The 288,358-nt window shown below is 41.5% G+C and overlaps 1 protein-coding gene across 4 annotated transcripts; it reads left to right on the plus strand.

The window, feature by feature from the left end:
- Positions 1–81,543: 81,543 nt before the first annotated feature.
- On the plus strand, positions 81,544–87,052 carry LOC140589045 (uncharacterized). Of its 4 annotated transcripts, none has more exons than XM_072711680.1 (12): positions 81,544–82,401; positions 83,020–83,103; positions 83,247–83,297; positions 83,459–83,509; positions 83,677–83,727; positions 84,112–84,162; positions 84,548–84,598; positions 84,766–84,816; positions 84,984–85,034; positions 85,201–85,251; positions 86,057–86,118; positions 86,794–87,052. In XM_072711680.1, the coding sequence occupies exons 2-12, from the start codon at positions 83,034–83,036 to the stop codon at positions 86,827–86,829; spliced, it is 576 nt and encodes a 191-aa protein (XP_072567781.1). In that variant the 5' UTR covers positions 81,544–82,401; positions 83,020–83,033; the 3' UTR covers positions 86,830–87,052. The 4 variants fall into 4 exon arrangements, with proteins under 4 accessions (XP_072567781.1, XP_072567780.1, XP_072567778.1 ...); XM_072711679.1 differs by lacking the exon at positions 86,794–87,052 and adding an exon at positions 86,609–86,756; XM_072711677.1 differs by lacking the exon at positions 86,794–87,052 and having other exon boundaries at positions 86,057–86,756.
- The last annotated feature ends 201,306 nt before the right edge of the window (positions 87,053–288,358 follow it).

Below are 288,358 nucleotides of genomic sequence, written 5' to 3' on the forward strand. Positions count from 1 at the left end.
AGCTGAACCGTACCAGCTAGGGGTCTGAAATTTGGTTTACATGTACTCGATGTAGGTATAAACAAGTTTGCCAAGTGTCATAACTGTAGCCCTCACCCCTTACCTGCAGTGACCTTTTGAATCTGCCAAGGTCGCCAATGTTAAGTGAATGGAGGCACCGCATCTGTCATTTGAGAGGCCATAACTCCATGTGGGAGTGGCCTAGGAAGATGTTTCAAAGTGTTCCTGATACTAGACTGTCTGCTCTTGAATCCCACCTATACATGTCTGTTAAGATTATGCCTCTTTCATTTGAAACCAGCTAGATTTTTGTCATAAGAGGCTGCAATGCAGTATGTAGGCCGCGCCGTTCCAAATAAAAATATTATTCTCTAGTCGGTCCATTGAGATGCATTGGGAGCCATTCCAGAGAAAAAATATTATTCTCTAAATCTAAACTGATTGTGGCAGGCACACCCATCATTTGCCAGGTGATATTTCTATGTGGCATAGAGATAGTGGCCTGAAAATCAGTGGTCACACATTAGACATATGTCAGAACATGTATGTAAAGTTTCATGAGTGCAGCTCTCAACAAAGAGCTGCAGTGGCCTTTTGAATTTGCTAAAGTCACAGATGCAAGACAATGGGGAGATGATTGACTTTATTTTTCACACAACATTAGGGGGGCTCACGGCTGAAACGTGCCAGCTGGGGGTCTGAAATTTGTCATGCTTTAACTACTTATTGGTATGAACAAGTGTACATAGTCTCATGGAGGCATGCCTTTCACATCATCTTTGGTGTAACTTTAAGTTTATAATTACTGGATATTATATGCCTCATATTAAGCTCAGGGGGGCCTCACAGCTGAGCTGTACGAGCTAGGGGTCTTGAATTTGGCATGCATTAATTACTTATATGTCTGAACAAATGTGCAAAGTCTCATGGAGGTAAGCCGTTCACAACATCTTTGGTGTAATTTAAAATTTATAATTACAGGATATTATATTCCTCCTATTAAGCTCAGGGGGCCCTCACCGCTGAACTGTACCAGATAGGGGTCTGAAATTTGACCTGCATTAACTAAATATGATTATGAACAAGTGTGTAAAGTCACATTAAGGCACACCTTTCACAACATCTTTGGTGCAATTTCAAAGTTAGAATTTCAGGATATTATATGCCACATATTAAGCGCAGGGGGGCCTCACAGCTGAACGGTACCAGCTAGGGGTTTGAAATTTGGCATGCTAGGTCTAGTCACATATGGATACAAATATGCCACAGCTCATGGGTGTACACCTCACAATATATGATTATTTAAAATAATAAAAGTCACCAATGCAAGTCAATGGGGAACTGTTTAAGTGCCTATGTAAGTGAATGGAAGCACCCCACCTGTAATTTGACAGCCCATAACTCCATGAAGATGTGACGTATTATGATGTTTCAAAGTGTTTCTGAAACTAGACAAGCTGCTGCTTAATTCCATCTATACATGTCTGTTAAGATTATGCCTCTTTCATTTGAAACCAGCTGGATTTTTGTCATAAGAGGTCATGCAAGACAATGCGGAGATGATTGACTTTATTTTTCAAACAACATTAGGGGGGGTCACGGCTGAACCGTGCCAGTTGCGGGTCTGAAATTTGTCATGATTTAACTACTTATTGTTATGAACAAGTGTACATAGTCTCATGGAGGCATGCCTTTCACATCATCTTTGGTGTAACTTTAAGTTTATAATTACTGGATATTATATGCCTCATATTAAGCTCAGGGGGGTCTCACAGCTGAACCATACCAGCTAGCGGTCTGAAATTTGGTTTACATGAACTAGATGTAGGTATAAACTAGTTTGCCAAGTTTCATAACTGTAGCCCCGACCTCTGATCTGCAGTGACCTTTTGAATATGCCAAGGTCGCCAATGTTAAGTGAATGGAGGCACCCCACCTGTCATTTGAGAGGCCATAACTCCATGTAGGAGTGGCTTAGGAAGATGGTTCAAAGTGTTCCTGAAACTAGACTGTCTGTCTTCAATCTCATCTATACATGTCTGTTAAGATTATGCCTCCTTCATTTAAAACCAGCTGGATTTTTATCATAAGTGGCTGCAATGCAGTATGTAGGCCACGTCGTTCCAAATAAAAAATATTATTCTCTAGTCGGTCCATTGAGATTCATTGGGAGCCATTCCAGAGAAAAAAAAATTATTCTCTAATTTCAGCACAGCCACAGATTAAGCCACAAGGACCATAGAGGCCAAAAAGACGATTTTCCAATTCCAAGAAGTGTTCTCCCGAATGGATAGGGTAAGGAGCACTTATGTAATTCAGTGTTAATTTTCTAATGGGAGTGACGATCCAAAATCGAGATCTGGAAGTTCAGCTTATGTAATCTTTTGTTCCACAAGTATGATCTTAATTCCAAGAAGCGGTCTCCCAAATGGGTACGGTTAGGACTTTGTTCGTCATTGTGGAATCTTTAAAATGGGCCGGAATATGTAGTTCGGAAGGGATTCCAAGGAATTCATCCCATTCCATCACTTGCATTGCTCAGTCAATGGCCGCTTGGAATGTGTTAGGACCACATTCCCAACCTGTGGCAATCCAAAATTGAGCTCTGGAAGTTCAGCTTATGTAATCCTTTGTTCCACAGGTATGATCTTAATTCCAAGAAGCGTTCTCCCAAATGTCTATGGTAGTTTTCTGATATCCAAATCGTTGTTAATTTGCTAATTGATTGATTGATTGATTGATTGATTGATTGATTGATGAAACCCTTTATTGCTATTGCAATACACCATGTCACTGGTCACAAGTACCAGCAAAAAAACTGGCCATCAACCTGACCATACGTATGCAAACATCACATACACAAATATGGGGTAGACAGGTCAGGAAGACAGGGGACTATAGGAAAACTCAGAGAAACAAGATTACGTGAGGAGAGTGGAGGTGAATAAAAAAAACAGCCCCCAGACTGTACTCCAGTAGGGAGTACAATATAGAACAGAAAAAAACAATCAGCATCAGACCTGTAATCATGGTTCCGAATAGGTAAATGTCTTTGATGTCCTCCACGGAAAGAGCTATAATTACTGGATATTATATGCCTCATATTAAGCTCAGGGGGGCCTCACAGCTGAACCATACCAGCTAGGGGTCTGAAATTTGGGTTACATCAACTAGATGTAGGTGTAAACAAGCTTGCCAAGTTTCATAACTGTAGCCCCGACCTCTGACCTGAAGTGACCTTTTGAATCTTTCAAGGTCGCCAATGTTAAGTGAATGGAGGCACCCTACCTGTCATTTGAGAGGCCATAACTCCATGTATGAGTGGCCTAGGAAGACGGTTCAAAGTGTTCCTGAAACTAGACTGTCTGCTCCTGAATCACATCCATACATGTCTGTTAAGATTACGCCTTTTTAATTTGAAACCAGCTGGATTTTTGTCATAAGTGGCTGCAATGCAGTATGTAGGCCGCGCCGTTCCAAATAAAAAATGTTATTCTCTAGTCGGTCCATTGAGATGCATTGGGAGCCATTCCAGAGAAAAAATATTATTCTCTAAATCTTAACTGATTGGGGCAGGCCCACCTATCATTTGTCAGGTGATATTTCTATGTGGCGTAGAGATAGTGGCCTGAAAATCAGTGGTCACACATTAGACAAATGTCAGAACATGTATGTAAAGTTTCATGAGTGCAGCCCTCAACAAAGAGCTGCAGTGGCCTTTTGAATTTGCTAAAGTCACAGATGCAAGACAATGGGGAGATGATTGACTTTATTTTTCACACAACATTAGGGGGGGTCACGGCTGAACCGTGCCAGCTGGGGGTCTGAAATTTGTCGTGCTTTAACTACTTATTGGTATGAACAAGTGTACATAGTCTCATGGAGGCATGCCTTTCACATCATCTTTGGTGTAACTTTAAGTTTATAATTACTGGATATTATATGCCTCATATTAAGCTCAGGGGGGCCTCACAGCTGAACCATACCAGCTAGGGGTCTGACATTTGGTTTACATGAACTAGATGTAGGTATAAACTAGTTTGCCAAGTTTCATAACCGTAGCCCCGACCTCTGACCTGCAGTGACCTTTTGAATATGCCAAGGTCGCCAATGTTAAGTGAATGGAGGCACCCCACCTGTCATTTGAGAGGCCATAACTCCATGTAGGAGTGGCTTAGGAAGATGGTTCAAAGTGTTCCTGAAACTAGACTGTCTGTTCTTCAATCTCATCTATACATGTCTGTTAAGATTATGCCTCCTTCATTTAAAACCAGCTGGATTTTTATCATAAGTGGCTGCAATGCAGTATGTAGGCCACGTCGTTCCAAATAAAAAATATTATTCTCTAGTCGGTCCATTGAGATTCATTGGGAGCCATTCCAGAGAAAAAAAAATTATTCTCTAATTTCAGCACAGCCACAGATTAAGCCACAAGGACCATAGAGGCCAAAAAGACGATTTTCCAATTCCAAGAAGTGTTCTCCCGAATGGATAGGGTAAGGAGCACTTATGTAATTCAGTGTTAATTTTCTAATGGGAGTGACGATCCAAAATCGAGATCTGGAAGTTCAGCTTATGTAATCTTTTGTTCCACAAGTATGATCTTAATTCCAAGAAGCGGTCTCCCAAATGGGTACGGTTAGGACTTTGTTCGTCATTGTGGAATCTTTAAAATGGGCCGGAATATGGAGTTCGGAAGGGCTTCCAAGGAATTCATCCCATTCCATCACTTGCATTGCTCAGTCAATGGCCGCTTGGAATGTGTTAGGACCACATTCCCAACCTGTGGCAATCCAAAATTTGAGCTCTGGAAGTTCAGCTTATGTAATCCTTTGTTCCACAGGTATGATCTTAATTCCAAGAAGCGTTCTCCCAAATGTCTATGGTAGTTTTCTGATATCCAAATCGTTGTTAATTTGCTAATTGATTGATTGATTGATTGATTGATTGATTGATGAAACCCTTTATTGCTATTGCAATACACCATGTCACTGGTCACAAGTACCAGCGTAAAAACTGGCCATCAACCTGACCATACGTATGCAAACATCACATACACAAATATGGGGTAGACAGGTCAGGAAGACAGGGGACTATAGGAAAACTCAGAGAAACAAGATTACGTGAGGAGAGTGGAGGTGAATAAAATAAACAGCCCCCAGACTGTACTCCAGTAGGGAGTACAATATAGGAACAGAAAAAAACACCTCAGCAATAAGCACATAGTCACCACATCTCACAACAGGGGAGGGGAATGGGGAGGTGGAGGTAGTCCAGCATAGACAAACAGCCGTCCGGTCCTGCAGCCAACGGCGCTGTACAAGGACCCGCTCGTTCACGCTGGGGGTATGAAGCGGCGAAGGCGTGGGATGGGGGTAGGGTGTCCATGTGGTTGGGGGAGAGGAATGCAAGAGAGTCTCACTGCCTTGTTCTTCAGGGGGAGTTGTTGAGCTCAGCAGCGGCCTTGACCAAGGCCCGTGCTGATTAGGGGGGAGCCAAAAGCAGATAGAATGGGGTTGTTTGGGTTTTCAGGCGAGAAACTGTAATTTCGCAGCTCCTCTAATGTCCATGCTGGTCTCCGCCATCCAAAATCCTTTGCAGAGCCGTGAGCCTCTCCATGATGTTATCAAATCTGCGGTCATTAGACACAGTGATGTTATCCAGTTTGCGATCTAAAGCCATAGTCTGGGCGCCAACAGCTCTGCCAAGTCCGTCAATCATCCCGGCCAGCCTAGTTGGGCTTTGAGCGGCTGTCACCGTTTTCTTCAATTTCCGATAAGTCAGGGCAATGCCTAATCCAATCAGCATCAGACCTGTAATCATGGTTCCGAATAGGTAAATGTCTTCGATGTCCTCCACGGAAAGAGCTGCCAGACACACGACCCTCCACTTCTCCCATCCGTCCATCGTGTAGCCAGCTGCGTATGTTCCTGCAGGACAGTCAGGTTCCCCCAAACCTGTGCTTCTCTTCGAGAAGATGGTGTCAATTGCGTGGAGAGACCAGTTGATCAAATCCATAATTTCCTTAGTTTTGAAGAGCAGGGCTGAGAGAGTCTCTCAAGTATAGACAGTAGACTAGACGAGACGAGAGGGAGGCACGACTTCCACACCATCTTTGGTGTAATTTTAAATTTATAACTACAGGATATTATATGCCTCATATTAAGCTCAGGGGGGCCTCACAGCTGAACGGTACCAGCTAGGGGTTTGAAATTTGGCATGCTAGGTCTAGTCACATATGGAAACAAATGTGCCACAGCTCATGGGTGTACACCTCACAATATATGATTATTTAAAATAATAAGTCACCAATGCAAGTCAATGGGGAGCTGTTTAAGTCCCTATGTAAGTGAATGGAAGCACCCCACCTGTAATTTGACAGCCCATAACTCCATGAAGATGTGACGTATTAGGATGTTTCAAAGTGTTTCTGAAACTAGACAAGCTGCTGCTTAATTCCATCTATACATGTCTGTTAAGATTATGCCTCTTTCATTTGAAACCAGCTGGATTTTTGTCATAAGTGGCTGCAATGCAGTATGTAGGCCGCGCCGTTCCAAATAAAAAATATTATTCTCTAGTCGGTCCATTGAGATTCATTGGGAGCCATTCCAGAGAAAAAAAAATTATTCTCTAATTTCAGCACAGCCACAGATTAAGCCACAAAGACCATAGAGGCCAAAAAGACGATTTTCCAATTCCAAGAAGTGTTCTCCCGAATGGATAGGGTAAGGAGCACTTATGTAATTCAGTGTTAATTTTCTAATGGGAGTGACGATCCAAAATCGAGATCTGGAAGTTCAGCTTATGTAATCTTTTGTTCCACAAGTATGATCTTAATTCCAAGAAGCGGTCTCCCAAATGGGTACGGTTAGGACTTTGTTCGTCATTGTGGAATCTTTAAAATGGGCCGGAATATGGAGTTCGGAAGGGATTCCAAGGAATTCATCCCATTCCATCACTTGCATTGCTCAGTCAATGGCCGCTTGGAATGTGTTAGGACCACATTCCCAACCTGTGACAATCCAAAATTGAGCTCTGGAAGTTCAGCTTATGTAATCCTTTGTTCCACAGGTATGATCTTAATTCCAAGAAGCGTTCTCCCAAATGTCTATGGTAGTTTTCTGATATCCAAATTGTTGTTAATTTGCTAATTGATTGATTGATTGATTGATTGATGAAACCCTTTATTGCTATTGCAATACACCATGTCACTGGTCACAAGTACCAGCGAAAAAACTGGCCATCAACCTGACCATACATATGCAAACATCACATACACAAATATGGGGTAGACAGGTCAGGAAGACAGGGGACTATAGGAAAACTCAGAGAAACAAGATTACGTGAGGAGAGTGGAGGTGAATAAAAAAAACAGCCCCCAGACTGTACTCCAGTAGGGAGTACAATATAGAACAGAAAAAAACAATCAGCATCAGACCTGTAATCATGGTTCCGAATAGGTAAATGTCTTCGATGTCCTCCACGGAAAGAGCTATAATTACTGGATATTATATGCCTCATATTAAGCTCAGGGGGGCCTCACAGCTGAACCATACCAGCTAGGGGTCTGAAATTTGGGTTACATCAACTAGATGTAGGTGTAAACAAGCTTGCCAAGTTTCATAACTGTAGCCCCGACCTTTTGAATCTGCCAAGGTCGCCAATGTTAAGTGAATGGAGGCACCCCACCTGTCATTTGAGAGGCCATAACTCCATGTAGGAGTGGCCTAGGAAGATGGTTCAAAGTGTTCCTGAAACTAGACTGTCTGCTCTTGAATCACATCCATACATGTCTGTTAAGATTATGTCTTTTTCATTTGAAACCAGCTGGATTTTTGTCATAAGTGGCTGCAATGCAGTATGTAGGCCGCGCCATTCCAAATAAAAAATATTATTCTCTAGTCGGTCCATTGAGATGCATTGGGAGCCATTCCTGAGAAAAAATATTATTCTCTAAATCTTAACTGATTGGGGCAGGCCCACCTATCATTTGTCAGGTGATATTTCTATGTGGCGTAGAGATAGTGGCCTGAAAATCAGTGGTCACACATTAGACAAATGTCAGAACATGTATGTAAAGTTTCATGAGTGCAGCCCTCAACAAAGAGCTGCAGTGGCCTTTTGAATTTGCTAAAGTCACAGATGCAAGACAATGGGGAGATGATTGACTTTATTTTTCACACAACATTAGGGGGGGTCACGGCTGAACCGTGCCAGCTGGGGGTCTGAAATTTGTCGTGCTTTAACTACTTATTGGTATGAACAAGTGTACATAGTCTCATGGAGGCATGCCTTTCACATCATCTTTGGTGTAACTTTAAGTTTATAATTACTGGATATTATATGCCTCATATTAAGCTCAGGGGGGCCTCACAGCTGAACCATACCAGCTAGCGGTCTGACATTTGGTTTACATGAACTAGATGTAGGTATAAACTAGTTTGCCAAGTTTCATAACTGTAGCCCCGACCTCTGACCTGCAGTGACCTTTTGAATATGCCAAGGTCGCCAATGTTAAGTGAATGGAGGCACCCCACCTGTCATTTGAGAGTCCATAACTCCATGTAGGAGTGGCTTAGGAAGATGGTTCAAAGTGTTCCTGAAACTAGACTGTCTGTTCTTCAATCTCATCTATACATGTCTGTTAAGATTATTCCTCCTTCATTTAAAACCAGCTGGATTTTTATCATAAGTGGCTGCAATGCAGTATGTAGGCCACGTCGTTCCAAATAAAAAATATTATTCTCTAGTCGGTCCATTGAGATTCATTGGGAGCCATTCCAGAGAAAAAAAAATTATTCTCTAATTTCAGCACAGCCACAGATTAAGCCACAAAGACCATAGAGGCCAAAAAGACGATTTTCCAATTCCAAGAAGTGTTCTCCCGAATGGATAGGGTAAGGAGCACTTATGTAATTCAGTGTTAATTTTCTAATGGGAGTGACGATCCAAAATCGAGATCTGGAAGTTCAGCTTATGTAATCTTTTGTTCCACAAGTATGATTTTAATTCCAAGAAGCGGTCTCCCAAATGGGTACGGTTAGGACTTTGTTCGTCATTGTGGAATCTTTAAAATGGGCCGGAATATGGAGTTCGGAAGGGATTCCAAGGAATTCATCCCATTCCATCACTTGCATTGCTCAGTCAATGGCCGCTTGGAATGTGTTAGGACCACATTCCCAACCTGTGGCAATCCAAAATTGAGCTCTGGAAGTTCAGCTTATGTAATCCTTTGTTCCACAGGTATGATCTTAATTCCAAGAAGCGTTCTCCCAAATGTCTATGGTAGTTTTCTGATATCCAAATCGTTGTTAATTTGCTAATTGATTGATTGATTGATTGATTGATTGATGAAACCCTTTATTGCTATTGCAATACACCATGTCACTGGTCACAAGTACCAGCGAAAAAACTGGCCATCAACCTGACCATACGTATGCAAACATCACATACACAAATATGGGGTAGACAGGTCAGGAAGACAGGGGACTATAGGAAAACTCAGAGAAACAAGATTACGTGAGGAGAGTGGAGGTGAATAAAAAAAACAGCCCCCAGACTGTACTCCAGTAGGGAGTACAATATAGGAACAGAAAAAAACACCTCAGCAATAAGCACATAGTCACCACATCTCACAACAGGGGAGGGGAATGGGGAGGTGGAGGTAGTCCAGCATAGACAAACAGCCGTCCGGTCCTGCAGCCAACGGCGCTGTACAAGGACCCGCTCGTTCACGCTGGGGGTATGAAGCAGCGAAGGCGTGGGATGGGGGTAGGGTGTCCTTGTGGTTGGGGGAGAGGAATGCAAGAGAGTCTCACTGCCTTGTTCTTCAGGGGGAGTTGTTGAGCTCAGCAGCGGCCTTGACCAAGGCCCGTGCTGATTAGGGGGGAGCCAAAAGCAGATAGAATGGGGTTGTTTGGGTTTTCAGGCGAGAAACTGTAATTTCGCAGCTCCTCTAATGTCCATGCTGGTCTCCGCCATCCAAAATCCTTTGCAGAGCCGTGAGCCTCTCCATGATGTTATCAAATCTGCGGTCATCAGACACAGTGATGTTATCCAGTTTGCGATCTAAAGCCATAGTCTGGGCGCCAACAGCTCTGCCAAGTCCGTCAATCATCCCGGCCAGCCTAGTTGGGCTTTGAGCGGCTGTCACCGTTTTCTTCAATTTCCGATAAGTCAGGGCAATGCCTAATCCAATCAGCATCAGACCTGTAATCATGGTTCCGAATAGGTAAATGTCTTCGATGTCCTCCACGGAAAGAGCTGCCAGACACACGACCCTCCACTTCTCCCATCCGTCCATCGTGTAGCCAGCTGCGTATGTTCCTGCAGGACAGTCAGGTTCCCCCAAACCTGTGCTTCTCTTCGAGAAGATGGTGTCAATTGCGTGGAGAGACCAGTTGATCAAATCCATAATTTCCTTAGTTTTGAAGAGCAGGGCTGAGAGAGTCTCTCAAGTATAGACAGTAGATTAGACGAGACGAGAGGGAGGCACGACTTCCACACCATCTTTGGTGTAATTTTAAATTTATAACTACAGGATATTATATGCCTCATATTAAGCTCAGGGGGGCCTCACAGCTGAACGGTACCAGCTAGGGGTTTGAAATTTGGCATGCTAGGTCTAGTCACATATGGAAACAAATGTGCCACAGCTCATGGGTGTACACCTCACAATATATGGATTATTTAAAATAATAAGTCACCAATGCAAGTCAATGGGGAGCTGTTTAAGTCCCTATGTAAGTCAATGGAAGCACCCCACCTGTAATTTGACAGCCCATAACTCCATGAAGATGTGACGTATTAGGATGTTTCAAAGTGTTTCTGAAACTAGACAAGCTGCTGCTTAATTCCATCTATACATGTCTGTTAAGATTATGCCTCTTTCATTTGAAACCAGCTGGATTTTTGTCATAAGTGGCTGCAATGCAGTATGTAGGCCGCGCCATTCCAGAGAAAAAAAAATTACTCTCTAATTTCAGCACAGCCACAGATTAAGCCACAAAGACCATAGAGGCCAAAAAGATGATTTTCCAATTCCAAGAAGTGTTCTCCCGAATGGATAGGGTAAGGAGCACTTATGTAATTCAGTGTTAATTTTCTAATGGGAGTGACGATCCAAAATCGAGATCTGGAAGTTCAGCTTATGTAATCTTTTGTTCCACAAGTATGATCTTAATTCCAAGAAGCGGTCTCCCAAATGGGTACGGTTAGGACTTTGTTCGTCATTGTGGAATCTTTAAAATGGGCCGGAATATGGAGTTCGGAAGGGATTCCAAGGAATTCATCCCATTCCATCACTTGCATTGCTCAGTCAATGGCCGCTTGGAATGTGTTAGGACCACATTCCCAACCTGTGACAATCCAAAATTGAGCTCTGGAAGTTCAGCTTATGTAATCCTTTGTTCCACAGGTATGATCTTAATTCCAAGAAGCGTTCTCCCAAATGTCTATGGTAGTTTTCTGATATCCAAATTGTTGTTAATTTGCTAATTGATTGATTGATTGATTGATTGATGAAACCCTTTATTGCTATTGCAATACACCATGTCACTGGTCACAAGTACCAGCGAAAAAACTGGCCATCAACCTGACCATACATATGCAAACATCACATACACAAATATGGGGTAGACAGGTCAGGAAGACAGGGGACTATAGGAAAACTCAGAGAAACAAGATTACGTGAGGAGAGTGGAGGTGAATAAAAAAACAGCCCCCAGACTGTACTCCAGTAGGGAGTACAATATAGAACAGAAAAAAACAATCAGCATCAGACCTGTAATCATGGTTCCGAATAGGTAAATGTCTTCGATGTCCTCCACGGAAAGAGCTATAATTACTGGATATTATATGCCTCATATTAAGCTCAGGGGGGCCTCACAGCTGAACCATACCAGCTAGGGGTCTGAAATTTGGGTTACATCAACTAGATGTAGGTGTAAACAAGCTTGCCAAGTTTCATAACTGTAGCCCCGACCTTTTGAATCTGCCAAGGTCGCCAATGTTAAGTGAATGGAGGCACCCCACCTGTCATTTGAGAGGCCATAACTCCATGTAGGAGTGGCCTAGGAAGATGGTTCAAAGTGTTCCTGAAACTAGACTGTCTGCTCTTGAATCACATCCATACATGTCTGTTAAGATTATGTCTTTTTCATTTGAAACCAGCTGGATTTTTGTCATAAGTGGCTGCAATGCAGTATGTAGGCCGCGCCATTCCAAATAAAAAATATTATTCTCTAGTCGGTCCATTGAGATGCATTGGGAGCCATTCCTGAGAAAAAATATTATTCTCTAAATCTTAACTGATTGGGGCAGGCCCACCTATCATTTGTCAGGTGATATTTCTATGTGGCGTAGAGATAGTGGCCTGAAAATCAGTGGTCACACATTAGACAAATGTCAGAACATGTATGTAAAGTTTCATGAGTGCAGCCCTCAACAAAGAGCTGCAGTGGCCTTTTGAATTTGCTAAAGTCACAGATGCAAGACAATGGGGAGATGATTGACTATTTTTCACACAACATTAGGGGGGGTCACAGCTGAACCGTGCCAGCTGGGGGTCTGAAATTTGTGATGCTTTAACTACTTATTGGTATGAACAAGTGTACATAGTCTCATGGAGGCATGCCTTTCACATCATCTTTGGTGTAACTTTAAGTTTATAATTACTGGATATTATATGCCTCATATTAAGCTCAGGGGGGCCTCACAGCTGAACCATACCAGCTAGGGGTCTGACATTTGGTTTACATCAACTAGATGTAGGTATAAACTAGTTTGCCAAGTTTCATAACTGTAGCCCCGACCTCTGACCTGCAGTGACCTTTTGAATCTGCCAAGGTCGCCAATGTTAAGTGAATGGAGGCACCCCACCTGTCATTTGAGAGGCCATAACTCCATGTAGGAGTGGCCTAGGAAGATGGTTCAAAGTGTTCCTGAAACTAGACTGTCTGCTCTTGAATCACATCCCTACATGTCTGTTAAGATTATGTCTTTTTCATTTGAAACCAGCTGGATTTTTGTCATAAGTGGCTGCAATGCAGTATGTAGGGCACACCGTTCCAAATAAAAAATATTATTCTCTAGTCGGTCCATTGAGATGCATTGGGAGCCATTCCAGAGAAAAAATATTATTCTCTAAATCTTAACTGATTGGGGCAGGCCCACCTATCATTTGTCAGGTGATATTTCTATGTGGCGTAGAGATAGTGGCCTGAAAATCAGTGGTCACACATTAGACAAATGTCAGAACATGTATGTAAAGTTTCATGAGTGCAGCCCTCAACAAAGAGCTGCAGTGGCCTTTTGAATTTGCTAAAGTCACAGATGCAAGACAATGGGGAGATGATTGACTTTATTTTTCACACAACATTAGGGGGGGTCACGGCTGAACCGTGCCAGCTGGGGGTCTGAAATTTGTCGTGCTTTAACTACTTATTGGTATGAACAAGTGTACATAGTCTCATGGAGGCATGCCTTTCACATCATCTTTGGTGTAACTTTAAGTTTATAATTACTGGATATTATATGCCTCATATTAAGCTCAGGGGGGCCTCACAGCTGAACCATACCAGCTAGGGGTCTGACATTTGGTTTACATGAACTAGATGTAGGTATAAACAAGTCTGCCAAATTTCATAACTGTAGCCCCGACCTCTGACCTGCAGTGACCTTTTGAATCTGCCAAGGTCGCCAATGTTAAGTGAATGGAGGCACCCCACCTGTCATTTGAGAGGCCATAACTCCATGTAGGAGTGGCTTAGGAAGATGGTTCAAAGTGTTCCTGAAACTAGACTGTCTGTTCTTCAATCTCATCTATACATGTCTGTTAAGATTATGTCTTTTTCATTTGAAACCAGCTGGATTTTTGTCATAAGTGGCTGCAATGCAGTATGTAGGCCGCGCCATTCCAAATAAAAAATATTATTCTCTAGTCGGTCCATTGAGATGCATTGGGAGCCATTCCAGAGAAAAAATATTATTCTCTAAATCTTAACTGATTGGGGCAGGCCCACCTATCATTTGTCAGGTGATATTTCTATGTGGCGTAGAGATAGTGGCCTGAAAATCAGTGATCACACATTAGACAAATGTCAGAACATGTATGTAAAGTTTCATGAGTGCAGCCCTCAACAAAGAGCTGCAGTGGCCTTTTGAATTTGCTAAAGTCACAGATGCAAGACAATGGGGAGATGATTGACTATTTTTCACACAACATTAGGGGGTGTCACAGCTGAACCGTGCCAGCTGGGGGTCTGAAATTTGTGATGCTTTAACTACTTATTGGTATGAACAAGTGTACATAGTCTCATGGAGGCATGCCTTTCACATCATCTTTGGTGTAACTTTAAGTTTATAATTACTGGATATTATATGCCTCATTTTAAGCTCAGGGGGGCCTCACAGCTGAACCATACCAGCTAGGGGTCTGACATTTGGTTTACATCAACTAGATGTAGGTGTAAACTAGTTTGCCAAGTTTCATAACTGTAGCCCCGACCTCTGACCTGCAGTGACCTTTTGAATATGCCAAGGTCGCCAATGTTAAGTGAATGGAGGCACCCCACCTGTCATTTGAGAGGCCATAACTCCATGTAGGAGTGGCCTAGGAAGATGGTTCAAAGTGTTCCTGAAACTAGACTGTCTGCTCTTGAATCACATCTATACTTGTCTGTTAAGATTATGCCTCCTTCAATTGACACCAGCTGGTTTTTTGTCATAAGTGGCTGCAATGCAGTATGTAGGCCGCGCCGTTCCAAATAAAAAATATTATTCTCTAGTCGGTCCATTGAGAGGCATTGGGAGCCATTCCAGAGAAATAATATTATTCTCTAAATCTAAACTGATTGGGGCAGGCCCACCTATCATTTGTCAGGTGATATTTCTATGTGGCGTAGAGATAGTGGCCTGAAAATCAGTGGTCACACATTAGACATATGTCAGAACATGTATGTAAAGTTTCATGAGTGCAGCCCTCAACAAAGAGCTGCAGTGGCCATTTGAATTTGCTAAAGTCACAGATGCAAGACAATGGGGAGATGATTACCTTTATTTTTCACACAACATTAGGGGGGGTCACGGCTGAACCATACGAGCTAGGGGTCTGAAATTTGGCATGCATTAACTACTTATTGGTATGAACAAGTGTGCAAAGTCTCAAAGAGGCAAGCCTTTCACAACATCTTTGGTGTAATTTAAAATTTTTAATGTAAGGAAATTTTAGGCCTAAGAAGTACCCTCTCGTTGTGTTCCAGTCAAACTTGACTGTTTTAAAAGTTTTATCTCTGAATAATGTTGTTAGCTTCATCAGACTGACTTCTAATTGCATGACTTTGTCTAGAAGAGGATTTCTACAGACAAAATAAATACTATAATTTTACATAATTTGTTTTGTGTTTTATTAAACTCTTGTATACTATTAGTGTACTGGTCAGAAATGGGCAGAATGGAGGAGACAACAATTAGTGCAAAAAAACTTTCCCACGGGAACAACACCTATGTTGGCAGTTCACACAGAAAGTTGCAACAGTGTTTCAATGACATTGAACTTTTCCCGTATATTAAGCTCAGGGGGGCCTCACAGCTAAACCGTAACAGGTAGGGGTCTGAAATTTGGTATACATGAACTATATGTAGGTCTAAACAACTTTGCCCAGTTTCATAACTGTAGCCCTGACTTCTGACCTGCAGTGACCTTTTGAATCTGCCAAGGTCGCCAATGTTAAGTGAATGGAGGCACCCCACCTGTCATTTGAGAGGCCACAACTCCATGTAGGAGTGGCCTAGGAAGATGGTTCAAAGTGTTCCTGAAACTAGACTGTCTGCTCTTGAATCATATCTATACTTGTCTGTTAAGATTATGCCTTTTTAATTTGAAACCAGCTGGTTTTTTGTCATAAGTGGCTGCAATGCAGTATGTAGGCCGTGCCGTTCCAAATAAAAAATATTATTCTCTAGTCGGTCCATTGAGATGCATTGGGAGCCATTCCAGAGAAATAATATTATTCTCTAAATCTAAACTGATTGGGGCAGGCCCACCTATCATTTGTCAGGTGATATTTCTATGTGGCGTAGAGATAGTGGCCTGAAAATCAGTGGTCACACATTAGACATATGTCAGAACATGTATGTAAAGTTTCATGAGTGCAGCCCTCAACAAAGAGCTGCAGTGGCCATTTGAATTTGCTAAAGTCACAGATGCAAGACAATGGGGAGATGATTACCTTTATTTTTCACACAACATTAGGGGGGGTCACGGCTGAACCATACGAGCTAGGGGTCTGAAATTTGGCATGCATTAACTACTTATTGCTATGAACAAGTGTGCAAAGTCTCAAAGAGGCAAGCCTTTCACAACATCTTTGGTGTAATTTAAAATTTTTAATGTAAGGAAATTTTAGGCCTCAGATGTACCCTCTCGTTGTGTTCCAGTCAAACTTGACTGTTTTAAAAGTTTTATCTCTGAATAATGTTGTTAGCTTGATCAGACTGACTTCTAATTGCATGACTTTGTCTAGAAGAGGATTTCTACAGACAAAATAAATACTATAATTTTACATAATTTGTTTTGTGTTTTATTAAACTCTTGTATACTATTAGTGTACTGGTCAGAAATGGGCAGAATGGAGGAGACAACAATTAGTGCAAAAAAACTTTCCCACGGGAACAACACCTATGTTGGCAGTTCACACAGAAAGTTGCAACAGTGTTTCAATGACATTGAACTTTTCCCGTATATTAAGCTCAGGGGGGCCTCACAGCTAAACCGTAACAGGTAGGGGTCTGAAATTTGGTATACATGAACTATATGTAGGTCTAAACAACTTTGCCAAGTTTCATAACTGTAGCCCTGACTTCTGACCTGCAGTGACCTTTTGAATCTGCCAAGGTCGCCAATGTTAAGTGAATGGAGGCACCCCACCTGTCATTTGAGAGGCCACAACTCCATGTAGGAGTGGCCTAGGAAGATGGTTCAAAGTGTTCCTGAAACTAGACTGTCTGCTCTTGAATCACATCTATACTTGTCTGTTAAGATTATGCCTTTTTAATTTGAAACCAGCTGGTTTTTTGTCATAAGTGGCTGCAATGCAGTATGTAGGCCGCGCCGTTCCAAATAAAAAATATTATTCTCTAGTCGGTCCATTGAGATGCATTGGGAGCCATTCCAGAGAAATAATATTATTCTCTAAATCTAAACTGATTGGGGCAGGCCCACCTATCATTTGTCAGGTGATATTTCTATGTGGCGTAGAGATAGTGGCCTGAAAATCAGTGGTCACACATTAGACATATGTCAGAACATGTATGTAAAGTTTCATGAGTGCAGCCCTCAACAAAGAGCTGCAGTGGCCATTTGAATTTGCTAAAGTCACAGATGCAAGACAATGGGGAGATGATTCCTTTATTTTTCACACAACATTAGGGGGGGTCACGGCTGAACCATACGAGCTAGGGGTCTGAAATTTGGCATGCATTAACTACTTATTGGTATGAACAAGTGTGCAAAGTCTCAAAGAGGCAAGCCTTTCACAACATCTTTGGTGTAATTTAAAATTTTTAATGTAAGGAAATTTTAGGCCTCAGATGTACCCTCTCGTTGTGTTCCAGTCAAACTTGACTGTTTTAAAAGTTTTATCTCTGAATAATGTTGTTAGCTTGATCAGACTGACTTCTAATTGCATGACTTTGTCTAGAAGAGGATTTCTACAGACAAAATAAATACTATAATTTTACATAATTTGTTTTGTGTTTTATTAAACTCTTGTATACTATTAGTGTACTGGTCAGAAATGGGCAGAATGGAGGAGACAACAATTAGTGCAAAAAAACTTTCCCACGGGAACAACACCTATGTTGGCAGTTCACACAGAAAGTTGCAACAGTGTTTCAATGACATTGAACTTTTCCCGTATATTAAGCTCAGGGGGGCCTCACAGCTAAACCGTAACAGGTAGGGGTCTGAAATTTGGTATACATGAACTATATGTAGGTCTAAACAACTTTGCCAAGTTTCATAACTGTAGCCCTGACTTCTGACCTGCAGTGACCTTTTGAATCTGCCAAGGTCGCCAATGTTAAGTGAATGGAGGCACCCCACCTGTCATTTGAGAGGCCATAACTCCATGTAGGAGTGGCTTAGGAAGATGGTTCAAAGTGTTCCTGAAACTAGACTGCCTGCTCTTGAATCACATCTATACATGTCTGTTAAGATTATGCCTCCTTCATTTGACACCAGCTGGATTTTTGCCATAAGTGGCTGCAATGCAGTATGTAGGCCGCGCCGTTCCAAATAAAAAATATTATTCTCTAGTCGGTCCATTGAGATGCATTGGGAGCCATTCCAGAGAAAAAATATTATTCTCTAAATCTAAACTGATTGGGGCAGGCCCACCTATCATTTGTCAGGTGATATTTCTATGTGGCGTAGAGATAGTGGCCTGAAAATCAGTGGTCACACATTAGACTTATGTCAGAACATGTATGTAAAGTGAATGGAAGCTCCCCACATGTCATTTGACAGCCCATAACTCCATGTAGAAGTGACGTATGAGGATGGTTCAAAGTGTTCCTGAAACTAGACTGTCTGCTGCTTAATCCCATCTATACATGTCTCTTTCATTTGAAACCAGCTGGATTTTTGTCATAAGTGGCTGCAATGCAGTATGTAGGCCTCACAGCTAAACTGTACTGGCTAGGGGTCTGATATTTGGTATGCTAGTGTAACCCCTCATGTGTCTGCGTTGTGGTTTTCACTCAAAGAACGAAGGGACGTGGGGCCATGCAGCGGTTTTATTCACCTGGCACAAATAACACAAGGTTGGGAGTCCGCAGGGCGGCACAGCTTGAAATATATAAGCAATGCGCTGGCTTAATCTCCAAAACTGTGTCATATTTATGAATAAAATAAAATACAAAATGAACATAGGAAAGTACATGATACGTACCTGGCACAAATAACACAAGGTTGGGAGTCCGCAGGGTGGCACAGCTTGAAATATATAAGCAATGCTAGTATGGGGAGAGACGGAATGTTAGCTATCTTCACGTGCGGTTTCAAAACTGCGACAAAAATCCATTCAAAACTACATAAACAACAACATAAAGTACACCGACAACATCTACAAGGAGGGAGATGCAATCTCTATCAATCAGTATTGATTTGAAATGTTCACTGGAGCATACATCGGAGCGCTGTTGACATAGAACTTACCGCTGGCTTAATCTCCAAAACTGTGAGAGAGCCAAGCAGTTCTACCTAAGCTACCACTAGAGGCCAGTATTTAACCACTATACGATTAGTATATATGGGAAAAGCTGGCTCACACAGGAGTGCAAGTGGAAACAGCAAAATGTACACTGTTACACTAGAAATAGTCACATATGGAAACAAGTGTGCTACAGCTCATGGGTGTACACCTCACAATACATGATTATTTAAAATGATAATAGTCACGAATGCAAGTCAATGGGGAGCTGTTCAAGTGCCTGTGTAAGTGAATGGAAGCTCCCCACTTGTCATTTGACAACCCATAACTCCATGTAGAAGTGACGTATGAGGATGGTTCAAAGTGTTTATAAAACTAGACAGGTACCTGCTTAATTCCATCTATACATGTCTGTTAAGATTATGCCTCCTGCATTTAAAACCAGCTGGATTTTTGTCATAAGTGGCTGCAATGCAGTATATAGGCCGCGCCGTTCCAAATAAAAAATATTATTCTCTAGTCGGTCCATTGAGATGCATTGGGAGCCATTCCAGAGAAAAAATATTATTCTCTAAATCTTAACTGATTGGGGCAGGCCCACCTATCATTTGTCAGGTGATATTTCATTGTGGCGTAGAGATAGTGGCCTGAAAATCAGTGGTCACACATTAGACAAATGTCAGAACATGTATGTAAAGTTTCATGAGTGCAGCCCTCAACAAAGAGCTGCAGTGGCCTTTTGAATTTGCTAAAGTCACAGATGCAAGACAATGGGGAGATGATTGACTTTATTTTTCACACAACATTAGGGGGGGTCACGGCTGAACCGTGCCAGCTGGGGGTCTGAAATTTGTCATGCTTTAACTACTTATTGGTATGAACAAGTGTACATAGTCTCATGGAGGCATGCCTTTCACATCATCTTTGGTGTAACTTTAAGTTTATAATTACTGGATATTATATGCCTCATATTAAGCTCAGGGGGGCCTCACAGCTGAACCATACCAGCTAGGGGTCTGACATTTGGTTTACATGAACTAGATGTAGGTATAAACTAGTTTGCCAAGTTTCATAACTGTAGCCCCGACCTCTGACCTGCAGTGACCTTTTGAATCTGCCAAGGTCGCCAATGTTAAGTGAATGGAGGCACCCCACCTGTCATTTGAGAGGCCATAACTCCATGTAGGAGTGGCCTAGGAAGACGGTTCAAAGTGTTCCTGAAACTAGACTGTCTGCTCCTGAATCACATCCATACATGTCTCTTAAGATTATGCCTTTTTAATTTGAAACCAGCTGGATTTTTGTCATAAGTGCTTATGCAAGACAATGGGGAGATGATTGACTATTTTTCAAACAACATTAGGGGGGGTCACGGCTGAACCGTGCCAGCTGGGGGTCTGAAATTTGTCATGCTTTAACTACTTATTGGTATGAACAAGTGTACATAGTCTCATGGAGGCATGCCTTTCACATCATCTTTGGTGTAACTTGAAGTTTATAATTACTGGATATTATATGCCTCATATTAAGCTCAGGGGGGCCTCACAGCTGAACCATACCAGCTAGGGGTCTGAAATTTGGGTTACATGAACTAGATGTAGGTATAAACTCGTTTGCCAAGTTTCATAACTGTAGCCCCGACCTCTGACCTGCAGTGACCTTTTGAATCTGCCAAGGTCGCCAATGTTAAGTGAATGGAGGCACCCCACCTGTCATTTGAGAGGCCATAACTCCATGTAGGAGTGGCCTAGGAAGATGGTTCAAAGTGTTCCTGAAACTAGACTGTCTGCTCTTGAATCACATCCATACATGTCTGTTAAGATTATGTCTTTTTCATTTGAAACCAGCTGGATTTTTGTCATAAGTGGCTGCAATGCAGTATGTAGGCCGCGCCATTCCAAATAAAAAATATTATTCTCTAGTCGGTCCATTGAGATGCATTGGGAGCCATTCCAGAGAAAAAATATTATTCTCTAAATCTTAACTGATTGGGGCAGGCCCACCTATCATTTGTCAGGTGATATTTCTATGTGGCGTAGAGATAGTGGCCTGAAAATCAGTGGTCACACATTAGACAAATGTCAGAACATGTATGTAAAGTTTCATGAGTGCAGTCCTCAACAAAGAGCTGCAGTGGCCTTTTGAATTTGCTAAAGTCACAGATGCAAGACAATGCGGAGATGATTGACTATTTTTCACACAACATTAGGGGGGGTCACAGCTGAACCGTGCCAGCTGGGGGTCTGAAATTTGTCATGCTTTAACTACTTATTGGTATGAACAAGTGTACATAGTCTCATGGAGGCATGCCTTTCACATCATCTTTGGTGTAACTTTAAGTTTATAATTACTGGATATTATATGCCTCATATTAAGCTCAGGGGGGCCTCACAGCTGAACCATACCAGCTAGGGGTCTGACATTTGGTATACATGAACTATATGTAGGTCTAAACAACTTTGCCAAGTTTCATAACTGTAGCCCTGACTTCTGACCTGCAGTGACCTTTTGAATCTGCCAAGGTCGCCAATGTTAAGTGAATGGAGGCACCCCACCTGTCATTTGAGAGGCCACAACTCCATGTAGGAGTGGCCTAGGAAGATGGTTCAAAGTGTTCCTGAAACTAGACTATCTGCTCTTGAATCACATCTATACTTGTCTGTTAAGATTATGCCTTTTTAATTTGAAACCAGCTGGTTTTTTGTCATAAGTGGCTGCAATGCAGTATGTAGGCCGCGCCGTTCCAAATAAAAAATATTATTCTCTAGTCGGTCCATTGAGATGCATTGGGAGCCATTCCAGAGAAATAATATTATTCTCTAAATCTTAACTGATTGGGGCAGGCCCACCTATCATTTGTCAGGTGATATTTCATTGTGACGTAGAGATAGTGGCCTGAAAATCAGTGGTCACACATTAGACAAATGTCAGAACATGTATGTAAAGTTTCATGAGTGCAGCCCTCAACAAAGAGCTGCAGTGGCCTTTTGAATTTGCTAAAGTCACAGATGCAAGACAATGGGGAGATGATTGACTATTTTTCACACAACATTAGGGGGGGTCACAGCTGAACCGTGCCAGCTGGGGGTCTGAAATTTGTCATGCTTTAACTACTTATTGGTATGAACAAGTGTACATAGTCTCATGGAGGCATGCCTTTCACATCATCTTTGGTGTAACTTTAAGTTTATAATTACTGTAAATTATATGCCTCATATTAAGCTCAGGGGGGCCTCACAGCTGAACCATACCAGCTAGGGGTCTGAAATTTGGGTTACATGAACTAGATGTAGGTATAAATTAGTTTGCCAAGTTTCATAACTGTAGCCCCGACCTCTGACCTGCAGTGACCTTTTGAATCTGCCAAGGTCGCCAATGTTAAGTGAATGGAGGCACCCCACCTGTCATTTGAGAGGCCATAACTCCATGTAGGAGTGGCCTAGGAAGATGGTTCAAAGTGTTCCTGAAACTAGACTGTCTGCTCTTGAATCGGATCTATACATGTCTGTTAAGATTATGTCTCTTTCATTTGAAACCAGCTGGATTTTTGTCATAAGTGGCTGCAATGCAGTATGTAGGCCGCGCCGTTCCAAATAAAAAATATTATTCTCTAGTCGGTCCATTGAGATGCATTGGGAGCCATTCCAGAGAAAAAATATTATTCTCTAAATCTAAACTGATTGGGGCAGGCCCACCTATCATTTGTCAGGTGATATTTCTGTGTGGCGTAGAGATAGTGGCCTGAAAATCAGTGGTCACACATTAGACTTATGTCAGAACATGTATGTAAAGTGAATGGAAGCTCCCCACATGTCATTTGACAGCCCATAACTCCATGTAGAAGTGACGTATGAGGATGGTTCAAAGTGTTCCTGAAACTAGACTGTCTGCTGCTTAATCCCATCTATACATGTCTGTTAAGATTATGCCTCTTTCATTTGAAACCAGCTGGATTTTTGTCATAAGTGGCTACAATGCAGTATGTAGGCCTCACAGCTAAACTGTACTAGCTAGTAGTCTGAAATTTGGTATGCTAGTGTATCCCCTCATGTGTCTGCGTTGTGGTTTTCACTCAAAGAACGAAGGGACGTGGGGCCATGCAGCAGTTTTATTCACCTGGCACAAATAACACAAACTTGGGAGTCCGCAGGGCGGCACAGCTTGAAATATATAAGCAATGCGCTGGCTTAATCTCCAAAACTGTGTCATATTTATGAATAAAATAAAATACAAAATGAACATAGGAAAGTGCATGATATGTACCTGGCACAAATAACACAAGGTTGGGAGTCCGCTGGGTGGCACAGCTTGAAATATATAAGCAATGCTAGTATGGGGAGAGACAGAATGTTAGCTATCTTCACGTGTGGTTTCAAAACTGCGACAAAAATCCATTCAAAACTACATAAACAACAACATAAAGTACACCGACAACATCTACAAGGAGGGAGATGCAATCTCTATCAATCAGTATTGATTTGAAATGTTCACTGGAGCATACATCGGAGCGCTGTTGACATAGAACTTACCACTGGCTTAATCTCCAAAACTGTGAGAGAGCCAAGCAGTTCTACCTAAGCTACCACTAGAGGCCAGTATTTAACCACTATACGATTAGTATATATGGGAAAAGCTGGCTCACACAGGAGTGCAAGTGGAAACAGCAAAATGTACACTGTTACACTAGAAATAGTCACATATGGAAACATGTGTGCTACAGCTCATGGGTGTACACCTCACAATACATGATTATTTAAAATGATAATAGTCACGAATGCAAGTCAATGGGGAGCTGTTCAAGTGCCTGTGTAAGTGAATGGAAGCTCCCCACTTGTAATTTGACAACCCATAACTCCATGTAGAAGTGACGTATGAGGATGGTTCAAAGTGTTTATAAAACTAGACAGGTACCTGCTTAATTCCAACTATACATGTCTGTTAAGATTATGCCTCCTGCATTTAAAACCAGCTGGATTTTTGTCATAAGTGGCTGCAATGCAGTATGTAGGCCGCGCCGTTCCAAATAAAAAATATTATTCTCTAGTCGGTCCATTGAGATGCATTGGGAGCCATTCCAGAGAAAAAATATTATTCTCTAAATCTTAACTGATTGGGGCAGGCCCACCTATCATTTGTCAGGTGATATTTCATTGTGACGTAGAGATAGTGGCCTGAAAATCAGTGGTCACACATTAGACAAATGTCAGAACATGTATGTAAAGTTTCATGAGTGCAGCCCTCAACAAAGAGCTGCAGTGGCCTTTTGAATTTGCTAAAGTCACAGATGCAAGACAATGGGGAGATGATTGACTATTTTTCACACAACATTAGGGGGGGTCACAGCTGAACCGTGCCAGCTGGGGGTCTGAAATTTGTCATGCTTTAACTACTTATTGGTATGAACAAGTGTACATAGTCTCATGGAGGCATGCCTTTCACATCATCTTTGGTGTAACTTTAAGTTTATAATTACTGTAAATTATATGCCTCATATTAAGCTCAGGGGGGCCTCACAGCTGAACCATACCAGCTAGGGGTCTGAAATTTGGGTTACATGAACTAGATGTAGGTATAAATTAGTTTGCCAAGTTTCATAACTGTAGCCCCGACCTCTGACCTGCAGTGACCTTTTGAATCTGCCAAGGTCGCCAATGTTAAGTGAATGGAGGCACCCCACCTGTCATTTGAGAGGCCATAACTCCATGTAGAAGTGGCGTATGAGGATGGTTCAAAGTGTTTATAAAACTAGACAGGTACCTGCTTAATTCCATCTATACATGTCTGTTAAGATTATGCCTCCTGCATTTAAAACCAGCTGGATTTTTGTCATAAGTGGCTGCAATGCAGTATGTAGGCCGCGCCGTTCCAAATAAAAAATATTATTCTCTAGTCGGTCCATTGAGATGCATTGGGAGCCATTCCAGAGAAAAAATATTATTCTCTAAATCTTAACTGATTGGGGCAGGCCCACCTATCATTTGTCAGGTGATATTTCTATGTGGCGTAGAGATAGTGGCCTGAAAATCAGTGGTCACACATTAGACAAATGTCAGAACATGTATGTAAAGTTTCATGAGTGCAGCCCTCAACAAAGAGCTGCAGTGGCCTTTTGAATTTGCTAAAGTCACAGATGCAAGACAATGGGTAGATGATTGACTATTTTTCACACAACATTAGGGGGGGTCACGGCTGAACCGTACCAGCTGGGGGTCTGAAATTTGTCATTCTTTAACTACTTATTGGTATGAACAAGTGTACATAGTCTCATGGAGGCATGCCTTTCACATCATCTTTGGTGTAACTTTAAGTTTATAATTACTGGATATTATATGTCTCATATTAAGCTCAGGGGGGCCTCACAGCTGAACCATACCAGCTAGGGGTCTGACATTTGGTTTACATGAACTAGATGTAGGTATAAACTAGTTTGCCAAGTTTCATAACTGTAGCCCCGACCTCTGACCTGCAGTGACCTTTTGAATCTGCCAAGGTCGCCAATGTTAAGTGAATGGAGGCACCCCACCTGTCATTTGAGAGGCCATAACTCCATGTAGGAGTGGCCTAGGAAGACGGTTCAAAGTGTTCCTGAAACTAGACTGTCTGCTCCTGAATCACATCCATACATGTCTCTTAAGATTATGCCTTTTTAATTTGAAACCAGCTGGATTTTTGTCATAAGTGCTTATGCAAGACAATGGGGAGATGATTGACTATTTTTCAAACAACATTAGGGGGGGTCACGGCTGAACCGTGCCAGCTGGGGGTCTGAAATTTGTCATGCTTTAACTACTTATTGGTATGAACAAGTGTACATAGTCTCATGGAGGCATGCCTTTCACATCATCTTTGGTGTAACTTGAAGTTTATAATTACTGGATATTATATGCCTCATATTAAGCTCAGGGGGGCCTCACAGCTGAACCATACCAGCTAGGGGTCTGAAATTTGGGTTACATGAACTAGATGTAGGTATAAACTAGTTTGCCAAGTTTCATAACTGTAGCCCCGACCTCTGACCTGCAGTGACCTTTTGAATCTGCCAAGGTCGCCAATGTTAAGTGAATGGAGGCACCCCACCTGTCATTTGAGAGGCCATAACTCCATGTAGGAGTGGCCTAGGAAGATGGTTCAAAGTGTTCCTGAAACTAGACTGTCTGCTCTTGAATCACATCCATACATGTCTGTTAAGATTATGTCTTTTTCATTTGAAACCAGCTGGATTTTTGTCATAAGTGGCTGCAATGCAGTATGTAGGCCGCGCCATTCCAAATAAAAAATATTATTCTCTAGTCGGTCCATTGAGATGCATTGGGAGCCATTCCAGAGAAAAAATATTATTCTCTAAATCTTAACTGATTGGGGCAGGCCCACCTATCATTTGTCAGGTGATATTTCTATGTGGCGTAGAGATAGTGGCCTGAAAATCAGTGGTCACACATTAGACAAATGTCAGAACATGTATGTAAAGTTTCATGAGTGCAGTCCTCAACAAAGAGCTGCAGTGGCCTTTTGAATTTGCTAAAGTCACAGATGCAAGACAATGCGGAGATGATTGACTATTTTTCACACAACATTAGGGGGGGTCACAGCTGAACCGTGCCAGCTGGGGGTCTGAAATTTGTCATGCTTTAACTACTTATTGGTATGAACAAGTGTACATAGTCTCATGGAGGCATGCCTTTCACATCATCTTTGGTGTAACTTTAAGTTTATAATTACTGGATATTATATGCCTCATATTAAGCTCAGGGGGGCCTCACAGCTGAACCATACCAGCTAGGGGTCTGACATTTGGTATACATGAACTATATGTAGGTCTAAACAACTTTGCCAAGTTTCATAACTGTAGCCCTGACTTCTGACCTGCAGTGACCTTTTGAATCTGCCAAGGTCGCCAATGTTAAGTGAATGGAGGCACCCCACCTGTCATTTGAGAGGCCACAACTCCATGTAGGAGTGGCCTAGGAAGATGGTTCAAAGTGTTCCTGAAACTAGACTATCTGCTCTTGAATCACATCTATACTTGTCTGTTAAGATTATGCCTTTTTAATTTGAAACCAGCTGGTTTTTTGTCATAAGTGGCTGCAATGCAGTATGTAGGCCGCGCCGTTCCAAATAAAAAATATTATTCTCTAGTCGGTCCATTGAGATGCATTGGGAGCCATTCCAGAGAAATAATATTATTCTCTAAATCTTAACTGATTGGGGCAGGCCCACCTATCATTTGTCAGGTGATATTTCATTGTGACGTAGAGATAGTGGCCTGAAAATCAGTGGTCACACATTAGACAAATGTCAGAACATGTATGTAAAGTTTCATGAGTGCAGCCCTCAACAAAGAGCTGCAGTGGCCTTTTGAATTTGCTAAAGTCACAGATGCAAGACAATGGGGAGATGATTGACTATTTTTCACACAACATTAGGGGGGGTCACAGCTGAACCGTGCCAGCTGGGGGTCTGAAATTTGTCATGCTTTAACTACTTATTGGTATGAACAAGTGTACATAGTCTCATGGAGGCATGCCTTTCACATCATCTTTGGTGTAACTTTAAGTTTATAATTACTGTAAATTATATGCCTCATATTAAGCTCAGGGGGGCCTCACAGCTGAACCATACCAGCTAGGGGTCTGAAATTTGGGTTACATGAACTAGATGTAGGTATAAATTAGTTTGCCAAGTTTCATAACTGTAGCCCCGACCTCTGACCTGCAGTGACCTTTTGAATCTGCCAAGGTCGCCAATGTTAAGTGAATGGAGGCACCCCACCTGTCATTTGAGAGGCCATAACTCCATGTAGGAGTGGCCTAGGAAGATGGTTCAAAGTGTTCCTGAAACTAGACTGTCTGCTCTTGAATCGGATCTATACATGTCTGTTAAGATTATGTCTCTTTCATTTGAAACCAGCTGGATTTTTGTCATAAGTGGCTGCAATGCAGTATGTAGGCCGCGCCGTTCCAAATAAAAAATATTATTCTCTAGTCGGTCCATTGAGATGCATTGGGAGCCATTCCAGAGAAAAAATATTATTCTCTAAATCTAAACTGATTGGGGCAGGCCCACCTATCATTTGTCAGGTGATATTTCTGTGTGGCGTAGAGATAGTGGCCTGAAAATCAGTGGTCACACATTAGACTTATGTCAGAACATGTATGTAAAGTGAATGGAAGCTCCCCACATGTCATTTGACAGCCCATAACTCCATGTAGAAGTGACGTATGAGGATGGTTCAAAGTGTTCCTGAAACTAGACTGTCTGCTGCTTAATCCCATCTATACATGTCTGTTAAGATTATGCCTCTTTCATTTGAAACCAGCTGGATTTTTGTCATAAGTGGCTACAATGCAGTATGTAGGCCTCACAGCTAAACTGTACTAGCTAGTAGTCTGAAATTTGGTATGCTAGTGTATCCCCTCATGTGTCTGCGTTGTGGTTTTCACTCAAAGAACGAAGGGACGTGGGGCCATGCAGCAGTTTTATTCACCTGGCACAAATAACACAAACTTGGGAGTCCGCAGGGCGGCACAGCTTGAAATATATAAGCAATGCGCTGGCTTAATCTCCAAAACTGTGTCATATTTATGAATAAAATAAAATACAAAATGAACATAGGAAAGTGCATGATATGTACCTGGCACAAATAACACAAGGTTGGGAGTCCGCTGGGTGGCACAGCTTGAAATATATAAGCAATGCTAGTATGGGGAGAGACAGAATGTTAGCTATCTTCACGTGTGGTTTCAAAACTGCGACAAAAATCCATTCAAAACTACATAAACAACAACATAAAGTACACCGACAACATCTACAAGGAGGGAGATGCAATCTCTATCAATCAGTATTGATTTGAAATGTTCACTGGAGCATACATCGGAGCGCTGTTGACATAGAACTTACCACTGGCTTAATCTCCAAAACTGTGAGAGAGCCAAGCAGTTCTACCTAAGCTACCACTAGAGGCCAGTATTTAACCACTATACGATTAGTATATATGGGAAAAGCTGGCTCACACAGGAGTGCAAGTGGAAACAGCAAAATGTACACTGTTACACTAGAAATAGTCACATATGGAAACATGTGTGCTACAGCTCATGGGTGTACACCTCACAATACATGATTATTTAAAATGATAATAGTCACGAATGCAAGTCAATGGGGAGCTGTTCAAGTGCCTGTGTAAGTGAATGGAAGCTCCCCACTTGTAATTTGACAACCCATAACTCCATGTAGAAGTGACGTATGAGGATGGTTCAAAGTGTTTATAAAACTAGACAGGTACCTGCTTAATTCCAACTATACATGTCTGTTAAGATTATGCCTCCTGCATTTAAAACCAGCTGGATTTTTGTCATAAGTGGCTGCAATGCAGTATGTAGGCCGCGCCGTTCCAAATAAAAAATATTATTCTCTAGTCGGTCCATTGAGATGCATTGGGAGCCATTCCAGAGAAAAAATATTATTCTCTAAATCTTAACTGATTGGGGCAGGCCCACCTATCATTTGTCAGGTGATATTTCATTGTGACGTAGAGATAGTGGCCTGAAAATCAGTGGTCACACATTAGACAAATGTCAGAACATGTATGTAAAGTTTCATGAGTGCAGCCCTCAACAAAGAGCTGCAGTGGCCTTTTGAATTTGCTAAAGTCACAGATGCAAGACAATGGGGAGATGATTGACTATTTTTCACACAACATTAGGGGGGGTCACAGCTGAACCGTGCCAGCTGGGGGTCTGAAATTTGTCATGCTTTAACTACTTATTGGTATGAACAAGTGTACATAGTCTCATGGAGGCATGCCTTTCACATCATCTTTGGTGTAACTTTAAGTTTATAATTACTGTAAATTATATGCCTCATATTAAGCTCAGGGGGGCCTCACAGCTGAACCATACCAGCTAGGGGTCTGAAATTTGGGTTACATGAACTAGATGTAGGTATAAATTAGTTTGCCAAGTTTCATAACTGTAGCCCCGACCTCTGACCTGCAGTGACCTTTTGAATCTGCCAAGGTCGCCAATGTTAAGTGAATGGAGGCACCCCACCTGTCATTTGAGAGGCCATAACTCCATGTAGAAGTGGCGTATGAGGATGGTTCAAAGTGTTTATAAAACTAGACAGGTACCTGCTTAATTCCATCTATACATGTCTGTTAAGATTATGCCTCCTGCATTTAAAACCAGCTGGATTTTTGTCATAAGTGGCTGCAATGCAGTATGTAGGCCGCGCCGTTCCAAATAAAAAATATTATTCTCTAGTCGGTCCATTGAGATGCATTGGGAGCCATTCCAGAGAAAAAATATTATTCTCTAAATCTTAACTGATTGGGGCAGGCCCACCTATCATTTGTCAGGTGATATTTCTATGTGGCGTAGAGATAGTGGCCTGAAAATCAGTGGTCACACATTAGACAAATGTCAGAACATGTATGTAAAGTTTCATGAGTGCAGCCCTCAACAAAGAGCTGCAGTGGCCTTTTGAATTTGCTAAAGTCACAGATGCAAGACAATGGGTAGATGATTGACTATTTTTCACACAACATTAGGGGGGGTCACGGCTGAACCGTACCAGCTGGGGGTCTGAAATTTGTCATTCTTTAACTACTTATTGGTATGAACAAGTGTACATAGTCTCATGGAGGCATGCCTTTCACATCATCTTTGGTGTAACTTTAAGTTTATAATTACTGGATATTATATGTCTCATATTAAGCTCAGGGGGGCCTCACAGCTGAACCATACCAGCTAGGGGTCTGACATTTGGTTTACATGAACTAGATGTAGGTATAAACTAGTTTGCCAAGTTTCATAACTGTAGCCCCGACCTCTGACCTGCAGTGACCTTTTGAATCTGCCAAGGTCGCCAATGTTAAGTGAATGGAGGCACCCCACCTGTCATTTGAGAGGCCATAACTCCATGTAGGAGTGGCCTAGGAAGACGGTTCAAAGTGTTCCTGAAACTAGACTGTCTGCTCCTGAATCACATCCATACATGTCTGTTAAGATTATGCCTCCTTCATTTGAAACCAGCTGGATTTTTGTCATAAGTGGCTGCAATGCAGTATGTAGGCCGCGCCGTTCCAAATAAAAAATATTATTCTCTAGTCGGTCCATTGAGAGGCATTGGGAGCCATTCCAGAGAAATAATATTATTCTCTAAATCTAAACTGATTGGGGCAGGCCCACCTATCATTTGTCAGGTGATATTTCTATGTGGCGTAGAGATAGTGGCCTGAAAATCAGTGGTCACACATTAGACATATGTCAGAACATGTATGTAAAGTTTCATGAGTGCAGCCCTCAACAAAGAGCTGCAGTGGCCATTTGAATTTGCTAAAGTCACAGATGCAAGACAATGGGGAGATGATTACCTTTATTTTTCACACAACATTAGGGGGGGTCACGGCTGAACCATACGAGCTAGGGGTCTGAAATTTGGCATGCATTAACTACTTATTGGTATGAACAAGTGTGCAAAGTCTCAAAGAGGCAAGCCTTTCACAACATCTTTGGTGTAATTTAAAATTTTTAATGTAAGGAAATTTTAGGCCTCAGATGTACCCTCTCGTTGTGTTCCAGTCAAACTTGACTGTTTTAAAAGTTTTATCTCTGAATAATGTTGTTAGCTTGATCAGACTGACTTCTAATTGCATGACTTTGTCTAGAAGAGGATTTCTACAGACAAAATAAATACTATAATTTTACATAATTTGTTTTGTGTTTTATTAAACTCTTGTATACTATTAGTGTACTGGTCAGAAATGGGCAGAATGGAGGAGACAACAATTAGTGCAAAAAAACTTTCCCACGGGAACAACACCTATGTTGGCAGTTCACACAGAAAGTTGCAACAGTGTTTCAATGACATTGAACTTTTCCCGTATATTAAGCTCAGGGGGGCCTCACAGCTAAACCGTAACAGGTAGGGGTCTGAAATTTGGTATACATGAACTATATGTAGGTCTAAACAACTTTGCCAAGTTTCATAACTGTAGCCCTGACTTCTGACCTGCAGTGACCTTTTGAATCTGCCAAGGTCGCCAATGTTAAGTGAATGGAGGCACCCCACCTGTCATTTGAGAGGCCACAACTCCATGTAGGAGTGGCCTAGGAAGATGTTTCAAAGTGTTCCTGAAACTAGACTATCTGCTCTTGAATCACATCTATACTTGTCTGTTAAGATTATGCCTTTTTAATTTGAAACCAGCTGGTTTTTTGTCATAAGTGGCTGCAATGCAGTATGTAGGCCCCGCCGTTCCAAATAAAAAATATTATTCTCTAGTCGGTCCATTGAGATGCATTGGGAGCCATTCCAGAGAAATAATATTATTCTCTAAATCTAAACTGATTGGGGCAGGCCCACCTATCATTTGTCAGGTGATATTTCTATGTGGCGTAGAGATAGTGGCCTGAAAATCAGTGGTCACACATTAGACATATGTCAGAACATGGATGTAAAGTTTCATGAGTGCAGCCCTCAACAAAGAGCTGCAGTGGCCATTTGAATTTGCTAAAGTCACAGATGCAAGACAATGGGGAGATGATTGACTATTTTTCACACAACATTAGGGGGGGTCACAGCTGAACCGTGCCAGCTGGGGGTCTGAAATTTGTCATGCTTTAACTACTTATTGGTATAAACAAGTGTACATAGTCTCATGGAGGCATGCCTTTCACATCATCTTTGGTGTAACTTTAAGTTTATAATTACTGTATATTATATGCCTCATATTAAGCTCAGGGGGGCCTCACAGCTGAACCATACCAGCTAGGGGTCTGAAATTTGGGTTACATGAACTAGATGTAGGTATAAACTAGTTTGCCAAGTTTCATAACTGTAGCCCCGACCTCTGACCTGCAGTGACCTTTTGAATCTGCCAAGGTCGCCAATGTTAAGTGAATGGAGGCACCCCACCTGTCATTTGAGAGGCCATAACTCCATGTAAGAGTGGCCTAGGAAGATGGTTCAAAGTGTTCCTGAAACTAGACTGTCTGCTCTTGAATCCCATCTATACATGTCTGTTAAGATTATGCCTTTTTAATTTGAAACCAGCTGGATTTTTGTCATAAGTGGCTGCAATGCAGTATGTAGGACGTGCCGTTCCAAATAAAAAATATTATTCTCTAGTCGGTCCATTGAGATGCATTGGGAGCCATTCCAGAGAAAAAATATTATTCTCTAAATCTAAACTGATTGGGGCAGGCCCTCCTATCATTTGTCAGGTGATATTTCTATGTAGCGTAGAGATAGTGGCCTGAAAATCAGTGGTCACACATTAGACAAATGTCAGAACATGTATGTAAAGTTTCATGAGTGCAGTCCTCAACAAAGAGCTGCAGTGGCCTTTTGAATTTGCTAAAGTCACAGATGCAAGACAATGGGGAGATGATTGACTATTTTTCACACAACATTAGGGGGGGTCACAGCTGAACCGTGCCAGCTGGGGGTCTGAAATTTGTCATGCTTTAACTACTTATTGGTATGAACAAGTGTACATAGTCTCATGGAGGCATGCCTTTCACATCATCTTTGGTGTAACTTTAAGTTTATAATTACTGGATATTATATGCCTCATATTAAGCTCAGGGGGGCCTCACAGCTGAACCATACCAGCTAGGGGTCTGACATTTGGTTTACAGGAACTAGATGTAGGTATAAACTAGTTTGCCAAGTTTCATAACTGTAGCCCCGACCTCTGACCTGCAGTGACCATTTGAATCTGCCAAGGTCGCCAATGTTAAGTGAATGGAGGCACCCGACCTGTCATTTGAGAGGCCATAACTCCATGTAGGAGTGGCCTAGGAAGATGGTTCAAAGTGTTCCTGAAACTAGACTGTCTGCTCTTGAATCGCATCTATACATGTCTGTTAAGATTATGCCTCTTTCATTTGAAACCAGCTGGATTTTTGTCATAAGTGGCTGCAATGCAGTATGTAGGCCGCGCCATTCCAAATAAAAAATATTATTCTCTAGTCGGTCCATTGAGATGCATTGGGAGCTATTCCAGAGAAAAAATATTATTCTCTAAATCTAAACTGATTGGGGCAGGCCCACCTATCATTTGTCAGGTGATATTTCTATGTGGCGTAGAGATAGTGGCCTGAAAATCAGTGGTCACACATTAGACATATGTCAGAACATGTATGTAAAGTTTCATGAGTGCAGCCCTCAACAAAGAGCTGCAGTGGCCTTTTGAATTTGCTAAAGTCACAGATGCAAGACAATGGGGAGATGATTGACTTTATTTTTCACACAACATCAGGGGGGGTCACGGCTGAACCGTGCCAGCTGGGGGTCTGAATTTTGTCATGCTTTAACTACTTATTGGTATGAACAAGTGTACATAGTCTCATGGAGGCATGCCTTTCACATCATCTTTGGTGTAACTTTAAGTTTATAATTACTGGATATTATATGCCTCATATTAAGCTCAGGGGGGCCTCACAGCTGAACCATACCAGCTAGGGGTCTGACATTTGGTTTACATGAACTAGATGTAGGTATAAACTAGTTTGCCAAGTTTCATAACTGTAGCCCCGACCTCTGACCTGCAGTGACCTTTTGAATCTGACAAGGACGCCAATGTTAAGTGAATGGAGGCACCCCACCTGTCATTTGAGAGGCCATAACTCCATGTAGGAGTGGCCTAGGAAGACGGTTCAAAATGTTCCTGAAACTAGACTGTCTGCTCTTGAATCCCATCTATACATGTCTGTTAAGATTATGCCTTTTTAATTTGAAACCAGCTGGATTTTTGTCATAAGTGGCTACAATGCAGTATGTAGGCCTCACAGCTAAACTGTACTAGCTAGGGGTCTGAAATTTGGTATGCTAGTGTAACCCCTCATGTGTCTGCGTTGTGGTTTTCACTCAAAGAACGGAGGGACGTGGGGCCATGCAGCAGTTTTATTCACCTGGCACAAATAACACAAGGTTGGGAGTCCACAGGGCGGCACAGCTTGAAATATATAAGCAATGCGCTGGCTTAATCTCCAAAACTGTGTCATATTTATGAATAAAATAAAATACAAAATGAACATAGGAAAGTGCATGATATGTACCTGGCACAAATAACACAAGGTTGGGAGTCCGCAGGGCGGCACAGCTTGAAATATATAAGCAATGTTAGTATGGGGAGAGACGGAATGTTAGCTATCTTCACGTGTGGTTTCAAAACTGCGACAAAAATCCATTCAAAACTACATAAACAACAACATAAAGTACACCGACAACATCTACAAGGAGGGAGATGCAATCTCTATCAATCAGTATTGATTTGAAATGTTCACTGGAGCATACATCGGAGCGCTATTGACATAGAACTTACCGCTGGCTTAATCTCCAAAACTGTGAGAGAGCCAAGCAGTTCTACCTAAGCTACCACTAGAGGCCAGTATTTAACCACTATACGATTAGTATATATGGGAAAAGCTGGCTCACACAGGAGTGCAAGTGGAAACAGAAAAATGTACACTGTTACACTAGAAATAGTCACATATGGAAACAAGTGTGCTACAGCTCATGGGTGTACACCTCACAATACATGATTATTTAAAATGATAATAGTCACCAATGCAAGTCAATGGGGAGCTGTTCAAGTGCCTATGTAAGTGAATGGAAGCTCCCCACTTGTCATTTCACAGCCCATAACTCCATGTAGAAGTGACGTATGAGGATGGTTCAAAGTGTTTATAAAACTAGACAGGTAGCTGCTTAATTCCATCTCTACATGTCTGTTAAGATTATGCCTCTTTCATTTGAAACCAGCTGGATTTTTGTCATAAGAGCTCATGCAAGACAATGGGGAGATGATTGACTTTATTTTTCAAACAACATTAGGGGGGGGTCACGGCTGAACCATACAAGCTAGGGGTCTGAAATTTGGTATACATGAACTAGATGTAGCTGTAAACTAGTTTGCCAAGTTTCATAACTGTAGCCCCGACCTCTGACCTGCAGTGACCTTTTGAATCTGCCAAGGTCGCCAATGTTAAGTGAATGGAGGCACCCCACCTGTCATTTGAGAGGCCATAACTCCATGTAGGAGTGGCCTAGGAAGATGATTCAAAGTGTTCCTGAAAATAGGCTGTCTGCTCTTGAATCCCATCTATACATGTCTGTTAAGATTATGCCTCTTTCATGTGAAACCAGCTGGATTTTTGTCATAAGTGGCTACAATGCAGTATGTAGGCCTCACAGCTAAACTGTACTAGCTAGGGGTCTGAAATTTGGTATGCTAGTGTAACCCCTCATGTGTCTGCGTTGTGGTTTTCACTCAAAGAACGGAGGGACGTGGGGCCATGCAGCAGTTTTATTCACCTGGCACAAATAACACAAGGTTGGGAGTCCGCAGGGCGGCACAGCTTGAAATATATAAGCAATGCGCTGGCTTAATCTCCAAAACTGTGTCATGTTTATGAATAAAATAAAATACAAAATGAACATAGGAAAGTGCATGATATGTACCTGGCACAAATAACACAAGGTTGGGAGTCCGCAGGGCGGCACAGCTTGAAATATATAAGCAATGCTAGTATGGGGAGAGACGGAATGTTAGCTATCTTCACGTGTGGTTTCAAAACTGCGACAAAAATCCATTCAAAACTACATAAACAACAACATAAAGTACACCGACAACATCTACAAGGAGGGAGATGCAATCTCTATCAATCAGTATTGATTTGAAATGTTCACTGGAGCATACATCGGAGCGCTATTGACATAGAACTTACCGCTGGCTTAATCTCCAAAACTGTGAGAGAGCCAAGCAGTTCTACCTAATCTACCACTAGAGGCCAGTATTTAACCACTATACGATTAGTATATATGGGAAAAGCTGGCTCACACAGGAGTGCAAGTGGAAACAGCAAAATGTACACTGTTACACTAGAAATAGTCACATATGGAAACAAGTGTGCTACAGCTCATGGGTGTACACCTCACAATACATGATTATTTAAAATGATAATAGTCACCAATGCAAGTCAATGGGGAGCTGTTCAAGTGCCTATGTAAGTGAATGGAAGCTCCCCACTTGTCATTTCACAGCCCATAACTCCATGTAGAAGTGACGTATGAGGATGGTTCAAAGTGTTTATAAAACTAGACAGGTAGCTGCTTAATTCCATCTCTACATGTCTGTTAAGATTATGCCTCTTTCATTTGAAACCAGCTGGATTTTTGTCATAAGAGCTCATGCAAGACAATGGGGAGATGATTGACTTTATTTTTCAAACAACATTAGGGGGGGTCACGGCTGAACCATACAAGCTAGGGGTCTGAAATTTGGTATACATGAACTAGATGTAGCTGTAAACTAGTTTGCCAAGTTTCATAACTGTAGCCCCGACCTCTGACCTGCAGTGACCTTTTGAATCTGCCAAGGTCGCCAATGTTAAGTGAATGGAGGCACCCCACCTGTCATTTGAGAGGCCATAACTCCATGTAGGAGTGGCCTAGGAAGATGGTTCAAAGTGTTCCTGAAACTAGACTGTCTGCTCTTGAATCACATCTATACATGTCTGTTAAGATTATGCCTTTTTAATTTGAAACCAGCTGGATTTTTGTCATAAGTGGCTACAATGCAGTATGTAGGCCGCGCCGTTCCAAATAAAAAATATTATTCTCTAGTCGGTCCATTGAGATGCATTGGGAGCCATTCCAGAGAAAAAATATTATTCTCTAAATCTAAACTGATTGGGGCAGGTCCACCCATCATTTGTCAGGTGATATTTCTGTGTGGCGTAGAGATAGTGGCCTGAAAATCAGTGGTCACACATTAGTCATATGTCAGAACATGTATGTAAAGTTTCATCAGTGCAGCCCTCAACAAAGAGCTGCAGTGGCCTTTTGAATTTGCTAAAGTCACAGATGCAAGACAATGGAGAGATGATTGACTTTATTTTTCAAACAACATTATGTGGGGGTCACGGCTGAACCGTGCCAGCTGGGGGTCTGATATTTGTCATGCTTTAACTACTTATTGGTATGAACAAGTGTACATAGTCTCATGGAGGCATGCCTTTCACATCATCTTTGGTGTAACTTTAAGTTTATAATTACTGGATATTATATGCCTCATATTAAGCTCAGGGGGGTCTCACAGCTGAACGCTACCAGCTAGGGCTCTGAAATTTGGCATGCTTTAACTAGTCACATATGGAAACAAGTGTGCCACAGCTCATGGGTGTGCACCTCACAATATATGATTATTTAAAATAATAAATGTCGTCAATGCAGGTAAATCGGGAGCTGTTCAAGTGTAGTGCTGAAATGAACCTGAGGGGGCCTCACTGCTGAACCGTATTAGCTAGGAGTCCCAAATTTAGCAAAGCTAGACTAGATGCGTACGTGAATGAGTCTGCCATATTTTATGGCTACAGCCTGCAGTGACCTTTTTAATTTCCCAAGGTCACCAATGTAAGTGAATGGAAGCACCGCACCTGTCATTTGACAGCCCATAACTCCATGTAGAGGTGACATATGACGATGGCTCAAAGTGTTTCTAAAACTAGACAGGAAGCTGCTTAATTCCATCTATACATGTCTGTTAAGAGTATGCCTCAGCTGGAAAAGTTTTAATGTATGGATATTATATTCCTCATATTAAGCTCAGGAGGGCCTCACAGCTGAACCGTACCAGCTAGTCGTCTGACATTTGGTTTACATGAACTAGATGTAGTTATAAACTAGTTTGCCAAGTTTCATAACTGTAGCCCCGACCTCTGACCTGCAGTGACCTTTTGAATCTGCCAAGGTCGCCAATGTTAAGTGAATGGAGGCACCCCACCTGTCATTTGAGAGGCCATAACTCCATGTAGGAGTGGCCTAGGAAGATGGTTCAAAGTGTTCCTGAAACTAGACTGTCTGCTCTTGAATCACATCTATACATGTCTGTTAAGATTATGCCTTTTTAATTTGAGACCAGCTGGATTTTTGTCATAAGTGGCTGCAATGCAGTATGTAGGCCGCGCCGTTCCAAATAAAAAATATTATTCTCTAGTCGGTCCATTGAGATGCATTGGGAGCCATTCCAGAGAAAAAATATTATTCTCTAAATCTAAACTGATTGGGGCAGGCCCACCTATCATTTGTCAGGTGATATTTCTGTGTGGCGTAGAGATAGTGGCCTGAATATCGGTGGTCACACATTAGACATATGTCATAACATGTATGTAAAGTTTCATAAGTGCAGCCCTCAACAAAGAGCTGCAGTGGCCTTTTGAATTTGCTAAAGTCACAGATGCAAGACAATGGGGAGATAATTGACTTTATTTTTCACACAACATTAGGGGGGGTCACAGCTGAACCGTGCCAGCTGGGGGTCTGAAATTTGGCATGCTTTAACTACTTATTGGTATGAATAAGTATGCATAGTCTCATGGAGGCTTGCCTTTCACATCATCTTTGGTGTAATTTTAAATTTATAATTACAGGATATTATATGCCTCATATTAAGCTCAGGGGGGCCTCACAGCTGAACCGTACCAGCTAGGGGTCTGAAATTTAGCATGCTAGAACTAGTCACATATGGAAACAAGTGTGCCACAGCTCATGGGTATACACCTCACGGTATAACTTTAATGATTGTTTAGAATAATATAAGTCACCAATGCAGTCTGAAAGCCACACCGTTCCAAATCACAAATGTTATTCCCTAGTCAGCTAATTAAGATGCATTGGGAGCCATTCCAAAGAAAAATATATATTTCACTAATGTAAAGTGCATGGCACAGGCCCACCTATCATTTGTCAGGTGGGGTATAGCTAGATGTCTGAATGTAGTTGGAGGGTGGTCTGGATGCTGTTCAGCCAAATAACTATTTCAATATTAGTCTAAATACTAGAACTCGTGGCCATAAGTGGAAATTAGCGGGAGAACATTTTAAAATAAATTTGAGGAAGCACTTCTTTACACAGCGTGTAGTTAGAGTATGGAATAGTCTTCCTGCTAGTGTAGTGGAAGCTAAAACCCTGGGTTCCTTTAAATCAGAGCTAGATAAGATTTTAACAACTCTGAGCTATTAGTTAAGTTCTCCCCAAACGAGCTTGATGGGCCGAATGGCCTCCTCTCGTTTGTAAATTTCTTATGTTCTTATGTTCTTATATGTAGACAAATGTCAGAACAAGTGTGTAATACCTGAGGAGTACGGTCCTTATAGATACCTATCAATGGTGTGTTGAAATGACTATAGTCACCAATGTAGTCAGTGGGGCCCTGCCATTTCAAGATTGCAAATATTATCTATCAGTCCACTGTGCAATAAACAAAAGGTGCAAAGGCTTCCAGGTAATCAGGTTTAATCGGTTTGATTAAACCTGAATACCTGGTAGCCTTTGTACCTTTCGTGCATTACACAGTATTATGCGAGCACGCACACATGCCGACAATGTCATGGCAGAGTCTGCAGCAATGTACCTGTGATTGATAGCACAGGTCTTTGGCATGATGTTGTTGGTGATTTGAAAGATCTAGCTTGACAAGTCAAAAGTTTGGACAGAGCTGCATCAGGGAAATGTGTTCCCATTTATTTACGAATTTAAGCTCCTCTATGACAACATTAGGAAGTTGCTAGTTGGAATTGTTATAATTGATAGTAATGTTATTCAAATCTCTTGTCAATTAAAACTCATTACTGCTCAAGATTTTAAACACGTCATTCCTCTTTTTAAATACCCATAACTAGTCAAATAAAATCGCTAAAATATCCCGTGATTCCAAAAGCTTCTTATGCTGATAGGAAGCACGCGTAGTATTGCATAATTAGGATCCAATATATAAATTGCTTTCCAGGGCTTAGAATTACCTGGGTGATAAAGACGGGACAGTTTTACCGGAAAGGATCAATTAGAAGTTCTGTAGCATTCCACGATTTGTATCCTAATTCCTAACCATTCCAAAATACAAATATAAATCGCTACGTATTCCATTTGTTGAATCTAACTTACTAAACAAATCGCAATACATCTGCTAGCCAAGGTGTATTTTAATGGATTGTGAGGTGTCCTCTACAACTTCTGATGACCTTGTAAGTAGTGCGTCTTTACAAAAAATGTTTAATATGTATATATATGTGTGTTTGCATGTATAGTATCCATGTAATTGTAAAAGTTAATTACGTATTGTCATTGCCTATGCATTTGTTTTATTAATTGTACATTTTTGCCTTTTGCTATTGATTTATGCTATGCATTGGCTCGCAAAATAAACGCGTTTTGTTTGATGGCTACTTACAAAGTATGATATTCAGACTGCTTGTTTAAAACTTTGCTTAAAGCTTTTTAAACTGGGAACTGCTTTTGGAAGTATAATTTAGATTTCAATTTATCAGTACTTGAATGTTCTACTTTATATTTCTGGTTGATTATGGTGATGAGACAATCCATGTTAGTGAGGATACTTTAAATTATTTAAGGTTTTTAAACTACAGTGATCCTCCGCGATATCGCGATTTTATATATATATATATATATATATATATATATATATATATATATATATATATATATATATATATATATATATATACACACACACACACACACACACACCCACATATTCATATGGGTATATCGCGGATTTCCACCTATCGCAGATGGGAGCGTAACTTCCACGATAGGCGGGGGATCACTGTACTTTGAAACTGAAAGGCTCCTGTGCTTGGCTGTCAATTGAGGGGTTGCGTCAGCAATCATATTAGGGCAGGGTGGGCGGGATACTTTTTCGCGCGCTCGGAAATACGTGGGAAGGCTGTTTACGTGTCCAGAGGTAGAGCAGGCTGGAAGACTATTGTGCCTCGTTTAGTAAGTAAAACCTTTTTTAGTCGCATTTAATCTTCTAAACTAAATTTTAAGCCACGTCACTGTTTATCTCAGAGTGAGATGATTAGACTCGAATCTTTAAACGCCACCGAAACACAGCACCCGTACAATACGGTGACTGAGAAATGTTTGCTTAGCTAATGAAGATAATAATGGCGGTGCGCATGCATGTGTATGCATGTTATTTACAATCCAGTTTATTTCCAGTGTATAATTGTGTGTAAACGTTACATTCCCGTACTTCTCTTGATTGCGGATGCACTGCCTATGTATTTGTTTAATTAATTGTACATTTTTGCCTTTTGCTATTGATTGAAATGCTATGCATTAGCTCGCAAAATAAACGCGTTTTGTTTGATGGCTACTTACAAAGTATTATATTCAGACTGCTTGTTTAAAACTTTGCTTAAAGCTTTTTAAACTGGGAACTGCTCTTGGAAGTATAATTTAGATTTCAATGTATCAGTACTTGAATGTTCTACTTTATATTTCTGGTTGATTATGGTGATGAGACAATCCATGTTAGTGAGGATACTTTAAATTATTTAAGGTTTTTAAACTATAGTGATCCCCCGCGATATCGCGATGGTATATCGCGGATTTCCACGTGTCGCAGATGGGAGCGTAACTTCCGCGATAGGCGGGGGATCACTGTACTTTGAAACTGAAAGGCTCCTGTGCTTGGCTGTCAATTGATGGGTTGCGTCAGCAATCATTTCAGGGCAGGGTGGGCGGGATACTTTTTTTGCGCGCTCGGAACCACGTGGGAAGGTTGTTTATGTGTCTAGAGGTAGAGCAGGCTGGAAAGTCGTCTCCTTTCGTAAGTAATGTAAAACCTTTTTTAGTCGCATTTAATCTTCTAAACTAAATTTTAAGCCACGTCACTGTTTATCTCAGAGTGAGATGATTAGACTCGAATCTTTAAACGCGACCGAAACACTGCACCCGTACAATACGGTGACTGAGAAATGTTTGCTTAGCTAATGAAGACAATAATGGCGGTGCGCATGCATGTGTATGCATGTTATTTACAATCCAGTTTATTTCCAGTGTATAATTGTGTGTAAACGTTACATTCCCAGACTTCTATTGATTGCGAATGCATTGCCTGTGCATTTCTTTTATTGATTGTACATTTTTGCCTTTTGCTATTGATTGAAATGTTATGCATTGTCTCGCGAAATAAATACATGTTTTGTTTGATGGCTATTTACAAAGTATCATATTCAGACTGCTTGTCACAAGCTTTTTAAACTGGTAACTGGTGTTGGAAGTATAATTTAGATTTCAATTTATTACTACGATGTGTATGCATGTTATTTACAATCCAGTTTTTTTCGAATGTATAATTGAGTGTTCTAATTGTACGTTACATTCCCGGACTTCTATTGATTGCGGATTTCAAACGTTTTAAAATGGATTGATAATAATTTAATGCTTTGTTTTCTGTGGTAGGCCTCACGTACAATCAAAATGTCAGATCATGACGAAGATGCCCCCGCATCTGAGACCCAAGCGCCCCCCTCAACCGGAGAGGCTAAAAGTAAGTCACACCAATGTATAGACAATCATCCCCCTGGTGAATGTGAGACATGTAAGTGACAAAATATTGCTGATAAAATTGAATGGTGATGGTGATTGTCAAAATTATGGGTGTATGTCTTGATATTCTTGCTGAAGATGAAGATGCCCCCGCATCTGAGACCCAAGCGCCCCCCTCAACCAAAGAGGGTAAACGTAAGTCACATCAATGTATTGTGTTGGATATATACACAGGCAAAACTAAAAACAATATATATATATATATATTTGTGTATAATTAATCAAAATGAATCACATTTTAATCACATTTCAATTTTTGACTTGAGAAATAAGAAATGTAAGTTTGGTTGATGAATGAATCAATATCCACAAGCTTAAACTTCAAAATCTTGTTTATTTTCCCATCAGTCTACTACACAGACCAATAGATGAGTGCAGAAAACACAGAGCAAACTGTTTTCAGATCTCTGGAAAATTTGACCAAAAAAGCCAAAGTACTGATTGACAACTGATCCCATTTTTCAAACATCGTGTATGAAAAAACTGAAAAACCAAACAATCCCATTTCAGTCAGAAACTCCCTCAAGTATCCCTGGCCAAAAATAAACAGACCAACAGTTCAAGATAAAATACTATGTCTACCATCTAAAATGGTATAATTACTTACCTTAAATACTTACCTGATAAGCTGTTAAGGGGGTTTCGATCTGTGACAAAGATAATATAAACACTGAAGTGCTAATTGTGCTAGTGCGCCAATAAGATTTACAATGTTATATTAGCATTCCGCCTGTCGCTAGTTAATTTGACCGCTTGTAAGTGCAAAGTATTTATTGTGTATTGTTTGAGTTGTAATATATGTATCGTGTTCAGTTTCACAGTACCTCTTTTAGTAAACATCTCAAACTGCAAGATTTGCTTCACAGATGTTTATTGGAGGAGCCTCTTATCTGTCAAGCTAAAAACTGCGCACTCACATTTGCAAGGACAGAATAAAATGTGTTAATTTTTTTAATTCATTGTTTTTCCCGTAAGTAATTAATAGAAATTAACGTGTTAAAGTCCCAGCCCTAACATATATATGTCTGTGTGTGTGTGTATGGTGACCTTAAAGACATGTTTGTTTGTCCTCAGTTATTGAAAGCAGCGGACCAGAAGTTCAGCGTGATGTCAGCAACGTAATGAACAAGTTGCGAAAGTAAGCCATATAAGTAAACATTGAAAACCTTAATTTTTCACCACTACTACAAGTATTCTTGCACTCTTGTGGATGTCCTCATTGATCATTCTCATTTGTTTTTTGTCTTTTTACATTTCAGATCAAAGCAGTGAGATTGGAACGGTGTCCGCTTTTTTTTTTTTTTGTAAAGGCCACTTCAGTTAGTTTAAAAAAAAGCTTGTTTTATACGTAAAAAAAAAAAAATGTAAACGAATTTAAAAATGTGGCAAAAATAAAAGGTGATTGGTTTTCAGTTGATATCTCAAAGTTTTTCATCTTGTCTCCTGTATGACCTATTGTCCATGAGTCATTGTAAGTATGCAAACACAATAACTCAGCAGTCACCATTGCTGACACTCGATACAGAGACGTGTCAAGTGTCACACTCATTGGTTGATTTCTCACGGCTGAGTCGTACGAGCTAGGGCTCTGAGTTTTGGCATGCTAGAACTAGTCGCATATGGAAACAAGTGTGCCACCGCTCATGGGTGTACACCTCACAATAAATGATTATTTAAAATAGTAATAGTCACCAATTCAAGTCAATGGGGAGCTGTTCAAGTGCCTATATAAGTGAATGGAAGCACCCCACCTGTAATTTGACAGCTCATAACTCCATGTAGAAGTGACGTATGAGGATGTTTCTGAAACTAGACAAGCTGCTGCTTAATTGCATCTATACATGTCTGTTAAGATTATGCCTCTTTCATTTGACATCAGCTGGAGTTTTATCATAAGTGGCTGCAATGCAGTATGTAGACCATGCCGTTCCAAATTAAAAATATTATTCTCTAGTCGGTCCATTGAGATGCATTGGGAGCCATTCCAGAGAAAAAATATTATTCTCTAAATCTAAACTGATTGGGGCAGGCCCACCTATCATTTGTCAGGTGATATTTCTGTGTGGCGTAGAGATAGTGGCCTGAATATCGGTGGTCACACATTAGACATATGTCATAACATTTATGTAAAGTTTCATCAGTGCAGCCCTCAACAAAGAGCTGCAGTGGCCTTTTGAATTTGCTAAAGTCACAGATGCAAGACAATGGGGAGATGATTGACTTTATTTTTCACACAACATTAGGGGGGGTCACGGCTGAACCGTACAAGCTAGGGGTCTGACATTTTGTATGCATTAACTAGTTATGGGTATGAACAAGTATACGTAGTCTCATGGAGGCATGCCTTTCAGAACATCTCTGGTGTAATTTTAAATTTATGATTACAGGATATTATATGCCTTATATTAAGCTCAGGGGGGCCTCACAGCTGAACCGTACCAGCTAGGGGTCTGAAATTTGGCAAGCATTAACTACTTATGGGTAAGAACAAGTGTTCAAAGTCTCATTAAGGCACACCTTTCATAACATCTTTGGTGCAATTTTAAATTTATAATTACAGGATATTATATTCCTCATGTTAAGCTCAGGGGGCCCTCACAGCTGAGCCGTACCAACAAGGACTCTGAAATTTGGCATGCTTTAACTACTTTTGGGTCTGAACATACAGTCTCATACAGGGAAGCCTTTCACAACATCTTTGGTGCAATTTTAAATTTTTAATTATAGGATATTATATGCCTCATATTAAGTTCAGGGGGCCCTCACAGTTGAACCCTACCAGCTAGTAGTCTGAAATTTGGTATACCTAAACTAGCTGTAGGTCTGAACAAGTTTGCCAAGTTTCATAAGTGTAGCCCTGAGCCCTGACCTGCAGTGACCTTTTGAATCTGCCAAGGTTGCCAATGTTAAGTGAATGGATGCACCCCACCTGTCATTTGAGAGGCCATGATTCCATGTAGGAGTGGCCTAGGAAGATCGTTCAAATTGTTCCTGAAACTAGACAGGCTGCTGCTTAATCCCATCTATACATGTCTGTTAAGATTATGCCTCTTTCATTTGAAACCAGCTGGATTTTTGTCATAAGTGGCTGCAATGCAGTATGTAGGCCGCGCCGTTCCAAATAAAAAATATTATTCTCTAGTCGGTCCATTGAGATGCATTGGGAGCCATTCCAGAGAAAAAATATTATTCTCTAAATCTAAACTGATTGGGGCAGGCCCACCTATCATTTGCCAGGTGATATTTCTATGTGGCGTAGAGATAGTGGCCTGAAAATCAGTGGTCACACATTAGACAAATGTCAGAACATGTATGTAAAGTTTCATGAGTGCAGCCCTCAACAAAGAGCTGCAGTGGCCTTTTGAATTTGCTAAAGTCACAGATGCAAGACAATGGGGAGATGATTGACTTTATTTTTCACACAACATTGGGGGGGGTCACAGCTGAACTGTGCCAGCTGGGGGTCTGAAATTTGCCATGCTTTAACTACTTATTGGTATGAACAAGTGTACATAGTCTCATGAAGGCATGCCTTTCACATCATCTTTGGTATAACTTTAAGTTTATAATTACTGGATATTATATGCCTCATATTAAGCTCAGGGGGGCCTCACAGCTGAACCATACCAGCTAGGGGTCTGAAATTTGGTTTACATGAACTAGATGCAGGTCTAAACAAGATTGCCAAGTTTCATAACTGTAGCCCCGACCTCTGACCTGCAGTGACCTTTTGAATCTGCCAAGGTCGCCAATGTTAAGTGAATGGAGGCACCCCACCTGTCATTTGAGAGGCCATAACTCCACGTAGGAGTGGCCTAGGAAGATGGTTCAAAGTGTTTCTGAAACTAGACAGTCTGCTCTTGAATCAAATCTATACTTGTCTGTTAAGATTATGCCTTTTTAATTTGAAACCAGCTGGATTTTTGTCATAAGTGGCTGCAATGCAATATGTAGGCCGCGCCGTTCCAAATAAAAAATATTATTCTCTAGTCGGTCCATTGAGATGCATTGGGAGCCATTCCAGAGAAAAAATATTATTCTCTAAATCTAAACTGATTGGGGCAGGCCCACCTATCATTTGTCAGGTGATATTTCTATGTGGCGTAGAGATAGTGGCCTGAAAATCAGTGGTCACACATTAGACTTATGTCAGAACATGTATGTAAAGTGAATGGAAGCTCCCCACATGTCATTTGACAGCCCATAACTCCATGTAGAAGTGACGTATGAGGATGGTTCAAAGTGTTTATAAAACTAGACAGGTAGCTGCTTAATTCCATCTATACATGTCTGTTTAGATTATGCCTCTTTCATTTGAAACCAGCTGGATTTTTGTCATAAGAGCTCATGCAAGACAATGGGGAGATGATTGACATTATTTTTCACACAACATTATGGGGGGTCACGGCTGAACCGTGCCAGCTGGGGGTCTGAAATTTGGTTGACATGAACTAGATGTAGCCTTAAACTAGTTTGCCAAGTTTCATAACTGTAGCCCTGACCCCTGACCTGCAGTGACCTTTTTAATCTGCCAAGGTCACCAATGTTAAGTGAATGGAGGCACCCCACCTGTCATTTGAGAGGCCATAACTCCATGTCGGAGTGGCCTAGGAAGATGGTTCAAAGTGTTCCTGAAACTAGACTGTCTGCTCTTGAATCCGATCCATACATGTCTGTTAAGATTATGCCTCTTTCATTTGAAACCAGCTGGATTTTTGTCATAAGAGCTCATGCAAGACAATGGGGAGATGATTGACATTATTTTTCACACAACATTATGGGGGGTCACGGCTGAACCGTGCCAGCTGGGGGTCTGAAATTTGGTTGACATGAACTAGATGTAGCCATAAACTAGTTTGCCAAGTTTCACAACTGTAGCCCTCACCCCTGACCTGCAGTGACCTTTTGAATCTGCCAAGGTCGCCAATGTTAAGTGAATGGAGGCACCCAACCTGTCATTTGAGGGGCCATAACTCCACGTAGGAGTGGCCTAGGAAGATGCTTCAAAGTGTTTCTGAAACTAGACAGTCTGCTCTTGAATCAAATCTATACTTGTCTGTTAAGATTATGCCTTTTTAATTTGAAACCAGCTGGATTTTTGTCATAAGTGGCTGCAATGCAGTATGTAGGCCGCGCCGTTCCAAATAAAAAATATTATTCTCTAGTCGGTCCATTGAGATGCATTGGGAGCCATTCCAGAGAAAAAATATTTTTCTCTAATCTAAAATGATTGGAGCAGGCCCACCTATCTTTTGTCAGGTGATATTTCTGTGTGGTATAGAAATAGTGGCCTGAAAATCAGTGGTCACACACTAGACATATGTCAGAACATGTATGCAAAGTTTCATCAGTGCAGCCCTCAACAAAGAGCTGCAGTGACCTTTTGAATTTGCTAAAGTCACAGATGCAAGACAATGGGGAGATGATTGCCTTTATTTTTCACACAACATTAGGGGGGGTCACGGCTGAACCATACGAGCTAGGGCTTTGAAATGTGGCATGCTTTAACTACTTATTGGTATGAACAAGTGTGCAAAGTCTCATAGAGGAAATTCTTTCACAACATCTTTGGTGTAATTTTAAAGTTTTAATGTAAGGATATTGTATGCCTCATATGTACCCTCTTGCTGTGTTCCAGTCAAACTTGACTGTTTTAAAAGTTTTATCTCTGAATAATGTTGTTAGCTTGATCAGACTGATTTCTGGTTGCATGACTTTGTCTAGAAGAGGATTTCTACAGACAAAATAAATACCATAATTTTACATAATTTGTTTTGTGTTTTATTAAACTTTTGTATACTATTAGTGTACCGGTCAGAAATGGGCAGAATGGAGGAGACAACAATTAGTGCAAAAAAACTTTCCCACGGGAACAACACCTATGTTGGCAGTTCTCACAGAAAGTTGCAACAGTGTTTCAATGACATTGAACTTTTCCCGTAGATTAAGCTCAGGGGGGCCTCACAGCTAAACCGTACCAGGTAGGGGTCTGAAATTTGGGTTAGATGAACTAGTTCTAGGTATAAACAAGTTTGCCAAGTTTCATAACTGTAGCCCTCACCCCTGACCTGCAGTGACCTTTTGAATCTGCCAAGGTCGCCAATGTTAAGTGAATGGAGGCACCCCACCTGTCATTTGAGAGGCCATAACTCCGTGTAGGAGTGGCCTAGGAAGATGCTTCAAAGTGTTCCTGAAACTAGACAGTCTGCTCTTAAATCAAATCTATACTTGTCTGTTAAGATTATGCCTTTTTAATTTGAAACCAGCTGGATTTTTGTCATAAGTGGCTGCAATGCAGTATGTAGGCCGCGCCGTTCCAAATAAAAAATATTATTCTCTAGTCGGTCCATTGAGATGCATTAGGAGCCATTCCAGAGAAAAAATATTATTCTCTAAATCTAAACTGATTGGGGCAGGCCCACCTATCATTTGTCAGGTGATATTTCTATGTGGCGTAGAGATAGTGGCCTGAAAATCAGTGGTCACACATTAGACTTATGTCAGAACATGTATGTAAAGTGAATGGAAGCTCCCCACATGTCATTTGACAGCCCATAACTCCATGTAGAAGTGACGTATGAGGATGGTTCAAAGTGTTCCTGAAACTAGACTGTCTGCTGCTTAATCCCATCTATACATGTCTGTTAAGATTATGCCTCTTTCATTTGAAACCAGCTGGATTTTTGTCATAAGTGACTGCAATGCAGCATGTAGGCCTCACAGCTAAACTGTACTAGCTATGGGTCTGAAATTTGGTATGCTAGTGTAACCCCTCATGTGTCTGCGTTGTGGTTTTCACTCAAAGAACGAAGGGACGTGGGGCCATGCAGCAGTTTTATTCACCTGGCACAAATAACACAAGGTTGGGAGTCCGCACGGCGGCACAGCTTGAAATATATTAGCAATGCGCTGGCTTAATCTCCAAAACTGTGTCATATTTATGAATAAAATAAAATACAAAATGAACATAGGAAAGTGCATGATATGTACCTGCCACAAATAACACAAGGTTGGGAGTCCGCAGGGCGGCACAGCTTGAAATATATAAGCAATGCTAGTATGGGGAGAGACGGAATGTTAGCTATCTTCACGTGTGGCTTCAAAACTTTGACAAAAATCCATTCAAAACTACATAAACAACAACATAAAGTACACCGACAACATCTACAAGGAGGGAGATGCAATCTCTATCGATCAGTATTGATTTGAAATGTTCACTGGAGCATACATCGGAGCGCTGTTGACATAGAACTTACCGCTGGCTTAATCTCCAAAACTGAGAGAGAGCCAAGCAGTTCTACCTAAGCTACCACTAGAGGCCAGTATTTAACCACTATACGATTAGTATATATGGGAAAAGCTGGCTCACACAGGAGTGCAAGTGGAAACAGCAAAATGTACACTGTTACACTAGAAATAGTCACATATGGAAACAAGTGTGCTACAGCTCATGGGTGTACACCTCACAATACATGATTATTTAAAATGATAATAGTCACCAATGCAAGTCAATGGGGAGCTGTTCAAGTGCCTATGTAAGTGAATGGAAGCTCCCCACTTGTCATTTCACAGCCCATAACTCCATGTAGAAGTGACGTATGAGGATGGTTCAAAGTGTTTATAAAACTAGACAGGTAGCTGCTTAATTCCATCTATACATGTCTGTTTAGATTATGCCTCTTTCATTTGAAACCAGCTGGATTTTTGTCATAAGAGCTCATGCAAGACAATGGGGAGATGATTGACTTTATTTTTCAAACAACACTAGGGGTGGTCACGGCTGAACCGTGCCAGCTAGGGGTCTGACATTTGGTATACATGAACTAGATGTAGGTGTAAACTAGTTTGCCAAGTTTCATAACTGTAGCCCCGACCTCTGACCTGCAGTGACCTTTTTAATCTGCCAAGGTCACCAATGTTAAGTGAATGGAGGCACCCCACCTGTCATTTGAGAGGCCATAACTCCACGTAGGAGTGGCCTAGGAAGATGTTTCAAAGTGTTCCTGAAACTAGACAGGCTGCTGCTTAATCCCATCTATACATGTCTGTTAAGATTATGCGTCTTTCATTTGAAACCAGCTGGATTTTTGTCATAAGTGGCTGCAATGCAGTATGTAGGCCGCGCCGTTCCAAATAAAAAATATTATTCTCTAGTCGGTCCATTGAGATGCATTGGGAGCCATTCCAGAGAAAAAATATTATTCTCTAAATCTAAACTGATTGGGGCAGGCCCACCTATCATTTGCCAGGTGATATTTCTATGTGGCGTAGAGATAGTGGCCTGAAAATCAGTGGTCACACATTAGACTTATGTCAGAACATGTATGTAAAGTGAATGGAAGCTCCCCACATGTCATTTGACAGCCCATAACTCCATGTAGAAGTGACGTATGAGGATGGTTCAAAGTGTTCCTGAAACTAGACTGTCTGCTGCTTAATCCCATCTATACATGTCTGTTAAGATTATACCTCTTTCATTTGAAACCAGCTGGATTTTTGTCATAAGTGACTGCAATGCAGCATGTAGGCCTCACAGCTAAACTGTACTAGCTAGGGGTCTGAAATTTGGTATGCTAGTGTAACCCCTCATGTGTCTGCGTTGTGGTTTTCACTCAAAGAACGAAGGGACGTGGGGCCATGCAGCAGTTTTATTCACCTGGCACAAATAACACAAGGTTGGGAGTCCGCAGGGCGGCACAGCTTAAAATATAAAAGCAATGCGCTGGCTTAATCTCCAAAACTGTGTCATATTTATCAATAAAATAAAATACAAAATGAACATAGGAGAGTGCATGATATGTACCTGGCACAAATAACACAAGGTTGGGAGTCCGCAGGGAGGCACAGCTTGAAATATATAAGCAATGCTAGTATGGGGAGAGACGGAATGTTAGCTATCTTCACGTGTGGTTTCAAAACTTTGACAAAAATCCATTCAAAACTACATAAACAACAACATAAAGTACACCGACAACATCTACAAGGAGGGAGATGCAATCTCTATCGATCAGTATTGATTTGAAATGTTCACTGGAGCATACATCGGAGCGCTGTTGACATAGAACTTACCGCTGGCTTAATCTCCAAAACTGAGAGAGAGCCAAGCAGTTCTACCTAAGCTACCACTAGAGGCCAGTATTTAACCACTATACGATTAGTATATATGGGAAAAGCTGGCTCACACAGGAGTGCAAGTGGAATCAGCAAAATGTACACTGTTACACTAGAAATAGTCACATATGGAAACAAGTGTGCTACAGCTCATGGGTGTACACCTCACAATACATGATTATTTAAAATGATAATAGTCACCAATGCAAGTCAATGGGGAGCTGTTCAAGTGCCTATGTAAGTGAATGGAAGCTCCCCACTTGTCATTTCACAGCCCATAACTCCATGTAGAAGTGACGTATGAGGATGGTTCAAAGTGTTTATAAAACTAGACAGGTAGCTGCTTAATTCCATCTATACATGTCTGTTAAGATTATGCCTCCTTTATTTAAAACTAGCAGGTATTCCATAATGAGTGTCTGCAATGCAATATGTAGGCCGTGCCGTTCCAAATAAAAAATATTATTCTGTATTCGGTCCATTGAGATGCATTGGGAGCCATTCCAGAGAAAAAATATTATTCTCTAAATCTAAACTGATTGGAGCAGGCCCACCTATCATTTGTCAGGTGATATTTCTGTGTGGCGTAGAGATAGTGGCCTGAAAATCAGTGGTCACACATTAGACATATGTCAGAAAATGTATGTAAAGTTTCATGAGTGCAGCCCTCAACAAAGAGCTGCAGTGGCCTTTTGAATTTGCTAAAGTCAAAGAAGCAAGACAATGGGGAGATGATTGACTTTATTTTTCACACAACATTAGGGGGGGTCACAGCTGAACCGTGCCAGCTGGAGGTCTGAAATTTGGCCTGCTTTAACTACTTATTGGTATGAACAAGTATGCATAGTCTCATGGAGGCATGCCTTTCACAGCATCTTTGGTGTAATTTTAAGTTTATAATTACAGGATATTATATGCCTCATATTAAGCTCAGGGGGGCCTCACAGCTGAACCGTACCAGCTAGGGGTCTGAAATTTAGCATGCTAGAACTAGTCACATATGGAAACAAGTGTGCCACAGCTCATGGGTGTACACCTCACAATATATGATTATTTAAAATAATAAAAGTCACCAATGCAAGTCATCGGGGCGCTGTTTAAGTGCAGTGCTGAAATGAAGCTGAGGGGGCATCACGGCTGAATCGTATAAGTTAGGTGTCTGAAATTTGGCAAAGCCAGACTAGATGCGTACCTGAATGAGTGTGCCACATTTTATGCCTACAGCCTGCAGTGACCTTTTTATTTCCCAAGGTCCCCTATGTAAGTGAATGGAAGCACCCCACCTGTCATTTGATAGCCCATAACTCCATGTATAAATGACGTATGAATATGTTTTAAAGTGTTTCTGAAACTAAACAGTCTGCCGCTTAATCCCATCTATACATGTCTGTTAAGATTATGCCTCTTTCATTTGATACCAGCTGGATATTTGCAATAAGTGATGGTAATGCAGTCTGTAGGTCGCTCCATTCCAAATCAAAAATTTTATTCCCTAATCCAGGGGTGGCCAATCTTATCCGCAAAGGGCCGCTGTGTATACGAGTTTTTGCTGCAAATCCCTAACTATATTACTAATTAGAGGACTGATTGGCTGAAGAGTGCTCACACCTGGGTTTGAACAGCTGACCTACAGGTTATCCCAAAAACCTACATACACACCGGCCCTTTGCAGATAAGATTGGCCACCCCTGCCCTAATCGGTCCATTGAGATGCATTAGGAGGCATTCCAGAGAAAAAACTTTAATCCCTAATTTATGCATTAACTTCAGGCCTCAAACAAACCTGAAAATGTCTGAAATTTGGCAAGAACTAGACACATATGGAAACAAGTATGCCACAGCTCATGGGTATACACCTCACGGTATAACTTTAATGATTGTTTAGAATAATAAAAGTCACCAATGCAGTCTGAAAGCCACACCGTTCCAAATCACAAATGTTATTCCCTAGTCATCTAATTAAGATGCATTGGGAGCCATTCCAAAGAAAAATATATATTTCACTAATGTAAAGTGCATGGCACAGGCCCACCTATCATTTGTCAGGTGGGGTATAGCTAGATGTCTGAATGTAGTTGGAGGGTGGTCTGGATGCTGTTCAGCCAAATAACTATTTCAATATTAGTCTAAATACTAGAACTCATGGCCATAAGTGGAAATTAGCGGGAGAACATTTTAAAACAAATTTGAGGAAGCATTTCTTTACACAGCGTGTAGTTAGAGTATGGAATAGTCTTCCTGCTAGTGTAGCGGAACCTAAAACCCTGGGTTCCTTTAAATCAGAGCTAGATAAGATTTTAACAACTCTGAGCTATTAGTTAAGTTCTCCCCAAACGAGCTTGATGGGCCGAATGGCCTCCTCTCGTTTGTAAATTTCTTATGTTCTTATATGTAGACAAATGTCAGACTATAGTCACCATTGTAGTCAGTGGGGCCCTGCCATTTCTAGATTGCAAATATTGTCTATCAGTACACTGTGCAATAAACAAAAGGTGCAAAGGCGTCCAGGTATTCAGTTTTAATCGGTTTGATTAAACCTGAATACCTGGTAGCCTTTGTACCTTTCGTGCATTACACAGCATTATGCCAGCACGCACACATGCCGACAATATCATGGCAGAGTCTGCAGCAATATACCTGTGATTGATAGCACAGGTCTTTGGCATGTTGTTGTTGCTGATTTGAAAGATCTAGCTTGACAAGTCAAAAGTTTGGACAGAGCTGCATCAGGGAAATGTGTTCCCATTTATTTACGAATTTAAGCTCCTCTATGACAACATTAGGAAGTTGCTATTTGGAATTGTAAGCGAGTTATAATTGATAGTAATGTTATTCAAATCTCTTGTCAATTAAAACTCATTACTGCTCAAGATTTTAAACACGTCATTCCTCTTTTTAAATACCCATAACTAGTCAAATAAAATCGCTAAAATATCCCGTGATTCCAAAAGCTTCTTATGCTGATAGGAAGCAAGCGTAGTATTGCATAATTAGGATCCAATATATAAATTGCTTTCCGTGGCGCAGGGCTTAGAATTACCTGGGTGATAAAGACTGGACAGTTTTACCGGTAAGGATCAATTAGAAGTTCTGTAGCATTCCACGATTTGTATCCTAATTCCTAACCATTCCAAAATACAAATATAAATCGCTACGTATTCCATTTGTTGAATCTAACTTGCTAAACAAATCGCAATACATCTGCTAGCCAAGGTGTATTTTAATGGATTGTGAGGTGTCCTCTACAACTTCTGATGACCTTGTAAGTAGTGCGTCTTTACAAAAAATGTTTAATATGTATATATATGTGTGTTTGCATGTATAGTATCCATGTAATTGTAAAAGTCAATTACGTATTGTCATTGCCTATGCATTTGTTTTATTAATTGCACATTTTTGCCTTTTGCTATTGATTGAAATGCTATGCATTGGCTCGCAAAATAAACGCGTTTTGTTTGATGGCTACTTACAAAGTATGATATTCAGACTGCTTGTTTAAAACTTTGCTTAAAGTTTTTAAACTGGGAACTGCTCTTGGAAGTATAATTTAGATTTCAATTTATCAGTACTTGAATGTTCTACTTTATATTTCTGGTTGATTATGGTGATGAGATAATCCATGTTAGTGAGGATACTTTAAATTATTTAAGTTTTTTAAACTACAGGGATCCCCGCGATATCGCGATTTTATATATATATATATACACACACATACATTATATATATATACATACATTATATATATATACATACATTTTACATAAATATATATATATATATATATATATATATATATATATATATATATATATATATATATATATATATATATATATATATATATATATATATATATATACACACACACACATATTCATATGGTATATCGCGGATTTCCACCTATCGCAGATGGGAGCGTAACTTCCACGATAGGCGGGGGATCACTGTACTTTGAAACTGAAAGGCTCCTGTGCTTGGCTGTCAATTGAGGGGTTGCGTCGCAATCATATTAGGGCAGGGTGGGCGGGATACTTTTTCGCGCGCTCGGAACCACGTGGGAAGGCTGTTTACGTGTCCAGAGGCTGGAAGACTACTGTGCCTCGTTTCGTAAGTAAAACCTTTTTTAGTCGCATTTAATCTTCTAAACTAAATTTTAAGCCACGTCACTGTTTATCTCAGAGTGAGATGATTAGACTGGAATCTTTAAACGCCACCGAAACACTGCACCCGTACAATACGGTGACTGAGAAATGTTTGCTTAGCTAATGAAGATAATAATGGCGGTGCGCATGCATGTGTATGCATGTTATTTACAATCCAGTTTATTTCCAGTGTATAATTGTGTGTAAACGTTACATTCCCGTACTTCTCTTGATTGCGGATGCACTGCCTATGTATTTGTTTAATTAATTGTACATTTTTGCCTTTTGCTGTTGATTGAAATGCTATGCATTAGCTCGCAAAATAAACGCGTTTTGTTTGATGGCTACTTACAAAGTATTATATTCAGACTGCTTGTTTAAAACTTTGCTTAAAGCTTTTTAAACTGGGAACTGCTCTTGGAAGTATAATTTAGATTTCAATGTATCAGTACTTGAATGTTCTACTTTATATTTCTGGTTGATTATGGTGATGAGACAATCCATGTTAGTGAGGATACTTTAAATTATTTAAGGTTTTTAAACTATAGTGATCCCCCGCGATATCGCGATGGTATATCGCGGATTTCCACGTGTCGCAGATGGGAGCGTAACTTCCGCGATAGGCGGGGGATCACCGTACTTTGAAACTGAAAGGCTCCTGTGCTTGGCTGTCAATTGATGGGTTGCGTCAGCAATCATATTAGGGCAGGGTGGGCGGGATACTTTTTCGCGCGCTCGGAACCACGTGGGAAGGCTGTTTACGTGTCCAGAGGTAGAGCAGGCTGGAAAGTCGTCTCCTTTCGTAAGTAATGTAAAACCTTTTTTAGTCGCATTTAATCTTCTAAACTAAATTTTAAGCCACGTCACTGTTTATCTCAGAGTGAGATGATTAGACTCGAATCTTTAAACGCGACCGAAACACTGCACCCGTACAATACGGTGACTGAGAAATGTTTGCTTAGCTAATGAAGACAATAATGGCGGTGCGCATGCATGTGTATGCATGTTATTTACAATCCAGTTTATTTCCAGTGTATAATTGTGTGTAAACGTTACATTCCCAGACTTCTATTGATTGCGAATGCATTGCCTGTGCATTTCTTTTATTGATTGTACATTTTTGCCTTTTGCTATTGATTGAAATGTTATGCATTGTCTCGCGAAATAAACACATGTTTTGTTTGATGGCTATTTACAAAGTATCATATTCAGACTGCTTGTCACAAGCTTTTTAAACTAGTAACTGGTGTTGGAAGTATAATTTAGATTTCAATTTATTACTACGGTGCGCATGCATGTGTATGCATGTTATTTACAATCCAGTTTTTTTCGAATGTATAATTGAGTGTTTTAATTGTACGTTACATTCCCGGACTTCTATTGATTGCGGATTTCAAACGTTTTAAAATGGATTGATAATAATTTAATGCTTTGTTTTCTGTGGTAGGCCTCACGTACAATCAAAATGTCAGATCATGACGAAGATGCCCCCGCATCTGAGACCCAAGCGCCCCCCTCAACCGGAGAGGCTAAAAGTAAGTCACACCAATGTATAGACAATCATCCCCCTGGTGAATGTGAGACATGTAAGTGACAAAATATTGCTGATAAAATTGAATGGTGATGGTGATTGTCAAAATTATGGGTGTATGTCTTGATATTCTTGCTGAAGATGAAGATGCCCCCGCATCTGAGACCCAAGCGCCCCCCTCAACCAAAGAGGCTAAACGTAAGTCACATCAATGTATTGTGTTGGATATATACACAGGCAAAACTAAAAACATATATATATATGTGTGTGTGTATATATATATATATGTATATGTATGTGTGTATATATATATATGTGTGTGTATATATATATGTGTATATATGTAATATGTATATATTTGTGTATAATTAATCAAAATGAATCACATTTCAATTTTTGACTTGAGAAATAAGAAATGTAAATTTGGTTGATGAATGAATCAATATACACAAGCTTAAACTTCAAAATCTTGTTTATTTTCCCATCAGTCTACTACACAGACCATTAGATGAGTGCAGAAAACACAGAGCAAACTGTTTTCAGATCTCTGGAAATTTTGACCAAAAATGCCAAAGTACTGATTGACAACTGATCCCATTTTTCAAACATCGTGTATGGAAAAAACTGAAAAACCAAACAATCCCATTTCAGTCAGAAACTCCCTCAAGTATCCCTGGCCAAAAATAAACAGACCAACAGTTCAAGATAAAATACTATGTCTACCATCTAAAATTGTATAATTACTTACCTTAAATACTTACCTGATAAGCTGTTAAGGGGGTTTCGATTTGTGACAAAGATAATATAAACACTGAAGTGCTAATTGTGCTAGTGCGCCAATAAGATTTACAATGTTATATTAGCATTCCGCCTGTCGCTAGTTAATTTGACCGCTTGTAAGTGCAAAGTATTTATTGTGTATTGTTTGAGTTGTAATATATGTATCGTGTTCAGTTTCACAGTACCTCTTTTAGTAAACATCTCAAACTGCAAGATTTGCTTCACAGATGTTTATTGGAGGAGCCTCTTATCAGTCAAGCTAAAAACTGCGCACTCACATTTGCAAGGACAGAATAAAATGTGTTAATTTTTTTAATTCATTGTTTTTCCCGTAAGTAATTAATAGAAATTAACGTGTTAAAGTCCCAGCCCTAACATATATATGTCTGTGTGTGTGTGTATGGTGACCTTAAAGACATGTTTGTTTGTCCTCAGTTATTGAAAGCAGCGGACCAGAAGTTCAGCGTGATGTCAGCAACGTAATGAACAAGTTGCGAAAGTAAGCCATATAAGTAAACATTGAAAACCTTAATTTTTCACCACTACTATTCTTGCACTCTTGTGGATGTCCTCATTGATCATTCTCATTTGTTTTTTGTCTTTTTACATTTCAGATCAAAGCAGTGAGATTGGAACGGCGTCCGCTTTTTTTTTTGTCAAGGCCACTTCAGTTAGTTAAAAAAAAGCTTGTTTTATACGTAAAAAAAAAAAAAAAAATGTTAACAAATTTTAAAATGTGGCAAAAATAAAAGGTGATTGGTTTTCAGTTGGTATCTCAAAGTTTTTCATCTTGTCTCCTGTATGACCTATTGTCCATGAGTCATTGTAAGTATGCAAACACAATAACTCAGCAGTCACCATTGCTGACACTCGATACAGAGACGTGTCACGTGTCACACTCATTGGTTGATTTCTCACGGCTGAGTCGTACGAGCTAGGGCTCTGAGTTTTGGCATGCTAGAACTAGTCGCATATGGAAACAAGTGTGCCACCGCTCATGGGTGTACACCTCACAATACATGATTATTTAAAATAGTAATAGTAATAGTCACCAATTCAAGTCAATGGGGAGCTGTTCAAGTGCCTATATAAGTGAATGGAAGCACCCCACCTGTAATTTGACAGCCCATAACTCCATGTAGAAGTGACGTATGAGGATGTTTCTGAAACTAGACAAGCTGCTGCTTAATTGCATCTATACATGTCTGTTAAGATTATGCCTCTTTCATTTGACATCAGCTGGAGTTTTATCATAAGTGGCTGCAATGCAGTATGTAGACCATGCCGTTCCAAATAACAAATATTATTCTCTAGTCGGTCCATTGAGATGCATTGGGAGCCATTCCAGAAAAAAATAATATTCTCTAATCTAAAATGATTGGAGCAGGCCCTCCTATTATTTGTCAGTTGATATTTCTGTGTGACATAGAGATAGTGGCCTGAAAATAAATAAATTATATATATATATATATATATATATGTATGTCAGAACATGTATGCAAAGTTACATCAGTGCAGCCCTCAACAAAGAGCTGCAGTGGCCTTTTGAATTTCCTAAAGTCACAGATGCAAGACAATGGGGAGATGATTGACTTTATTTTTCACACAACATTAGGGGGGGTCACGGCTGAACCGTACAAGCTAGGGGTCTGACATTTTGTATGCATTAACTAGTTATGGGTATGAACAAGTATGCGTAGTCTCATGGAGGCATGCCTTTCAGAACATCTCTGGTGTAATTTTAAATTTATGATTACAGGATATTATATGCCTTATATTAAGCTCAGGGGGGCCTCACAGCTGAACCGTACCAGCTAGGGGTCTGAAATTTGGCAAGCATTAACTACTTATGGGTAAGAACAAGTGTTCAAAGTCACATTAAGGCACACCTTTCATAACATCTTTGGTGCAATTTTAAATTTATAATTACAGGATATTATATTCCTCATGTTAAGCTCAGGGGGCCCTCACAGCTGAGCCGTACCAACAAGGGCTCTGAAATTTGGCATGCTTTAACTACTTTTGGGTCTGAACATACAGTCTCATACAGGGAAGCCTTTCACAACATCTTTGGTGCAATTTTAAATTTTTAATTATAGGATATTATATGCCTTATATTAAGCTCAGGGGGGCCTCACAGCTGAACCGTACCAGCTAGGGGTCTGAAATTTGGCAAGCATTAACTACTTATGGGTAAGAACAAGTGTTCAAAGTCACATTAAGGCACACCTTTCATAACATCTTTGGTGCAATTTTAAATTTATAATTACAGGATATTATATTCCTCATGTTAAGCTCAGGGGGCCCTCACAGCTGAGCCGTACCAACAAGGGCTCTGAAATTTGGCATGCTTTAACTACTTTTGGGTCTGAACATACAGTCTCATACAGGGAAGCCTTTCACAACATCTTTGGTGCAATTTTAAATTTTTAATTATAGGATATTATATGCCTTATATTAAGCTCAGGGGGGCCTCACAGCTGAACCGTACCAGCTAGGGGTCTGAAATTTGGCAAGCATTAACTACTTATGGGTAAGAACAAGTGTTCAAAGTCACATTAAGGCACACCTTTCATAACATCTTTGGTGCAATTTTAAATTTATAATTACAGGATATTATATTCCTCATGTTAAGCTCAGGGGGCCCTCACAGCTGAGCCGTACCAACAAGGGCTCTGAAATTTGGCATGCTTTAACTACTTTTGGGTCTGAACATACAGTCTCATACAGGGAAGCCTTTCACAACATCTTTGGTGCAATTTTAAATTTTTAATTATAGGATATTATATGCCTCATATTAAGCTCAGGGGGCCCTCACAGTTGAACCCTACCAGCTAGTAGTCTGAAATTTGGTATACCTAAACTAGCTGTAGGTCTGAACAAGTTTGCCAAGTTTCATAAGTGTAGCCCTGAGCCCTGACCTGCAGTGACCTTTTGAATCTGCCAAGGTTGCCAATGTTAAGTGAATGGATGCACCCCACCTGTCATTTGAGAGGCCATAACTCCATGTAGGAGCGGCCTAGGAAGATGGTTCAAAGTGTTCCTGAAACTAGACAGTCTGCTCTTGAATCACATCTATACATGTCTGTTAAGATTATGCCTCCTTCATTTGAAACCAGCTGGATTTTTGTCATAAGTGGCTGCAATGCAGTATGTAGGCCACGCCGTTCCAAATAAAAAATATTATTCTCTAGTCGGTCCATTGAGATGCATTGGGAGCCATTCCAGAGAAAAAATATTATTCTCTAAATCTAAACTGATTGGGGCAGGCCCACCTATCATTTGTCAGGTGATATTTCTGTGTGGCGTAGAGATAGTGGCCTGAATATCGGTGGTCACACATTAGACATATGTCATAACATGTATGTAAAGTTTCATGAGTGCAGCCCTCAACAAAGAGCTGCAGTGGCCTTTTGAATTTGCTAAAGTCACAGATGCAAGACAATGGGGAGATGATTGACTTTATTTTTCACACAACATAAGGGGGGGTCACAGCTGAACCGTGCCAGCTGGGGGTCTGAAATTTGTCATGCTTTAACTACTTATTGGTATGAACAAGTGTACATAGTCTCATGGAGGCATGCCTTTCACATCATCTTTGGTGTAACTTTAAGTTTATAATTACTGGATATTATATGCCTCATATTAAGCTCAGGGGGGCCTCACAGCTGAACCATACCAGCTAGGGGTCTCAAATTTGGTTTCCATGAACTAGATGTAGGTATAAACTAGTTTGCCAAGTTTCATAACTGTAGCCCCGACCTCTGACCTGCAGTGACCTTTTGAATCTGCCAAGGTCGCCAATGTTAAGTGAATGGAGGCACCCCACCTGTCATTTGAGAGGCCATAACGCCATGTAGGAGTAGCCTAGGAAGATGGTTCAAAGTGTTCCTGAAACTAGACTGTCTGCTCTTGAATCAAATCTATACATGTCTGTTAAGATTATGCCTCTTTCATTTGAAACCAGCTGGATTTTTGTCATAAGTGGCTGCAATGCAGTATGTAGGCCGCGCCGTTCCAAATAAAAAATATTATTCTCTAGTCGGTCCATTGAGATGCATTGGGAGCCATTCCAGAGAAAAAATATTATTCTCTAAATCTAAACTGATTGTGGCAGGCCCACCTATCATTTGTCAGGTGATATTTCTATGTGGCATAGAGATAGTGGCCTGAAAATCAGTGGTCACACATTAGACATATGTCAGAACATGTATGTAAAGTTTCATGAGTGCAGCCCTCAACAAAGAGCTGCAGTGGCCTTTTGAATTTGCTAAAGTCACAGATGCAAGACAATGGGGAGATGATTACCTTTATTTTTCACACAACATTAGGGGGGGTCACGGCTGAACCATACGAGCTAGGGGTTTGAAATTTGGCATGCATTAACTACTTATTGGTATGAACAAGTGTGCAAAGTCTCATAGAGGCAAGCCTTTCACAACATCTTTGATGTAATTTTAAAGTTTTAATGTAAGGAAATTTTAGGCCTCAGATGAAGCTGAGGGGGTGTCACAGCTGACCCGTACCAGCTAGAGGTCTGAAATTTGGCATGCATTAACTACTTATGGGTATGGACAAGTGTGCAAAATCTCATGGAGACACACCTTTCACAACATCTTTGGTGTAATTTTAAAGTTTTAATGTAAGGATATTGTATGCCTCATATGTACCCTCTTGCTGTGTTCCAGTCAAACTTGACTGTTTTAAAAGTTTTATCTCTGAAAAATGTTGTTAGCTTGATCAGACTGACTTCTGGTTGCATGACTTTGTCTAAAAGAGGATTTCTATAGACAAAATAAATTTTATAATTTTACATAATTTGTATCGTGTTTTATTAAACTTTTGTATACTATTAGTGTACCGGTCAGAAATGGGCAGAATGGAGGAGACAACAATTAGTGCAAAAAAACTTTCCCACGGGAAAATCACCTATGTTGGCAGTTCTCACAGAAAGTTGCAACAGTGTTTCAATGACATTGAACTTTTCCCATAGATTAAGCTCAGGGGGGTCCCACAGCTAAACCGTATGAGGTAGTGGTCTGAAATTTGGTTTACATGAACTAGTTCTAGGTATAAACAAGTTTGCCAAGTTTCATAACTGTAGCCCTCACCCCTGACCTGCAGTGACCTTTTGAATCTGCCAAGGTCGCCAATGTTAAGTGAATGGAGGCACCCCACCTATCATTTGACAGGCCATAACTCCATGTAGGAGTGGCCTAGGAAGATGGTTCAAAGTGTTCCTGAAACTAGACAGTCTGCTCTTGAATCAAATCTGTACATGTCTGTTAAGATTATGCCTCCTTCATTTGAAACCAGCTGGATTTTTGTCATAAGTGGCTGCAATGCAGTATGTAGGCCGCGCCGTTCCAAATAAAAAATATTATTCTCTAGTCGGTCCATTGAGATGCATTGGGAGCCATTCCAGAGAAAAAATATTATTCTCTAAATCTTAACTGATTGTGGCAGGCCCACCTATCATTTGTCAGGTGATATTTCTATGTGGCATAGAGATAGTGGCCTGAAAATCAGTGGTCACACATTAGACATATGTCAGAACATGTATGTAAAGTTTCATGAGTGCAGCCCTCAACAAAGAGCTGCAGTGGCCTTTTGAATTTGCTAAAGTCACAGATGCAAGACAATGGGGAGATGATTACCTTTATTTTTCACACAACATTAGGGGGGGTCACGGCTGAACCATACGAGCTAGGGGTTTGAAATTTGGCATGCATTAACTACTTATTGGTATGAACAAGTGTGCAAAGTCTCATAGAGGCAAGCCTTTCACAACATCTTTGATGTAATTTTAAAGTTTTAATGTAAGGAAATTTTAGGCCTCAGATGAAGCTGAGGGGGTGTCACAGCTGACCCGTACCAGCTAGAGGTCTGAAATTTGGCATGCATTAACTACTTATGGGTATGGACAAGTGTGCAAAATCTCATGGAGACACACCTTTCACAACATCTTTGGTGTAATTTTAAAGTTTTAATGTAAGGATATTGTATGCCTCATATGTACCCTCTTGCTGTGTTCCAGTCAAACTTGACTGTTTTAAAAGTTTTATCTCTGAAAAATGTTGTTAGCTTGATCAGACTGACTTCTGGTTGCATGACTTTGTCTAAAAGAGGATTTCTATAGACAAAATAAATTTTATAATTTTACATAATTTGTATTGTGTTTTATTAAACTTTTGTATACTATTAGTGTACCGGTCAGAAATGGGCAGAATGGAGGAGACAACAATTAGTGCAAAAAAACTTTCCCACGGGAAAATCACCTATGTTGGCAGTTCTCACAGAAAGTTGCAACAGTGTTTCAATGACATTGAACTTTTCCCATAGATTAAGCTCAGGGGGGTCCCACAGCTAAACCGTACGAGGTAGTGGTCTGAAATTTGGTATACATGAACTATATGTAGGTCTAAACAACTTTGCCAAGTTTCATAACTGTAGCCCTGACCTCTGACCTGCAGTGACCATTTGAATCTGCCAAGGTCGCCAATGTTAAGTGAATGGAGGCACCCCACCTATCATTTGACAGGCCATAACTCCATGTAGGAGTGGCCTAGGAAGATGGTTCAAAGTGTTCCTGAAACTAGACAGTCTGCTCTTGAATCAAATCTGTACATGTCTGTTAAGATTATGCCTCCTTCATTTGAAACCAGCTGGATTTTTGTCATAAGTGGCTGCAATGCAGTATGTAGGCCGCGCCGTTCCAAATAAAAAATATTATTCTCTAGTCGGTCCATTGAGATGCATTGGGAGCCATTCCAGAGAAAAAATATTATTCTCTAAATCTAAACTGATTGGGGCAGGCCCACCTATCATTTGTCAGGTGATATTTCTATGTGGCGTAGAGATAGTGGCCTGAAAATCAGTGGTCACACATTAGACATATGTCAGAACATGTATGTAAAGTTTCATGAGTGCAGCCCTCAACAAAGAGCTGCAGTGGCCTTTTGAATTTGCTAAAGTCACAGATGCAAGACAATGGGGAGATGATTACCTTTATTTTTCACACAACATTAGGGGGGGTCACGGCTGAACCATACGAGCTAGGGGTTTGAAATTTGGCATGCATTAACTACTTATTGGTATGAACAAGTGTGCAAAGTCTCATAGAGGAAAGCCTTTCACAACATCTTTGGTGTAATTTTAAAGTTTTAATGTAAGGATATTGTATGCCTCATATGTACCCTCTTGCTGTGTTCCAGTCAAACTTGACTGTTTTAAAAGTTTTATCTCTGAATAATGTTGTTAGCTTGATCAGACTGACTTCTAATTGCATGACTTTGTCTAGAAGAGGATTTCTACAGACAAAATAAATACTATAATTTTACATAATTTGTTTTGTGTTTTATTAAACTTTTGTATACTATTAGTGTACCGGTCAGAAATGGGCAGAATGGAGGAGACAACAATAAGTGCAAAAAAACTTTCCCACGGGAACAACACCTATGTTGGCAGTTCTCACAGAAAGTTGCAACAGTGTTTCAATGACATTGAACTTTTCCCGTAGATTAAGCTCAGGGGGGCCTCACAGCTAAACCGTAACTGGTAGGGGTCTGAAATTTGGTATACATGAACTATATGTAGGTCTAAACAACTTTGCCAAGTTTCATAACTGTAGCCCTGACCTCTGACCTGCAGTGACCATTTGAATCTGCCAAGGTCGCCAATGTTAAGTGAATGGAGGCACCCCACCTATCATTTGACAGGCCATAACTCCATGTAGGAGTGGCCTAGGAAGATGGTTCAAAGTGTTCCTGAAACTAGACAGTCTGCTCTTGAATCAAATCTATACATGTCTGTTAAGATTATGCCTCCTTCATTTGAAACCAGCTGGATTTTTGTCATAAGTGGCTGCAATGCAGTATGTAGGCCGCGCCGTTCCAAATAAAAAATATTATTCTCTAGTCGGTCCATTGAGATGCATTGGGAGACATTCCAGAGAAAAAATATTATTCTCTAAATCTAAACTGATTGGGGCAGGCCCACCTATCATTTGTCAGGTGATATTTCTATGTGGCGTAGAGATAGTGGCCTGAAAATCAGTGGTCACACATTAGACATATGTCAGAACATGTATGTAAAGTTTCATGAGTGCAGCCCTCAACAAAGAGCTGCAGTGGCCTTTTGAATTTGCTAAAGTCACAGATGCAAGACAATGGGGAGATGATTACCTTTATTTTTCACACAACATTAGGGGGGGTCACGGCTGAACCATACGAGCTAGGGGTTTGAAATTTGGCATGCATTAACTACTTATTGGTATGAACAAGTGTGCAAAGTCTCATAGAGGAAAGCCTTTCACAACATCTTTGGTGTAATTTTAAAGTTTTAATGTAAGGAAATTTTAGGCCTCAGATGTACCCTCTCGTTGTGTTCCAGTCAAACTTGACTGTTTTAAAAGTTTTATCTCTGAATAATGTTGTTAGCTTGATCAGACTGACTTCTAATTGCATGACTTTGTCTAGAAGAGGATTTCTACAGACAAAATAAATACTATAATTTTACATAATTTGTTTTGTGTTTTATTAAACTTTTGTATACTATTAGTGTACCGGTCAGAAATGGGCAGAATGGAGGAGACAACAATTAGTACAAAAAAACTTTCCCACGGGAAAAACACCTATGTTGGCAGTTCTCACAGAAAGTTGCAACAGTGTTTCAATGACATTGAACTTTTCCCATAGATTAAGCTCAGGGGGGTCCCACAGCTAAACCGTACGAGGTAGTGGTCTGAAATTTGGTTTACATGAACTAGTTCTAGGTATAAACAAGTTTGCCAAGTTTCATAACTGTAGCCCTCACCCCTGACCTGCAGTGACCTTTTGAATCTGCCAAGGTCGCCAATGTTAAGTGAATGGAGGCACCCCACCTATCATTTGACAGGCCATAACTCCATGTAGGAGTGGCCTAGGAAGATGGTTCAAAGTGTTCCTGAAACTAGACAGTCTGCTCTTGAATCAAATCTGTACATGTCTGTTAAGATTATGCCTCCTTCATTTGAAACCAGCTGGATTTTTGTCATAAGTGGCTGCAATGCAGTATGTAGGCCACGCCGTTCCAAATAAAAAATATTATTCTCTAGTCGGTCCATTGAGATGCATTGGGAGCCATTCCAGAGAAAAAATATTATTCTCTAAATCTAAACTGATTGGGGCAGGCCCACCTATCATTTGTCAGGTGATATTTCTATGTGGCGTAGAGATAGTGGCCTGAAAATCAGTGGTCACACATTAGACATATGTCAGAACATGTATGTAAAGTTTCATGAGTGCAGCCCTCAACAAAGAGCTGCAGTGGCCTTTTGAATTTGCTAAAGTCACAGATGCAAGACAATGGGGAGATGATTACCTTTATTTTTCACACAACATTAGGGGGGGTCACGGCTGAACCATACGAGCTAGGGGTTTGAAATTTGGCATGCATTAACTACTTATTGGTATGAACAAGTGTGCAAAGTCTCATAGAGGAAAGCCTTTCACAACATCTTTGGTGTAATTTTAAAGTTTTAATGTAAGGATATTGTATGCCTCATATGTACCCTCTTGCTGTGTTCCAGTCAAACTTGACTGTTTTAAAAGTTTTATCTCTGAATAATGTTGTTAGCTTGATCAGACTGACTTCTAATTGCATGACTTTGTCTAGAAGAGGATTTCTACAGACAAAATAAATACTATAATTTTACATAATTTGTTTTGTGTTTTATTAAACTTTTGTATACTATTAGTGTACCGGTCAGAAATGGGCAGAATGGAGGAGACAACAATAAGTGCAAAAAAACTTTCCCACGGGAACAACACCTATGTTGGCAGTTCTCACAGAAAGTTGCAACAGTGTTTCAATGACATTGAACTTTTCCCGTAGATTAAGCTCAGGGGGGCCTCACAGATAAACCGTAACTGGTAGGGGTCTGAAATTTGGTATACATGAACTATATGTAGGTCTAAACAACTTTGCCAAGTTTCATAACTGTAGCCCTGACCTCTGACCTGCAGTGACTATTTGAATCTGCCAAGGTCGCCAATGTTAAGTGAATGGAGGCACCCCACCTGTCATTTGAGAGGCCACAACTCCATGTAGGAGTGGCCTAGGAAGATGGTTCAAAGTGTTCCTGAAACTAGACTGTCTGCTCTTGAATCACATCTATACTTGTCTGTTAAGATTATGCCTTTTTAATTTGAAACCAGCTGGTTTTTTGTCATAAGTGGCTGCAATGCAGTATGTAGGCCGCGCCGTTCCAAATAAAAAATATTATTCTCTAGTCGGTCCATTGAGATGCATTGGGAGCCATTCCAGAGAAAAAATATTATTCTCTAAATCTTAACTGATTGTGGCAGGCCCACCTATCATTTGTCAGGTGATATTTCTATGTGGCATAGAGATAGTGGCCTGAAAATCAGTGGTCACACATTAGACATATGTCAGAACATGTATGTAAAGTTTCATGAGTGCAGCCCTCAACAAAGAGCTGCAGTGGCCTTTTGAATTTGCTAAAGTCACAGATGCAAGACAATGGGGAGATGATTACCTTTATTTTTCACACAACATTAGGGGGGGTCACGGCTGAACCATACGAGCTAGGGGTTTGAAATTTGGCATGCATTAACTACTTATTGGTATGAACAAGTGTGCAAAGTCTCATAGAGGCAAGCCTTTCACAACATCTTTGATGTAATTTTAAAGTTTTAATGTAAGGAAATTTTAGGCCTCAGATGAAGCTGAGGGGGTGTCACAGCTGACCCGTACCAGCTAGAGGTCTGAAATTTGGCATGCATTAACTACTTATGGGTATGGACAAGTGTGCAAAATCTCATGGAGACACACCTTTCACAACATCTTTGGTGTAATTTTAAAGTTTTAATGTAAGGATATTGTATGCCTCATATGTACCCTCTTGCTGTGTTCCAGTCAAACTTGACTGTTTTAAAAGTTTTATCTCTGAAAAATGTTGTTAGCTTGATCAGACTGACTTCTGGTTGCATGACTTTGTCTAAAAGAGGATTTCTATAGACAAAATAAATTTTATAATTTTACACAATTTGTATTGTGTTTTATTAAACTTTTGTATACTATTAGTGTACCGGTCAGAAATGCGCAGAATGGAGGAGACAACAATTAGTACAAAAAAACTTTCCCACGGGAAAAACACCTATGTTGGCAGTTCTCACAGAAAGTTGCAACAGTGTTTCAATGACATTGAACTTTTCCCATAGATTAAGCTCAGGGGGTCCCACAGCTAAACCGTACGAGGTAGTGGTCTGAAATTTGGTTTACATGAACTAGTTCTAGGTATAAACAAGTTTGCCAAGTTTCATAACTGTAGCCCTCACCCCTGACCTGCAGTGACCTTTTGAATCTGCCAAGGTCGCCAATGTTAAGTGAATGGAGGCACCCCACCGATCATTTGACAGGCCATAACTCCATGTAGAAGTGACGTATGAGGATGGTTCAAAGTGTTTATAAAACTAGACAGGTAGCTGCTTAATTCCATCTATACATGTCTGTTAAGATTATGCCTCCTTTATTTAAAACTAGCAGGTATTCCATAATGAGTGTCTGCAATGCAATATGTAGGCCGAGCCGTTCCGAATAAAAAATATTATTCTCTAGTCGGTCCATTGAGATGCATTGGGAGCCATTCCAGAGAAAAAATATTATTCTCTAAATCTAAACTGATTGGAGCAGGCCCACCTATCATTTGTCAGGTGATATTTCTGTGTGGCGTAGAGATAGTGGCCTGAAAATCAGTGGTCACACATTAGACTTATGTCAGAACATGTATGTAAAGTTTCATGAGTGCAGCCCTCAACAAAGAGCTGCAGTGGCCTTTTGAATTTGCTAAAGTCACAGATGCAAGACAATGGGGAGATGATTACCTTTATTTTTCACACAACATTAGGGGGGGTCACGGCTGAACCATACAAGCTAGGGGTTTGAAATTTGGCATGCATTAACTACTTATTGGTATGAACAAGTGTGCAATGTCTCATAGAGGTAAGCCTTTCACAACATCTTTGGTGTAATTTTAAAGTTTTAATGTAAGGATATTGTATGCCTCATATGTACCCTCTTGCTGTGTTCCAGTCAAACTTGACTGTTTTAAAAGTTTTATCTCTGAATAATGTTGTTAGCTTGATCAGACTGACTTCTGATTGCATGACTTTGTCTAGAAGAGGATTTCTACAGACAAAATAAATACTATAATTTTACATAATTTGTTTTGTGTTTTATTAAACTTTTGTATACTATTAGTGTACCGGTCAGAAATGGGCAGAATAGAGGAGACAACAATAAGTGCAAAAAAACTTTCCCACGGGAACAACACCTATGTTGGCAGTTCTCACAGAAAGTTGCAACAGTGTTTCAATGACATTGAACTTTTCCCGTAGATTAAGCTCAGGGGGGCCTCACAGCTAAACCGTAACTGGTAGGGGTCTGAAATTTGGTATACATGAACTATATGTAGGTCTAAACAACTTTGCCAAGTTTCATAACTGTAGCCCTGACCTCTGACCTGCAGTGACCATTTGAATCTGCCAAGGTCGCCAATGTTAAGTGAATGGAGGCACCCCACCTGTCATTTGAGAGGCCACAACTCCATGTAGGAGTGACCTAGGAAGGTGGTTCAAAGTGTTCCTGAAACTAGACTGTCTGCTCTTGAATCACATCTATACTTGTCTGTTAAGATTATGCCTTTTTAATTTGAAACCAGCTGGTTTTTTGTCATAAGTGGCTGCAATGCAGTATGTAGGCCGCGCCGTTCCAAATAAAAAATATTATTCTCTAGTCGGTCCATTGAGATGCATTGGGAGCCATTCCAGAGAAAAAATATTATTCTCTAAATCTTAACTGATTGTGGCAGGCCCACCTATCATTTGTCAGGTGATATTTCTATGTGGCATAGAGATAGTGGCCTGAAAATCAGTGGTCACACATTAGACATATGTCAGAACATGTATGTAAAGTTTCATGAGTGCAGCCCTCAACAAAGAGCTGCAGTGGCCTTTTGAATTTGCTAAAGTCACAGATGCAAGACAATGGGGAGATGATTACCTTTATTTTTCACACAACATTAGGGGGGGTCACGGCTGAACCATACGAGCTAGGGGTTTGAAATTTGGCATGCATTAACTACTTATTGGTATGAACAAGTGTGCAAAGTCTCATAGAGGCAAGCCTTTCACAACATCTTTGATGTAATTTTAAAGTTTTAATGTAAGGAAATTTTAGGCCTCAGATGAAGCTGAGGGGGTGTCACAGCTGACCCGTACCAGCTAGAGGTCTGAAATTTGGCATGCATTAACTACTTATGGGTATGGACAAGTGTGCAAAATCTCATGGAGACACACCTTTCACAACATCTTTGGTGTAATTTTAAAGTTTTAATGTAAGGATATTGTATGCCTCATATGTACCCTCTTGCTGTGTTCCAGTCAAACTTGACTGTTTTAAAAGTTTTATCTCTGAAAAATGTTGTTAGCTTGATCAGACTGACTTCTGGTTGCATGACTTTGTCTAAAAGAGGATTTCTATAGACAAAATAAATTTTATAATTTTACACAATTTGTATTGTGTTTTATTAAACTTTTGTATACTATTAGTGTACCGGTCAGAAATGCGCAGAATGGAGGAGACAACAATTAGTACAAAAAAACTTTCCCACGGGAAAAACACCTATGTTGGCAGTTCTCACAGAAAGTTGCAACAGTGTTTCAATGACATTGAACTTTTCCCATAGATTAAGCTCAGGGGGTCCCACAGCTAAACCGTACGAGGTAGTGGTCTGAAATTTGGTTTACATGAACTAGTTCTAGGTATAAACAAGTTTGCCAAGTTTCATAACTGTAGCCCTCACCCCTGACCTGCAGTGACCTTTTGAATCTGCCAAGGTCGCCAATGTTAAGTGAATGGAGGCACCCCACCGATCATTTGACAGGCCATAACTCCATGTAGAAGTGACGTATGAGGATGGTTCAAAGTGTTTATAAAACTAGACAGGTAGCTGCTTAATTCCATCTATACATGTCTGTTAAGATTATGCCTCCTTTATTTAAAACTAGCAGGTATTCCATAATGAGTGTCTGCAATGCAATATGTAGGCCGAGCCGTTCCGAATAAAAAATATTATTCTCTAGTCGGTCCATTGAGATGCATTGGGAGCCATTCCAGAGAAAAAATATTATTCTCTAAATCTAAACTGATTGGAGCAGGCCCACCTATCATTTGTCAGGTGATATTTCTGTGTGGCGTAGAGATAGTGGCCTGAAAATCAGTGGTCACACATTAGACTTATGTCAGAACATGTATGTAAAGTTTCATGAGTGCAGCCCTCAACAAAGAGCTGCAGTGGCCTTTTGAATTTGCTAAAGTCACAGATGCAAGACAATGGGGAGATGATTACCTTTATTTTTCACACAACATTAGGGGGGGTCACGGCTGAACCATACAAGCTAGGGGTTTGAAATTTGGCATGCATTAACTACTTATTGGTATGAACAAGTGTGCAATGTCTCATAGAGGTAAGCCTTTCACAACATCTTTGGTGTAATTTTAAAGTTTTAATGTAAGGATATTGTATGCCTCATATGTACCCTCTTGCTGTGTTCCAGTCAAACTTGACTGTTTTAAAAGTTTTATCTCTGAATAATGTTGTTAGCTTGATCAGACTGACTTCTGATTGCATGACTTTGTCTAGAAGAGGATTTCTACAGACAAAATAAATACTATAATTTTACATAATTTGTTTTGTGTTTTATTAAACTTTTGTATACTATTAGTGTACCGGTCAGAAATGGGCAGAATAGAGGAGACAACAATAAGTGCAAAAAAACTTTCCCACGGGAACAACACCTATGTTGGCAGTTCTCACAGAAAGTTGCAACAGTGTTTCAATGACATTGAACTTTTCCCGTAGATTAAGCTCAGGGGGGCCTCACAGCTAAACCGTAACTGGTAGGGGTCTGAAATTTGGTATACATGAACTATATGTAGGTCTAAACAACTTTGCCAAGTTTCATAACTGTAGCCCTGACCTCTGACCTGCAGTGACCATTTGAATCTGCCAAGGTCGCCAATGTTAAGTGAATGGAGGCACCCCACCTGTCATTTGAGAGGCCACAACTCCATGTAGGAGTGACCTAGGAAGGTGGTTCAAAGTGTTCCTGAAACTAGACTGTCTGCTCTTGAATCACATCTATACTTGTCTGTTAAGATTATGCCTTTTTAATTTGAAACCAGCTGGTTTTTTGTCATAAGTGGCTGCAATGCAGTATGTAGGCCGCGCCGTTCCAAATAAAAAATATTATTCTCTAGTCGGTCCATTGAGATGCATTGGGAGCCATTCCAGAGAAAAAATATTATTCTCTAAATCTTAACTGATTGTGGCAGGCCCACCTATCATTTGTCAGGTGATATTTCTATGTGGCATAGAGATAGTGGCCTGAAAATCAGTGGTCACACATTAGACATATGTCAGAACATGTATGTAAAGTTTCATGAGTGCAGCCCTCAACAAAGAGCTGCAGTGGCCTTTTGAATTTGCTAAAGTCACAGATGCAAGACAATGGGGAGATGATTACCTTTATTTTTCACACAACATTAGGGGGGGTCACGGCTGAACCATACGAGCTAGGGGTTTGAAATTTGGCATGCATTAACTACTTATTGGTATGAACAAGTGTGCAAAGTCTCATAGAGGCAAGCCTTTCACAACATCTTTGATGTAATTTTAAAGTTTTAATGTAAGGAAATTTTAGGCCTCAGATGAAGCTGAGGGGGTGTCACAGCTGACCCGTACCAGCTAGAGGTCTGAAATTTGGCATGCATTAACTACTTATGGGTATGGACAAGTGTGCAAAATCTCATGGAGACACACCTTTCACAACATCTTTGGTGTAATTTTAAAGTTTTAATGTAAGGATATTGTATGCCTCATATGTACCCTCTTGCTGTGTTCCAGTCAAACTTGACTGTTTTAAAAGTTTTATCTCTGAAAAATGTTGTTAGCTTGATCAGACTGACTTCTGGTTGCATGACTTTGTCTAAAAGAGGATTTCTACAGACAAAATAAATTTTATAATTTTACATAATTTGTATTGTGTTTTATTAAACTTTTGTATACTATTAGTGTACCGGTCAGAAATGGGCAGAATGGAGGAGACAACAATTAGTGCAAAAAAACATTCCCACGGGAAAAACACCTATGTTGGCAGTTCTCACAGAAAGTTGCAACAGTGTTTCAATGACATTGAACTTTTCCCATAGATTAAGCTCAGGGGGGTCCCACAGCTAAACCGTACGAGGTAGTGGTCTGAAATTTGGTATACATGAACTAGTTCTAGGTCTAAACAACTTTGCCCAGTTTCATAACTGTAGCCCTCACCCCTGACCTGCAGTGACCTTTTGAATCTGCCAAGGTCGCCAATGTTAAGTGAATGGAGGCACCCCACCTATCATTTGACAGGCCATAACTCCATGTAGGAGTGGCCTAGGAAGATGGTTCAAAGTGTTCCTGAAACTAGACAGTCTGCTCTTGAATCAAATCTATACATGTCTGTTAAGATTATGCCTCCTTCATTTGAAACCAGCTGGATTTTTGTCATAAGTGGCTGCAATGCAGTATGTAGGCCGCGCCGTTCCAAATAAAAAATATTATTCTCTAGTCGGTCCATTGAGATGCATTGGGAGCCATTCCAGAGAAAAAATATTATTCTCTAAATCTAAACTGATTGGGGCAGGCCCACCTATCATTTGTCAGGTGATATTTCTTTGTGGCGTAGAGATAGTGGCCTGAAAATCAGTGGTCACACATTAGACATATGTCAGAACATGTATGTAAAGTTTCATGAGTGCAGCCCTCAACAAAGAGCTGCAGTGGCCTTTTGAATTTGCTAAAGTCACAGATGCAAGACAACGGGGAGATGATTACCTTTATTTTTCACACAACATTAGGGGGGGTCACGGCTGAACCATACGAGCTAGGGGTTTGAAATTTGGCATGCATTAACTACTTATTGGTATGAACAAGTGTGCAAAGTCTCATAGAGGAAAGCCTTTCACAACATCTTTGGTGTAATTTTAAAGTTTTAATGTAAGGATATTGTATGCCTCATATGTACCCTCTTGCTGTGTTCCAGTCAAACTTGACTGTTTTAAAAGTTTTATCTCTGAATAATGTTGTTAGCTTGATCAGACTGACTTCTGATTGCATGACTTTGTCTAGAAGAGGATTTCTACAGACAAAATAAATACTATAATTTTACATAATTTGTTTTGTGTTTTATTAAACTTTTGTATACTATTAGTGTACCGGTCAGAAATGGGCAGAATGGAGGAGACAACAATAAGTGCAAAAAAACTTTCCCACGGGAACAACACCTATGTTGGCAGTTCTCACAGAAAGTTGCAACAGTGTTTCAATGACATTGAACTTTTCCCGTAGATTAAGCTCAGGGGGGCCTCACAGCTAAACCGTAACTGGTAGGGGTCTGAAATTTGGTATACATGAACTATATGTAGGTCTAAACAACTTTGCCAAGTTTCATAACTGTAGCCCTGACCTCTGACCTGCAGTGACCATTTGAATCTGCCAAGGTCGCCAATGTTAAGTGAATGGAGGCACCCCACCTGTCATTTGAGAGGCCACAACTCCATGTAGGAGTGGCCTAGGAAGATGGTTCAAAGTGTTCCTGAAACTAGACTGTCTGCTCTTGAATCACATCTATACTTGTCTGTTAAGATTATGCCTTTTTAATTTGAAACCAGCTGGTTTTTTGTCATAAGTGGCTGCAATGCAGTATGTAGGCCGCGCCATTCCAAATAAAAAATATTATTCTCTAGTCGGTCCATTGAGATGCATTGGGAGCCATTCCAGAGAAAAAATATTATTCTCTAAATCTTAACTGATTGTGGCAGGCCCACCTATCATTTGTCAGGTGATATTTCTATGTGGCATAGAGATAGTGGCCTGAAAATCAGTGGTCACACATTAGACATATGTCAGAACATGTATGTAAAGTTTCATGAGTGCAGCCCTCAACAAAGAGCTGCAGTGGCCTTTTGAATTTGCTAAAGTCACAGATGCAAGACAATGGGGAGATGATTACCTTTATTTTTCACACAACATTAGGGGGGGTCACGGCTGAACCATACGAGCTAGGGGTTTGAAATTTGGAATGCATTAACTACTTATTGGTATGAACAAGTGTGCAAAGTCTCATAGAGGAAAGCCTTTCACAACATCTTTGGTGTAATTTTAAAGTTTTAATGTAAGGATATTGTATGCCTCATATGTACCCTCTTGCTGTGTTCCAGTCAAACTTGACTGTTTTAAAAGTTTTATCTCTGAATAATGTTGTTAGCTTGATCAGACTGACTTCTAATTGCATGACTTTGTCTTGAAGAGGATTTCTACAGACAAAATAAATACTACAATTTTACATAATTTGTTTTGTGTTTTATTAAACTTTTGTATACTATTAGTGTACCGGTCAGAAATGGGCAGAATGGAGGAGACAACAATAAGTGCAAAAAAACTTTCCCACGGGAACAACACCTATGTTGGCAGTTCTCACAGAAAGTTGCAACAGTGTTTCAATGACATTGAACTTTTCCCGTAGATTAAGCTCAGGGGGGCCTCACAGCTAAACCGTAACTGGTAGGGGTCTGAAATTTGGTATACATGAACTATATGTAGGTCTAAACAACTTTGCCAAGTTTCATAACTGTAGCCCTGACCTCTGACCTGCAGTGACCATTTGAATCTGCCAAGGTCGCCAATGTTAAGTGAATGGAGGCACCCCACCTGTCATTTGAGAGGCCACAACTCCATGTAGGAGTGGCCTAGGAAGATGGTTCAAAGTGTTCCTGAAACTAGACTGTCTGCTCTTGAATCACATCTATACTTGTCTGTTAAGATTATGCCTTTTTAATTTGAAACCAGCTGGTTTTTTGTCATAAGTGGCTGCAATGCAGTATGTAGGCCGCGCCGTTCCAAATAAAAAATATTATTCTCTAGTCGGTCCATTGAGATGCATTGGGAGCCATTCCAGAGAAAAAATATTATTCTCTAAATCTTAACTGATTGTGGCAGGCCCACCTATCATTTGTCAGGTGATATTTCTATGTGGCGTAGAGATAGTGGCCTGAAAATCAGTGGTCACACATTAGACATATGTCAGAACATGTATGTAAAGTTTCATGAGTGCAGCCCTCAACAAAGAGCTGCAGTGGCCTTTTGAATTTGCTAAAGTCACAGATGCAAGACAATGGGGAGATGATTACCTTTATTTTTCACACAACATTAGGGGGGGTCACGGCTGAACCATACGAGCTAGGGGTTTGAAATTTGGCATGTATTAACTACTTATTGGTATGAACAAGTGTGCAAAGTCTCATAGAGGAAAGCCTTTCACAACATCTTTGGTGTAATTTTAAAGTTTTAATGTAAGGATATTGTATGCCTCATATGTACCCTCTTGCTGTGTTCCAGTCAAACTTGACTGTTTTAAAAGTTTTATCTCTGAATAATGTTGTTAGCTTCATCAGACTGACTTCTGATTGCATGACTTTGTCTAGAAGAGGATTTCTACAGACAAAATAAATACTATAATTTTACATAATTTGTTTTGTGTTTTATTAAACTTTTGTATACTATTAGTGTACCGGTCAGAAATGGGCAGAATGGAGGAGACAACAGTTAGTGCAAACAAACTTTCCCACGGGAACAACACCTATGTTGGCAGTTCTCACAGAAAGTTGCAACAGTGTTTCAATGACATTTAACTTTTCCCCTGGATTAAGCTCAGGGGGGCCTCACAGCTAAACCATACAAGGTAGGGGTCTGAAATTTGGTTTAGATGAACGAGTTCTAGGTATAAACAAGTTTGCCAAGTTTCATAACTGTAGCCCTCACCCCTGACCTGCAATGACCTTTTGAATCTGCCAAGGTCGCCAATGTTAAGTGAATGGAGGCACCCCACCTGTCATTTGAGAGGCCACAACTCCATGTAGGAGTGGCCTAGGAAGATCGTTCAAAGTGTTCCTGAAACTAGACAGTCTGCTCTTGAATCACACCTATACTTGTCTGTTAAGATTATGCCTTTTTAATTTGAAACCAGCTGGATTTTTGTCATAAGTGGCTGCAATGCAGTATGTAGGCCGCGCCGTTCCAAATAAAAAATATTATTCTCTACTCGGTCCATTGAGATGCATTGGGAGCCATTCCAGAGAAAAAATATTATTCTCTAAATCTAAACTGATTGGGGCAGGCCCACCTATCATTTGTCAGGTGATATTTCTATGTGTCGTAGAGATAGTGGCCTGAAAATCAATGGTCACACATTAGACATATGTCAGAACATGTATGTAAAGTTTCATGATTGCAGCCCTCAAGAAAGAGCTGCAGTGGCCTTTTGAATTTGCTAAAGTCACAGATGCAAGACAATGGGGAGATGATTGATTTTATTTTTCACACAACATTAGGGGGGGTCACGGCTGAACCATAATAGCTAGGGGTCTGAAATTTGGCATGCCTTAACTACTTATTGGTATGAACAAGTATGCATAGTCTCATCGAGGCAAGCCTTTCACAACATCATTTGTGTAATTTAAAATTTTTAATGTAAGGATATTATAAGCCTCATATTAACCTCAGGGGGGGCTCACAGGTGAACTGTACCAGCTAGCAGTCTGAAATTTGGTATGCTTTAACTACTTATGGGTATGACCAAGTATGCAAAGTCTCAGGGAGCCACAACTTCCACACCATCTTTGGTGTAATTTTAAATTTATAATTACAGGATATTATATGCCTCATATTAAGCTCAGGGGGGCCTCACAGCTGAATGGTACCAGCTAGGGGTCTGAAATTTGGCATGCTTTAACTAGTCACATATGGAAACAAGTGTGCCACAGCTCATGGGTGTACACCTCACAATATATGATTATTTAAAATAATAAATGTTGTCAATGCAGGTCAATGGGGAGCTGTTCAAGTGTAGTGCTGAAATGAAACTGAGGGGGCCTCACTGCTGAACCGTATAAGCTAGGAGTCCCAAAGTTAGCAAAGCTAGACTAGATGCGTACCTGAATGAGTCTGCCATATTTTATGGCTACAGCCTGCAGTGACCTTTTTAATTTCCCAAGGTCACCAATGTAAGTGAATGGAAGCACCGCACCTGTCATTTGACAGCCCATAACTCCATGTAGAGGTGACATATGACGATGGCTCAAAGTGTTTCTAAAACTAGACAGGAAGCTGCTTAATTCCATCTATACATGTCTGTTAAGATTATGCCTCAGCTGGAAAACCAGCTGGATTTTTATCATAAGTGGCTGCAATGCAGTATGTAGGCCGCGCCATTCCAAATAAAAAATATTATTCTCTAGTCGGTCCATTGAGATTCATTGGGAGCCATTCCAGAGAAAAAATATTATTCTCTAAATCTAACCTGATTGGGGCAGGCCCACCTATCATTTGTCAGGTGGGGTATAGCTACATGTCTGAAAGTAGTTGGAGAAACACTAGACAAATGTCAGAACAAGCGTGTAATACCTCAGGAGTCCGGTCCTTATAGATACCTATCAATGGTGTGTTGAAATGACTATAGTCACCAATGTAGTCAGTGGGGCCCTGCCAATTCAAGATTGCAAATATTATCTATCGATCCATTGAGATGCATTAGGAACCAGTCCACAGGAAAAGTACTTTTCCCTGTTTTACCTACGCCCAGCATTTAGGCCACAGTAATTGTCACCAACATGCCAAGACTGGACACTTTTGTCTATGGAGAGTACTTCATTATTGGCTCTGTTGCAATGCACAAAAGGTGCAAAGGCTCCCAGGTATTCAGGTTTAATCACAGCATTACACGTGCAGGCACACATGCAGACAATGTCATGGCAGAGTCTGCAGCAATGTATGTATGATTGATAGCATAGGCCTTTGGCATGTTGTTGTTGGTGCTTTGAAAGATCTAGCTTGACAAGTCAAAAGTTTGGACAGAGCTGCATCAGGGAAATGTGTTCCCATTTATTTATGAATTTAAGCTCCTCTATGACAACATTAGGAAGTTGCTAGTTGGAATTGTAAGCGAGTTATAATTGATAGTAATGTCATTCAAATCTCTTGTCAATTAAACTCATTACTGCTCAAGATTTTAAACGCGTCATTCCTCTTTTTAAATACCCATAACTAGTCAAATGAAATCGCTAAAATATCCCGTGATTCCAAAAGTTTCTTATGCTAATACAAAACGTAGTATTGCATAATTAGGATCCAATATATAAATTGCTTTCCGTGCAGGGCTTAGTATTACCTGGGCGATAAAGACGGGACAGTTTTACCGGTAAGGATCAATTAGAAGTTCTGTAGCATTCCACGATTTGTATCCTAATTTTTAACCATTCCAAAATACAAATATAAATCGCTACATATTCCATTTGTTGAATCTAACTTACTAAACAAATCGCAATACATCTGCTAGCCAAGGTGTATTTTAATGGATTGTGAGGTGTCCTCCACAACTTCTGATGACCTTTACAAAAAATGTCTAATATGTATACATACGTGTGTTTGCATGTATAGTATCCATGTAATTGTAAAAGTCAATTACGTATTGTCATTGCCTGTGCATTTGTTTTATTAATTGTACATTTTTGCCTTTTGCTATTGATTGAAATGCTATGCATTGGCTCGCAAAATAAACGCATTTTGTTTGATGGCTACTTACAAAGTATCATATTCAGACTGCTTGTTTAAAACTTTGCTTAAAGCTTTTTAAACTGGGAACTACGTACTCTTGGAAGTATAATTTAGATTTCAATTTATCAGTACTTGAATGTTCTACTTTATATTACTGGTTGATTACGGTGATGAGATAATCCATGTTAGTGAGGATACTTTAAGTTATTTAAGGTTTTTAAACTACGGTGAGCCCCCGCGATATCGCGATGGTATATCGCGGATTTCCACCTGTCGCAGATGGGAGCGTAACTTCCGCGATAGGCGGGGGATCACTGTACTTTGAAACTGAAAGGCTCCTGTGCTTGGCTGTCAATTGAGGGGTTGCGTCAGCAATCATATCAGGGCAGGGTGGGCGGGGTACCTTTTTGCGCGGAACCACGTGGGAACCACGTTGGAAGGTTGTTTACGTGTCCAGAGGTAGAGCAGGCTGGAAAGTCGTCTCCTTTCGTAAGTAATGTAAAACCTTTTTTAGTAGCATTTAATCTTCTAAACTAAATTTTAAGCCACGTCAATGTTTATCTCAGAGTGAGATGATTAGACTCGAATCTTTAAACGCGACCGAAACACTGCACCCGTACAATACGGTGACTGAGAAATGTTTGCTTATCTAATGAAGACAATAATGGCGGTGCGCATGCATGTGTTTGCATGTTATTTATAATCCAGTTTATTTCCAGTGTATAATTGAGTGTAAACATATCGATTGCGGATGCATATCTTTTATTAATTGTACATTTTTGCCTTTTGCTATTGATTGAAATGCTATGCATTGTCTCGTAAAATAAACACGTTTTGTTTGATGGCTATTTATGTAGTATCATATTCAGACTGCTTGTCGCAAGCTTTTTAAACTGGGAACTGCTGTTGGAAGTATAATTTAGATTTCAATTTATTACTACGGTGCGCATGCATGTGTATGCATGTTATTTACAATCCAGTTTATTTCGAATGTATAATTTAGTGTTTTGTTAATTGTACGTTACATTCCTGGACTTCTATTGATTAGGGATTTCAGACGTTTTAAAATGGATTGATAATAATTTAATGCTTTGTTTTCTGTGGTAGGCATCACAATCAAAATGGCAGATCCTGATGAAGATGCCCCCGCATCTGAGACCCAAGCGCCCCCCTCAACCAAAGAGGCTAAAAGTAAGTCACACCAATTTATAAATCTATTTCATGACAATTATCCCCTTTTTGAATGTGACACATGTAAGTGACAATGTATAGCTGATAAATTTGAATGGTGATGGGAATTGTCAAAATTATGGGTTTATGTCTTGATATTCTAGCCGACGATAATGTGACCACATTGCCGCCCGCCTCACCCCAAGAGAGTGAAAGTAAGTCACACAAATGTATTGTCTTAGATATATACACATGCAAAACTGTATTTTAAGGCAATCTTCCCCCTGTTGAATGTGACACATGTAAGTGACAAAGTATAGCTGATAAAATTGAATGGTGATTGTCAGAATTATGGGTGTTTGTCTTGATATTGCAGCCGACAATGATCTCGACACGACCCAGCCTGTCTCACCCGAAGAGAGTGAAAGTAAGTCACACCAATGTGTTGTCTTGGATATATACACATGCAAAACTGTATTTTAAGACAATCTTCCCCCTGTTAAATTTGACACATGTAAGTGACAAAGTATAGCTGATAAAATTGAATGGTGATGGGGATTGTCAAAATTATAGGTGTATGTCTTGATATTCCAGCCGACGATGATCACGACACGACCCAGCCTGTCTCACCCAAAGAGAGTGAAAGTAAGTCACACCAATGTGTTGTCTTGGATATATACACATGCAAAACTGTATTTTAAGACAATCTTCCCCCTGTTGAATGTGACACATGTAAGTGACAAAATATAGCTGATAAAATTGAATGGTGATGGGGATTGTCAAAATTATGGGTGTATGTCTTGATATTCCAGCCGACGATGATCACGACACGACCCAGCCTGTCTCACCCGAAGAGAGTGAAAGTAAGTCACACCAATGTGTTGTCTTGGATATATACACATGCAAAACTGTATTTTAAGACAATCTTCCCCCTGTTGAATGTGACACATGTACTGTAAGTGACAAAGTATAGCTGATAAAATTGAATGGTGATTGTCAAAATTATGGGTGTTTGTCTTGATATTGCAGCCGACGATGATCTCGACACGACCCAGCCTGTCTCACCCGAAGAGAGTGAAAGTAAGTCACACCAATGTGTTGTCTTGGATATATACACATGCAAAACTGTATTTTAAGACAATCTTCCCCCTGTTGAATGTGACACATGTAAGTGACAAAATATAGCTGATAAAATTGAATGGTGATGGGGATTGTCAAAATTATGGGTGTATGTCTTGATATTCCAGCCGACGATGATCACGACACGACCCAGCCTGTCTCACCCGAAGAGAGTGAAAGTAAGTCACACCAATGTGTTGTCTTGGATATATACACATGCAAAACTGTATTTTAAGACAATCTTCCCCCTGTTAAATTTGACACATGTAAGTGACAAAGTATAGCTGATAAAATTGAATGGTGATGGGGATTGTCAAAATTATAGGTGTATGTCTTGATATTCCAGCCAACGATGATCACGACACGACCCAGCCTGTCTCACCCAAAGAGAGTGAAAGTAAGTCACACCAATGTGTTGTCTTGGATATATACACATGCAAAACTGTATTTTAAGACAATCTTCCCCCTGTTGAATGTGACACATGTAAGTGACAAAATATAGCTGATAAAATTGAATGGTGATGGGGATTGTCAAAATTATGGGTGTATGTCTTGATATTCCAGCCGACGATGATCACGACATGACCCAGCCTGTCTCACCCGAGGAGAGTGAAAGTAAGTCACACCAATGTGTTGTCTTGGATATATACACATGCAAAACTGTATTTTAAGACAATCTTCCCCCTGTTAAATTTGACACATGTAAGTGACAAAGTATAGCTGATAAAATTGAATGGTGATGGGGATTGTCAAAATTATTGGTGTATGTCTTGATATTCCAGCCGACGATGATCACGACACGACCCAGCCTGTCTCACCCAAAGAGAGTGAAAGTAAGTCACACCAATGTGTTGTCTTGGATATATACACATGCAAAACTGTATTTTAAGGCAATCTTCCCCCTGTTGAATGTGACACATGTACTGTAAGTGACAAAGTATAGCTGATAAAATTGAATGGTGATTGTCAAAATTATGGGTGTTTGTCTTGATATTGCAGCCGACGATGATCTCGACACGACCCAGCCTGTCTCACCCGAAGAGAGTGAAAGTAAGTCACACCAATGTGTTGTCTTGGATATATACACATGCAAAACTGTATTTTAAGACAATCTTCCCCCTGTTGAATGTGACACATGTAAGTGACAAAATATAGCTGATAAAATTGAATGGTGATGGGGATTGTCAAAATTATGGGTGTATGTCTTGATATTCCAGCCGACGATGATCACGACACGACCCAGCCTGTCTCACCCGAAGAGAGTGAAAGTAAGTCACACCAATGTGTTGTCTTGGATATATACACATGCAAAACTGTATTTTAAGACAATCTTCCCCCTGTTAAATTTGACACATGTAAGTGACAAAGTATAGCTGATAAAATTGAATGGTGATGGGGATTGTCAAAATTATGGGTGTATGTCTTGGTATTCCAGCCGACGATGATCACGACACGACCCAGCCTGTCTCACCCCAAGAGAGTGAAAGTAAGTCACACCAATGTGTTGTCTTGGATATATACACATGCAAAACTGTATTTTAAGACAATCTTCCCCCTGTTGAATGTGACACATGTAAGTGACAAAGTATAGCTGATAAAATTGAATGGTGATGGGGATTGTCAAAATTATGGGTGTATGTCTTGATATTCCAGCCGACGATGATCACGACACGACCCAGCCTCTCACCCGAAGAGAGTGAAAGTAAGTCACACCAATGTGTTGTCTTGGATATATACACATGCAAAACTGTATTTTAAGACAATCTTCCCCCTGTTGAATGTGACACATGTAAGTGATAAAATTGAATGGTGATGGTGATTGTCAAAATTATGGGTGTATGTCTTGATATTCCAGCTAAAGATGAAGATGTCCCCGCATCTCGGAGCCTAACACCCCCTCAACCGAAGAGGCTAAAAGTAAGTCACATCAATGTATTGTCTTGGATATATACACAGGTAAAAATAAAAACATATATAATTAAAGTTCTTGTCATAGCATTACACTTCCTCAAGAAGATCTCTATATACAGTGGTACCTTGGTTCTCGAACTTAATCCGTTCTTTCCTGGCGTGTACGATTTATTTTAGCCCAACGTTCACGGTTCGACTTCTGATATTCAGATCGAGTTCTAGGTCAAAATGGTTTGTTCCACTAGTTCTAGTGAGTTCGAGAACTGAGGTACCACTGTATATCAATGTGTGTGGTGATCTTAAAGACGTTTGTTTGTCCTCATTTATTGAAAGCATCGCACCAGAAGTTTAAACCAGTGACGTCATTAACAATTTACGAAAGTAAGCAACATCAGTAAGCATTGAAAACCTAAATTTTTCCACCACTACTATTCTTGCACTCTTGCGGTTCTCCTCACTGATCATTCTCTTTTGGTATTGTCTTTTTATATTTCAGATGGCAGGAGTGGCAGGGACGATGTTTTTTTTTTTTTTTAATTTGTCAAAAAAATTTTAATTAGTTAAAAAAGCTTGTTTAATAGAGAATTTAAAAAAGATGTAAACAAACAAAAAATGTGGCAAAAATAAAAGGTGATTGGTTTTCAGTCGGTGTCTCAAAGTTTTTCATCTTGTCTCCTGTAGGGCGTCATGGCTGAACCGTACGAGCTATTGGTCTGAAATTTGGCAAAGACAGACTGTATGTGTACCTGAATGAGTGTGCCATGTTTTATGGCTACAGCCCTTACCAAAGACCTGCAGTGACCTTTTGAATTTGCTAAGGTCGCCTATGTAAGTGAACGGAAGCACCCCACCTGTCATTTGACAGCCCATAACTCCGTGTAGAAGTGATGTATGAGGATGGTTCAAAGTGTTTCTAAAACTAGACAGGTAGCTGCTTAATCCCATCTACACAGGTCTGTTAAGATTATGCCTCCTTCATTTAAAACCAGCTGGATTTTTGTCATGTGGCTGCAATGCAGTATGTAGGCCGCGCCATTCCAAATAAAAAATATTTTTCTCTAGTCGGTCCATTGAGATGCATTGGGAGCCATTCCAGAGAAAAAATATTATTCTCTAATCTAAAATGATTGGAGCAGACCCACCTATCTTTTGTCAGGTGATATTTCTGTGTGGTATAGATATAGTGGCCTGAAAATCAGTGGTCACACACTAGACATATGTCAGAACATGTATGCAAAGTTTCATCAGTGCAGCCCTCAACAAATAGCTGCAGTGACCTTTTGAATTTCCTAAAGTCACCGATGCAAGACAATGGGGAGATGATTGACTTTATTTTTCAAAAAACATTAGGGGGTGTCACAGCTGACCCGTACCAGCTAGAGGTCTGAAATTTGGCATGCATCAACTACTTATGGGTATGAACAAGTGTGCAAAGTCTCACAGAGGCAAGCCTTTCACAACAGATTTGGTGTAATTTTAAATTTATAATTACAGGATATTATATGCCTCATATTAAGCTGAGGGGGCCCTCACAGCTGAACCGTACCAGATAGAGGTCTGAAATTTGTTGTGCATTAACTACTTTTTGGTATAAACAATTGTGCAAAGTTTTATAGAGGCAAGCCTTTCACAACATCATTGGTGTAATTTTAAAGTTTTTATGTATGGATATTATATTCCTCATATTAAGCTCAGGGGGGCCTCACAGCTGAACGGTACCAGCTAGGGCTCTGAAATTTGGCATGCTTCAACTACTTTTCGGTCTGGAAAAGTGTGCAAAGTCTCATAGAGGCAAGCCTTTCACAACATCTTTGGTGTAATTGTATAATTTTATTGTATTGATCAAATATGCCTCATATTAATCTCAGGGGGGCCTCAGAGGTAAGCTGTACCAGCTAGGGGTCTGAAATTTGGTCTGCATTAACTACTTATTGCTATGAACAAGTGTGCAAAGTCTCATTGAGGCAAGCCTTTCAGAACATCTTTGGTGTAATTTTAAACTTTTAATGTATCGATATTACAGTATATGCCTCATATTAAGCTCAGGGGGGCCTCACAGCTGAACGGTACCAGCTAGGGGTCTGAAATTTGGCAGGCTTTAACTACTTATGGCTTTGAAAAACTGTGCAAAATGTCATGGAGGCAATCCTTTCACAAAATCTTTGGTGTAATTTTAAAGTTTCAATGTATCGATATTATATGCCTCATATTTAGCTCAGGGGGGCCTCAGAGCTGAACCCTACCAGCGAGGGATGTGAAATTTCGCATGCATTAACTACTTATGGCTATGAACAAGTGTGCAAAGTCTCATTGAGGCAAGCCTTTCAAAAAATCTTTGGTGTAATTTCAAATTTATAATTACAAGATATTATCTGACTCATATTATGCTCAGGGGGGCCTCACCGCTGAACCGTACCAGCTGGAGGTCTGAAATTTGGCAGGAATTAACTACTTCTGTGTCTGAACGACTGTGCAAAGTCTCATGGAGGTAAGCCTTACACAACATCTTTGGTGTAATTTTAAAGTTTTAATGTATAGATATTATATGCCTCATATTAAGCTCAGGGGGGCCTCAGCTGAATCATACCAACTAGGGGCCTGAAATTTGGCATGCTTTAACTACTTTTCGGTCTGAAAAAGTGTGCAAAGTCTCATAGAGGCAAGCCTTTCACAAGATCATTTGTTGTAATTTTAAAGTTTTTATGAATGGATATTATATTCCTCATATTAAGCTCAGGGGGCCCTCACAGCTAAACCCTACCAGATAGGGGTGTGAAATTTTGCAAGCACTAACTACTTTTGGTTCTGAAAAAGTGTGCAAAGTCTCATAGAGGGAAGCCTTTCACAACATCGTTGGTGTAATTTTAAAGTTTTAATGTATGGATATTATATTCCTCATATTAAGCTCAGGGGTCCCCCACAGCTAAACCCTACCAGATAGGGGTGTGAAATTTTGCAAGCACTAACTACTTTTGGGTCTGAAAAAGTGTGCCAAGTCTCATAGAGGCAAGCCTTTCACAACATCGTTGGTGTAATTTTAAAGTTTTAATTTATGGATATTATATTCCTCATATTAAGCTCAGGGGTCCCCCACAGCTGACCCGTACCAGCTAGAGGTCTGAAATTTGGCTTGCATCAACTACTTATGGGTATGAACAAGTCTGCAAAGTCTCATAGAGGGAAGCCTTTCACAACAGATTTGGTGTAATTTTAAATTTATAATTATAGGATATTACCTGCCTCATATTATGCTCAGGGGGGCCTCACCGCTGAACCGTACTAGCTGAAGGTCTGAAATTAGGCAAGAATTAAGTACTTCTGTGTCTGAACGACTGTGCAAAGTCTCATGGAGGTAATCCTTTCACAAAATCTTTGGTGTAATTTTAAAGTTTTAATGTATGGATATTATATTCCTCATATTAAGTTCAGGGGGCCCTCACAGCTAAACCCTACCAGATAGGGGTGTGAAATTTTGCAAGCACTAACTACTTTTGGGTCTGAAAAAGTCTGCAAAGTCTCATAGAGGCAAGCCTTTCACAACATCGTTGGTGTAATTTTAAAGTTTTAATTTATGGATATTATATTCCTCATATTAAGCTCAGGGGTCCCCCACAGCTGATCCGTACGAGCTAGAGGTCTGGAATTTGTTGTGCATTAACTACTTTTTGCTATAAACCATTGTGCAATGTCTCATGGAGGCAAGCCTTTCACAACAGATTTGGTGTAATTTTAAATTTATAATTACAGGATATTATATGCCTCATATTAAGCTGAGGGGGCCCTCACAGCTGAACCGTACCAGATAGAGGTCTGAAATTTGTTGTGCATTAACTACTTTTTGCTATAAACAATTGTGCAAAGTTTCATAGAGGCAAGCCTTTCACAACAACTTTGGTGTAATTTTAAAGTTTTAATTACAGGATATTATCTGCCTCATATTATGCTCAGGGGGGCCTCACCGCTGAACCGTACCAGCTGGAGCTCTGAAATTTGGCAGAAATTAACTACTTCTGTGTCTGAACGACTGTGCAAAGTCTCATGGAGGTAAGCCTTTCACAACAACTTTGGTGTAATTTTAAAGTTTTAATGTATGGATATTATATTCCTCATATTAAGTTCAGCGGGCCCTCACAGCTGAACCATACCAGCTCGTCGTCTGAAATTTGGTATACCTAAACTAGATGTAGGTTTGAACATGTTTGCCAAGTTTCATAAGTGTAGCCGTGACCCCTGACCTGCAGTGACCATTTGAATCTGCCAAGGTTGCCAATGTTAAGTGAATGGATGCACCCCACCTATCATTTGACAGGCCATAACTGCATGTAGGAGTAGCCTAGGAAGATGCTTAAAAGTGTTCCTGAAACTAGACAGTCTGCTCTTGAATCACATCTATACATGTCTGTTAAGATTATGCCTTTTTCATTTGAAACAAGCTTGATTTTTATCATAAGTGGCTGCAATGCAGTATATAGGCCGCGCCATTCCAAATAAAAAATATTTTTCTCTAGTCGGTCCATTGAGATGCATTGGGAGCCATTCCAGAGAAAAAATATTATTCTCTAATCTAAAATGATTGGAGCAGACCCACCTATCTTTTGTCAGGTGATATTTCTGTGTGGTATAGAAATAGTGGCCTGAAAATCAGTGTTCACACACTAGACATATGTCAGAACATGTATGCAAAGTTTCATCAGTGCAGCCCTCAACAAATAGCTGCAGTGACCTTTTGAATTTCCTAAAGTCACAGATGCAAGACAATGGGGAGATGATTGACTTTATTTTTCAAAAAACATTAGGGGGTGTCACAGCTGACCCGTACCAGCTAGAGGACTGAAATTTGGCAGGCATCAACTACTTATGGGTATGAACAAGTGTGCAAAGTCTCATGGAGGCAAGCCTTTCACAACAGATTTGGTGTAATTTTAAATTTATAATTACAGGATATTATATGCTTCATATTAAGCTGAGGGGGCCCTCACAGCTGAACCATACCAGATAGAGGTCTGAAATTTGTTGTGCATTAACTACTTTTTGCTATAAACAATTGTGCAAAGTTTCATAGAGGCAAGCCTTTCACAACAACTTTGGTGTAATTTTAAAGTTTTAATGTATGGATATTATATTCCTCATATTAAGTTCAGGGGGCCCTCACAGCTAAACCCTACCAGATAGGGGTGTGAAATTTTGCAAGCACTAGCTACTTTTGGGTCTGAAAAAGTCTGCAAAGTCTCATAGAGGCAAGCCTTTCACAACATCGTTGGTGTAATTTTAAAGTTTTAATTTATGGATATTATATTCCTCATATTAAGCTCAGGGGTCCCCCACAGCTGATCCGTACGAGCTAGAGGTCTGGAATTTGTTGTGCATTAACTACTTTTTGCTATAAACCATTGTGCAAAGTCTCATGGAGGCAAGCCTTTCACAACAGATTTGGTGTAATTTTAAATTTATAATTACAGGATATTATATGCCTCATATTAAGCTGAGGGGGCCCTCACAGCTGAACCGTACCAGATAGAGGTCTGAAATTTGTTGTGCATTAACTACTTTTTGGTATAAACAATTGTGCAAAGTTTTATAGAGGCAAGCCTTTCACAACATCATTGGTGTAATTTTAAAGTTTTTATGTATGGATATTATATTCCTCATATTAAGCTCAGGGGGGCCTCACAGCTGAACGGTACCAGCTAGGGCTCTGAAATTTGGCATGCTTCAACTACTTTTCGGTCTGGAAAAGTGTGCAAAGTCTCATAGAGGCAAGCCTTTCACAACATCTTTGGTGTAATTTTAAAGTTTTAATGTATGGATATTATATTCCTCATATTAAGTTCAGCGGGCCCTCACAGCTGAACCATACCAGCTCGTCGTCTGAAATTTGGTATACCTAAACTAGATGTAGGTTTGAACATGTTTGCCAAGTTTCATAAGTGTAGCCGTGACCCCTGACCTACAGTGACCATTTGAATCTGCCAAGGTTGCCAATGTTAAGTGAATGGATGCACCCCACCTATCATTTGACAGGCCATAACTGCATGTAGGAGTAGCCTAGGAAGATGCTTAAAAGTGTTCCTGAAACTAGACAGTCTGCTCTTGAATCACATCTATACATGTCTGTTAAGATTATGCCTTTTTCATTTGAAACAAGCTTGATTTTTATCATAAGTGGCTGCAATGCAGTATATAGACCGCGCCATTCCAAATAAAAAATATTTTTCTCTAGTCGGTCCATTGAGATGCATTGGGAGCCATTCCAGAGAAAAAATATTATTCTCTAATCTAAAATGATTGGAGCAGACCCACCTATCTTTTGTCAGGTGATATTTCTGTGTGGTATAGAAATAGTGGCCTGAAAATCAGTGTTCACACACTAGACATATGTCAGAACATGTATGCAAAGTTTCATCAGTGCAGCCCTCAACAAATAGCTGCAGTGACCTTTTGAATTTCCTAAAGTCACAGATGCAAGACAATGGGGAGATGATTGACTTTATTTTTCAAAAAACATTAGGGGGTGTCACAGCTGACCCGTACCAGCTAGAGGACTGAAATTTGGCAGGCATCAACTACTTATGGGTATGAACAAGTGTGCAAAGTCTCATGGAGGCAAGCCTTTCACAACAGATTTGGTGTAATTTTAAATTTATAATTACAGGATATTATATGCTTCATATTAAGCTGAGGGGGCCCTCACAGCTGAACCATACCAGATAGAGGTCTGAAATTTGTTGTGCATTAACTACTTTTTGCTATAAACAATTGTGCAAAGTTTCATAGAGGCAAGCCTTTCACAACAACTTTGGTGTAATTTTAAAGTTTTAATTACAGGATATTATATTCCTCATATTAAGCTCAGGGGTCCCCCACAGCTAAACCCTACCAGATAGGGGTGTGAAATTTTGCAAGCACTAACTACTTTTGGGTCTGAAAAAGTGTGCCAAGTCTCATAGAGGCAAGCCTTTCACAACATCGTTGGTGTAATTTTAAAGTTTTAATTTATGGATATTATATTCCTCATATTAAGCTCAGGGGTCCCCCACAGCTGACCCGTACCAGCTAGAGGTCTGAAATTTAGCTTGCATCAACTACTTATGGGTATGAACAAGTGTGCAAAGTCTCATAGAGGGAAGCCTTTCACAACAGATTTGGTGTAATTTTAAATTTATAATTATAGGATATTACCTGCCTCATATTATGCTCAGGGGGGCCTCACCGCTGAACCGTACTAGCTGAAGGTCTGAAATTAGGCAAGAATTAAGTACTTCTGTGTCTGAACGACTCTGCAAAGTCTCATGGAGGTAATCCTTTCACAAAATCTTTGGTGTAATTTTAAAGTTTTAATGTATGGATATTATATTCCTCATATTAAGTTCAGGGGGCCCTCACAGCTAAACCCTACCAGATAGGGGTGTGAAATTTTGCAAGCACTAACTACTTTTGGGTCTGAAAAAGTCTGCAAAGTCTCATAGAGGCAAGCCTTTCACAACATCGTTGGTGTAATTTTAAAGTTTTAATTTATGGATATTATATTCCTCATATTAAGCTCAGGGGTCCCCCACAGCTGATCCGTACGAGCTAGAGGTCTGGAATTTGTTGTGCATTAACTACTTTTTGCTATAAACCATTGTGCAAAGTCTCATGGAGGCAAGCCTTTCACAACAGATTTGGTGTAATTTTAAATTTATAATTACAGGATATTATATGCCTCATATTAAGCTGAGGGGGCCCTCACAGCTGAACCGTACCAGATAGAGGTCTGAAATTTGTTGTGCATTAACTACTTTTTGCTATAAACAATTTTGCAAAGTTTCATAGAGGCAAGCCTTTCACAACAACTTTGGTGTAATTTTAAAGTTTTAATTACAGGATATTATCTGCCTCATATTATGCTCAGGGGGGCCTCACCGCTGAACCGTACCAGCTGGAGCTCTGAAATTTGGCAGAAATTAACTACTTCTGTGTCTGAACGACTGTGCAAAGTCTCATGGAGGTAAGCCTTTCACAACAACTTTGGTGTAATTTTAAAGTTTTAATGTATGGATATTATATTCCTCATATTAAGTTCAGCGGGCCCTCACAGCTGAACCATACCAGCTAGTCGTCTGAAATTTGGTATACCTAAACTAGATGTAGGTTTGAACATGTTTGCCAAGTTTCATAAGTGTAGCCGTGACCCCTGACCTGCAGTGACCATTTGAATCTGCCAAGGTTGCCAATGTTAAGTGAATGGATGCACCCCACCTATCATTTGACAGGCCATAACTGCATGTAGGAGTAGCCTAGGAAGATGGTTTAAAGTGTTCCTGAAACTAGACAGTCTGCTCTTGAATCACATCTATACATGTCTGTTAAGATTATGCCTTTTTCATTTGAAACAAGCTTGATTTTTATCATAAGTGGCTGCAATGCAGTATATAGGCCGCGCCATTCCAAATAAAAAATATTTTTCTCTAGTCGGTCCATTGAGATGCATTGGGAGCCATTCCAGAGAAAAAATATTATTCTCTAATCTAAAATGATTGGAGCAGACCCACCTATCTTTTGTCAGGTGATATTTCTGTGTGGTATAGAAATAGTGGCCTGAAAATCAGTGTTCACACACTAGACATATGTCAGAACATGTATGCAAAGTTTCATCAGTGCAGCCCTCAACAAATAGCTGCAGTGACCTTTTGAATTTCCTAAAGTCACAGATGCAAGACAATGGGGAGATGATTGACTTTATTTTTCAAAAAACATTAGGGGGTGTCACAGCTGACCCGTACCAGCTAGAGGACTGAAATTTGGCAGGCATCAACTACTTATGGGTATGAACAAGTGTGCAAAGTCTCATGGAGGCAAGCCTTTCACAACAGATTTGGTGTAATTTTAAATTTATAATTACAGGATATTATATGCTTCATATTAAGCTGAGGGGGCCCTCACAGCTGAACCATACCAGATAGAGGTCTGAAATTTGTTGTGCATTAACTACTTTTTGCTATAAACAATTGTGCAAAGTTTCATAGAGGCAAGCCTTTCACAACAACTTTGGTGTAATTTTAAAGTTTTAATTACAGGATATTATCTGCCTCATATTATGCTCAGGGGGGCCTCACCGCTGAACGGTACCAGCTGGAGCTCTGAAATTTGGCAGAAATTAACTACTTCTGTGTCTGAACGACTGTGCAAAGTCTCATAGAGGCAAGCCTTTCACAACATCGTTGGTGTAATTTTAAAGTTTTAATTTATGGATATTATATTCCTCATATTAAGCTCAGGGGTCCCCCACAGCTGACCCGTACCAGCTAGAGGTCTGAAATTTGGCTTGCATCAACTACTTATGGGTATGAACAAGTGTGCAAAGTCTCATAGAGGGAAGCCTTTCACAACAACTTTGGTGTAATTTTAAAGTTTTAATGTATGGATATTATATTCCTCATATTAAGTTCAGGGGGCCCTCACAGCTAAACCCTACCAGATAGGGGTGTGAAATTTTGCAAGCACTAACTACTTTTGGTTCTGAAAATGTGTGCAAAGGCTCATAGAGGGAAGCCTTTCACAACATTGTTGGTGTAATTTTAAAGTTTTAATGTATGGATATTATATTCCTCATATTAAGCTCAGGGGTCCCCCACAGCTAAACCCTACCAGATAGGGGTGTGAAATTTTGCAAGCACTAACTACTTTTGGGTCTGAAAAAGTGTGCAAAGTGTCATAGAGGCAAGCCTTTCACAACATCGTTGGTGTAATTTTAAAGTTTTAATTTATGGATATTATATTCCTCATATTAAGCTCAGGGGTCCCCCACAGCTGACCCGTACCAGCTAGAGGTCTGAAATTTGGCTTGCATCAACTACTTATGGGTATGAACAAGTGTGCAAAGTCTCATAGAGGGAAGCCTTTCACAACAGATTTGGTGTAATTTTAAATGTATAATTATAGGATATTACCTGCCTCATATTATGCTCAGGGGGGCCTCACCGCTGAACCGTACCAGCTGGAGGTCTGAAATTTGGCAGAAATTAACTACTTCTGTGTCTGAACGACTGTGCAAAGTCTCATGGAGGTAAGCCTTTCACAACAACTTTGGTGTAATTTTAAAGTTTTAATGTATGGATATTATATTCCTCATATTAAGTTCAGCGGGCCCTCACAGCTGAACCATACCAGCTAGTCGTCTGAAATTTGGTATACCTAAACTAGATGTAGGTATGAACATGTTTGCCAAGTTTCATAAGTGTAGCCGTGACCCCTGACCTGCAGTGACCATTTGAATCTGCCAAGGTTGCCAATGTTAAGTGAATGGATGCACCCCACCTATCATTTGACAGGCCATAACTGCATGTAGGAGTAGCCTAGGAAGATGGTTTAAAGTGTTCCTGAAACTAGACAGTCTGCTCTTGAATCACATCTATACATGTCTGTTAAGATTATGCCTTTTTCATTTGAAACAAGCTTGATTTTTATCATAAGTGGCTGCAATGCAGTATGTAGGCCGCGCCATTCCAAATAAAAAATATTTTTCTCTAGTCGGTCCATTGAGATGCATTGGGAGCCATTCCAGAGAAAAAATATTATTCTCTAATCTAAAATGATTGGAGCAGGCCCACCTATCTTTTGTCAGGTGATATTTCTGTGTGGTATAGAAATAGTGGCCTGAAAATCAGTGTTCACACACTAGACATATGTCAGAACATGTATGCAAAGTTTCATCAGTGCAGCCCTCAACAAATAGCTGCAGTGACCTTTTGAATTTCCTAAAGTCACAGATGCAAGACAATGGGGAGATGATTGACTTTATTTTTCAAAAAACATTAGGGGGTGTCACAGCTGACCCGTACCAGCTAGAGGTCTGAAATTTGGCATGCATCAACTACTTATGGGTATGAACAAGTGTGCAAAGTCTCATAGAGGGAAGCCTTTCACAACATCTTTGGTGTAATTTTAAAATTTTTAATGTATGGATATTATATTCCTCATATTAAGTTCAGGGGGCCCTCACAGCTAAACCCTACCAGATAGGGGTGTGAAATTTTGCAAGCACTAACTACTTTTGGGTCTGAAACAGTGTGCAAAGTCTCATAGAGGCAAGCCTTTCACAACATCGTTGGTGTAATTTTAAAGTTTTAATTTATGGATATTATATTCCTCATATTAAGCTCAGGGGTCCCCCACAGCTGACCCGTACCAGCTAGAGGTCTGAAATTTGGCTTGCATCAACTACTTATGGGTATGAACAAGTGTGCAAAGTCTCATAGAGGGAAGCCTTTCACAACAGATTTGGTGTAATTTTAAATTTATAATTATAGGATATTACCTGCCTCATATTATGCTCAGGGGGGCCTCACCGCTGAACCGTACCAGCTGGAGGTCTGAAATTTGGCAGAAATTAACTACTTCTGTGTCTGAACGACTGTGCAAAGTCTCATGGAGGTAAGCCTTTCACAAAATCTTTGGTGTAATTTTAAAGTTTTAATGTATGGATATTATATTCCTCATATTAAGTTCAGGGGGCCCTCACAGCTAAACCCTACCAGATAGGGGTGTGAAATTTTGCAAGCACTAACTACTTTTGGGTCTGAAAAAGTCTGCAAAGTCTCATAGAGGCAAACCTTTCACAACATCGTTGGTGTAATTTTAAAGTTTTAATTTATGGATATTATATTCCTCATATTAAGCTCAGGGGTCCCCCACAGCTGATCCGTACGAGCTAGAGGTCTGGAATTTGTTGTGCATTAACTACTTTTTGCTATAAACCATTGTGCAAAGTCTCATGGAGGCAAGCCTTTCACAACAGATTTGGTGTAATTTTAAATTTATAATTACAGGATATTATATGCCTCATATTAAGCTGAGGGGGCCCTCACAGCTGAACCGTACCAGATAGAGGTCTGAAATTTGTTGTGCATTAACTACTTTTTGCTATAAACAATTGTGCAAAGTCTCATGGAGGCAAGCCTTTCACAACAGATTTGGTGTAATTTTAAATTTATAATTACAGGATATTATATGCCTCATATTAAGCTGAGGGGGCCCTCACAGCTGAACCGTACCAGATAGAGGTCTGAAATTTGTTGTGCATTAACTACTTTTTGCTATAAACCATTGTGCAAAGTCTCATGGAGGCAAGCCTTTCACAACAGATTTGGTGTAATTTTAAATTTATAATTACAGGATATTATATGCCTCATATTAAGCTGAGGGGGCCCTCACAGCTGAACCGTACCAGATAGAGGTCTGAAATTTGTTGTGCATTAACTACTTTTTGCTATAAACAATTGTGCAAAGTCTCATGGAGGCAAGCCTTTCACAACAGATTTGGTGTAATTTTAAATTTATAATTACAGGATATTATATGCCTCATATTAAGCTCAGGGGTCCCCCACAGCTGACCCGTACGAGCTAGAGGTCTGAAATTTGGCTTGCATCAACTACTTATGGGTATGAACAAGTGTGCAAAGTCTCATAGAGGGAAGCCTTTCACAACAGATTTGGTGTAATTTTAAATTTATAATTATAGGATATTACCTGCCTCATATTATGCTCAGGGGGGCCTCACCGCTGAACCGTACCAGCTGGAGGTCTGAAATTTGGCAGAAATTAACTACTTCTGTGTCTGAACGACTGTGCAAAGTCTCATGGAGGTAAGCCTTTCACAACAACTTTGGTGTAATTTTAAAGTTTTAATGTATGGATATTATATTCCTCATATTAAGTTCAGCGGGCCCTCACAGCTGAACCATACCAGCTAGTCGTCTGAAATTTGGTATACCTAAACTAGATGTAGGTATGAACATGTTTGCCAAGTTTCATAAGTGTAGCCGTGACCCCTGACCTGCAGTGACCATTTGAATCTGCCAAGGTTGCCAATGTTAAGTGAATGGATGCACCCCACCTATCATTTGACAGGCCATAACTGCATGTAGGAGTAGCCTAGGAAGATGGTTTAAAGTGTTCCTGAAACTAGACAGTCTGCTCTTGAATCACATCTATACATGTCTGTTAAGATTATGCCTTTTTCATTTGAAACAAGCTTGATTTTTATCATAAGTGGCTGCAATGCAGTATGTAGGCCGCGCCATTCCAAATAAAAAATATTTTTCTCTAGTCGGTCCATTGAGATGCATTGGGAGCCATTCCAGAGAAAAAATATTATTCTCTAATCTAAAATGATTGGAGCAGGCCCACCTATCTTTTGTCAGGTGATATTTCTGTGTGGTATAGAAATAGTGGCCTGAAAATCAGTGGTCACACACTAGACATATGTCAGAACATGTATGCAAAGTTTCATCAGTGCAGCCCTCAACAAATAGCTGCAGTGACCTTTTGAATTTCCTAAAGTCACAGATGCAAGACAATGGGGAGATGATTGACTTTATTTTTCAAAAAACATTAGGGGGTGTCACAGCTGACCCGTACCAGCTAGAGGACTGAAATTTGGCAGGCATCAACTACTTATGGGTATGAACAAGTGTGCAAAGTCTCATGGAGGCAAGCCTTTCACAACAGATTTGGTGTAATTTTAAATTTATAATTACAGGATATTATATGCTTCATATTAAGCTGAGGGGGCCCTCACAGCTGAACCATACCAGCTAGAGGTCTGAAATTTGGCATGCATCAACTACTTATGGGTATGAACAAGTGTGCAAAGTCTCATAGAGGGAAGCCTTTCACAACATCTTTGGTGTAATTTTAAAATTTTAATGTATGGATATTATATTCCTCATATTAAGCTCAGGGGTCCCCCACAGCTGAACCGTACCAGCTTGAGGTCTGGAATTTGGCATATATTAACTACTTATTGTTATTAACAATTGTGCAAAGTCTTATAGTGGCAAGCCTTTCACACCATCTTTGGTGTAATTTTAAAGTTATAATTACAGGATATTATCTGCCTCATATTAAGCTCAGTAGGGCCTCACAGCTGAACCATACCTGCTAGGGGTCTGAAATTTGGCATGCTAGGACTAGACACATATAGAAACAAGTGTGCCACAGCTCATGGGTGTACACCACACAATATATGATTATTTCAAATAATAAATGTCGCCAATGCAAGTCAATGGGGAGCTGTTTAATTGCGGTGCTGAAATGAACGTGAGGGGGCCTCATGGCTGAGCTGTACGAGCTAGGGGTCTGAAATTTGGCTTGCTTTATCTGCTTATGGGTTTGAGCAAGTGTGCAAAGTCTCATGGAGGTAAGCCTTTCACAAAATCTTTGGTGTAATTTTAGAGTTTTAATGTATGGATATTATATTCCTCATATTAAGTTCAGCGGGCCCTCACAGCTGAACCATACCAGCTAGTCGTCTGAAATTTGGTATACCTAAACTAGATGTAGGTATGAACATGTTTGCCAAGTTTCATAAGTGTAGCCCTGACCTCTGACCTGCAGTGACCATTTGAATCTGCCAAGGTTGCCAATGTTAAGTGAATGGATGCACCCCACCTATCATTTGACAGGCCATAACTGCATGTAGGAGTAGCCTAGGAAGATGGTTTAAAGTGTTCCTGAAACTAGATAGTCTGCTCTTGAATCACATCTATACATGTCTGTTAAGATTATGCCTTTTTCATTTGAAACAAGCTTGATTTTTATCATAAGTGGCTGCAATGCAGTATATAGGCCGCGCCATTCCAAATAAAAAATATTTTTCTCTAGTCGGTCCATTGAGATGCATTGGGAGCCATTCCAGAGAAAAAATATTATTCTCTAATCTAAAATGATTGGAGCAGACCCACCTATCTTTTGTCAGGTGATATTTCTGTGTGGTATAGAAATAGTGGCCTGAAAATCAGTGTTCACACACTAGACATATGTCAGAACATGTATGCAAAGTTTCATCAGTGCAGCCCTCAACAAATAGCTGCAGTGACCTTTTGAATTTCCTAAAGTCACAGATGCAAGACAATGGGGAGATGATTGACTTTATTTTTCAAAAAACATTAGGGGGTGTCACAGCTGACCCGTACCAGCTAGAGGACTGAAATTTGGCAGGCATCAACTACTTATGGGTATGAACAAGTGTGCAAAGTCTCATGGAGGCAAGCCTTTCTCAACAGATTTGGTGTAATTTTAAATTTATAATTACAGGATATTATATGCCTCATATTAAGCTGAGGGGGCCCTCACAGCTGAACCATACCAGATAGAGGTCTGAAATTTGTTGTGCATTAACTACTTTTTGGTATAAACAATTGTGCAAAGTTTCATAGAGGCAAGCCTTTCAGAACAACTTTGGTGTAATTTTAAAGTTTTAATGTATGGATATTATATTCCTCATATTAAGTTCAGGGGGCCCTCACAGCTAAACCCTACCAGATAGGGGTGTGAAATTTTGCAAGCACTAACTACTTTTGGGTCTGAAAAAGTGTGCAAAGTCTCATAGAGGCAAGCCTTTCACAACATCGTTGGTGTAATTTTAAAGTTTTAATTTATGGATATTATATTCCTCATATTAAGCTCAGGGGTCCCCCACAGCTGACCCGTACCAGCTAGAGGTCTGAAATTTGGCTTGCATCAACTACTTATGGGTATGAACAAGTGTGCAAAGTCTCATAGAGGGAAGCCTTTCACAACAGATTTGGTGTAATTTTGAATTTATAATTATAGGATATTACCTGCCTCATATTATGCTCAGGGGGGGCTCACCGCTGAACCGTACTAGCTGACGGTCTGAAATTAGGCCAGAATTAAGTACTTCTGTGTCTGAACGACTGTGCAAAGTCTCATGGAGGTAATCCTTTCACAAAATCTTTGGTGTAATTTTAAAGTTTTAATGTATGGATATTATATTCCTCATATTAAGTTCAGGGGGCCCTCACAGCTAAACCCTACCAGATAGGGGTGTGAAATTTTGCAAGCACTAACTACTTTTGGGTCTGAAAAAGTCTGCAAAGTCTCATAGAGGCAAGCCTTTCACAACATCGTTGGTGTAATTTTAAAGTTTTAATGTATGGATATTATATTCCTCATATTAAGCTCAGGGGTCCCCCACAGCTAAACCCTACGAGATAGGGGTGTGAAATTTTGCAAGCACTAACTACTTTTGGGTCTGAAAAAGTGTGCAAAGTCTCATAGAGGCAAGCCTTTCACAACATCGTTGGTGTAATTTTAAAGTTTTAATTTATGGATATTATATTCCTTATATTAAGCTCAGGGGTCCCCCACAGCTGAACCGTACGAGCTAGAGGTCTGGAATTTATTGTGCATTAACTACTTTTTGCTATAAACCATTGTGCAAAGTCTCATGGAGGCAAGCCTTTCACAACAGATTTGGTGTAATTTTAAATTTATAATTACAGGATATTATATGCCTCATATTAAGCTGAGGGGGCCCTCACAGCTGAACCGAACCAGATAGAGGTCTGAAATTTGTTGTGCATTAACTACTTTTTGCTATAAACAATTGTGCAAAGTTTCATAGAGGCAAGCCTTTCACAACAACTTTGGTGTAATTTTAAAGTTTTAATTACAGGATATTATCTGCCTCATATTATGCTCAGGGGGGCCTCACCGCTGAACCGTACCAGCTGGAGCTCTGAAATTTGGCAGAAATTAACTACTTCTGTGTCTGAACGACTGTGCAAAGTCTCATGGAGGTAAGCCTTTCACAACAACTTTGGTGTAATTTTAAATTTTTAATGTATGGATATTATATTCCTCATATTAAGTTCAGCGGGCCCTCACAGCTGAACCATACCAGCTAGTCGTCTGAAATTTGTCTTGCATCAACTACTTATGGGTATGAACAAGTGTGCAAAGTCTCATAGAGGGAAGCCTTTCACAACAGATTTGGTGTAATTTTAAATTTATAATTATAGGATATTATCTGCCTCATATTATGCTCAGGGGGGCCTCACCGCTGAACCGTACTAGCTGAAGGTCTGAAATTAGGCAAGAATTAAGTACTTCTGTGTCTGAACGACTGTGCAAAGTCTCATGGAGGTAAGCCTTTCACAAAATCTTTGGTGTAATTTTAAAGTTTTAATGTATGGATATTATATTCCTCATATTAAGTTCAGGGGGCCCTCACAGCTGAACCATACCAGATAGAGGTCTGAAATTTGTTGTGCATTAACTACTTTTTGGTATAAACAATTGTGCAAAGTCTCATAGAGGCAAGCCTTTCACAACATCGTTGGTGTAATTTTAAATTTTTAATTACAGGATATTATCTGCCTCATATTATGCTCAGGGGGGCCTCACCGCTGAACCGTACCAGCTGGAGGTCTGAAATTTGGCAGAAATTAACTACTTCTGTGTCTGAACGACTGTGCAAAGTCTCATGGAGGTAAGCCTTTCACAACAACTTTGGTGTAATTTTAAAGTTTTAATGTATGGATATTATATTCCTCATATTAAGTTCAGCGGGCCCTCACAGCTGAACCATACCAGCTAGTCGTCTGAAATTTGGCTTGCATCAACTACTTATGGGTATGAAAAAGTGTGCAAAGTCTCATAGAGGGAAGCCTTTCACAACATCGTTGGTGTAATTTTAAAGTTTTAATGTATGGATATTATATTCCTCATATTAAGCTCAGGGGGCCCCACAGCTAAACCCTACCAGATAGGGGTGTGAAATTTTGCAAGCACTAACTACTTTTGGGTCTGAAAAAGTGTGCAAAGTCTCATAGAGGCAAGCCTTTCACAACATCGTTGGTGTAATTTTAAAGTTTTAATTTATGGATATTATATTCCTCATATTAAGCTCAGGGGTCCCCCACAGCTGAGCCGTACCAGCTAGAGGTCTGAAATTTGGCTTGCATCAACTACTTATGGGTATGAACAAGTGTGCAAAGTCTCATAGAGGGAAGCCTTTCACAACAGATTTGGTGTAATTTTAAATTTATAATTATAGGATATTACCTGCCTCATATTATGCTCAGGGGGGCCTCACCGCTGAACCGTACTAGCTGAAGGTCTGAAATTAGGCAAGAATTAAGTACTTCTGTGTCTGAACGACTGTGCAAAGTCTCATGGAGGTAATCCTTTCACAAAATCTTTGGTGTAATTTTAAAGTTTTAATGTATGGATATTATATTCCTCATATTAAGTTCAGGGGGCCCTCACAGCTAAACCCTACCAGATAGGGGTGTGAAATTTTGCAAGCACTAACTACTTTTGGGTCTGAAAAAGTCTGCAAAGTCTCATAGAGGCAAGCCTTTCACAACATCGTTGGTGTAATTTTAAAGTTTTAATTTATGGATATTATATTCCTCATATTAAGCTCAGGGGTCCCCCACAGCTGATCCGTACGAGCTAGAGGTCTGGAATTTGTTGTGCATTAACTACTTTTTGCTATAAACCATTGTGCAAAGTCTCATGGAGGCAAGCCTTTCACAACAGATTTGGTGTAATTTTAAATTTATAATTACAGGATATTATATGCCTCATATTAAGCTGAGGGGGCCCTCACAGCTGAACCGTACCAGATAGAGGTCTGAAATTTGTTGTGCATTAACTACTTTTTGCTATAAACAATTGTGCAAAGTCTCATGGAGGCAAGCCTTTCACAACAGATTTGGTGTAATTTTAAATTTATAATTACAGGATATTATATGCCTTATATTAAGCTGAGGGGGCCCTCACAGCTGAACCGTACCAGATAGAGGTCTGAAATTTGTTGTGCATTAACTACTTTTTGCTATAAACAATTGTGCAAAGTTTCATAGAGGCAAGCCTTTCACAACAACTTTGGTGTAATTTTAAAATTTTAATTACAGGATATTATCTGCCTCATATTATGCTCAGGGGGGCCTCACCGCTGAACCGTACCAGCTGGAGCTCTGAAATTTGGCAGAAATTAACTACTTCTGTGTCTGAACGACTGTGCAAAGTCTCATGGAGGTAAGCCTTTCACAACAACTTTGGTGTAATTTTAAAGTTTTAATGTATGGATATTATATTCCTCATATTAAGTTCAGCGGGCCCTCACAGCTGAACCATACCAGCTAGTCGTCTGAAATTTGGTATACCTAAACTAGATGTAGGTATGAACATGTTTGCCAAGTTTCATAAGTGTAGCCGTGACCCCTGACCTGCAGTGACCATTTGAATCTGCCAAGGTTGCCAATGTTAAGTGAATGGATGCACCCCACCTATCATTTGACAGGCCATAACTGCATGTAGGAGTAGCCTAGGAAGATGGTTTAAAGTGTTCCTGAAACTAGACAGTCTGCTCTTGAATCACATCTATACATGTCTGTTAAGATTATGCCTTTTTCATTTGAAACAAGCTTGATTTTTATCATAAGTGGCTGCAATGCAGTATGTAGGCCGCGCCATTCCAAATAAAAAATATTTTTCTCTAGTCGGTCCATTGAGATGCATTGGGAGCCATTCCAGAGAAAAAATATTATTCTCTAATCTAAAATGATTGGAGCAGGCCCACCTATCTTTTGTCAGGTGATATTTCTGTGTGGTATAGAAATAGTGGCCTGAAAATCAGTGGTCACACACTAGACATATGTCAGAACATGTATGCAAAGTTTCATCAGTGCAGCCCTCAACAAATAGCTGCAGTGACCTTTTGAATTTCCTAAAGTCACAGATGCAAGACAATGGGGAGATGATTGACTTTATTTTTCAAAAAACATTAGGGGGTGTCACAGCTGACCCGTACCAGCTAGAGGTCTGAAATTTGGCATGCATCAACTACTTATGGGTATGAACAAGTGTGCAAAGTCTCATAGAGGGAAGCCTTTCACAACATCTTTGGTGTAATTTTAAAGTTTTAATGTATGGATATTATATTCCTCATATTAAGTTCAGGGGGCCCTCACAGCTAAACCCTACCAGATAGGGGTGTGAAATTTTGCAAGCACTAACTACTTTTGGGTCTGAAAAAGTGTGCAAAGTCTCATAGAGGCAAGCCTTTCACAACATCGTTGGTGTAATTTTAAAGTTTTAATTTATGGATATTATATTCCTCATATTAAGCTCAGGGGTCCCCCACAGCTGACCCGTACCAGCTAGAGGTCTGAAATTTGGCTTGCATCAACTACTTATGGGTATGAACAAGTGTGCAAAGTCTCATAGAGGGAAGCCTTTCACAACAGATTTGGTGTAATTTTAAATTTATAATTATAGGATATTACCTGCCTCATATTATGCTCAGGGGGGCCTCACCGCTGAACCGTACCAGCTGGAGGTCTGAAATTTGGCAGAAATTAACTACTTCTGTGTCTGAACGACTGTGCAAAGTCTCATGGAGGTAAGCCTTTCACAACAACTTTGGTGTAATTTTAAAGTTTTAATGTATGGATATTATATTCCTCATATTAAGTTCAGCGGGCCCTCACAGCTGAACCATACCAGCTAGTCGTCTGAAATTTGGTATACCTAAACTAGATGTAGGTATGAACATGTTTGCCAAGTTTCATAAGTGTAGCCGTGACCCCTGACCTGCAGTGACCATTTGAATCTGCCAAGGTTGCCAATGTTAAGTGAATGGATGCACCCCACCTATCATTTGACAGGCCATAACTGCATGTAGGAGTAGCCTAGGAAGATGGTTTAAAGTGTTCCTGAAACTAGACAGTCTGCTCTTGAATCACATCTATACATGTCTGTTAAGATTATGCCTTTTTCATTTGAAACAAGCTTGATTTTTATCATAAGTGGCTGCAATGCAGTATGTAGGCCGCGCCATTCCAAATAAAAAATATTTTTCTCTAGTCGGTCCATTGAGATGCATTGGGAGCCATTCCAGAGAAAAAATATTATTCTCTAATCTAAAATGATTGGAGCAGGCCCACCTATCTTTTGTCAGGTGATATTTCTGTGTGGTATAGAAATAGTGGCCTGAAAATCAGTGTTCACACACTAGACATATGTCAGAACATGTATGCAAAGTTTCATCAGTGCAGCCCTCAACAAATAGCTGCAGTGACCTTTTGAATTTCCTAAAGTCACAGATGCAAGACAATGGGGAGATGATTGACTTTATTTTTCAAAAAACATTAGGGGGTGTCACAGCTGACCCGTACCAGCTAGAGGTCTGAAATTTGGCACGCATCAACTACTTATGGGTATGAACAAGTGTGCAAAGTCTCATAGAGGGAAGCCTTTCACAACATCTTTGGTGTAATTTTAAAATTTTAATGTATGGATATTATATGCCTCATATTAAGCTGAGGGGGCCCTCACAGCTGAACCATACCAGATAGAGGTCTGAAATTTGTTGTGCATTAACTACTTTTTGCTATAAACAATTGTGCAAAGTTTCATAGAGGCAAGCCTTTCACAACAACTTTGGTGTAATTTTAAAGTTTTAATGTATGGATATTATATTCCTCATATTAAGTTCAGGGGGCCCTCACAGCTAAACCCTACCAGATAGGGGTGTGAAATTTTGCAAGCACTAACTACTTTTGGTTCTGAAAAAGTGTGCAAAGTCTCATAGAGGGAAGCCTTTCACAACATCGTTGGTGTAATTTTAAAGTTTTAATGTATGGATATTATATTCCTCATATTAAGTTCAGGGGGCCCTCACAGCTAAACCCTACCAGATAGGGGTGTGAAATTTTGCAAGCACTAACTACTTTTGGTTCTGAAAAAGTGTGCAAAGTCTCATAGAGGGAAGCCTTTCACAACATCGTTGGTGTAATTTTAAAAATTTTAATGTATGGATATTATATTCCTCATATTAAGCTCAGGGGTCCCCCACAGCTAAACCCTACCAGATAGGGGTGTGAAATTTTGCAAGCACTAACTACTTTTGGGTCTGAAAAAGTGTGCAAAGTCTCATAGAGGCAAGCCTTTCACAACATCGTTGGTGTAATTTTAAAGTTTTAATTTATGGATATTATATTCCTCATATTAAGCTCAGGGGTCCCCCACAGCTGACCCGTACCAGCTAGAGGTCTGAAATTTGGCTTGCATCAACTACTTATGGGTATGAACAAGTGTGCAAAGTCTCATAGAGGGAAGCCTTTCACAACAGATTTGGTGTAATTTTAAATTTATAATTATAGGATATTACCTGCCTCATATTATGCTCAGGGGGGCCTCACCGCTGAACCGTACTAGCTGAAGGTCTGAAATTAGGCAAGAATTAAGTACTTCTGTGTCTGAACGACTGTGCAAAGTCTCATGGAGGTAATCCTTTCACAAAATCTTTGGTGTAATTTTAAAGTTTTAATGTATGGATATTATATTCCTCATATTAAGTTCAGGGGGCCCTCACAGCTAAACCCTACCAGATAGGGGTGTGAAATTTTGCAAGCACTAACTACTTTTGGGTCTGAAAAAGTCTGCAAAGTCTCATAGAGGCAAACCTTTCACAACATCGTTGGTGTAATTTTAAAGTTTTAATTTATGGATATTATATTCCTCATATTAAGCTCAGGGGTCCCCCACAGCTGATCCGTACGAGCTAGAGGTCTGGAATTTGTTGTGCATTAACTACTTTTTGCTATAAACCATTGTGCAATGTCTCATGGAGGCAAGCCTTTCACAACAGATTTGGTGTAATTTTAAATTTATAATTACAGGATATTATATGCCTCATATTAAGCTGAGGGGGCCCTCACAGCTGAACCGTACCAGATAGAGGTCTGAAATTTGTTGTGCATTAACTACTTTTTGCTATAAACAATTGTGCAAAGTTTCATAGAGGCAAGCCTTTCACAACAACTTTGGTGTAATTTTAAAGTTTTAATTACAGGATATTATCTGCCTCATATTATGCTCAGGGGGGCCTCACCGCTGAACCGTACCAGCTGGAGCTCTGAAATTTGGCAGAAATTAACTACTTCTGTGTCTGAACGACTGTACAAAGTCTCATGGAGGTAAGCCTTTCACAACAACTTTGGTGTAATTTTAAAGTTTTAATGTATGGATATTATATTCCTCATATTAAGTTCAGCGGGCCCTCACAGCTGAACCATACCAGCTAGTCGTCTGAAATTTGGTATACCTAAACTAGATGTAGGTTTGAACATGTTTGCCAAGTTTCATAAGTGTAGCCGTGACCCCTGACCTGCAGTGACCATTTGAATCTGCCAAGGTTGCCAATGTTAAGTGAATGGATGCACCCCACCTATCATTTGACAGGCCATAACTGCATGTAGGAGTAGCCTAGGAAGATGATTTAAAGTGTTCCTGAAACTAGACAGTCTGCTCTTGAATCACATCTATACATGTCTGTTAAGATTATGCCTTTTTCATTTGAAACAAGCTTGATTTTTATCATAAGTGGCTGCAATGCAGTATATAGGCCGCGACATTCCAAATAAAAAATATTTTTCTCTAGTCGGTCCATTGAGATGCATTGGGAGCCATTCCAGAGAAAAAATATTATTCTCTAATCTAAAATGATTGGAGCAGACCCACCTATCTTTTGTCAGGTGATATTTCTGTGTGGTATAGAAATAGTGGCCTGAAAATCAGTGTTCACACACTAGACATATGTCAGAACATGTATGCAAAGTTTCATCAGTGCAGCCCTCAACAAATAGCTGCAGTGACCTTTTGAATTTCCTAAAGTCACAGATGCAAGACAATGGGGAGATGATTGACTTTATTTTTCAAAAAACATTAGGGGGTGTCACAGCTGACCCGTACCAGCTAGAGGACTGAAATTTGGCAGGCATCAACTACTTATGGGTATGAACAAGTGTGCAAAGTCTCATGGAGGCAAGCCTTTCACAACAGATTTGGTGTAATTTTAAATTTATAATTACAGGATATTATATGCCTCATATTAAGCTGAGGGGGCCCTCACAGCTGAACCATACCAGATAGAGGTCTGAAATTTGTTGTACATTAACTACTTTTTGCTATAAACAATTGTGCAAAGTTTCATAGAGGCAAGCCTTTCACAACAACTTTGGTGTAATTTTAAAGTTTTAATGTATGGATATTATATTCCTCATATTAAGTTCAGGGGGCCCTCACAGCTAAACCCTACCAGATAGGGGTGTGAAATTTTGCAAGCACTAACTACTTTTGGTTCTGAAAAAGTGTGCAAAGTCTCATAGAGGGAAGCCTTTCACAACATCGTTGGTGTAATTTTAAAGTTTTAATGTATGGATATTATATTCCTCATATTAAGCTCAGGGGTCCCCCACAGCTAAACCCTACCAGATAGAGGTCTGAAATTTGGCTTGCATCAACTACTTATGGGTATGAACAAGTGTGCAAAGTCTCATAGAGGGAAGCCTTTCACAACAGATTTGGTGTAATTTTAAATTTATAATTATAGGATATTACCTGCCTCATATTATGCTCAGGGGGGCCTCACCGCTGAACCGTACTAGCTGAAGGTCTGAAATTAGGCAAGAATTAAGTACTTCTGTGTCTGAACGACTGTGCAAAGTCTCATGGAGGTAATCCTTTCACAAAATCTTTGGTGTAATTTTAAAGTTTTAATGTATGGATATTATATTCCTCATATTAAGTTCAGGGGGCCCTCACAGCTAAACCCTACCAGATAGGGGTGTGAAATTTTGCAAGCACTAACTACTTTTGGGTCTGAAAAAGTCTGCAAAGTCTCATAGAGGCAAGCCTTTCACAACATCGTTGGTGTAATTTTAAAGTTTTAATTTATGGATATTATATTCCTCATATTAAGCTCAGGGGTCCCCCACAGCTGATCCGTACGAGCTAGAGGTCTGGAATTTGTTGTGCATTAACTACTTTTTGCTATAAACAATTGTGCAAAGTTTCATAGAGGCAAGCCTTTCACAACAACTTTGGTGTAATTTTAAAGTTTTAATTACAGGATATTATCTGCCTCATATTATGCTCAGGGGGGCCTCACCGCTGAACGGTACCAGCTGGAGCTCTGAAATTTGGCAGAAATTAACTACTTCTGTGTCTGAACGACTGTGCAAAGTCTCATAGAGGCAAGCCTTTCACAACATCGTTGGTGTAATTTTAAAGTTTTAATTTATGGATATTATATTCCTCATATTAAGCTCAGGGGTCCCCCACAGCTGACCCGTACCAGCTAGAGGTCTGAAATTTGGCTTGCATCAACTACTTATGGGTATGAACAAGTGTGCAAAGTCTCATAGAGGGAAGCCTTTCACAACAACTTTGGTGTAATTTTAAATTTTAATGTATGGATATTATATTCCTCATATTAAGTTCAGGGGGCCCTCACAGCTAAACCCTACCAGATAGGGGTGTGAAATTTTGCAAGCACTAACTACTTTTGGTTCTGAAAATGTGTGCAAAGGCTCATAGAGGGAAGCCTTTCACAACATTGTTGGTGTAATTTTAAAGTTTTAATGTATGGATATTATATTCCTCATATTAAGCTCAGGGGTCCCCCACAGCTAAACCCTACCAGATAGGGGTGTGAAATTTTGCAAGCACTAACTACTTTTGGGTCTGAAAAAGTGTGCAAAGTGTCATAGAGGCAAGCCTTTCACAACATCGTTGGTGTAATTTTAAAGTTTTAATTTATGGATATTATATTCCTCATATTAAGCTCAGGGGTCCCCCACAGCTGACCCGTACCAGCTAGAGGTCTGAAATTTGGCTTGCATCAACTACTTATGGGTATGAACAAGTGTGCAAAGTCTCATAGAGGGAAGCCTTTCACAACAGATTTGGTGTAATTTTAAATGTATAATTATAGGATATTACCTGCCTCATATTATGCTCAGGGGGGCCTCACCGCTGAACCGTACTAGCTGAAGGTCTGAAATTAGGCAAGAATTAAGTACTTCTGTGTCTGAACGACTGTGCAAAGTCTCATGGAGGTAATCCTTTCACAAAATCTTTGGTGTAATTTTAAAGTTTTAATGTATGGATATTATATTCCTCATATTAAGTTCAGGGGGCCCTCACAGTTAAACCCTACCAGATAGGGGTGTGAAATTTTGCAAGCACTAACTACTTTTGGGTCTGAAAAAGTCTGCAAAGTCTCATAGAGGCAAGCCTTTCACAACATCGTTGGTGTAATTTTAAAGTTTTAATTTATGGATATTATATTCCTCATATTAAGCTCAGGGGTCCCCCACAGCTGATCCGTACGAGCTAGAGGTCTGGAATTTGTTGTGCATTAACTACTTTTTGCTATAAACCATTGTGCAAAGTCTCATGGAGGCAAGCCTTTCACAACAGATTTGGTGTAATTTTAAATTTATAATTACAGGATATTATATGCCTCATATTAAGCTGAGGGGGCCCTCACAGCTGAACCGTACCAGATAGAGGTCTGAAATTTGTTGTGCATTAACTACTTTTTGCTATAAACAATTGTGCAAAGTTTCATAGAGGCAAGCCTTTCACAACAACTTTGGTGTAATTTTAAAGTTTTAATTACAGGATATTATCTGCCTCATATTATGCTCAGGGGGGCCTCACCGCTGAACCGTACCAGCTGGAGCTCTGAAATTTGGCAGAAATTAACTACTTCTGTGTCTGAACGACTGTGCAAAGTCTCATGGAGGTAAGCCTTTCACAACAACTTTGGTGTAATTTTAAAGTTTTAATGTATGGATATTATATTCCTCATATTAAGTTCAGCGGGCCCTCACAGCTGAACCATACCAGCTAGTCGTCTGAAATTTGGTATACCTAAACTAGATGTAGGTTTGAACATGTTTGCCAAGTTTCATAAGTGTAGCCGTGACCCCTGACCTGCAGTGACCATTTGAATCTGCCAAGGTTGCCAATGTTAAGTGAATGGATGCACCCCACCTATCATTTGACAGGCCATAACTGCATGTAGGAGTAGCCTAGGAAGATGGTTTAAAGTGTTCCTGAAACTAGACAGTCTGCTCTTGAATCACATCTATACATGTCTGTTAAGATTATGCCTTTTTCATTTGAAACAAGCTTGATTTTTATCATAAGTGGCTGCAATGCAGTATATAGGCCGCGACATTCCAAATAAAAAATATTTTTCTCTAGTCGGTCCATTGAGATGCATTGGGAGCCATTCCAGAGAAAAAATATTATTCTCTAATCTAAAATGATTGGAGCAGACCCACCTATCTTTTGTCAGGTGATATTTCTGTGTGGTATAGAAATAGTGGCCTGAAAATCAGTGTTCACACACTAGACATATGTCAGAACATGTATGCAAAGTTTCATCAGTGCAGCCCTCAACAAATAGCTGCAGTGACCTTTTGAATTTCCTAAAGTCACAGATGCAAGACAATGGGGAGATGATTGACTTTATTTTTCAAAAAACATTAGGGGGTGTCACAGCTGACCCGTACCAGCTAGAGGACTGAAATTTGGCAGGCATCAACTACTTATGGGTATGAACAAGTGTGCAAAGTCTCATGGAGGCAAGCCTTTCACAACAGATTTGGTGTAATTTTAAATTTATAATTACAGGATATTATATGCTTCATATTAAGCTGAGGGGGCCCTCACAGCTGAACCATACCAGATAGAGGTCTGAAATTTGTTGTGCATTAACTACTTTTTGCTATAAACAATTGTGCAAAGTTTCATAGAGGCAAGCCTTTCACAACAACTTTGGTGTAATTTTAAAGTTTTAATGTATGGATATTATATTCCTCATATTAAGTTCAGGGGGCCCTCACAGCTAAACCCTACCAGATAGGGGTGTGAAATTTTGCAAGCACTAACTACTTTTGGTTCTGAAAAAGTGTGCAAAGTCTCATAGAGGGAAGCCTTTCACAACAGATTTGGTGTAATTTTAAAGTTTTAATGTATGGATATTATATTCCTCATATTAAGCTCAGGGGTCCCCCACAGCTAAACCCTACCAGATAGGGGTGTGAAATTTTGCAAGCACTAACTACTTTTGGGTCTGAAAAAGTCTGCAAAGTCTCATAGAGGCAAGCCTTTCACAACATCGTTGGTGTAATTTTAAAGTTTTAATTTATGGATATTATATTCCTCATATTAAGCTCAGGGGTCCCCCACAGCTGACCCGTACCAGCTAGAGGTCTGAAATTTGGCTTGCATCAACTACTTATGGGTATGAACAAGTGTGCAAAGTCTCATAGAGGGAAGCCTTTCACAACAGATTTGGTGTAATTTTAAATTTATAATTATAGGATATTACCTGCCTCATATTATGCTCAGGGGGGCCTCACCGCTGAACCGTACTAGCTGAAGGTCTGAAATTAGGCAAGAATTAAGTACTTCTGTGTCTGAACGACTGTGCAAAGTCTCATGGAGGTAATCCTTTCACAAAATCTTTGGTGTAATTTTAAAGTTTTAATGTATGGATATTATATTCCTCATATTAAGTTCAGGGGGCCCTCACAGCTAAACCCTACCAGATAGGGGTGTGAAATTTTGCAAGCACTAACTACTTTTGGGTCTGAAAAAGTCTGCAAAGTCTCATAGAGGCAAGCCTTTCACAACATCGTTGGTGTAATTTTAAAGTTTTAATTTATGGATATTATATTCCTCATATTAAGCTCAGGGGTCCCCCACAGCTGATCCGTACGAGCTAGAGGTCTGGAATTTGTTGTGCATTAACTACTTTTTGCTATAAACCATTGTGCAAAGTCTCATGGAGGCAAGCCTTTCACAACAGATTTGGTGTAATTTAAAATTTATAATTACAGGATATTATATGCCTCATATTAAGCTGAGGGGGCCCTCACAGCTGAACCGTACCAGATAGAGGTCTGAAATTTGTTGTGCATTAACTACTTTTTGCTATAAACAATTTTGCAAAGTTTCATAGAGGCAAGCCTTTCACAACAACTTTGGTGTAATTTTAAAGTTTTAATTACAGGATATTATCTGCCTCATATTATGCTCAGGGGGGCCTCACCGCTGAACCGTACCAGCTGGAGCTCTGAAATTTGGCAGAAATTAACTACTTCTGTGTCTGAACGACTGTGCAAAGTCTCATGGAGGTAAGCCTTTCACAACAACTTTGGTGTAATTTTAAAGTTTTAATGTATGGATATTATATTCCTCATATTAAGTTCAGCGGGCCCTCACAGCTGAACCATACCAGCTAGTCGTCTGAAATTTGGTATACCTAAACTAGATGTAGGTATGAACATGTTTGCCAAGTTTCATAAGTGTAGCCGTGACCCCTGACCTGCAGTGACCATTTGAATCTGCCAAGGTTGCCAATGTTAAGTGAATGGATGCACCCCACCTATCATTTGACAGGCCATAACTGCATGTAGGAGTAGCCTAGGAAGATGGTTTAAAGTGTTCCTGAAACTAGACAGTCTGCTCTTGAATCACATCTATACATGTCTGTTAAGATTATGCCTTTTTCATTTGAAACAAGCTTGATTTTTATCATAAGTGGCTGCAATGCAGTATATAGGCCGCGCCATTCCAAATAAAAAATATTTTTCTCTAGTCGGTCCATTGAGATGCATTGGGAGCCATTCCAGAGAAAAAATATTATTCTCTAATCTAAAATGATTGGAGCAGACCCACCTATCTTTTGTCAGGTGATATTTCTGTGTGGTATAGAAATAGTGGCCTGAAAATCAGTGTTCACACACTAGACATATGTCAGAACATGTATGCAAAGTTTCATCAGTGCAGCCCTCAACAAATAGCTGCAGTGACCTTTTGAATTTCCTAAAGTCACAGATGCAAGACAATGGGGAGATGATTGACTTTATTTTTCAAAAAACATTAGGGGGTGTCACAGCTGACCCGTACCAGCTAGAGGACTGAAATTTGGCAGGCATCAACTACTTATGGGTATGAACAAGTGTGCAAAGTCTCATGGAGGCAAGCCTTTCACAACAGATTTGGTGTAATTTTAAATTTATAATTACAGGATATTATATGCTTCATATTAAGCTGAGGGGGCCCTCACAGCTGAACCATACCAGATAGAGGTCTGAAATTTGTTGTGCATTAACTACTTTTTGCTATAAACAATTGTGCAAAGTTTCATAGAGGCAAGCCTTTCACAACAACTTTGGTGTAATTTTAAAGTTTTAATGTATGGATATTATATTCCTCATATTAAGTTCAGGGGGCCCTCACAGCTAAACCCTACCAGATAGGGGTGTGAAATTTTGCAAGCACTAGCTACTTTTGGGTCTGAAAAAGTCTGCAAAGTCTCATAGAGGCAAGCCTTTCACAACATCGTTGGTGTAATTTTAAAGTTTTAATTTATGGATATTATATTCCTCATATTAAGCTCAGGGGTCCCCCACAGCTGACCCGTACCAGCTAGAGGTCTGAAATTTGCCTTGCATCAACTACTTATGGGTATGAACAAGTGTGCAAAGTCTCATAGAGGGAAGCCTTTCACAACAACTTTGGTGTAATTTTAAATTTTAATGTATGGATATTATATTCCTCATATTAAGTTCAGGGGGCCCTCACAGCTAAACCCTACCAGATAGGGGTGTGAAATTTTGCAAGCACTAACTACTTTTGGTTCTGAAAATGTGTGCAAAGGCTCATAGAGGGAAGCCTTTCACAACATTGTTGGTGTAATTTTAAAGTTTTAATGTATGGATATTATATTCCTCATATTAAGCTCAGGGGTCCCCCACAGCTAAACCCTACCAGATAGGGGTGTGAAATTTTGCAAGCACTAACTACTTTTGGGTCTGAAAAAGTGTGCAAAGTGTCATAGAGGCAAGCCTTTCACAACATCGTTGGTGTAATTTTAAAGTTTTAATGTATGGATATTATATTCCTCATATTAAGCTCAGGGGTCCCCCACAGCTAAACCCTACCAGATAGGGGTGTGAAATTTTGCAAGCACTAACTACTTTTGGGTCTGAAAAAGTGTGCAAAGTGTCATAGAGGCAAGCCTTTCACAACATCGTTGGTGTAATTTTAAAGTTTTAATTTATGGATATTATATTCCTCATATTAAGCTCAGGGGTCCCCCACAGCTGACCCGTACCAGCTAGAGGTCTGAAATTTGGCTTGCATCAACTACTTATGGGTATGAACAAGTGTGCAAAGTCTCATAGAGGGAAGCCTTTCACAACAGATTTGGTGTAATTTTAAATGTATAATTATAGGATATTACCTGCCTCATATTATGCTCAGGGGGGCCTCACCGCTGAACCGTACTAGCTGAAGGTCTGAAATTAGGCAAGAATTAAGTACTTCTGTGTCTGAACGACTGTGCAAAGTCTCATGGAGGTAATCCTTTCACAAAATCTTTGGTGTAATTTTAAAGTTTTAATGTATGGATATTATATTCCTCATATTAAGTTCAGGGGGCCCTCACAGTTAAACCCTACCAGATAGGGGTGTGAAATTTTGCAAGCACTAACTACTTTTGGGTCTGAAAAAGTCTGCAAAGTCTCATAGAGGCAAGCCTTTCACAACATCGTTGGTGTAATTTTAAAGTTTTAATTTATGGATATTATATTCCTCATATTAAGCTCAGGGGTCCCCCACAGCTGATCCGTACGAGCTAGAGGTCTGGAATTTGTTGTGCATTAACTACTTTTTGCTATAAACCATTGTGCAAAGTCTCATGGAGGCAAGCCTTTCACAACAGATTTGGTGTAATTTTAAATTTATAATTACAGGATATTATATGCCTCATATTAAGCTGAGGGGGCCCTCACAGCTGAACCGTACCAGATAGAGGTCTGAAATTTGTTGTGCATTAACTACTTTTTGCTATAAACAATTGTGCAAAGTTTCATAGAGGCAAGCCTTTCACAACAACTTTGGTGTAATTTTAAAGTTTTAATTACAGGATATTATCTGCCTCATATTATGCTCAGGGGGGCCTCACCGCTGAACCGTACCAGCTGGAGCTCTGAAATTTGGCAGAAATTAACTACTTCTGTGTCTGAACGACTGTGCAAAGTCTCATGGAGGTAAGCCTTTCACAACAACTTTGGTGTAATTTTAAAGTTTTAATGTATGGATATTATATTCCTCATATTAAGTTCAGCGGGCCCTCACAGCTGAACCATACCAGCTAGTCGTCTGAAATTTGGTATACCTAAACTAGATGTAGGTTTGAACATGTTTGCCAAGTTTCATAAGTGTAGCCGTGACCCCTGACCTGCAGTGACCATTTGAATCTGCCAAGGTTGCCAATGTTAAGTGAATGGATGCACCCCACCTATCATTTGACAGGCCATAACTGCATGTAGGAGTAGCCTAGGAAGATGGTTTAAAGTGTTCCTGAAACTAGACAGTCTGCTCTTGAATCACATCTATACATGTCTGTTAAGATTATGCCTTTTTCATTTGAAACAAGCTTGATTTTTATCATAAGTGGCTGCAATGCAGTATATAGGCCGCGACATTCCAAATAAAAAATATTTTTCTCTAGTCGGTCCATTGAGATGCATTGGGAGCCATTCCAGAGAAAAAATATTATTCTCTAATCTAAAATGATTGGAGCAGACCCACCTATCTTTTGTCAGGTGATATTTCTGTGTGGTATAGAAATAGTGGCCTGAAAATCAGTGTTCACACACTAGACATATGTCAGAACATGTATGCAAAGTTTCATCAGTGCAGCCCTCAACAAATAGCTGCAGTGACCTTTTGAATTTCCTAAAGTCACAGATGCAAGACAATGGGGAGATGATTGACTTTATTTTTCAAAAAACATTAGGGGGTGTCACAGCTGACCCGTACCAGCTAGAGGACTGAAATTTGGCAGGCATCAACTACTTATGGGTATGAACAAGTGTGCAAAGTCTCATGGAGGCAAGCCTTTCACAACAGATTTGGTGTAATTTTAAATTTATAATTACAGGATATTATATGCTTCATATTAAGCTGAGGGGGCCCTCACAGCTGACCCATACCAGATAGAGGTCTGAAATTTGTTGTGCATTAACTACTTTTTGCTATAAACAATTGTGCAAAGTTTCATAGAGGCAAGCCTTTCACAACAACTTTGGTGTAATTTTAAAGTTTTAATGTATGGATATTATATTCCTCATATTAAGTTCAGGGGGCCCTCACAGCTAAACCCTACCAGATAGGGGTGTGAAATTTTGCAAGCACTAACTACTTTTGGTTCTGAAAAAGTGTGCAAAGTCTCATAGAGGGAAGCCTTTCACAACAGATTTGGTGTAATTTTAAAGTTTTAATGTATGGATATTATATTCCTCATATTAAGCTCAGGGGTCCCCCACAGCTAAACCCTACGAGATAGGGGTGTGAAATTTTGCAAGCACTAACTACTTTTGGGTCTGAAAAAGTGTGCAAAGTGTCATAGAGGCAAGCCTTTCACAACATCGTTGGTGTAATTTTAAAGTTTTAATTTATGGATATTATATTCCTCATATTAAGCTCAGGGGTCCCCCACAGCTGACCCGTACCAGCTAGAGGTCTGAAATTTGGCTTGCATCAACTACTTATGGGTATGAACAAGTGTGCAAAGTCTCATAGAGGGAAGCCTTTCACAACAGATTTGGTGTAATTTTAAATTTATAATTACAGGATATTATATGCTTCATATTAAGCTGAGGGGGCCCTCACAGCTGAACCATACCAGATAGAGGTCTGAAATTTGTTGTGCATTAACTACTTTTTGCTATAAACAATTGTGCAAAGTTTCATAGAGGCAAGCCTTTCGCAACAACTTTGGTGTAATTTTAAAGTTTTAATGTATGGATATTATATTCCTCATATTAAGTTCAGGGGGCCCTCACAGCTAAACCCTACCAGATAGGGGTGTGAAATTTTGCAAGCACTAACTACTTTTGGTTCTGAAAAAGTGTGCAAAGTCTCATAGAGGGAAGCCTTTCACAACAGATTTGGTGTAATTTTAAAGTTTTAATGTATGGATATTATATTCCTCATATTAAGCTCAGGGGTCCCCCACAGCTAAACCCTACCAGATAGGGGTGTGAAATTTTGCAAGCACTAACTACTTTTGGGTCTGAAAAAGTGTGCAAAGTGTCATAGAGGCAAGCCTTTCACAACATCGTTGGTGTAATTTTAAAGTTTTAATTTATGGATATTATATTCCTCATATTAAGCTCAGGGGTCCCCCACAGCTGACCCGTACCAGCTAGAGGTCTGAAATTTGGCTTGCATCAACTACTTATGGGTAGGAACAAGTGTGCAAAGTCTCATAGAGGGAAGCCTTTCACAACAGATTTGGTGTAATTTTAAATTTATAATTATAGGATATTACCTGCCTCATATTATGCTCAGGGGGGCCTCACCGCTGAACCGTACTAGCTGAAGGTCTGAAATTAGGCAAGAATTAAGTACTTCTGTGTCTGAACGACTGTGCAAAGTCTCATGGAGGTAATCCTTTCACAAAATCTTTGGTGTAATTTTAAAGTTTTAATGTATGGATATTATATTCCTCAGATTAAGTTCAGGGGGCCCTCACAGCTAAACCCTACCAGATAGGGGTGTGAAATTTTGCAAGCACTAACTACTTTTGGGTCTGAAAAAGTCTGCAAAGTCTCATAGAGGCAAGCCTTTCACAACATCGTTGGTGTAATTTTAAAGTTTTAATTTATGGATATTATATTCCTCATATTAAGCTCAGGGGTCCCCCACAGCTGATCCGTATGAGCTAGAGGTCTGGAATTTGTTGTGCATTAACTACTTTTTGCTATAAACAATTGTGCAAAGTTTCATAGAGGCAAGCCTTTCACAACAACTTTGGTGTAATTTTAAAGTTTTAATTACAGGATATTATCTGCCTCATATTATGCTCAGGGGGGCCTCACCGCTGAACCGTACCAGCTGGAGCTCTGAAATTTGGCAGAAATTAACTACTTCTGTGTCTGAACGACTGTGCAAAGTCTCATGGAGGTAAGCCTTTCACAACAACTTTGGTGTAATTTTAAAATTTTAATGTATGGATATTATATTCCTCATATTAAGTTCAGCGGGCCCTCACAGCTGAACCATACCAGCTAGTCGTCTGAAATTTGGTATACCTAAACTAGATGTAGGTTTGAACATGTTTGCCAAGTTTCATAAGTGTAGCCGTGACCCCTGACCTGCAGTGACCATTTGAATCTGCCAAGGTTGCCAATGTTAAGTGAATGGATGCACCCCACCTATCATTTGACAGGCCATAACTGCATGTAGGAGTAGCCTAGGAAGATGGTTTAAAGTGTTCCTGAAACTAGACAGTCTGCTCTTGAATCACATCTATACATGTCTGTTAAGATTATGCCTTTTTCATTTGAAACAAGCTTGATTTTTATCATAAGTGGCTGCAATGCAGTATATAGGCCGCGACATTCCAAATAAAAAATATTTTTCTCTAGTCGGTCCATTGAGATGCATTGGGAGCCATTCCAGAGAAAAAATATTATTCTCTAATCTAAAATGATTGGAGCAGACCCACCTATCTTTTGTCAGGTGATATTTCTGTGTGGTATAGAAATAGTGGCCTGAAAATCAGTGTTCACACACTAGACATATGTCAGAACATGTATGCAAAGTTTCATCAGTGCAGCCCTCAACAAATAGCTGCAGTGACCTTTTGAATTTCCTAAAGTCACAGATGCAAGACAATGGGGAGATGATTGACTTTATTTTTCAAAAAACATTAGGGGGTGTCACAGCTGACCCGTACCAGCTAGAGGACTGAAATTTGGCAGGCATCAACTACTTATGGGTATGAACAAGTGTGCAAAGTCTCATGGAGGCAAGCCTTTCACAACAGATTTGGTGTAATTTTAAATTTATAATTACAGGATATTATATGCCTCATATTAAGCTGAGGGGGCCCTCACAGCTGAACCATACCAGATAGAGGTCTGAAATTTGTTGTGCATTAACTACTTTTTGCTATAAACAATTGTGCAAAGTTTCATAGAGGCAAGCCTTTCACAACAACTTTGGTGTAATTTTAAAGTTTTAATGTATGGATATTATATTCCTCATATTAAGTTCAGGGGGCCCTCACAGCTAAACCCTACCAGATAGGGGTGTGAAATTTTGCAAGCACTAACTACTTTTGGTTCTGAAAAAGTGTGCAAAGTCTCATAGAGGGAAGCCTTTCACAACATCGTTGGTGTAATTTTAAAGTTTTAATGTATGGATATTATATTCCTCATATTAAGCTCAGGGGTCCCCCACAGCTAAACCCTACCAGATAGAGGTCTGAAATTTGGCTTGCATCAACTACTTATGGGTATGAACAAGTCTGCAAAGTCTCATAGAGGGAAGCCTTTCACAACAGATTTGGTGTAATTTTAAATTTATAATTATAGGATATTACCTGCCTCATATTATGCTCAGGGGGGCCTCACCGCTGAACCGTACTAGCTGAAGGTCTGAAATTAGGCAAGAATTAAGTACTTCTGTGTCTGAACGACAGTGCAAAGTCTCATGGAGGTAATCCTTTCACAAAATCTTTGGTGTAATTTTAAAGTTTTAATGTATGGATATTATATTCCTCATATTAAGTTCAGGGGGCCCTCACAGCTAAACCCTACCAGATAGGGGTGTGAAATTTTGCAAGCACTAACTACTTTTGGGTCTGAAAAAGTCTGCAAAGTCTCATAGAGGCAAGCCTTTCACAACATCGTTGGTGTAATTTTAAAGTTTTAATTTATGGATATTATATTCCTCATATTAAGCTCAGGGGTCCCCCACAGCTGATCCGTACGAGCTAGAGGTCTGGAATTTGTTGTGCATTAACTACTTTTTGCTATAAACCATTGTGCAAAGTCTCATGGAGGCAAGCCTTTCACAACAGATTTGGTGTAATTTTAAATTTATAATTACAGGATATTATATGCCTCATATTAAGCTGAGGGGGCCCTCACAGCTGAACCGTACCAGATAGAGGTCTGAAATTTGTTGTGCATTAACTACTTTTTGCTATAAACCATTGTGCAAAGTCTCATGGAGGCAAGCCTTTCACAACAGATTTGGTGTAATTTTAAATTTATAATTACAGGATATTATATGCCTCATATTAAGCTGAGGGGGCCCTCACAGCTGAACCGTACCAGATAGAGGTCTGAAATTTGTTGTGCATTAACTACTTTTTGCTATAAACAATTGTGCAAAGTCTCATGGAGGCAAGCCTTTCACAACAGATTTGGTGTAATTTTAAATTTATAATTACAGGATATTATATGCCTCATATTAAGCTCAGGGGTCCCCCACAGCTGACCCGTACCAGCTAGAGGTCTGAAATTTGGCTTGCATCAACTACTTATGGGTATGAACAAGTGTGCAAAGTCTCATAGAGGGAAGCCTTTCACAACAGATTTGGTGTAATTTTAAATTTATAATTATAGGATATTACCTGCCTCATATTATGCTCAGGGGGGCCTCACCGCTGAACCGTACCAGCTGGAGCTCTGAAATTTGGCAGAAATTAACTACTTCTGTGTCTGAACGACTGTGCAAAGTCTCATGGAGGTAAGCCTTTCACAACAACTTTGGTGTAATTTTAAAGTTTTAATGTATGGATATTATATTCCTCATATTAAGTTCAGCGGGCCCTCACAGCTGAACCATACCAGCTAGTCGTCTGAAATTTGGTATACCTAAACTAGATGTAGGTATGAACATGTTTGCCAAGTTTCATAAGTGTAGCCGTGACCCCTGACCTGCAGTGACCATTTGAATCTGCCAAGGTTGCCAATGTTAAGTGAATGGATGCACCCCACCTATCATTTGACAGGCCATAACTGCATGTAGGAGTAGCCTAGGAAGATGGTTTAAAGTGTTCCTGAAACTAGACAGTCTGCTCTTGAATCACATCTATACATGTCTGTTAAGATTATGCCTTTTTCATTTGAAACAAGCTTGATTTTTATCATAAGTGGCTGCAATGCAGTATGTAGGCCGCGCCATTCCAAATAAAAAATATTTTTCTCTAGTCGGTCCATTGAGATGCATTGGGAGCCATTCCAGAGAAAAAATATTATTCTCTAATCTAAAATGATTGGAGCAGGCCCACCTATCTTTTGTCAGGTGATATTTCTGTGTGGTATAGAAATAGTGGCCTGAAAATCAGTGTTCACACACTAGACATATGTCAGAACATGTATGCAAAGTTTCATCAGTGCAGCCCTCAACAAATAGCTGCAGTGACCTTTTGAATTTCCTAAAGTCACAGATGCAAGACAATGGGGAGATGATTGACTTTATTTTTCAAAAAACATTAGGGGGTGTCACAGCTGACCCGTACCAGCTAGAGGTCTGAAATTTGGCATGCATCAACTACTTATGGGTATGAACAAGTGTGCAAAGTCTCATAGAGGGAAGCCTTTCACAACATCTTTGGTGTAATTTTAAAATTTTAATGTATGGATATTATATGCCTCATATTAAGCTGAGGGGGCCCTCACAGCTGAACCATACCAGATAGAGGTCTGAAATTTGTTGTGCATTCTCTACTTTTTGCTATACACAATTGTGCAAAGTTTCATAGAGGCAAGCCTTTCACAACAACTTTGGTGTAATTTTAAAGTTTTAATGTATGGATATTATATTCCTCATATTAAGTTCAGGGGGCCCTCACAGCTAAACCCTACCAGATAGGGGTGTGAAATTTTGCAAGCACTAACTACTTTTGGTTCTGAAAAAGTGTGCAAAGTCTCATAGAGGGAAGCCTTTCACAACATCGTTGGTGTAATTTTAAAGTTTTAATGTATGGATATTATATTCCTCATATTAAGTTCAGGGGGCCCTCACAGCTAAACCCTACCAGATAGGGGTGTGAAATTTTGCAAGCACTAACTACTTTTGGTTCTGAAAAAGTGTGCAAAGTCTCATAGAGGGAAGCCTTTCACAACATCGTTGGTGTAATTTTAAAGTTTTAATGTATGGATATTATATTCCTCATATTAAGCTCAGGGGTCCCCCACAGCTAAACCCTACCAGATAGGGGTGTGAAATTTTGCAAGCACTAACTACTTTTGGGTCTGAAAAAGTGTGCAAAGTCTCATAGAGGCAAGCCTTTCACAACATCGTTGGTGTAATTTTAAAGTTTTAATTTATGGATATTATATTCCTCATATTAAGCTCAGGGGTCCCCCACAGCTGAGCCGTACCAGCTAGAGGTCTGAAATTTGGCTTGCATCAACTACTTATGGGTATGAACAAGTGTGCAAAGTCTCATAGAGGGAAGCCTTTCACAACAGATTTGGTGTAATTTTAAATTTATAATTATAGGATATTACCTGCCTCATATTATGCTCAGGGGGGCCTCACCGCTGAACCGTACTAGCTGAAGGTCTGAAATTAGGCAAGAATTAAGTACTTCTGTGTCTGAACGACTGTGCAAAGTCTCATGGAGGTAATCCTTTCACAAAATCTTTGGTGTAATTTTAAAGTTTTAATGTATGGATATTATATTCCTCATATTAAGTTCAGGGGGCCCTCACAGCTAAACCCTACCAGATAGGGGTGTGAAATTTTGCAAGCACTAACTACTTTTGGGTCTGAAAAAGTCTGCAAAGTCTCATAGAGGCAAGCCTTTCACAACATCGTTGGTGTAATTTTAAAGTTTTAATTTATAGATATTATATTCCTCATATTAAGCTCAGGGGTCCCCCACAGCTGATCCGTACGAGCTAGAGGTCTGGAATTTGTTGTGCATTAACTACTTTTTGCTATAAACCATTGTGCAAAGTCTCATGGAGGCAAGCCTTTCACAACAGATTTGGTGTAATTTTAAATTTATAATTACAGGATATTATATGCCTCATATTAAGCTGAGGGGGCCCTCACAGCTGAACCGTACCAGATAGAGGTCTGAAATTTGTTGTGCATTAACTACTTTTTGCTATAAACAATTGTGCAAAGTCTCATGGAGGCAAGCCTTTCACAACAGATTTGGTGTAATTTTAAATTTATAATTACAGGATATTATATGCCTCATATTAAGCTGAGGGGGCCCTCACAGCTGAACCGTACCAGATAGAGGTCTGAAATTTGTTGTGCATTAACTACTTTTTGCTATAAACAATTGTGCAAAGTTTCATAGAGGCAAGCCTTTCACAACAACTTTGGTGTAATTTTAAAATTTTAATTACAGGATATTATCTGCCTCATATTATGCTCAGGGGGGCCTCACCGCTGAACCGTACCAGCTGGAGCTCTGAAATTTGGCAGAAATTAACTACTTCTGTGTCTGAACGACTGTGCAAAGTCTCATGGAGGTAAGCCTTTCACAACAACTTTGGTGTAATTTTAAAGTTTTAATGTATGGATATTATATTCCTCATATTAAGTTCAGCGGGCCCTCACAGCTGAACCATACCAGCTAGTCGTCTGAAATTTGGTATACCTAAACTAGATGTAGGTATGAACATGTTTGCCAAGTTTCATAAGTGTAGCCGTGACCCCTGACCTGCAGTGACCATTTGAATCTGCCAAGGTTGCCAATGTTAAGTGAATGGATGCACCCCACCTATCATTTGACAGGCCATAACTGCATGTAGGAGTAGCCTAGGAAGATGGTTTAAAGTGTTCCTGAAACTAGACAGTCTGCTCTTGAATCACATCTATACATGTCTGTTAAGATTATGCCTTTTTCATTTGAAACAAGCTTGATTTTTATCATAAGTGGCTGCAATGCAGTATGTAGGCCGCGCCATTCCAAATAAAAAATATTTTTCTCTAGTCGGTCCATTGAGATGCATTGGGAGCCATTCCAGAGAAAAAATATTATTCTCTAATCTAAAATGATTGGAGCAGGCCCACCTATCTTTTGTCAGGTGATATTTCTGTGTGGTATAGAAATAGTGGCCTGAAAATCAGTGGTCACACACTAGACATATGTCAGAACATGTATGCAAAGTTTCATCAGTGCAGCCCTCAACAAATAGCTGCAGTGACCTTTTGAATTTCCTAAAGTCACAGATGCAAGACAATGGGGAGATGATTGACTTTATTTTTCAAAAAACATTAGGGGGTGTCACAGCTGACCCGTACCAGCTAGAGGTCTGAAATTTGGCATGCATCAACTACTTATGGGTATGAACAAGTGTGCAAAGTCTCATAGAGGGAAGCCTTTCACAACATCTTTGGTGTAATTTTAAAGTTTTAATGTATGGATATTATATTCCTCATATTAAGTTCAGGGGGCCCTCACAGCTAAACCCTACCAGATAGGGGTGTGAAATTTTGCAAGCACTAACTACTTTTGGGTCTGAAAAAGTGTGCAAAGTCTCATAGAGGCAAGCCTTTCACAACATCGTTGGTGTAATTTTAAAGTTTTAATTTATGGATATTATATTCCTCATATTAAGCTCAGGGGTCCCCCACAGCTGACCCGTACCAGCTAGAGGTCTGAAATTTGGCTTGCATCAACTACTTATGGGTATGAACAAGTGTGCAAAGTCTCATAGAGGGAAGCCTTTCACAACAGATTTGGTGTAATTTTAAATTTATAATTATAGGATATTACCTGCCTCATATTATGCTCAGGGGGGCCTCACCGCTGAACCGTACCAGCTGGAGGTCTGAAATTTGGCAGAAATTAACTACTTCTGTGTCTGAACGACTGTGCAAAGTCTCATGGAGGTAAGCCTTTCACAACAACTTTGGTGTAATTTTAAAGTTTTAATGTATGGATATTATATTCCTCATATTAAGTTCAGCGGGCCCTCACAGCTGAACCATACCAGCTAGTCGTCTGAAATTTGGTATACCTAAACTAGATGTAGGTATGAACATGTTTGCCAAGTTTCATAAGTGTAGCCGTGACCCCTGACCTGCAGTGACCATTTGAATCTGCCAAGGTTGCCAATGTTAAGTGAATGGATGCACCCCACCTATCATTTGACAGGCCATAACTGCATGTAGGAGTAGCCTAGGAAGATGGTTTAAAGTGTTCCTGAAACTAGACAGTCTGCTCTTGAATCACATCTATACATGTCTGTTAAGATTATGCCTTTTTCATTTGAAACAAGCTTGATTTTTATCATAAGTGGCTGCAATGCAGTATGTAGGCCGCGCCATTCCAAATAAAAAATATTTTTCTCTAGTCGGTCCATTGAGATGCATTGGGAGCCATTCCAGAGAAAAAATATTATTCTCTAATCTAAAATGATTGGAGCAGGCCCACCTATCTTTTGTCAGGTGATATTTCTGTGTGGTATAGAAATAGTGGCCTGAAAATCAGTGTTCACACACTAGACATATGTCAGAACATGTATGCAAAGTTTCATCAGTGCAGCCCTCAACAAATAGCTGCAGTGACCTTTTGAATTTCCTAAAGTCACAGATGCAAGACAATGGGGAGATGATTGACTTTATTTTTCAAAAAACATTAGGGGGTGTCACAGCTGACCCGTACCAGCTAGAGGTCTGAAATTTGGCATGCATCAACTACTTATGGGTATGAACAAGTGTGCAAAGTCTCATAGAGGGAAGCCTTTCACAACATCTTTGGTGTAATTTTAAAATTTTAATGTATGGATATTATATGCCTCATATTAAGCTGAGGGGGCCCTCACAGCTGAACCATACCAGATAGAGGTCTGAAATTTGTTGTGCATTAACTACTTTTTGCTATAAACAATTGTGCAAAGTTTCATAGAGGCAAGCCTTTCACAACAACTTTGGTGTAATTTTAAAGTTTTAATGTATGGATATTATATTCCTCATATTAAGTTCAGGGGGCCCTCACAGCTAAACCCTACCAGATAGGGGTGTGAAATTTTGCAAGCACTAACTACTTTTGGTTCTGAAAAAGTGTGCAAAGTCTCATAGAGGGAAGCCTTTCACAACATCGTTGGTGTAATTTTAAAGTTTTAATGTATGGATATTATATTCCTCATATTAAGTTCAGGGGGCCCTCACAGCTAAACCCTACCAGATAGGGGTGTGAAATTTTGCAAGCACTAACTACTTTTGGTTCTGAAAAAGTGTGCAAAGTCTCATAGAGGGAAGCCTTTCACAACATCGTTGGTGTAATTTTAAAAATTTTAATGTATGGATATTATATTCCTCATATTAAGCTCAGGGGTCCCCCACAGCTAAACCCTACCAGATAGGGGTGTGAAATTTTGCAAGCACTAACTACTTTTGGGTCTGAAAAAGTGTGCAAAGTCTCATAGAGGCAAGCCTTTCACAACATCGTTGGTGTAATTTTAAAGTTTTAATTTATGGATATTATATTCCTCATATTAAGCTCAGGGGTCCCCCACAGCTGATCCGTACGAGCTAGAGGTCTGGAATTTGTTGTGCATTAACTACTTTTTGCTATAAACCATTGTGCAAAGTCTCATGGAGGCAAGCCTTTCACAACAGATTTGGTGTAATTTTAAATTTATAATTACAGGATATTATATGCCTCATATTAAGCTGAGGGGGCCCTCACAGCTGAACCGTACCAGATAGAGGTCTGAAATTTGTTGTGCATTAACTACTTTTTGCTATAAACAATTGTGCAAAGTCTCATGGAGGCAAGCCTTTCACAACAGATTTGGTGTAATTTTAAATTTATAATTACAGGTTATTATATGCCTCATATTAAGCTGAGGGGGCCCTCACAGCTGAACCGTACCAGATAGAGGTCTGAAATTTGTTGTGCATTAACTACTTTTTGCTATAAACCATTGTGCAAAGTCTCATGGAGGCAAGCCTTTCACAACAGATTTGGTGTAATTTTAAATTTATAATTACAGGATATTATATGCCTCATATTAAGCTGAGGGGGCCCTCACAGCTGAACCGTACCAGATAGAGGTCTGAAATTTGTTGTGCATTAACTACTTTTTGCTATAAACAATTGTGCAAAGTCTCATGGAGGCAAGCCTTTCACAACAGATTTGGTGTAATTTTAAAGTTATAATTACAGGATATTATCTGCCTCATATTAAGCTCAGTAGGGCCTCACAGCTGAACCATACCTGCTAGGGGTCTGAAATTTGGCATGCTAGGACTAGACACATATAGAAACAAGTGTGCCACAGCTCATGGGTGTACACCACACAATATATGATTATTTCAAATAATAAATGTCGCCAATGCAAGTCAATGGGGAGCTGTTTAATTGCGGTGCTGAAATGAACGTGAGGGGGCCTCATGGCTGAGCTGTACGAGCTAGGGGTCTGAAATTTGGCTTGCTTTATCTGCTTATGGGTTTGAGCAAGTGTGCAAAGTCTCATGGAGGTAAGCCTTTCACAAAATCTTTGGTGTAATTTTAGAGTTTTAATGTATGGATATTATATTCCTCATATTAAGTTCAGCGGGCCCTCACAGCTGAACCATACCAGCTAGTCGTCTGAAATTTGGTATACCTAAACTAGATGTAGGTATGAACATGTTTGCCAAGTTTCATAAGTGTAGCCCTGACCTCTGACCTGCAGTGACCATTTGAATCTGCCAAGGTTGCCAATGTTAAGTGAATGGATGCACCCCACCTATCATTTGACAGGCCATAACTGCATGTAGGAGTAGCCTAGGAAGATGGTTTAAAGTGTTCCTGAAACTAGATAGTCTGCTCTTGAATCACATCTATACATGTCTGTTAAGATTATGCCTTTTTCATTTGAAACAAGCTTGATTTTTATCATAAGTGGCTGCAATGCAGTATATAGGCCGCGCCATTCCAAATAAAAAATATTTTTCTCTAGTCGGTCCATTGAGATGCATTGGGAGCCATTCCAGAGAAAAAATATTATTCTCTAATCTAAAATGATTGGAGCAGACCCACCTATCTTTTGTCAGGTGATATTTCTGTGTGGTATAGAAATAGTGGCCTGAAAATCAGTGTTCACACACTAGACATATGTCAGAACATGTATGCAAAGTTTCATCAGTGCAGCCCTCAACAAATAGCTGCAGTGACCTTTTGAATTTCCTAAAGTCACAGATGCAAGACAATGGGGAGATGATTGACTTTATTTTTCAAAAAACATTAGGGGGTGTCACAGCTGACCCGTACCAGCTAGAGGACTGAAATTTGGCAGGCATCAACTACTTATGGGTATGAACAAGTGTGCAAAGTCTCATGGAGGCAAGCCTTTCTCAACAGATTTGGTGTAATTTTAAATTTATAATTACAGGATATTATATGCCTCATATTAAGCTGAGGGGGCCCTCACAGCTGAACCATACCAGATAGAGGTCTGAAATTTGTTGTGCATTAACTACTTTTTGGTATAAACAATTGTGCAAAGTTTCATAGAGGCAAGCCTTTCAGAACAACTTTGGTGTAATTTTAAAGGTTTAATGTATGGATATTATATTCCTCATATTAAGTTCAGGGGGCCCTCACAGCTAAACCCTACCAGATAGGGGTGTGAAATTTTGCAAGCACTAACTACTTTTGGGTCTGAAAAAGTGTGCAAAGTCTCATAGAGGCAAGCCTTTCACAACATCGTTGGTGTAATTTTAAAGTTTTAATTTATGGATATTATATTCCTCATATTAAGCTCAGGGGTCCCCCACAGCTGACCCGTACCAGCTAGAGGTCTGAAATTTGGCTTGCATCAACTACTTATGGGTATGAACAAGTGTGCAAAGTCTCATAGAGGGAAGCCTTTCACAACAGATTTGGTGTAATTTTAAATTTATAATTATAGGATATTACCTGCCTCATATTATGCTCAGGGGGGGCTCACCGCTGAACCGTACTAGCTGACGGTCTGAAATTAGGCCAGAATTAAGTACTTCTGTGTCTGAACGACTGTGCAAAGTCTCATGGAGGTAATCCTTTCACAAAATCTTTGGTGTAATTTTAAAGTTTTAATGTATGGATATTATATTCCTCATATTAAGTTCAGGGGGCCCTCACAGCTAAACCCTACCAGATAGGGGTGTGAAATTTTGCAAGCACTAACTACTTTTGGGTCTGAAAAAGTCTGCAAAGTCTCATAGAGGCAAGCCTTTCACAACATCGTTGGTGTAATTTTAAAGTTTTAATGTATGGATATTATATTCCTCATATTAAGCTCAGGGGTCCCCCACAGCTAAACCCTACCAGATAGGGGTGTGAAATTTTGCAAGCACTAACTACTTTTGGGTCTGAAAAAGTGTGCAAAGTCTCATAGAGGCAAGCCTTTCACAACATCGTTGGTGTAATTTTAAAGTTTTAATTTATGGATATTATATTCCTTATATTAAGCTCAGGGGTCCCCCACAGCTGAACCGTACGAGCTAGAGGTCTGGAATTTATTGTGCATTAACTACTTTTTGCTATAAACCATTGTGCAAAGTCTCATGGAGGCAAGCCTTTCACAACAGATTTGGTGTAATTTTAAATTTATAATTACAGGATATTATATGCCTCATATTAAGCTGAGGGGGCCCTCACAGCTGAACCGTACCAGATAGAGGTCTGAAATTTGTTGTGCATTAACTACTTTTTGCTATAAACAATTGTGCAAAGTCTCATGGAGGCAAGCCTTTCACAACAGATTTGGTGTAATTTTAAAGTTATAATTACAGGATATTATCTGCCTCATATTAAGCTGAGGGGGCCCTCACAGCTGAACCGTACCAGATAGAGGTCTGAAATTTGTTGTGCATTAACTACTTTTTGCTATAAACAATTGTGCAAAGTTTCATAGAGGCAAGCCTTTCACAACAACTTTGGTGTAATTTTAAAGTTTTAATTACAGGATATTATCTGCCTCATATTATGCTCAGGGGGGCCTCACCGCTGAACCGTACCAGCTGGAGCTCTGAAATTTGGCAGAAATTAACTACTTCTGTGTCTGAACGACTGTGCAAAGTCTCATGGAGGTAAGCCTTTCACAACAACTTTGGTGTAATTTTAAACTTTTAATGTATGGATATTATATTCCTCATATTAAGTTCAGCGGGCCCTCACAGCTGAACCATACCAGCTAGTCGTCTGAAATTTGTCTTGCATCAACTACTTATGGGTATGAACAAGTGTGCAAAGTCTCATAGAGGGAAGCCTTTCACAACAGATTTGGTGTAATTTTAAATTTATAATTATAGGATATTATCTGCCTCATATTATGCTCAGGGGGGCCTCACCGCTGAACCGTACTAGCTGAAGGTCTGAAATTAGGCAAGAATTAAGTACTTCTGTGTCTGAACGACTGTGCAAAGTCTCATGGAGGTAAGCCTTTCACAAAATCTTTGGTGTAATTTTAAAGTTTTAATGTATGGATATTATATTCCTCATATTAAGTTCAGGGGGCCCTCACAGCTGAACCATACCAGATAGAGGTCTGAAATTTGTTGTGCATTAACTACTTTTTGGTATAAACAATTGTGCAAAGTCTCATAGAGGCAAGCCTTTCACAACATCGTTGGTGTAATTTTAAATTTTTAATTACAGGATATTATCTGCCTCATATTATGCTCAGGGGGGCCTCACCGCTGAACCGTACCAGCTGGAGGTCTGAAATTTGGCAGAAATTGACTACTTCTGTGTCTGAACGACTGTGCAAAGTCTCATGGAGGTAAGCCTTTCACAACAACTTTGGTGTAATTTTAAAGTTTTAATGTATGGATATTATATTCCTCATATTAAGTTCAGCGGGCCCTCACAGCTGAACCATACCAGCTAGTCGTCTGAAATTTGGCTTGCATCAACTACTTATGGGTATGAAAAAGTGTGCAAAGTCTCATAGAGGGAAGCCTTTCACAACATCGTTGGTGTAATTTTAAAGTTTTAATGTATGGATATTATATTCCTCATATTAAGCTCAGGGGTCCCCCACAGCTAAACCCTACCAGATAGGGGTGTGAAATTTTGCAAGCACTAACTACTTTTGGGTCTGAAAAAGTGTGCAAAGTCTCATAGAGGCAAGCCTTTCACAACATCGTTGGTGTAATTTTAAAGTTTTAATTTATGGATATTATATTCCTCATATTAAGCTCAGGGGTCCCCCACAGCTGACCCGTACCAGCTAGAGGTCTGAAATTTGGCTTGCATCAACTACTTATGGTTATGAACAAGTGTGCAAAGTCTCATAGAGGGAAGCCTTTCACAACAGATTTGGTGTAATTTTAAATTTATAATTATAGGATATTACCTGCCTCATATTATGCTCAGGGGGGCCTCACCGCTGAACCGTACTAGCTGAAGGTCTGAAATTAGGCAAGAATTAAGTACTTCTGTGTCTGAACGACTGTGCAAAGTCTCATGGAGGTAATCCTTTCACAAAATCTTTGGTGTAATTTTAAAGTTTTAATGTATGGATATTATATTCCTCATATTAAGTTCAGGGGGCCCTCACAGCTAAACCCTACCAGATAGGGGTGTGAAATTTTGCAAGCACTAACTACTTTTGGGTCTGAAAAAGTCTGCAAAGTCTCATAGAGGCAAGCCTTTCACAACATCGTTGGTGTAATTTTAAAGTTTTAATTTATGGATATTATATTCCTCATATTAAGCTCAGGGGTCCCCCACAGCTGATCCGTACGAGCTAGAGGTCTGGAATTTGTTGTGCATTAACTACTTTTTGCTATAAACCATTGTGCAATGTCTCATGGAGGCAAGCCTTTCACAACAGATTTGGTGTAATTTTAAATTTATAATTACAGGATATTATATGCCTCATATTAAGCTGAGGGGGCCCTCACAGCTGAACCGTACCAGATAGAGGTCTGAAATTTGTTGTGCATTAACTACTTTTTGCTATAAACAATTGTGCAAAGTTTCATAGAGGCAAGCCTTTCACAACAACTTTGGTGTAATTTTAAAGTTTTAATTACAGGATATTATCTGCCTCATATTATGCTCAGGGGGGCCTCACCGCTGAACCGTACCAGCTGGAGCTCTGAAATTTGGCAGAAATTAACTACTTCTGTGTCTGAACGACTGTACAAAGTCTCATGGAGGTAAGCCTTTCACAACAACTTTGGTGTAATTTTAAAGTTTTAATGTATGGATATTATATTCCTCATATTAAGTTCAGCGGGCCCTCACAGCTGAACCATACCAGCTAGTCGTCTGAAATTTGGTATACCTAAACTAGATGTAGGTTTGAACATGTTTGCCAAGTTTCATAAGTGTAGCCGTGACCCCTGACCTGCAGTGACCATTTGAATCTGCCAAGGTTGCCAATGTTAAGTGAATGGATGCACCCCACCTATCATTTGACAGGCCATAACTGCATGTAGGAGTAGCCTAGGAAGATGATTTAAAGTGTTCCTGAAACTAGACAGTCTGCTCTTGAATCACATCTATACATGTCTGTTAAGATTATGCCTTTTTCATTTGAAACAAGCTTGATTTTTATCATAAGTGGCTGCAATGCAGTATATAGGCCGCGACATTCCAAATAAAAAATATTTTTCTCTAGTCGGTCCATTGAGATGCATTGGGAGCCATTCCAGAGAAAAAATATTATTCTCTAATCTAAAATGATTGGAGCAGACCCACCTATCTTTTGTCAGGTGATATTTCTGTGTGGTATAGAAATAGTGGCCTGAAAATCAGTGTTCACACACTAGACATATGTCAGAACATGTATGCAAAGTTTCATCAGTGCAGCCCTCAACAAATAGCTGCAGTGACCTTTTGAATTTCCTAAAGTCACAGATGCAAGACAATGGGGAGATGATTGACTTTATTTTTCAAAAAACATTAGGGGGTGTCACAGCTGACCCGTACCAGCTAGAGGACTGAAATTTGGCAGGCATCAACTACTTATGGGTATGAACAAGTGTGCAAAGTCTCATGGAGGCAAGCCTTTCACAACAGATTTGGTGTAATTTTAAATTTATAATTACAGGATATTATATGCCTCATATTAAGCTGAGGGGGCCCTCACAGCTGAACCATACCAGATAGAGGTCTGAAATTTGTTGTACATTAACTACTTTTTGCTATAAACAATTGTGCAAAGTTTCATAGAGGCAAGCCTTTCACAACAACTTTGGTGTAATTTTAAAGTTTTAATGTATGGATATTATATTCCTCATATTAAGTTCAGGGGGCCCTCACAGCTAAACCCTACCAGATAGGGGTGTGAAATTTTGCAAGCACTAACTACTTTTGGTTCTGAAAAAGTGTGCAAAGTCTCATAGAGGGAAGCCTTTCACAACATCGTTGGTGTAATTTTAAAGTTTTAATGTATGGATATTATATTCCTCATATTAAGCTCAGGGGTCCCCCACAGCTGACCCGTACCAGCTAGAGGTCTGAAATTTGCCTTGCATCAACTACTTATGGGTATGAACAAGTGTGCAAAGTCTCATAGAGGGAAGCCTTTCACAACAACTTTGGTGTAATTTTAAATTTTAATGTATGGATATTATATTCCTCATATTAAGTTCAGGGGGCCCTCACAGCTAAACCCTACCAGATAGGGGTGTGAAATTTTGCAAGCACTAACTACTTTTGGTTCTGAAAATGTGTGCAAAGGCTCATAGAGGGAAGCCTTTCACAACATTGTTGGTGTAATTTTAAAGTTTTAATGTATGGATATTATATTCCTCATATTAAGCTCAGGGGTCCCCCACAGCTAAACCCTACCAGATAGGGGTGTGAAATTTTGCAAGCACTAACTACTTTTGGGTCTGAAAAAGTGTGCAAAGTGTCATAGAGGCAAGCCTTTCACAACATCGTTGGTGTAATTTTAAAGTTTTAATTTATGGATATTATATTCCTCATATTAAGCTCAGGGGTCCCCCACAGCTGACCCGTACCAGATAGAGGTCTGAAATTTGGCTTGCATCAACTACTTATGGGTATGAACAAGTGTGCAAAGTCTCATAGAGGGAAGCCTTTCACAACAGATTTGGTGTAATTTTAAATTTATAATTATAGGATATTACCTGCCTCATATTATGCTCAGGGGGGCCTCACCGCTGAACCGTACTAGCTGAAGGTCTGAAATTAGGCAAGAATTAAGTACTTCTGTGTCTGAACGACTGTGCAAAGTCTCATGGAGGTAATCCTTTCACAAAATCTTTGGTGTAATTTTAAAGTTTTAATGTATGGATATTATATTCCTCATATTAAGTTCAGGGGGCCCTCACAGTTAAACCCTACCAGATAGGGGTGTGAAATTTTGCAAGCACTAACTACTTTTGGGTCTGAAAAATTGTGCAAAGTCTCATAGAGGCAAGCCTTTCACAACATCGTTGGTGTAATTTTAAAGTTTTAATTTATGGATATTATATTCCTCATATTAAGCTCAGGGGTCCCCCACAGCTGATCCGTACGAGCTAGAGGTCTGGAATTTGTTGTGCATTAACTACTTTTTGCTATAAACCATTGTGCAAAGTCTCATGGAGGCAAGCCTTTCACAACAGATTTGGTGTAATTTTAAATTTATAATTACAGGATATTATATGCCTCATATTAAGCTGAGGGGGCCCTCACAGCTGAACCGTACCAGATAGAGGTCTGAAATTTGTTGTGCATTAACTACTTTTTGCTATAAACAATTGTGCAAAGTTTCATAGAGGCAAGCCTTTCACAACAACTTTGGTGTAATTTTAAAGTTTTAATTACAGGATATTATCTGCCTCATATTATGCTCAGGGGGGCCTCACCGCTGAACCGTACCAGCTGGAGCTCTGAAATTTGGCAGAAATTAACTACTTCTGTGTCTGAACGACTGTGCAAAGTCTCATGGAGGTAAGCCTTTCACAACAACTTTGGTGTAATTTTAAAGTTTTAATGTATGGATATTATATTCCTCATATTAAGTTCAGCGGGCCCTCACAGCTGAACCATACCAGCTAGTCGTCTGAAATTTGGTATACCTAAACTAGATGTAGGTTTGAACATGTTTGCCAAGTTTCATAAGTGTAGCCGTGACCCCTGACCTGCAGTGACCATTTGAATCTGCCAAGGTTGCCAATGTTAAGTGAATGGATGCACCCCACCTATCATTTGACAGGCCATAACTGCATGTAGGAGTAGCCTAGGAAGATGGTTTAAAGTGTTCCTGAAACTAGACAGTCTGCTCTTGAATCACATCTATACATGTCTGTTAAGATTATGCCTTTTTCATTTGAAACAAGCTTGATTTTTATCATAAGTGGCTGCAATGCAGTATATAGGCCGCGACATTCCAAATAAAAAATATTTTTCTCTAGTCGGTCCATTGAGATGCATTGGGAGCCATTCCAGAGAAAAAATATTATTCTCTAATCTAAAATGATTGGAGCAGACCCACCTATCTTTTGTCAGGTGATATTTCTGTGTGGTATAGAAATAGTGGCCTGAAAATCAGTGTTCACACACTAGACATATGTCAGAACATGTATGCAAAGTTTCATCAGTGCAGCCCTCAACAAATAGCTGCAGTGACCTTTTGAATTTCCTAAAGTCACAGATGCAAGACAATGGGGAGATGATTGACTTTATTTTTCAAAAAACATTAGGGGGTGTCACAGCTGACCCGTACCAGCTAGAGGACTGAAATTTGGCAGGCATCAACTACTTATGGGTATGAACAAGTGTGCAAAGTCTCATGGAGGCAAGCCTTTCACAACAGATTTGGTGTAATTTTAAATTTATAATTACAGGATATTATATGCTTCATATTAAGCTGAGGGGGCCCTCACAGCTGAACCATACCAGATAGAGGTCTGAAATTTGTTGTGCATTAACTACTTTTTGCTATAAACAATTGTGCAAAGTTTCATAGAGGCAAGCCTTTCACAACAACTTTGGTGTAATTTTAAAGTTTTAATGTATGGATATTATATTCCTCATATTAAGTTCAGGGGGCCCTCACAGCTAAACCCTACCAGATAGGGGTGTGAAATTTTGCAAGCACTAACTACTTTTGGTTCTGAAAAAGTGTGCAAAGTCTCATAGAGGGAAGCCTTTCACAACAGATTTGGTGTAATTTTAAAGTTTTAATGTATGGATATTATATTCCTCATATTAAGCTCAGGGGTCCCCCACAGCTAAACCCTACGAGATAGGGGTGTGAAATTTTGCAAGCACTAACTACTTTTGGGTCTGAAAAAGTGTGCAAAGTGTCATAGAGGCAAGCCTTTCACAACATCGTTGGTGTAATTTTAAAGTTTTAATTTATGGATATTATATTCCTCATATTAAGCTCAGGGGTCCCCCACAGCTGACCCGTACCAGCTAGAGGTCTGAAATTTGGCTTGCATCAACTACTTATGGGTATGAACAAGTGTGCAAAGTCTCATAGAGGGAAGCCTTTCACAACAGATTTGGTGTAATTTTAAATTTATAATTACAGGATATTATATGCTTCATATTAAGCTGAGGGGGCCCTCACAGCTGAACCATACCAGATAGAGGTCTGAAATTTGTTGTGCATTAACTACTTTTTGCTATAAACAATTGTGCAAAGTTTCATAGAGGCAAGCCTTTCACAACAACTTTGGTGTAATTTTAAAGTTTTAATGTATGGATATTATATTCCTCATATTAAGTTCAGGGGGCCCTCACAGCTAAACCCTACCAGATAGGGGTGTGAAATTTTGCAAGCACTAACTACTTTTGGTTCTGAAAAAGTGTGCAAAGTCTCATAGAGGGAAGCCTTTCACAACAGATTTGGTGTAATTTTAAAGTTTTAATGTATGGATATTATATTCCTCATATTAAGCTCAGGGGTCCCCCACAGCTAAACCCTACCAGATAGGGGTGTGAAATTTTGCAAGCACTAACTACTTTTGGGTCTGAAAAAGTGTGCAAAGTGTCATAGAGGCAAGCCTTTCACAACATCGTTGGTGTAATTTTAAAGTTTTAATTTATGGATATTATATTCCTCATATTAAGCTCAGGGGTCCCCCACAGCTGACCCGTACCAGCTAGAGGTCTGAAATTTGGCTTGCATCAACTACTTATGGGTATGAACAAGTGTGCAAAGTCTCATAGAGGGAAGCCTTTCACAACAGATTTGGTGTAATTTTAAATTTATAATTACAGGATATTATATGCTTCATATTAAGCTGAGGGGGCCCTCACAGCTGAACCATACCAGATAGAGGTCTGAAATTTGTTGTGCATTAACTACTTTTTGCTATAAACAATTGTGCAAAGTTTCATAGAGGCAAGCCTTTCACAACAACTTTGGTGTAATTTTAAAGTTTTAATTACAGGATATTATCTGCCTCATATTATGCTCAGGGGGGCCTCACCGCTGAACCGTACCAGCTGGAGCTCTGAAATTTGGCAGAAATTAACTACTTCTGTGTCTGAACGACTGTGCAAAGTCTCATGGAGGTAAGCCTTTCACAACAACTTTGGTGTAATTTTAAATTTTTAATGTATGGATATTATATTCCTCATATTAAGTTCAGCGGGCCCTCACAGCTGAACCATACCAGCTAGTCGTCTGAAATTTGGTATACCTAAACTAGATGTAGGTATGAACATGTTTGCCAAGTTTCATAAGTGTAGCCGTGACCCCTGACCTGCAGTGACCATTTGAATCTGCCAAGGTTGCCAATGTTAAGTGAATGGATGCACCCCACCTATCATTTGACAGGCCATAACTGCATGTAGGAGTAGCCTAGGAAGATGGTTTAAAGTGTTCCTGAAACTAGACAGTCTGCTCTTGAATCACATCTATACATGTCTGTTAAGATTATGCCTTTTTCATTTGAAACAAGCTTGATTTTTATCATAAGTGGCTGCAATGCAGTATATAGGCCGCGACATTCCAAATAAAAAATATTTTTCTCTAGTCGGTCCATTGAGATGCATTGGGAGCCATTCCAGAGAAAAAATATTATTCTCTAATCTAAAATGATTGGAGCAGACCCACCTATCTTTTGTCAGGTGATATTTCTGTGTGGTATAGGAATAGTGGCCTGAAAATCAGTGTTCACACATTAGACATATGTCAGAACATGTATGCAAAGTTTCATCAGTGCAGCCCTCAACAAATAGCTGCAGTGACCTTTTGAATTTCCTAAAGTCACAGATGCAAGACAATGGGGAGATGATTGACTTTATTTTTCAAAAAACATTAGGGGGTGTCACAGCTGACCCGTACCAGCTAGAGGACTGAAATTTGGCAGGCATCAACTACTTATGGGTATGAACAAGTGTGCAAAGTCTCATGGAGGCAAGCCTTTCACAACAGATTTGGTGTAATTTTAAATTTATAATTACAGGATATTACTGTATATGCTTCATATTAAGCTGAGGGGGCCCTCACAGCTGAACCATACCAGATAGAGGTCTGAAATTTGTTGTGCATTAACTACTTTTTGCTATAAACAATTGTGCAAAGTTTCATAGAGGCAAGCCTTTCACAACAACTTTGGTGTAATTTTAAAGTTTTAATGTATGGATATTATATTCCTCATATTAAGTTCAGGGGGCCCTCACAGCTAAACCCTACCAGATAGGAGTGTGAAATTTTGCAAGCACTAACTACTTTTGGTTCTGAAAAAGTGTGCAAAGTCTCATAGAGGGAAGCCTTTCACAACATCGTTGGTGTAATTTTAAAGTTTTAATGTATGGATATTATATTCCTCATATTAAGCTCAGGGGTCCCCCACAGCTAAACCCTACCAGATAGGGGTGTGAAATTTTGCAAGCACTAACTACTTTTGGGTCTGAAAAAGTGTGCAAAGTCTCATAGAGGCAAGCCTTTCACAACATCGTTGGTGTAATTTTAAAGTTTTAATTTATGGATATTATATTCCTCATATTAAGCTCAGGGGTCCCCCACAGCTGAGCCGTACCAGCTAGAGGTCTGAAATTTGGCTTGCATCAACTACTTATGGGTATGAACAAGTGTGCAAAGTCTCATAGAGGGAAGCCTTTCACAACAGATTTGGTGTAATTTTAAATTTATAATTATAGGATATTACCTGCCTCATATTATGCTCAGGGGGGCCTCACCGCTGAACCGTACTAGCTGAAGGTCTGAAATTAGGCAAGAATTAAGTACTTCTGTGTCTGAACGACTGTGCAAAGTCTCATGGAGGTAATCCTTTCACAAAATCTTTGGTGTAATTTTAAAGTTTTAATGTATGGATATTATATTCCTCATATTAAGCTCAGGGGTCCCCCACAGCTAAACCCTACCAAATAGGGGTGTGAAATTTTGCAAGCACTAACTACTTTTGGGTCTGAAAAAGTGTGCAAAGTCTCATAGAGGCAAGCCTTTCACAACATCGTTGGTGTAATTTTAAAGTTTTAATTTATGGATATTATATTCCTCATATTAAGCTCAGGGGTCCCCCACAGCTGACCCGTACCAGCTAGAGGTCTGAAATTTGGCTTGCATCAACTACTTATGGGTATGAACAAGTGTGCAAAGTCTCATAGAGGGAAGCCTTTCACAACAGATTTGGTGTAATTTTAAATTTATAATTATAGGATATTACCTGCCTCATATTATGCTCAGGGGGGCCTCACCGCTGAACCGTACTAGCTGAAGGTCTGAAATTAGGCAAGAATTAAGTACTTCTGTGTCTGAACGACTGTGCAAAGTCTCATGGAGGTAATCCTTTCACAAAATCTTTGGTGTAATTTTAAAGTTTTAATGTATGGATATTATATTCCTCATATTAAGTTCAGGGGGCCCTCACAGCTAAACCCTACCAGATAGGGGTGTGAAATTTTGCAAGCACTAACTACTTTTGGGTCTGAAAAAGTCTGCAAAGTCTCATAGAGGGAAGCCTTTCACAACATCGTTGGTGTAATTTTAAAGTTTTAATGTATGGATATTATATTCCTCATATTAAGCTCAGGGGTCCCCCACAGCTAAACCCTACCAGATAGGGGTGTGAAATTTTGCAAGCACTAACTACTTTTGGGTCTGAAAAAGTGTGCAAAGTCTCATAGAGGCAAGCCTTTCACAACATCGTTGGTGTAATTTTAAAGTTTTAATGTATGGATATTATATTCCTCATATTAAGTTCAGCGGGCCCTCACAGCTGAACCATAAAAGCTAGTCGTCTGAAATTTGGTATACCTAAACTAGATGTAGGTTTGAACATGTTTGCCAAGTTTCATAAGTGTAGCCGTGACCCCTGACCTGCAGTGACCATTTGAATCTGCCAAGGTTGCCAATGTTAAGTGAATGGATGCACCCCACCTATCATTTGACAGGCCATAACTGCATGTAGGAGTAGCCTAGGAAGATGCTTAAAAGTGTTCCTGAAACTAGACAGTCTGCTCTTGAATCACATCTATACATGTCTGTTAAGATTATGCCTTTTTCATTTGAAACAAGCTTGATTTTTATCATAAGTGGCTGCAATGCAGTATATAGGCCGCGACATTCCAAATAAAAAATATTTTTCTCTAGTCGGTCCATTGAGATGCATTGGGAGCCATTCCAGAGAAAAAATATTATTCTCTAATCTAAAATGATTGGAGCAGACCCACCTATCGTTTGTCAGGTGATATTTCTGTGTGGTATAGAAATAGTGGCCTGAAAATCAGTGTTCACACACTAGACATATGTCAGAACATGTATGCAAAGTTTCATCAGTGCAGCCCTCAACAAATAGCTGCAGTGACCTTTTGAATTTCCTAAAGTCACAGATGCAAGACAATGGGGAGATGATTGACTTTATTTTTCACACAACATTAGGGGGGGTCATGGCTGAACCATACGAGCTAGGGGTTTGAAATTTGGCATGCATTAACTACTTATTGGTATGAACAAGTGTGCAAAGTCTCATAGAGGTAAGCCTTTCACAACATCTTTGGTGTAATTTTAAATTTATAATTACAGGATATTATATGCTTCATATTAAGCTGAGGGGGCCCTCACAGCTGAACCATACCAGATAGAGGTCTGAAATTTGTTGTGCATTAACTACTTTTTGCTATAAACAATTGTGCAAAGTTTCATAGAGGCAAGCCTTTCACAACAACTTTGGTGTAATTTTAAAGTTTTAATGTATGGATATTATATTCCTCATATTAAGTTCAGGGGGCCCTCACAGCTAAACCCTACCAGATAGGGGTGTGAAATTTTGCAAGCACTAACTACTTTTGGTTCTGAAAAAGTGTGCAAAGTCTCATAGAGGGAAACCTTTCACAACATCGTTGGTGTAATTTTAAAGTTTTAATGTATGGATATTATATTCCTCATATTAAGCTCAGGGGTCCCCCACAGCTAAACCCTACCAGATAGGGGTGTGAAATTTTGCAAGCACTAACTACTTTTGGGTCTGAAAAAGTGTGCAAAGTCTCATAGAGGCAAGCCTTTCACAACATCGTTGGTGTAATTTTAAAGTTTTAATTTATGGATATTATATTCCTCATATTAAGCTCAGGGGTCCCCCACAGCTGACCCGTACCAGCTAGAGGTCTGAAATTTGGCTTGCATCAACTACTTATGGGTATGAACAAGTGTGCAAAGTCTCATAGAGGGAAGCCTTTCACAACAGATTTGGTGTAATTTTAAATTTATAATTATAGGATATTACCTGCCTCATATTATGCTCAGGGGGGCCTCACCGCTGAACCGTACTAGCTGAAGGTCTGAAATTAGGCAAGAATTAAGTACTTCTGTGTCTGAACGACTGTGCAAAGTCTCATGGAGGTAATCCTTTCACAAAATCTTTGGTGTAATTTTAAAGTTTTAATGTATGGATATTATATTCCTCAGATTAAGTTCAGGGGGCCCTCACAGCTAAACCCTACCAGATAGGGGTGTGAAATTTTGCAAGCACTAACTACTTTTGGGTCTGAAAAAGTCTGCAAAGTCTCATAGAGGCAAGCCTTTCACAACATCGTTGGTGTAATTTTAAAGTTTTAATTTATGGATATTATATTCCTCATATTAAGCTCAGGGGTCCCCCACAGCTGATCCGTATGAGCTAGAGGTCTGGAATTTGTTGTGCATTAACTACTTTTTGCTATAAACAATTGTGCAAAGTTTCATAGAGGCAAGCCTTTCACAACAACTTTGGTGTAATTTTAAAGTTTTAATTACAGGATATTATCTGCCTCATATTATGCTCAGGGGGGCCTCACCGCTGAACCGTACCAGCTGGAGGTCTGAAATTTGGCAGAAATTAACTACTTCTGTGTCTGAACGACTGTGCAAAGTCTCATGGAGGTAAGCCTTTCACAACAACTTTGGTGTAATTTTAAAGTTTTAATGTATGGATATTATATTCCTCATATTAAGTTCAGCGGGCCCTCACAGCTGAACCATAAAAGCTAGTCGTCTGAAATTTGGTATACCTAAACTAGATGTAGGTTTGAACATGTTTGCCAAGTTTCATAAGTGTAGCCGTGACCCCTGACCTGCAGTGACCATTTGAATCTGCCAAGGTTGCCAATGTTAAGTGAATGGATGCACCCCACCTATCATTTGACAGGCCATAACTGCATGTAGGAGTAGCCTAGGAAGATGCTTAAAAGTGTTCCTGAAACTAGACAGTCTGCTCTTGAATCACATCTATACATGTCTGTTAAGATTATGCCTTTTTCATTTGAAACAAGCTTGATTTTTATCATAAGTGGCTGCAATGCAGTATATAGGCCGCGACATTCCAAATAAAAAATATTTTTCTCTAGTCGGTCCATTGAGATGCATTGGGAGCCATTCCAGAGAAAAAATATTATTCTCTAATCTAAAATGATTGGAGCAGACCCACCTATCGTTTGTCAGGTGATATTTCTGTGTGGTATAGAAATAGTGGCCTGAAAATCAGTGTTCACACACTAGACATATGTCAGAACATGTATGCAAAGTTTCATCAGTGCAGCCCTCAACAAATAGCTGCAGTGACCTTTTGAATTTCCTAAAGTCACAGATGCAAGACAATGGGGAGATGATTGACTTTATTTTTCACACAACATTAGGGGGGGTCATGGCTGAACCATACGAGCTAGGGGTTTGAAATTTGGCATGCATTAACTACTTATTGGTATGAACAAGTGTGCAAAGTCTCATAGAGGTAAGCCTTTCACAACATCTTTGGTGTAATTTTAAATTTATAATTACAGGATATTATATGCTTCATATTAAGCTGAGGGGGCCCTCACAGCTGAACCATACCAGATAGAGGTCTGAAATTTGTTGTGCATTAACTACTTTTTGCTATAAACAATTGTGCAAAGTTTCATAGAGGCAAGCCTTTCACAACAACTTTGGTGTAATTTTAAAGTTTTAATGTATGGATATTATATTCCTCATATTAAGTTCAGGGGGCCCTCACAGCTAAACCCTACCAGATAGGGGTGTGAAATTTTGCAAGCACTAACTACTTTTGGTTCTGAAAAAGTGTGCAAAGTCTCATAGAGGGAAACCTTTCACAACATCGTTGGTGTAATTTTAAAGTTTTAATGTATGGATATTATATTCCTCATATTAAGCTCAGGGGTCCCCCACAGCTAAACCCTACCAGATAGGGGTGTGAAATTTTGCAAGCACTAACTACTTTTGGGTCTGAAAAAGTGTGCAAAGTCTCATAGAGGCAAGCCTTTCACAACATCGTTGGTGTAATTTTAAAGTTTTAATTTATGGATATTATATTCCTCATATTAAGCTCAGGGGTCCCCCACAGCTGACCCGTACCAGCTAGAGGTCTGAAATTTGGCTTGCATCAACTACTTATGGGTATGAACAAGTGTGCAAAGTCTCATAGAGGCAAGCCTTTCACAACAGATTTGGTGTAATTTTAAATTTATAATTATAGGATATTACCTGCCTCATATTATGCTCAGGGGGGCCTCACCGCTGAACCGTACTAGCTGAAGGTCTGAAATTAGGCAAGAATTAAGTACTTCTGTGTCTGAACGACTGTGCAAAGTCTCATGGAGGTAATCCTTTCACAAAATCTTTGGTGTAATTTTAAAGTTTTAATGTATGGATATTATATTCCTCAGATTAAGTTCAGGGGGCCCTCACAGCTAAACCCTACCAGATAGGGGTGTGAAATTTTGCAAGCACTAACTACTTTTGGGTCTGAAAAAGTCTGCAAAGTCTCATAGAGGCAAGCCTTTCACAACATCGTTGGTGTAATTTTAAAGTTTTAATTTATGGATATTATATTCCTCATATTAAGCTCAGGGGTCCCCCACAGCTGATCCGTATGAGCTAGAGGTCTGGAATTTGTTGTGCATTAACTACTTTTTGCTATAAACAATTGTGCAAAGTTTCATAGAGGCAAGCCTTTCACAACAACTTTGGTGTAATTTTAAAGTTTTAATTACAGGATATTATCTGCCTCATATTATGCTCAGGGGGGCCTCACCGCTGAACCGTACCAGCTGGAGCTCTGAAATTTGGCAGAAATTAACTACTTCTGTGTCTGAACGACTGTGCAAAGTCTCATGGAGGTAAGCCTTTCACAACAACTTTGGTGTAATTTTAAAGTTTTAATGTATGGATATTATATTCCTCATATTAAGTTCAGCGGGCCCTCACAGCTGAACCATACCAGCTAGTCGTCTGAAATTTGGTATACCTAAACTAGATGTAGGTTTGAACATGTTTGCCAAGTTTCATAAGTGTAGCCGTGACCCCTGACCTGCAGTGACCATTTGAATCTGCCAAGGTTGCCAATGTTAAGTGAATGGATGCACCCCACCTATCATTTGACAGGCCATAACTGCATGTAGGAGTAGCCTAGGAAGATGGTTTAAAGTGTTCCTGAAACTAGACAGTCTGCTCTTGAATCACATCTATACATGTCTGTTAAGATTATGCCTTTTTCATTTGAAACAAGCTTGATTTTTATCATAAGTGGCTGCAATGCAGTATATAGGCCGCGACATTCCAAATAAAAAATATTTTTCTCTAGTCGGTCCATTGAGATGCATTGGGAGCCATTCCAGAGAAAAAATATTATTCTCTAATCTAAAATGATTGGAGCAGACCCACCTATCTTTTGTCAGGTGATATTTCTGTGTGGTATAGAAATAGTGGCCTGAAAATCAGTGTTCACACACTAGACATATGTCAGAACATGTATGCAAAGTTTCATCAGTGCAGCCCTCAACAAATAGCTGCAGTGACCTTTTGAATTTCCTAAAGTCACAGATGCAAGACAATGGGGAGATGATTGACTTTATTTTTCAAAAAACATTAGGGGGTGTCACAGCTGACCCGTACCAGCTAGAGGACTGAAATTTGGCAGGCATCAACTACTTATGGGTATGAACAAGTGTGCAAAGTCTCATGGAGGCAAGCCTTTCACAACAGATTTGGTGTAATTTTAAATTTATAATTACAGGATATTATATGCCTCATATTAAGCTGAGGGGGCCCTCACAGCTGAACCATACCAGATAGAGGTCTGAAATTTGTTGTGCATTAACTACTTTTTGCTATAAACAATTGTGCAAAGTTTCATAGAGGCAAGCCTTTCACAACAACTTTGGTGTAATTTTAAAGTTTTAATGTATGGATATTATATTCCTCATATTAAGTTCAGGGGGCCCTCACAGCTAAACCCTACCAGATAGGGGTGTGAAATTTTGCAAGCACTAACTACTTTTGGTTCTGAAAAAGTGTGCAAAGTCTCATAGAGGGAAGCCTTTCACAACATCGTTGGTGTAATTTTAAAGTTTTAATGTATGGATATTATATTCCTCATATTAAGCTCAGGGGTCCCCCACAGCTAAACCCTACCAGATAGAGGTCTGAAATTTGGCTTGCATCAACTACTTATGGGTATGAACAAGTCTGCAAAGTCTCATAGAGGGAAGCCTTTCACAACAGATTTGGTGTAATTTTAAATTTATAATTATAGGATATTACCTGCCTCATATTATGCTCAGGGGGGCCTCACCGCTGAACCGTACTAGCTGAAGGTCTGAAATTAGGCAAGAATTAAGTACTTCTGTGTCTGAACGACTGTGCAAAGTCTCATGGAGGTAATCCTTTCACAAAATCTTTGGTGTAATTTTAAAGTTTTAATGTATGGATATTATATTCCTCATATTAAGTTCAGGGGGCCCTCACAGCTAAACCCTACCAGATAGGGGTGTGAAATTTTGCAAGCACTAACTACTTTTGGGTCTGAAAAAGTCTGCAAAGTCTCATAGAGGCAAGCCTTTCACAACATCGTTGGTGTAATTTTAAAGTTTTAATTTATGGATATTATATTCCTCATATTAAGCTCAGGGGTCCCCCACAGCTGATCCGTACGAGCTAGAGGTCTGGAATTTGTTGTGCATTAACTACTTTTTGCTATAAACCATTGTGCAAAGTCTCATGGAGGCAAGCCTTTCACAACAGATTTGGTGTAATTTTAAATTTATAATTACAGGATATTATATGCCTCATATTAAGCTGAGGGGGCCCTCACAGCTGAACCGTACCAGATAGAGGTCTGAAATTTGTTGTGCATTAACTACTTTTTGCTATAAACCATTGTGCAAAGTCTCATGGAGGCAAGCCTTTCACAACAGATTTGGTGTAATTTTAAATTTATAATTACAGGATATTATATGCCTCATATTAAGCTGAGGGGGCCCTCACAGCTGAACCTTACCAGATAGAGGTCTGAAATTTGTTGTGCATTAACTACTTTTTGCTATAAACAATTGTGCAAAGTCTCATGGAGGCAAGCCTTTCACAACAGATTTGGTGTAATTTTAAATTTATAATTACAGGATATTATATGCCTCATATTAAGCTCAGGGGTCCCCCACAGCTGACCCGTACCAGCTAGAGGTCTGAAATTTGGCTTGCATCAACTACTTATGGGTATGAACAAGTGTGCAAAGTCTCATAGAGGGAAGCCTTTCACAACAGATTTGGTGTAATTTTAAATTTATAATTATAGGATATTACCTGCCTCATATTATGCTCAGGGGGGCCTCACCGCTGAACCGTACCAGCTGGAGGTCTGAAATTTGGCAGAAATTAACTACTTCTGTGTCTGAACGACTGTGCAAAGTCTCATGGAGGTAAGCCTTTCACAACAACTTTGGTGTAATTTTAAAGTTTTAATGTATGGATATTATATTCCTCATATTAAGTTCAGCGGGCCCTCACAGCTGAACCATACCAGCTAGTCGTCTGAAATTTGGTATACCTAAACTAGATGTAGGTATGAACATGTTTGCCAAGTTTCATAAGTGTAGCCGTGACCCCTGACCTGCAGTGACCATTTGAATCTGCCAAGGTTGCCAATGTTAAGTGAATGGATGCACCCCACCTATCATTTGACAGGCCATAACTGCATGTAGGAGTAGCCTAGGAAGATGGTTTAAAGTGTTCCTGAAACTAGACAGTCTGCTCTTGAATCACATCTATACATGTCTGTTAAGATTATGCCTTTTTCATTTGAAACAAGCTTGATTTTTATCATAAGTGGCTGCAATGCAGTATGTAGGCCGCGCCATTCCAAATAAAAAATATTTTTCTCTAGTCGGTCCATTGAGATGCATTGGGAGCCATTCCAGAGAAAAAATATTATTCTCTAATCTAAAATGATTGGAGCAGGCCCACCTATCTTTTGTCAGGTGATATTTCTGTGTGGTATAGAAATAGTGGCCTGAAAATCAGTGTTCACACACTAGACATATGTCAGAACATGTATGCAAAGTTTCATCAGTGCAGCCCTCAACAAATAGCTGCAGTGACCTTTTGAATTTCCTAAAGTCACAGATGCAAGACAATGGGGAGATGATTGACTTTATTTTTCAAAAAACATTAGGGGGTGTCACAGCTGACCCGTACCAGCTAGAGGTCTGAAATTTGGCATGCATCAACTACTTATGGGTATGAACAAGTGTGCAAAGTCTCATAGAGGGAAGCCTTTCACAACATCTTTGGTGTAATTTTAAAATTTTAATGTATGGATATTATATGCCTCATATTAAGCTGAGGGGGCCCTCACAGCTGAACCATACCAGATAGAGGTCTGAAATTTGTTGTGCATTCTCTACTTTTTGCTATACACAATTGTGCAAAGTTTCATAGAGGCAAGCCTTTCACAACAACTTTGGTGTAATTTTAAAGTTTTAATGTATGGATATTATATTCCTCATATTAAGTTCAGGGGGCCCTCACAGCTAAACCCTACCAGATAGGGGTGTGAAATTTTGCAAGCACTAACTACTTTTGGTTCTGAAAAAGTGTGCAAAGTCTCATAGAGGGAAGCCTTTCACAACATCGTTGGTGTAATTTTAAAGTTTTAATGTATGGATATTATATTCCTCATATTAAGTTCAGGGGGCCCTCACAGCTAAACCCTACCAGATAGGGGTGTGAAATTTTGCAAGCACTAACTACTTTTGGTTCTGAAAAAGTGTGCAAAGTCTCATAGAGGGAAGCCTTTCACAACATCGTTGGTGTAATTTTAAAGTTTTAATGTATGGATATTATATTCCTCATATTAAGCTCAGGGGTCCCCCACAGCTAAACCCTACCAGATAGGGGTGTGAAATTTTGCAAGCACTAACTACTTTTGGGTCTGAAAAAGTGTGCAAAGTCTCATAGAGGCAAGCCTTTCACAACATCGTTGGTGTAATTTTAAAGTTTTAATTTATGGATATTATATTCCTCATATTAAGCTCAGGGGTCCCCCACAGCTGAGCCGTACCAGCTAGAGGTCTGAAATTTGGCTTGCATCAACTACTTATGGGTATGAACAAGTGTGCAAAGTCTCATAGAGGGAAGCCTTTCACAACAGATTTGGTGTAATTTTAAATTTATAATTATAGGATATTACCTGCCTCATATTATGCTCAGGGGGGCCTCACCGCTGAACCGTACTAGCTGAAGGTCTGAAATTAGGCAAGAATTAAGTACTTCTGTGTCTGAACGACTGTGCAAAGTCTCATGGAGGTAATCCTTTCACAAAATCTTTGGTGTAATTTTAAAGTTTTAATGTATGGATATTATATTCCTCATATTAAGTTCAGGGGGCCCTCACAGCTAAACCCTACCAGATAGGGGTGTGAAATTTTGCAAGCACTAACTACTTTTGGGTCTGAAAAAGTCTGCAAAGTCTCATAGAGGCAAGCCTTTCACAACATCGTTGGTGTAATTTTAAAGTTTTAATTTATGGATATTATATTCCTCATATTAAGCTCAGGGGTCCCCCACAGCTGATCCGTACGAGCTAGAGGTCTGGAATTTGTTGTGCATTAACTACTTTTTGCTATAAACCATTGTGCAAAGTCTCATGGAGGCAAGCCTTTCACAACAGATTTGGTGTAATTTTAAATTTATAATTACAGGATATTATATGCCTCATATTAAGCTGAGGGGGCCCTCACAGCTGAACCGTACCAGATAGAGGTCTGAAATTTGTTGTGCATTAACTACTTTTTGCTATAAACAATTGTGCAAAGTCTCATGGAGGCAAGCCTTTCACAACAGATTTGGTGTAATTTTAAATTTATAATTACAGGATATTATATGCCTCATATTAAGCTGAGGGGGCCCTCACAGCTGAACCGTACCAGATAGAGGTCTGAAATTTGTTGTGCATTAACTACTTTTTGCTATAAACAATTGTGCAAAGTTTCATAGAGGCAAGCCTTTCACAACAACTTTGGTGTAATTTTAAAATTTTAATTACAGGATATTATCTGCCTCATATTATGCTCAGGGGGGCCTCACCGCTGAACCGTACCAGCTGGAGCTCTGAAATTTGGCAGAAATTAACTACTTCTGTGTCTGAACGACTGTGCAAAGTCTCATGGAGGTAAGCCTTTCACAACAACTTTGGTGTAATTTTAAAGTTTTAATGTATGGATATTATATTCCTCATATTAAGTTCAGCGGGCCCTCACAGCTGAACCATACCAGCTAGTCGTCTGAAATTTGGTATACCTAAACTAGATGTAGGTATGAACATGTTTGCCAAGTTTCATAAGTGTAGCCGTGACCCCTGACCTGCAGTGACCATTTGAATCTGCCAAGGTTGCCAATGTTAAGTGAATGGATGCACCCCACCTATCATTTGACAGGCCATAACTGCATGTAGGAGTAGCCTAGGAAGATGGTTTAAAGTGTTCCTGAAACTAGACAGTCTGCTCTTGAATCACATCTATACATGTCTGTTAAGATTATGCCTTTTTCATTTGAAACAAGCTTGATTTTTATCATAAGTGGCTGCAATGCAGTATGTAGGCCGCGCCATTCCAAATAAAAAATATTTTTCTCTAGTCGGTCCATTGAGATGCATTGGGAGCCATTCCAGAGAAAAAATATTATTCTCTAATCTAAAATGATTGGAGCAGGCCCACCTATCTTTTGTCAGGTGATATTTCTGTGTGGTATAGAAATAGTGGCCTGAAAATCAGTGGTCACACACTAGACATATGTCAGAACATGTATGCAAAGTTTCATCAGTGCAGCCCTCAACAAATAGCTGCAGTGACCTTTTGAATTTCCTAAAGTCACAGATGCAAGACAATGGGGAGATGATTGACTTTATTTTTCAAAAAACATTAGGGGGTGTCACAGCTGACCCGTACCAGCTAGAGGTCTGAAATTTGGCATGCATCAACTACTTATGGGTATGAACAAGTGTGCAAAGTCTCATAGAGGGAAGCCTTTCACAACATCTTTGGTGTAATTTTAAAGTTTTAATGTATGGATATTATATTCCTCATATTAAGTTCAGGGGGCCCTCACAGCTAAACCCTACCAGATAGGGGTGTGAAATTTTGCAAGCACTAACTACTTTTGGGTCTGAAAAAGTGTGCAAAGTCTCATAGAGGCAAGCCTTTCACAACATCGTTGGTGTAATTTTAAAGTTTTAATTTATGGATATTATATTCCTCATATTAAGCTCAGGGGTCCCCCACAGCTGACCCGTACCAGCTAGAGGTCTGAAATTTGGCTTGCATCAACTACTTATGGGTATGAACAAGTGTGCAAAGTCTCATAGAGGGAAGCCTTTCACAACAGATTTGGTGTAATTTTAAATTTATAATTATAGGATATTACCTGCCTCATATTATGCTCAGGGGGGCCTCACCGCTGAACCGTACCAGCTGGAGGTCTGAAATTTGGCAGAAATTAACTACTTCTGTGTCTGAACGACTGTGCAAAGTCTCATGGAGGTAAGCCTTTCACAACAACTTTGGTGTAATTTTAAAGTTTTAATGTATGGATATTATATTCCTCATATTAAGTTCAGCGGGCCCTCACAGCTGAACCATACCAGCTAGTCGTCTGAAATTTGGTATACCTAAACTAGATGTAGGTATGAACATGTTTGCCAAGTTTCATAAGTGTAGCCGTGACCCCTGACCTGCAGTGACCATTTGAATCTGCCAAGGTTGCCAATGTTAAGTGAATGGATGCACCCCACCTATCATTTGACAGGCCATAACTGCATGTAGGAGTAGCCTAGGAAGATGGTTTAAAGTGTTCCTGAAACTAGACAGTCTGCTCTTGAATCACATCTATACATGTCTGTTAAGATTATGCCTTTTTCATTTGAAACAAGCTTGATTTTTATCATAAGTGGCTGCAATGCAGTATGTAGGCCGCGCCATTCCAAATAAAAAATATTTTTCTCTAGTCGGTCCATTGAGATGCATTGGGAGCCATTCCAGAGAAAAAATATTATTCTCTAATCTAAAATGATTGGAGCAGGCCCACCTATCTTTTGTCAGGTGATATTTCTGTGTGGTATAGAAATAGTGGCCTGAAAATCAGTGTTCACACACTAGACATATGTCAGAACATGTATGCAAAGTTTCATCAGTGCAGCCCTCAACAAATAGCTGCAGTGACCTTTTGAATTTCCTAAAGTCACAGATGCAAGACAATGGGGAGATGATTGACTTTATTTTTCAAAAAACATTAGGGGGTGTCACAGCTGACCCGTACCAGCTAGAGGTCTGAAATTTGGCATGCATCAACTACTTATGGGTATGAACAAGTGTGCAAAGTCTCATAGAGGGAAGCCTTTCACAACATCTTTGGTGTAATTTTAAAATTTTAATGTATGGATATTATATGCCTCATATTAAGCTGAGGGGGCCCTCACAGCTGAACCATACCAGATAGAGGTCTGAAATTTGTTGTGCATTAACTACTTTTTGCTATAAACAATTGTGCAAAGTTTCATAGAGGCAAGCCTTTCACAACAACTTTGGTGTAATTTTAAAGTTTTAATGTATGGATATTATATTCCTCATATTAAGTTCAGGGGGCCCTCACAGCTAAACCCTACCAGATAGGGGTGTGAAATTTTGCAAGCACTAACTACTTTTGGTTCTGAAAAAGTGTGCAAAGTCTCATAGAGGGAAGCCTTTCACAACATCGTTGGTGTAATTTTAAAGTTTTAATGTATGGATATTATATTCCTCATATTAAGTTCAGGGGGCCCTCACAGCTAAACCCTACCAGATAGGGGTGTGAAATTTTGCAAGCACTAACTACTTTTGGTTCTGAAAAAGTGTGCAAAGTCTCATAGAGGGAAGCCTTTCACAACATCGTTGGTGTAATTTTAAAAATTTTAATGTATGGATATTATATTCCTCATATTAAGCTCAGGGGTCCCCCACAGCTAAACCCTACCAGATAGGGGTGTGAAATTTTGCAAGCACTAACTACTTTTGGGTCTGAAAAAGTGTGCAAAGTCTCATAGAGGCAAGCCTTTCACAACATCGTTGGTGTAATTTTAAAGTTTTAATTTATGGATATTATATTCCTCATATTAAGCTCAGGGGTCCCCCACAGCTGACCCGTACCAGCTAGAGGTCTGAAATTTGGCTTGCATCAACTACTTATGGGTTTGAACAAGTGTGCAAAGTCTCATAGAGGGAAGCCTTTCACAACAGATTTGGTGTAATTTTAAATTTATAATTATAGGATATTACCTGCCTCATATTATGCTCAGGGGGGCCTCACCGCTGAACCGTACTAGCTGAAGGTCTGAAATTAGGCAAGAATTAAGTACTTCTGTGTCTGAACGACTGTGCAAAGTCTCATGGAGGTAATCCTTTCACAAAATCTTTGGTGTAATTTTAAAGTTTTAATGTATGGATATTATATTCCTCATATTAAGTTCAGGGGGCCCTCACAGCTAAACCCTACCAGATAGGGGTGTGAAATTTTGCAAGCACTAACTACTTTTGGGTCTGAAAAAGTCTGCAAAGTCTCATAGAGGCAAACCTTTCACAACATCGTTGGTGTAATTTTAAAGTTTTAATTTATGGATATTATATTCCTCATATTAAGCTCAGGGGTCCCCCACAGCTGATCCGTACGAGCTAGAGGTCTGGAATTTGTTGTGCATTAACTACTTTTTGCTATAAACCATTGTGCAAAGTCTCATGGAGGCAAGCCTTTCACAACAGATTTGGTGTAATTTTAAATTTATAATTACAGGATATTATATGCCTCATATTAAGCTGAGGGGGCCCTCACAGCTGAACCGTACCAGATAGAGGTCTGAAATTTGTTGTGCATTAACTACTTTTTGCTATAAACAATTGTGCAAAGTCTCATGGAGGCAAGCCTTTCACAACAGATTTGGTGTAATTTTAAATTTATAATTACAGGTTATTATATGCCTCATATTAAGCTGAGGGGGCCCTCACAGCTGAACCGTACCAGATAGAGGTCTGAAATTTGTTGTGCATTAACTACTTTTTGCTATAAACCATTGTGCAAAGTCTCATGGAGGCAAGCCTTTCACAACAGATTTGGTGTAATTTTAAATTTATAATTACAGGATATTATATGCCTCATATTAAGCTGAGGGGGCCCTCACAGCTGAACCGTACCAGATAGAGGTCTGAAATTTGTTGTGCATTAATTACTTTTTGCTATAAACAATTGTGCAAAGTCTCATGGAGGCAAGCCTTTCACAACAGATTTGGTGTAATTTTAAAGTTATAATTACAGGATATTATCTGCCTCATATTAAGCTCAGTAGGGCCTCACAGCTGAACCATACCTGCTAGGGGTCTGAAATTTGGCATGCTAGGACTAGACACATATAGAAACAAGTGTGCCACAGCTCATGGGTGTACACCACACAATATATGATTATTTCAAATAATAAATGTCGCCAATGCAAGTCAATGGGGAGCTGTTTAATTGCGGTGCTGAAATGAACGTGAGGGGGCCTCATGGCTGAGCTGTACGAGCTAGGGGTCTGAAATTTGGCTTACTTTATCTGCTTATGGGTTTGAGCAAGTGTGCAAAGTCTCATGGAGGTAAGCCTTTCACAAAATCTTTGGTGTAATTTTAGAGTTTTAATGTATGGATATTATATTCCTCATATTAAGTTCAGCGGGCCCTCACAGCTGAACCATACCAGCTAGTCGTCTGAAATTTGGTATACCTAAACCAGATGTAGGTATGAACATGTTTGCCAAGTTTCATAAGTGTAGCCCTGACCTCTGACCTGCAGTGACCATTTGAATCTGCCAAGGTTGCCAATGTTAAGTGAATGGATGCACCCCACCTATCATTTGACAGGCCATAACTGCATGTAGGAGTAGCCTAGGAAGATGGTTTAAAGTGTTCCTGAAACTAGATAGTCTGCTCTTGAATCACATCTATACATGTCTGTTAAGATTATGCCTTTTTCATTTGAAACAAGCTTGATTTTTATCATAAGTGGCTGCAATGCAGTATATAGGCCGCGCCATTCCAAATAAAAAATATTTTTCTCTAGTCGGTCCATTGAGATGCATTGGGAGCCATTCCAGAGAAAAAATATTATTCTCTAATCTAAAATGATTGGAGCAGACCCACCTATCTTTTGTCAGGTGATATTTCTGTGTGGTATAGAAATAGTGGCCTGAAAATCAGTGTTCACACACTAGACATATGTCAGAACATGTATGCAAAGTTTCATCAGTGCAGCCCTCAACAAATAGCTGCAGTGACCTTTTGAATTTCCTAAAGTCACAGATGCAAGACAATGGGGAGATGATTGACTTTATTTTTCAAAAAACATTAGGGGGTGTCACAGCTGACCCGTACCAGCTAGAGGACTGAAATTTGGCAGGCATCAACTACTTATGGGTATGAACAAGTGTGCAAAGTCTCATGGAGGCAAGCCTTTCTCAACAGATTTGGTGTAATTTTAAATTTATAATTACAGGATATTATATGCCTCATATTAAGCTGAGGGGGCCCTCACAGCTGAACCATACCAGATAGAGGTCTGAAATTTGTTGTGCATTAACTACTTTTTGGTATAAACAATTGTGCAAAGTTTCATAGAGGCAAGCCTTTCAGAACAACTTTGGTGTAATTTTAAAGGTTTAATGTATGGATATTATATTCCTCATATTAAGTTCAGGGGGCCCTCACAGCTAAACCCTACCAGATAGGGGTGTGAAATTTTGCAAGCACTAACTACTTTTGGGTCTGAAAAAGTGTGCAAAGTCTCATAGAGGCAAGCCTTTCACAACATCGTTGGTGTAATTTTAAAGTTTTAATTTATGGATATTATATTCCTCATATTAAGCTCAGGGGTCCCCCACAGCTGACCCGTACCAGCTAGAGGTCTGAAATTTGGCTTGCATCAACTACTTATGGGTATGAACAAGTGTGCAAAGTCTCATAGAGGGAAGCCTTTCACAACAGATTTGGTGTAATTTTAAATTTATAATTATAGGATATTACCTGCCTCATATTATGCTCAGGGGGGGCTCACCGCTGAACCGTACTAGCTGACGGTCTGAAATTAGGCCAGAATTAAGTACTTCTGTGTCTGAACGACTGTGCAAAGTCTCATGGAGGTAATCCTTTCACAAAATCTTTGGTGTAATTTTAAAGTTTTAATGTATGGATATTATATTCCTCATATTAAGTTCAGGGGGCCCTCACAGCTAAACCCTACCAGATAGGGGTGTGAAATTTTGCAAGCACTAACTACTTTTGGGTCTGAAAAAGTCTGCAAAGTCTCATAGAGGCAAGCCTTTCACAACATCGTTGGTGTAATTTTAAAGTTTTAATGTATGGATATTATATTCCTCATATTAAGCTCAGGGGTCCCCCACAGCTAAACCCTACCAGATAGGGGTGTGAAATTTTGCAAGCACTAACTACTTTTGGGTCTGAAAAAGTGTGCAAAGTCTCATAGAGGCAAGCCTTTCACAACATCGTTGGTGTAATTTTAAAGTTTTAATTTATGGATATTATATTCCTTATATTAAGCTCAGGGGTCCCCCACAGCTGAACCGTACGAGCTAGAGGTCTGGAATTTATTGTGCATTAACTACTTTTTGCTATAAACCATTGTGCAAAGTCTCATGGAGGCAAGCCTTTCACAACAGATTTGGTGTAATTTTAAATTTATAATTACAGGATATTATATGCCTCATATTAAGCTGAGGGGGCCCTCACAGCTGAACCGTACCAGATAGAGGTCTGAAATTTGTTGTGCATTAACTACTTTTTGCTATAAACAATTGTGCAAAGTCTCATGGAGGCAAGCCTTTCACAACAGATTTGGTGTAATTTTAAAGTTATAATTACAGGATATTATCTGCCTCATATTAAGCTGAGGGGGCCCTCACAGCTGAACCGTACCAGATAGAGGTCTGAAATTTGTTGTGCATTAACTACTTTTTGCTATAAACAATTGTGCAAAGTTTCATAGAGGCAAGCCTTTCACAACAACTTTGGTGTAATTTTAAAGTTTTAATTACAGGATATTATCTGCCTCATATTATGCTCAGGGGGGCCTCACCGCTGAACCGTACCAGCTGGAGCTCTGAAATTTGGCAGAAATTAACTACTTCTGTGTCTGAACGACTGTGCAAAGTCTCATGGAGGTAAGCCTTTCACAACAACTTTGGTGTAATTTTAAACTTTTAATGTATGGATATTATATTCCTCATATTAAGTTCAGCGGGCCCTCACAGCTGAACCATACCAGCTAGTCGTCTGAAATTTGTCTTGCATCAACTACTTATGGGTATGAACAAGTGTGCAAAGTCTCATAGAGGGAAGCCTTTCACAACAGATTTGGTGTAATTTTAAATTTATAATTATAGGATATTATCTGCCTCATATTATGCTCAGGGGGGCCTCACCGCTGAACCGTACTAGCTGAAGGTCTGAAATTAGGCAAGAATTAAGTACTTCTGTGTCTGAACGACTGTGCAAAGTCTCATGGAGGTAAGCCTTTCACAAAATCTTTGGTGTAATTTTAAAGTTTTAATGTATGGATATTATATTCCTCATATTAAGTTCAGGGGGCCCTCACAGCTGAACCATACCAGATAGAGGTCTGAAATTTGTTGTGCATTAACTACTTTTTGGTATAAACAATTGTGCAAAGTCTCATAGAGGCAAGCCTTTCACAACATCGTTGGTGTAATTTTAAATTTTTAATTACAGGATATTATCTGCCTCATATTATGCTCAGGGGGGCCTCACCGCTGAACCGTACCAGCTGGAGGTCTGAAATTTGGCAGAAATTAACTACTTCTGTGTCTGAACGACTGTGCAAAGTCTCATGGAGGTAAGCCTTTCACAACAACTTTGGTGTAATTTTAAAGTTTTAATGTATGGATATTATATTCCTCATATTAAGTTCAGCGGGCCCTCACAGCTGAACCATACCAGCTAGTCGTCTGAAATTTGGCTTGCATCAACTACTTATGGGTATGAAAAAGTGTGCAAAGTCTCATAGAGGGAAGCCTTTCACAACATCGTTGGTGTAATTTTAAAATTTTAATGTATGGATATTATATTCCTCATATTAAGCTCAGGGGTCCCCCACAGCTAAACCCTACCAGATAGGGGTGTGAAATTTTGCAAGCACTAACTACTTTTGGGTCTGAAAAAGTGTGCAAAGTCTCATAGAGGCAAGCCTTTCACAACATCGTTGGTGTAATTTTAAAGTTTTAATTTATGGATATTATATTCCTCATATTAAGCTCAGGGGTCCCCCACAGCTGACCCGTACCAGCTAGAGGTCTGAAATTTGGCTTGCATCAACTACTTATGGTTATGAACAAGTGTGCAAAGTCTCATAGAGGGAAGCCTTTCACAACAGATTTGGTGTAATTTTAAATTTATAATTATAGGATATTACCTGCCTCATATTATGCTCAGGGGGGCCTCACCGCTGAACCGTACTAGCTGAAGGTCTGAAATTAGGCAAGAATTAAGTACTTCTGTGTCTGAACGACTGTGCAAAGTCTCATGGAGGTAATCCTTTCACAAAATCTTTGGTGTAATTTTAAAGTTTTAATGTATGGATATTATATTCCTCATATTAAGTTCAGGGGGCCCTCACAGCTAAACCCTACCAGATAGGGGTGTGAAATTTTGCAAGCACTAACTACTTTTGGGTCTGAAAAAGTCTGCAAAGTCTCATAGAGGCAAGCCTTTCACAACATCGTTGGTGTAATTTTAAAGTTTTAATTTATGGATATTATATTCCTCATATTAAGCTCAGGGGTCCCCCACAGCTGATCCGTACGAGCTAGAGGTCTGGAATTTGTTGTGCATTAACTACTTTTTGCTATAAACCATTGTGCAATGTCTCATGGAGGCAAGCCTTTCACAACAGATTTGGTGTAATTTTAAATTTATAATTACAGGATATTATATGCCTCATATTAAGCTGAGGGGGCCCTCACAGCTGAACCGTACCAGATAGAGGTCTGAAATTTGTTGTGCATTAACTACTTTTTGCTATAAACAATTGTGCAAAGTTTCATAGAGGCAAGCCTTTCACAACAACTTTGGTGTAATTTTAAAGTTTTAATTACAGGATATTATCTGCCTCATATTATGCTCAGGGGGGCCTCACCGCTGAACCGTACCAGCTGGAGCTCTGAAATTTGGCAGAAATTAACTACTTCTGTGTCTGAACGACTGTACAAAGTCTCATGGAGGTAAGCCTTTCACAACAACTTTGGTGTAATTTTAAAGTTTTAATGTATGGATATTATATTCCTCATATTAAGTTCAGCGGGCCCTCACAGCTGAACCATACCAGCTAGTCGTCTGAAATTTGGTATACCTAAACTAGATGTAGGTTTGAACATGTTTGCCAAGTTTCATAAGTGTAGCCGTGACCCCTGACCTGCAGTGACCATTTGAATCTGCCAAGGTTGCCAATGTTAAGTGAATGGATGCACCCCACCTATCATTTGACAGGCCATAACTGCATGTAGGAGTAGCCTAGGAAGATGATTTAAAGTGTTCCTGAAACTAGACAGTCTGCTCTTGAATCACATCTATACATGTCTGTTAAGATTATGCCTTTTTCATTTGAAACAAGCTTGATTTTTATCATAAGTGGCTGCAATGCAGTATATAGGCCGCGACATTCCAAATAAAAAATATTTTTCTCTAGTCGGTCCATTGAGATGCATTGGGAGCCATTCCAGAGAAAAAATATTATTCTCTAATCTAAAATGATTGGAGCAGACCCACCTATCTTTTGTCAGGTGATATTTCTGTGTGGTATAGAAATAGTGGCCTGAAAATCAGTGTTCACACACTAGACATATGTCAGAACATGTATGCAAAGTTTCATCAGTGCAGCCCTCAACAAATAGCTGCAGTGACCTTTTGAATTTCCTAAAGTCACAGATGCAAGACAATGGGGAGATGATTGACTTTATTTTTCAAAAAACATTAGGGGGTGTCACAGCTGACCCGTACCAGCTAGAGGACTGAAATTTGGCAGGCATCAACTACTTATGGGTATGAACAAGTGTGCAAAGTCTCATGGAGGCAAGCCTTTCACAACAGATTTGGTGTAATTTTAAATTTATAATTACAGGATATTATATGCCTCATATTAAGCTGAGGGGGCCCTCACAGCTGAACCATACCAGATAGAGGTCTGAAATTTGTTGTACATTAACTACTTTTTGCTATAAACAATTGTGCAAAGTTTCATAGAGGCAAGCCTTTCACAACAACTTTGGTGTAATTTTAAAGTTTTAATGTATGGATATTATATTCCTCATATTAAGTTCAGGGGGCCCTCACAGCTAAACCCTACCAGATAGGGGTGTGAAATTTTGCAAGCACTAACTACTTTTGGTTCTGAAAAAGTGTGCAAAGTCTCATAGAGGGAAGCCTTTCACAACATCGTTGGTGTAATTTTAAAGTTTTAATGTATGGATATTATATTCCTCATATTAAGCTCAGGGGTCCCCCACAGCTAAACCCTACCAGATAGAGGTCTGAAATTTGGCTTGCATCAACTACTTATGGGTATGAACAAGTGTGCAAAGTCTCATAGAGGGAAGCCTTTCACAACAGATTTGGTGTAATTTTAAATTTATAATTATAGGATATTACCTGCCTCATATTATGCTCAGGGGGGCCTCACCGCTGAACCGTACTAGCTGAAGGTCTGAAATTAGGCAAGAATTAAGTACTTCTGTGTCTGAACGACTGTGCAAAGTCTCATGGAGGTAATCCTTTCACAAAATCTTTGGTGTAATTTTAAAGTTTTAATGTATGGATATTATATTCCTCATATTAAGTTCAGGGGGCCCTCACAGCTAAACCCTACCAGATAGGGGTGTGAAATTTTGCAAGCACTAACTACTTTTGGGTCTGAAAAAGTCTGCAAAGTCTCATAGAGGCAAGCCTTTCACAACATCGTTGGTGTAATTTTAAAGTTTTAATTTATGGATATTATATTCCTCATATTAAGCTCAGGGGTCCCCCACAGCTGATCCGTACGAGCTAGAGGTCTGGAATTTGTTGTGCATTAACTACTTTTTGCTATAAACCATTGTCCAAAGTCTCATGGAGGCAAGCCTTTCACAACAGATTTGGTGTAATTTTAAATTTATAATTACAGGATATTATATGCCTCATATTAAGCTGAGGGGGCCCTCACAGCTGAACCGTACCAGATAGAGGTCTGAAATTTGTTGTGCATTAACTACTTTTTGCTATAAACAATTTTGCAAAGTTTCATAGAGGCAAGCCTTTCACAACAACTTTGGTGTAATTTTAAAGTTTTAATTACAGGATATTATCTGCCTCATATTATGCTCAGGGGGGCCTCACCGCTGAACCGTACCAGCTGGAGCTCTGAAATTTGGCAGAAATTAACTACTTCTGTGTCTGAACGACTGTGCAAAGTCTCATGGAGGTAAGCCTTTCACAACAACTTTGGTGTAATTTTAAAGTTTTAATGTATGGATATTATATTCCTCATATTAAGTTCAGCGGGCCCTCACAGCTGAACCATACCAGCTAGTCGTCTGAAATTTGGTATACCTAAACTAGATGTAGGTTTGAACATGTTTGCCAAGTTTCATAAGTGTAGCCATGACCCCTGACCTGCAGTGACCATTTGAATCTGCCAAGGTTGCCAATGTTAAGTGAATGGATGCACCCCACCTATCATTTGACAGGCCATAACTGCATGTAGGAGTAGCCTAGGAAGATGGTTTAAAGTGTTCCTGAAACTAGACAGTCTGCTCTTGAATCACATCTATACATGTCTGTTAAGATTATGCCTTTTTCATTTGAAACAAGCTTGATTTTTATCATAAGTGGCTGCAATGCAGTATATAGGCCGCGCCATTCCAAATAAAAAATATTTTTCTCTAGTCGGTCCATTGAGATGCATTGGGAGCCATTCCAGAGAAAAAATATTATTCTCTAATCTAAAATGATTGGAGCAGACCCACCTATCTTTTGTCAGGTGATATTTCTGTGTGGTATAGAAATAGTGGCCTGAAAATCAGTGTTCACACACTAGACATATGTCAGAACATGTATGCAAAGTTTCATCAGTGCAGCCCTCAACAAATAGCTGCAGTGACCTTTTGAATTTCCTAAAGTCACAGATGCAAGACAATGGGGAGATGATTGACTTTATTTTTCAAAAAACATTAGGGGGTGTCACAGCTGACCCGTACCAGCTAGAGGACTGAAATTTGGCAGGCATCAACTACTTATGGGTATGAACAAGTGTGCAAAGTCTCATGGAGGCAAGCCTTTCACAACAGATTTGGTGTAATTTTAAATTTATAATTACAGGATATTATATGCTTCATATTAAGCTGAGGGGGCCCTCACAGCTGAACCATACCAGATAGAGGTCTGAAATTTGTTGTGCATTAACTACTTTTTGCTATAAACAATTGTGCAAAGTTTCATAGAGGCAAGCCTTTCACAACAACTTTGGTGTAATTTTAAAGTTTTAATGTATGGATATTATATTCCTCATATTAAGTTCAGGGGGCCCTCACAGCTAAACCCTACCAGATAGGGGTGTGAAATTTTGCAAGCACTAACTACTTTTGGTTCTGAAAAAGTGTGCAAAGTCTCATAGAGGGAAGCCTTTCACAACAGATTTGGTGTAATTTTAAAGTTTTAATGTATGGATATTATATTCCTCATATTAAGCTCAGGGGTCCCCCACAGCTAAACCCTACCAGATAGGGGTGTGAAATTTTGCAAGCACTAACTACTTTTGGGTCTGAAAAAGTGTGCAAAGTGTCATAGAGGCAAGCCTTTCACAACATCGTTGGTGTAATTTTAAAGTTTTAATTTATGGATATTGTATTCCTCATATTAAGCTCAGGGGTCCCCCACAGCTGACCCGTACCAGCTAGAGGTCTGAAATTTGGCTTGCATCAACTACTTATGGGTATGAACAAGTGTGCAAAGTCTCATAGAGGGAAGCCTTTCACAACAGATTTGGTGTAATTTTAAATTTATAATTATAGGATATTACCTGCCTCATATTATGCTCAGGGGGGCCTCACCGCTGAACCGTACTAGCTGAAGGTCTGAAATTAGGCAAGAATTAAGTACTTCTGTGTCTGAACGACTGTGCAAAGTCTCATGGAGGTAATCCTTTCACAAAATCTTTGGTGTAATTTTAAAGTTTTAATGTATGGATATTATATTCCTCATATTAAGTTCAGGGGGCCCTCACAGCTAAACCCTACCAGATAGGGGTGTGAAATTTTGCAAGCACTAACTACTTTTGGGTCTGAAAAAGTCTGCAAAGTCTCATAGAGGCAAGCCTTTCACAACATCGTTGGTGTAATTTTAAAGTTTTAATTTATGGATATTATATTCCTCATATTAAGCTCAGGGGTCCCCCACAGCTGATCCGTACGAGCTAGAGGTCTGGAATTTGTTGTGCATTAACTACTTTTTGCTATAAACCATTGTGCAAAGTCTCATGGAGGCAAGCCTTTCACAACAGATTTGGTGTAATTTTAAATTTATAATTACAGGATATTATATGCCTCATATTAAGCTGAGGGGGCCCTCACAGCTGAACCGTACCAGATAGAGGTCTGAAATTTGTTGTGCATTAACTACTTTTTGCTATAAACAATTTTGCAAAGTTTCATAGAGGCAAGCCTTTCACAACAACTTTGGTGTAATTTTAAAGTTTTAATTACAGGATATTATCTGCCTCATATTATGCTCAGGGGGGCCTCACCGCTGAACCGTACCAGCTGGAGCTCTGAAATTTGGCAGAAATTAACTACTTCTGTGTCTGAACGACTGTGCAAAGTCTCATGGAGGTAAGCCTTTCACAACAACTTTGGTGTAATTTTAAAGTTTTAATGTATGGATATTATATTCCTCATATTAAGTTCAGCGGGCCCTCACAGCTGAACCATACCAGCTAGTCGTCTGAAATTTGGTATACCTAAACTAGATGTAGGTATGAACATGTTTGCCAAGTTTCATAAGTGTAGCCGTGACCCCTGACCTGCAGTGACCATTTGAATCTGCCAAGGTTGCCAATGTTAAGTGAATGGATGCACCCCACCTATCATTTGACAGGCCATAACTGCATGTAGGAGTAGCCTAGGAAGATGGTTTAAAGTGTTCCTGAAACTAGACAGTCTGCTCTTGAATCACATCTATACATGTCTGTTAAGATTATGCCTTTTTCATTTGAAACAAGCTTGATTTTTATCATAAGTGGCTGCAATGCAGTATATAGGCCGCGCCATTCCAAATAAAAAATATTTTTCTCTAGTCGGTCCATTGAGATGCATTGGGAGCCATTCCAGAGAAAAAATATTATTCTCTAATCTAAAATGATTGGAGCAGACCCACCTATCTTTTGTCAGGTGATATTTCTGTGTGGTATAGAAATAGTGGCCTGAAAATCAGTGTTCACACACTAGACATATGTCAGAACATGTATGCAAAGTTTCATCAGTGCAGCCCTCAACAAATAGCTGCAGTGACCTTTTGAATTTCCTAAAGTCACAGATGCAAGACAATGGGGAGATGATTGACTTTATTTTTCAAAAAAACATTAGGGGGTGTCACAGCTGACCCGTACCAGCTAGAGGACTGAAATTTGGCAGGCATCAACTACTTATGGGTATGAACAAGTGTGCAAAGTCTCATGGAGGCAAGCCTTTCACAACAGATTTGGTGTAATTTTAAATTTATAATTACAGGATATTATATGCTTCATATTAAGCTGAGGGGGCCCTCACAGCTGAACCATACCAGATAGAGGTCTGAAATTTGTTGTGCATTAACTACTTTTTGCTATAAACAATTGTGCAAAGTTTCATAGAGGCAAGCCTTTCACAACAACTTTGGTGTAATTTTAAAGTTTTAATTACAGGATATTATCTGCCTCATATTATGCTCAGGGGGGCCTCACCGCTGAACGGTACCAGCTGGAGCTCTGAAATTTGGCAGAAATTAACTACTTCTGTGTCTGAACGACTGTGCAAAGTCTCATAGAGGCAAGCCTTTCACAACATCGTTGGTGTAATTTTAAAGTTTTAATTTATGGATATTATATTCCTCATATTAAGCTCAGGGGTCCCCCACAGCTGACCCGTACCAGCTAGAGGTCTGAAATTTGGCTTGCATCAACTACTTATGGGTATGAACAAGTGTGCAAAGTCTCATAGAGGGAAGCCTTTCACAACAACTTTGGTGTAATTTTAAATTTTAATGTATGGATATTATATTCCTCATATTAAGTTCAGGGGGCCCTCACAGCTAAACCCTACCAGATAGGGGTGTGAAATTTTGCAAGCACTAACTACTTTTGGTTCTGAAAATGTGTGCAAAGGCTCATAGAGGGAAGCCTTTCACAACATTGTTGGTGTAATTTTAAAGTTTTAATGTATGGATATTATATTCCTCATATTAAGCTCAGGGGTCCCCCACAGCTAAACCCTACCAGATAGGGGTGTGAAATTTTGCAAGCACTAACTACTTTTGGGTCTGAAAAAGTGTGCAAAGTGTCATAGAGGCAAGCCTTTCACAACATCGTTGGTGTAATTTTAAAGTTTTAATTTATGGATATTATATTCCTCATATTAAGCTCAGGGGTCCCCCACAGCTGACCCGTACCAGCTAGAGGTCTGAAATTTGGCTTGCATCAACTACTTATGGGTATGAACAAGTGTGCAAAGTCTCATAGAGGGAAGCCTTTCACAACAGATTTGGTGTAATTTTAAATGTATAATTATAGGATATTACCTGCCTCATATTATGCTCAGGGGGGCCTCACCGCTGAACCGTACTAGCTGAAGGTCTGAAATTAGGCAAGAATTAAGTACTTCTGTGTCTGAACGACTGTGCAAAGTCTCATGGAGGTAATCCTTTCACAAAATCTTTGGTGTAATTTTAAAGTTTTAATGTATGGATATTATATTCCTCATATTAAGTTCAGGGGGCCCTCACAGTTAAACCCTACCAGATAGGGGTGTGAAATTTTGCAAGCACTAACTACTTTTGGGTCTGAAAAAGTCTGCAAAGTCTCATAGAGGCAAGCCTTTCACAACATCGTTGGTGTAATTTTAAAGTTTTAATTTATGGATATTATATTCCTCATATTAAGCTCAGGGGTCCCCCACAGCTGATCCGTACGAGCTAGAGGTCTGGAATTTGTTGTGCATTAACTACTTTTTGCTATAAACCATTGTGCAAAGTCTCATGGAGGCAAGCCTTTCACAACAGATTTGGTGTAATTTTAAATTTATAATTACAGGATATTATATGCCTCATATTAAGCTGAGGGGGCCCTCACAGCTGAACCGTACCAGATAGAGGTCTGAAATTTGTTGTGCATTAACTACTTTTTGCTATAAACAATTGTGCAAAGTTTCATAGAGGCAAGCCTTTCACAACAACTTTGGTGTAATTTTAAAGTTTTAATTACAGGATATTATCTGCCTCATATTATGCTCAGGGGGGCCTCACCGCTGAACCGTACCAGCTGGAGCTCTGAAATTTGGCAGAAATTAACTACTTCTGTGTCTGAACGACTGTGCAAAGTCTCATGGAGGTAAGCCTTTCACAACAACTTTGGTGTAATTTTAAAGTTTTAATGTATGGATATTATATTCCTCATATTAAGTTCAGCGGGCCCTCACAGCTGAACCATACCAGCTAGTCGTCTGAAATTTGGTATACCTAAACTAGATGTAGGTTTGAACATGTTTGCCAAGTTTCATAAGTGTAGCCGTGACCCCTGACCTGCAGTGACCATTTGAATCTGCCAAGGTTGCCAATGTTAAGTGAATGGATGCACCCCACCTATCATTTGACAGGCCATAACTGCATGTAGGAGTAGCCTAGGAAGATGGTTTAAAGTGTTCCTGAAACTAGACAGTCTGCTCTTGAATCACATCTATACATGTCTGTTAAGATTATGCCTTTTTCATTTGAAACAAGCTTGATTTTTATCATAAGTGGCTGCAATGCAGTATATAGGCCGCGACATTCCAAATAAAAAATATTTTTCTCTAGTCGGTCCATTGAGATGCATTGGGAGCCATTCCAGAGAAAAAATATTATTCTCTAATCTAAAATGATTGGAGCAGACCCACCTATCTTTTGTCAGGTGATATTTCTGTGTGGTATAGAAATAGTGGCCTGAAAATCAGTGTTCACACACTAGACATATGTCAGAACATGTATGCAAAGTTTCATCAGTGCAGCCCTCAACAAATAGCTGCAGTGACCTTTTGAATTTCCTAAAGTCACAGATGCAAGACAATGGGGAGATGATTGACTTTATTTTTCAAAAAACATTAGGGGGTGTCACAGCTGACCCGTACCAGCTAGAGGACTGAAATTTGGCAGGCATCAACTACTTATGGGTATGAACAAGTGTGCAAAGTCTCATGGAGGCAAGCCTTTCACAACAGATTTGGTGTAATTTTAAATTTATAATTACAGGATATTATATGCTTCATATTAAGCTGAGGGGGCCCTCACAGCTGAACCATACCAGATAGAGGTCTGAAATTTGTTGTGCATTAACTACTTTTTGCTATAAACAATTGTGCAAAGTTTCATAGAGGCAAGCCTTTCACAACAACTTTGGTGTAATTTTAAAGTTTTAATGTATGGATATTATATTCCTCATATTAAGTTCAGGGGGCCCTCACAGCTAAACCCTACCAGATAGGGGTGTGAAATTTTGCAAGCACTAACTACTTTTGGTTCTGAAAAAGTGTGCAAAGTCTCATAGAGGGAAGCCTTTCACAACAGATTTGGTGTAATTTTAAAGTTTTAATGTATGGATATTATATTCCTCATATTAAGCTCAGGGGTCCCCCACAGCTAAACCCTACCAGATAGGGGTGTGAAATTTTGCAAGCACTAACTACTTTTGGGTCTGAAAAAGTGTGCAAAGTGTCATAGAGGCAAGCCTTTCACAACATCGTTGGTGTAATTTTAAAGTTTTAATTTATGGATATTATATTCCTCATATTAAGCTCAGGGGTCCCCCACAGCTGACCCGTACCAGCTAGAGGTCTGAAATTTGGCTTGCATCAACTACTTATGGGTATGAACAAGTGTGCAAAGTCTCATAGAGGGAAGCCTTTCACAACAGATTTGGTGTAATTTTAAATTTATAATTACAGGATATTATATGCTTCATATTAAGCTGAGGGGGCCCTCACAGCTGAACCATACCAGATAGAGGTCTGAAATTTGTTGTGCATTAACTACTTTTTGCTATAAACAATTGTGCAAAGTTTCATAGAGGCAAGCCTTTCACAACAACTTTGGTGTAATTTTAAAGTTTTAATGTATGGATATTATATTCCTCATATTAAGTTCAGGGGGCCCTCACAGCTAAACCCTACCAGATAGGGGTGTGAAATTTTGCAAGCACTAACTACTTTTGGTTCTGAAAAAGTGTGCAAAGTCTCATAGAGGGAAGCCTTTCACAACAGATTTGGTGTAATTTTAAAGTTTTAATGTATGGATATTATATTCCTCATATTAAGCTCAGGGGTTCCCCACAGCTAAACCCTACCAGATAGGGGTGTGAAATTTTGCAAGCACTAACTACTTTTGGGTCTGAAAAAGTGTGCAAAGTGTCATAGAGGCAAGCCTTTCACAACATCGTTGGTGTAATTTTAAAGTTTTAATTTATGGATATTATATTCCTCATATTAAGCTCAGGGGTCCCCCACAGCTGACCCGTACCAGCTAGAGGTCTGAAATTTGGCTTGCATCAACTACTTATGGGTATGAACAAGTGTGCAAAGTCTCATAGAGGGAAGCCTTTCACAACAGATTTGGTGTAATTTTAAATTTATAATTACAGGATATTATATGCTTCATATTAAGCTGAGGGGGCCCTCACAGCTGAACCATACCAGATAGAGGTCTGAAATTTGTTGTGCATTAACTACTTTTTGCTATAAACAATTGTGCAAAGTTTCATAGAGGCAAGCCTTTCACAACAACTTTGGTGTAATTTTAAAGTTTTAATTACAGGATATTATCTGCCTCATATTATGCTCAGGGGGGCCTCACCGCTGAACCGTACCAGCTGGAGCTCTGAAATTTGGCAGAAATTAACTACTTCTGTGTCTGAACGAATGTGCAAAGTCTCATGGAGGTAAGCCTTTCACAACAACTTTGGTGTAATTTTAAATTTTTAATGTATGGATATTATATTCCTCATATTAAGTTCAGCGGGCCCTCACAGCTGAACCATACCAGCTAGTCGTCTGAAATTTGGTATACCTAAACTAGATGTAGGTATGAACATGTTTGCCAAGTTTCATAAGTGTAGCCGTGACCCCTGACCTGCAGTGACCATTTGAATCTGCCAAGGTTGCCAATGTTAAGTGAATGGATGCACCCCACCTATCATTTGACAGGCCATAACTGCATGTAGGAGTAGCCTAGGAAGATGGTTTAAAGTGTTTCTGAAACTAGACAGTCTGCTCTTGAATCACATCTATACATGTCTGTTAAGATTATGCCTTTTTCATTTGAAACAAGCTTGATTTTTATCATAAGTGGCTGCAATGCAGTATATAGGCCGCGACATTCCAAATAAAAAATATTTTTCTCTAGTCGGTCCATTGAGATGCATTGGGAGCCATTCCAGAGAAAAAATATTATTCTCTAATCTAAAATGATTGGAGCAGACCCACCTATCTTTTGTCAGGTGATATTTCTGTGTGGTATAGGAATAGTGGCCTGAAAATCAGTGTTCACACATTAGACATATGTCAGAACATGTATGCAAAGTTTCATCAGTGCAGCCCTCAACAAATAGCTGCAGTGACCTTTTGAATTTCCTAAAGTCACAGATGCAAGACAATGGGGAGATGATTGACTTTATTTTTCAAAAAACATTAGGGGGTGTCACAGCTGACCCGTACCAGCTAGAGGACTGAAATTTGGCAGGCATCAACTACTTATGGGTATGAACAAGTGTGCAAAGTCTCATGGAGGCAAGCCTTTCACAACAGATTTGGTGTAATTTTAAATTTATAATTACAGGATATTACTGTATATGCTTCATATTAAGCTGAGGGGGCCCTCACAGCTGAACCATACCAGATAGAGGTCTGAAATTTGTTGTGCATTAACTACTTTTTGCTATAAACAATTGTGCAAAGTTTCATAGAGGCAAGCCTTTCACAACAACTTTGGTGTAATTTTAAAGTTTTAATGTATGGATATTATATTCCTCATATTAAGTTCAGGGGGCCCTCACAGCTAAACCCTACCAGATAGGAGTGTGAAATTTTGCAAGCACTAACTACTTTTGGTTCTGAAAAAGTGTGCAAAGTCTCATAGAGGGAAGCCTTTCACAACAGATTTGGTGTAATTTTAAAGTTTTAATGTATGGATATTATATTCCTCATATTAAGCTCAGGGGTCCCCCACAGCTAAACCCTACCAGATAGGGGTGTGAAATTTTGCAAGCACTAACTACTTTTGGGTCTGAAAAAGTGTGCAAAGTGTCATAGAGGCAAGCCTTTCACAACATCGTTGGTGTAATTTTAAAGTTTTAATTTATGGATATTATATTCCTCATATTAAGCTCAGGGGTCCCCCACAGCTGACCCGTACCAGCTAGAGGTCTGAAATTTGGCTTGCATCAACTACTTATGGGTATGAACAAGTGTGCAAAGTCTCATAGAGGGAAGCCTTTCACAACAGATTTGGTGTAATTTTAAATTTATAATTACAGGATATTATATGCTTCATATTAAGCTGAGGGGGCCCTCACAGCTGAACCATACCAGATAGAGGTCTGAAATTTGTTGTGCATTAACTACTTTTTGCTATAAACAATTGTGCAAAGTTTCATAGAGGCAAGCCTTTCACAACAACTTTGGTGTAATTTTAAAGTTTTAATGTATGGATATTATATTCCTCATATTAAGTTCAGGGGGCCCTCACAGCTAAACCCTACCAGATAGGGGTGTGAAATTTTGCAAGCACTAACTACTTTTGGTTCTGAAAAAGTGTGCAAAGTCTCATAGAGGGAAGCCTTTCACAACAGATTTGGTGTAATTTTAAAGTTTTAATGTATGGATATTATATTCCTCATATTAAGCTCAGGGGTCCCCCACAGCTAAACCCTACCAGATAGGGGTGTGAAATTTTGCAAGCACTAACTACTTTTGGGTCTGAAAAAGTGTGCAAAGTGTCATAGAGGCAAGCCTTTCACAACATCGTTGGTGTAATTTTAAAGTTTTAATTTATGGATATTATATTCCTCATATTAAGCTCAGGGGTCCCCCACAGCTGACCCGTACCAGCTAGAGGTCTGAAATTTGGCTTGCATCAACTACTTATGGGTATGAACAAGTGTGCAAAGTCTCATAGAGGGAAGCCTTTCACAACAGATTTGGTGTAATTTTAAATTTATAATTACAGGATATTATATGCTTCATATTAAGCTGAGGGGGCCCTCACAGCTGAACCATACCAGATAGAGGTCTGAAATTTGTTGTGCATTAACTACTTTTTGCTATAAACAATTGTGCAAAGTTTCATAGAGGCAAGCCTTTCACAACAACTTTGGTGTAATTTTAAAGTTTTAATTACAGGATATTATCTGCCTCATATTATGCTCAGGGGGGCCTCACCGCTGAACCGTACCAGCTGGAGCTCTGAAATTTGGCAGAAATTAACTACTTCTGTGTCTGAACGACTGTGCAAAGTCTCATGGAGGTAAGCCTTTCACAACAACTTTGGTGTAATTTTAAATTTTTAATGTATGGATATTATATTCCTCATATTAAGTTCAGCGGGCCCTCACAGCTGAACCATACCAGCTAGTCGTCTGAAATTTGGTATACCTAAACTAGATGTAGGTATGAACATGTTTGCCAAGTTTCATAAGTGTAGCCGTGACCCCTGACCTGCAGTGACCATTTGAATCTGCCAAGGTTGCCAATGTTAAGTGAATGGATGCACCCCACCTATCATTTGACAGGCCATAACTGCATGTAGGAGTAGCCTAGGAAGATGGTTTAAAGTGTTTCTGAAACTAGACAGTCTGCTCTTGAATCACATCTATACATGTCTGTTAAGATTATGCCTTTTTCATTTGAAACAAGCTTGATTTTTATCATAAGTGGCTGCAATGCAGTATATAGGCCGCGACATTCCAAATAAAAAATATTTTTCTCTAGTCGGTCCATTGAGATGCATTGGGAGCCATTCCAGAGAAAAAATATTATTCTCTAATCTAAAATGATTGGAGCAGACCCACCTATCTTTTGTCAGGTGATATTTCTGTGTGGTATAGGAATAGTGGCCTGAAAATCAGTGTTCACACATTAGACATATGTCAGAACATGTATGCAAAGTTTCATCAGTGCAGCCCTCAACAAATAGCTGCAGTGACCTTTTGAATTTCCTAAAGTCACAGATGCAAGACAATGGGGAGATGATTGACTTTATTTTTCAAAAAACATTAGGGGGTGTCACAGCTGACCCGTACCAGCTAGAGGACTGAAATTTGGCAGGCATCAACTACTTATGGGTATGAACAAGTGTGCAAAGTCTCATGGAGGCAAGCCTTTCACAACAGATTTGGTGTAATTTTAAATTTATAATTACAGGATATTACTGTATATGCTTCATATTAAGCTGAGGGGGCCCTCACAGCTGAACCATACCAGATAGAGGTCTGAAATTTGTTGTGCATTAACTACTTTTTGCTATAAACAATTGTGCAAAGTTTCATAGAGGCAAGCCTTTCACAACAACTTTGGTGTAATTTTAAAGTTTTAATGTATGGATATTATATTCCTCATATTAAGTTCAGGGGGCCCTCACAGCTAAACCCTACCAGATAGGAGTGTGAAATTTTGCAAGCACTAACTACTTTTGGTTCTGAAAAAGTGTGCAAAGTCTCATAGAGGGAAGCCTTTCACAACATCGTTGGTGTAATTTTAAAGTTTTAATGTATGGATATTATATTCCTCATATTAAGCTCAGGGGTCCCCCACAGCTAAACCCTACCAGATAGGGGTGTGAAATTTTGCAAGCACTAACTACTTTTGGGTCTGAAAAAGTGTGCAAAGTCTCATAGAGGCAAGCCTTTCACAACATCGTTGGTGTAATTTTAAAGTTTTAATTTATGGATATTATATTCCTCATATTAAGCTCAGGGGTCCCCCACAGCTGAGCCGTACCAGCTAGAGGTCTGAAATTTGGCTTGCATCAACTACTTATGGGTATGAACAAGTGTGCAAAGTCTCATAGAGGGAAGCCTTTCACAACAGATTTGGTGTAATTTTAAATTTATAATTATAGGATATTACCTGCCTCATATTATGCTCAGGGGGGCCTCACCGCTGAACCGTACTAGCTGAAGGTCTGAAATTAGGCAAGAATTAAGTACTTCTGTGTCTGAACGACTGTGCAAAGTCTCATGGAGGTAATCCTTTCACAAAATCTTTGGTGTAATTTTAAAGTTTTAATGTATGGATATTATATTCCTCATATTAAGTTCAGGGGCCCCTCACAGCTAAACCCTACCAGATAGGGGTGTGAAATTTTGCAAGCACTAACTACTTTTGGGTCTGAAAAAGTGTGCAAAGTCTCATAGAGGGAAGCCTTTCACAACATCGTTGGTGTAATTTTAAAGTTTTAATGTATGGATATTATATTCCTCATATTAAGCTCAGGGGTCCCCCACAGCTAAACCCTACCAGATAGAGGTCTGAAATTTGGCTTGCATCAACTACTTATGGGTATGAACAAGTGTGCAAAGTCTCATAGAGGGAAGCCTTTCACAACAGATTTGGTGTAATTTAAAATTTATAATTATAGGATATTACCTGCCTCATATTATGCTCAGGGGGGCCTCACCGCTGAACCGTACTAGCTGAAGGTCTGAAATTAGGCAAGAATTAAGTACTTTTGTGTCTGAACGACTGTGCAAAGTCTCATGGAGGTAATCCTTTCACAAAATCTTTGGTGTAATTTTAAAGTTTTAATGTATGGATATTATATTCCTCATATTAAGCTCAGGGGTCCCCCACAGCTAAACCCTACCAAATAGGGGTGTGAAATTTTGCAAGCACTAACTACTTTTGGGTCTGAAAAAGTGTGCAAAGTCTCATAGAGGCAAGCCTTTCACAACATCGTTGGTGTAATTTTAAAGTTTTAATTTATGGATATTATATTCCTCATATTAAGCTCAGGGGTCCCCCACAGCTGACCCGTACCAGCTAGAGGTCTGAAATTTGGCTTGCATCAACTACTTATGGGTATGAACAAGTGTGCAAAGTCTCATAGAGGGAAGCCTTTCACAACAGATTTGGTGTAATTTTAAATTTATAATTATAGGATATTACCTGCCTCATATTATGCTCAGGGGGGCCTCACCGCTGAACCGTACTAGCTGAAGGTCTGAAATTAGGCAAGAATTAAGTACTTCTGTGTCTGAACGACTGTGCAAAGTCTCATGGAGGTAATCCTTTCACAAAATCTTTGGTGTAATTTTAAAGTTTTAATGTATGGATATTATATTCCTCATATTAAGTTCAGGGGGCCCTCACAGCTAAACCCTACCAGATAGGGGTGTGAAATTTTGCAAGCACTAACTACTTTTGGGTCTGAAAAAGTCTGCAAAGTCTCATAGAGGGAAGCCTTTCACAACATCGTTGGTGTAATTTTAAAGTTTTAATGTATGGATATTATATTCCTCATATTAAGCTCAGGGGTCCCCCACAGCTAAACCCTACCAGATAGGGGTGTGAAATTTTGCAAGCACTAACTACTTTTGGGTCTGAAAAAGTGTGCAAAGTCTCATAGAGGCAAGCCTTTCACAACATCGTTGGTGTAATTTTAAAGTTTTAATGTATGGATATTATATTCCTCATATTAAGTTCAGCGGGCCCTCACAGCTGAACCATAAAAGCTAGTCGTCTGAAATTTGGTATACCTAAACTAGATGTAGGTTTGAACATGTTTGCCAAGTTTCATAAGTGTAGCCGTGACCCCTGACCTGCAGTGACCATTTGAATCTGCCAAGGTTGCCAATGTTAAGTGAATGGATGCACCCCACCTATCATTTGACAGGCCATAACTGCATGTAGGAGTAGCCTAGGAAGATGCTTAAAAGTGTTCCTGAAACTAGACAGTCTGCTCTTGAATCACATCTATACATGTCTGTTAAGATTATGCCTTTTTCATTTGAAACAAGCTTGATTTTTATCATAAGTGGCTGCAATGCAGTATATAGGCCGCGACATTCCAAATAAAAAATATTTTTCTCTAGTCGGTCCATTGAGATGCATTGGGAGCCATTCCAGAGAAAAAATATTATTCTCTAATCTAAAATGATTGGAGCAGACCCACCTATCGTTTGTCAGGTGATATTTCTGTGTGGTATAGAAATAGTGGCCTGAAAATCAGTGTTCACACACTAGACATATGTCAGAACATGTATGCAAAGTTTCATCAGTGCAGCCCTCAACAAATAGCTGCAGTGACCTTTTGAATTTCCTAAAGTCACAGATGCAAGACAATGGGGAGATGATTGACTTTATTTTTCACACAACATTAGGGGGGGTCATGGCTGAACCATACGAGCTAGGGGTTTGAAATTTGGCATGCATTAACTACTTATTGGTATGAACAAGTGTGCAAAGTCTCATAGAGGTAAGCCTTTCACAACATCTTTGGTGTAATTTTAAATTTATAATTACAGGATATTATATGCTTCATATTAAGCTGAGGGGGCCCTCACAGCTGAACCATACCAGATAGAGGTCTGAAATTTGTTGTGCATTAACTACTTTTTGCTATAAACAATTGTGCAAAGTTTCATAGAGGCAAGCCTTTCACAACAACTTTGGTGTAATTTTAAAGTTTTAATGTATGGATATTATATTCCTCATATTAAGTTCAGGGGGCCCTCACAGCTAAACCCTACCAGATAGGGGTGTGAAATTTTGCAAGCACTAACTACTTTTGGTTCTGAAAAAGTGTGCAAAGTCTCATAGAGGGAAACCTTTCACAACATCGTTGGTGTAATTTTAAAGTTTTAATGTATGGATATTATATTCCTCATATTAAGCTCAGGCGTCCCCCACAGCTAAACCCTACCAGATAGGGGTGTGAAATTTTGCAAGCACTAACTACTTTTGGGTCTGAAAAAGTGTGCAAAGTCTCATAGAGGCAAGCCTTTCACAACATCGTTGGTGTAATTTTAAAGTTTTAATTTATGGATATTATATTCCTCATATTAAGCTCAGGGGTCCCCCACAGCTGACCCGTACCAGCTAGAGGTCTGAAATTTGGCTTGCATCAACTACTTATGGGTATGAACAAGTGTGCAAAGTCTCATAGAGGGAAGCCTTTCACAACAGATTTGGTGTAATTTTAAATTTATAATTATAGGATATTACCTGCCTCATATTATGCTCAGGGGGGCCTCACCGCTGAACCGTACTAGCTGAAGGTCTGAAATTAGGCAAGAATTAAGTACTTCTGTGTCTGAACGACTGTGCAAAGTCTCATGGAGGTAATCCTTTCACAAAATCTTTGGTGTAATTTTAAAGTTTTAATGTATGGATATTATATTCCTCAGATTAAGTTCAGGGGGCCCTCACAGCTAAACCCTACGAGATAGGGGTGTGAAATTTTGCAAGCACTAACTACTTTTGGGTCTGAAAAAGTCTGCAAAGTCTCATAGAGGCAAGCCTTTCACAACATCGTTGGTGTAATTTTAAAGTTTTAATTTATGGATATTATATTCCTCATATTAAGCTCAGGGGTCCCCCACAGCTGATCCGTATGAGCTAGAGGTCTGGAATTTGTTGTGCATTAACTACTTTTTGCTATAAACAATTGTGCAAAGTTTCATAGAGGCAAGCCTTTCACAACAACTTTGGTGTAATTTTAAAGTTTTAATTACAGGATATTATCTGCCTCATATTATGCTCAGGGGGGCCTCACCGCTGAACCGTACCAGCTGGAGCTCTGAAATTTGGCAGAAATTAACTACTTCTGTGTCTGAACGACTGTGCAAAGTCTCATGGAGGTAAGCCTTTCACAACAACTTTGGTGTAATTTTAAAGTTTTAATGTATGGATATTATATTCCTCATATTAAGTTCAGCGGGCCCTCACAGCTGAACCATACCAGCTAGTCGTCTGAAATTTGGTATACCTAAACTAGATGTAGGTTTGAACATGTTTGCCAAGTTTCATAAGTGTAGCCGTGACCCCTGACCTGCAGTGACCATTTGAATCTGCCAAGGTTGCCAATGTTAAGTGAATGGATGCACCCCACCTATCATTTGACAGGCCATAACTGCATGTAGGAGTAGCCTAGGAAGATGGTTTAAAGTGTTCCTGAAACTAGGCAGTCTGCTCTTGAATCACATCTATACATGTCTGTTAAGATTATGCCTTTTTCATTTGAAACAAGCTTGATTTTTATCATAAGTGGCTGCAATGCAGTATATAGGCCGCGACATTCCAAATAAAAAATATTTTTCTCTAGTCGGTCCATTGAGATGCATTGGGAGCCATTCCAGAGAAAAAATATTATTCTCTAATCTAAAATGATTGGAGCAGACCCACCTATCTTTTGTCAGGTGATATTTCTGTGTGGTATAGAAATAGTGGCCTGAAAATCAGTGTTCACACACTAGACATATGTCAGAACATGTATGCAAAGTTTCATCAGTGCAGCCCTCAACAAATAGCTGCAGTGACCTTTTGAATTTCCTAAAGTCACAGATGCAAGACAATGGGGAGATGATTGACTTTATTTTTCAAAAAACATTAGGGGGTGTCACAGCTGACCCGTACCAGCTAGAGGACTGAAATTTGGCAGGCATCAACTACTTATGGGTATGAACAAGTGTGCAAAGTCTCATGGAGGCAAGCCTTTCACAACAGATTTGGTGTAATTTTAAATTTATAATTACAGGATATTATATGCCTCATATTAAGCTGAGGGGGCCCTCACAGCTGAACCATACCAGATAGAGGTCTGAAATTTGTTGTGCATTAACTACTTTTTGCTATAAACAATTGTGCAAAGTTTCATAGAGGCAAGCCTTTCACAACAACTTTGGTGTAATTTTAAAGTTTTAATGTATGGATATTATATTCCTCATATTAAGTTCAGGGGGCCCTCACAGCTAAACCCTACCAGATAGGGGTGTGAAATTTTGCAAGCACTAACTACTTTTGGTTCTGAAAAAGTGTGCAAAGTCTCATAGAGGGAAGCCTTTCACAACATCGTTGGTGTAATTTTAAAGTTTTAATGTATGGATATTATATTCCTCATATTAAGCTCAGGGGTCCCCCACAGCTAAACCCTACCAGATAGAGGTCTGAAATTTGGCTTGCATCAACTACTTATGGGTATGAACAAGTGTGCAAAGTCTCATAGAGGGAAGCCTTTCACAACAGATTTGGTGTAATTTTAAATTTATAATTATAGGATATTACCTGCCTCATATTATGCTCAGGGGGGCCTCACCGCTGAACCGTACTAGCTGAAGGTCTGAAATTAGGCAAGAATTAAGTACTTCTGTGTCTGAACGACTGTGCAAAGTCTCATGGAGGTAATCCTTTCACAAAATCTTTGGTGTAATTTTAAAGTTTTAATGTATGGATATTATATTCCTCATATTAAGTTCAGGGGGCCCTCACAGCTAAACCCTACCAGATAGGGGTGTGAAATTTTGCAAGCACTAACTACTTTTGGGTCTGAAAAAGTCTGCAAAGTCTCATAGAGGCAAGCCTTTCACAACATCGTTGGTGTAATTTTAAAGTTTTAATTTATGGATATTATATTCCTCATATTAAGCTCAGGGGTCCCCCACAGCTGATCCGTACGAGCTAGAGGTCTGGAATTTGTTGTGCATTAACTACTTTTTGCTATAAACCATTGTGCAAAGTCTCATGGAGGCAAGCCTTTCACAACAGATTTGGTGTAATTTTAAATTTATAATTACAGGATATTATATGCCTCATATTAAGCTGAGGGGGCCCTCACAGCTGAACCGTACCAGATAGAGGTCTGAAATTTGTTGTGCATTAACTACTTTTTGCTATAAACCATTGTGCAAAGTCTCATGGAGGCAAGCCTTTCACAACAGATTTGGTGTAATTTTAAATTTATAATTACAGGATATTATATGCCTCATATTAAGCTGAGGGGGCCCTCACAGCTGAACCGTACCAGATAGAGGTCTGAAATTTGTTGTGCATTAACTACTTTTTGCTATAAACAATTGTGCAAAGTCTCATGGAGGCAAGCCTTTCACAACAGATTTGGTGTAATTTTAAATTTATAATTACAGGATATTATATGCCTCATATTAAGCTCAGGGGTCCCCCACAGCTGACCCGTACCAGCTAGAGGTCTGAAATTTGGCTTGCATCAACTACTTATGGGTATGAACAAGTGTGCAAAGTCTCATAGAGGGAAGCCTTTCACAACAGATTTGGTGTAATTTTAAATTTATAATTATAGGATATTACCTGCCTCATATTATGCTCAGGGGGGCCTCACCGCTGAACCGTACCAGCTGGAGCTCTGAAATTTGGCAGAAATTAACTACTTCTGTGTCTGAACGACTGTGCAAAGTCTCATGGAGGTAAGCCTTTCACAACAACTTTGGTGTAATTTTAAAGTTTTAATGTATGGATATTATATTCCTCATATTAAGTTCAGCGGGCCCTCACAGCTGAACCATACCAGCTAGTCGTCTGAAATTTGGTATACCTAAACTAGATGTAGGTATGAACATGTTTGCCAAGTTTCATAAGTGTAGCCGTGACCCCTGACCTGCAGTGACCATTTGAATCTGCCAAGGTTGCCAATGTTAAGTGAATGGATGCACCCCACCTATCATTTGACAGGCCATAACTGCATGTAGGAGTAGCCTAGGAAGATGGTTTAAAGTGTTCCTGAAACTAGACAGTCTGCTCTTGAATCACATCTATACATGTCTGTTAAGATTATGCCTTTTTCATTTGAAACAAGCTTGATTTTTATCATAAGTGGCTGCAATGCAGTATGTAGGCCGCGCCATTCCAAATAAAAAATATTTTTCTCTAGTCGGTCCATTGAGATGCATTGGGAGCCATTCCAGAGAAAAAATATTATTCTCTAATCTAAAATGATTGGAGCAGGCCCACCTATCTTTTGTCAGGTGATATTTCTGTGTGGTATAGAAATAGTGGCCTGAAAATCAGTGTTCACACACTAGACATATGTCAGAACATGTATGCAAAGTTTCATCAGTGCAGCCCTCAACAAATAGCTGCAGTGACCTTTTGAATTTCCTAAAGTCACAGATGCAAGACAATGGGGAGATGATTGACTTTATTTTTCAAAAAACATTAGGGGGTGTCACAGCTGACCCGTACCAGCTAGAGGTCTGAAATTTGGCATGCATCAACTACTTATGGGTATGAACAAGTGTGCAAAGTCTCATAGAGGGAAGCCTTTCACAACATCTTTGGTGTAATTTTAAAATTTTAATGTATGGATATTATATGCCTCATATTAAGCTGAGGGGGCCCTCACAGCTGAACCATACCAGATAGAGGTCTGAAATTTGTTGTGCATTAACTACTTTTTGCTATACACAATTGTGCAAAGTTTCATAGAGGCAAGCCTTTCACAACAACTTTGGTGTAATTTTAAAGTTTTAATGTATGGATATTATATTCCTCATATTAAGTTCAGGGGGCCCTCACAGCTAAACCCTACCAGATAGGGGTGTGAAATTTTGCAAGCACTAACTACTTTTGGTTCTGAAAAAGTGTGCAAAGTCTCATAGAGGGAAGCCTTTCACAACATCGTTGGTGTAATTTTAAAGTTTTAATGTATGGATATTATATTCCTCATATTAAGTTCAGGGGGCCCTCACAGCTAAACCCTACCAGATAGGGGTGTGAAATTTTGCAAGCACTAACTACTTTTGGTTCTGAAAAAGTGTGCAAAGTCTCATAGAGGGAAGCCTTTCACAACATCGTTGGTGTAATTTTAAAGTTTTAATGTATGGATATTATATTCCTCATATTAAGCTCAGGGGTCCCCCACAGCTAAACCCTACCAGATAGGGGTGTGAAATTTTGCAAGCACTAACTACTTTTGGGTCTGAAAAAGTGTGCAAAGTCTCATAGAGGCAAGCCTTTCACAACATCGTTGGTGTAATTTTAAAGTTTTAATTTATGGATATTATATTCCTCATATTAAGCTCAGGGGTCCCCCACAGCTGAGCCGTACCAGCTAGAGGTCTGAAATTTGGCTTGCATCAACTACTTATGGGTATGAACAAGTGTGCAAAGTCTCATAGAGGGAAGCCTTTCACAACAGATTTGGTGTAATTTTAAATTTATAATTATAGGATATTACCTGCCTCATATTATGCTCAGGGGGGCCTCACCGCTGAACCGTACTAGCTGAAGGTCTGAAATTAGGCAAGAATTAAGTACTTCTGTGTCTGAACGACTGTGCAAAGTCTCATGGAGGTAATCCTTTCACAAAATCTTTGGTGTAATTTTAAAGTTTTAATGTATGGATATTATATTCCTCATATTAAGTTCAGGGGGCCCTCACAGCTAAACCCTACCAGATAGGGGTGTGAAATTTTGCAAGCACTAACTACTTTTGGGTCTGAAAAAGTCTGCAAAGTCTCATAGAGGCAAGCCTTTCACAACATCGTTGGTGTAATTTTAAAGTTTTAATTTATGGATATTATATTCCTCATATTAAGCTCAGGGGTCCCCCACAGCTGATCCGTACGAGCTAGAGGTCTGGAATTTGTTGTGCATTAACTACTTTTTGCTGTAAACCATTGTGCAAAGTCTCATGGAGGCAAGCCTTTCACAACAGATTTGGTGTAATTTTAAATTTATAATTACAGGATATTATATGCCTCATATTAAGCTGAGGGGGCCCTCACAGCTGAACCGTACCAGATAGAGGTCTGAAATTTGTTGTGCATTAACTACTTTTTGCTATAAACAATTGTGCAAAGTCTCATGGAGGCAAGCCTTTCACAACAGATTTGGTGTAATTTTAAATTTATAATTACAGGATATTATATGCCTCATATTAAGCTGAGGGGGCCCTCACAGCTGAACCGTACCAGATAGAGGTCTGAAATTTGTTGTGCATTAACTACTTTTTGCTATAAACAATTGTGCAAAGTTTCATAGAGGCAAGCCTTTCACAACAACTTTGGTGTAATTTTAAAATTTTAATTACAGGATATTATCTGCCTCATATTATGCTCAGGGGGGCCTCACCGCTGAACCGTACCAGCTGGAGCTCTGAAATTTGGCAGAAATTAACTACTTCTGTGTCTGAACGACTGTGCAAAGTCTCATGGAGGTAAGCCTTTCACAACAACTTTGGTGTAATTTTAAAGTTTTAATGTATGGATATTATATTCCTCATATTAAGTTCAGCGGGCCCTCACAGCTGAACCATACCAGCTAGTCGTCTGAAATTTGGTATACCTAAACTAGATGTAGGTATGAACATGTTTGCCAAGTTTCATAAGTGTAGCCGTGACCCCTGACCTGCAGTGACCATTTGAATCTGCCAAGGTTGCCAATGTTAAGTGAATGGATGCACCCCACCTATCATTTGACAGGCCATAACTGCATGTAGGAGTAGCCTAGGAAGATGGTTTAAAGTGTTCCTGAAACTAGACAGTCTGCTCTTGAATCACATCTATACATGTCTGTTAAGATTATGCCTTTTTCATTTGAAACAAGCTTGATTTTTATCATAAGTGGCTGCAATGCAGTATGTAGGCCGCGCCATTCCAAATAAAAAATATTTTTCTCTAGTCGGTCCATTGAGATGCATTGGGAGCCATTCCAGAGAAAAAATATTATTCTCTAATCTAAAATGATTGGAGCAGGCCCACCTATCTTTTGTCAGGTGATATTTCTGTGTGGTATAGAAATAGTGGCTTGAAAATCAGTGTTCACACACTAGACATATGTCAGAACATGTATGCAAAGTTTCATCAGTGCAGCCCTCAACAAATAGCTGCAGTGACCTTTTGAATTTCCTAAAGTCACAGATGCAAGACAATGGGGAGATGATTGACTTTATTTTTCAAAAAACATTAGGGGGTGTCACAGCTGACCCGTACCAGCTAGAGGTCTGAAATTTGGCATGCATCAACTACTTATGGGTATGAACAAGTGTGCAAAGTCTCATAGAGGGAAGCCTTTCACAACATCTTTGGTGTAATTTTAAAGTTTTAATTTATGGATATTATATTCCTCATATTAAGTTCAGGGGGCCCTCACAGCTAAACCCTACCAGATAGGGGTGTGAAATTTTGCAAGCACTAACTACTTTTGGGTCTGAAAAAGTGTGCAAAGTCTCATAGAGGCAAGCCTTTCACAACATCGTTGGTGTAATTTTAAAGTTTTAATTTATGGATATTATATTCCTCATATTAAGCTCAGGGGTCCCCCACAGCTGACCCGTACCAGCTAGAGGTCTGAAATTTGGCTTGCATCAACTACTTATGGGTATGAACAATTATGCAAAGTTTCATAGAAGCAAGCCTTTCACAACAACTTTGGTGTAATTTTAAAGTTTTAATTACAGGATATTATCTGCCTCATATTATGCTCAGGGGGGCCTCACCGCTGAACCGTACCAGCTGGAGGTCTGAAATTTGGCAGAAATTAACTACTTCTGTGTCTGAACGACTGTGCAAAGTCTCATGGAGGTAAGCCTTTCACAACAACTTTGGTGTAATTTTAAAGTTTTAATGTAAGGATATTATATTCCTCATATTAAGTTCAGCGGGCCCTCACAGCTGAACCATACCAGCTAGTCGTCTGAAATTTGGCTTGCATCAACTACTTATGGGTATGAACAAGTGTGTAAAGTCTCATAGAGGGAAGCCTTTCACAACAGATTTGGTGTAATTTTAAATTTATAATTATAGGATATTATCTGCCTCATATTATGCTCAGGGGGGCCTCACCGCTGAACCGTACTAGCTGAAGGTCTAAAATTAGGCAAGAATTAAGTACTTCTGTGTCTGAACGACTGTGCAAAGTCTCATGGAGGTAAGCCTTTCACAAAATCTTTGGTGTAATTTTAAAGTTTTAATGTATGGATATTATATTCCTCATATTAAGTTCAGGGGGCCCTCACAGCTGAACCATACCAGATAGAGGTCTGAAATTTGTTGTGCATTAACTACTTTTTGGTATAAACAATTGTGCAAAGTCTCATAGAGGCAAGCCTTTCACAACATCGTGGGTGTAATTTTAAAATTTTAATTTATGGATATTATATTCCTCATATTAAGCTCAGGGGTCCCCCACAGCTGAACCGTACGAGCTAGAGGTCTGGAATTTGTTGAGCATTAACTACTTTTTGCTATAAACAATTGTGCAATGTCTCATGGAGGCAAGCCTTTCACAACAGATTTGGTGTAATTTTAAATTTATAATTACAGGATATTATATGCCTCATATTAAGCTGAGGGGGCCCTCACAGCTGAACCGTACCAGATAGAGGTCTGAAATTTGTTGTGCATTAACTACTTTTTGCTATAAACAATTGTGCAAAGTTTCATAGAGGCAAGCCTTTCACAACAACTTTGGTGTAATTTTAAAGTTTTAATTACAGGATATTATCTGCCTCATATTATGCTCAGGGGGGCCTCACCGCTGAACCGTACCAGCTGGAGGTCTGAAATTTGGAAGAAATTAACTACTTCTGTGTCTGAACGACTGTGCAAAGTCTCATGGAGGTAAGCCTTTCACAACAACTTTGGTGTAATTTTAAAGTTTTAATGTATGGATATTATATTCCTCATATTAAGTTAAGCGGGCCCTCACAGCTGAACCATACCAGGTAGGGGTGTGAAATTTTGCAAGCACTAACTACTTTTGGGTCTGAAAAAGTGTGCAAAGTCTCATAGAGGCAAGCCTTTCACACCATCTTTGGTGTAATTTTAAATTTATAATTATAGGATATTATCTGCCTCATATTATGCTCAGGGGGGGGCTCACCGCTGAACCGTACTTGCTGAAGGTCTGAAATTCGGCATGCTAGGACTAGACACATATGGAAACAAGTGTGCTACAGCTCAAGGGTGTACACCACACAATATATGATTATTTAAAATGATAAAAGTCACCAATACAAGTCAATGGGGTGCTGTTTAAGTGCAGTGCTGAAATGAAGCCGAGGGGGCATCACAGCTGAACCGTATAAGCTAGGAGTCTGAAATTTGGCAAAGCCAGACTAGATGCGTACCTGACTGAGTGTGCCACATTTTATGCCTACAGCCTGCAGTAACCTTTTTAATTTCCCAAGGTCGCCTATGTAAGTGAATGGAACCAACCCACCTGTCATTTGACAGCCCATAACTCCATGTAAAAGTGACGTATGAAGATGTTTCAAAGTGTTTCTGAAACTGGACAGTCTGCTGCTTTATCCCATCTATACATGTCTGTTAAGATTATGCTTCTTTCATTTGAAACCAGCTGGATTTTTGTCATAATTGGCTGCAATGCAGTATGTAGGCCACACCGTTCCAAATAAAAAATATTATTCTCTAGTCGGTCCATTGAGATGCATTGGGAGGCATTCCAGAAAGAAAACATTATTCTCTAATTTAAGCACAGCCACAGATTAAGCCACAAAGACCATAGAGGCCAAAAAGACGATTTACCAATTCCAAGAAGTGTTCTCCCGAATGGATAGGGTAAGGAGCACTTATGTAATTCAGTGTTAATTTTCTAATGGGAGTGACGATCCAAAATCGAGATCTGGAAGTTCAGCTTATGTAATCTTTTGTTCCACAAGTATGATCTTAATTCCAAGAAGCGGTCTCCCAAATGGGTACGGTTAGGACTTTGTTCGTCATTGTGGAATCTTTAAAATGGGCCGGAATATGGAGTTCGGAAGGGATTCCAAGGAATTCATCCCATTCCATCACTTGCATTGCTCAGTCAATGGCCGCTTGGAATGTGTTAGGACCACATTCCCAACCTGTGACAATCCAAAATTGAGCTCTGGAAGTTCAGCTTATGTAATCTTTTGTTCCACAAGTATGATCTTAATTCCAAGAAGCGGTCTCCCAAATGGGTACGGTTAGGACTTTGTTCGTCATTGTGGAATCTTTAAAATGGGCCGGAATATGGAGTTCGGAAGGGATTCCAAGGAATTCATCCCATTCCATCACTTGCATTGCTCAGTCAATGGCCGCTTGGAATGTGTTAGGACCACATTCCCAACCTGTGACAATCCAAAATTGAGCTCTGGAAGTTCAGCTTATGTAATCTTTTGTTCCACAAGTATGATCTTAATTCCAAGAAGCGTTCTCCCAAATGTCTATGCTATATCCAAATCGTTGTTAATTTGCTAATTGCAGTGATCATTCCAAAAGAGATCTGAGAGTCCAAGACAGACATTCTTCACATGAATCGGGATCAACAGCAGCCCGCCTATTTTCCCCAAATCACTGCCAATGCAGCAAAGATGGTGATGTTTTAGTGTTTGTTTTTTTGTGGGTGAGATGGTCAAAGGCCATTCTCTATGTCAAATATTTTTCCCTAAACAGTCAATATGTCATCTGACAGCCCATAACTCCATGTAGAGGTGACCTATGACGATGGTTCAAAGTGTTTCTAAAACTAGACAGGTAGCTGCTTAATCCCATCTATACATGTCTGTTAAGATTATGGCTCCTTTATTTAAAACTAGCAGGTATTCCATAATGAGTGGCTGCAATGCAATATGTAGGCCGTACCGTTCCAAATAAAAAATATTATTCTCTAGTCGGTCCATTGAGATGCATTGGGAGCCATTCCAGCGAAAAAATATTATTCTCTAATCTAAAATGACTGGAGCAGGCCCACCTATCTTTTGTCAGTTGATATTTCTGTGTGGCATAGAGATAGTGGCCTGAAAATCAGTGGTCACACACTAGATATATGTCAGAACATTTATGTAAAGTTTCGTCAGTGCAGCCCTCAATAAAATACGTGCAGTGGCCTTTTGAATTTGCTAAAGTGACAGATGCAAGACAATGCGGAGAATTGACTTTATTTTTCATACAACATTAGGGGGGGTCACGGCTGAACTGTACCAGGTAGGGGTCTGACATTTGGCATGCATTAACTACTCATTGGTTTGAACAAGTGTGCAAAGTCTCATTGAGGCAAGCCTTTCACAACATCTTTGGTGTAACTTTAAACTTTTAATGTACCGATATTTTATGCCTCATATTAAGCTCAGGGGGTCCTCAGACCTGAGCCGTACAAGCTAGGGGTCTGAAATTTGGCATGCTAGGACTAGACACATATGGAAACAAGTGTGCCAGAGCTCAAGGGTGTACACCACACAATATATGATGATTTAAAATGATAAAAGTCACCAATACAAGTCAATGGGGCGCTGTTTAAGTACAGTGCTGAAATGAAGCTGAGGGGGCATCACAGCTGAACCGTATAAGCTAGGAGTCTGAAATTTGGCAAAGCCAGACTAGATGCGTACCTGAATGAGTGTGCCACATTTTATGCCTACAGCCTGCAGTGACCTTTTTAATTTCCCAAGGTCGCCTATGTAAGTGAATGGAAACAACCCACCTGTCATTTGACAGCCTATAACTCCACGTAAAAGTGACGTATGAAGATGTTTCAAAGTGTTTCTGAAACTGGACAGTCTGCTGCTTTATCCCATCTATACATGTTTGTTAAGATTATGCTTCTTTCATTTGAAACCAGCTGGATTTTTGTCATAATTGGCTGCAATGCAGTATGTAGGCCACACCGTTCCAAATAAAAAATATTATTCTCTAGTCGGTCCATTGAGATGCATTGGGAGGCATTCCAGAAAGAAAACATTATTCCCTAATTTAAGCACAGCCACAGATTAAGCCACAAAGACCATAGAGGCCAAAAAGACGATTTACCAATTCCAAGAAGTGTTCTCCCGAATGGATAGGGTAAGGAGCACTTATGTAATTCAGTGTTAATTTTCTAATGGGAGTGACAATCCAAAACCGAGATCTGGAAGTTCAGCTTATGTAATCTTTTGTTCCACAAGTATGATCTTAATTCCAAGAAGCGGACTCCCAAATTGGTACGGTTAGGACTTTGTTCGTCATTGTGTAATCTTTAAAATGGGCCGGAATATGGAGTTCGGAAGGGATTCCAAGGAATTCATCCCATTCCATCACTTGCATTGCTCAGTCAATGGCCGCTTGGAATGTGTTAGGACCACATTCCCAACCTGTGACAATCCAAAATTGAGCTCTGGAAGTTCAGCTTATGTAATCTTTTGTTCCACAAGTATGATCTTAATTCCAAGAAGCGGTCTCCCAAATGGGTACGGTTAGGACTTTGTTCGTCATTGTGGAATCTTTAAAATGGGCCGGAATATGGAGTTCGGAAGGGATTCCAAGGAATTCATCCCATTCCATCACTTGCATTGCTCAGTCAATGGCCGCTTGGAATGTGTTAGGACCACATTCCCAACCTGTGACAATCCAAAATTGAGCTCTGGAAGTTCAGCTTATGTAATCTTTTGTTCCACAAGTATGATCTTAATTCCAAGAAGCGTTCTCCCAATGTCTATGCTAGTTTTCTGATATCCAAATCGTTGTTAATTTGCTAATTGCAGTGATCATTCCAAAAGAGATCTGAGAGTCCAAGACAGACATTCTTCACATGAATCGGGATCAACAGCAGCCCGCCTATTTTCCCCAAATCACTGCCAATGCAGCAAAGACGGTGATGTTTTAGTGTTTGTTTTTTTGTGGGTGAGATGGTCAAAGGCCATTCTCTATGTCAAATATTTTTCCCTAAACAGTCAATATGTCATCTGACAGCCCATAACTCCATGTAGAGGTGACCTATGACGATGGTTCAAAGTGTTTCTAAAACTAGACAGGTAGCTGCTTAATCCCATCTATACATGTCTGTTAAGATTATGCCTCCTTTATTTAAAACTAGCAGGTATTCCATAATGAGTGGCTGCAATGCAATATGTAGGCCGTGCCGTTCCAAATAAAAAATATTATTCTCTAGTCGGTCCATTGAGATGCATTGGGAGCCATTCCAGCGAAAAAATATTATTCTCTAATCTAAAATGACTGGAGCAGGCCCACCTATCTTTTGTCAGTTGATATTTTTGTGTGGCATAGAGATAGTGGCCTGAAAATCAGTGGTCACACACTAAATATATGTCAGAACATTTGTGTAAAGTTTCGTCAGTGCAGCCCTCAATAAAATACATGCAGTTGCCTTTTGAATTTGCTAAAGTGACAGATGCAAGACAATGCAGAGAATTGACTTTATTTTTCATACAACATTAGGGGGGGTCACAGCTGAACTGTACCAGCTAGGGGTCTGACATTTGGCATGCTTTAACTACTTATTGCTATAAACAAGTGTACATAGTCTCATGGAGGCATGCCTTTCACAACATCTTTGGTGTAATTTTAAGTTTATAATTTCTTGATATTATATGCCTCATATTAAGCTCAGCGGGGCCTCTCAGCTGAACCATACCAGCTAGGGGTCTGAAATTTGGTTTACTTGAACTAGATGTAGGTATAAACTAGATTGCCTAGTTTCATAACTGTAGCCCCGACCTCTGACCTGCAGTGACCTTTTGAATCTGCCAAGGTTGCCAATGTTAAGTGAATGGAGGCACCCCACCTGTCATTTGAGAGGCCATAACTCCATGTAGGAGTGGCCGAGGAAGATGGTTCAAAATGTTCCTGACTAGACTGTCTGCTCTTTAATCAAATCTGTACTTGTCTGTTAAGATTATGCGTTTTTAATTTAAAACCAGCTGGATTTTTGTCATAAGAGCTCATGCAAGACAATGTGAAGATGATTGACTTTATTTTTCAAACAACATTAGGGGGGGTCACGGCTGAACCGTGCCAGCTGGAGGTCTGAAATTTGTCATGCTTTAACTACTTATTGTTATGAACAAGTGTACATAGTCTCATGGAGGCATGCCTTTCACATGCCTTTGGTGTAACTTTAAGTTTATAATTACTGGATATTATATGCCTCATATTAAGCTCAGGGGGGCCTCACAACTGAACCATACCAGCTAAGGGTCTGAAATTTGTAATGCATTAACTACTTATGGGTATGAACAAGTGTGCAAAGTCTCATGGAAGCACGCCTTTCACAACTTTGGTGTAATTTTAGTTACAATTTCAGGAACATTTAGGCCTCAGATGGAGCTCAGGGGGGCCTCACAACTGAACCATACCAGATAGGGGTCTGAAATTTGGCAAGCATTAACTACTAATGGGGATGAACAAGTCTGCAAAGTCTCATCGAGGCACATCTTTCACAACAACTTTGGTGTAATTTTAAGGTTTTAATGTAATGATATTATATGCCTCATATTAAGCTCAGGGGGGCCTCACAGCTGAACGGTACCAGCTAGGGGTCTGAAATTTGGCAGGCTTTAACTACTTATTGGTATGAACAAGATTGCAAAGTCTCATGGAGGCAAGCCTTTCACAAGATCATTTGTTGTAATTTTAAAGTTTTTATGAATGGATATTATATTCCTCATATTAAGCTCAGGGGGCTCTCACAGCTGAACCCTACCAGATAGGGGTGTGAAATTTGGCATGCATTAACTACTTATGACTATGAAAAACTGTGCAAAATCTCATGGAGGCACGCCATTCACAACATCTTTGGTGTAATTTTAAAGGTATAATTTCATGATATTAAATGCCTCATACCAATCTCAGGGGGGCCTCACAGGTGAACCATAGTAGCTATGGGTCTGAAATTTGGCATGCTCGAGCTAGTCACATATGGAAACAAATGTGCCATAGCTCATAGGTGTACACCTCACAATATATGATATATTATAATTAAAAATAATTATAGTCACCAATGCAAGTCAATGCGGAGCTGTTTAATTGCAGTGCTGAAATGAAGCTGAGGGGGCATCAAGGCTGAACCATATAAGCTAGGAGTCTGAAATTTGGCAAAGCCAGACTAGATGCGTACCTTAATGAGAGTACCACATTTTTTGGCCACAGCCTGCAGTTGTCACGCCCACGGGGGCGGGGCCCGACCGGTGCACCACATCAACAGCCGATTAAACTCAGTTTAAAAGGAGAACACTGGCCAAGACTCCTTGTGAAGTATTGAGCCGATGTTACCGTGCCATACTGAGTGTTTTGCCTGTCTCTTGTTTGCCCACGTCTCCCAGCCTTACCTGTCCTCCCGGTGTCTAATCCTTAACTCCTCCCCTTCCCTCCTTAGAACCGCTCCCGTCCTTGACTCACCTGTCCCGCCACGTACTACGTCCCCAGCCTCGTGTCCCTTGTTCCAGTCTTCCTTCGTAGGACGGACCTCTCTGGCATCGACCCCGGATTACGTACAACGACCCCGATTCCTGCGCGCCGCTTCGATACCTCAGCACCGGCTCTACAAGTGGGAGATCCTTCTCTGGTCACCTGCTCCCGACCTTACCATCCGGACAGAGAAGCCGGTTTCCCTTCTGTGGGCGGGACTGTTCTCCATCATCTCCAGTCGCTCGCTTACCTCATTAAACCCCTCTGATCCCTGCATTTCTGGGTCTCCGTCTTCTTTCTTGCTGGCACGTGACAGAAGTGACCTTTTTAATTTCCCAAGGTCGCCTATGTAAGTGAATGGAAGCACCGCACCTGTCATGTGACAGGCCATAACTGCATGTCGAAGTGACGTATGAAGATGGTTCAAAGTGTTTCTGAAACTAGACAGGCCACTGCTTAAGCCCATCTATACATGTCTATTAAGATTATGCCTCTTTCATTTGAAACCGTCTGGATTTTTATCATAAGTGGCTGCAATGCAGCATGTAGGCCGCGCCGTTACAAATAAAACATATTATTCTCTAGTCAGTCCATTGAGATGCATTGGGAGCCATTCCAGAGATAAAATATTATTCTCTAATCTAAAATGATTGGGGTAGGCCCACCTACAACTTTGGTGTAATTTTAAAGTTTTAATGTATGGATATTATATGCCTCATATTAAGCTCAGGAGGGCCTCACAGCTGAACCATACCAGCTAAGGGTGTGAAATTTGGCATGCTTTAACTACTTATTGGTATGAACAAGTTTGCAAAGTCTCATGGAGGCAAGCCTTTCACAACATCTTTGGTGTAATTTTAAAGGTATAATGTATGGATATTATATTCCGTATATTATACTCAGGGGGCCCTCACAGCTGAACCGTACGAGCTAGTCATCTGGAATTTGGCATGCATTAACTACTTATAGGTATGGACAAGTGTGCAAAATGACACACCTTTCACAACATCTTTGGTGTAATTTTAAAGTTTTAATGTAAGGATATTGTATGCCTCATATGTACCCTCTTGCTGTGTTCCAGTCAAACTTGACTGTTTTAAAAGTTTTATCTCTCAAAAATGTTGTTAGCTTGATCAGACTGACTTCTGGTTGCATGACTTTGTCTAGAAGAGGATCTCTACGGACAAAATAAATTTTATAATTTTACATAATTTGTATTGTGTTTTATTAAACTTTTGTATACTCTTAGTGTACCGGTCAGAAATGGGAAGAATGCAGGAGACCACAATTAGTGCAAATAAACTTTCTCACAGGAACAACACCTATGTTGGCAGTTCTCACAGAAAGTTGCAACAGTGTTTCAATGACATTGAACTTTTCCTGTAGATTAAGCTCAGGGGGGCCTCACAGCTAAACCGTACCAGGTAGTGGTCTGAAATTTGGTGATTTTACAATTATATAATTCCTTGGTAAGACCCCACCTAGAATACTGTGTGCAGGTTTGGTCACCATACCTCAAGAAGGACATTGCTGCCTTAGAAAAGGTGCAACGAAGAGCTACGAGAATGATTCCTGGTCTTAGAGGAATGTCTTACGAGGAGAGGTTAGCGGAACTGAATCTGTTCAGCCTTGAGCAAAGGAGACTAAGGGGGGATATGATTCAGGTCTATAAGATTCTAACGGGTCTGGATGCTGTTCAGCCAAATGACTATTTCAATATTAGTCTAAATACTAGAACTCGTGGCCATAAGTGGAAATTAGCGGGAGAACATTTTAAAACAAATTTGAGGAAGCACTTCTTTACACAGCGTGTAGTCAGAGTATGGAATAGTCTTCCTGCTATTGTAGTGGAAGCTAAAACCATGGGTTCCTTTAAATCAGAGCTAGATAAGATTTTAACAACTCTGAGCTATTAGCTAAGTTCTCCCCAAACGAGCTTGATGGGCCGAATGGCCTCCTCTCGTTTGTAAATTTCTTATGTTCTTATATGTTCTTATGTACACATGAACTAGATGTAGATGTAAACAAGCAGTGACCTTTTGAATCTGCCAAGGTCGCCAATGTTAAGTGAATGGAGGCACCCCACCTGTCATTTGAGAGGCCATAACTGCATGTAGGAGTGGCCTAGGAAGATGGTTCAAAGTGTTTCTTAAACTAGACAAGTTTCTTCTTAATTTCATCTATACATGTCTGTTAAGATTATGCTTCTTTCATTTGACATCAGCTGGATTTTTATCATAAGTGGCTGCAATGCAGCATGTAGGTCACACCATTCCAAATAAAAAATATTATTCTCTAGTCAGTCCATTGAGATGCATTGGGAGCCATTCCAGAGAAAAAATATTATTCTCTAATCTATAATGATTGAGGTAGGCCCACCTATTATTTGTCAGTTGATATTTCTGTGTGACGTAGAGAAAGCAGCCTGAAAATCAGTGGTCACACACTAGACATATGTCAGAACATGTATGTAAAGTTTATCAGTGCAGCCCTCAATAGAATACGTACAGTGGTCTTTTTAATTTGCTAAAGTGACAGATGCAAGACAATGGGAAGATGATTGACTTTATTTTTCACACAACATTATGCGGGGTCACGGCTGAACTGTACCAGCTAGTCGTCTGACATTTGGCATGCATTAACTACTCATTGGTTTGAACAAGTGTGCAAAGTGTCATTGAGGCAAGCCTTTCACAACATCTTTGGTGTAACTTTAAACTTTTAATGTACCGATATTTTATGCCTCATATTAAGCTCAGGGGGGCCTCAGACCTGAGCCGTACAAGCTAGGGGTCTGAAATTTGGCATGCTAGAACTAGTCACATATGGAAACAAGTGTGCCACAGCTCAAGGGTGTACACCACACAATATATGGTTATTTAAAATGATAAAAGTCACCAATGCAAGTCAATGAGGTGCTGTTTAAGTGCAGTGCTGAACTGAAGCTGAGGTGGTATCACAGCTGAACCGTATAAGCTAGTAGTCTGAAATTTGGCAAAGCCAGACTAGATGCGTACCTGAATGAGTGTGCCACACTTTATGCCTACAGCCTGCAGTGACCTTTTTAATTTCCCAAGGTCTCCTATGTAAGTAAATGGAAACAACCCACCTGTCATTTGACAGCCCATAACTCCACGTAAAAGTGACGTATGAAGATGTTTCAAAGTGTTTCTGAAACTGGACAGTCTGCTGCTTTATCCCATCTATACATGTCTGTTAAGATTATGTTTCTTTCATTTGATAACAGCCTGATTTTTATCATAATTGGCTGCAATGCAGTATGTAGGCCACGCTGTTACAAATAAAAAATATTATTCTCTAGTCGGTCCATTGAGATGCATTGCGTGGCATTCCAGAAAGAAAACATTATTCCCTAATTTAAGCACAGCCACAGATTAAGCCACAAAGACCATAGAGGCCAAAAAGACTATTTACCAATTCCAAGAAGTGTTCTCCCGAATGGATATGGTAAGGAGCACTTATGTAATTCTGTGTTAATTTTCTAATGTGAGTGACAATTCAAAATCAAGATCTGTAAGTTCAGCTTATGTAATCTTGAAATGCCTCTCTGATCCCCACGCACCCAGTGGGGCAGGTAAGCCATGGTGGGACGGCACCTAACTGGCTGGGGGCTGCCCAGCTTAAGGCAGGCGGTATCTGTCCAATGAGGCACAATGACCTCTCCCACCGTCGAAGGAGGCCCCTGGCGCTCGTTTCCTTCGCAAATCGGACAAGCTTATAACCGGTATCTTCCCCCTCCCATGTTGAGTCGACATCTTGCGATGACACTGCAGTGTCCTCTCCAGTGTAGCGAAGCTACAGAGCCTGGGCAGGGTGATATGGAGGGCCAGCTGTTGCCCATGCAGCAGTCCACCCCTCTCCTCACAGCTGAAGGATCCAAGGGAAAGACACAGTCAATACAGCTTGGCTTCAGCTGCGCCACAGGAGTTGCCGGTGTCGACGATACTAGGTCAAGCCGCCTTAGGGACTCCATACCTAGCTCCGGATTTTCTGTCGGGGTTTACTCCCCTAGCCTTTCCCATCAACGGGTATGCCGCAAGGCAGCGGAGGTTTGGAGAGTTTTGCTTCTCATATTATCCAGCCTCTCCAAAGACTCTACATGGTTATACACAAACAGAACGACGAAACAATAATTAAGCCACAAAGACCACGGAGGCCAAAAAGAGGTGGCAGTTATCAGTCCAAAAAGTTGATCTACCATTCCAAGTTGCCTTCTCCCAAATGTCGAGGGTAGTTGTCTGACATGCAAATCGCTGTTAATTTGATAATGGCAGCTATCAGTCCAAAAAGTTGATCTACCATTCCAAGTTGGCTTCTCCCGAATGGCTAGGGTAGCTGTCTGATATGCAAATCACTGTTAATTTCATTATAGCAGTTATCAGTCCAAAAAGTTGATCTACCATTCCAAGTTGGCTTCTCCCGAATGGCTAGGGTAGCTGTCTGATATGCAAATCACTGTTAATTTCATTATAGCAGTTATCAGTCCAAAAAGTTGATCTACCATTCCAAGTTGGCTTCTCCCGAATGGCTAGGGTAGCTGTCTGATATGCAAATCACTGTTAATTTCATTATAGCAGTTATCAGTCCAAAAAGTTGATCTACCATTCCAAGTTGGCTTCTCCCGAATGGCTAGGGTAGCTGTCTGAAATGCAAATGAATGTTAATTTGCTTATCTGCTAATGAGTCCAAATGCAATATCTGAAAGTCCATAAACATAGCATTGAAGTACTAAAACGGCAGTTTTTTAGGACAATGATATGATCTAACATAAGAAGAAGCGCTCTGGCCAAATGACAAGGATCACAATTACAACTCTTAGATTCCAAGCTGGATATATTGAGCACTTTGAGTTTAGGTGGAGCGATAGCACCACCAAAAATGATGGCCAGCAGTCAAATTTCAGGCAAAATGGCCATTTTCAACATTTTATTTCTCAGCAGCTGTTAGTGGTATGGAGCTAAACAAAAATTCTTGTGGTAGAGGAGACCGAGGACTACCAAAGGAGCCAATCTTCTTAATGATAGGTTAATAATTGAGGGAGATATGAATTTTTAAAAAGTCTTGGAATTATACCAAGAATAATTTCTTTTCTCCTAACAATCTCTAATTAGGGTTAGGGTTAGGGTTAGGGGTTAGGGTTAGGGTTAGGGTTAGGGGTTAGGGTTAGGGTTAGGGGTTAGGGTTAGGGTTAGGGTTAGGGTTATGAGACGGGGTTAGGAACCCCTAGGCCTGTGACCCCAGCGTCCCAGGGCCACAGTAATGCACTGGCCAATCCAGGTCCACCCATATATCCACCCCCCTACACGCACCATGTCCGTTCCCCACTGGGGCTTTAAATATTAAATAGTGGTGATGAATTTGGCAGGGGTGATGGAACAGACGACGATCCAGGAGTCCAAGACAGGTAAGTGGTCCGGAGGAATATGGAGGAGCATCGACGCAGACAGGTAAGTACCACGGTTACACTGCAACAGGGCATGTCCCTACTAGGGCTTTGTTCCCCACTGGGGCTTTGGGCACCGCACTTATATCTAACTGTTATATGTTCTTCTCCTATTCTCTAGCTCGGACGTGGCTGACCAGGCCCACGCCGGCTCAGGAGGTAAGTATCCTATTATATCCACACTGTGGTTTCGTATCCTCACTGAGGTTTCTTCCTGTTGCAGGTAAAGCGCCCCCCTGTGTTCGGCGCCGGCGCCACTCCGGTGTCCCCCGGAGGCACCCCCAGTGTCCCAGACCCCCACAAGGTCAATCCATGTCCATCCTGGCCGAATAATAAATGGATAAAGAAAATATCACCACCACTGTGTCCCGCATCCTTCCTCCACGGAAGTCAGATGGAAATGAGGGAACACAGTGGGGGATTCTTATATATAGGGAGGGGGAGGGGCCAAAGTAAATAATTTTATGGAAGACCCGGCTACTAGCCTTATGGTCAGGGTAAATTGGGGTTAGGAATCCGGCTAAAGAGCCTTGGGAAGAGGGACTTAGGGTTAGGGACCCGGCCACTAGCCTTATGGTCCAGGGACTAAGGGTTAGGGATCAGGCCTGCTGGCCGTAGGGTAAGGGAATTTATGGTTAGGGATCCGGTCTACTGACCTTAGGGTTAGGGATGGGGCAGAGTTTAGGCCTAGTTGGGCCATAATTTCTAATCTAAAGTTTTATATTGAGGCCTAGTTGGGCCGTATCTAAACTAAATTTTGTAGGCTCTGATCTGGCCAAGTTGGGCACAAAGATCAGGCTCCAACGCGTTTCTGGCTGCCATGCCGTCATCAGGGAGCCGGCGAAAAAATTGAAGAGGCCTAAATAGGCGTAGGACCGATGGAGGCGTGAGGAAGGTGGAAGACAATGGACCTGAATGGCACGGGCTGGTTAGGGTTATGAGACGGGGTTAGGAACCCCTAGGCCTGTGACCCCAGCGTCCCAGGGCCACAGTAATGCACTGGCCAATCCAGGTCCACCCATATATCCACCCCCCTACACGCACCATGTCCGTTCCCCACTGGGGCTTTAAATATTAAATAGTGGTGATGAATTTGGCAGGGGTGATGGAACAGACGACGATCCAGGAGTCCAAGACAGGTAAGTGGTCCGGAGGAATATGGAGGAGCATCGACGCAGACAGGTAAGTACCACGGTTACACTGCAACAGGGCATGTCCCTACTAGGGCTTTGTTCCCCACTGGGGCTTTGGGCACCGCACTTATATCTAACTGTTATATGTTCTTCTCCTATTCTCTAGCTCGGACGTGGCTGACCAGGCCCACGCCGGCTCAGGAGGTAAGTATCCTATTATATCCACACTGTGGTTTCGTATCCTCACTGAGGTTTCTTCCTGTTGCAGGTAAAGCGCCCCCCTGTGTTCGGCGCCGGCGCCACTCCGGTGTCCCCCGGAGGCACCCCCAGTGTCCCAGACCCCCACAAGGTCAATCCATGTCCATCCTGGCCGAATAATAAATGGATAAAGAAAATATCACCACCACTGTGTCCCGCATCCTTCCTCCACGGAAGTCAGATGGAAATGAGGGAACACAGTGGGGGATTCTTATATATAGGGAGGGGGAGGGGCCAAAGTAAATAATTTTATGGAAGACCCGGCTACTAGCCTTATGGTCAGGGTAAATTGGGGTTAGGAATCCGGCTAAAGAGCCTTGGGAAGAGGGACTTAGGGTTAGGGACCCGGCCACTAGCCTTATGGTCCAGGGACTAAGGGTTAGGGATCAGGCCTGCTGGCCGTAGGGTAAGGGAATTTATGGTTAGGGATCCGGTCTACTGACCTTAGGGTTAGGGATGGGGCAGAGTTTAGGCCTAGTTGGGCCATAATTTCTAATCTAAAGTTTTATATTGAGGCCTAGTTGGGCCGTATCTAAACTAAATTTTGTAGGCTCTGATCTGGCCAAGTTGGGCACAAAGATCAGGCTCCAACGCGTTTCTGGCTGCCATGCCGTCATCAGGGAGCCGGCGAAAAAATTGAAGAGGCCTAAATAGGCGTAGGACCGATGGAGGCGTGAGGAAGGTGGAAGACAATGGACCTGAATGGCACGGGCTGGTTAGGGTTATGAGACGGGGTTAGGAACCCCTAGGCCTGTGACCCCAGCGTCCCAGGGCCACAGTAATGCACTGGCCAATCCAGGTCCACCCATATATCCACCCCCCTACACGCACCATGTCCGTTCCCCACTGGGGCTTTAAATATTAAATAGTGGTGATGAATTTGGCAGGGGTGATGGAACAGACGACGATCCAGGAGTCCAAGACAGGTAAGTGGTCCGGAGGAATATGGAGGAGCATCGACGCAGACAGGTAAGTACCACGGTTACACTGCAACAGGGCATGTCCCTACTAGGGCTTTGTTCCCCACTGGGGCTTTGGGCACCGCACTTATATCTAACTGTTATATGTTCTTCTCCTATTCTCTAGCTCGGACGTGGCTGACCAGGCCCACGCCGGCTCAGGAGGTAAGTATCCTATTATATCCACACTGTGGTTTCGTATCCTCACTGAGGTTTCTTCCTGTTGCAGGTAAAGCGCCCCCCTGTGTTCGGCGCCGGCGCCACTCCGGTGTCCCCCGGAGGCACCCCCAGTGTCCCAGACCCCCACAAGGTCAATCCATGTCCATCCTGGCCGAATAATAAATGGATAAAGAAAATATCACCACCACTGTGTCCCGCATCCTTCCTCCACGGAAGTCAGATGGAAATGAGGGAACACAGTGGGGGATTCTTATATATAGGGAGGGGGAGGGGCCAAAGTAAATAATTTTATGGAAGACCCGGCTACTAGCCTTATGGTCAGGGTAAATTGGGGTTAGGAATCCGGCTAAAGAGCCTTGGGAAGAGGGACTTAGGGTTAGGGACCCGGCCACTAGCCTTATGGTCCAGGGACTAAGGGTTAGGGATCAGGCCTGCTGGCCGTAGGGTAAGGGAATTTATGGTTAGGGATCCGGTCTACTGACCTTAGGGTTAGGGATGGGGCAGAGTTTAGGCCTAGTTGGGCCATAATTTCTAATCTAAAGTTTTATATTGAGGCCTAGTTGGGCCGTATCTAAACTAAATTTTGTAGGCTCTGATCTGGCCAAGTTGGGCACAAAGATCAGGCTCCAACGCGTTTCTGGCTGCCATGCCGTCATCAGGGAGCCGGCGAAAAAATTGAAGAGGCCTAAATAGGCGTAGGACCGATGGAGGCGTGAGGAAGGTGGAAGACAATGGACCTGAATGGCACGGGCTGGTTAGGGTTATGAGACGGGGTTAGGAACCCCTAGGCCTGTGACCCCAGCGTCCCAGGGCCACAGTAATGCACTGGCCAATCCAGGTCCACCCATATATCCACCCCCCTACACGCACCATGTCCGTTCCCCACTGGGGCTTTAAATATTAAATAGTGGTGATGAATTTGGCAGGGGTGATGGAACAGACGACGATCCAGGAGTCCAAGACAGGTAAGTGGTCCGGAGGAATATGGAGGAGCATCGACGCAGACAGGTAAGTACCACGGTTACACTGCAACAGGGCATGTCCCTACTAGGGCTTTGTTCCCCACTGGGGCTTTGGGCACCGCACTTATATCTAACTGTTATATGTTCTTCTCCTATTCTCTAGCTCGGACGTGGCTGACCAGGCCCACGCCGGCTCAGGAGGTAAGTATCCTATTATATCCACACTGTGGTTTCGTATCCTCACTGAGGTTTCTTCCTGTTGCAGGTAAAGCGCCCCCCTGTGTTCGGCGCCGGCGCCACTCCGGTGTCCCCCGGAGGCACCCCCAGTGTCCCAGACCCCCACAAGGTCAATCCATGTCCATCCTGGCCGAATAATAAATGGATAAAGAAAATATCACCACCACTGTGTCCCGCATCCTTCCTCCACGGAAGTCAGATGGAAATGAGGGAACACAGTGGGGGATTCTTATATATAGGGAGGGGGAGGGGCCAAAGTAAATAATTTTATGGAAGACCCGGCTACTAGCCTTATGGTCAGGGTAAATTGGGGTTAGGAATCCGGCTAAAGAGCCTTGGGAAGAGGGACTTAGGGTTAGGGACCCGGCCACTAGCCTTATGGTCCAGGGACTAAGGGTTAGGGATCAGGCCTGCTGGCCGTAGGGTAAGGGAATTTATGGTTAGGGATCCGGTCTACTGACCTTAGGGTTAGGGATGGGGCAGAGTTTAGGCCTAGTTGGGCCATAATTTCTAATCTAAAGTTTTATATTGAGGCCTAGTTGGGCCGTATCTAAACTAAATTTTGTAGGCTCTGATCTGGCCAAGTTGGGCACAAAGATCAGGCTCCAACGCGTTTCTGGCTGCCATGCCGTCATCAGGGAGCCGGCGAAAAAATTGAAGAGGCCTAAATAGGCGTAGGACCGATGGAGGCGTGAGGAAGGTGGAAGACAATGGACCTGAATGGCACGGGCTGGTTAGGGTTATGAGACGGGGTTAGGAACCCCTAGGCCTGTGACCCCAGCGTCCCAGGGCCACAGTAATGCACTGGCCAATCCAGGTCCACCCATATATCCACCCCCCTACACGCACCATGTCCGTTCCCCACTGGGGCTTTAAATATTAAATAGTGGTGATGAATTTGGCAGGGGTGATGGAACAGACGACGATCCAGGAGTCCAAGACAGGTAAGTGGTCCGGAGGAATATGGAGGAGCATCGACGCAGACAGGTAAGTACCACGGTTACACTGCAACAGGGCATGTCCCTACTAGGGCTTTGTTCCCCACTGGGGCTTTGGGCACCGCACTTATATCTAACTGTTATATGTTCTTCTCCTATTCTCTAGCTCGGACGTGGCTGACCAGGCCCACGCCGGCTCAGGAGGTAAGTATCCTATTATATCCACACTGTGGTTTCGTATCCTCACTGAGGTTTCTTCCTGTTGCAGGTAAAGCGCCCCCCTGTGTTCGGCGCCGGCGCCACTCCGGTGTCCCCCGGAGGCACCCCCAGTGTCCCAGACCCCCACAAGGTCAATCCATGTCCATCCTGGCCGAATAATAAATGGATAAAGAAAATATCACCACCACTGTGTCCCGCATCCTTCCTCCACGGAAGTCAGATGGAAATGAGGGAACACAGTGGGGGATTCTTATATATAGGGAGGGGGAGGGGCCAAAGTAAATAATTTTATGGAAGACCCGGCTACTAGCCTTATGGTCAGGGTAAATTGGGGTTAGGAATCCGGCTAAAGAGCCTTGGGAAGAGGGACTTAGGGTTAGGGACCCGGCCACTAGCCTTATGGTCCAGGGACTAAGGGTTAGGGATCAGGCCTGCTGGCCGTAGGGTAAGGGAATTTATGGTTAGGGATCCGGTCTACTGACCTTAGGGTTAGGGATGGGGCAGAGTTTAGGCCTAGTTGGGCCATAATTTCTAATCTAAAGTTTTATATTGAGGCCTAGTTGGGCCGTATCTAAACTAAATTTTGTAGGCTCTGATCTGGCCAAGTTGGGCACAAAGATCAGGCTCCAACGCGTTTCTGGCTGCCATGCCGTCATCAGGGAGCCGGCGAAAAAATTGAAGAGGCCTAAATAGGCGTAGGACCGATGGAGGCGTGAGGAAGGTGGAAGACAATGGACCTGAATGGCACGGGCTGGTTAGGGTTATGAGACGGGGTTAGGAACCCCTAGGCCTGTGACCCCAGCGTCCCAGGGCCACAGTAATGCACTGGCCAATCCAGGTCCACCCATATATCCACCCCCCTACACGCACCATGTCCGTTCCCCACTGGGGCTTTAAATATTAAATAGTGGTGATGAATTTGGCAGGGGTGATGGAACAGACGACGATCCAGGAGTCCAAGACAGGTAAGTGGTCCGGAGGAATATGGAGGAGCATCGACGCAGACAGGTAAGTACCACGGTTACACTGCAACAGGGCATGTCCCTACTAGGGCTTTGTTCCCCACTGGGGCTTTGGGCACCGCACTTATATCTAACTGTTATATGTTCTTCTCCTATTCTCTAGCTCGGACGTGGCTGACCAGGCCCACGCCGGCTCAGGAGGTAAGTATCCTATTATATCCACACTGTGGTTTCGTATCCTCACTGAGGTTTCTTCCTGTTGCAGGTAAAGCGCCCCCCTGTGTTCGGCGCCGGCGCCACTCCGGTGTCCCCCGGAGGCACCCCCAGTGTCCCAGACCCCCACAAGGTCAATCCATGTCCATCCTGGCCGAATAATAAATGGATAAAGAAAATATCACCACCACTGTGTCCCGCATCCTTCCTCCACGGAAGTCAGATGGAAATGAGGGAACACAGTGGGGGATTCTTATATATAGGGAGGGGGAGGGGCCAAAGTAAATAATTTTATGGAAGACCCGGCTACTAGCCTTATGGTCAGGGTAAATTGGGGTTAGGAATCCGGCTAAAGAGCCTTGGGAAGAGGGACTTAGGGTTAGGGACCCGGCCACTAGCCTTATGGTCCAGGGACTAAGGGTTAGGGATCAGGCCTGCTGGCCGTAGGGTAAGGGAATTTATGGTTAGGGATCCGGTCTACTGACCTTAGGGTTAGGGATGGGGCAGAGTTTAGGCCTAGTTGGGCCATAATTTCTAATCTAAAGTTTTATATTGAGGCCTAGTTGGGCCGTATCTAAACTAAATTTTGTAGGCTCTGATCTGGCCAAGTTGGGCACAAAGATCAGGCTCCAACGCGTTTCTGGCTGCCATGCCGTCATCAGGGAGCCGGCGAAAAAATTGAAGAGGCCTAAATAGGCGTAGGACCGATGGAGGCGTGAGGAAGGTGGAAGACAATGGACCTGAATGGCACGGGCTGGTTAGGGTTATGAGACGGGGTTAGGAACCCCTAGGCCTGTGACCCCAGCGTCCCAGGGCCACAGTAATGCACTGGCCAATCCAGGTCCACCCATATATCCACCCCCCTACACGCACCATGTCCGTTCCCCACTGGGGCTTTAAATATTAAATAGTGGTGATGAATTTGGCAGGGGTGATGGAACAGACGACGATCCAGGAGTCCAAGACAGGTAAGTGGTCCGGAGGAATATGGAGGAGCATCGACGCAGACAGGTAAGTACCACGGTTACACTGCAACAGGGCATGTCCCTACTAGGGCTTTGTTCCCCACTGGGGCTTTGGGCACCGCACTTATATCTAACTGTTATATGTTCTTCTCCTATTCTCTAGCTCGGACGTGGCTGACCAGGCCCACGCCGGCTCAGGAGGTAAGTATCCTATTATATCCACACTGTGGTTTCGTATCCTCACTGAGGTTTCTTCCTGTTGCAGGTAAAGCGCCCCCCTGTGTTCGGCGCCGGCGCCACTCCGGTGTCCCCCGGAGGCACCCCCAGTGTCCCAGACCCCCACAAGGTCAATCCATGTCCATCCTGGCCGAATAATAAATGGATAAAGAAAATATCACCACCACTGTGTCCCGCATCCTTCCTCCACGGAAGTCAGATGGAAATGAGGGAACACAGTGGGGGATTCTTATATATAGGGAGGGGGAGGGGCCAAAGTAAATAATTTTATGGAAGACCCGGCTACTAGCCTTATGGTCAGGGTAAATTGGGGTTAGGAATCCGGCTAAAGAGCCTTGGGAAGAGGGACTTAGGGTTAGGGACCCGGCCACTAGCCTTATGGTCCAGGGACTAAGGGTTAGGGATCAGGCCTGCTGGCCGTAGGGTAAGGGAATTTATGGTTAGGGATCCGGTCTACTGACCTTAGGGTTAGGGATGGGGCAGAGTTTAGGCCTAGTTGGGCCATAATTTCTAATCTAAAGTTTTATATTGAGGCCTAGTTGGGCCGTATCTAAACTAAATTTTGTAGGCTCTGATCTGGCCAAGTTGGGCACAAAGATCAGGCTCCAACGCGTTTCTGGCTGCCATGCCGTCATCAGGGAGCCGGCGAAAAAATTGAAGAGGCCTAAATAGGCGTAGGACCGATGGAGGCGTGAGGAAGGTGGAAGACAATGGACCTGAATGGCACGGGCTGGTTAGGGTTATGAGACGGGGTTAGGAACCCCTAGGCCTGTGACCCCAGCGTCCCAGGGCCACAGTAATGCACTGGCCAATCCAGGTCCACCCATATATCCACCCCCCTACACGCACCATGTCCGTTCCCCACTGGGGCTTTAAATATTAAATAGTGGTGATGAATTTGGCAGGGGTGATGGAACAGACGACGATCCAGGAGTCCAAGACAGGTAAGTGGTCCGGAGGAATATGGAGGAGCATCGACGCAGACAGGTAAGTACCACGGTTACACTGCAACAGGGCATGTCCCTACTAGGGCTTTGTTCCCCACTGGGGCTTTGGGCACCGCACTTATATCTAACTGTTATATGTTCTTCTCCTATTCTCTAGCTCGGACGTGGCTGACCAGGCCCACGCCGGCTCAGGAGGTAAGTATCCTATTATATCCACACTGTGGTTTCGTATCCTCACTGAGGTTTCTTCCTGTTGCAGGTAAAGCGCCCCCCTGTGTTCGGCGCCGGCGCCACTCCGGTGTCCCCCGGAGGCACCCCCAGTGTCCCAGACCCCCACAAGGTCAATCCATGTCCATCCTGGCCGAATAATAAATGGATAAAGAAAATATCACCACCACTGTGTCCCGCATCCTTCCTCCACGGAAGTCAGATGGAAATGAGGGAACACAGTGGGGGATTCTTATATATAGGGAGGGGGAGGGGCCAAAGTAAATAATTTTATGGAAGACCCGGCTACTAGCCTTATGGTCAGGGTAAATTGGGGTTAGGAATCCGGCTAAAGAGCCTTGGGAAGAGGGACTTAGGGTTAGGGACCCGGCCACTAGCCTTATGGTCCAGGGACTAAGGGTTAGGGATCAGGCCTGCTGGCCGTAGGGTAAGGGAATTTATGGTTAGGGATCCGGTCTACTGACCTTAGGGTTAGGGATGGGGCAGAGTTTAGGCCTAGTTGGGCCATAATTTCTAATCTAAAGTTTTATATTGAGGCCTAGTTGGGCCGTATCTAAACTAAATTTTGTAGGCTCTGATCTGGCCAAGTTGGGCACAAAGATCAGGCTCCAACGCGTTTCTGGCTGCCATGCCGTCATCAGGGAGCCGGCGAAAAAATTGAAGAGGCCTAAATAGGCGTAGGACCGATGGAGGCGTGAGGAAGGTGGAAGACAATGGACCTGAATGGCACGGGCTGGTTAGGGTTATGAGACGGGGTTAGGAACCCCTAGGCCTGTGACCCCAGCGTCCCAGGGCCACAGTAATGCACTGGCCAATCCAGGTCCACCCATATATCCACCCCCCTACACGCACCATGTCCGTTCCCCACTGGGGCTTTAAATATTAAATAGTGGTGATGAATTTGGCAGGGGTGATGGAACAGACGACGATCCAGGAGTCCAAGACAGGTAAGTGGTCCGGAGGAATATGGAGGAGCATCGACGCAGACAGGTAAGTACCACGGTTACACTGCAACAGGGCATGTCCCTACTAGGGCTTTGTTCCCCACTGGGGCTTTGGGCACCGCACTTATATCTAACTGTTATATGTTCTTCTCCTATTCTCTAGCTCGGACGTGGCTGACCAGGCCCACGCCGGCTCAGGAGGTAAGTATCCTATTATATCCACACTGTGGTTTCGTATCCTCACTGAGGTTTCTTCCTGTTGCAGGTAAAGCGCCCCCCTGTGTTCGGCGCCGGCGCCACTCCGGTGTCCCCCGGAGGCACCCCCAGTGTCCCAGACCCCCACAAGGTCAATCCATGTCCATCCTGGCCGAATAATAAATGGATAAAGAAAATATCACCACCACTGTGTCCCGCATCCTTCCTCCACGGAAGTCAGATGGAAATGAGGGAACACAGTGGGGGATTCTTATATATAGGGAGGGGGAGGGGCCAAAGTAAATAATTTTATGGAAGACCCGGCTACTAGCCTTATGGTCAGGGTAAATTGGGGTTAGGAATCCGGCTAAAGAGCCTTGGGAAGAGGGACTTAGGGTTAGGGACCCGGCCACTAGCCTTATGGTCCAGGGACTAAGGGTTAGGGATCAGGCCTGCTGGCCGTAGGGTAAGGGAATTTATGGTTAGGGATCCGGTCTACTGACCTTAGGGTTAGGGATGGGGCAGAGTTTAGGCCTAGTTGGGCCATAATTTCTAATCTAAAGTTTTATATTGAGGCCTAGTTGGGCCGTATCTAAACTAAATTTTGTAGGCTCTGATCTGGCCAAGTTGGGCACAAAGATCAGGCTCCAACGCGTTTCTGGCTGCCATGCCGTCATCAGGGAGCCGGCGAAAAAATTGAAGAGGCCTAAATAGGCGTAGGACCGATGGAGGCGTGAGGAAGGTGGAAGACAATGGACCTGAATGGCACGGGCTGGTTAGGGTTATGAGACGGGGTTAGGAACCCCTAGGCCTGTGACCCCAGCGTCCCAGGGCCACAGTAATGCACTGGCCAATCCAGGTCCACCCATATATCCACCCCCCTACACGCACCATGTCCGTTCCCCACTGGGGCTTTAAATATTAAATAGTGGTGATGAATTTGGCAGGGGTGATGGAACAGACGACGATCCAGGAGTCCAAGACAGGTAAGTGGTCCGGAGGAATATGGAGGAGCATCGACGCAGACAGGTAAGTACCACGGTTACACTGCAACAGGGCATGTCCCTACTAGGGCTTTGTTCCCCACTGGGGCTTTGGGCACCGCACTTATATCTAACTGTTATATGTTCTTCTCCTATTCTCTAGCTCGGACGTGGCTGACCAGGCCCACGCCGGCTCAGGAGGTAAGTATCCTATTATATCCACACTGTGGTTTCGTATCCTCACTGAGGTTTCTTCCTGTTGCAGGTAAAGCGCCCCCCTGTGTTCGGCGCCGGCGCCACTCCGGTGTCCCCCGGAGGCACCCCCAGTGTCCCAGACCCCCACAAGGTCAATCCATGTCCATCCTGGCCGAATAATAAATGGATAAAGAAAATATCACCACCACTGTGTCCCGCATCCTTCCTCCACGGAAGTCAGATGGAAATGAGGGAACACAGTGGGGGATTCTTATATATAGGGAGGGGGAGGGGCCAAAGTAAATAATTTTATGGAAGACCCGGCTACTAGCCTTATGGTCAGGGTAAATTGGGGTTAGGAATCCGGCTAAAGAGCCTTGGGAAGAGGGACTTAGGGTTAGGGACCCGGCCACTAGCCTTATGGTCCAGGGACTAAGGGTTAGGGATCAGGCCTGCTGGCCGTAGGGTAAGGGAATTTATGGTTAGGGATCCGGTCTACTGACCTTAGGGTTAGGGATGGGGCAGAGTTTAGGCCTAGTTGGGCCATAATTTCTAATCTAAAGTTTTATATTGAGGCCTAGTTGGGCCGTATCTAAACTAAATTTTGTAGGCTCTGATCTGGCCAAGTTGGGCACAAAGATCAGGCTCCAACGCGTTTCTGGCTGCCATGCCGTCATCAGGGAGCCGGCGAAAAAATTGAAGAGGCCTAAATAGGCGTAGGACCGATGGAGGCGTGAGGAAGGTGGAAGACAATGGACCTGAATGGCACGGGCTGGTTAGGGTTATGAGACGGGGTTAGGAACCCCTAGGCCTGTGACCCCAGCGTCCCAGGGCCACAGTAATGCACTGGCCAATCCAGGTCCACCCATATATCCACCCCCCTACACGCACCATGTCCGTTCCCCACTGGGGCTTTAAATATTAAATAGTGGTGATGAATTTGGCAGGGGTGATGGAACAGACGACGATCCAGGAGTCCAAGACAGGTAAGTGGTCCGGAGGAATATGGAGGAGCATCGACGCAGACAGGTAAGTACCACGGTTACACTGCAACAGGGCATGTCCCTACTAGGGCTTTGTTCCCCACTGGGGCTTTGGGCACCGCACTTATATCTAACTGTTATATGTTCTTCTCCTATTCTCTAGCTCGGACGTGGCTGACCAGGCCCACGCCGGCTCAGGAGGTAAGTATCCTATTATATCCACACTGTGGTTTCGTATCCTCACTGAGGTTTCTTCCTGTTGCAGGTAAAGCGCCCCCCTGTGTTCGGCGCCGGCGCCACTCCGGTGTCCCCCGGAGGCACCCCCAGTGTCCCAGACCCCCACAAGGTCAATCCATGTCCATCCTGGCCGAATAATAAATGGATAAAGAAAATATCACCACCACTGTGTCCCGCATCCTTCCTCCACGGAAGTCAGATGGAAATGAGGGAACACAGTGGGGGATTCTTATATATAGGGAGGGGGAGGGGCCAAAGTAAATAATTTTATGGAAGACCCGGCTACTAGCCTTATGGTCAGGGTAAATTGGGGTTAGGAATCCGGCTAAAGAGCCTTGGGAAGAGGGACTTAGGGTTAGGGACCCGGCCACTAGCCTTATGGTCCAGGGACTAAGGGTTAGGGATCAGGCCTGCTGGCCGTAGGGTAAGGGAATTTATGGTTAGGGATCCGGTCTACTGACCTTAGGGTTAGGGATGGGGCAGAGTTTAGGCCTAGTTGGGCCATAATTTCTAATCTAAAGTTTTATATTGAGGCCTAGTTGGGCCGTATCTAAACTAAATTTTGTAGGCTCTGATCTGGCCAAGTTGGGCACAAAGATCAGGCTCCAACGCGTTTCTGGCTGCCATGCCGTCATCAGGGAGCCGGCGAAAAAATTGAAGAGGCCTAAATAGGCGTAGGACCGATGGAGGCGTGAGGAAGGTGGAAGACAATGGACCTGAATGGCACGGGCTGGTTAGGGTTATGAGACGGGGTTAGGAACCCCTAGGCCTGTGACCCCAGCGTCCCAGGGCCACAGTAATGCACTGGCCAATCCAGGTCCACCCATATATCCACCCCCCTACACGCACCATGTCCGTTCCCCACTGGGGCTTTAAATATTAAATAGTGGTGATGAATTTGGCAGGGGTGATGGAACAGACGACGATCCAGGAGTCCAAGACAGGTAAGTGGTCCGGAGGAATATGGAGGAGCATCGACGCAGACAGGTAAGTACCACGGTTACACTGCAACAGGGCATGTCCCTACTAGGGCTTTGTTCCCCACTGGGGCTTTGGGCACCGCACTTATATCTAACTGTTATATGTTCTTCTCCTATTCTCTAGCTCGGACGTGGCTGACCAGGCCCACGCCGGCTCAGGAGGTAAGTATCCTATTATATCCACACTGTGGTTTCGTATCCTCACTGAGGTTTCTTCCTGTTGCAGGTAAAGCGCCCCCCTGTGTTCGGCGCCGGCGCCACTCCGGTGTCCCCCGGAGGCACCCCCAGTGTCCCAGACCCCCACAAGGTCAATCCATGTCCATCCTGGCCGAATAATAAATGGATAAAGAAAATATCACCACCACTGTGTCCCGCATCCTTCCTCCACGGAAGTCAGATGGAAATGAGGGAACACAGTGGGGGATTCTTATATATAGGGAGGGGGAGGGGCCAAAGTAAATAATTTTATGGAAGACCCGGCTACTAGCCTTATGGTCAGGGTAAATTGGGGTTAGGAATCCGGCTAAAGAGCCTTGGGAAGAGGGACTTAGGGTTAGGGACCCGGCCACTAGCCTTATGGTCCAGGGACTAAGGGTTAGGGTTAGGGTTAGGGTTAGGGTTAGGGTTAGGGTTAGGTTTTATGATTAGCACAGTTCAATGGTTTATCATAGATGTTTCATTGTGCACTGGCAACATTCAAAACTATTTTTCCCTTTTCTATTAATCCTCTTTTCTTTTTCAGGTTTCCCTTACTGGGGACGTGTGTCCCTCTCTGGTGGAAATGGCGGCCCCGGCAGAGTCAGTGGAAGCGATTCCCGGTAAGTACATTCCCAGTTCATGGGTTCCTATTTTCTAATCCCATACAGTTTTACTGTTAACCTTTTTGTTTTGTTTTATAAGCGGCGGAGACGACGGAGACGGCGAGGACGGCGAGAGCGGCGGAGACGGCGAAAGCAGAGAAGATTCCCGGTAAGTATACTGTCCCAGTAATGGGCTCCAAATCCTAAATCAACTAGATTTACATATTGTGTTTTTTTTAACTACCCTCCCTCTTGAATTAGAATGCTGTTCCCTTCCATTGAAGACAGCCCGAACTGATGGAAATACCCCTGAAGACGACCCCGGAAGCAAAGTGGACCCCTGGTAAGTAAAACTGTCCCTTGAGCTCAGGACTGTAATCTCAATTGTTTAAAGTTTTCTGATGTTCCCTCCTTTATTTTTCAGGTGGAACCTTTCTACACAGTAGAGGGCTGTCCAGTTAACAAGCCCCCCCAAAAAGGAAAAGAGAAGATCCGGAGGATGTTTTTATTTTTTTTAAAAAAAAGGAACAGGTTTTATCATGTATGTTTTAATTATTTATAATGTTTTAAATAAGGAAGGCAGGTCATCACCAACTCATTTTTAATGGTTAACCCCTATTTTTTATAAAAAAAATTTAAATTTATATCTATGTAAGTCAATAAATAAATAAATAAATAAATAAATAATCTGTGGTTAATTGATGCCTCTGTTCCTGAGTTTTATTTAAACTCTCCCAGTTCCTACCTTTATGAGAAATGAGAGAGCAAAGAAAGAGAAAAAAACAGAGAAAAAGAAAAGGGAGAAAAAGGAAAAAAGTGGTTTTTTGGTTCTTTTTAAATTCGGAAACCCCTAGGGGTTGGGCAGTCCTTCAGATTGGAGGGTCCTCCAGGGTTCCGATTAGGGGGTCCCTTAGGGTTAGGGGGTCCCTTAGGGTTAGGGGGTCCCTTAGGGTTCGGATTTGGGGGGTCCCTTAGGGTTAAGGTTTGGGGGTCCCTTAGGGTTAGGATTTGGGGGGTCCCTCAGGGTTAGGGGGTCCCTTAGGGGTAAGGAATCCCTTAGGGTTAGGGTTTAGGGGGTCCCTTAGGATTAGAGGGTCCCTTAGGGTTAAGAAGTCCCTTAGGGTTAGGGATTAAGGGGTCCCTTAGGGTTAAGAAGTCCCTTAGGGTTATGAAGTTCATTAGGGTTAGGGAAGAGGGAATAATAAGAGGGGGTCTTGGGATTAGGCGATCCCTTAAAAGGGGGTCCCTTAGGGTTAGGGGGAGGGGTGATCAAGGTAGTATTAAAGAAAAAGACAAAGAAAGTCCGAAGGATCGCCCAAGGCTAATCATTCAGCAATTTATAGACATCCTTTATGTCAATAACCACCAAAATAGTTTTAAAAAAACATTTTATTTGTTGTTCCCTGGACCTGCAACTCATTCAAAATCATCAAAACAGATCAGTAATTCTCAGTCCACTTTCTAAGTAAGATATATCCCATATCAAAGGTATTCCTCCCCTATTCATAAACCTATACTCTGTTAAATATCCATCCCCCATGTCGCTATAGGGCTTTACCCAAAATATATGTTAAAATTAGTTCCTGTAAGTTAGTTTATATACAAGAGTTAGTTGCACATCTAGACGAAAAAGGAACAGAGGTTATTTGTTAATATTCATTCCTTTATTAGTCTAATTAATCAACGGGTAAGTACTATTTGGATGCCCCAAACCGATCCATGGGTGATCAATTATCTGTTTTTGCCTCCCTTTAATCCCCACCTGCCTTCCTTATCTCTGATTAAAACCCAGGGGAACCAATGTGTTTAATCTATGTATCCACATTAGTTCTTTCCTCCTTCTTTGTTCCTGTGACCAGTGAATGTTGGCCTCTAGGCCCGACACCTGGACATTTTGCAGTCCCTGCTGTTGAAAATGTTGCACCAGCTTTGTGGTTTTGGTATTCTGGGAGAAGGTGTGTAGATGTTGCTTTAAACGTGTTCCTAAACTGTATTGTGTTTCCCCAACATATCTTCTATTACAGTGTTTACACTGGATCAAGTAGACGATATTATTAGTTCCCAAACCGATGTTATCCTGCACAGGTATTGTATTTGATCCTGTTGTTACCACCTTGATTGGTTTAAAATACCTTTTAAGATTTGTATAGGTATCCTTCATTATGGATAGACCAAATTTAGCTCTAACCAATAGGTCTTTAAGGTTTTTATTTTTTCTGTATGCTGAAATAACTTTATAACCTTTTAATTGTGGAACCAGCTGTTGGACCCTTGAAAAGCCCCTCTTGAGATTATTGTTTATTGTGATCGCCTTAGAGGAGTATCTAGTAATCAATGGGATAATCTGTGCATTTGTCAACGGTGATGATTTTTTGTCTGTTATTGTCCTTAATGTTTCCGCCTTGATACCCCTTAAAAATCTTTTGGAATATTTCCTACCCCTTAGGGCCGTGAATAAAGTTGTAGTAGCTGCCTCAAAATCCTGTTTGTCTGTACATAATCGATGAAACCTGATCAGTTGAGATTTAATTAACCCTGCAAAAGTGTGTTTGGGATGGTAACTTGTTTTATACAGTAAACTATGTGTATCTGTGTCTTTAAAATACACTTTGGTTTTAAGAGTCCTGTTACCATTTATTAGTTCACTGAAAAAGACAGTTGTGTCTAAAAAGTCTATACATTGGGAACTTGTTTGGTATTTTACTGTGATACTTGGGTGATGCTCGTTCATTATACTTATGAACCCTTTAAATAGCACTTCTCCATGTTGCCACAAACCAAATATATCATCCAAATATCTATAGTATAGCCTGGGGAGATGTTTACATTTTTTAAAAAGTGTCTCCTCCCAGGAGGCCATATAAATATTGGCATATGCCGGGGCGAACTTTTTCCCCATGGCCGTACCTTGTATCTGGAGATAAACCTGGTTATCAAATTCAAAATCATTCCTTGTAAGGTTGATTTCCAGTAATTGTAAAATGTATTTATCTGGCCTCCCTGGATCCGGATATTTTAAGAAGGCTGTCCTCACTGCTTCTAATCCTAAGTCTGTGGATATATTAGTATATAAACTGTTTATATCTACGGTAAATAAAATTGCTTCTGTCTGAACTTGAAGGCCTTGTATTTTATTGATAAAGTCATATGTGTCTTTTAAATAGCTGCTGTGTCGTTGTGAGATAGGGTTCAGGAAGTGGTCTATATATTGAGCCGTATGATATGTGTTACTACCGCAGTCAGATACTATAGGTCTCCCCTTGGGGACCTCACCCGGAATCGTCCACAGGGCCTTGTCCATATGGATTTTTGGTAACAAGTAAAATAATCTGGGTCGGGGGATATCCGGGCCCATTAAAAAAAACTTTTGTTTTGCGGTAATAAATTGTTCTAAATGTAAATTATTAAGAATACCATTAACCAATTTAGATGTTTCTTCCTGTAATGTATGAGGTAAGGAAATATAGTAATTTGTGTCTTGTAATTGTCTAAGTGCTTCAAATTTGTATTGTTGTTTGTCCAAGATCACTATCCCTGAACCCTTATCTGCCGGTTTGATAATAATGTCATTATTTTTATTTAGTGTTTTAATGGCCCTCCTCTGTTCTTCCGGGATATTTAATTTTGGTTTTGATTGCTTTAATCTTTTCCTAACCATTTTATTGTTAAATTGAATTAAATCTTGTATATCTGTTGAAATTTGATTAATTTTTGGTTCCCATGTAGAATTGGCTGTAAATAATGTTAATTGTTCTTTTTGTGTATATTTAAAATAATCCAATATTTTTAATTTTCTGTTATAGTGATGGACGTCCCTCTGCATTTCTTCCTCATCTATTTCTACAGGTGTCGGAACAAAGGTAAGTCCCTTTCGCAGAAGCTCGCCCTCTTCTAAGGTAAGTTTAAATGTTTTGGATAGGTTAAAAATATTTTTGTATTGGTGTGCTTCCAGATTGCACGTCTCCTGCCTTAAAAGTTTAACTGGTCACACCAGTCATTGAAAATTTGAATTGCTGTTTCCCTAGTCCAATGGATTTGATCCCTCGGATCTACTTTGAATCGTAGTTTATTCAGTTCTAGTAATGGATTCCCGTGTGAGTTTATGTAGTTATTGATTATGGTCAAATTGTTTTGATGTACCTTAGGTAAAAGATCGGAAAATTGAATGATGGGAGTATAAATTGATGCATTAGGGAACGCTGTTTTAGCTATTCTCCACATAGTCTGTAACTGTTTTATAGAGGTTTTATTAGGCTGTTGATCTCTGTTGTTAATTCCTACTGACAGGATTACTTTTTGTGTTTGTAACTGAGGGGGTAATTTTTTTAAGATGTCAATGACATGATAAAAACTAGCTCCCGGAAAACTATCTACTTGTACCTGGGGGTCATTTATCTGAGGGATCCTGCTGAGGTTTGAGTCTCCTATGAAGATAATTGGTTTATGGACCTTCAATGACCAATCTTTGGCTTTGTGCGCTGTATTTGGGTGTCTCTCCGGCCTGCGCGTCTCTATTCTCACTAGGTCCTCAAAATCCCCTTCCGATGTACTGGAGGAGATTGGAGACTTGTGATTTTGGGGTTGTGTTTTTTTAGGTTTGGTCCCTGTCTCTGGTTCTGTTTGGGAATTTTCAGTTAGGGATTCAACTGTGGGATACTTTCCCTTCTGTTGCCCTATCATCATTTCATTCCCCGCCATTCTAGGCGTTCCCGAAGAAGCTTTGGCCTCTGGGGTACAGGGACCTATAAAGGAGATGTCATGCAGGTAATTGGTTTGATTTCCATTATTTGGATTTTGTATTAAATCAGAGTCAAAGCTATGGGTAGTGTGATGTATTTGAGCCTGTACTTTAATTTGTTTAGGACGTTTTATAGGTTGAGGGAGCTGCACCCTTCCTTCCTGTCCCTCATTAAACTGTTGTAGGGAATCTGTATCTGGGGGAAGAACCCTTTTTGTAAGGTCTACCTCCCTGTCACTATTTGAAGGTCCTGCTTTTTCTAACAGGTAAGTGCTTATAATTTGTTTAGTTGTACTTGTAGTATTAGGCCTCAATTTCTGCTTGTACCTATTTTGGGCCCATTTCCCGGCTACCTCCCATTCTTTTTCTCCCCACCTGTCCAATTCCCCTAATAGTGCTTCCCTCCCCCTTGTATAATGATCCAGTAAGATATGCATATTCGTACTCATCCAAGAGTACGTGTTAGCTTTTAAATTTTCTGCCGTGATATTAGAAGGCATGGCTGGTTTTATAAATTGGGTAAGTTTAATGACTTGTTTTAACATCCCTGATGGGAAGGTATCTGTCTCTAATGTTTGTTCTACTGTTAATAAATGATGAGTCATTTGTATTAATTTAAAATAAACCTTTGTCATCTTTTTATCAAATGGGGCTGCTGCCATCATTTGGTTAGGATTGGGATCTCTATTCTGGGCCTGTTCGAGGTCTGCCAATACAGTGAACCTATTATGTAAACTAACCATTACAAATTTGTATTAAATCAGCTAGGGGTGCCCAACAGAATCCAAAACAGCTCCCACCTGGTTTTTAAGTTTCTGGTGTCCCGGGTCCAATGGAGGGTCCTCGTGAGGTCCAATAGTTCCCAGCACAGGGATGTTTCCTGACGTGTTGTAGCTAGGCCGAGCGGCCTAGTGGTGGGCCTTGTTTTCCGGCTTAGTCGTCCTCCCTGTGTCCTGGGGAACAAACTCAAGGATCCCCTGAACGAAGTCCTTTAACAATCCTTGTGTTTCTTTCCCTCCTTAGACTGACCCAGTCTTCCTCGGCGAGGATTAGTCGCTGCTGTTATGATGGTAGGTTCTTTTCCAGCTATCCCCACACTGAGTTTTAAAACTGTAAACTTTATTATTAAGAACCAATTATAATACATAAAAGAAATAAACGAAAACTTAAAAGTATACCACTGTATTACTTATTTGGCTTTATAATCCTCAATAGTCCTGACGTTTCGCACCTAATGATGCTTCTTCAGAGGACGTTAACAGGCCTAGCTAAAATCCCAATCCTATATATGTGTTTGACATGTGATCCAGTCATGTGATCCCAAGAGCCCGCCCACCTCCCTCTTCATCATCATGTCCCTCCCACCTCCCCTCCTGACCATTCTATCTGGTATTTAATGAGGAGAAAGGAAAAAAGTTAAATGGCTCTGGCTAGGTTAGGTTTTATGATTAGCACAGTTCAATGGTTTATCATAGATGTTTCATTGTGCACTGGCAACATTCAAAACTATTTTTCCCTTTTCTATTAATCCTCTTTTCTTTTTCAGGTTTCCCTTACTGGGGACGTGTGTCCCTCTCTGGTGGAAATGGCGGCCCCGGCAGAGTCAGTGGAAGCGATTCCCGGTAAGTACATTCCCAGTTCATGGGTTCCTATTTTCTAATCCCATACAGTTTTACTGTTAACCTTTTTGTTTTGTTTTATAAGCGGCGGAGACGACGGAGACGGCGAGGACGGCGAGAGCGGCGGAGACGGCGAAAGCAGAGAAGATTCCCGGTAAGTATACTGTCCCAGTAATGGGCTCCAAATCCTAAATCAACTAGATTTACATATTGTGTTTTTTTTAACTACCCTCCCTCTTGAATTAGAATGCTGTTCCCTTCCATTGAAGACAGCCCGAACTGATGGAAATACCCCTGAAGACGACCCCGGAAGCAAAGTGGACCCCTGGTAAGTAAAACTGTCCCTTGAGCTCAGGACTGTAATCTCAATTGTTTAAAGTTTTCTGATGTTCCCTCCTTTATTTTTCAGGTGGAACCTTTCTACACAGTAGAGGGCTGTCCAGTTAACAAGCCCCCCCAAAAAGGAAAAGAGAAGATCCGGAGGATGTTTTTATTTTTTTTAAAAAAAAGGAACAGGTTTTATCATGTATGTTTTAATTATTTATAATGTTTTAAATAAGGAAGGCAGGTCATCACCAACTCATTTTTAATGGTTAACCCCTATTTTTTATAAAAAAAATTTAAATTTATATCTATGTAAGTCAATAAATAAATAAATAAATAAATAAATAATCTGTGGTTAATTGATGCCTCTGTTCCTGAGTTTTATTTAAACTCTCCCAGTTCCTACCTTTATGAGAAATGAGAGAGCAAAGAAAGAGAAAAAAACAGAGAAAAAGAAAAGGGAGAAAAAGGAAAAAAGTGGTTTTTTGGTTCTTTTTAAATTCGGAAACCCCTAGGGGTTGGGCAGTCCTTCAGATTGGAGGGTCCTCCAGGGTTCCGATTAGGGGGTCCCTTAGGGTTAGGGGGTCCCTTAGGGTTAGGGGGTCCCTTAGGGTTCGGATTTGGGGGGTCCCTTAGGGTTAAGGTTTGGGGGTCCCTTAGGGTTAGGATTTGGGGGGTCCCTCAGGGTTAGGGGGTCCCTTAGGGGTAAGGAATCCCTTAGGGTTAGGGTTTAGGGGGTCCCTTAGGATTAGAGGGTCCCTTAGGGTTAAGAAGTCCCTTAGGGTTAGGGATTAAGGGGTCCCTTAGGGTTAAGAAGTCCCTTAGGGTTATGAAGTTCATTAGGGTTAGGGAAGAGGGAATAATAAGAGGGGGTCTTGGGATTAGGCGATCCCTTAAAAGGGGGTCCCTTAGGGTTAGGGTTAGGGTTAGGGTTAGGGTTAGGGTTAGGGGTTAGGGTTAGGGTTAGGGTTAGGGTTAGGGTTAGGGTTAGGTTTATGAAGTAGGACAAGTTTAATGGCATATCATAGATATTGCTGGTGCACGGGCAGCATTCACGGCTCTTTCCTGCTTTTATTCCTTTTTTCTTTTTAGGTTATCCTGATAGGGATGTACTTGGCCCTAATATAGGCGGCGGCCAAGGCGGAGTCGGCGGAGGTAAAGGCGGTCTGGTAAGTGAACTACCCTTCTAAATGGGTTCATGGGCAATATAGCCTTACTAACCCATATTTAATTCTTTATCTTTTTCTTTTCTAGGAGCGGCGGAGACGACGAAGACGGCGAGGACGGCGGCGGCGGCGACAAGGATGACAGCGGTGAAGAAGATTCCTGGTAAGTATAATTTCCCATAAGTGGGTTTAAAATTATGTTCTAACCAGTTTAGATAAAGACATAAAAGGTACTGAAGACAAAGAGGTCCCCGGTAAGTATATGTCCCCTTTGGGGTTCAATATTTTAGTTTAAAACCTTTTAAGAACTTCTAATGTCTGCCCTCTATGTTCCAAGGTGGAATATCATTCCTTCCCCAACCTGTACACCCGAGGCATCAGAACTGTCAAGGATGGTAAACCCAGCAAGGAAACCTAAATTAAAATGTTATTAAGTGACCCATTGTTATTTCATACTCATGTTTCTTTCAGTTGTGTCCACAGTAAAGAAGGCAGGTCATATCCAGTTCATTATATAACCTAAATAAACTAATTAAGGACCACTGGGAAAGCCCAGTTCCCTGCATCCAAGGAGGGCAGAGAAGGAGACGTAAATATAATGGTGAAGAATGAAAATTAGGGTTAAAACTGGGGGTTAGGGTTAGAATGTAGGTAGAGGTAAAGGGTTATGGCAGAAAGGTTGCAAAGTCCAGGATTGAGGGTCAGAAACTATAGTGTAAAGTCAAGGCTGAAGGTTAGGGGTCAGGGTAAAGGTCAAGGGTTAGGGTTAGGGTTAGGGTTAGGGTTAGGGTTAGGGTTAGGGGAAAATGAAGGTTAGACATGGGGGTATTTTTGGGGGTAGGGGGTGTGGATTGGGGCAAGGATTTGGAAATTGTGGTAGGGATATAGAATTGGGGATAGGGTTTTGGAGTTTTAGGGTTAGGGAAAGGGTTTGGGGTTAAGGTTTTAAGTTTTAGGGTTAGGGAAGGGGTTAGGGCCTGGTGTTTTAGGGTTAGGGAAGGGGTTTGGGGTTAAGTTTAGGGACCGGAGGTGGGTTGGGGGTTAGGGTAGGAGTTTGGGGTTAGGAAGGGGGTGGGGTAAGGGTTTAGAGGCCCCCATGTCGCCTGAATGCACTGTCCATCTAATGCCATACACTCGACCAGGCCCCAATAAAGTCAGGGGATTAATGTTATCTGACCTCTGATCTTTAAGGCCTATCTAACTTCCTCCCATCTGTCCTTTTAGAAAGCCGTGTTCGGCCTAACAAATTGGGTATGACCTCAGACCCAGTTGTCTGGCGTCTGAGCCTGCCCTTCAAAGTGTCCGTCTGCACCGGAGGTGGCGTGATGACACTAGGCCTGATGGCCTGGCAGGCCTGTGCAGGAGCCCTGTAATGATCACTGTCTAGCGATGTAGGTGGCGTGATATAACCAGCAATGTTGCTAAGCCTGGTCTGTCTGGCCTCTCTAAGGCTTGTAACCAGAGACGGACTAAGGTTGGTGTTTTGCACTTTTGTAGGGTTGGTCCGGCCGGTGCCCCCTTGAACTCCAACCAGGATTGGGTCCTGGTCAGCATCCAGGTAAGTATGTGTGGCCTTCCGTGGGCCTTTAGGGGTGACCTGCACCTTTGGGGGAACGTCCTGGACCTGAGATTGGGCCCCTGAGGAGGGAATAAGGAGGCCCAGGAGAGTATCCAGGGGGCTCTCCATGGGGTCCCCTAACTCAGGGGATGTTTCACCTGCCAGGTCTATAGTGCTACAAATTAATGTCTGTGGCCTCTCTGTTTCAGGGTCAGGTGTTGTGACCTGGGACCATGGACTCCTCTCCACCTGCGCCATAGTCCCAGTGTCCACCATGCTGTCATCTCTCCCTCGTATGGGGGAGGACGGCTGTGAGCTATTCCGGGAGACTGGGTCCTCTGCGTTAGGTATGGGATCCTCATCTGGAGTAGGCCATACATCCTGTAATGTGTCAAGAACGTCATCGCACGTAAACTGCGTGAGCCTCCTACCCATGTCCCTTCTGGCCCATCTACAAGCTAGATGGAAGCAGTCCTCCCAGTCCTGGGGAGGGAAATCACAAATCTCAAGCATAAGGGCCTCTAATGCATTGCGATAATGCTGATCAAGGAGTGCCATGGTGGCATCAGCCCACTTCCGGGCATTGTCTTTAATAAGGCCTTGTGTGTCAGGGTTGGGCAGGGCGGGCTTGATAACTGCGCCTAAGAATTTTTGCAATTTGTTAATAGCAGGGGGTGGGTCCCCTACAATATTAAACCGGTGATGAGTGATTTTGATAAGTTTAAGGATGCATCTAGTCCTACGGATAAATTCTGGGTTATGGGGATGCTGTGGTTTACTATCATGCCTAATTATTCTTTTTCTTTTCGGGTACATGATCCCATCCCTCCAATCTCCTAATTGCCTAGTGTTAGGCCTTGTGTCAGGCAGCGCCCTCCGGGCAGTAAGTTTAGCGGGTCCTAGTTGGACCCGCGGTTCAAAAAATTGTGGTCCATTTGACCATAGAGGATCACGACGGTAAGTATGGGTGCTCCTTATGTCTGCACCACATCTAACCACGTCTGCATAGGAGAGCCTTGCTCCTTGCTGCGTGGGATAATAATTCTGTCCATGCGGATGGAAGAAGGCCCTATCTGGGCTTTGTCTAGGACGCCTATGTCGGCGTGTCACCACCGTCCATCCCTCACTGTCAAAGAGTGGCATAGTTTCGGGTAAGCAGGTAAGTAAATTATACTAATGAAAATGGGAAACTTAAATCAGTAGTCAATGACTGTAATATGTTTTTCTCTCTCTCTCCTCAACAGGTCAACAAAAAGGTAAGTATGTTCCTCTGGGCTTCCCCAGGTAAGTAATGATTATTACTAATTAAAATAATAATTAGGTAAACTTAAATCAGAGCAGTGTAACTAAAAAGAAGTCAACAAGTGACTATAATGTGCTCTTTTATTCTCTCCCCAATAGGTAAAGGACGCCGATGGGGGTAAAATGCTAAGGTAAATAACACTGTGAGGAGTTTCATGAAATAAGGTTAAACAATATTATCATCCTGCTGTTTTCTTTCCTCCACAGGGACAGGGACGTCGTGGGATCCACACACAGGTAAGTAAATCAACTAAATCCTCTGGACTTATCCAGGTAAGTATTGTTAATAAAACAAAGTAAATGAAATTAATATATATTTTATATATTATATAGACAAATAGTGCAAGCCGTTGCGCAACGTTTCGGTCCACCTAGGACCTTCTTCAGGCGGGCTTGCTGAAGTTATGGACAAAGAAAAAATTGTTGCTCCAGGCACAAGCCGAGCTCAGACAAATGAAACACAAATAAAAGCTGTTTAGACTGTTTTTAAAGTGTTATTCTAAACTTATAATGGCAAACAAGAGGGCTAAAGCGGGCCTACAATGTGCAAGGCTTCCTCTCCCTGCAGTTGCCAATGACAAACTGTCACTCTGTTCCCAGTGTTATGCTTATAACCGCCAGGGGCGGGGCTTAGGCGCATCTTATGAAGAGAGCCAATCAGAGGCCTCGGAATTGTTTTTCTGCCATAAAAATTGTTTTAAATTGTTTTCATAGTTTGTAATTAAATTCCTTATATTATTTTATTGTATTATATAGAATAATTTATCATTTAGAAAATATTTTTAAGCCAATTATTTATAAATAAGGATGTTTTTACTAAAAGTTGAACCCAGAAAGCGACCAGCTTGAGTTTTAATGCTGTGAAGCTACACCAGTATTAGCCACAAATAATTATAATGGGTTAAGGATATATATTTTGTGGACAAGGAGGAGGGCAACAAAGATGATGTCTGGCCGAGCCATTGGCATGAGGCACGGGCTGGTTAGGGGAAAATGAAGGTTAGACATGGGGGTATTTTTGGGGGTAGGGGGTGTGGATTGGGGCAAGGATTTGGAAATTGTGGTAGGGATATAGAATTGGGGATAGGGTTTTGGAGTTTTAGGGTTAGGGAAAGGGTTTGGGGTTAAGGTTTTAAGTTTTAGGGTTAGGGAAGGGGTTAGGGCCTGGTGTTTTAGGGTTAGGGAAGGGGTTTGGGGTTAAGTTTAGGGACCGGAGGTGGGTTGGGGGTTAGGGTAGGAGTTTGGGGTTAGGAAGGGGGTGGGGTAAGGGTTTAGAGGCCCCCATGTCGCCTGAATGCACTGTCCATCTAATGCCATACACTCGACCAGGCCCCAATAAAGTCAGGGGATTAATGTTATCTGACCTCTGATCTTTAAGGCCTATCTAACTTCCTCCCATCTGTCCTTTTAGAAAGCCGTGTTCGGCCTAACAAATTGGGTATGACCTCAGACCCAGTTGTCTGGCGTCTGAGCCTGCCCTTCAAAGTGTCCGTCTGCACCGGAGGTGGCGTGATGACACTAGGCCTGATGGCCTGGCAGGCCTGTGCAGGAGCCCTGTAATGATCACTGTCTAGCGATGTAGGTGGCGTGATATAACCAGCAATGTTGCTAAGCCTGGTCTGTCTGGCCTCTCTAAGGCTTGTAACCAGAGACGGACTAAGGTTGGTGTTTTGCACTTTTGTAGGGTTGGTCCGGCCGGTGCCCCCTTGAACTCCAACCAGGATTGGGTCCTGGTCAGCATCCAGGTAAGTATGTGTGGCCTTCCGTGGGCCTTTAGGGGTGACCTGCACCTTTGGGGGAACGTCCTGGACCTGAGATTGGGCCCCTGAGGAGGGAATAAGGAGGCCCAGGAGAGTATCCAGGGGGCTCTCCATGGGGTCCCCTAACTCAGGGGATGTTTCACCTGCCAGGTCTATAGTGCTACAAATTAATGTCTGTGGCCTCTCTGTTTCAGGGTCAGGTGTTGTGACCTGGGACCATGGACTCCTCTCCACCTGCGCCATAGTCCCAGTGTCCACCATGCTGTCATCTCTCCCTCGTATGGGGGAGGACGGCTGTGAGCTATTCCGGGAGACTGGGTCCTCTGCGTTAGGTATGGGATCCTCATCTGGAGTAGGCCATACATCCTGTAATGTGTCAAGAACGTCATCGCACGTAAACTGCGTGAGCCTCCTACCCATGTCCCTTCTGGCCCATCTACAAGCTAGATGGAAGCAGTCCTCCCAGTCCTGGGGAGGGAAATCACAAATCTCAAGCATAAGGGCCTCTAATGCATTGCGATAATGCTGATCAAGGAGTGCCATGGTGGCATCAGCCCACTTCCGGGCATTGTCTTTAATAAGGCCTTGTGTGTCAGGGTTGGGCAGGGCGGGCTTGATAACTGCGCCTAAGAATTTTTGCAATTTGTTAATAGCAGGGGGTGGGTCCCCTACAATATTAAACCGGTGATGAGTGATTTTGATAAGTTTAAGGATGCATCTAGTCCTACGGATAAATTCTGGGTTATGGGGATGCTGTGGTTTACTATCATGCCTAATTATTCTTTTTCTTTTCGGGTACATGATCCCATCCCTCCAATCTCCTAATTGCCTAGTGTTAGGCCTTGTGTCAGGCAGCGCCCTCCGGGCAGTAAGTTTAGCGGGTCCTAGTTGGACCCGCGGTTCAAAAAATTGTGGTCCATTTGACCATAGAGGATCACGACGGTAAGTATGGGTGCTCCTTATGTCTGCACCACATCTAACCACGTCTGCATAGGAGAGCCTTGCTCCTTGCTGCGTGGGATAATAATTCTGTCCATGCGGATGGAAGAAGGCCCTATCTGGGCTTTGTCTAGGACGCCTATGTCGGCGTGTCACCACCGTCCATCCCTCACTGTCAAAGAGTGGCATAGTTTCGGGTAAGCAGGTAAGTAAATTATACTAATGAAAATGGGAAACTTAAATCAGTAGTCAATGACTGTAATATGTTTTTCTCTCTCTCTCCTCAACAGGTCAACAAAAAGGTAAGTATGTTCCTCTGGGCTTCCCCAGGTAAGTAATGATTATTACTAATTAAAATAATAATTAGGTAAACTTAAATCAGAGCAGTGTAACTAAAAAGAAGTCAACAAGTGACTATAATGTGCTCTTTTATTCTCTCCCCAATAGGTAAAGGACGCCGATGGGGGTAAAATGCTAAGGTAAATAACACTGTGAGGAGTTTCATGAAATAAGGTTAAACAATATTATCATCCTGCTGTTTTCTTTCCTCCACAGGGACAGGGACGTCGTGGGATCCACACACAGGTAAGTAAATCAACTAAATCCTCTGGACTTATCCAGGTAAGTATTGTTAATAAAACAAAGTAAATGAAATTAATATATATTTTATATATTATATAGACAAATAGTGCAAGCCGTTGCGCAACGTTTCGGTCCACCTAGGACCTTCTTCAGGCGGGCTTGCTGAAGTTATGGACAAAGAAAAAATTGTTGCTCCAGGCACAAGCCGAGCTCAGACAAATGAAACACAAATAAAAGCTGTTTAGACTGTTTTTAAAGTGTTATTCTAAACTTATAATGGCAAACAAGAGGGCTAAAGCGGGCCTACAATGTGCAAGGCTTCCTCTCCCTGCAGTTGCCAATGACAAACTGTCACTCTGTTCCCAGTGTTATGCTTATAACCGCCAGGGGCGGGGCTTAGGCGCATCTTATGAAGAGAGCCAATCAGAGGCCTCGGAATTGTTTTTCTGCCATAAAAATTGTTTTAAATTGTTTTCATAGTTTGTAATTAAATTCCTTATATTATTTTATTGTATTATATAGAATAATTTATCATTTAGAAAATATTTTTAAGCCAATTATTTATAAATAAGGATGTTTTTACTAAAAGTTGAACCCAGAAAGCGACCAGCTTGAGTTTTAATGCTGTGAAGCTACACCAGTATTAGCCACAAATAATTATAATGGGTTAAGGATATATATTTTGTGGACAAGGAGGAGGGCAACAAAGATGATGTCTGGCCGAGCCATTGGCATGAGGCACGGGCTGGTTAGGGGAAAATGAAGGTTAGACATGGGGGTATTTTTGGGGGTAGGGGGTGTGGATTGGGGCAAGGATTTGGAAATTGTGGTAGGGATATAGAATTGGGGATAGGGTTTTGGAGTTTTAGGGTTAGGGAAAGGGTTTGGGGTTAAGGTTTTAAGTTTTAGGGTTAGGGAAGGGGTTAGGGCCTGGTGTTTTAGGGTTAGGGAAGGGGTTTGGGGTTAAGTTTAGGGACCGGAGGTGGGTTGGGGGTTAGGGTAGGAGTTTGGGGTTAGGAAGGGGGTGGGGTAAGGGTTTAGAGGCCCCCATGTCGCCTGAATGCACTGTCCATCTAATGCCATACACTCGACCAGGCCCCAATAAAGTCAGGGGATTAATGTTATCTGACCTCTGATCTTTAAGGCCTATCTAACTTCCTCCCATCTGTCCTTTTAGAAAGCCGTGTTCGGCCTAACAAATTGGGTATGACCTCAGACCCAGTTGTCTGGCGTCTGAGCCTGCCCTTCAAAGTGTCCGTCTGCACCGGAGGTGGCGTGATGACACTAGGCCTGATGGCCTGGCAGGCCTGTGCAGGAGCCCTGTAATGATCACTGTCTAGCGATGTAGGTGGCGTGATATAACCAGCAATGTTGCTAAGCCTGGTCTGTCTGGCCTCTCTAAGGCTTGTAACCAGAGACGGACTAAGGTTGGTGTTTTGCACTTTTGTAGGGTTGGTCCGGCCGGTGCCCCCTTGAACTCCAACCAGGATTGGGTCCTGGTCAGCATCCAGGTAAGTATGTGTGGCCTTCCGTGGGCCTTTAGGGGTGACCTGCACCTTTGGGGGAACGTCCTGGACCTGAGATTGGGCCCCTGAGGAGGGAATAAGGAGGCCCAGGAGAGTATCCAGGGGGCTCTCCATGGGGTCCCCTAACTCAGGGGATGTTTCACCTGCCAGGTCTATAGTGCTACAAATTAATGTCTGTGGCCTCTCTGTTTCAGGGTCAGGTGTTGTGACCTGGGACCATGGACTCCTCTCCACCTGCGCCATAGTCCCAGTGTCCACCATGCTGTCATCTCTCCCTCGTATGGGGGAGGACGGCTGTGAGCTATTCCGGGAGACTGGGTCCTCTGCGTTAGGTATGGGATCCTCATCTGGAGTAGGCCATACATCCTGTAATGTGTCAAGAACGTCATCGCACGTAAACTGCGTGAGCCTCCTACCCATGTCCCTTCTGGCCCATCTACAAGCTAGATGGAAGCAGTCCTCCCAGTCCTGGGGAGGGAAATCACAAATCTCAAGCATAAGGGCCTCTAATGCATTGCGATAATGCTGATCAAGGAGTGCCATGGTGGCATCAGCCCACTTCCGGGCATTGTCTTTAATAAGGCCTTGTGTGTCAGGGTTGGGCAGGGCGGGCTTGATAACTGCGCCTAAGAATTTTTGCAATTTGTTAATAGCAGGGGGTGGGTCCCCTACAATATTAAACCGGTGATGAGTGATTTTGATAAGTTTAAGGATGCATCTAGTCCTACGGATAAATTCTGGGTTATGGGGATGCTGTGGTTTACTATCATGCCTAATTATTCTTTTTCTTTTCGGGTACATGATCCCATCCCTCCAATCTCCTAATTGCCTAGTGTTAGGCCTTGTGTCAGGCAGCGCCCTCCGGGCAGTAAGTTTAGCGGGTCCTAGTTGGACCCGCGGTTCAAAAAATTGTGGTCCATTTGACCATAGAGGATCACGACGGTAAGTATGGGTGCTCCTTATGTCTGCACCACATCTAACCACGTCTGCATAGGAGAGCCTTGCTCCTTGCTGCGTGGGATAATAATTCTGTCCATGCGGATGGAAGAAGGCCCTATCTGGGCTTTGTCTAGGACGCCTATGTCGGCGTGTCACCACCGTCCATCCCTCACTGTCAAAGAGTGGCATAGTTTCGGGTAAGCAGGTAAGTAAATTATACTAATGAAAATGGGAAACTTAAATCAGTAGTCAATGACTGTAATATGTTTTTCTCTCTCTCTCCTCAACAGGTCAACAAAAAGGTAAGTATGTTCCTCTGGGCTTCCCCAGGTAAGTAATGATTATTACTAATTAAAATAATAATTAGGTAAACTTAAATCAGAGCAGTGTAACTAAAAAGAAGTCAACAAGTGACTATAATGTGCTCTTTTATTCTCTCCCCAATAGGTAAAGGACGCCGATGGGGGTAAAATGCTAAGGTAAATAACACTGTGAGGAGTTTCATGAAATAAGGTTAAACAATATTATCATCCTGCTGTTTTCTTTCCTCCACAGGGACAGGGACGTCGTGGGATCCACACACAGGTAAGTAAATCAACTAAATCCTCTGGACTTATCCAGGTAAGTATTGTTAATAAAACAAAGTAAATGAAATTAATATATATTTTATATATTATATAGACAAATAGTGCAAGCCGTTGCGCAACGTTTCGGTCCACCTAGGACCTTCTTCAGGCGGGCTTGCTGAAGTTATGGACAAAGAAAAAATTGTTGCTCCAGGCACAAGCCGAGCTCAGACAAATGAAACACAAATAAAAGCTGTTTAGACTGTTTTTAAAGTGTTATTCTAAACTTATAATGGCAAACAAGAGGGCTAAAGCGGGCCTACAATGTGCAAGGCTTCCTCTCCCTGCAGTTGCCAATGACAAACTGTCACTCTGTTCCCAGTGTTATGCTTATAACCGCCAGGGGCGGGGCTTAGGCGCATCTTATGAAGAGAGCCAATCAGAGGCCTCGGAATTGTTTTTCTGCCATAAAAATTGTTTTAAATTGTTTTCATAGTTTGTAATTAAATTCCTTATATTATTTTATTGTATTATATAGAATAATTTATCATTTAGAAAATATTTTTAAGCCAATTATTTATAAATAAGGATGTTTTTACTAAAAGTTGAACCCAGAAAGCGACCAGCTTGAGTTTTAATGCTGTGAAGCTACACCAGTATTAGCCACAAATAATTATAATGGGTTAAGGATATATATTTTGTGGACAAGGAGGAGGGCAACAAAGATGATGTCTGGCCGAGCCATTGGCATGAGGCACGGGCTGGTTAGGGGAAAATGAAGGTTAGACATGGGGGTATTTTTGGGGGTAGGGGGTGTGGATTGGGGCAAGGATTTGGAAATTGTGGTAGGGATATAGAATTGGGGATAGGGTTTTGGAGTTTTAGGGTTAGGGAAAGGGTTTGGGGTTAAGGTTTTAAGTTTTAGGGTTAGGGAAGGGGTTAGGGCCTGGTGTTTTAGGGTTAGGGAAGGGGTTTGGGGTTAAGTTTAGGGACCGGAGGTGGGTTGGGGGTTAGGGTAGGAGTTTGGGGTTAGGAAGGGGGTGGGGTAAGGGTTTAGAGGCCCCCATGTCGCCTGAATGCACTGTCCATCTAATGCCATACACTCGACCAGGCCCCAATAAAGTCAGGGGATTAATGTTATCTGACCTCTGATCTTTAAGGCCTATCTAACTTCCTCCCATCTGTCCTTTTAGAAAGCCGTGTTCGGCCTAACAAATTGGGTATGACCTCAGACCCAGTTGTCTGGCGTCTGAGCCTGCCCTTCAAAGTGTCCGTCTGCACCGGAGGTGGCGTGATGACACTAGGCCTGATGGCCTGGCAGGCCTGTGCAGGAGCCCTGTAATGATCACTGTCTAGCGATGTAGGTGGCGTGATATAACCAGCAATGTTGCTAAGCCTGGTCTGTCTGGCCTCTCTAAGGCTTGTAACCAGAGACGGACTAAGGTTGGTGTTTTGCACTTTTGTAGGGTTGGTCCGGCCGGTGCCCCCTTGAACTCCAACCAGGATTGGGTCCTGGTCAGCATCCAGGTAAGTATGTGTGGCCTTCCGTGGGCCTTTAGGGGTGACCTGCACCTTTGGGGGAACGTCCTGGACCTGAGATTGGGCCCCTGAGGAGGGAATAAGGAGGCCCAGGAGAGTATCCAGGGGGCTCTCCATGGGGTCCCCTAACTCAGGGGATGTTTCACCTGCCAGGTCTATAGTGCTACAAATTAATGTCTGTGGCCTCTCTGTTTCAGGGTCAGGTGTTGTGACCTGGGACCATGGACTCCTCTCCACCTGCGCCATAGTCCCAGTGTCCACCATGCTGTCATCTCTCCCTCGTATGGGGGAGGACGGCTGTGAGCTATTCCGGGAGACTGGGTCCTCTGCGTTAGGTATGGGATCCTCATCTGGAGTAGGCCATACATCCTGTAATGTGTCAAGAACGTCATCGCACGTAAACTGCGTGAGCCTCCTACCCATGTCCCTTCTGGCCCATCTACAAGCTAGATGGAAGCAGTCCTCCCAGTCCTGGGGAGGGAAATCACAAATCTCAAGCATAAGGGCCTCTAATGCATTGCGATAATGCTGATCAAGGAGTGCCATGGTGGCATCAGCCCACTTCCGGGCATTGTCTTTAATAAGGCCTTGTGTGTCAGGGTTGGGCAGGGCGGGCTTGATAACTGCGCCTAAGAATTTTTGCAATTTGTTAATAGCAGGGGGTGGGTCCCCTACAATATTAAACCGGTGATGAGTGATTTTGATAAGTTTAAGGATGCATCTAGTCCTACGGATAAATTCTGGGTTATGGGGATGCTGTGGTTTACTATCATGCCTAATTATTCTTTTTCTTTTCGGGTACATGATCCCATCCCTCCAATCTCCTAATTGCCTAGTGTTAGGCCTTGTGTCAGGCAGCGCCCTCCGGGCAGTAAGTTTAGCGGGTCCTAGTTGGACCCGCGGTTCAAAAAATTGTGGTCCATTTGACCATAGAGGATCACGACGGTAAGTATGGGTGCTCCTTATGTCTGCACCACATCTAACCACGTCTGCATAGGAGAGCCTTGCTCCTTGCTGCGTGGGATAATAATTCTGTCCATGCGGATGGAAGAAGGCCCTATCTGGGCTTTGTCTAGGACGCCTATGTCGGCGTGTCACCACCGTCCATCCCTCACTGTCAAAGAGTGGCATAGTTTCGGGTAAGCAGGTAAGTAAATTATACTAATGAAAATGGGAAACTTAAATCAGTAGTCAATGACTGTAATATGTTTTTCTCTCTCTCTCCTCAACAGGTCAACAAAAAGGTAAGTATGTTCCTCTGGGCTTCCCCAGGTAAGTAATGATTATTACTAATTAAAATAATAATTAGGTAAACTTAAATCAGAGCAGTGTAACTAAAAAGAAGTCAACAAGTGACTATAATGTGCTCTTTTATTCTCTCCCCAATAGGTAAAGGACGCCGATGGGGGTAAAATGCTAAGGTAAATAACACTGTGAGGAGTTTCATGAAATAAGGTTAAACAATATTATCATCCTGCTGTTTTCTTTCCTCCACAGGGACAGGGACGTCGTGGGATCCACACACAGGTAAGTAAATCAACTAAATCCTCTGGACTTATCCAGGTAAGTATTGTTAATAAAACAAAGTAAATGAAATTAATATATATTTTATATATTATATAGACAAATAGTGCAAGCCGTTGCGCAACGTTTCGGTCCACCTAGGACCTTCTTCAGGCGGGCTTGCTGAAGTTATGGACAAAGAAAAAATTGTTGCTCCAGGCACAAGCCGAGCTCAGACAAATGAAACACAAATAAAAGCTGTTTAGACTGTTTTTAAAGTGTTATTCTAAACTTATAATGGCAAACAAGAGGGCTAAAGCGGGCCTACAATGTGCAAGGCTTCCTCTCCCTGCAGTTGCCAATGACAAACTGTCACTCTGTTCCCAGTGTTATGCTTATAACCGCCAGGGGCGGGGCTTAGGCGCATCTTATGAAGAGAGCCAATCAGAGGCCTCGGAATTGTTTTTCTGCCATAAAAATTGTTTTAAATTGTTTTCATAGTTTGTAATTAAATTCCTTATATTATTTTATTGTATTATATAGAATAATTTATCATTTAGAAAATATTTTTAAGCCAATTATTTATAAATAAGGATGTTTTTACTAAAAGTTGAACCCAGAAAGCGACCAGCTTGAGTTTTAATGCTGTGAAGCTACACCAGTATTAGCCACAAATAATTATAATGGGTTAAGGATATATATTTTGTGGACAAGGAGGAGGGCAACAAAGATGATGTCTGGCCGAGCCATTGGCATGAGGCACGGGCTGGTTAGGGGAAAATGAAGGTTAGACATGGGGGTATTTTTGGGGGTAGGGGGTGTGGATTGGGGCAAGGATTTGGAAATTGTGGTAGGGATATAGAATTGGGGATAGGGTTTTGGAGTTTTAGGGTTAGGGAAAGGGTTTGGGGTTAAGGTTTTAAGTTTTAGGGTTAGGGAAGGGGTTAGGGCCTGGTGTTTTAGGGTTAGGGAAGGGGTTTGGGGTTAAGTTTAGGGACCGGAGGTGGGTTGGGGGTTAGGGTAGGAGTTTGGGGTTAGGAAGGGGGTGGGGTAAGGGTTTAGAGGCCCCCATGTCGCCTGAATGCACTGTCCATCTAATGCCATACACTCGACCAGGCCCCAATAAAGTCAGGGGATTAATGTTATCTGACCTCTGATCTTTAAGGCCTATCTAACTTCCTCCCATCTGTCCTTTTAGAAAGCCGTGTTCGGCCTAACAAATTGGGTATGACCTCAGACCCAGTTGTCTGGCGTCTGAGCCTGCCCTTCAAAGTGTCCGTCTGCACCGGAGGTGGCGTGATGACACTAGGCCTGATGGCCTGGCAGGCCTGTGCAGGAGCCCTGTAATGATCACTGTCTAGCGATGTAGGTGGCGTGATATAACCAGCAATGTTGCTAAGCCTGGTCTGTCTGGCCTCTCTAAGGCTTGTAACCAGAGACGGACTAAGGTTGGTGTTTTGCACTTTTGTAGGGTTGGTCCGGCCGGTGCCCCCTTGAACTCCAACCAGGATTGGGTCCTGGTCAGCATCCAGGTAAGTATGTGTGGCCTTCCGTGGGCCTTTAGGGGTGACCTGCACCTTTGGGGGAACGTCCTGGACCTGAGATTGGGCCCCTGAGGAGGGAATAAGGAGGCCCAGGAGAGTATCCAGGGGGCTCTCCATGGGGTCCCCTAACTCAGGGGATGTTTCACCTGCCAGGTCTATAGTGCTACAAATTAATGTCTGTGGCCTCTCTGTTTCAGGGTCAGGTGTTGTGACCTGGGACCATGGACTCCTCTCCACCTGCGCCATAGTCCCAGTGTCCACCATGCTGTCATCTCTCCCTCGTATGGGGGAGGACGGCTGTGAGCTATTCCGGGAGACTGGGTCCTCTGCGTTAGGTATGGGATCCTCATCTGGAGTAGGCCATACATCCTGTAATGTGTCAAGAACGTCATCGCACGTAAACTGCGTGAGCCTCCTACCCATGTCCCTTCTGGCCCATCTACAAGCTAGATGGAAGCAGTCCTCCCAGTCCTGGGGAGGGAAATCACAAATCTCAAGCATAAGGGCCTCTAATGCATTGCGATAATGCTGATCAAGGAGTGCCATGGTGGCATCAGCCCACTTCCGGGCATTGTCTTTAATAAGGCCTTGTGTGTCAGGGTTGGGCAGGGCGGGCTTGATAACTGCGCCTAAGAATTTTTGCAATTTGTTAATAGCAGGGGGTGGGTCCCCTACAATATTAAACCGGTGATGAGTGATTTTGATAAGTTTAAGGATGCATCTAGTCCTACGGATAAATTCTGGGTTATGGGGATGCTGTGGTTTACTATCATGCCTAATTATTCTTTTTCTTTTCGGGTACATGATCCCATCCCTCCAATCTCCTAATTGCCTAGTGTTAGGCCTTGTGTCAGGCAGCGCCCTCCGGGCAGTAAGTTTAGCGGGTCCTAGTTGGACCCGCGGTTCAAAAAATTGTGGTCCATTTGACCATAGAGGATCACGACGGTAAGTATGGGTGCTCCTTATGTCTGCACCACATCTAACCACGTCTGCATAGGAGAGCCTTGCTCCTTGCTGCGTGGGATAATAATTCTGTCCATGCGGATGGAAGAAGGCCCTATCTGGGCTTTGTCTAGGACGCCTATGTCGGCGTGTCACCACCGTCCATCCCTCACTGTCAAAGAGTGGCATAGTTTCGGGTAAGCAGGTAAGTAAATTATACTAATGAAAATGGGAAACTTAAATCAGTAGTCAATGACTGTAATATGTTTTTCTCTCTCTCTCCTCAACAGGTCAACAAAAAGGTAAGTATGTTCCTCTGGGCTTCCCCAGGTAAGTAATGATTATTACTAATTAAAATAATAATTAGGTAAACTTAAATCAGAGCAGTGTAACTAAAAAGAAGTCAACAAGTGACTATAATGTGCTCTTTTATTCTCTCCCCAATAGGTAAAGGACGCCGATGGGGGTAAAATGCTAAGGTAAATAACACTGTGAGGAGTTTCATGAAATAAGGTTAAACAATATTATCATCCTGCTGTTTTCTTTCCTCCACAGGGACAGGGACGTCGTGGGATCCACACACAGGTAAGTAAATCAACTAAATCCTCTGGACTTATCCAGGTAAGTATTGTTAATAAAACAAAGTAAATGAAATTAATATATATTTTATATATTATATAGACAAATAGTGCAAGCCGTTGCGCAACGTTTCGGTCCACCTAGGACCTTCTTCAGGCGGGCTTGCTGAAGTTATGGACAAAGAAAAAATTGTTGCTCCAGGCACAAGCCGAGCTCAGACAAATGAAACACAAATAAAAGCTGTTTAGACTGTTTTTAAAGTGTTATTCTAAACTTATAATGGCAAACAAGAGGGCTAAAGCGGGCCTACAATGTGCAAGGCTTCCTCTCCCTGCAGTTGCCAATGACAAACTGTCACTCTGTTCCCAGTGTTATGCTTATAACCGCCAGGGGCGGGGCTTAGGCGCATCTTATGAAGAGAGCCAATCAGAGGCCTCGGAATTGTTTTTCTGCCATAAAAATTGTTTTAAATTGTTTTCATAGTTTGTAATTAAATTCCTTATATTATTTTATTGTATTATATAGAATAATTTATCATTTAGAAAATATTTTTAAGCCAATTATTTATAAATAAGGATGTTTTTACTAAAAGTTGAACCCAGAAAGCGACCAGCTTGAGTTTTAATGCTGTGAAGCTACACCAGTATTAGCCACAAATAATTATAATGGGTTAAGGATATATATTTTGTGGACAAGGAGGAGGGCAACAAAGATGATGTCTGGCCGAGCCATTGGCATGAGGCACGGGCTGGTTAGGGGAAAATGAAGGTTAGACATGGGGGTATTTTTGGGGGTAGGGGGTGTGGATTGGGGCAAGGATTTGGAAATTGTGGTAGGGATATAGAATTGGGGATAGGGTTTTGGAGTTTTAGGGTTAGGGAAAGGGTTTGGGGTTAAGGTTTTAAGTTTTAGGGTTAGGGAAGGGGTTAGGGCCTGGTGTTTTAGGGTTAGGGAAGGGGTTTGGGGTTAAGTTTAGGGACCGGAGGTGGGTTGGGGGTTAGGGTAGGAGTTTGGGGTTAGGAAGGGGGTGGGGTAAGGGTTTAGAGGCCCCCATGTCGCCTGAATGCACTGTCCATCTAATGCCATACACTCGACCAGGCCCCAATAAAGTCAGGGGATTAATGTTATCTGACCTCTGATCTTTAAGGCCTATCTAACTTCCTCCCATCTGTCCTTTTAGAAAGCCGTGTTCGGCCTAACAAATTGGGTATGACCTCAGACCCAGTTGTCTGGCGTCTGAGCCTGCCCTTCAAAGTGTCCGTCTGCACCGGAGGTGGCGTGATGACACTAGGCCTGATGGCCTGGCAGGCCTGTGCAGGAGCCCTGTAATGATCACTGTCTAGCGATGTAGGTGGCGTGATATAACCAGCAATGTTGCTAAGCCTGGTCTGTCTGGCCTCTCTAAGGCTTGTAACCAGAGACGGACTAAGGTTGGTGTTTTGCACTTTTGTAGGGTTGGTCCGGCCGGTGCCCCCTTGAACTCCAACCAGGATTGGGTCCTGGTCAGCATCCAGGTAAGTATGTGTGGCCTTCCGTGGGCCTTTAGGGGTGACCTGCACCTTTGGGGGAACGTCCTGGACCTGAGATTGGGCCCCTGAGGAGGGAATAAGGAGGCCCAGGAGAGTATCCAGGGGGCTCTCCATGGGGTCCCCTAACTCAGGGGATGTTTCACCTGCCAGGTCTATAGTGCTACAAATTAATGTCTGTGGCCTCTCTGTTTCAGGGTCAGGTGTTGTGACCTGGGACCATGGACTCCTCTCCACCTGCGCCATAGTCCCAGTGTCCACCATGCTGTCATCTCTCCCTCGTATGGGGGAGGACGGCTGTGAGCTATTCCGGGAGACTGGGTCCTCTGCGTTAGGTATGGGATCCTCATCTGGAGTAGGCCATACATCCTGTAATGTGTCAAGAACGTCATCGCACGTAAACTGCGTGAGCCTCCTACCCATGTCCCTTCTGGCCCATCTACAAGCTAGATGGAAGCAGTCCTCCCAGTCCTGGGGAGGGAAATCACAAATCTCAAGCATAAGGGCCTCTAATGCATTGCGATAATGCTGATCAAGGAGTGCCATGGTGGCATCAGCCCACTTCCGGGCATTGTCTTTAATAAGGCCTTGTGTGTCAGGGTTGGGCAGGGCGGGCTTGATAACTGCGCCTAAGAATTTTTGCAATTTGTTAATAGCAGGGGGTGGGTCCCCTACAATATTAAACCGGTGATGAGTGATTTTGATAAGTTTAAGGATGCATCTAGTCCTACGGATAAATTCTGGGTTATGGGGATGCTGTGGTTTACTATCATGCCTAATTATTCTTTTTCTTTTCGGGTACATGATCCCATCCCTCCAATCTCCTAATTGCCTAGTGTTAGGCCTTGTGTCAGGCAGCGCCCTCCGGGCAGTAAGTTTAGCGGGTCCTAGTTGGACCCGCGGTTCAAAAAATTGTGGTCCATTTGACCATAGAGGATCACGACGGTAAGTATGGGTGCTCCTTATGTCTGCACCACATCTAACCACGTCTGCATAGGAGAGCCTTGCTCCTTGCTGCGTGGGATAATAATTCTGTCCATGCGGATGGAAGAAGGCCCTATCTGGGCTTTGTCTAGGACGCCTATGTCGGCGTGTCACCACCGTCCATCCCTCACTGTCAAAGAGTGGCATAGTTTCGGGTAAGCAGGTAAGTAAATTATACTAATGAAAATGGGAAACTTAAATCAGTAGTCAATGACTGTAATATGTTTTTCTCTCTCTCTCCTCAACAGGTCAACAAAAAGGTAAGTATGTTCCTCTGGGCTTCCCCAGGTAAGTAATGATTATTACTAATTAAAATAATAATTAGGTAAACTTAAATCAGAGCAGTGTAACTAAAAAGAAGTCAACAAGTGACTATAATGTGCTCTTTTATTCTCTCCCCAATAGGTAAAGGACGCCGATGGGGGTAAAATGCTAAGGTAAATAACACTGTGAGGAGTTTCATGAAATAAGGTTAAACAATATTATCATCCTGCTGTTTTCTTTCCTCCACAGGGACAGGGACGTCGTGGGATCCACACACAGGTAAGTAAATCAACTAAATCCTCTGGACTTATCCAGGTAAGTATTGTTAATAAAACAAAGTAAATGAAATTAATATATATTTTATATATTATATAGACAAATAGTGCAAGCCGTTGCGCAACGTTTCGGTCCACCTAGGACCTTCTTCAGGCGGGCTTGCTGAAGTTATGGACAAAGAAAAAATTGTTGCTCCAGGCACAAGCCGAGCTCAGACAAATGAAACACAAATAAAAGCTGTTTAGACTGTTTTTAAAGTGTTATTCTAAACTTATAATGGCAAACAAGAGGGCTAAAGCGGGCCTACAATGTGCAAGGCTTCCTCTCCCTGCAGTTGCCAATGACAAACTGTCACTCTGTTCCCAGTGTTATGCTTATAACCGCCAGGGGCGGGGCTTAGGCGCATCTTATGAAGAGAGCCAATCAGAGGCCTCGGAATTGTTTTTCTGCCATAAAAATTGTTTTAAATTGTTTTCATAGTTTGTAATTAAATTCCTTATATTATTTTATTGTATTATATAGAATAATTTATCATTTAGAAAATATTTTTAAGCCAATTATTTATAAATAAGGATGTTTTTACTAAAAGTTGAACCCAGAAAGCGACCAGCTTGAGTTTTAATGCTGTGAAGCTACACCAGTATTAGCCACAAATAATTATAATGGGTTAAGGATATATATTTTGTGGACAAGGAGGAGGGCAACAAAGATGATGTCTGGCCGAGCCATTGGCATGAGGCACGGGCTGGTTAGGGGAAAATGAAGGTTAGACATGGGGGTATTTTTGGGGGTAGGGGGTGTGGATTGGGGCAAGGATTTGGAAATTGTGGTAGGGATATAGAATTGGGGATAGGGTTTTGGAGTTTTAGGGTTAGGGAAAGGGTTTGGGGTTAAGGTTTTAAGTTTTAGGGTTAGGGAAGGGGTTAGGGCCTGGTGTTTTAGGGTTAGGGAAGGGGTTTGGGGTTAAGTTTAGGGACCGGAGGTGGGTTGGGGGTTAGGGTAGGAGTTTGGGGTTAGGAAGGGGGTGGGGTAAGGGTTTAGAGGCCCCCATGTCGCCTGAATGCACTGTCCATCTAATGCCATACACTCGACCAGGCCCCAATAAAGTCAGGGGATTAATGTTATCTGACCTCTGATCTTTAAGGCCTATCTAACTTCCTCCCATCTGTCCTTTTAGAAAGCCGTGTTCGGCCTAACAAATTGGGTATGACCTCAGACCCAGTTGTCTGGCGTCTGAGCCTGCCCTTCAAAGTGTCCGTCTGCACCGGAGGTGGCGTGATGACACTAGGCCTGATGGCCTGGCAGGCCTGTGCAGGAGCCCTGTAATGATCACTGTCTAGCGATGTAGGTGGCGTGATATAACCAGCAATGTTGCTAAGCCTGGTCTGTCTGGCCTCTCTAAGGCTTGTAACCAGAGACGGACTAAGGTTGGTGTTTTGCACTTTTGTAGGGTTGGTCCGGCCGGTGCCCCCTTGAACTCCAACCAGGATTGGGTCCTGGTCAGCATCCAGGTAAGTATGTGTGGCCTTCCGTGGGCCTTTAGGGGTGACCTGCACCTTTGGGGGAACGTCCTGGACCTGAGATTGGGCCCCTGAGGAGGGAATAAGGAGGCCCAGGAGAGTATCCAGGGGGCTCTCCATGGGGTCCCCTAACTCAGGGGATGTTTCACCTGCCAGGTCTATAGTGCTACAAATTAATGTCTGTGGCCTCTCTGTTTCAGGGTCAGGTGTTGTGACCTGGGACCATGGACTCCTCTCCACCTGCGCCATAGTCCCAGTGTCCACCATGCTGTCATCTCTCCCTCGTATGGGGGAGGACGGCTGTGAGCTATTCCGGGAGACTGGGTCCTCTGCGTTAGGTATGGGATCCTCATCTGGAGTAGGCCATACATCCTGTAATGTGTCAAGAACGTCATCGCACGTAAACTGCGTGAGCCTCCTACCCATGTCCCTTCTGGCCCATCTACAAGCTAGATGGAAGCAGTCCTCCCAGTCCTGGGGAGGGAAATCACAAATCTCAAGCATAAGGGCCTCTAATGCATTGCGATAATGCTGATCAAGGAGTGCCATGGTGGCATCAGCCCACTTCCGGGCATTGTCTTTAATAAGGCCTTGTGTGTCAGGGTTGGGCAGGGCGGGCTTGATAACTGCGCCTAAGAATTTTTGCAATTTGTTAATAGCAGGGGGTGGGTCCCCTACAATATTAAACCGGTGATGAGTGATTTTGATAAGTTTAAGGATGCATCTAGTCCTACGGATAAATTCTGGGTTATGGGGATGCTGTGGTTTACTATCATGCCTAATTATTCTTTTTCTTTTCGGGTACATGATCCCATCCCTCCAATCTCCTAATTGCCTAGTGTTAGGCCTTGTGTCAGGCAGCGCCCTCCGGGCAGTAAGTTTAGCGGGTCCTAGTTGGACCCGCGGTTCAAAAAATTGTGGTCCATTTGACCATAGAGGATCACGACGGTAAGTATGGGTGCTCCTTATGTCTGCACCACATCTAACCACGTCTGCATAGGAGAGCCTTGCTCCTTGCTGCGTGGGATAATAATTCTGTCCATGCGGATGGAAGAAGGCCCTATCTGGGCTTTGTCTAGGACGCCTATGTCGGCGTGTCACCACCGTCCATCCCTCACTGTCAAAGAGTGGCATAGTTTCGGGTAAGCAGGTAAGTAAATTATACTAATGAAAATGGGAAACTTAAATCAGTAGTCAATGACTGTAATATGTTTTTCTCTCTCTCTCCTCAACAGGTCAACAAAAAGGTAAGTATGTTCCTCTGGGCTTCCCCAGGTAAGTAATGATTATTACTAATTAAAATAATAATTAGGTAAACTTAAATCAGAGCAGTGTAACTAAAAAGAAGTCAACAAGTGACTATAATGTGCTCTTTTATTCTCTCCCCAATAGGTAAAGGACGCCGATGGGGGTAAAATGCTAAGGTAAATAACACTGTGAGGAGTTTCATGAAATAAGGTTAGGGTTAGGGTTAGGGTTAGGGTTAGGGTTAGGGGTTAGGGTTAGGGTTAGGGTTAGGGTTAGGGTTAGTGGTTAGGGTTAGGGTTAGGGTTAGGGTTAGGGTTAGGGGTTAGGGTTAGGGTTAGGGTTAGGGTTAGGGGTTAGGGTTAGGGTTAGGGTTAGGGTTAGGGTTAGGGGAAAATGAAGGTTAGACATGGGGGTATTTTTGGGGGTAGGGGGTGTGGATTGGGGCAAGGATTTGGAAATTGTGGTAGGGATATAGAATTGGGGATAGGGTTTTGGAGTTTTAGGGTTAGGGAAAGGGTTTGGGGTTAAGGTTTTAAGTTTTAGGGTTAGGGAAGGGGTTAGGGCCTGGTGTTTTAGGGTTAGGGAAGGGGTTTGGGGTTAAGTTTAGGGACCGGAGGTGGGTTGGGGGTTAGGGTAGGAGTTTGGGGTTAGGAAGGGGGTGGGGTAAGGGTTTAGAGGCCCCCATGTCGCCTGAATGCACTGTCCATCTAATGCCATACACTCGACCAGGCCCCAATAAAGTCAGGGGATTAATGTTATCTGACCTCTGATCTTTAAGGCCTATCTAACTTCCTCCCATCTGTCCTTTTAGAAAGCCGTGTTCGGCCTAACAAATTGGGTATGACCTCAGACCCAGTTGTCTGGCGTCTGAGCCTGCCCTTCAAAGTGTCCGTCTGCACCGGAGGTGGCGTGATGACACTAGGCCTGATGGCCTGGCAGGCCTGTGCAGGAGCCCTGTAATGATCACTGTCTAGCGATGTAGGTGGCGTGATATAACCAGCAATGTTGCTAAGCCTGGTCTGTCTGGCCTCTCTAAGGCTTGTAACCAGAGACGGACTAAGGTTGGTGTTTTGCACTTTTGTAGGGTTGGTCCGGCCGGTGCCCCCTTGAACTCCAACCAGGATTGGGTCCTGGTCAGCATCCAGGTAAGTATGTGTGGCCTTCCGTGGGCCTTTAGGGGTGACCTGCACCTTTGGGGGAACGTCCTGGACCTGAGATTGGGCCCCTGAGGAGGGAATAAGGAGGCCCAGGAGAGTATCCAGGGGGCTCTCCATGGGGTCCCCTAACTCAGGGGATGTTTCACCTGCCAGGTCTATAGTGCTACAAATTAATGTCTGTGGCCTCTCTGTTTCAGGGTCAGGTGTTGTGACCTGGGACCATGGACTCCTCTCCACCTGCGCCATAGTCCCAGTGTCCACCATGCTGTCATCTCTCCCTCGTATGGGGGAGGACGGCTGTGAGCTATTCCGGGAGACTGGGTCCTCTGCGTTAGGTATGGGATCCTCATCTGGAGTAGGCCATACATCCTGTAATGTGTCAAGAACGTCATCGCACGTAAACTGCGTGAGCCTCCTACCCATGTCCCTTCTGGCCCATCTACAAGCTAGATGGAAGCAGTCCTCCCAGTCCTGGGGAGGGAAATCACAAATCTCAAGCATAAGGGCCTCTAATGCATTGCGATAATGCTGATCAAGGAGTGCCATGGTGGCATCAGCCCACTTCCGGGCATTGTCTTTAATAAGGCCTTGTGTGTCAGGGTTGGGCAGGGCGGGCTTGATAACTGCGCCTAAGAATTTTTGCAATTTGTTAATAGCAGGGGGTGGGTCCCCTACAATATTAAACCGGTGATGAGTGATTTTGATAAGTTTAAGGATGCATCTAGTCCTACGGATAAATTCTGGGTTATGGGGATGCTGTGGTTTACTATCATGCCTAATTATTCTTTTTCTTTTCGGGTACATGATCCCATCCCTCCAATCTCCTAATTGCCTAGTGTTAGGCCTTGTGTCAGGCAGCGCCCTCCGGGCAGTAAGTTTAGCGGGTCCTAGTTGGACCCGCGGTTCAAAAAATTGTGGTCCATTTGACCATAGAGGATCACGACGGTAAGTATGGGTGCTCCTTATGTCTGCACCACATCTAACCACGTCTGCATAGGAGAGCCTTGCTCCTTGCTGCGTGGGATAATAATTCTGTCCATGCGGATGGAAGAAGGCCCTATCTGGGCTTTGTCTAGGACGCCTATGTCGGCGTGTCACCACCGTCCATCCCTCACTGTCAAAGAGTGGCATAGTTTCGGGTAAGCAGGTAAGTAAATTATACTAATGAAAATGGGAAACTTAAATCAGTAGTCAATGACTGTAATATGTTTTTCTCTCTCTCTCCTCAACAGGTCAACAAAAAGGTAAGTATGTTCCTCTGGGCTTCCCCAGGTAAGTAATGATTATTACTAATTAAAATAATAATTAGGTAAACTTAAATCAGAGCAGTGTAACTAAAAAGAAGTCAACAAGTGACTATAATGTGCTCTTTTATTCTCTCCCCAATAGGTAAAGGACGCCGATGGGGGTAAAATGCTAAGGTAAATAACACTGTGAGGAGTTTCATGAAATAAGGTTAAACAATATTATCATCCTGCTGTTTTCTTTCCTCCACAGGGACAGGGACGTCGTGGGATCCACACACAGGTAAGTAAATCAACTAAATCCTCTGGACTTATCCAGGTAAGTATTGTTAATAAAACAAAGTAAATGAAATTAATATATATTTTATATATTATATAGACAAATAGTGCAAGCCGTTGCGCAACGTTTCGGTCCACCTAGGACCTTCTTCAGGCGGGCTTGCTGAAGTTATGGACAAAGAAAAAATTGTTGCTCCAGGCACAAGCCGAGCTCAGACAAATGAAACACAAATAAAAGCTGTTTAGACTGTTTTTAAAGTGTTATTCTAAACTTATAATGGCAAACAAGAGGGCTAAAGCGGGCCTACAATGTGCAAGGCTTCCTCTCCCTGCAGTTGCCAATGACAAACTGTCACTCTGTTCCCAGTGTTATGCTTATAACCGCCAGGGGCGGGGCTTAGGCGCATCTTATGAAGAGAGCCAATCAGAGGCCTCGGAATTGTTTTTCTGCCATAAAAATTGTTTTAAATTGTTTTCATAGTTTGTAATTAAATTCCTTATATTATTTTATTGTATTATATAGAATAATTTATCATTTAGAAAATATTTTTAAGCCAATTATTTATAAATAAGGATGTTTTTACTAAAAGTTGAACCCAGAAAGCGACCAGCTTGAGTTTTAATGCTGTGAAGCTACACCAGTATTAGCCACAAATAATTATAATGGGTTAAGGATATATATTTTGTGGACAAGGAGGAGGGCAACAAAGATGATGTCTGGCCGAGCCATTGGCATGAGGCACGGGCTGGTTAGGGGAAAATGAAGGTTAGACATGGGGGTATTTTTGGGGGTAGGGGGTGTGGATTGGGGCAAGGATTTGGAAATTGTGGTAGGGATATAGAATTGGGGATAGGGTTTTGGAGTTTTAGGGTTAGGGAAAGGGTTTGGGGTTAAGGTTTTAAGTTTTAGGGTTAGGGAAGGGGTTAGGGCCTGGTGTTTTAGGGTTAGGGAAGGGGTTTGGGGTTAAGTTTAGGGACCGGAGGTGGGTTGGGGGTTAGGGTAGGAGTTTGGGGTTAGGAAGGGGGTGGGGTAAGGGTTTAGAGGCCCCCATGTCGCCTGAATGCACTGTCCATCTAATGCCATACACTCGACCAGGCCCCAATAAAGTCAGGGGATTAATGTTATCTGACCTCTGATCTTTAAGGCCTATCTAACTTCCTCCCATCTGTCCTTTTAGAAAGCCGTGTTCGGCCTAACAAATTGGGTATGACCTCAGACCCAGTTGTCTGGCGTCTGAGCCTGCCCTTCAAAGTGTCCGTCTGCACCGGAGGTGGCGTGATGACACTAGGCCTGATGGCCTGGCAGGCCTGTGCAGGAGCCCTGTAATGATCACTGTCTAGCGATGTAGGTGGCGTGATATAACCAGCAATGTTGCTAAGCCTGGTCTGTCTGGCCTCTCTAAGGCTTGTAACCAGAGACGGACTAAGGTTGGTGTTTTGCACTTTTGTAGGGTTGGTCCGGCCGGTGCCCCCTTGAACTCCAACCAGGATTGGGTCCTGGTCAGCATCCAGGTAAGTATGTGTGGCCTTCCGTGGGCCTTTAGGGGTGACCTGCACCTTTGGGGGAACGTCCTGGACCTGAGATTGGGCCCCTGAGGAGGGAATAAGGAGGCCCAGGAGAGTATCCAGGGGGCTCTCCATGGGGTCCCCTAACTCAGGGGATGTTTCACCTGCCAGGTCTATAGTGCTACAAATTAATGTCTGTGGCCTCTCTGTTTCAGGGTCAGGTGTTGTGACCTGGGACCATGGACTCCTCTCCACCTGCGCCATAGTCCCAGTGTCCACCATGCTGTCATCTCTCCCTCGTATGGGGGAGGACGGCTGTGAGCTATTCCGGGAGACTGGGTCCTCTGCGTTAGGTATGGGATCCTCATCTGGAGTAGGCCATACATCCTGTAATGTGTCAAGAACGTCATCGCACGTAAACTGCGTGAGCCTCCTACCCATGTCCCTTCTGGCCCATCTACAAGCTAGATGGAAGCAGTCCTCCCAGTCCTGGGGAGGGAAATCACAAATCTCAAGCATAAGGGCCTCTAATGCATTGCGATAATGCTGATCAAGGAGTGCCATGGTGGCATCAGCCCACTTCCGGGCATTGTCTTTAATAAGGCCTTGTGTGTCAGGGTTGGGCAGGGCGGGCTTGATAACTGCGCCTAAGAATTTTTGCAATTTGTTAATAGCAGGGGGTGGGTCCCCTACAATATTAAACCGGTGATGAGTGATTTTGATAAGTTTAAGGATGCATCTAGTCCTACGGATAAATTCTGGGTTATGGGGATGCTGTGGTTTACTATCATGCCTAATTATTCTTTTTCTTTTCGGGTACATGATCCCATCCCTCCAATCTCCTAATTGCCTAGTGTTAGGCCTTGTGTCAGGCAGCGCCCTCCGGGCAGTAAGTTTAGCGGGTCCTAGTTGGACCCGCGGTTCAAAAAATTGTGGTCCATTTGACCATAGAGGATCACGACGGTAAGTATGGGTGCTCCTTATGTCTGCACCACATCTAACCACGTCTGCATAGGAGAGCCTTGCTCCTTGCTGCGTGGGATAATAATTCTGTCCATGCGGATGGAAGAAGGCCCTATCTGGGCTTTGTCTAGGACGCCTATGTCGGCGTGTCACCACCGTCCATCCCTCACTGTCAAAGAGTGGCATAGTTTCGGGTAAGCAGGTAAGTAAATTATACTAATGAAAATGGGAAACTTAAATCAGTAGTCAATGACTGTAATATGTTTTTCTCTCTCTCTCCTCAACAGGTCAACAAAAAGGTAAGTATGTTCCTCTGGGCTTCCCCAGGTAAGTAATGATTATTACTAATTAAAATAATAATTAGGTAAACTTAAATCAGAGCAGTGTAACTAAAAAGAAGTCAACAAGTGACTATAATGTGCTCTTTTATTCTCTCCCCAATAGGTAAAGGACGCCGATGGGGGTAAAATGCTAAGGTAAATAACACTGTGAGGAGTTTCATGAAATAAGGTTAAACAATATTATCATCCTGCTGTTTTCTTTCCTCCACAGGGACAGGGACGTCGTGGGATCCACACACAGGTAAGTAAATCAACTAAATCCTCTGGACTTATCCAGGTAAGTATTGTTAATAAAACAAAGTAAATGAAATTAATATATATTTTATATATTATATAGACAAATAGTGCAAGCCGTTGCGCAACGTTTCGGTCCACCTAGGACCTTCTTCAGGCGGGCTTGCTGAAGTTATGGACAAAGAAAAAATTGTTGCTCCAGGCACAAGCCGAGCTCAGACAAATGAAACACAAATAAAAGCTGTTTAGACTGTTTTTAAAGTGTTATTCTAAACTTATAATGGCAAACAAGAGGGCTAAAGCGGGCCTACAATGTGCAAGGCTTCCTCTCCCTGCAGTTGCCAATGACAAACTGTCACTCTGTTCCCAGTGTTATGCTTATAACCGCCAGGGGCGGGGCTTAGGCGCATCTTATGAAGAGAGCCAATCAGAGGCCTCGGAATTGTTTTTCTGCCATAAAAATTGTTTTAAATTGTTTTCATAGTTTGTAATTAAATTCCTTATATTATTTTATTGTATTATATAGAATAATTTATCATTTAGAAAATATTTTTAAGCCAATTATTTATAAATAAGGATGTTTTTACTAAAAGTTGAACCCAGAAAGCGACCAGCTTGAGTTTTAATGCTGTGAAGCTACACCAGTATTAGCCACAAATAATTATAATGGGTTAAGGATATATATTTTGTGGACAAGGAGGAGGGCAACAAAGATGATGTCTGGCCGAGCCATTGGCATGAGGCACGGGCTGGTTAGGGGAAAATGAAGGTTAGACATGGGGGTATTTTTGGGGGTAGGGGGTGTGGATTGGGGCAAGGATTTGGAAATTGTGGTAGGGATATAGAATTGGGGATAGGGTTTTGGAGTTTTAGGGTTAGGGAAAGGGTTTGGGGTTAAGGTTTTAAGTTTTAGGGTTAGGGAAGGGGTTAGGGCCTGGTGTTTTAGGGTTAGGGAAGGGGTTTGGGGTTAAGTTTAGGGACCGGAGGTGGGTTGGGGGTTAGGGTAGGAGTTTGGGGTTAGGAAGGGGGTGGGGTAAGGGTTTAGAGGCCCCCATGTCGCCTGAATGCACTGTCCATCTAATGCCATACACTCGACCAGGCCCCAATAAAGTCAGGGGATTAATGTTATCTGACCTCTGATCTTTAAGGCCTATCTAACTTCCTCCCATCTGTCCTTTTAGAAAGCCGTGTTCGGCCTAACAAATTGGGTATGACCTCAGACCCAGTTGTCTGGCGTCTGAGCCTGCCCTTCAAAGTGTCCGTCTGCACCGGAGGTGGCGTGATGACACTAGGCCTGATGGCCTGGCAGGCCTGTGCAGGAGCCCTGTAATGATCACTGTCTAGCGATGTAGGTGGCGTGATATAACCAGCAATGTTGCTAAGCCTGGTCTGTCTGGCCTCTCTAAGGCTTGTAACCAGAGACGGACTAAGGTTGGTGTTTTGCACTTTTGTAGGGTTGGTCCGGCCGGTGCCCCCTTGAACTCCAACCAGGATTGGGTCCTGGTCAGCATCCAGGTAAGTATGTGTGGCCTTCCGTGGGCCTTTAGGGGTGACCTGCACCTTTGGGGGAACGTCCTGGACCTGAGATTGGGCCCCTGAGGAGGGAATAAGGAGGCCCAGGAGAGTATCCAGGGGGCTCTCCATGGGGTCCCCTAACTCAGGGGATGTTTCACCTGCCAGGTCTATAGTGCTACAAATTAATGTCTGTGGCCTCTCTGTTTCAGGGTCAGGTGTTGTGACCTGGGACCATGGACTCCTCTCCACCTGCGCCATAGTCCCAGTGTCCACCATGCTGTCATCTCTCCCTCGTATGGGGGAGGACGGCTGTGAGCTATTCCGGGAGACTGGGTCCTCTGCGTTAGGTATGGGATCCTCATCTGGAGTAGGCCATACATCCTGTAATGTGTCAAGAACGTCATCGCACGTAAACTGCGTGAGCCTCCTACCCATGTCCCTTCTGGCCCATCTACAAGCTAGATGGAAGCAGTCCTCCCAGTCCTGGGGAGGGAAATCACAAATCTCAAGCATAAGGGCCTCTAATGCATTGCGATAATGCTGATCAAGGAGTGCCATGGTGGCATCAGCCCACTTCCGGGCATTGTCTTTAATAAGGCCTTGTGTGTCAGGGTTGGGCAGGGCGGGCTTGATAACTGCGCCTAAGAATTTTTGCAATTTGTTAATAGCAGGGGGTGGGTCCCCTACAATATTAAACCGGTGATGAGTGATTTTGATAAGTTTAAGGATGCATCTAGTCCTACGGATAAATTCTGGGTTATGGGGATGCTGTGGTTTACTATCATGCCTAATTATTCTTTTTCTTTTCGGGTACATGATCCCATCCCTCCAATCTCCTAATTGCCTAGTGTTAGGCCTTGTGTCAGGCAGCGCCCTCCGGGCAGTAAGTTTAGCGGGTCCTAGTTGGACCCGCGGTTCAAAAAATTGTGGTCCATTTGACCATAGAGGATCACGACGGTAAGTATGGGTGCTCCTTATGTCTGCACCACATCTAACCACGTCTGCATAGGAGAGCCTTGCTCCTTGCTGCGTGGGATAATAATTCTGTCCATGCGGATGGAAGAAGGCCCTATCTGGGCTTTGTCTAGGACGCCTATGTCGGCGTGTCACCACCGTCCATCCCTCACTGTCAAAGAGTGGCATAGTTTCGGGTAAGCAGGTAAGTAAATTATACTAATGAAAATGGGAAACTTAAATCAGTAGTCAATGACTGTAATATGTTTTTCTCTCTCTCTCCTCAACAGGTCAACAAAAAGGTAAGTATGTTCCTCTGGGCTTCCCCAGGTAAGTAATGATTATTACTAATTAAAATAATAATTAGGTAAACTTAAATCAGAGCAGTGTAACTAAAAAGAAGTCAACAAGTGACTATAATGTGCTCTTTTATTCTCTCCCCAATAGGTAAAGGACGCCGATGGGGGTAAAATGCTAAGGTAAATAACACTGTGAGGAGTTTCATGAAATAAGGTTAAACAATATTATCATCCTGCTGTTTTCTTTCCTCCACAGGGACAGGGACGTCGTGGGATCCACACACAGGTAAGTAAATCAACTAAATCCTCTGGACTTATCCAGGTAAGTATTGTTAATAAAACAAAGTAAATGAAATTAATATATATTTTATATATTATATAGACAAATAGTGCAAGCCGTTGCGCAACGTTTCGGTCCACCTAGGACCTTCTTCAGGCGGGCTTGCTGAAGTTATGGACAAAGAAAAAATTGTTGCTCCAGGCACAAGCCGAGCTCAGACAAATGAAACACAAATAAAAGCTGTTTAGACTGTTTTTAAAGTGTTATTCTAAACTTATAATGGCAAACAAGAGGGCTAAAGCGGGCCTACAATGTGCAAGGCTTCCTCTCCCTGCAGTTGCCAATGACAAACTGTCACTCTGTTCCCAGTGTTATGCTTATAACCGCCAGGGGCGGGGCTTAGGCGCATCTTATGAAGAGAGCCAATCAGAGGCCTCGGAATTGTTTTTCTGCCATAAAAATTGTTTTAAATTGTTTTCATAGTTTGTAATTAAATTCCTTATATTATTTTATTGTATTATATAGAATAATTTATCATTTAGAAAATATTTTTAAGCCAATTATTTATAAATAAGGATGTTTTTACTAAAAGTTGAACCCAGAAAGCGACCAGCTTGAGTTTTAATGCTGTGAAGCTACACCAGTATTAGCCACAAATAATTATAATGGGTTAAGGATATATATTTTGTGGACAAGGAGGAGGGCAACAAAGATGATGTCTGGCCGAGCCATTGGCATGAGGCACGGGCTGGTTAGGGGAAAATGAAGGTTAGACATGGGGGTATTTTTGGGGGTAGGGGGTGTGGATTGGGGCAAGGATTTGGAAATTGTGGTAGGGATATAGAATTGGGGATAGGGTTTTGGAGTTTTAGGGTTAGGGAAAGGGTTTGGGGTTAAGGTTTTAAGTTTTAGGGTTAGGGAAGGGGTTAGGGCCTGGTGTTTTAGGGTTAGGGAAGGGGTTTGGGGTTAAGTTTAGGGACCGGAGGTGGGTTGGGGGTTAGGGTAGGAGTTTGGGGTTAGGAAGGGGGTGGGGTAAGGGTTTAGAGGCCCCCATGTCGCCTGAATGCACTGTCCATCTAATGCCATACACTCGACCAGGCCCCAATAAAGTCAGGGGATTAATGTTATCTGACCTCTGATCTTTAAGGCCTATCTAACTTCCTCCCATCTGTCCTTTTAGAAAGCCGTGTTCGGCCTAACAAATTGGGTATGACCTCAGACCCAGTTGTCTGGCGTCTGAGCCTGCCCTTCAAAGTGTCCGTCTGCACCGGAGGTGGCGTGATGACACTAGGCCTGATGGCCTGGCAGGCCTGTGCAGGAGCCCTGTAATGATCACTGTCTAGCGATGTAGGTGGCGTGATATAACCAGCAATGTTGCTAAGCCTGGTCTGTCTGGCCTCTCTAAGGCTTGTAACCAGAGACGGACTAAGGTTGGTGTTTTGCACTTTTGTAGGGTTGGTCCGGCCGGTGCCCCCTTGAACTCCAACCAGGATTGGGTCCTGGTCAGCATCCAGGTAAGTATGTGTGGCCTTCCGTGGGCCTTTAGGGGTGACCTGCACCTTTGGGGGAACGTCCTGGACCTGAGATTGGGCCCCTGAGGAGGGAATAAGGAGGCCCAGGAGAGTATCCAGGGGGCTCTCCATGGGGTCCCCTAACTCAGGGGATGTTTCACCTGCCAGGTCTATAGTGCTACAAATTAATGTCTGTGGCCTCTCTGTTTCAGGGTCAGGTGTTGTGACCTGGGACCATGGACTCCTCTCCACCTGCGCCATAGTCCCAGTGTCCACCATGCTGTCATCTCTCCCTCGTATGGGGGAGGACGGCTGTGAGCTATTCCGGGAGACTGGGTCCTCTGCGTTAGGTATGGGATCCTCATCTGGAGTAGGCCATACATCCTGTAATGTGTCAAGAACGTCATCGCACGTAAACTGCGTGAGCCTCCTACCCATGTCCCTTCTGGCCCATCTACAAGCTAGATGGAAGCAGTCCTCCCAGTCCTGGGGAGGGAAATCACAAATCTCAAGCATAAGGGCCTCTAATGCATTGCGATAATGCTGATCAAGGAGTGCCATGGTGGCATCAGCCCACTTCCGGGCATTGTCTTTAATAAGGCCTTGTGTGTCAGGGTTGGGCAGGGCGGGCTTGATAACTGCGCCTAAGAATTTTTGCAATTTGTTAATAGCAGGGGGTGGGTCCCCTACAATATTAAACCGGTGATGAGTGATTTTGATAAGTTTAAGGATGCATCTAGTCCTACGGATAAATTCTGGGTTATGGGGATGCTGTGGTTTACTATCATGCCTAATTATTCTTTTTCTTTTCGGGTACATGATCCCATCCCTCCAATCTCCTAATTGCCTAGTGTTAGGCCTTGTGTCAGGCAGCGCCCTCCGGGCAGTAAGTTTAGCGGGTCCTAGTTGGACCCGCGGTTCAAAAAATTGTGGTCCATTTGACCATAGAGGATCACGACGGTAAGTATGGGTGCTCCTTATGTCTGCACCACATCTAACCACGTCTGCATAGGAGAGCCTTGCTCCTTGCTGCGTGGGATAATAATTCTGTCCATGCGGATGGAAGAAGGCCCTATCTGGGCTTTGTCTAGGACGCCTATGTCGGCGTGTCACCACCGTCCATCCCTCACTGTCAAAGAGTGGCATAGTTTCGGGTAAGCAGGTAAGTAAATTATACTAATGAAAATGGGAAACTTAAATCAGTAGTCAATGACTGTAATATGTTTTTCTCTCTCTCTCCTCAACAGGTCAACAAAAAGGTAAGTATGTTCCTCTGGGCTTCCCCAGGTAAGTAATGATTATTACTAATTAAAATAATAATTAGGTAAACTTAAATCAGAGCAGTGTAACTAAAAAGAAGTCAACAAGTGACTATAATGTGCTCTTTTATTCTCTCCCCAATAGGTAAAGGACGCCGATGGGGGTAAAATGCTAAGGTAAATAACACTGTGAGGAGTTTCATGAAATAAGGTTAAACAATATTATCATCCTGCTGTTTTCTTTCCTCCACAGGGACAGGGACGTCGTGGGATCCACACACAGGTAAGTAAATCAACTAAATCCTCTGGACTTATCCAGGTAAGTATTGTTAATAAAACAAAGTAAATGAAATTAATATATATTTTATATATTATATAGACAAATAGTGCAAGCCGTTGCGCAACGTTTCGGTCCACCTAGGACCTTCTTCAGGCGGGCTTGCTGAAGTTATGGACAAAGAAAAAATTGTTGCTCCAGGCACAAGCCGAGCTCAGACAAATGAAACACAAATAAAAGCTGTTTAGACTGTTTTTAAAGTGTTATTCTAAACTTATAATGGCAAACAAGAGGGCTAAAGCGGGCCTACAATGTGCAAGGCTTCCTCTCCCTGCAGTTGCCAATGACAAACTGTCACTCTGTTCCCAGTGTTATGCTTATAACCGCCAGGGGCGGGGCTTAGGCGCATCTTATGAAGAGAGCCAATCAGAGGCCTCGGAATTGTTTTTCTGCCATAAAAATTGTTTTAAATTGTTTTCATAGTTTGTAATTAAATTCCTTATATTATTTTATTGTATTATATAGAATAATTTATCATTTAGAAAATATTTTTAAGCCAATTATTTATAAATAAGGATGTTTTTACTAAAAGTTGAACCCAGAAAGCGACCAGCTTGAGTTTTAATGCTGTGAAGCTACACCAGTATTAGCCACAAATAATTATAATGGGTTAAGGATATATATTTTGTGGACAAGGAGGAGGGCAACAAAGATGATGTCTGGCCGAGCCATTGGCATGAGGCACGGGCTGGTTAGGGGAAAATGAAGGTTAGACATGGGGGTATTTTTGGGGGTAGGGGGTGTGGATTGGGGCAAGGATTTGGAAATTGTGGTAGGGATATAGAATTGGGGATAGGGTTTTGGAGTTTTAGGGTTAGGGAAAGGGTTTGGGGTTAAGGTTTTAAGTTTTAGGGTTAGGGAAGGGGTTAGGGCCTGGTGTTTTAGGGTTAGGGAAGGGGTTTGGGGTTAAGTTTAGGGACCGGAGGTGGGTTGGGGGTTAGGGTAGGAGTTTGGGGTTAGGAAGGGGGTGGGGTAAGGGTTTAGAGGCCCCCATGTCGCCTGAATGCACTGTCCATCTAATGCCATACACTCGACCAGGCCCCAATAAAGTCAGGGGATTAATGTTATCTGACCTCTGATCTTTAAGGCCTATCTAACTTCCTCCCATCTGTCCTTTTAGAAAGCCGTGTTCGGCCTAACAAATTGGGTATGACCTCAGACCCAGTTGTCTGGCGTCTGAGCCTGCCCTTCAAAGTGTCCGTCTGCACCGGAGGTGGCGTGATGACACTAGGCCTGATGGCCTGGCAGGCCTGTGCAGGAGCCCTGTAATGATCACTGTCTAGCGATGTAGGTGGCGTGATATAACCAGCAATGTTGCTAAGCCTGGTCTGTCTGGCCTCTCTAAGGCTTGTAACCAGAGACGGACTAAGGTTGGTGTTTTGCACTTTTGTAGGGTTGGTCCGGCCGGTGCCCCCTTGAACTCCAACCAGGATTGGGTCCTGGTCAGCATCCAGGTAAGTATGTGTGGCCTTCCGTGGGCCTTTAGGGGTGACCTGCACCTTTGGGGGAACGTCCTGGACCTGAGATTGGGCCCCTGAGGAGGGAATAAGGAGGCCCAGGAGAGTATCCAGGGGGCTCTCCATGGGGTCCCCTAACTCAGGGGATGTTTCACCTGCCAGGTCTATAGTGCTACAAATTAATGTCTGTGGCCTCTCTGTTTCAGGGTCAGGTGTTGTGACCTGGGACCATGGACTCCTCTCCACCTGCGCCATAGTCCCAGTGTCCACCATGCTGTCATCTCTCCCTCGTATGGGGGAGGACGGCTGTGAGCTATTCCGGGAGACTGGGTCCTCTGCGTTAGGTATGGGATCCTCATCTGGAGTAGGCCATACATCCTGTAATGTGTCAAGAACGTCATCGCACGTAAACTGCGTGAGCCTCCTACCCATGTCCCTTCTGGCCCATCTACAAGCTAGATGGAAGCAGTCCTCCCAGTCCTGGGGAGGGAAATCACAAATCTCAAGCATAAGGGCCTCTAATGCATTGCGATAATGCTGATCAAGGAGTGCCATGGTGGCATCAGCCCACTTCCGGGCATTGTCTTTAATAAGGCCTTGTGTGTCAGGGTTGGGCAGGGCGGGCTTGATAACTGCGCCTAAGAATTTTTGCAATTTGTTAATAGCAGGGGGTGGGTCCCCTACAATATTAAACCGGTGATGAGTGATTTTGATAAGTTTAAGGATGCATCTAGTCCTACGGATAAATTCTGGGTTATGGGGATGCTGTGGTTTACTATCATGCCTAATTATTCTTTTTCTTTTCGGGTACATGATCCCATCCCTCCAATCTCCTAATTGCCTAGTGTTAGGCCTTGTGTCAGGCAGCGCCCTCCGGGCAGTAAGTTTAGCGGGTCCTAGTTGGACCCGCGGTTCAAAAAATTGTGGTCCATTTGACCATAGAGGATCACGACGGTAAGTATGGGTGCTCCTTATGTCTGCACCACATCTAACCACGTCTGCATAGGAGAGCCTTGCTCCTTGCTGCGTGGGATAATAATTCTGTCCATGCGGATGGAAGAAGGCCCTATCTGGGCTTTGTCTAGGACGCCTATGTCGGCGTGTCACCACCGTCCATCCCTCACTGTCAAAGAGTGGCATAGTTTCGGGTAAGCAGGTAAGTAAATTATACTAATGAAAATGGGAAACTTAAATCAGTAGTCAATGACTGTAATATGTTTTTCTCTCTCTCTCCTCAACAGGTCAACAAAAAGGTAAGTATGTTCCTCTGGGCTTCCCCAGGTAAGTAATGATTATTACTAATTAAAATAATAATTAGGTAAACTTAAATCAGAGCAGTGTAACTAAAAAGAAGTCAACAAGTGACTATAATGTGCTCTTTTATTCTCTCCCCAATAGGTAAAGGACGCCGATGGGGGTAAAATGCTAAGGTAAATAACACTGTGAGGAGTTTCATGAAATAAGGTTAGGGTTAGGGTTAGGGTTAGGGTTAGGGGTTAGGGTTAGGGTTAGGGTTAGGGTTAGGGTTAGGGTTAGGGGTTAGGGTTAGGGTTAGGGTTAGGGTTAGGGTTAGGGTTAGGGGAAAATGAAGGTTAGACATGGGGGTATTTTTGGGGGTAGGGGGTGTGGATTGGGGTTAGGGTTAGGGTTAGGGTTAGGGTTAGGGTTAGGGTTAGGGTTAGGGGTTAGGGTTAGGGTTAGGGTTAGGGTTAGGGTTAGGGGTTAGGGTTAGGGTTAGGGTTAGGGTTAGGGTTAGGGTTAGGGTTAGGGGGTTAGGGTTAGGGTTAGGGTTAGGGTTAGGGTTAGGGGGTTAGGGTTAGGGTTAGGGGGTTAGGGTTAGGGTTAGGGTTAGGGTTAGGGTTAGGGTTAGGGTTAGGGGGTTAGGGTTAGGGTTAGGGTTAGGGTTAGGGTTAGGGTTAGGGTTAGGGGGTTAGGGTTAGGGTTAGGGTTAGGGTTAGGGTTAGGGTTAGGGTTAGGGGGTTAGGGTTAGGGTTAGGGTTAGGGTTAGGGTTAGGGGGTTAGGGTTAGGGTTAGGGTTAGGGTTAGGGTTAGGGTTAGGTTAAAGTAAAGATTAATGTTTTAAGCTCACACATATAGTGTTTTATGGTGCACTGGCAGCACTAATACCTTGTCTTAATATATTCGCTGTATCTTTGTAAGGGGGAGAGACCCTTTGGTGGGAGTTATTCTAAATGACACTTCTATTATAGTGATAACGACGGGGACAACGGAGACAACGGAGACGACGGAGACGACGAAGACGACGGAGACGACGGAGACGGCGGAGACAACGACCTAGATGACTGTAATCCTGGAAGGTAAGTATCTGGCAGTCAAGACATCAAAAAGGTGAGTACATTTTTAATTATAAATCAGTCTTATTTATTATATTATTATCCAAAAATGACAGTGGTATACCTGATCCCAATGTTATGTCCCCCAATGGTAGGTATAGAATAAAATCAACTAAAAGGTAAGTTAAAAAGAAATAATGATGGATATATATTAAAAATACAGGTTCCGGTAAGTACAAGTTATAGATGGTCAAAACAGAAAATAAAGGGTAACTTGGGACTCAAGAAAGAGAGAGAAAAAAAAAGGGGGGAGGGGGGTCTTAGGGTGAGGGAGAGGGGGGGTCTTAGGGTTAGAGAAAGGGGGGGTCTTAGGGTTAGAGAGAGGGGGGGTCTTAGGGTTAGAGAGAGGGGGGGTCTTAGGGTTAGAGAGAGGGGGGGTCTTAGGGTTAGAGAGAGGGGGGGTCTTAGGGTTAGAGAGAGGGGGGGTCTTAGGGTTAGAGAGAGGGGGGGTCTTAGGGTTAGAGAGAAGGAAGGTCTTGGGGTTAGAGAGAGGGGATCTTAGGGTTAGGGAAAGAGAGGGGGTCTTAGGGTTAGGGAAGGAAAGGGAATCTTAGGATTAGGGAGAGAGAGGGGGTCTTAGGGTTAGGGAGAGAGAGGGGGTCTTAGGGTTAGGGAGAGAGAGGGAATCTGGGGGTTAGGGGGAGAGGGGGTCTTAGGGTTAGAAGGAGAGGGGGGTCAAGGGGTTAAGAGGAAAGGGGGTTCCTGTGATAAGGAGAGATAGGTTCTAAAGGTGAAGAACCACAGAAAGAAGAACTTGGGGGGGGCCGGGGAAGAACACAGAAGAGGATTTATGCTTTCAATAAGAGTCAAGAATTTCAAACTTTATGTGATAACTTGTAATTTATTATACTCCTTGATTGTCACTGATCCTCCTGCTGTAAGTGACATTATTGTAAAAGACCATAGCTCTTACCATGTGAACCAGCTCCATCGAAATTAAACTGCATAAATAGGTGCCCTTATTCACAATTAAATAAAATAAACATTTAAAACTATAAATAATTGTCTAAAATGTTTAGATAAATTGATTGAAATTAAAATTTAATTTAAATTTAAAATGAAACTAAAACCACCTTTAGGAAAACAAACATTGAAATCTTTATATTACACTGTCCAATTAAAATAAGTGCTAATGTACAATAAAAAGTGCTTGTTAAATAAATAGATGTTAATTTTGATTATAAATCAAACCATGCATACAATTTCATTAGTTTGTATTATTCTATTGACTGCCCGTACTTTCCATTGATACAGGGGTCACCTGTTCACACCAAGATTCGAAAATTTTATGGGCTGTGTCCTTAGTCCAGCAGATTGGATCTCTGGGATCCACTTTGAACTGTAAGCTATTTATTTCATCCAGCGGGTCTGCATGACACATAATATAGTCATTAATTATTAACAAAGTGTCTTGTTGTATTGCCGGTAATAGATCTGAAAAGTGGATAAGGGGTGTATGGATACTAGCGTTAGGAAAAGTCCTTTTGGCTGTCCTCCAGAGCTCCTGTAGCTGTTTAATTGCTGTTTTTTTCGGGTGCTGATCCCGATTGTTAATTCCAGCTGCCAGCACAACTGTATCTGTTGCCGGCTGGGGAGATAATTTTTGTAGGATCTGTGAAAGATTTCGGAAGGTTGCCCCTGGGAAGACATCAACCTGAACATTGGGATCTGTAATTTGTGAAATTCGGCTTAAATTGCCATCATCCATAAAAACCGTAGGTTTGTGGACCTTCAGTGACCATTCTTTGCCTTTCTGGCCTGTACTGTGATGTACACATGGTCGCCCCTTGCTTGGCTTCCTTAGGTCCACAAAGTCCTCCTCTGATGCAACAGAGGAGGCCCCCTCTACGGATTCCCTGTTAAAAGACTGCGATTTATGTCCCTCGGTCCCTGCTGCTATTTTAAGAGGGGAAGACTCAGACTGGGTTCTAGGTGGGAGATGTATACCCTTCACCTGCCCCTTCATCATTTTGTTTGTCCTAGCAGCGGTACTACCCTCCAAAACTTTTGGTTGTGGGGTAGGGGGACCTAAAAGAGTGAAATTAGGCAAAACATTGTCAATGCTCAGGTTGAGAGAATTGTTGATCACCTCATCACTGAAATTGTGTGAGGTACAATTTAACCTTGGGCCTGTAGAAGGCCTATGAGTCAGGGTCTCACCATCAGGTGCTTCTGGGAACTGTAGTTCCTTATCCCCTGTTCCACCTGGATTAAGTCTGCCAGGCTCGGGAGGACTGATCCTAAAAGGTACATTTTCCCCATTAGTAACACCGCTAGCATTAGACCTCATTTTCAGGTGGGCCAGAATAATACTTTTTGTTTTGTTTAAAACCTCTATTTTAAGTTTTTTGTGGTACCTTTTTCTGGCCCAATGGTTGGCTATTTCCCATTCCCTTTGTTTGAATGAATTTATCCCGGCTAAAAGTGATTGTCTACCTTGTGTATAATGTTCTTGCAGAATCTCCATATTGTTGGTCATCCACAGGTGAGTATTGGCTATTATTTTAGCTGTTGTAGTGCTTGTGGGGACCGCTGGTTTAATAAACTGTGTAAGTTTCATAACCTGTTTTATCATACCTGCTGGAAGTGTATTGGTGAGTAGTGACCCCTCCACCGTCATTAAGTGATGTGTTGTTTGAATTAATTTAAAATAGGCCTTAGTAATCTGTTTATCTAGGCCTGTAAATGCTGTGTTGGTTATATGACTGCCGGTATCCCTATCCATGAGCCCTGCTAAAACAGTATAACCATCATCTTCTAAAACCATCCTTGCAAACCAATCCTTTCAATATATGACAATAAAATTGCTATCCCACCTCAGTCCAGTGTGGATTCAACTCCAGTGGCTTTTCCCTGGGTCGTCTGGTTCTCCCTGGAAAGCAAAGGTGAGTGGGCCTTTTCTAGGCCTAGGCCTTGTGATTAGGCCTTCTCCTTGAACTGGATGTCCCTTGCTGCTTTTGGAGAGAAACAAGACGCTACCGGATCCTCAGGTAAGTTTTACTCAGTCCCAATAGTCCAGGTAATCCTTGAGTAGTCCTCCACGTCCTTAGGCACTGAAGTGGTGGTTCCTTAATGGTCCCTTGGCCATGCTTGTTTAGCTTCCCCAGATTGGTTTGGAATAGTTTTTTTGGTTAAAAGAAGATACTTTATTAAAGAAAAATAAAAAGGCTACACTGCTTCCAAAGAAGCTTTAAAACTCATGAAATAAAAAGTCCCAACGTTTCGCATCGTCGATGCTTCATCAGGAGACTGAACTAACCGGCATTTGAAACCCATTCTTTAAATACTGTGCAGCTGCAGCTGTTTGTGATGTCACTGTCATGTGACTTTAAATCTGACCAATGATAGTGGCCTGTTTGCCATACATATAGCTTAACACCCCTCCCCTGATCCTTCTATTCTCCTCCTACTGTGTGTATGCTTTAGATTAGACTGGCATAGTGGCACTGGCTAGGTTAGGTTAAAGTAAAGATTAATGTTTTAAGCTCACACATATAGTGTTTTATGGTGCACTGGCAGCACTAATACCTTGTCTTAATATATTCGCTGTATCTTTGTAAGGGGGAGAGACCCTTTGGTGGGAGTTATTCTAAATGACACTTCTATTATAGTGATAACGACGGGGACAACGGAGACAACGGAGACGACGGAGACGACGAAGACGACGGAGACGACGGAGACGGCGGAGACAACGACCTAGATGACTGTAATCCTGGAAGGTAAGTATCTGGCAGTCAAGACATCAAAAAGGTGAGTACATTTTTAATTATAAATCAGTCTTATTTATTATATTATTATCCAAAAATGACAGTGGTATACCTGATCCCAATGTTATGTCCCCCAATGGTAGGTATAGAATAAAATCAACTAAAAGGTAAGTTAAAAAGAAATAATGATGGATATATATTAAAAATACAGGTTCCGGTAAGTACAAGTTATAGATGGTCAAAACAGAAAATAAAGGGTAACTTGGGACTCAAGAAAGAGAGAGAAAAAAAAAGGGGGGAGGGGGGTCTTAGGGTGAGGGAGAGGGGGGGTCTTAGGGTTAGAGAAAGGGGGGGTCTTAGGGTTAGAGAGAGGGGGGGTCTTAGGGTTAGAGAGAGGGGGGGTCTTAGGGTTAGAGAGAGGGGGGGTCTTAGGGTTAGAGAGAGGGGGGGTCTTAGGGTTAGAGAGAGGGGGGGTCTTAGGGTTAGAGAGAGGGGGGGTCTTAGGGTTAGAGAGAAGGAAGGTCTTGGGGTTAGAGAGAGGGGATCTTAGGGTTAGGGAAAGAGAGGGGGTCTTAGGGTTAGGGAAGGAAAGGGAATCTTAGGATTAGGGAGAGAGAGGGGGTCTTAGGGTTAGGGAGAGAGAGGGGGTCTTAGGGTTAGGGAGAGAGAGGGAATCTGGGGGTTAGGGGGAGAGGGGGTCTTAGGGTTAGAAGGAGAGGGGGGTCAAGGGGTTAAGAGGAAAGGGGGTTCCTGTGATAAGGAGAGATAGGTTCTAAAGGTGAAGAACCACAGAAAGAAGAACTTGGGGGGGGCCGGGGAAGAACACAGAAGAGGATTTATGCTTTCAATAAGAGTCAAGAATTTCAAACTTTATGTGATAACTTGTAATTTATTATACTCCTTGATTGTCACTGATCCTCCTGCTGTAAGTGACATTATTGTAAAAGACCATAGCTCTTACCATGTGAACCAGCTCCATCGAAATTAAACTGCATAAATAGGTGCCCTTATTCACAATTAAATAAAATAAACATTTAAAACTATAAATAATTGTCTAAAATGTTTAGATAAATTGATTGAAATTAAAATTTAATTTAAATTTAAAATGAAACTAAAACCACCTTTAGGAAAACAAACATTGAAATCTTTATATTACACTGTCCAATTAAAATAAGTGCTAATGTACAATAAAAAGTGCTTGTTAAATAAATAGATGTTAATTTTGATTATAAATCAAACCATGCATACAATTTCATTAGTTTGTATTATTCTATTGACTGCCCGTACTTTCCATTGATACAGGGGTCACCTGTTCACACCAAGATTCGAAAATTTTATGGGCTGTGTCCTTAGTCCAGCAGATTGGATCTCTGGGATCCACTTTGAACTGTAAGCTATTTATTTCATCCAGCGGGTCTGCATGACACATAATATAGTCATTAATTATTAACAAAGTGTCTTGTTGTATTGCCGGTAATAGATCTGAAAAGTGGATAAGGGGTGTATGGATACTAGCGTTAGGAAAAGTCCTTTTGGCTGTCCTCCAGAGCTCCTGTAGCTGTTTAATTGCTGTTTTTTTCGGGTGCTGATCCCGATTGTTAATTCCAGCTGCCAGCACAACTGTATCTGTTGCCGGCTGGGGAGATAATTTTTGTAGGATCTGTGAAAGATTTCGGAAGGTTGCCCCTGGGAAGACATCAACCTGAACATTGGGATCTGTAATTTGTGAAATTCGGCTTAAATTGCCATCATCCATAAAAACCGTAGGTTTGTGGACCTTCAGTGACCATTCTTTGCCTTTCTGGCCTGTACTGTGATGTACACATGGTCGCCCCTTGCTTGGCTTCCTTAGGTCCACAAAGTCCTCCTCTGATGCAACAGAGGAGGCCCCCTCTACGGATTCCCTGTTAAAAGACTGCGATTTATGTCCCTCGGTCCCTGCTGCTATTTTAAGAGGGGAAGACTCAGACTGGGTTCTAGGTGGGAGATGTATACCCTTCACCTGCCCCTTCATCATTTTGTTTGTCCTAGCAGCGGTACTACCCTCCAAAACTTTTGGTTGTGGGGTAGGGGGACCTAAAAGAGTGAAATTAGGCAAAACATTGTCAATGCTCAGGTTGAGAGAATTGTTGATCACCTCATCACTGAAATTGTGTGAGGTACAATTTAACCTTGGGCCTGTAGAAGGCCTATGAGTCAGGGTCTCACCATCAGGTGCTTCTGGGAACTGTAGTTCCTTATCCCCTGTTCCACCTGGATTAAGTCTGCCAGGCTCGGGAGGACTGATCCTAAAAGGTACATTTTCCCCATTAGTAACACCGCTAGCATTAGACCTCATTTTCAGGTGGGCCAGAATAATACTTTTTGTTTTGTTTAAAACCTCTATTTTAAGTTTTTTGTGGTACCTTTTTCTGGCCCAATGGTTGGCTATTTCCCATTCCCTTTGTTTGAATGAATTTATCCCGGCTAAAAGTGATTGTCTACCTTGTGTATAATGTTCTTGCAGAATCTCCATATTGTTGGTCATCCACAGGTGAGTATTGGCTATTATTTTAGCTGTTGTAGTGCTTGTGGGGACCGCTGGTTTAATAAACTGTGTAAGTTTCATAACCTGTTTTATCATACCTGCTGGAAGTGTATTGGTGAGTAGTGACCCCTCCACCGTCATTAAGTGATGTGTTGTTTGAATTAATTTAAAATAGGCCTTAGTAATCTGTTTATCTAGGCCTGTAAATGCTGTGTTGGTTATATGACTGCCGGTATCCCTATCCATGAGCCCTGCTAAAACAGTATAACCATCATCTTCTAAAACCATCCTTGCAAACCAATCCTTTCAATATATGACAATAAAATTGCTATCCCACCTCAGTCCAGTGTGGATTCAACTCCAGTGGCTTTTCCCTGGGTCGTCTGGTTCTCCCTGGAAAGCAAAGGTGAGTGGGCCTTTTCTAGGCCTAGGCCTTGTGATTAGGCCTTCTCCTTGAACTGGATGTCCCTTGCTGCTTTTGGAGAGAAACAAGACGCTACCGGATCCTCAGGTAAGTTTTACTCAGTCCCAATAGTCCAGGTAATCCTTGAGTAGTCCTCCACGTCCTTAGGCACTGAAGTGGTGGTTCCTTAATGGTCCCTTGGCCATGCTTGTTTAGCTTCCCCAGATTGGTTTGGAATAGTTTTTTTGGTTAAAAGAAGATACTTTATTAAAGAAAAATAAAAAGGCTACACTGCTTCCAAAGAAGCTTTAAAACTCATGAAATAAAAAGTCCCAACGTTTCGCATCGTCGATGCTTCATCAGGAGACTGAACTAACCGGCATTTGAAACCCATTCTTTAAATACTGTGCAGCTGCAGCTGTTTGTGATGTCACTGTCATGTGACTTTAAATCTGACCAATGATAGTGGCCTGTTTGCCATACATATAGCTTAACACCCCTCCCCTGATCCTTCTATTCTCCTCCTACTGTGTGTATGCTTTAGATTAGACTGGCATAGTGGCACTGGCTAGGTTAGGTTAAAGTAAAGATTAATGTTTTAAGCTCACACATATAGTGTTTTATGGTGCACTGGCAGCACTAATACCTTGTCTTAATATATTCGCTGTATCTTTGTAAGGGGGAGAGACCCTTTGGTGGGAGTTATTCTAAATGACACTTCTATTATAGTGATAACGACGGGGACAACGGAGACAACGGAGACGACGGAGACGACGAAGACGACGGAGACGACGGAGACGGCGGAGACAACGACCTAGATGACTGTAATCCTGGAAGGTAAGTATCTGGCAGTCAAGACATCAAAAAGGTGAGTACATTTTTAATTATAAATCAGTCTTATTTATTATATTATTATCCAAAAATGACAGTGGTATACCTGATCCCAATGTTATGTCCCCCAATGGTAGGTATAGAATAAAATCAACTAAAAGGTAAGTTAAAAAGAAATAATGATGGATATATATTAAAAATACAGGTTCCGGTAAGTACAAGTTATAGATGGTCAAAACAGAAAATAAAGGGTAACTTGGGACTCAAGAAAGAGAGAGAAAAAAAAAGGGGGGAGGGGGGTCTTAGGGTGAGGGAGAGGGGGGGTCTTAGGGTTAGAGAAAGGGGGGGTCTTAGGGTTAGAGAGAGGGGGGGTCTTAGGGTTAGAGAGAGGGGGGGTCTTAGGGTTAGAGAGAGGGGGGGTCTTAGGGTTAGAGAGAGGGGGGGTCTTAGGGTTAGAGAGAGGGGGGGTCTTAGGGTTAGAGAGAGGGGGGGTCTTAGGGTTAGAGAGAAGGAAGGTCTTGGGGTTAGAGAGAGGGGATCTTAGGGTTAGGGAAAGAGAGGGGGTCTTAGGGTTAGGGAAGGAAAGGGAATCTTAGGATTAGGGAGAGAGAGGGGGTCTTAGGGTTAGGGAGAGAGAGGGGGTCTTAGGGTTAGGGAGAGAGAGGGAATCTGGGGGTTAGGGGGAGAGGGGGTCTTAGGGTTAGAAGGAGAGGGGGGTCAAGGGGTTAAGAGGAAAGGGGGTTCCTGTGATAAGGAGAGATAGGTTCTAAAGGTGAAGAACCACAGAAAGAAGAACTTGGGGGGGGCCGGGGAAGAACACAGAAGAGGATTTATGCTTTCAATAAGAGTCAAGAATTTCAAACTTTATGTGATAACTTGTAATTTATTATACTCCTTGATTGTCACTGATCCTCCTGCTGTAAGTGACATTATTGTAAAAGACCATAGCTCTTACCATGTGAACCAGCTCCATCGAAATTAAACTGCATAAATAGGTGCCCTTATTCACAATTAAATAAAATAAACATTTAAAACTATAAATAATTGTCTAAAATGTTTAGATAAATTGATTGAAATTAAAATTTAATTTAAATTTAAAATGAAACTAAAACCACCTTTAGGAAAACAAACATTGAAATCTTTATATTACACTGTCCAATTAAAATAAGTGCTAATGTACAATAAAAAGTGCTTGTTAAATAAATAGATGTTAATTTTGATTATAAATCAAACCATGCATACAATTTCATTAGTTTGTATTATTCTATTGACTGCCCGTACTTTCCATTGATACAGGGGTCACCTGTTCACACCAAGATTCGAAAATTTTATGGGCTGTGTCCTTAGTCCAGCAGATTGGATCTCTGGGATCCACTTTGAACTGTAAGCTATTTATTTCATCCAGCGGGTCTGCATGACACATAATATAGTCATTAATTATTAACAAAGTGTCTTGTTGTATTGCCGGTAATAGATCTGAAAAGTGGATAAGGGGTGTATGGATACTAGCGTTAGGAAAAGTCCTTTTGGCTGTCCTCCAGAGCTCCTGTAGCTGTTTAATTGCTGTTTTTTTCGGGTGCTGATCCCGATTGTTAATTCCAGCTGCCAGCACAACTGTATCTGTTGCCGGCTGGGGAGATAATTTTTGTAGGATCTGTGAAAGATTTCGGAAGGTTGCCCCTGGGAAGACATCAACCTGAACATTGGGATCTGTAATTTGTGAAATTCGGCTTAAATTGCCATCATCCATAAAAACCGTAGGTTTGTGGACCTTCAGTGACCATTCTTTGCCTTTCTGGCCTGTACTGTGATGTACACATGGTCGCCCCTTGCTTGGCTTCCTTAGGTCCACAAAGTCCTCCTCTGATGCAACAGAGGAGGCCCCCTCTACGGATTCCCTGTTAAAAGACTGCGATTTATGTCCCTCGGTCCCTGCTGCTATTTTAAGAGGGGAAGACTCAGACTGGGTTCTAGGTGGGAGATGTATACCCTTCACCTGCCCCTTCATCATTTTGTTTGTCCTAGCAGCGGTACTACCCTCCAAAACTTTTGGTTGTGGGGTAGGGGGACCTAAAAGAGTGAAATTAGGCAAAACATTGTCAATGCTCAGGTTGAGAGAATTGTTGATCACCTCATCACTGAAATTGTGTGAGGTACAATTTAACCTTGGGCCTGTAGAAGGCCTATGAGTCAGGGTCTCACCATCAGGTGCTTCTGGGAACTGTAGTTCCTTATCCCCTGTTCCACCTGGATTAAGTCTGCCAGGCTCGGGAGGACTGATCCTAAAAGGTACATTTTCCCCATTAGTAACACCGCTAGCATTAGACCTCATTTTCAGGTGGGCCAGAATAATACTTTTTGTTTTGTTTAAAACCTCTATTTTAAGTTTTTTGTGGTACCTTTTTCTGGCCCAATGGTTGGCTATTTCCCATTCCCTTTGTTTGAATGAATTTATCCCGGCTAAAAGTGATTGTCTACCTTGTGTATAATGTTCTTGCAGAATCTCCATATTGTTGGTCATCCACAGGTGAGTATTGGCTATTATTTTAGCTGTTGTAGTGCTTGTGGGGACCGCTGGTTTAATAAACTGTGTAAGTTTCATAACCTGTTTTATCATACCTGCTGGAAGTGTATTGGTGAGTAGTGACCCCTCCACCGTCATTAAGTGATGTGTTGTTTGAATTAATTTAAAATAGGCCTTAGTAATCTGTTTATCTAGGCCTGTAAATGCTGTGTTGGTTATATGACTGCCGGTATCCCTATCCATGAGCCCTGCTAAAACAGTATAACCATCATCTTCTAAAACCATCCTTGCAAACCAATCCTTTCAATATATGACAATAAAATTGCTATCCCACCTCAGTCCAGTGTGGATTCAACTCCAGTGGCTTTTCCCTGGGTCGTCTGGTTCTCCCTGGAAAGCAAAGGTGAGTGGGCCTTTTCTAGGCCTAGGCCTTGTGATTAGGCCTTCTCCTTGAACTGGATGTCCCTTGCTGCTTTTGGAGAGAAACAAGACGCTACCGGATCCTCAGGTAAGTTTTACTCAGTCCCAATAGTCCAGGTAATCCTTGAGTAGTCCTCCACGTCCTTAGGCACTGAAGTGGTGGTTCCTTAATGGTCCCTTGGCCATGCTTGTTTAGCTTCCCCAGATTGGTTTGGAATAGTTTTTTTGGTTAAAAGAAGATACTTTATTAAAGAAAAATAAAAAGGCTACACTGCTTCCAAAGAAGCTTTAAAACTCATGAAATAAAAAGTCCCAACGTTTCGCATCGTCGATGCTTCATCAGGAGACTGAACTAACCGGCATTTGAAACCCATTCTTTAAATACTGTGCAGCTGCAGCTGTTTGTGATGTCACTGTCATGTGACTTTAAATCTGACCAATGATAGTGGCCTGTTTGCCATACATATAGCTTAACACCCCTCCCCTGATCCTTCTATTCTCCTCCTACTGTGTGTATGCTTTAGATTAGACTGGCATAGTGGCACTGGCTAGGTTAGGTTAAAGTAAAGATTAATGTTTTAAGCTCACACATATAGTGTTTTATGGTGCACTGGCAGCACTAATACCTTGTCTTAATATATTCGCTGTATCTTTGTAAGGGGGAGAGACCCTTTGGTGGGAGTTATTCTAAATGACACTTCTATTATAGTGATAACGACGGGGACAACGGAGACAACGGAGACGACGGAGACGACGAAGACGACGGAGACGACGGAGACGGCGGAGACAACGACCTAGATGACTGTAATCCTGGAAGGTAAGTATCTGGCAGTCAAGACATCAAAAAGGTGAGTACATTTTTAATTATAAATCAGTCTTATTTATTATATTATTATCCAAAAATGACAGTGGTATACCTGATCCCAATGTTATGTCCCCCAATGGTAGGTATAGAATAAAATCAACTAAAAGGTAAGTTAAAAAGAAATAATGATGGATATATATTAAAAATACAGGTTCCGGTAAGTACAAGTTATAGATGGTCAAAACAGAAAATAAAGGGTAACTTGGGACTCAAGAAAGAGAGAGAAAAAAAAAAAGGGGGGAGGGGGGTCTTAGGGTGAGGGAGAGGGGGGGTCTTAGGGTTAGAGAAAGGGGGGGTCTTAGGGTTAGAGAGAGGGGGGGTCTTAGGGTTAGAGAGAGGGGGGGTCTTAGGGTTAGAGAGAGGGGGGGTCTTAGGGTTAGAGAGAGGGGGGGTCTTAGGGTTAGAGAGAGGGGGGGTCTTAGGGTTAGAGAGAGGGGGGGTCTTAGGGTTAGAGAGAAGGAAGGTCTTGGGGTTAGAGAGAGGGGATCTTAGGGTTAGGGAAAGAGAGGGGGTCTTAGGGTTAGGGAAGGAAAGGGAATCTTAGGATTAGGGAGAGAGAGGGGGTCTTAGGGTTAGGGAGAGAGAGGGGGTCTTAGGGTTAGGGAGAGAGAGGGAATCTGGGGGTTAGGGGGAGAGGGGGTCTTAGGGTTAGAAGGAGAGGGGGGTCAAGGGGTTAAGAGGAAAGGGGGTTCCTGTGATAAGGAGAGATAGGTTCTAAAGGTGAAGAACCACAGAAAGAAGAACTTGGGGGGGGCCGGGGAAGAACACAGAAGAGGATTTATGCTTTCAATAAGAGTCAAGAATTTCAAACTTTATGTGATAACTTGTAATTTATTATACTCCTTGATTGTCACTGATCCTCCTGCTGTAAGTGACATTATTGTAAAAGACCATAGCTCTTACCATGTGAACCAGCTCCATCGAAATTAAACTGCATAAATAGGTGCCCTTATTCACAATTAAATAAAATAAACATTTAAAACTATAAATAATTGTCTAAAATGTTTAGATAAATTGATTGAAATTAAAATTTAATTTAAATTTAAAATGAAACTAAAACCACCTTTAGGAAAACAAACATTGAAATCTTTATATTACACTGTCCAATTAAAATAAGTGCTAATGTACAATAAAAAGTGCTTGTTAAATAAATAGATGTTAATTTTGATTATAAATCAAACCATGCATACAATTTCATTAGTTTGTATTATTCTATTGACTGCCCGTACTTTCCATTGATACAGGGGTCACCTGTTCACACCAAGATTCGAAAATTTTATGGGCTGTGTCCTTAGTCCAGCAGATTGGATCTCTGGGATCCACTTTGAACTGTAAGCTATTTATTTCATCCAGCGGGTCTGCATGACACATAATATAGTCATTAATTATTAACAAAGTGTCTTGTTGTATTGCCGGTAATAGATCTGAAAAGTGGATAAGGGGTGTATGGATACTAGCGTTAGGAAAAGTCCTTTTGGCTGTCCTCCAGAGCTCCTGTAGCTGTTTAATTGCTGTTTTTTTCGGGTGCTGATCCCGATTGTTAATTCCAGCTGCCAGCACAACTGTATCTGTTGCCGGCTGGGGAGATAATTTTTGTAGGATCTGTGAAAGATTTCGGAAGGTTGCCCCTGGGAAGACATCAACCTGAACATTGGGATCTGTAATTTGTGAAATTCGGCTTAAATTGCCATCATCCATAAAAACCGTAGGTTTGTGGACCTTCAGTGACCATTCTTTGCCTTTCTGGCCTGTACTGTGATGTACACATGGTCGCCCCTTGCTTGGCTTCCTTAGGTCCACAAAGTCCTCCTCTGATGCAACAGAGGAGGCCCCCTCTACGGATTCCCTGTTAAAAGACTGCGATTTATGTCCCTCGGTCCCTGCTGCTATTTTAAGAGGGGAAGACTCAGACTGGGTTCTAGGTGGGAGATGTATACCCTTCACCTGCCCCTTCATCATTTTGTTTGTCCTAGCAGCGGTACTACCCTCCAAAACTTTTGGTTGTGGGGTAGGGGGACCTAAAAGAGTGAAATTAGGCAAAACATTGTCAATGCTCAGGTTGAGAGAATTGTTGATCACCTCATCACTGAAATTGTGTGAGGTACAATTTAACCTTGGGCCTGTAGAAGGCCTATGAGTCAGGGTCTCACCATCAGGTGCTTCTGGGAACTGTAGTTCCTTATCCCCTGTTCCACCTGGATTAAGTCTGCCAGGCTCGGGAGGACTGATCCTAAAAGGTACATTTTCCCCATTAGTAACACCGCTAGCATTAGACCTCATTTTCAGGTGGGCCAGAATAATACTTTTTGTTTTGTTTAAAACCTCTATTTTAAGTTTTTTGTGGTACCTTTTTCTGGCCCAATGGTTGGCTATTTCCCATTCCCTTTGTTTGAATGAATTTATCCCGGCTAAAAGTGATTGTCTACCTTGTGTATAATGTTCTTGCAGAATCTCCATATTGTTGGTCATCCACAGGTGAGTATTGGCTATTATTTTAGCTGTTGTAGTGCTTGTGGGGACCGCTGGTTTAATAAACTGTGTAAGTTTCATAACCTGTTTTATCATACCTGCTGGAAGTGTATTGGTGAGTAGTAACCCCTCCACCGTCATTAAGTGATGTGTTGTTTGAATTAATTTAAAATAGGCCTTAGTAATCTGTTTATCTAGGCCTGTAAATGCTGTGTTGGTTATATGACTGCCGGTATCCCTATCCATGAGCCCTGCTAAAACAGTATAACCATCATCTTCTAAAACCATCCTTGCAAACCAATCCTTTCAATATATGACAATAAAATTGCTATCCCACCTCAGTCCAGTGTGGATTCAACTCCAGTGGCTTTTCCCTGGGTCGTCTGGTTCTCCCTGGAAAGCAAAGGTGAGTGGGCCTTTTCTAGGCCTAGGCCTTGTGATTAGGCCTTCTCCTTGAACTGGATGTCCCTTGCTGCTTTTGGAGAGAAACAAGACGCTACCGGATCCTCAGGTAAGTTTTACTCAGTCCCAATAGTCCAGGTAATCCTTGAGTAGTCCTCCACGTCCTTAGGCACTGAAGTGGTGGTTCCTTAATGGTCCCTTGGCCATGCTTGTTTAGCTTCCCCAGATTGGTTTGGAATAGTTTTTTTGGTTAAAAGAAGATACTTTATTAAAGAAAAATAAAAAGGCTACACTGCTTCCAAAGAAGCTTTAAAACTCATGAAATAAAAAGTCCCAACGTTTCGCATCGTCGATGCTTCATCAGGAGACTGAACTAACCGGCATTTGAAACCCATTCTTTAAATACTGTGCAGCTGCAGCTGTTTGTGATGTCACTGTCATGTGACTTTAAATCTGACCAATGATAGTGGCCTGTTTGCCATACATATAGCTTAACACCCCTCCCCTGATCCTTCTATTCTCCTCCTACTGTGTGTATGCTTTAGATTAGACTGGCATAGTGGCACTGGCTAGGTTAGGTTAAAGTAAAGATTAATGTTTTAAGCTCACACATATAGTGTTTTATGGTGCACTGGCAGCACTAATACCTTGTCTTAATATATTCGCTGTATCTTTGTAAGGGGGAGAGACCCTTTGGTGGGAGTTATTCTAAATGACACTTCTATTATAGTGATAACGACGGGGACAACGGAGACAACGGAGACGACGGAGACGACGAAGACGACGGAGACGACGGAGACGGCGGAGACAACGACCTAGATGACTGTAATCCTGGAAGGTAAGTATCTGGCAGTCAAGACATCAAAAAGGTGAGTACATTTTTAATTATAAATCAGTCTTATTTATTATATTATTATCCAAAAATGACAGTGGTATACCTGATCCCAATGTTATGTCCCCCAATGGTAGGTATAGAATAAAATCAACTAAAAGGTAAGTTAAAAAGAAATAATGATGGATATATATTAAAAATACAGGTTCCGGTAAGTACAAGTTATAGATGGTCAAAACAGAAAATAAAGGGTAACTTGGGACTCAAGAAAGAGAGAGAAAAAAAAAGGGGGGAGGGGGGTCTTAGGGTGAGGGAGAGGGGGGGTCTTAGGGTTAGAGAAAGGGGGGGTCTTAGGGTTAGAGAGAGGGGGGGTCTTAGGGTTAGAGAGAGGGGGGGTCTTAGGGTTAGAGAGAGGGGGGGTCTTAGGGTTAGAGAGAGGGGGGGTCTTAGGGTTAGAGAGAGGGGGGGTCTTAGGGTTAGAGAGAGGGGGGGTCTTAGGGTTAGAGAGAAGGAAGGTCTTGGGGTTAGAGAGAGGGGATCTTAGGGTTAGGGAAAGAGAGGGGGTCTTAGGGTTAGGGAAGGAAAGGGAATCTTAGGATTAGGGAGAGAGAGGGGGTCTTAGGGTTAGGGAGAGAGAGGGGGTCTTAGGGTTAGGGAGAGAGAGGGAATCTGGGGGTTAGGGGGAGAGGGGGTCTTAGGGTTAGAAGGAGAGGGGGGTCAAGGGGTTAAGAGGAAAGGGGGTTCCTGTGATAAGGAGAGATAGGTTCTAAAGGTGAAGAACCACAGAAAGAAGAACTTGGGGGGGGCCGGGGAAGAACACAGAAGAGGATTTATGCTTTCAATAAGAGTCAAGAATTTCAAACTTTATGTGATAACTTGTAATTTATTATACTCCTTGATTGTCACTGATCCTCCTGCTGTAAGTGACATTATTGTAAAAGACCATAGCTCTTACCATGTGAACCAGCTCCATCGAAATTAAACTGCATAAATAGGTGCCCTTATTCACAATTAAATAAAATAAACATTTAAAACTATAAATAATTGTCTAAAATGTTTAGATAAATTGATTGAAATTAAAATTTAATTTAAATTTAAAATGAAACTAAAACCACCTTTAGGAAAACAAACATTGAAATCTTTATATTACACTGTCCAATTAAAATAAGTGCTAATGTACAATAAAAAGTGCTTGTTAAATAAATAGATGTTAATTTTGATTATAAATCAAACCATGCATACAATTTCATTAGTTTGTATTATTCTATTGACTGCCCGTACTTTCCATTGATACAGGGGTCACCTGTTCACACCAAGATTCGAAAATTTTATGGGCTGTGTCCTTAGTCCAGCAGATTGGATCTCTGGGATCCACTTTGAACTGTAAGCTATTTATTTCATCCAGCGGGTCTGCATGACACATAATATAGTCATTAATTATTAACAAAGTGTCTTGTTGTATTGCCGGTAATAGATCTGAAAAGTGGATAAGGGGTGTATGGATACTAGCGTTAGGAAAAGTCCTTTTGGCTGTCCTCCAGAGCTCCTGTAGCTGTTTAATTGCTGTTTTTTTCGGGTGCTGATCCCGATTGTTAATTCCAGCTGCCAGCACAACTGTATCTGTTGCCGGCTGGGGAGATAATTTTTGTAGGATCTGTGAAAGATTTCGGAAGGTTGCCCCTGGGAAGACATCAACCTGAACATTGGGATCTGTAATTTGTGAAATTCGGCTTAAATTGCCATCATCCATAAAAACCGTAGGTTTGTGGACCTTCAGTGACCATTCTTTGCCTTTCTGGCCTGTACTGTGATGTACACATGGTCGCCCCTTGCTTGGCTTCCTTAGGTCCACAAAGTCCTCCTCTGATGCAACAGAGGAGGCCCCCTCTACGGATTCCCTGTTAAAAGACTGCGATTTATGTCCCTCGGTCCCTGCTGCTATTTTAAGAGGGGAAGACTCAGACTGGGTTCTAGGTGGGAGATGTATACCCTTCACCTGCCCCTTCATCATTTTGTTTGTCCTAGCAGCGGTACTACCCTCCAAAACTTTTGGTTGTGGGGTAGGGGGACCTAAAAGAGTGAAATTAGGCAAAACATTGTCAATGCTCAGGTTGAGAGAATTGTTGATCACCTCATCACTGAAATTGTGTGAGGTACAATTTAACCTTGGGCCTGTAGAAGGCCTATGAGTCAGGGTCTCACCATCAGGTGCTTCTGGGAACTGTAGTTCCTTATCCCCTGTTCCACCTGGATTAAGTCTGCCAGGCTCGGGAGGACTGATCCTAAAAGGTACATTTTCCCCATTAGTAACACCGCTAGCATTAGACCTCATTTTCAGGTGGGCCAGAATAATACTTTTTGTTTTGTTTAAAACCTCTATTTTAAGTTTTTTGTGGTACCTTTTTCTGGCCCAATGGTTGGCTATTTCCCATTCCCTTTGTTTGAATGAATTTATCCCGGCTAAAAGTGATTGTCTACCTTGTGTATAATGTTCTTGCAGAATCTCCATATTGTTGGTCATCCACAGGTGAGTATTGGCTATTATTTTAGCTGTTGTAGTGCTTGTGGGGACCGCTGGTTTAATAAACTGTGTAAGTTTCATAACCTGTTTTATCATACCTGCTGGAAGTGTATTGGTGAGTAGTGACCCCTCCACCGTCATTAAGTGATGTGTTGTTTGAATTAATTTAAAATAGGCCTTAGTAATCTGTTTATCTAGGCCTGTAAATGCTGTGTTGGTTATATGACTGCCGGTATCCCTATCCATGAGCCCTGCTAAAACAGTATAACCATCATCTTCTAAAACCATCCTTGCAAACCAATCCTTTCAATATATGACAATAAAATTGCTATCCCACCTCAGTCCAGTGTGGATTCAACTCCAGTGGCTTTTCCCTGGGTCGTCTGGTTCTCCCTGGAAAGCAAAGGTGAGTGGGCCTTTTCTAGGCCTAGGCCTTGTGATTAGGCCTTCTCCTTGAACTGGATGTCCCTTGCTGCTTTTGGAGAGAAACAAGACGCTACCGGATCCTCAGGTAAGTTTTACTCAGTCCCAATAGTCCAGGTAATCCTTGAGTAGTCCTCCACGTCCTTAGGCACTGAAGTGGTGGTTCCTTAATGGTCCCTTGGCCATGCTTGTTTAGCTTCCCCAGATTGGTTTGGAATAGTTTTTTTGGTTAAAAGAAGATACTTTATTAAAGAAAAATAAAAAGGCTACACTGCTTCCAAAGAAGCTTTAAAACTCATGAAATAAAAAGTCCCAACGTTTCGCATCGTCGATGCTTCATCAGGAGACTGAACTAACCGGCATTTGAAACCCATTCTTTAAATACTGTGCAGCTGCAGCTGTTTGTGATGTCACTGTCATGTGACTTTAAATCTGACCAATGATAGTGGCCTGTTTGCCATACATATAGCTTAACACCCCTCCCCTGATCCTTCTATTCTCCTCCTACTGTGTGTATGCTTTAGATTAGACTGGCATAGTGGCACTGGCTAGGTTAGGTTAAAGTAAAGATTAATGTTTTAAGCTCACACATATAGTGTTTTATGGTGCACTGGCAGCACTAATACCTTGTCTTAATATATTCGCTGTATCTTTGTAAGGGGGAGAGACCCTTTGGTGGGAGTTATTCTAAATGACACTTCTATTATAGTGATAACGACGGGGACAACGGAGACAACGGAGACGACGGAGACGACGAAGACGACGGAGACGACGGAGACGGCGGAGACAACGACCTAGATGACTGTAATCCTGGAAGGTAAGTATCTGGCAGTCAAGACATCAAAAAGGTGAGTACATTTTTAATTATAAATCAGTCTTATTTATTATATTATTATCCAAAAATGACAGTGGTATACCTGATCCCAATGTTATGTCCCCCAATGGTAGGTATAGAATAAAATCAACTAAAAGGTAAGTTAAAAAGAAATAATGATGGATATATATTAAAAATACAGGTTCCGGTAAGTACAAGTTATAGATGGTCAAAACAGAAAATAAAGGGTAACTTGGGACTCAAGAAAGAGAGAGAAAAAAAAAGGGGGGAGGGGGGTCTTAGGGTGAGGGAGAGGGGGGGTCTTAGGGTTAGAGAAAGGGGGGGTCTTAGGGTTAGAGAGAGGGGGGGTCTTAGGGTTAGAGAGAGGGGGGGTCTTAGGGTTAGAGAGAGGGGGGGTCTTAGGGTTAGAGAGAGGGGGGGTCTTAGGGTTAGAGAGAGGGGGGGTCTTAGGGTTAGAGAGAGGGGGGGTCTTAGGGTTAGAGAGAAGGAAGGTCTTGGGGTTAGAGAGAGGGGATCTTAGGGTTAGGGAAAGAGAGGGGGTCTTAGGGTTAGGGAAGGAAAGGGAATCTTAGGATTAGGGAGAGAGAGGGGGTCTTAGGGTTAGGGAGAGAGAGGGGGTCTTAGGGTTAGGGAGAGAGAGGGAATCTGGGGGTTAGGGGGAGAGGGGGTCTTAGGGTTAGAAGGAGAGGGGGGTCAAGGGGTTAAGAGGAAAGGGGGTTCCTGTGATAAGGAGAGATAGGTTCTAAAGGTGAAGAACCACAGAAAGAAGAACTTGGGGGGGGCCGGGGAAGAACACAGAAGAGGATTTATGCTTTCAATAAGAGTCAAGAATTTCAAACTTTATGTGATAACTTGTAATTTATTATACTCCTTGATTGTCACTGATCCTCCTGCTGTAAGTGACATTATTGTAAAAGACCATAGCTCTTACCATGTGAACCAGCTCCATCGAAATTAAACTGCATAAATAGGTGCCCTTATTCACAATTAAATAAAATAAACATTTAAAACTATAAATAATTGTCTAAAATGTTTAGATAAATTGATTGAAATTAAAATTTAATTTAAATTTAAAATGAAACTAAAACCACCTTTAGGAAAACAAACATTGAAATCTTTATATTACACTGTCCAATTAAAATAAGTGCTAATGTACAATAAAAAGTGCTTGTTAAATAAATAGATGTTAATTTTGATTATAAATCAAACCATGCATACAATTTCATTAGTTTGTATTATTCTATTGACTGCCCGTACTTTCCATTGATACAGGGGTCACCTGTTCACACCAAGATTCGAAAATTTTATGGGCTGTGTCCTTAGTCCAGCAGATTGGATCTCTGGGATCCACTTTGAACTGTAAGCTATTTATTTCATCCAGCGGGTCTGCATGACACATAATATAGTCATTAATTATTAACAAAGTGTCTTGTTGTATTGCCGGTAATAGATCTGAAAAGTGGATAAGGGGTGTATGGATACTAGCGTTAGGAAAAGTCCTTTTGGCTGTCCTCCAGAGCTCCTGTAGCTGTTTAATTGCTGTTTTTTTCGGGTGCTGATCCCGATTGTTAATTCCAGCTGCCAGCACAACTGTATCTGTTGCCGGCTGGGGAGATAATTTTTGTAGGATCTGTGAAAGATTTCGGAAGGTTGCCCCTGGGAAGACATCAACCTGAACATTGGGATCTGTAATTTGTGAAATTCGGCTTAAATTGCCATCATCCATAAAAACCGTAGGTTTGTGGACCTTCAGTGACCATTCTTTGCCTTTCTGGCCTGTACTGTGATGTACACATGGTCGCCCCTTGCTTGGCTTCCTTAGGTCCACAAAGTCCTCCTCTGATGCAACAGAGGAGGCCCCCTCTACGGATTCCCTGTTAAAAGACTGCGATTTATGTCCCTCGGTCCCTGCTGCTATTTTAAGAGGGGAAGACTCAGACTGGGTTCTAGGTGGGAGATGTATACCCTTCACCTGCCCCTTCATCATTTTGTTTGTCCTAGCAGCGGTACTACCCTCCAAAACTTTTGGTTGTGGGGTAGGGGGACCTAAAAGAGTGAAATTAGGCAAAACATTGTCAATGCTCAGGTTGAGAGAATTGTTGATCACCTCATCACTGAAATTGTGTGAGGTACAATTTAACCTTGGGCCTGTAGAAGGCCTATGAGTCAGGGTCTCACCATCAGGTGCTTCTGGGAACTGTAGTTCCTTATCCCCTGTTCCACCTGGATTAAGTCTGCCAGGCTCGGGAGGACTGATCCTAAAAGGTACATTTTCCCCATTAGTAACACCGCTAGCATTAGACCTCATTTTCAGGTGGGCCAGAATAATACTTTTTGTTTTGTTTAAAACCTCTATTTTAAGTTTTTTGTGGTACCTTTTTCTGGCCCAATGGTTGGCTATTTCCCATTCCCTTTGTTTGAATGAATTTATCCCGGCTAAAAGTGATTGTCTACCTTGTGTATAATGTTCTTGCAGAATCTCCATATTGTTGGTCATCCACAGGTGAGTATTGGCTATTATTTTAGCTGTTGTAGTGCTTGTGGGGACCGCTGGTTTAATAAACTGTGTAAGTTTCATAACCTGTTTTATCATACCTGCTGGAAGTGTATTGGTGAGTAGTGACCCCTCCACCGTCATTAAGTGATGTGTTGTTTGAATTAATTTAAAATAGGCCTTAGTAATCTGTTTATCTAGGCCTGTAAATGCTGTGTTGGTTATATGACTGCCGGTATCCCTATCCATGAGCCCTGCTAAAACAGTATAACCATCATCTTCTAAAACCATCCTTGCAAACCAATCCTTTCAATATATGACAATAAAATTGCTATCCCACCTCAGTCCAGTGTGGATTCAACTCCAGTGGCTTTTCCCTGGGTCGTCTGGTTCTCCCTGGAAAGCAAAGGTGAGTGGGCCTTTTCTAGGCCTAGGCCTTGTGATTAGGCCTTCTCCTTGAACTGGATGTCCCTTGCTGCTTTTGGAGAGAAACAAGACGCTACCGGATCCTCAGGTAAGTTTTACTCAGTCCCAATAGTCCAGGTAATCCTTGAGTAGTCCTCCACGTCCTTAGGCACTGAAGTGGTGGTTCCTTAATGGTCCCTTGGCCATGCTTGTTTAGCTTCCCCAGATTGGTTTGGAATAGTTTTTTTGGTTAAAAGAAGATACTTTATTAAAGAAAAATAAAAAGGCTACACTGCTTCCAAAGAAGCTTTAAAACTCATGAAATAAAAAGTCCCAACGTTTCGCATCGTCGATGCTTCATCAGGAGACTGAACTAACCGGCATTTGAAACCCATTCTTTAAATACTGTGCAGCTGCAGCTGTTTGTGATGTCACTGTCATGTGACTTTAAATCTGACCAATGATAGTGGCCTGTTTGCCATACATATAGCTTAACACCCCTCCCCTGATCCTTCTATTCTCCTCCTACTGTGTGTATGCTTTAGATTAGACTGGCATAGTGGCACTGGCTAGGTTAGGTTAAAGTAAAGATTAATGTTTTAAGCTCACACATATAGTGTTTTATGGTGCACTGGCAGCACTAATACCTTGTCTTAATATATTCGCTGTATCTTTGTAAGGGGGAGAGACCCTTTGGTGGGAGTTATTCTAAATGACACTTCTATTATAGTGATAACGACGGGGACAACGGAGACAACGGAGACGACGGAGACGACGAAGACGACGGAGACGACGGAGACGGCGGAGACAACGACCTAGATGACTGTAATCCTGGAAGGTAAGTATCTGGCAGTCAAGACATCAAAAAGGTGAGTACATTTTTAATTATAAATCAGTCTTATTTATTATATTATTATCCAAAAATGACAGTGGTATACCTGATCCCAATGTTATGTCCCCCAATGGTAGGTATAGAATAAAATCAACTAAAAGGTAAGTTAAAAAGAAATAATGATGGATATATATTAAAAATACAGGTTCCGGTAAGTACAAGTTATAGATGGTCAAAACAGAAAATAAAGGGTAACTTGGGACTCAAGAAAGAGAGAGAAAAAAAAAAGGGGGGAGGGGGGTCTTAGGGTGAGGGAGAGGGGGGGTCTTAGGGTTAGAGAAAGGGGGGGTCTTAGGGTTAGAGAGAGGGGGGGTCTTAGGGTTAGAGAGAGGGGGGGTCTTAGGGTTAGAGAGAGGGGGGGTCTTAGGGTTAGAGAGAGGGGGGGTCTTAGGGTTAGAGAGAGGGGGGGTCTTAGGGTTAGAGAGAGGGGGGGTCTTAGGGTTAGAGAGAAGGAAGGTCTTGGGGTTAGAGAGAGGGGATCTTAGGGTTAGGGAAAGAGAGGGGGTCTTAGGGTTAGGGAAGGAAAGGGAATCTTAGGATTAGGGAGAGAGAGGGGGTCTTAGGGTTAGGGAGAGAGAGGGGGTCTTAGGGTTAGGGAGAGAGAGGGAATCTGGGGGTTAGGGGGAGAGGGGGTCTTAGGGTTAGAAGGAGAGGGGGGTCAAGGGGTTAAGAGGAAAGGGGGTTCCTGTGATAAGGAGAGATAGGTTCTAAAGGTGAAGAACCACAGAAAGAAGAACTTGGGGGGGGCCGGGGAAGAACACAGAAGAGGATTTATGCTTTCAATAAGAGTCAAGAATTTCAAACTTTATGTGATAACTTGTAATTTATTATACTCCTTGATTGTCACTGATCCTCCTGCTGTAAGTGACATTATTGTAAAAGACCATAGCTCTTACCATGTGAACCAGCTCCATCGAAATTAAACTGCATAAATAGGTGCCCTTATTCACAATTAAATAAAATAAACATTTAAAACTATAAATAATTGTCTAAAATGTTTAGATAAATTGATTGAAATTAAAATTTAATTTAAATTTAAAATGAAACTAAAACCACCTTTAGGAAAACAAACATTGAAATCTTTATATTACACTGTCCAATTAAAATAAGTGCTAATGTACAATAAAAAGTGCTTGTTAAATAAATAGATGTTAATTTTGATTATAAATCAAACCATGCATACAATTTCATTAGTTTGTATTATTCTATTGACTGCCCGTACTTTCCATTGATACAGGGGTCACCTGTTCACACCAAGATTCGAAAATTTTATGGGCTGTGTCCTTAGTCCAGCAGATTGGATCTCTGGGATCCACTTTGAACTGTAAGCTATTTATTTCATCCAGCGGGTCTGCATGACACATAATATAGTCATTAATTATTAACAAAGTGTCTTGTTGTATTGCCGGTAATAGATCTGAAAAGTGGATAAGGGGTGTATGGATACTAGCGTTAGGAAAAGTCCTTTTGGCTGTCCTCCAGAGCTCCTGTAGCTGTTTAATTGCTGTTTTTTTCGGGTGCTGATCCCGATTGTTAATTCCAGCTGCCAGCACAACTGTATCTGTTGCCGGCTGGGGAGATAATTTTTGTAGGATCTGTGAAAGATTTCGGAAGGTTGCCCCTGGGAAGACATCAACCTGAACATTGGGATCTGTAATTTGTGAAATTCGGCTTAAATTGCCATCATCCATAAAAACCGTAGGTTTGTGGACCTTCAGTGACCATTCTTTGCCTTTCTGGCCTGTACTGTGATGTACACATGGTCGCCCCTTGCTTGGCTTCCTTAGGTCCACAAAGTCCTCCTCTGATGCAACAGAGGAGGCCCCCTCTACGGATTCCCTGTTAAAAGACTGCGATTTATGTCCCTCGGTCCCTGCTGCTATTTTAAGAGGGGAAGACTCAGACTGGGTTCTAGGTGGGAGATGTATACCCTTCACCTGCCCCTTCATCATTTTGTTTGTCCTAGCAGCGGTACTACCCTCCAAAACTTTTGGTTGTGGGGTAGGGGGACCTAAAAGAGTGAAATTAGGCAAAACATTGTCAATGCTCAGGTTGAGAGAATTGTTGATCACCTCATCACTGAAATTGTGTGAGGTACAATTTAACCTTGGGCCTGTAGAAGGCCTATGAGTCAGGGTCTCACCATCAGGTGCTTCTGGGAACTGTAGTTCCTTATCCCCTGTTCCACCTGGATTAAGTCTGCCAGGCTCGGGAGGACTGATCCTAAAAGGTACATTTTCCCCATTAGTAACACCGCTAGCATTAGACCTCATTTTCAGGTGGGCCAGAATAATACTTTTTGTTTTGTTTAAAACCTCTATTTTAAGTTTTTTGTGGTACCTTTTTCTGGCCCAATGGTTGGCTATTTCCCATTCCCTTTGTTTGAATGAATTTATCCCGGCTAAAAGTGATTGTCTACCTTGTGTATAATGTTCTTGCAGAATCTCCATATTGTTGGTCATCCACAGGTGAGTATTGGCTATTATTTTAGCTGTTGTAGTGCTTGTGGGGACCGCTGGTTTAATAAACTGTGTAAGTTTCATAACCTGTTTTATCATACCTGCTGGAAGTGTATTGGTGAGTAGTGACCCCTCCACCGTCATTAAGTGATGTGTTGTTTGAATTAATTTAAAATAGGCCTTAGTAATCTGTTTATCTAGGCCTGTAAATGCTGTGTTGGTTATATGACTGCCGGTATCCCTATCCATGAGCCCTGCTAAAACAGTATAACCATCATCTTCTAAAACCATCCTTGCAAACCAATCCTTTCAATATATGACAATAAAATTGCTATCCCACCTCAGTCCAGTGTGGATTCAACTCCAGTGGCTTTTCCCTGGGTCGTCTGGTTCTCCCTGGAAAGCAAAGGTGAGTGGGCCTTTTCTAGGCCTAGGCCTTGTGATTAGGCCTTCTCCTTGAACTGGATGTCCCTTGCTGCTTTTGGAGAGAAACAAGACGCTACCGGATCCTCAGGTAAGTTTTACTCAGTCCCAATAGTCCAGGTAATCCTTGAGTAGTCCTCCACGTCCTTAGGCACTGAAGTGGTGGTTCCTTAATGGTCCCTTGGCCATGCTTGTTTAGCTTCCCCAGATTGGTTTGGAATAGTTTTTTTGGTTAAAAGAAGATACTTTATTAAAGAAAAATAAAAAGGCTACACTGCTTCCAAAGAAGCTTTAAAACTCATGAAATAAAAAGTCCCAACGTTTCGCATCGTCGATGCTTCATCAGGAGACTGAACTAACCGGCATTTGAAACCCATTCTTTAAATACTGTGCAGCTGCAGCTGTTTGTGATGTCACTGTCATGTGACTTTAAATCTGACCAATGATAGTGGCCTGTTTGCCATACATATAGCTTAACACCCCTCCCCTGATCCTTCTATTCTCCTCCTACTGTGTGTATGCTTTAGATTAGACTGGCATAGTGGCACTGGCTAGGTTAGGTTAAAGTAAAGATTAATGTTTTAAGCTCACACATATAGTGTTTTATGGTGCACTGGCAGCACTAATACCTTGTCTTAATATATTCGCTGTATCTTTGTAAGGGGGAGAGACCCTTTGGTGGGAGTTATTCTAAATGACACTTCTATTATAGTGATAACGACGGGGACAACGGAGACAACGGAGACGACGGAGACGACGAAGACGACGGAGACGACGGAGACGGCGGAGACAACGACCTAGATGACTGTAATCCTGGAAGGTAAGTATCTGGCAGTCAAGACATCAAAAAGGTGAGTACATTTTTAATTATAAATCAGTCTTATTTATTATATTATTATCCAAAAATGACAGTGGTATACCTGATCCCAATGTTATGTCCCCCAATGGTAGGTATAGAATAAAATCAACTAAAAGGTAAGTTAAAAAGAAATAATGATGGATATATATTAAAAATACAGGTTCCGGTAAGTACAAGTTATAGATGGTCAAAACAGAAAATAAAGGGTAACTTGGGACTCAAGAAAGAGAGAGAAAAAAAAAAGGGGGGAGGGGGGTCTTAGGGTGAGGGAGAGGGGGGGTCTTAGGGTTAGAGAAAGGGGGGGTCTTAGGGTTAGAGAGAGGGGGGGTCTTAGGGTTAGAGAGAGGGGGGGTCTTAGGGTTAGAGAGAGGGGGGGTCTTAGGGTTAGAGAGAGGGGGGGTCTTAGGGTTAGAGAGAGGGGGGGTCTTAGGGTTAGAGAGAGGGGGGGTCTTAGGGTTAGAGAGAAGGAAGGTCTTGGGGTTAGAGAGAGGGGATCTTAGGGTTAGGGAAAGAGAGGGGGTCTTAGGGTTAGGGAAGGAAAGGGAATCTTAGGATTAGGGAGAGAGAGGGGGTCTTAGGGTTAGGGAGAGAGAGGGGGTCTTAGGGTTAGGGAGAGAGAGGGAATCTGGGGGTTAGGGGGAGAGGGGGTCTTAGGGTTAGAAGGAGAGGGGGGTCAAGGGGTTAAGAGGAAAGGGGGTTCCTGTGATAAGGAGAGATAGGTTCTAAAGGTGAAGAACCACAGAAAGAAGAACTTGGGGGGGGCCGGGGAAGAACACAGAAGAGGATTTATGCTTTCAATAAGAGTCAAGAATTTCAAACTTTATGTGATAACTTGTAATTTATTATACTCCTTGATTGTCACTGATCCTCCTGCTGTAAGTGACATTATTGTAAAAGACCATAGCTCTTACCATGTGAACCAGCTCCATCGAAATTAAACTGCATAAATAGGTGCCCTTATTCACAATTAAATAAAATAAACATTTAAAACTATAAATAATTGTCTAAAATGTTTAGATAAATTGATTGAAATTAAAATTTAATTTAAATTTAAAATGAAACTAAAACCACCTTTAGGAAAACAAACATTGAAATCTTTATATTACACTGTCCAATTAAAATAAGTGCTAATGTACAATAAAAAGTGCTTGTTAAATAAATAGATGTTAATTTTGATTATAAATCAAACCATGCATACAATTTCATTAGTTTGTATTATTCTATTGACTGCCCGTACTTTCCATTGATACAGGGGTCACCTGTTCACACCAAGATTCGAAAATTTTATGGGCTGTGTCCTTAGTCCAGCAGATTGGATCTCTGGGATCCACTTTGAACTGTAAGCTATTTATTTCATCCAGCGGGTCTGCATGACACATAATATAGTCATTAATTATTAACAAAGTGTCTTGTTGTATTGCCGGTAATAGATCTGAAAAGTGGATAAGGGGTGTATGGATACTAGCGTTAGGAAAAGTCCTTTTGGCTGTCCTCCAGAGCTCCTGTAGCTGTTTAATTGCTGTTTTTTTCGGGTGCTGATCCCGATTGTTAATTCCAGCTGCCAGCACAACTGTATCTGTTGCCGGCTGGGGAGATAATTTTTGTAGGATCTGTGAAAGATTTCGGAAGGTTGCCCCTGGGAAGACATCAACCTGAACATTGGGATCTGTAATTTGTGAAATTCGGCTTAAATTGCCATCATCCATAAAAACCGTAGGTTTGTGGACCTTCAGTGACCATTCTTTGCCTTTCTGGCCTGTACTGTGATGTACACATGGTCGCCCCTTGCTTGGCTTCCTTAGGTCCACAAAGTCCTCCTCTGATGCAACAGAGGAGGCCCCCTCTACGGATTCCCTGTTAAAAGACTGCGATTTATGTCCCTCGGTCCCTGCTGCTATTTTAAGAGGGGAAGACTCAGACTGGGTTCTAGGTGGGAGATGTATACCCTTCACCTGCCCCTTCATCATTTTGTTTGTCCTAGCAGCGGTACTACCCTCCAAAACTTTTGGTTGTGGGGTAGGGGGACCTAAAAGAGTGAAATTAGGCAAAACATTGTCAATGCTCAGGTTGAGAGAATTGTTGATCACCTCATCACTGAAATTGTGTGAGGTACAATTTAACCTTGGGCCTGTAGAAGGCCTATGAGTCAGGGTCTCACCATCAGGTGCTTCTGGGAACTGTAGTTCCTTATCCCCTGTTCCACCTGGATTAAGTCTGCCAGGCTCGGGAGGACTGATCCTAAAAGGTACATTTTCCCCATTAGTAACACCGCTAGCATTAGACCTCATTTTCAGGTGGGCCAGAATAATACTTTTTGTTTTGTTTAAAACCTCTATTTTAAGTTTTTTGTGGTACCTTTTTCTGGCCCAATGGTTGGCTATTTCCCATTCCCTTTGTTTGAATGAATTTATCCCGGCTAAAAGTGATTGTCTACCTTGTGTATAATGTTCTTGCAGAATCTCCATATTGTTGGTCATCCACAGGTGAGTATTGGCTATTATTTTAGCTGTTGTAGTGCTTGTGGGGACCGCTGGTTTAATAAACTGTGTAAGTTTCATAACCTGTTTTATCATACCTGCTGGAAGTGTATTGGTGAGTAGTGACCCCTCCACCGTCATTAAGTGATGTGTTGTTTGAATTAATTTAAAATAGGCCTTAGTAATCTGTTTATCTAGGCCTGTAAATGCTGTGTTGGTTATATGACTGCCGGTATCCCTATCCATGAGCCCTGCTAAAACAGTATAACCATCATCTTCTAAAACCATCCTTGCAAACCAATCCTTTCAATATATGACAATAAAATTGCTATCCCACCTCAGTCCAGTGTGGATTCAACTCCAGTGGCTTTTCCCTGGGTCGTCTGGTTCTCCCTGGAAAGCAAAGGTGAGTGGGCCTTTTCTAGGCCTAGGCCTTGTGATTAGGCCTTCTCCTTGAACTGGATGTCCCTTGCTGCTTTTGGAGAGAAACAAGACGCTACCGGATCCTCAGGTAAGTTTTACTCAGTCCCAATAGTCCAGGTAATCCTTGAGTAGTCCTCCACGTCCTTAGGCACTGAAGTGGTGGTTCCTTAATGGTCCCTTGGCCATGCTTGTTTAGCTTCCCCAGATTGGTTTGGAATAGTTTTTTTGGTTAAAAGAAGATACTTTATTAAAGAAAAATAAAAAGGCTACACTGCTTCCAAAGAAGCTTTAAAACTCATGAAATAAAAAGTCCCAACGTTTCGCATCGTCGATGCTTCATCAGGAGACTGAACTAACCGGCATTTGAAACCCATTCTTTAAATACTGTGCAGCTGCAGCTGTTTGTGATGTCACTGTCATGTGACTTTAAATCTGACCAATGATAGTGGCCTGTTTGCCATACATATAGCTTAACACCCCTCCCCTGATCCTTCTATTCTCCTCCTACTGTGTGTATGCTTTAGATTAGACTGGCATAGTGGCACTGGCTAGGTTAGGTTAAAGTAAAGATTAATGTTTTAAGCTCACACATATAGTGTTTTATGGTGCACTGGCAGCACTAATACCTTGTCTTAATATATTCGCTGTATCTTTGTAAGGGGGAGAGACCCTTTGGTGGGAGTTATTCTAAATGACACTTCTATTATAGTGATAACGACGGGGACAACGGAGACAACGGAGACGACGGAGACGACGAAGACGACGGAGACGACGGAGACGGCGGAGACAACGACCTAGATGACTGTAATCCTGGAAGGTAAGTATCTGGCAGTCAAGACATCAAAAAGGTGAGTACATTTTTAATTATAAATCAGTCTTATTTATTATATTATTATCCAAAAATGACAGTGGTATACCTGATCCCAATGTTATGTCCCCCAATGGTAGGTATAGAATAAAATCAACTAAAAGGTAAGTTAAAAAGAAATAATGATGGATATATATTAAAAATACAGGTTCCGGTAAGTACAAGTTATAGATGGTCAAAACAGAAAATAAAGGGTAACTTGGGACTCAAGAAAGAGAGAGAAAAAAAAAAGGGGGGAGGGGGGTCTTAGGGTGAGGGAGAGGGGGGGTCTTAGGGTTAGAGAAAGGGGGGGTCTTAGGGTTAGAGAGAGGGGGGGTCTTAGGGTTAGAGAGAGGGGGGGTCTTAGGGTTAGAGAGAGGGGGGGTCTTAGGGTTAGAGAGAGGGGGGGTCTTAGGGTTAGAGAGAGGGGGGGTCTTAGGGTTAGAGAGAGGGGGGGTCTTAGGGTTAGAGAGAAGGAAGGTCTTGGGGTTAGAGAGAGGGGATCTTAGGGTTAGGGAAAGAGAGGGGGTCTTAGGGTTAGGGAAGGAAAGGGAATCTTAGGATTAGGGAGAGAGAGGGGGTCTTAGGGTTAGGGAGAGAGAGGGGGTCTTAGGGTTAGGGAGAGAGAGGGAATCTGGGGGTTAGGGGGAGAGGGGGTCTTAGGGTTAGAAGGAGAGGGGGGTCAAGGGGTTAAGAGGAAAGGGGGTTCCTGTGATAAGGAGAGATAGGTTCTAAAGGTGAAGAACCACAGAAAGAAGAACTTGGGGGGGGCCGGGGAAGAACACAGAAGAGGATT

The sequence above is a fragment of the Paramormyrops kingsleyae genome, chromosome 4 (genome assembly GCF_048594095.1).
Source record: "Paramormyrops kingsleyae isolate MSU_618 chromosome 4, PKINGS_0.4, whole genome shotgun sequence".
Lineage (NCBI taxonomy): Eukaryota > Metazoa > Chordata > Actinopteri > Osteoglossiformes > Mormyridae > Paramormyrops > Paramormyrops kingsleyae.

What these genes read in the sequence shown, in the direction of transcription:
- LOC140589045 (XM_072711677.1), top strand. Translation starts at nt 83,034, where the DNA reads ATGGCAGATCCTGATGAAGATGCCCCCGCATCTGAGACCCAAGCGCCC. An exon ending in CTCACCCCAAGAGAGTGAAA is followed by an intron (nt 83,298 to 83,458) that starts GTAAGTCACACA and finishes TTGATATTGCAG; the next exon opens with CCGACAATGATCTCGACACG. An exon ending in CTCACCCGAAGAGAGTGAAA is followed by an intron (nt 84,163 to 84,547) that starts GTAAGTCACACC and finishes TTGATATTCCAG; the next exon opens with CCAACGATGATCACGACACG.